General features: G+C 38.9%; 2 protein-coding genes and 1 pseudogene across 7 annotated transcripts; 2 read left to right on the top strand and 1 right to left on the bottom strand.

Annotated features, from left to right (window-relative positions):
• Positions 1 to 86,244: 86,244 nt before the first annotated feature.
• Positions 86,245 to 233,725, top strand: MAP4K3 (mitogen-activated protein kinase kinase kinase kinase 3). 5 transcript variants are annotated; one of them, XR_010730273.1, is made up of 34 exons: positions 86,245 to 86,902; positions 142,365 to 142,422; positions 164,416 to 164,506; positions 166,874 to 166,938; positions 169,310 to 169,365; positions 169,959 to 170,006; positions 174,125 to 174,167; positions 175,751 to 175,823; positions 179,903 to 180,034; positions 180,224 to 180,286; positions 180,371 to 180,452; positions 180,551 to 180,661; positions 183,017 to 183,095; positions 186,952 to 187,010; positions 188,273 to 188,335; positions 195,877 to 195,935; positions 202,530 to 202,568; positions 202,809 to 202,862; positions 204,283 to 204,325; positions 205,870 to 206,029; positions 207,025 to 207,137; positions 210,224 to 210,265; positions 213,298 to 213,382; positions 214,994 to 215,073; positions 219,059 to 219,119; positions 219,203 to 219,320; positions 222,239 to 222,297; positions 223,257 to 223,360; positions 227,080 to 227,251; positions 228,506 to 228,574; positions 228,655 to 228,747; positions 229,810 to 229,905; positions 231,643 to 231,698; positions 232,293 to 232,375. XR_010730273.1 is itself a non-coding variant. In XM_066266967.1 (34 exons), the coding sequence occupies exons 1-34, from the start codon at positions 86,807 to 86,809 to the stop codon at positions 232,378 to 232,380; spliced, it is 2,685 nt and encodes an 894-aa protein (XP_066123064.1). In that variant the 5' UTR covers positions 86,249 to 86,806; the 3' UTR covers positions 232,381 to 233,725. The 5 variants fall into 5 exon arrangements, 4 of the variants coding, with proteins under 4 accessions (XP_066123065.1, XP_066123064.1, XP_066123066.1 ...); XM_066266967.1 differs by having other exon boundaries at positions 86,249 to 86,902; positions 229,835 to 229,905; positions 232,293 to 233,725; XM_066266968.1 differs by lacking the exon at positions 202,809 to 202,862 and having other exon boundaries at positions 86,248 to 86,902; positions 229,835 to 229,905; positions 232,293 to 233,725.
• LOC136332532 (U2 spliceosomal RNA) lies at positions 165,612 to 165,741 on the bottom strand (annotated as a pseudogene).
• A 3,331-nt stretch (positions 233,726 to 237,056) lies between the features above and the next one.
• Positions 237,057 to 277,369, top strand: CDKL4 (cyclin dependent kinase like 4). 2 transcript variants are annotated; one of them, XM_066266965.1, is made up of 10 exons: positions 237,057 to 237,148; positions 242,743 to 242,966; positions 246,290 to 246,411; positions 254,880 to 254,952; positions 261,855 to 261,945; positions 262,791 to 262,988; positions 264,440 to 264,522; positions 266,000 to 266,056; positions 271,267 to 271,401; positions 273,615 to 277,369. In XM_066266965.1, the coding sequence occupies exons 2-10, from the start codon at positions 242,799 to 242,801 to the stop codon at positions 273,714 to 273,716; spliced, it is 1,029 nt and encodes a 342-aa protein (XP_066123062.1). In that variant the 5' UTR covers positions 237,057 to 237,148; positions 242,743 to 242,798; the 3' UTR covers positions 273,717 to 277,369. The 2 variants fall into 2 exon arrangements, with proteins under 2 accessions (XP_066123062.1, XP_066123063.1); XM_066266966.1 differs by lacking the exon at positions 237,057 to 237,148 and adding an exon at positions 237,183 to 237,339.
• Positions 277,370 to 288,358: the final 10,989 nt, after the last annotated feature.

The raw sequence follows: 288,358 nt of genomic DNA, 5'->3' as shown, positions 1-288,358 counted from the left end.
ACAACAACAAAAAGAAAGAGGGGGAGAAGACGGAGATTAACAGTAGCAAAGGACGATGGAGTGCAAAAGTACTCACAAAATAGTTCGCTACAATGAACAGGGTAGGGACCCTTTTCATTACTCAAAGGTAACCACCATTGAAAAAACCACCACAGAAGCACATGAGATAAAAAAGATAGCAACAGAGGAAAGATGTATGGAATACAACCAAATAAAAACAAAAGATAGAAAAACGAAAGAGAAGGATCAAACAAGACACGAAACTAACAGAAAGCACGATATAAAATGGCAATAGGGAACTCACAAGTATCAATAATTACACTAAATGTAAACGGATTAAACTCACCAATAAAAAGGCACAGAGTAGCAGAATGGATTAAAAAAGAAAATCCAACTGTATGCTGCCTACAGGAAACTCATCTAAGTAACAAGGATAAAAACAAATTCAAAGTGAAAGGCTGGAAAACAATACTCCAAGCAAATAACATCCAAAAAAAAGCAGGTGTAGCAATACTCATATCGGATAATGCTGACTACAAGACAGGAAAAGTACTCAGAGACAAAAATGGCCATTTCATAATGGCTAAGGGGACACTGAATCAAGAAGACATAACAATTCTTAATATATATGCACCAAACCAAGGAGCACCAAAATATATAAGACAGCTACTTATTGATCTTAAAACAAAAACTGACAAAAATACAATCATACTTGGAGACCTCAATACACCGCTGACGGCTCTAGATCGGTCATCCAAACAGAGAATCAACAAAGACATAGTGGCCTTAAACAAAACACTAGAGCACCTGGATATGATAGACATCTACAGGACATTGCATCCCAAAGTGACTGAGTATACATTTTTCTCCAGTGTACATGGATCATTCTCAAGAATTGACCATATGTTGGGCCACAAAAACAACATCAGCAAATTCAGAAAAATTGAAGTTGTACCAAGCATATTTTCTGATCATAAAGCCTTGAAACTAGAATTCAACTGCAAAAAAGAGGAAAAAAAATCCCACAAAAATGTGGAAACTAAACAACATACTTTTAAAAAATGAATGGGTCAAAGAAGAAATAAGTGCAGAGATCAAAAGATATATACAGACTAATGAAAATGACAATACGACATATCAGAATCTATGGGATGCAGCAAAAGCAGTGATAAGAGGGAAGTTCATATCGCTTCAGGCATATATGAACAAACAAGAGAGAGCCCAAGTGAACCACTTAACTTCACACCTTAAGGAACTAGAAAAAGAAGAACAAAGACAACCCAAAACCAGCCGAAGAAAGGAAATAATAAAAATCAGAGCAGAAATAAATGAATTAGAGAACAGAAAAACTATAGAAAAAATTAATAGAACAAGGAGCTGGTTCTTTGAAAAGATCAACAAAATTGACAAACCCTTGGCAAGACTTACCAAGGAAAAAAGAGAAAGAACTCATATAAACAAAATCCAAAATGAAAGAGGAGAAATCACCACGGACACTGTAGATATACAAAGAATTATTGTAGAATACTATGAAAAACTTTATGCCACTAAATTCAACAACCTAGAAGAAATGGATAAATTCCTAGAAAAATACAACCTTCCTAGACTGAGTCAAGAAGAAGCAGAAAGCCTAAACAGACCTATCAGTAGAGAAGAAATAGAAAAAACCATTAAAAACCTCCCCAAAAATAAAAGTCCAGGCCCTGACGGCTATACCAGCGAATTTTATCAAACATTCAAAGAACACTTGGTTCCTATTCTACTCAAAGTCTTCCAAAAAATTGAAGAAGAAGCAATACTTCCAAACACATTTTATGAGGCCAACATAACCCTCATCCCAAAACCAGGCAAGGATGGCACAAAAAAAGAAAACTACAGACCAATATCTCTAATGAATACAGATGCTAAAATACTAAACAAAATACTAGCAAATCGAATACAACAACATATTAAAAAAATAATACATCATGATCAAGTGGGATTCATCCCAGAATCTCAAGGATGGTTCAACATACGTAAAACGGTTAATGTAATACACCATATCAACAAAACAAAGAACAAAAACCACATGATCTTATCAATAGACGCAGAAAAGGCTTTCGATAAAATACAACACAATTTTATGTTTAAGACTCTCAACAAAATGGGTATAGAAGGAAAATATCTCAACATGATAAAGGCCATATATGATAAACCATCAGCTAACATCATATTAAATGGCACTAAACTGAAGGCTTTCCCCCTTAAATCAGGAACAAGACAGGGTTGTCCACTCTCTCCACTCTTATTTAATGTGGTACTAGAGGTTCTAGCCAGAGCAATCAGACAAGACAAAGAAATAAAAGGCATCCATATCGGAAAAGAAGAAGTAAAGGTATCACTTTTTGCAGATGATATGATCCTATACATCGAAAACCCCAAAGAATCCACAAAAAGACTACTAGAAACAATAAACCAATACAGTAAGGTCGCAGGATACAAAATTAACATACAGAAGTCAATAGCCTTTCTATATGCCAACAATGAAACAACTGAGAAGGAACTCAAAAGAATAATCCCCTTCACGATTGCAACAAAAAAAATAAAATACTTAGGAATAAACATAACAAAGAATGTAAAGGACTTATATAATGAAAACTATAAACCATTGTTAAGGGAAATCGAAAAAGATATAATGAGATGGAAGAATATACCTTGTTCTTGGCTAGGAAGAATAAATATAATCAAGATGGCTATATTACCCAAAGCAATATACAAATTTAATGCAATTCCCATCAAACTTCCAATGACATTTTTTAAAGAAATAGAGCAAAAAATCATCAGATTTATATGGAACTATAAAAAACCCCGAATAGCCAAAGCAATCCTAAAGAAAAAGAATGAAGCTGGGGGCATAACAATACCTGACTTCAAACTCTATTATAGGGCCACGACAATCAAAACAGCATGGTATTGGCAGAAAAATAGACACTCAGACCAATGGAACAGAATAGAAAGTCCAGAAATAAAACCACATATATATAGTCAAATAATTTTTGATAAAGGGGCCAACAACACACAATGGAGAAAAGAAAGCCTCTTCAATAAATGGTGCTGGGAAAACTGGAAAGCCACATGCAAAAGAATGAAACTGGACTATAGTCTCTCCCCCTGTACAAAAGTTAACTCAAAATGGATCAAAGATCTAAACATAAGACCTGAAACAATTAAGTACATAGAAGAAGACATAGGTACTCAACTCATGGACCTGGGTTTTAAAGAGCATTTTATGAATTTGACTCCAAAGGCAAGAGAAGTGAAGGCAAAAATTAATGAATGGGACTACATCAGACTAAGAAGTTTTTGCTCAGCAAGAGAAACTGATAACAAAATAAACAGAAAGCCAACTAAATGGGAAATGATATTTTCAAACAACAGCTCAGATAAGGGCCTAATATCCAAAATATACAAAGAACTCATAAAACTCAACAACAAACAAACAAACAATCCAATAAAAAAATGGGAAGAGGATATGAATAGACACTTCTCCCAGGAAGAAATACAAATGGCCAACAGATATATGAAAAGATGCTCATCTTCTTTAGCTATTAGAGAAATGCAAATCAAAACGGCAATGAGATACCACCTCACACCTGTTCGATTAGCTGTTATTAGCAAGTCAGGTAATAGCAAATGTTGGAGAGGCTGTGGAGAAAAAGGAACCCTCATCCACTGTTGGTGGGAATGTAAAGTAGTACAACCATTATGGAAGAAAGTATGGTGGTTCCTCAAAAAACTGCAAATAGAACTACCTTATGACCCAGCAATCCCTCTACTGGGTATATATCCCCCAAACTCAGAAACATTGATACGTAAAGACACATGCAGCCCCATGTTTATTGCAGCATTGTTCACAGTGGCCAGGACATGGAAACAACCAAAAAGCCCATCAATAGATGACTGGATAAAGAAGATGTGGCACATATACACTATGGAATACTACTCAGCCATAAGAAATGATGACATCGGAAAATTTACAGCAAAATGGTGGGATCTTGATAACATGATACGAAGCGAAATAAGTAAATCAGAAAAAACCAGGAACTGTATTATTCCATACGTAGGTGGGACATAATACTGAAACTAAGAGACATTGACAAGAGTGTGGTGGTTACGGGGGGGAGGGGGGAATGGGAGAGGGATAGGGGGTGGGGAGGGGCACAAAGAAAACAAGATAGAAGGTGACAGAGGACAATCTGACTTTGGGTGGTGGGTATGCAACATAATTGAATGACAAGATAACCTGGACTTGTTATCTTTTAATATATGTATCCTGATTTATTGATGTCACCCCATTAAAAAAATAAAATTATAAAAAAAAAAAAAATATGAACTGTTTGTCCTGTTTGACTGGTATCAACAGTTGGAAAGGTGGATCCCCCCCACCCCCACCCCGTCTCCAGTTTCTAGCTTTTTCCTGGCTCAATTTCTGTAAGCAAAGCAAGGGGTAGAGAGACCCGTATATCCCTCAGATCCCCTGCAAGATGGTCTCTTCCCAACAACAAAAAGCCTCTCTCTTTCTTTCTCCCCCTCTCTCCCCCAACCTCTCTCCCTTTTTATGAAGATCCCCTAGCTTCATTTTATCTTCTGTTTACTGCCTGCTAAACGTAGTCGACACAACCTGCCTCTGATATTAACCTACTCTCTTCTAATGAAGGCTATATTCCTGTTCCATGGATAAATACAAGTTTATCAGAATCCACTTTTTAAAAGCTCTTTCCTAATAAAAAAAAGAACACAATTTTAGGCAATGGCACAGAGTGGTTTTGCACTTGGGGCCAGGTCTCTGGTGCCAGGACCCAGGAGAGCAGTGCCCTCCCCTGCCGTTCCCATTTCCCCAGCTGTCGTTGAACGCCCCGCTTCTTTCTCACTGGAGCTTTTCTATAAACCAGATGTCAACAAATATATTGGATTCTTTATACTTTAATCTGTTTAACATTTGGAAGTGTTGAAAGAGTTAGGCACATTATTCATTCAACTATAGCTACTTTCTACTTTCCGACGACCTGGGGGGATTAACAGGATACCTATTTGGAGCAGGTATCCCAGAAGCCACCTCGCTGTGTTTAGAATCCAACTGGCACACAGCCTTCAGTGGGAAATCTAATGGATGGTGTTCAGTAAAAATTAAAAGCCTAGGAAAAGTACAGGCCCCTGAGCCGGAACAAAGCAGCTGACTGATGCTTCCTTCTGGGAGTAGAGGTGGGGGTTTTTCCTTGCCTTGCCCCTGGGGATAAAAATGAAGTTAGAACTTCTTTGCAATAGTGACTAATTCCTCATCAGAGAGCCTGCTGCTTTCCAGAGCAAATTTCATGAGTAGTTAATGAAGGGGGCTCTCAAAGTGAGTTCTGACAGACAAAGAAACAGAGGAAAAGTACAACCAAATCCCTCACCATTACCCGCACTGTAAAACAGGAGGAAATTTTAAGAAGCTAGAAGAGGAACCGGGCCACCCCCAGGTTTCCCTCAGACACGTTTTCTTCCTTCCTGACTCATTGGGTTTCTTCGGGAAAGCCTGGTGAGAAGGCATTAGGAAGCAGACAAGGGAGCCAGGCTTTTCTGGCAACATGGGGCATTTTGATTTCAGATTCTGCAAATCTTCAAGAACAGACACGGTATGCTAGTGTTCTAGGCTGGAGGCCAGCAGCAGCTCAGCTGCAGATGAAGCCCGTCAGATGGTTGGTGCTGTTAGCCAGAGATCCAAGGACTTTGGGGCCGCACCTCTCTGGAAGTTTGAAGATGTCGGGGACAGGTTTGCCTTCTGAAATGTGCAAATGTCACCAGCCGGGAGAGACAGATGCCAAGAGGAGCCTGAAAACAGATCTCCATCTGGTAATGGGTTAGGCTTCCCCGGACACAGATTAGAATAGTTTGAAACAAAGTTTGAAACGGAAGCACCGGCTTGGCTTTTTATATGTTGTTATGGTCTCTGGGTCATTTCCTGCCTTTGGAATTTATTTCCTTTCCGCATTCCAACAAAACCAGATGATGACAAGAAAGACGTTGGGATTTTTCTTTGCCCGGGGCCCAGTGGAGGGGCAGCTCTGTGTCTGTGAACCTGACTCTCCATGGTGGTTGCAGCCTCCTGTTTTCCTGTCTGCTCACACTGAGCCCAGGAGGGGGGATGCCTTAGGAATGGAACAATAAATTAGGGAAGGGAGCCACCTCCAGTTGAGTCAGATGAATCCTCTTGTTCCTAGAAAACAAAAAGGGAAAGAACAGATTGGGAAGGGTGAAAATAATGCTTTGTGGTAGGGAGCCCTTTGCTGCCAGTGCCCCACTCAGGGATGCAGTCCCTCCTGAAGGAAGGGGACAGAAACCACCCCACACGGCCCCACCCTGACCAGCTGGAGTCAGCCAGCAGACGAGGTAGGACAGTGACATTCGCTACATAATAACAGCCTGCTTTGTTTTATTTTATTAATATTTACCTCCACAGAAAAGAATTAAGGCAGCAACAACTGGTAGCATTTTAATGCTCATTTGGGGGTACTTTAAAGCGGATATGAGTGTTAATTGTGAAATCTCTCTGCCGTACCCAGTATGCTCTGGACACCCCCTGAAGTTCTGCAGTGCACCCCCCCCCAGAAGTGCACTGCAGAGACCCCCACCTTCCCAGAAGTCAAAGTGAACCCTCTTATTCCAAGGGCCACAGGAGCCAGTCAAAACTCAATGTGGAAGCTACTGTCACTAACTACTGTTTGTCTATGTCTGAAAAGGTTTGTTTCTGTAGAGAGTGATCCACAGTCACCCGTTCCTTCTGAAAAGCCAGCTCACACAGCCCCTGTTATCCAGGAAGCTTGTGGAGTCTATTCATGTCCAGAGCCCTTCTCTCTCTAGACTGAGAGATCAGAGCTCACAGCTTCTGGAGAAGGGGCAATCTTTGCCCCAACCCTGTCTTAGCACTGCAAACCCGGCAGCAAGCGCCTGGTCAATGCAAAGGCAGTGGCAGCTGGTGATCAGCTTTTATCCTGGGCTACCCAGTCCCCAGAAACAAGGACCAAAACTCCCCCTTCCTCCACTGCCTTGATGGAAGGCCAGGTTATTACTGTGCTCGAGAGTGAATCAAACTGACCTTTCCAAATTGCACTGTCTCATCAGCTATCTACAGAAATGGTCACCTGTGACATTCATTGCCACAGTTCCAACAACATTTAAAGAGTTCCAGAGGAAGTAAGTAGGAGCAGAGTTGGCTCTGTAAATAGGCAGGATCAGAAACACCTAGAGCATATGATTTTCAAAGCACCAAGAAGTCTACCCAAGGGCCCTGACTTTCTCCCACTAAAGAATACTCTGGCAGAGGAAGGCAAATGTTTCCATGGAAAAGTGTACCCTGGGGCTGGTGACTTTGTAAACCCTTGCATTTAAACTTCATTGTATCTGATTGCACAGATGTGTCAGAGGGCCAGGAAGCTGCATTTTTATCAAGCCCACCTGCAGATATTGGTGCAGGTGATCTATGGCCCATACTTTGGAAAACTGTGCTGCAAAAAATTGTGAGTCATTGTCACATAAGCATGGATTAACTGGTGATACCAGAAAGCATCACACCTGAATTCCAGGCCAGGCTTTGGCACTCTGACTGTGGCCAGAACAAGTTAATCTTCCAAGATCGAAAGTCTCAGGATCAGATGGTAATACCTAACTGTTTAGATAGGGGCTGGTTTCTAAGTTATAGCCCAAAAGCCTGCACAGTATGGGAGTTGGTCCAAAGGGTCAGAGAGGCCAGGACTTCTCCAGTATGCTTTGCGTACTCACTGAAGCTCTGCGGTGCAGAAAACCCTAGAAACCAAGGAGGACCCTCTTGCCCTAGAGCTGCAATCAAGGTGTCTGAGGTCTTTGAGTACAAGAGCCACAGTAGCAGACCCATCTCCTTGCTTGCCCCTCAATCATTTACAAATATGGGGGGGGGGAGAATAACTGTATTTAGTGTTTCCATGCATTATCTTTTAAATTCTCAAATAACCCTAGTATCTTAGTCTCATTTTGAAGATGAGCAAATTGAGATTCAAAGAGGTTGAATACTTGCCTCAGTTCCCAAGACCACATTGCTTCTGAATGCCTGAGCTGAAACCTGAACTCTTGCCAGTCAAGATGCAAGTTCCATGTTCTTTTCACAAAACTATTCATAACTAAAAGTTTTGCTGTGACCATTCTGATGACCTAGATGTTTTGAGACCTTCAAAATAACCTCACCTCTCCCGGACCTTTATCCACCCCTGCTACCCACTCTGTTTCAGAATCTCACCCCATCCTTGATCTGTATTATTGCATCCCTGACTTCCAACCCCTTAGCCGTGCTCATTTCTGATCCCCACAACTTCTTGATCCCCAGGGGTAAAATATGCCACCACCTCCGCTGGACCTGGGGGGACTTGTCTGGTCCTCAATTATCCCAGTCACTGACTTCAAGACCAGTGGTTTTCATGGACTGAGAATTCCCAGATGCTTCAAATGCATTTGTGTACTAACTGCCCCTCCTACCCTCCTCCAATCCCAGATCTTTATTCAAACCAGGGCACAGATGCAAGAAACCTGAGTCAGCCCCCTCAAACCTCAACTTTTAATAGTGATTATTCTGGGATCCTGGGCACCCCCTAGTGGGGGTAATGGAGAGAGCCTAGAGCCTGCTTTGATGTTGTTCTTAATAACTCACCCACCCCCAGCTTCCTGCCCCTCACAGTGTCCTTTACCTTCCAGCTTTACACACTGTTTTTGGAATGACTCATTCTTCCCACGATGATTGGCCCTTTGGCTCCATCAAGCCTTCCCTAACTTTACAGACAAAATGAACTAAAATTAAGCAAAAGGCAATTCAGGCAGAATAGGAGGAAAAACTTCCTATGACTAGAGCTCTTGAAACCCTGCAATTCCTTATAAGGCAAACTGAGTAAGATCTAATGCACTGAGGAAAACAATAGAGAATGTCTTAGAAAGATATTTTTGGAAGTGAGGAGGATGAGGGCAAGGCTACTTCCCTGATTTCAAGGTACAAGTTACTGCCCACATCTGACACTCTTAGCTTGATTTCAGGACTTATATTAATGCCCGTTGCTGTGTTATGTCCCTTCTAAGGGCAAGGGAACACTCAGCATGCAACCATTTTGGACTAAACAGATGAAGCTCTGCCCCAGCAGAGGGGCAGCCATCTGTGGAGGTGGGACATTCTGAACATTTGTCAGTATCCTTCACTCTTTTAAAGACCATGACCATAACCCACCATGACAGGGGATGAGCTTTTTCACGTTGTAATCAGTAAACCATTTTCTGAGTACCTACAATATAGAAGGCTCAGGTAAATCTGATCTTGTTCATTTTCCGTCCACATCTAGTTTAGTCCTCCATCCAAAGAAAGGCTTTCACAGAAGACAGGAAGAGCTAACATATTTGAGTGCATGCACTAAGAATTCTAAGACTTCTTCTGGGCATATTCAAAGTCCAGATTTCAGTTCAAGAGCTGATCATCTGCTCACTGGGCAGGGGTCAGCTAGTCTCATCTTGTGGTCCCACGCCTGCCCCTAGGGATGCAAAATTACATAGCAGGCCACCTCCATATGACTTTGGTTGCTGTTCCTGGATTGGAGTCATTGACCCATTAGTGCCCTTTCGGGTCGGCCTTCTCTGATGCATTCCCTGAAACCCTGCTCACAATGCTGGCAATCCCACTGCAGGGTCTCCTCCGCGCAGGCTCCTGCCTCATCTCCAGCCTAGTCACTTAGATACTCTAATCTCACAACTGCTTACAATGTCATTCCCTTTCATCTTTCCTTTTAGAGCTACTTGATGATGTTCATCTCTCTGACAACCGAGAATTGGGAAGAATCTCTACCCTCAGGCACTTCCATTTTTGTGTCCAGATTGGCAGCCCTCCCAGCTCATCAGACGTCTTATGAAATGAAACCCACTGTACAGGCTGAGAGGAAAAATTGGGTATAAATTCATTGGACATCTGGGAGAAAGACGAAAGGTCAAGGATGCTCCAACTTAGTCAGTCTCTCTGACCGAGGCTTGACAGCCAGAGCTGGAACTCCTTCCTGCATAACTTGGGCTTGAATTAAAGGCATTTTTTAGCCCAAAGACCTCTGGCCTTGACTCTGAATGAAACACTCCAAGGGCAGAGTCAGGTCCCCAGATGGCAGGAAGGACACACTGGCCCCTGGCCCTCGGCCCCTGTGCCTTGGCAACCTGGGGAAAAGACACAAAAGCTAGGGTAAGTTAGCTGAGCCGCCTGGAGTGCGTCTGTCAGTGTAAACTGTCCGCATTCACGTAAGCTGGCCTTGACTTTGTAAGAAAGGGCGGTGATGTGTTTACGTGCTCAGAGAAGAAAACATTCTGGGGAAGAGAATGAGAATTCAAAGTAATAAACCCAACTAGTGGCTGCTTTGGGTGGCTGGAGAAGAAGGAATCCTCAGACAAGCTCTGACGTTAGGGATAAGGGAAATTCCACTACTTCTGTTTCTATTTGAAAAGAAATAAAAATCAAAGTATAAATCTAAAGATGACAGTCCATTCATCTAGGGAGAGGATTAAACAAGCTGTTATACTTTACACACATATTAGGACTGCAAAAGCAAAGACTCTTAACCTGCTAGTGAAAACATTTCTTTCCTGCAAGTCACTGACAGTAAGATTAGACACCAAAGATAAGTTTACAAAAAAAATTACTTTTCATGGAGGTTAAGAAACATTAACTTGGACCGTCAGTAGTGAGCTGGATTCCTACCACTGAATGCTCTCAAACAAAAAGCAGAAAGGGAGCAAACAGAGCAGCTATGGGAAATTCAGGAGTGTGATTTGTCGATGTGAAGAGAGAGAGGTTTCAGCTGACCCAGAGCTGCAACAAACAGAAATCAGTGGTTTTACAAGTTGGAAGGTGCCCAAAAGGATGGGGGCCTCTGGTTCAGGCCTTTAGAGAACCGACATTGGGTCCCCAAGGCAGTGCTTGTGGGCAGGGGCCAGCCAGTGCCCGCAGCAAGTTAGATATGCATTATCTGCTACTCTCCCCAAGGGATGACAGTTACCTCCCGGCTGGAGATCTCCCAGGAAACACAGGCATGTAGCTCTTGGATGATGTCCAAGGAAACCAGGTGAGGGCTTGAACTCTGTCCAGAGAAGCAGGGTGTGTACACCTGAGGAAGCTGCATGGGAGTCGTTAGGCTACACTCAGGCAGGGGAGGATGGGGTGTGGTGTGTCCACAAAGGGTGGGTCTGAGCATTCCAGAGCCTAGAAACTGTTTATGGGAGACGCATCAGTAAATACAGAACACGGATACTCTGGCTGGCCTACAACCTTTTCTCCTGCTGAGTTTCTGGCTCTTTTAAAGCTACGACACAAAGTTCACAGTAAAGGTGAAGCTGAGACACAGATGGGATGAGATGGCCAGATTGGCAGCACAGAGCCAAGGAGACAAGGCCAACCCTTTGACCCGAAGTAGAGAGGCACGTTTCTGAATCACAGTGACTAAAATTAAAGGAAGCCCTCCGGGTCTTCATCAACTTAACTCTCAGTCTCTCACCTCTGGGAAGGCTATAGAGGCCACTCTATGGTATCCTTTTGACCCTTGACTATCCCTACTTGCCCTTTCTCGCATGCATTTCCAGTGGGCTGCTAGAGCCAGTTCAGACCACCTCCCAACTCTGTGTTCAGTAATGCCACGTGGCAGCTTACCAGTGGCCGTGGTAAGAGTAGGCAGAAAGAGCAAACACTGCAAATAAGAGGTTGCCTTTGTTTTTTCTTGATAGCCAGTTGTTAAACATTTACCAGTACACCATGCCTATAACATGGTGTAAGATTTTTACATAGAACAGGAGGCGGTGAACTGAAGGAGAATAATGTAAGAAGTTTGGGGGCCAATGGTGAAGCCCAGAGAGTCTAAAGGGATTGCCAAGATCGGTTCTGCCCACCTCATGGACACACATGCCCCACCTCTAACACACACTTTGTATTCCATATTTAACAGTTGCACAATAAGAACCTGCTCTTGTGTCTACAATGACATGTAGACATTTGCTGCTGTTGATTTTGGGGTTGTTTTATCTTCATACTTGAACATTTTTTGAGGTTTATGGTGCAGGGCAGGGGTCCCCAAACTTTTTACACAGGGGGCCAGTTCACTGTCCCTCAGACCGTTGGAGGGCCAGACTATAAAAAAAAAACTATGAACAAATCCCTATGCACACTGCACATATCTTATTTTAAAGTAAAAAAAAAAAAAACGGGAACAAATACAATATTTAAAATAAAGACCAAGTAAATTTAAATCAACAAACTGACCAGTATTTCAATAGGAACTAGGCTCCTCTCACTGACCACCAATGAAAGAGGTGCCCCTTCTGAAGTGCAGTGTGGCAGGGGCCGGATAGATGGCCTCAGGGGGCTGCATGTGGCCCGCGGGCCGTAGTTTGGGGACCCCTGGTGCAAGGTATAAAAGCCTGGGAACACGGTCCTCCCGCTGCAGCTGCCACCGAGGAGCAGCCGACAGGACTCTGTGCTTTCCATGGCTATGGGCTTGGACAAAAGCCACAAGGTGACCAAGAATGTGAACAAGCTGAGGCACAGCAGCCACCGTGGGTGCCTTGCCAAGCTCGCCAAGTTCATGAGGGACATGAGTGGCACAATGGAGCTGCTCAGGGTCTCCAAGGATAAGAGGGCCCTGAAGTCCATCAAAAAAAGGGCAAGGAGGCCTTAGCTGGTTGGCCCAGTAGAGAGCATCAGCCTGGTGTGTAGAAGTCTTGGGTTTGATTCCCGGCCAGGGCACACAGGAGAAGCGTCCATCTGCTTATCTATCCTTCCCGCTCTCCTTTCTCTCTCTCTCTTCCCCTCCCGCAGCCAAGGTTCCATTGGAGCAAAGTTGGCCCAGGTGCTGAGTATGGCTCCATGGCCTCTGCCTCAAGTGCTAGAATAGAATGGCTCTGGTTGCAACGGAGCAATATCTCAGATGGGCAGAGCATCGCCCCCTAATGGGCATGCCTGGTGGATCCCAGTAGTGCACACTTGGAAGTCTGTTTCTCTGCCTCCCTGCTTCTCACTTCAGAAAAATACCAAAAAAAGGGGGTGTGGGGACACAAATCCATGCCAAGAGGAAGAGAGAGAAGCTGAGCAATGTCCTTGCAGCCATGAGAAAGGGAGCAGGCAAAAAGAACTGAACCCGTCCCCCGCTGTGTGTAATAAAATATGTTCAGAAAAAAAGTGACCTAGGTATAGAGTGTTTTTCCTAGTATGGATTTAGAGTGTTTTCACATAGATTCAATTCCTCTTTTGCTCTTCCAACATATAACAGTATGGTTCCCCTTTCCCTATATGGGCTTCCCATTGACCTTTGCATTCCACATCTTGTCTCTTGTAAAAAATATCCCTGAGCTAGATAATTATCACTCCCTCTAGAGCACAGTTTTTTGTTGTTGTTGTTTTATTTTGTTTTAACTTTAATCTACAGGCAAATCACCAGGAGAATCCTGTTAAAGAGCAGATTTCCATTCAGTAGGTTTGCTTGGGCCTGAGAGTCTGGGGCTCTGTCAAGCTCCCAGGGGCTGCTGCTGGCCAGCAGGCCACTCTTTCAGTAGCAAGGTTCTAGACTGGACATGTTCATCCTTTTTGCCTCTTCTACTTTAAGAAGTCCCACCTACACCTCTGGAAGGGACAATCTTCACAGGAGATTGGACCAGCAGTAGAATCATAACCAAACAACCAAATCTGTATACCAGGTGGGGTAAGATTCTCTTTCAAGAATTAGAACTAGGGCCCTGGCCGGTTGGCTCAGTGGTAGAGCATTGGCCTGGCGTGCAGGAGTCCCGGGTTCGATTCCCGGCCAGGGCACACAGGAGAAGCGCCCATTTGCTTCTCCACCCCTCCCCCTCTCCTTCCTCTCTTCTCTCTCTTCCCCTCCCGCAGCCAAGGCTCCATTGGAGCAAAGTTTGCCCGGGCGCTGAGGATGGCTCTGTGGCCTCTGCCTCAGATGCTAGAATGGCTCTGATTGCAACAGAGCGATGCCCCAGATAGGCAGAGCATCGCCCCCTGGTGGGCAAGCCGGGTGGATCCCGGTCAGGCGCATGCGGGAGTCTGTCTGTCTGCCTCCCCCTTTCCAGCTTCGGAAAAATACAAAAAAAAAAAAAGAATTAGAACTAGAATGCTATTTTAACCTGGGTTCCCCACAAAGCAGAGCCTGAGACAGAAGTTTGCACATAGTCATTTATTTGGGAATCCCAGAGAACAGGAGAGCAGGATATGGGAAGTGAAAAATGAAAGGAAGGAAAACCAGTAGAAGGATGTGTGGTTGAACCGATGGTGGCAAAGGGCACCAGGTGCTCAGTCCTGTGGGACCTGCTAACAGGCCTTCTGATAGGCTTCTCAGTCCTGTCTCAAACACGTATCCAGCCTTTCATATATAAAAATGCCAATTAAATGCTTGACAATCTTTATTTTCCAGTTTCCAAATAATGACTTGATTCCTTAGCATTCTCTAAAAGTCATCAATAACTTTTACTTTAGTATGACTATGAACTCATGGATTATAAAGATTACATGTATTTAACACATATTTACATAGCAAGTCTTCTATAAACAGTAGCCATTGTTATTACCATTCTTTTATTATTAATACATTCTCATGGCTTTTGCTATCACGGTGGACCTGCTTGCTCACACAGATCAACAATACCCATTGGCTTCTCTGGATTTAAAATCTCCAGTCCTGGTTTACTCCCATCCACTGCAACCTGAGAGCCAATTTGACCCCCACTTGGTTTTGTTCTATTGCAGGAGTGGGCAAACTATGGCCTGTAAGCCAAATCTCACCTATTGTCTGTTTTCTCAAATAAAGCTTTTTTGGGGAACACATCACATCCGTTCATTTTCATATTACCTATGGCTGCTTCAGCACTACAACATCAGAGTTAAATGGTAAAACTTAAAATATTTATAATTTTATTTTTTAAAGAAAAGATTTGTCAATCTATTCTACTCACAAACTACGTAACAACTCCATGGAACAATCTCAGGGTGGGTTACTGATGATCACTAAGGAGATCAAGTAAGGGTAGGAATGAATTACTGCCACTTCTTTTCATTAGAAAAATACTTCCAAAAGCCATTAGTAGAGGAGGTAGCAATTCAACCTTTTAAGAGCAGTGCTTTGTATTGCATTATCCTTCTCAGAATCAGACTAGTTGCATAGACCATCATTTTTGGCTAGAGTCCATTCAACAAGTAAAACATCAATAAAGGTTTTTGTAAAAGAGTATTGCTAGAAAAGAGGAAGCTATTTTTTTCTTTTCTTTCTTTCTTTTTTTTTTTTTTTTTTTTTTTTTTTTTTTTGAGAGAGAGAGAGAGAGAGAAGCATCAACTCAACCCACTTAGTTGTTCCATTTAGTTTTGCACTCATTGATCACTTCCCTTATGTGTCCTGACTGGGGATGGAACCACAACCTCCACTTGCAGGAGGATGCTCTATCCATTTAGCCACTCTGCCAGGGCAAAAACAGAAGACTATTGTTAAAGGAAACTTCCTCTTATTAAGAGATTTTTATCAGAGTACTCTAAAAATAAATTAGCCTTTCAAAGAAGAGTAAATATAGAAAGAATTCATCACTTTCATTTTCTCCACAAATATCTTTGACATGTTAATAACCGTATAAGACATTAGATGAATATTTATGATGGCGAGAGGCTGATGAATATGAGCCGTGAACTGTGCATTTAGTACTGGGTTTCAGAATGGAGTTATGAGATATGGTTAGTCATTGTAGTTGAATATGCACTGAATGACCACTTTGTATCAGGCCTTCCACAAGAGAACACCCCTACTCACGTGGAACTTTCAACTTCTTTTGTAAAAGTCTTTCAGGGCAGAGAGACAGGAAGTTATTTGAGAAACCCAGCTCTGATCAAATAACACAGATACTTTTATCATGTTAGGAGGTTAAACTTCAACAGCCATACAGCCTTCTGAAAACAGCGCCAAGTCCCAAAACGCAAAAAGGGGTGAGTGCAGAGGGAATGTTTGCTAATTAGTGTTTATTGGTTAATGAAAACAATATAATATTTTAGAAATTTTAGCCTGACCAATACTGGCACAGTGGATAAAGTGCCGACCTGGGACACAGGTCCCAGGTTTAAAACCCTGAGGTTGCTGGCTTGAGCCCAGGCTCATCCAGCTTGAGCACAGGCTTTCCCAGTTTGAGCACGGGGTCACGGGTTTGAGTGTGGGATCATCGACCTGATCCCATGATCACTGGCTTGAACCCAAAATGTCACTAGCTTGAAGTCCAAGGTTGCTGGCTTGAGCCCAAGGTCGCTGGCTTGAGCAAGGTGTCACTATCTAGGCTTGAGCCCCCAGTCAAGACACATATAAGAAACAGTCAATGAACAAGTAATGTCACACAACTAGGAGTTGATGCTTCTCATCTCTCTTCTCTCTCTCCCTTCCTATTATTAAGAGCAATCGTTAAGACACACACGAGGTTTAGCTGCGAGGATGTTCATCACAGAGGTATCAGTTATACTGCGTATTAGAGCTTCAAGCAGCTCTCAAACCTCGCTGCACATTGGCATCTCTTGGGAATGTTTTTGAAAATACAAATGTTCTGGCTCCACCTGCCAAACATCCTGATTTCATTAGCCTGGGCTGGGTTGTTCCAGGGCTGGGTATTATTTCCAAGTTCCCCAGGTAATTCTAAAATGTTGATCTAGCCAGATGCCTCGATGTGACAGGTCAAATGCTGACGCCCAGGATAGTGAACTTCCAGCCTGCTTCCCTTTCCTCAGCCAAAAGCTTCTTGGGGCCCCTAAAATCACAGGAAATGAACAGCTGTTTGAAGCCCCTGCATGAAAAGGAAAATATTAGCACTTTCCTAGGATGAGCAGGTGGGGGTGTATTCCAGGGTTCTGAGAATAAGGATTTACCTTCTTTCACAATGTAGAAGAAAATCTTCTTGCAATAGTCAAGATTTATCTCACTATTAATACGGGATGGGATGTCATTCCTTAATTGGAGCTGTACCTTTGGCCTAGTTAGTATACAGTGTCTAAATGTTTGGGACTGTGTTCTCTCAGCCATCCAAGCTTCAGTTTAATATTCAACAAGATGACCACCATTATTTAAAATTCTCCTGAGGGAGCAGGCTCTAAAACCGAAGATTTGACACGCTCCCTCTTTGCTCTTTTCCATGTGGTTGGAGTTTTAAACTGCTTCTGGGTTGTCTCTTTCCTTTGGGAATTTCCTCTGGAGCTGGAGATTAATTATTATGCAAATATTAAATAGTTTTGGAAGTTTGAGAAAGGAAGGGAATTTGTTTAAGCCATCTTGCTGTTATAGTTTAAATGAAAGATACACAGCTGTTGTGTTTTGACCCACATTCAAATTCTACTGTGCAGTTTGTGTGATAGGAAATTACATTTAAGTCTCCTTTGAGATTTATGTGTACCTTTGCAAAAACCTCTGGGTTCCCATAAATCTCCAAATATATCGACCATCACCCAGCCTGTTTGCACTCCCTCCAAGACCTAAAGGCCGTTCTGGGAAAAGACAGATTAAAACATTTCTCTCCCAGAATGTTAGTTTGACTGAGATGTTATTTAGATTTTTTAAATAGCCTAAATGCCTGGGGTGATCTGGAAGGAAATGCTGCAGAGTCTAATGTTGCCTAATAAATAGGGCAAGTCATGCTCACTCAGGCACAGCCCAAAGGGAAAAACAAAGTCCTCACTCTTATCCTGAAGGTCAAAACTCCTTGGCTTCACTTGTCACATTCTCTCCTTCTATGCCCTCACGGATGTCTAAACAATAGACTGCTAATTATATTAAACTTTCCCTGCTTAAATCACCGTGTTTCTCTCTCCATATCTGACCCATGCCAATATCAGGCCCTCACTAGACAATGAGTTCCCCAAGAGCAAAGGATGTTGCTGCAGGGCTGGGGTGAGACAAGCAAGGCCCACAGGTTCATGGAGTTATAGGGTCATTCAAGTGCAGGGCGACTGCCTAAGAATGGGTGACTTTGACGGCTATGCGCTCGGTCCTTTGTTTGACTCACTCCTAGCCCAGGCCCTGCTGTGCTGTTTTCCTTTTTCTTCTCTTTTTTCCCCAGAGTTTAGTTTAGCACATCTCAGAGATACTAGTTAATATGATACTTGTTATCAGTTGAATGCTGCCTCCTCCTCCTCCACCAGCAATTCATATATACTGAAGCTCCAATGTGTGTATTTTGGAAATACAGTCTTTGGGAGATAATTAGGTTTAAATGAGGTCATGAGGGTGGGGTCCTCATTTTAAGATGAGTGCCCTTCTAAGAAGAGGAAAACAAAGAAAGATTTTCCTTTCTCTCCATATTCATTCATTGAGGAAAGGGCATGCGCCCACACAAAGAAACGGGTCGTCTCTAGGAGCTGAAACTGCTGGCACCTTGATCTCAGACTTTCCAGCCTCCAGACCTGTGAGAAATAAATGTCTGTTGTTTAAGCAACCCAGGGATGGTATTTTGATATGGCAGCCCAAGCCAAGACAGAGTTCAATTAGTGTTTAGTAAGAAGTTGAGTTACCTTTTCTTTCTCAGAATCATTTCTCTAAATCAGCATAAAAAAATAACAGTTGAATTTACAAGCAGTACAGTAGCATGGTGTTCAAAAGTCAGACTTTAAAGTACTGTAGGCCCTGGCCGGTTGGCTCAGTGGTAGAGCGTTGGCCTAGCATGCGGGAGTCCCAGATTCGATTCCTGGCCAGGGCACACAGGAGAGGCACCCATCTGCTTCTCCACCCCTCCCCCTCTCCTTCCTCTCTGTCTCTCTCTTCCCCTCCCGCAGCCAAGGCTCCATTGGAGCAAAAGATGGCCCGGGTGCTGGGGATGGCTCCATGGCCTCTGCCTCAGGCCTAGAGTGGCTCTGGTTGCAACAGAGCATCGTCCCCTGGTGGGCGTGCCAGGTGGATCCCAGTCAGGCGCATGCAGGAGTCTGTCTGACTGCCTTCCCGTTTCCAGCTTCAGAAAAATACAAAAAAAAAGTACTGTAGACACAGGTTCAATCCTAGCCCTACCACAACCTTGATATATTTACTCTCTGGGCCTCAGTTTATTTAGCTGTAAAGTAGACATAATCATGATGTCTAGTTCATGAAGTTGTGGAAAGGATCAAAAAAGATTATACATCTAAGGGGCTTAGCTCAATACTCTCAAATATTAGCTTATATAGTGTTGATAATAGGCAAAGTTACTCTACAATAAATTAATCCCAAATTCCCTAGTCTGAGTCACAAAATGAGGAAATAAAAACCAAAACCCATAAGTAGTCTTTGGAAAGGTGGGTCTAGAGTCAGAAAAGTTGAACATTTCCATCTCTTTGTCCTGAGAGCCATACAAAAGCCAAATGGGAAGGTGTGTGGAAAAGCATAGCAATGGCATCGATCTCCTTTCCCAGGGGAGGAGATCGGCTGTGACTAAATATTCAATCTGTCCTTTTTTGTGTCCATTTCAAAAAGCTGAAATTTTATTCAAATCCAATTAAATGAGGATGTTTAGCACCCCTTCCATGTTCCAGGAATTATGCTACTTAATAAAGATTCAAGTAGCTGAAGGTCTCAAGGTATAAAGGTATAAAAACAAAGCCAAGGTCACTCTGGGTAATGGTTACTCTCACGGTGGAGGAGGAGTTCACTCACAGCTCTGCAGGAGGAAAAGGGCAGGGACCTGTCAAGGTCAGACTCCTTACCAGAGCTTACGTTCATATTGCTATGGCACCTCGGAAGTGGAAAAGGAGAATGGAGAGCATTACTTGAATTTTTCAAGTGACTAGAATGTGGTTTTGTCTGAAGCTAACTATTAGTGTATTTGCTCACTTGGAGCTGCTAATATTGACAATGATAGTTACCACTTGTTGAGCAGTTACTATGTATTAGGTATTTTAATATGCCTTAATTTATTTTCAATACAATCCTTCTAAAAAATCCTGGAAGATAAAATTTATTACCATCATTTTATAAATAAAAAAACTGAGGCTCGCCTGACCAGGTGGTGGTGCAGTAGATAGAGTGTCAGACTAGGATGCTGAGGACCCAGGTTCAAAACCTTGAGGTCACCAGCCTGAACACATGATCGCCAGCTTGAGTGTGGGATCATAGACATGACCCATGGTCACTGGCTTGAGCCCAAGGTTGCTGGCTTGAGCAAGGGGTCACTCGCTCTGCTAGAGCCCCCTAGTTAGGGCACATGTGAGAAAGCAATCAATGAACACTAAGATGCCGCAATGAAGAATTAATGCTTCACATCTATCTCCCTTCCAGCCTATCTGTCCCTGTCTGTCTCTCTCTCTCTCTCTCTCTCTTGCACTAAAAAAAAGAAAGAAAGAAAGAAACTGAGATGCTAAGAGATTAGTTCACAGTTAGCCAGAATAGTGGAACTAAAGCCACCTTCCTCAAGTCTGCTCTTGACCTGCTACTGTTGACTTTGTCTGATTTCTAGGAATTCATTTTCTGCTATTATGGACAATCCTAACAGGGCCGATAGAGCATTTCTAAACCTAAGCACACTTGACCTAAATTTCTTCATAAAACACTGGTTATATAATAATAGATTCAACCAGCTTTTATTCATAACTGAAAATTGCATTTTAACAGAAAAATAAATGTGCTCCCCAAACCCAATCAACTTATTATATCACATCTCTAAAACACTCCTGCCAAGTTTATTAATTGCAGCTATGCAGAATAATAAGAAAATGTCCTTGGATTTTATACCATCCTTAGCCCAATAAGTAAAACTCCCAGCACAGAGCCTGACACAGAGTGGGGCAATCACCAAACATTGCTTTGTCTCCCTCCCTTCCTCTGGTACAAAGTGTAGAAATGAAACAGTGATCTGAGCAGGCAGACCAAGAGAGAACTCCTTTCCAAAGACAACACGATAGAGAATTACAGGCTTATCACCCACAGGCATGGTTCACGGCCTTCTCCAAATCACCTCTTGAGAGATGCTGTTGCCAGTTACAGTTTCATCCAGGAATTGATCTTGGCCCAGAGCCTTCCATTCACTTGAGAGACTCTGCATACCTGAAAGGCCATTGCCAGCCAATAGATACACTCTCTCCCTAGTCCCTCAGTCAAGCCCTGTATTGATGTTGGAGATGAGCTTGCTAAGGGTAGCCAAAGGGCAGGGTTGGAAACTATGGGACTAAAATAGGAAAAGTAGGTAAAATGGGGAACCACTGGCACAACTTTATAACTAGCCCCAGGGAATGGCTTTCGGATGGAGGCTGGAGGGAAGCAGGGCAGGTAGAGCATGATGAACCATTTGACTTAGATTCTGTTGCTCCAGAAAAAAAAAAAGAATTTGAACATACATTTTCTGATTCAGGAAGGAATAATTCTGAGATGAAAAGATGACTAACTATATGCTGAGCACTCTGCCTGATACACAAGAAGCACCATTATTTCCCCATGTATAAGACACACCAGTTTTCACAATATTGTGGTCTAGAAACTGGGTGCATCTTATACAGTAGTTGCAGATTTTTTTACTTTCATTTCCTGCTTTTTCACACTTGCTTTTGCGCTCATTGTTGAAGACAGTGATTCGTCATCAGACACAGATAAGGACAAGCTAATGGATGGGAGTTTTGACAGTGATGAGGAGTAATATGAATTTTATGATGAATAAACTTGAGTTCAATGAGGAATGGAATTGAGACAGAGGAGGGATCAAAGGGACCAGAGGAAGGGAGGACAGAGGGAAGGGGGATGATAGGATGGGGTAAACCTGAAGGGAAGGGGGGAGGGCGCTATGGGGCAGGGGCAAGGGAGATGTTGAGGGGAATACGGGGGAGGGGGGATGCATTCGGGGCTACACTAGAATCTATGTAAATACAATAAATTAAAATCAATTAAAAAAATAAGCTTCATCAAAAAGACTCACCAAGCAACTTCAGGTCTTCTTTCCAGAGCAGCCAGTCTGTGTCAGCAGGAATCCGAATAAAAATGGTATACATTTATCGGGAAAAAAAACCCAGAGACAAGGTGGTGCTGGAGTAGGTGGACGTACCAGCATCTACCTCCCAGAACCAAAGTGGATTACAAACTAATTTTATGAACTATCATCTGGAAAAACCAACTTTGGGCTAAACTAAGAGGACTCTTCAACCAAGGAACACTGAAGAAGCCAAACCGAGTCTGGTAGGAAAAGTAGAAATGCGGAGAGGGCTGCCCAGCTCCTCCGAGCGAACGGCAGCAGGGAGAGATTCGCGTAGCGGGAAGTGGGTTTAGCAGAGGGGAAAGGGTCCTGAGCCCCAGGAACAAAGCCCCAGCCTGCAGCCCCAGAGCCCAGAAGAGGCGTAAGGACAGTATTTAGCTGGAAACAAGTTAGGATACTGTTTGTGAGAAAGAGTCTGATTTCTCAGACCCAGGATCCTTCTTAAAAGGACCGTGCAGAACATCTCTCTCACAAACACTCACTCTGGGCTCCTGGGGACTGAGGGAGAGGGGAGAGGACCACAGTAACAGGAAGAGAGTGTAATCTAGGAGGCATAGGGAGAAACATTTTGGGAGATAGCCACCCTAACCCCTGGGACGAGTCACTCCCCAAAGCTGAAGTGAATATTCCCCCCGGAAACAGCAATACCAGCAAAGGGAAGCAGGAGAGCAGCCAAACAAGCTCCCCCGCGGCATTCAGAGCAGAGTCGCATAGAAGGAGGGAGCTTTCGGGTCTACAGTAGTGAGTCTTAGGGTCCGAGCTGCAACGCCCCCACCCACGCGGCTGAGGGCACACCAGAGAGCAGGCGGCAGTGAGAGACAAAAGTGCGGTTCTGCTGGCAGGGGCGGAAGCCGGCTGGCCACCATTGGCTCAGGTGTGAGCTCAATCTTGCCCGGCTGGGGAGAAGGGGGCGTGCAAAAGAGGTCAAGCTCAGCTGCCGGCAGCCTGTAATCCAGCCTCCGGGAGAAGGGCAGGAACCCCAGAAAGGGTGGAGACCAGCCCCGGAGCAAGGGCAGAGGGGCACAGCCCTGCCCCGCCCATGCAACCCAGGCTTGCGGTCTGACTTGGTAGCTGGCTCCTCCCACGGGGGTGGAGCCAAAAGCCCAGAAGAGGCGGAGTTCCGCTACAGAGCTGAGCTTGGGCACGTAGCCCTGCCCGGTGGTACAGCCAAGGCTAGCAGCTGTTCCTTGAGTGAGATCCTCCTGCAAGGGCAGGGCGAAAGCACGGAAACAGGCGGAGACCCGCAGCTGAGCAAAGGTGCTCGCCAGTGCCCTCAGGACCGAGCATAACGTCACACACGGGGGCGGGGCAAAGGCCAAGGCCACCAACCCTTGTGCACCCGAGCACATGATCACAGCCACTCCCGTGAAGAGAAAATGAGGAGGCAGAGAAAAACTACACAAATAAACCAAGAGAAATCCCCAGAAAAGGACCTAAGCGAATCAGATATAACCAAATTACCAGACGCAGAGTTTAAAATAACTATTGTTAGGATGCTCAAAGATATTAGAACCATAGATGGCCATTACGAAAACCTAAATAAAGAGATAACAAATATAAAAAAGGACATTGAAATAATAAAAAAGAATCAGTCAGAAATGACAAATACAATATCTGAAATAAAGAATACAATGGAAGGAATTAAAAGCAGGATGGATGAAGCAGAGAATCGAATCAGTGAGTTAGAGGACACAATAAATAAAGGCACGGAAGCAGAGCAGAAAAAAGAAAAGAGACTCAAAAAGTCGGAGGAAACTCTAAGAGAGCTCTGTGACAACATGAAGAGAAATAACATCCGCATCATAGGGGTTCCTGAAGAAGAAGAGAAAGAACAAGGGATAGAGACTTTGTTCAAACATATTATAGCGGAAAACTTCCCTCAATTAAGGCAGAAAAACATTTCACATATTCAGGAAGCACAGAGAACTCCATTAAGGAGAAACTCAAAGAAACCAACACCAAGACACATCATAATTAAAATACCAAAGCTAAATGATAAAGAGAAAATATTAAAAGCTGCTAGAGAAAAAAAGACTATCACCTACAAAGGAGCCCCCATAAGGATGACTTCTGACTTCTCAACAGAAACACTTGAGGCCAGAAGGGAATGGCAAGAAATATTCAAAGTAATGCAGAACAAGAACCTACAACCAAGACTACTTTATCCAGCAAGGCTATCATTTAAAATTGAAGGAGAAATAAAAAGCTTTACAGACAAAAAAAAACTCAAGGATTTCATTGCAACCAAACCAAGGCTGCAAGAAATGCTAAGGGACCTGTTGTAAACAGATCAAAGGGAAAAAAAAGAATATAGCAAAAGAGAAATACAGTTTTAAAGAAAAAAAATGGCAATAAACAATTACATATCAGTAATAAACTTAAATGTTAATGGATTAAATAATCCGATCAAGAGACATAGGGTAGCTGCATGGATAAGAAAACAGGACCCATACATATGCTGTCTACAAGAGACACACCTTAAATCAAAAGATGCACACAGACTGAAGATAAAAGGATGGAAAAAAATATTTCACGCAAATGGAAATGAAAAAAAAGCTGGGGTAGCAATACTTATATCAGACAAAATGGACTTTAAAACAAAGACCATAGTTAGTGATAAAGAAGGTCACTACATAATGATAAAGGGAGCAATACAAAAGGAAGATATAACCATTATAAATATCTACACACCTAATATAGGAGCACCTAAATTTATAAAGCAGACTTTGATGGACTTAAAGGGTGAGATCAACAGCAATACTATAATAGTAGGGGATTTCAATACCCCATTAACATCATTAGATAGATCCTCAAGAAAGAAAATTAACAAAGAAACAGAAGACTTAAAGGACATATTAGATCAACTCGATTTAATAGATATCTTCAGAACCTTTCACCCTAAAACAGCAGAATATACATTCTTTTCAAGCGTTCATGGTACATTCTCTAGAATAGACCACATGTTAGGGCACAAAAGCGGTCTCAACAAATTTAAGAAGATTGAAATCATATCGAGCACTTTCTCTGATCACAATGGCATTAAACTAGAAATCAACCACAATAGAAAAATTGAAAAACATTCAAACACTTGGAAACTAAATAGCATGTTATTAAACAATGAATGGGTTAACATTGAGATCAAAGAAATTAAAAAATTCCTAGAAACAAATGATAATGAGCATACATCAACTCAAAATTTATGGGTCACAGCAAAAGCAGTCCTGAGAGGGAAGTTTATAGCATTACAGGCATACCTCAAGAAGCTAGAAAAAGCTCAAATAAACAACTTAACCCTGCATCTAAAAGAACTAGAAAAAGAACAGCAAGTAAAGCCCAGAGCTAGTAGAAGGAAGGAAATAATAAAGATCAGAGCAGAAATAAATGACATAGAGGCTAAAGAAACAATACAGAGAATCAATGAAACCAGGAGCTAGTTCTTTGAAAAGGTAAACAAGATCGATGAACCTTTAACGAGACTCACCAAGAAAAAAAGAGAGAGGACTCAAATAAATAAAATTTTTTTTTTATAATGTTTCATGTTTCTTTTTTTTTTTTTAATTTTTTTCCTTTTTTTTATTTATTTACTTTTTTAATCTTTATTCATTTTAGAGAAGAGAGAGAGAGAGACAAAGAGAGAGAGGAGAGAGAGACGGGGGAGGAGCTGGAAGCATCAACTCCCATATGTGCCTTGACCAGGCAAGCCCAGCGTTTCGAACCGACGACCTCAGCATTTCCAGGTCGACGCTTTATCCACTGCGCCACCACAGGTCAGGCTCAAATAAATAAAATTAGAAACGAGAGTGGAGAAATAACAACTGACACAACAGAAATACAAAATATTGTAAGAAAATACTATGAAGAACTGTACGCCAAAAAACTAGACAACCTAGATGAAATGGACAAATTCCTTGAATCATATAATCTTCCAAAAATCAATCTGGAAGAATCAGAAAACCTAAACAGACCAATTACAACAAATGAGATTGAAACAGCTATCAAAAAACTCCCAAAAAAGAAAAGTCCTGGGCCTGATGGCTTCACAAGTGAATTCTACCAAATATTCAAAGAAGAACTAACTCCTATCCTTCTCAAGCTATTTCAAAAAATTCAAGAGGAAGGAAGACTTCCAAACTCCTTTTATGAGGCGAGCATAATTCTGATTCCAAAACCAGGCAAAGACAACACAAAAAAAGAAAATTATAGGCCAATATCCCTGATGAACTTAGATGCAAAAATCCTCAACAAAATATTAGCACCTGATCCAGCAATATATGGAAAAAAATCATACACCATGATCAAGTAGGATTTATTCTTGGGAGGCAAGGCTGGTACAATATTCACAAATCAATCCATGTGATTCATCACATAAACAAAAAGAAGGAGAAAAACCACATGATAATTTCAATAGATGCAGAAAAAGCATTTGATAAAGTCCAGCACCCATTCATGATCAAAACTCTCAGCAAAGTGGGAATACAGGGAACATACCTCAACATGATAAAGGCCATCTATGACAAACCCACAGCCAGCATCATACTCAACGGGCAAAAATTGAAAGCAATACCCTTAAGATCAGGAACAAGGCAGGGGTGCCCCCTTTCACCACTCTTATTCAACATAGTTCTGGAAGTCCTAGCCACAGCAATCAGACAAGAAAAAGAAATAAAAGGCATCCAAATTGGAAAAGAAGAAGTAAAACTATCATTATTTGCAGATGACATGACATTGTATACAGAAAACCCTAAAGTCTCAGTCAAAAAACTACTAGACCTGATAAATGAATTTGGCAAGGTGGCAGGATATAAAATCAATACTCAGAAATCAGAGGCATTTTTATACACTAATAATGAACTGTCAGAAAGAGAAATCAAGGAATCAACCCCCTTTACCATTGCAACCAAAAAAATAAAGTACCTAGGAATAAATCTAACCAAGGAGATTAAAGACTTGTACTCGGAAAATTATAAAACATTGATAAAAGAAATCAGGGAAGATACGAATAAGTGGAGGCATATACCGTGCTCATGGTTAGGAAGAATAAACATCATTAAAATGTCTATATTACCCAAAGTAATTTATAAATTCAATGCAATACCGATTAAAATACCAATGACTTACTTCAAAGACATAAAACACATATTCCAAAACTTTATATGGAACCAAAAGAGAACACGAATAGCCTCAGCAATCTTGAAAAGGAAGAAAAAAGCGGGAGGTATCACACTTCCAGATATCAAGTTATATTATAAGGCCATTGTACTCAAAACAGCATGGTACTGGCATAAGAACAGGCATATAGATCAATGGAACAGAACAGAGAACCCAGAAATAAACCCACAGCTCTATGGACAACTGATATTTGACAAAGGAGGTAAGACAATACAATGGAGTAAAGACAGCCTCTTCAACAAATGGTGTTGGGAAAACTGGACAGCTGTCTGCAAAAAAATGAAACTAGACCACCAACTTACACCACTCACAAAAATAAACTCAAAATGGATAAAAGACTTGAATGTAAGCCATGAAACCATAAGCATCTTAGAAGAAAACATAGGCAGTAAGCTCTCTGACATCTCCCGCAGCAATATATTTGCTGATTTGTCTCCACAGGCAAGTGAAATAAAAGACAGGATAAACAAATGGGACTTTATCAAACTAAAAAGCTTCTGCACAGCTAAAGACAATAAGAACAGAATAAAAAGACAAACTACACAATGGGAGAATATATTTGACATAGCGTCTGATAAGAGGTTAATAACTAAAATTTATAAAGAACTTGTAAAACTTAATGCCAGGAAGACAAACAATCCAATCCAAAAATGAGCAAAAGAAATGAATAGACACTTCTCCAAAGAGGACACACAGATGGCCAACAGGCATATGAAAAAATGTTCAACATCACTAATGATTAGAGAAATGCAAATTAAAACCACAATGAGATATCACCTCACACCAGTCAGAATGGCGCTCATCAACAAAACAACACAGAATAAGTGCTGGTGAGGATGTGAAGAAAAGGGAACCCTCCTGCACTGCTGGTGGGAATGCAGACTGGTGCAGCCACTGTGGAAAACAGTATGGAGATTCCTCAAGAAATTAAAAATCGAACTGCCTTTTGACCCAGCTATACCACTGTTAGGAATATACCCCAAGAACACCATAGCACTGTTTGAAAAGAAGAAATGCACCCCCATGTTTATGGCAGCATTGTTCACAATAGCAAAGATTTGGAAACAGCCCAAGTGTCCATCAGAGGACGAGTGGATTAAAAAGCTTTGGTATATATATACTATGGAATACTACTCAGCCATAAGAAATGATGACATAGGATCTTTTACAACAACATGGATGGGCCTTGATAACATTATACTGAGTGAAAGAAGTAAATCAGAAAAAACTAAGAACTATATGATTCCATACAGAGGTGGGACATAAAGATGAGACTGAGAGACATGAACAACAGTGTTGGGGCTACAGGGTGGGGGGAGGAGAGGGAGGGGGCTGGGGGAGGGGAGGGGCACAAAGATCATGGCTTTTCAGCATTTGCCATATTCCCCCCTTAATCTATAGACAGACAGCAAATATTTACGTATGGTGTTCCCACTATAAAGACTGCTGTCTTAGGGACAAATGCTCATAAACTATTTCAGTAGTTCCTCCTTCTTCAAAGACTTATATGTCAACATAGAGCTCCATGTTTCATAGGACATACTCAAGCTCACTCCATGCTCCCTGGAGCTTTAGCACAAGGGAATGCCCCCCCCCCTTTTTTTTGTAGTATTTTTTCTTTTATTTATTTATTTTTTTGTATTTTTCTGAGGATGGAGATGGGGAGGCAGTCAGACAGACTCCTGCATGCGCCTGACTGGGATCCACCTGGCATGCCTACCGGGGGGGGGGGGGGGGGAATGCTCTGCCCATCTGGGGTGTTGCTCTGTTACAACCGGAGCCATTCTATTGACTGGGGCAGAAGCCATGGGGCCATCCTCAGTGCCCGGGGTGGCTTTGCTCCGGTGGAGCCTTGGCTGCGGGCGGGAGGAGATAGACGAAGAGGAAGGAGAGGGGGAGGTGTGGAGAGGTAGATGGGCGCTTCTCCTGTTTGCTCTGGCCAGGAATCGAACCTGAGAATCCTGCACACCAGGCCAATGACTCCAACGGGTCTACCATATCATGCTTTTTACTTAAAAAATAAATAAATAAATTCAATTTACATTTCTTTTGAATGCTGATGAACAGGAGATACCAAATCTTTTTTGCCTGCAAACTACTACCTTCTTTTTTTTTTTGTATTTTTCTGAAGCTGGAAACGGGGGCAGTCAGACAGACTCCCGCATGAGCCCGACCGGGATCCACCTGGCACGCCCACTAGGGGCGACGCTCTGCCCACCAGGAGGTGATGCTCTGCCCCTCCGGGGGGTCGCTCTACCATGACCAGGGCCACTCTGGCGCCTGGGGCAGAGGCCAAGGAGCCATCCCAGCGCCCGGGCCATCTTTGCTCCAGTGGAGCCTCGGCTGCGGGAGGGGAGGAGAGAGACAGAGAGGAAGGAGGGGGGTGGAGAGGCAAATGGGCGCTTCTCCTGTGTGCCCTGGCCGGGAATCGAACCCAGGTCCCCCGCACGCCAGGCCAATGCTCTACCGCTGAGCCAACTGGCCAGGGCCAACTACTACCTTCTTTATTAGATCTAGCTAATAAGACTGTTTTGTCTTTTTCCAAATGGCTCCAGATATATGGAAAACATTTATATAGGCGGATGGGGATCCTCAAACCCCTCAGCGAGATCTTCTGAGAATGGCTTTTAAGATACCTAGAGGCAGAAAAAGCCCAATAGAGATCAGGGGAACTACCAGCTTTTAGGATACACCCTTAAAGGCTCCAACGCCCCAAAGGGGTCTCATAGGATGCCATCTGGGTCCTGCTTCAATAGTGGAAAGGAAGGTCATTGAGTTAAAGCCTGGCAGGCTTACATGCCTCTGCTGTGAGGAAACAGGGACACTGGAAGGTAGGCTTCCCCCTCACTCCTCTAAGGGAGGGTTCCGTCTCTTCCAGCCCTGCTCCAGCCACCTATGACCTAACCTTGCCCAGAAAGCTGGGGTTTGCCACTGAAGGCTGAAGATGCCCAGGGCCGTCGGCCCCATCTACAACACTGTGGACGAGCCTAGGGTATTTCCTCCAAGAAGCAGGTAAACTGATCTCATTTGCACAAGGGCCACTTAACTATGTTTTGCCTGAGTAGTCAGGTTTTTTATTCTTCCCTCAAAGATCTCTGTTGTGGGTGTTGATAGTCCTATTTTCTGCTGCTTTGCTTAATATATAGTGTTTCCTTTATCCCTCCTACCTCAATGCCCCACTCATATTTCAGGCTGGGACCTACTCCTAATTTAGAGCTCTCTTCCCTCCTTTTGCCAACTTGTATTATGAATTTACCTTTGCCACCCAGCTTAGTGTATCCCAAGGTTCTATTTACCATGCCACAGTCACAGAGCTCCAGGGAAAAGCAACCTGGTCTCAACTCTCCAGGCAGAGGAGAACAGAAGCTCCATATCCACGCATGCTGCAAATGGCTTTTTCCAGTCTACCTGAATCATTACCAGCTAGAAGCAGCTGTCATTGGGACTTGGACATGAGCTGCAAAGTGTAGAATGGTGACAACAATTCCAGTGCCATGCGGACTTTTCCTGTGGAGAACTTTCCTGGACTCCTGCTCCCTGTGACAGCTCCTAACAGACTGAACTATGGTTGGGTTGCATTTTTCAGGGATTTGGCATGGTGATGGGGCCAACTTGGACTTGGTGAACATGTTAAGGACACTACTCTTTTATAGATTCTTGCTGTATTGGCCAAGAGTTTGCTTAAAGGCTTTTAATCACTGTAAAAAAAAATATAGAGGACTGGATGAAGAAGATGGGGCACATATACACCATTGTATACTATTCAGCTAGGAGAAAGGATGACATCGGATCACTTACAGCAGAATGGTGGAGTCTTGGTAGCATTGTGCGGGGTGAAATAAGCGAATCAGAAAAAAACAGGAACTGCAGGATTCCATACACTGGTGGGACATAAAAGCGAGACTAAGAGGCATGGACAGGAGTGTGGTGGTTACGGGGGGTGGGGGGAGGGAAGGAGGGAGAGGGGGAGGAGGAGGGGTACAGAGAGAACTGGATGGAGGGTGGCAGAGGATGATCTCTCTTTGGGTGATGGGTATGCAACAGAACTAAATGACAAGATAACCTGGAAATGTTTGCTTTGAATGTATGTACCCTGATTTATTGATGTCACCCCATTAAAATAAAAATTTATTTATAAAAAAAAAAGAAAGAAAAAAAACCCCAAAAAACACTTGAGTTCAATAACTTTAGGTAATACATATTTTTTCACATTTCAGGCCCCAGAATTAAGGTGGGACTTATGCATGGGGAAATACAGTAAAGAAGAGCTGCTGCGGGTATTATCATTAAGATTTTGCTTTTTATCGTTAAGACTAGTATGTTAAGTAAGGATGGTAAACAAGTGTAGCATATCCATGTACATATGGGGCAGCTGAGAGGGTGCTGTGGTAAACTGAAAATGCTCCCCCCCCAGAGATAGCAGCCCTAATCTCTGGAACTGGTAAATGCTACTTTATTTGAAAAATGATTAAGTTAAAGATCTTGAGAAGGAAGAGGGAAAGAGAGAGAGAGAATAGGCAATATGAAGACAGAGCCAAGAGAAATTTAAAGATGCCAGCCTTGAAGACTGAAATGTTATACCCACAAGCCAAGGCATGCCAGCAGTCCCCAGGGAAATTTGAAGATGCCAGCCTTGAAGACTGAAGTGTTATACCCACAAGCCAAGGCATGCCAGCAGTCCCCAGGGAAATTTGAAGATGCCAGCCTTGAAGACTGAAGTGCCACAATCCAAGGCATGCCAGCAATCCCGAGAAGCTGGGAGAATCAAGGAACAGAATCTCTCCTGGAGTTTCTGGAGGAAGCACAGTCCTGCCAACACTTGAATTTGCCCGACTGATACTGAGTTTGGACTTCTGGCCTCCAGAATGGGGAGAGAGTAAATTTTGCTTGGTTTAAGCCACCAAGTTTGTTGTATAGCAGTCATAGAAAACCAATACAGGTACTAAGTGGTTCTTTAATCTGTGCAAGATTCACCAGTAAACTGTTGTCCACGTGAGTCCCAGCCCTTGAATATTTATTAGGTTGTACAGTTCCAAAGTTATAGACAGCAGCATGCTGAGAAACCGGTTCTCAGGGCAGGGGGTGGGGATTAAAAAGCCCTGATTTTCAGCAGATGCCAATCCCTGTGATATAATTGGGCCACTGTGGCCCAATTTTGAAGGTTTAACATCTGGTTTGTACGGTTCCTTAGTATTTAACAATTGGCTCTCACATACTGGAAGGAGACAACCTCAGCACATCCCGGTGGAGGTGCTCTGAACCACCGGTAAAACTGCTCTCAAACTGTATTGAGCATTATTTTATTTCTCCTTGATAATTCTGAAGGGCACTTTATGGTATTGTAGTTCCTGAGAGTCAGCGTGGGAGACATTAATTACTGTTGCATCGTGTGTGCGGAGTTGCCAATCAACAGCACTGTGGTGGGTGGCTTACAGCACTGAAGGGCAGAGAAGGAAAAGGCAGGACAGAATGTCCATTCGTCATCAGTCGTGTGGTTTTATTCCTTAGGGAGCTCTGAAAGGAATCGAGTAGAGACTATCGCCTTCCTTAGGTAAATTTACTGCGGCATAAATAGTAATAGCAGTGACAGAAATCATAATCACTTTCTTCCGATGGAATAAGGCCTTACAATTTTCAAAGTGAATTGGATTTTCACCTTGAGGAAAAAGGAATAGAGGCTTTATCTCTAGAAACAAATGGAGTGTGTAAAATTCGGTCTCTCTGTTCGGCCCCACGTTGCTGATTTCTGAATAGCATTCCAGTTGTCCATATCTGGAGCTTGGGAAATTTTCCTAGTTCCCTGGAAGAAAGTTAACTAAAACATATGACATCTCTGGCAAGCATCACAATTTCACACAAAAACTTTCTTGCAATAACTTCCTTTTGCATATTGCTTCCCCGGTGGAATCTCTGTCTCCAGGGAAAGCTGGGGTCTGAAATGACAGCTCTGTTTAATAAAAATGAGAGCTGAATGCCGAATCCAGCAGGCTTTATTCCTTAAGGAGACACTTTCATCTTAAAATCACTTTTTATGAATGAGATAAAGCCTTCCAGATTTCTGTGTGTGCGTGTTTAGAGCATGAAAGCATTTTCTAACTCAAGTGAAAAATATAAACACAGTTACTACTGCTACAACTCAACAGAGTTTCCTGCAGACAAAATATTGTAGAAAATGTGCTACTGACGGAGTATTTGCTATTACAGAGTATTGATAAATGAAATTGGAGGTGGGGGTGGTCACTGGAGAGTGGGTTGGCACAGATTGGTGGTCATGCCTGAATTAGATTGGTTATGGGTAGAGGAAAGTAAAACCATTTCAACATCAAAGAATGAGGTCACCACTTGTGCTTCAACATGGCTATGGTGCCTGCCCTTATGATGCCTTATGTACAATGGCCAGGAACTGAGCCACAAGCCATCTGATGCTGGATTTCATAGAGTGCTCCACATATAAAAGATTTTCAGAACACACAGTGTTGATCATCACAGTTTTGAGATAGTAATAAGCTGTACACTCACCTACTGGAGGTGACATGTTCATTACTATAGGAAAGGAAGGGCCAGAACTAGGAGGAAAAGGACAAAACTTGTGAAGATTCAGTACTTCCAGTGGCACTAAAGAGTGACAGGGGAGACAGATCAAGTCCTCGAACTATCCCACACACTGTGTGGTATAAAGATGAATAATTCACAGCTGTGAGCTTGAAATAGTAAAATCAATAACCATTTCTAATTTTGCTACTGTACTGATTAATTATTTTGTTTGTGACATTATCTACATTTTGCAAAGAATTCTTCTTTTGACAGAGACAAAGAGAGAAAGTCTGAGAGAGGGACAGATAAGGATAGACAGACAGGAAGGGAGAGAAATGAGAAGCATCAAATCTTCGTTGCAGCTTCTCAGCTGTTTATTGATTATGTTCTCATATGCGCCTTAACCAGGGGCTACCTTGACCAGCCAGCTACCTTGGGCTTCAAGCCAGCGACCTTTGGGCTCAAGCCAGCAACCATGGCATTACGTCTATGATTTCATGCTCAAGCCAGTAGGGTCATATTTATGATCCCATGCTCAAGCCAACGAACCTACACTCAAGCTGGTGAGCCCATGCTCAAGCCAGATGAGCCCACGCCCAAGCCTGCGATGTTGGGGTTTCAAATCTGCACCCTACACATCCCAGTCCAACACTCTATCCGAGCCACTGCCTGGTCAGGGAGACTGCAAAGAATTTTAATAGAATCTTTACAGGGTATATTTCCATAAGCTTCAAAGTTACTTCCTCCCTCTATTGCAAAGCTATAAGAACACAAATGCCTGCCTATAACAATTTTAATTAGTCCTTTCACAACAGAGTGTGTTCAAGTTCCCTTTAAAAGATTCTAATAATCAGCCCTGGCTGGTTGGCTCATCAGTAGAGCATCGGCCTGGCATGTGGAAGTCCCGGGTTTGATTCCCAGTCAGGGCACACAGGAGAAGCACCTATCTGCTTCTCCACCTTCCCCCCTCTCCTTTCTCTCTATCTCTCTTCCCCTCCCGCAGCCAAGTCTCCACTGGAGCAAAGTTGGCCCGGGCACTGAGGATGGCTCCATGGCCTCCACCTCAGGCACTAGAATGTCTCTAATTGCAACAGAGCAACAACCCAGAGGGGCCAAGCATCGCTTTCTGGTGGACATGCTGGGTGGATCCCTGTCGGGTGCATGCGGGAGTCTGTCTGTTTGCTTCCCCCCTGCTTCTCACTTTGGGAAAAAAAAAAGATGCTAATAGTCAGATATCAAACATACAAGGTAGTAAGAGGAAGAAAGAGACATATGGATAACTAATCTATAGAAAATTCAGTAATGCAATCTCTTAAATTAGAACATTTAATTTCAACTATTACGCCAAGAATTCCATGTTCTTGCTCTTGGATAAAATTAGTAACAAAAAATGAGATGATCAAAAGATAACAGCAAAAAAAAAAATGATTGGAAGAAATAATGATTTTGTAATAACCCCAAACCAAAGGGACAATCCCTGAAGAGTGAGGGAAACTTGGGTTTTGGATTAAGATATAGACCAATGTTTTAATCCTGGTTGTCCATTTACAAGCTATATAACACTGGTAATTCACCTAATTCCTCTGAGCCTTAATTTTCTCATTTTTAAATGGGATAATTACACTTAATTCATAAGATTTTTTGAGAAAATATACAGTAGAGGCTCAATAAGCACAGTCTCACCAGCTTGAGCATGGGTTTGCCAGCTTGAGCAAAGGGTCATAGGCTCAGCTTGAGCCTCCCGGTCAAAGCACACATGAGAAGCAATCAATGAGCAACTAAAGTGACGCAACTATAAATTAATGCTTCTCATCTCTCTCCTCCTTCTCTCTCTCCCTTCCTCTCTGTCTCTCTCAGAAGGAAAAAAAAACCAAAAACAAAACAGGGCTCGAACTCTTTTCACCCTATGTCCATGGTTTCAGTTTTTGCTACAACCCTCTAATTTGTTTTGGTTATGGAGACATGCCCATTCCATTTCCAGTTTTTCCCAGGAACTAGAACTATATTTTGAAATAGGGACAATTGGATATATAAAATTACTTTTGTCCAAAGAGAACTCATGTATAGCTAGTTATTCAGCAAGCCAGTGACAGCATAATAAAAATTTAGGACCTTCATTTAATTAAATGCTCCAGTTTACTATTCCCTGGAAGGAGTTACACACATTGAGAAACAGCTCTCTTTCATGTATTTAAAATCGCAACTAACATCAACACAGTAACTTATTAAGAAGCAACTTGTTGATCTAAAAGTGCTGATGTGACTTCAAAATGTATTTAGGATGAATCCAACTCAAGGAGGCTTATATGAATAGATTTGGGAAATAAGGAGCTATTCATGGGTTTCTCAAAGCCACTTTAAAATGGCAAATGAAGAGAAATTGCAGATATCAGGATTAATGTTGTAATAAAAAAAAAGAGCCTTCCCACAGACTGAAACAAACTTGGAAAACAAATGAATGGAATATTAAATAATAAAGTCTGAGTAATACTACTTGTTCCCTTATGATTAAAGATTGATGAGCACCGTGAGTCAAAATGTAAACACATTCATTATGGTGGACCTCACCAGTTTATACTTTCTTTGGTAAACCACAGCTGCCTCAGGTTTACCACTGACAAGGTGTTTTAGGGAAATGAAACTAGCCACCACCTTCTTTGATGCATGTGTGATATATTATTCAAAATTAGCAATTCCTACTATAGGAGTAAGCATTCTTATAATGTCCTAATGACTTTTCTACATTCTGAAATATATATAATATATAATCCTCTTATTATTTTACTTAATCACAAAATATTCAAGGATTTTATATTATTTGCTTAATTTTAAGGTTTTAATTTTTAGATGCTTCCCTTTTCCTGAGTTAGCAGCTTTACTGATGCACTACTCCAAACATACAGACAGAAGCTCCCTCAAATATAATATATACCGAGAAACACATACTATAAATGAGAGGAATCTAAGTATGGGATCAGCTAATAATCGCAAAGTTAATGTTTATTCAGTACTTACTATTTGCCAAACACTGTGCTAAGCACATTAGAAGAATTGTTCTATTTAATCAACAATTCTAACAAGACAAAATCTCAGTATCCCAAATTATAAGAATAAAGAGTTTTGAAAATCCTAACGATTAAGAATTAAATCCCTAAGCATCGAAGATGGCAACTGAGTAGGCAGACGTTCCAACTGCCACCTCCCAGGACCAAATTGGATTACAAATTAATTTAAGAACAATCATCTTGAAAAACTAACTTTGGACTAAACGAAGAGGACTCTATAAACCAAGGATCACAGAAGAAGCCACACCGAGACTGGTAGGAAGGGCAGAGACACAGAAAGGGCTGCCCCGCTCCCAGGAGCAAGGGGCGGTTGAAGGTCAAGAGGGACTCTCACTGCGGGAGCGTCATCTTAAGGGATGTGGGTGCTCAGCCCCAGGCCTGGAGCCCCACTCTAGAGCCCCAGAGCCTAGAAGAGGTGCCCAGAAAGAATTTGGTGGTAAAAGAGCTGGGTTTCTGTCTGCAAGAAAGGACAGCTTTCTGAGACTCAGACTATGTCTTAAAGGGTCCGCACAGAAAATCTCATTCACAGCCACTTACCTGGGGCTCTGGGGGGAGGGAGAGCTGAGAGGACTGGAGTTGCATGAGGAGAGTGTAAAGTTGGAGGCTCAGGGAGAGACAAGGTGGGGGGCAGCAACCCTAACTCCTTTGCTGAGTCATTCTCCAGTGCGGCAGTCGCCATCTTTCTTGGGTGGAGCATCCTCTCTGAGTGGCATCAGCCTGGGGAAAAGCAACTGCTCCACCCTTGGGAGTCTCCTACTCCAGTCAGGGTGAAGGTTCGTTCTGAGAGGCCAGGAAGAAGGGGCGCGTAGCTTACTCAGCTTTCTGGTGCTGAGGTCAGAGCTCCCCCCAACACTCTCCCAAGTCTATGGCTGGTGCTTCCACATCACAGGAGACTCAACTGAAACTGTGGCAGGCAGACAACACCTTTGGATCTCAGAGGCCACACCCACCGGACTCCTGCGGCCATATCCTACAGAGGTCCGTGAAAAACTCTGGACAGACTCAAACCTGGGGCCCAGGGACAGAGCCATACTCACCACCATTTATAATCTCTGAATTGCTGCAGGCTCTAGACCAGTGGTAGTCAACCTGGTCCCTACCGCCCACTAGTGGGCGTTCCAGCTTTCACGGTGGGCAGTAGCAGAGCAACCAAAGTATAAATAAAAAGATAGATTTAACTATAGTAAGTTGTTTTATAAAGATTTATTCTGCCAAACTTAGTGAAAATCTGACATAAAGTACTTGGTAAATAATTATTATTATATGCTTTAACTTGCTGTAACTCTGCTTTATAAATTTTATAAAGTAAAGATACTTCCCTACTTTATAAATCACCATTACTGTGGTACCAGTGAGTGGTTAGAAAATTTTACTACTAACAGAGATACAAAAGTGGGTGGTAGGTATAAAAAAGTTGACTACTCCTGCTCTAGACTCTAGAGACAAAAAAGCAGCCAGCAGACAGAGGCTGCAGAAGGAAGGACTCAGGGAACTTCGGACTTTTAAGCAGACTCTCCCTCAGGCCCAGTGTGGGTAAAAGCCAGCCTAGGTGCATGGCTGGTATTTCCATGTGCACCTGGGCCTAGCAGAGGCAGCCACAAACTCTGGATTGCTTGCAGCTCGAAGAAAGTTGCTGAAGGCCAGTCATGGGTAGTGTCTCCAAATGGTCTGTGCCAGTTTTCTGCCAGGGAGCCACAGGGATGGCACATACAGTGGCCAGCTGCAGGGACCATTGGTTCAGGACCTAACAACCCTTGTTAGAGTGGTATCCTAATGAAAGGCTCCTCACACCTGGCTCAGGTGAAGTGAGTTCTGCTCTCTGGGATCAATACCTGCACAGCAGCTTTATGTGCATTGGATAGGGTGGAGCTAAAGAGTCAGCTGGCCTGGGTGTTGGATATCCTACCCTGTTGGGATAGACTCCAAAGGGGGAAAGGAGAGAGGCCTGGAGCATGAACATTCCAAGAGTGGGTCCCTGTGAGCCTATTGTTGGATCTGGTCGAGGGGCATAGCTACTTTCTGGGGGGCACAGTCAGACCCAGGAGAGGACACTCTCAGTCTTCCTTTATGAGACCAGGGTCTCATCAGCTGTAAGAATTTCTGCAGAGGGGACTGTCGGCCTCACTCAATCTGAACCTGCTGTTCACCTTAGGGAGAAAAAAATTGAGTATCCAGCTATGGATGAGGGATTAGGCGCCACAATCCCTGTACTGAGCTACTGCAGAAGAGACTCCTGAAGTAGGGGATCCCACCAATGTTCTATTCCCAACCTCAGCTGCCCTAACCCAACAAGCTTGAAACCTGTAGAGGGACTGGTGGGGTGAAGCCAGTCTGGGCCCACACTTCAGTCTTTTTACAGAAGACTCTGGAAAGAGCTGCAAAAGGAAATGGAGCAGCTGAAAAGTGAAGACAAATCTTATGAAGATTGGAGCTTTTACAGAGCTGCTGTCAGCTCTAAGCAGGAGGAAGTTGATTCTTATATACAGATTGGCTCCTCCCACACTACCCAGGCACAGAAAATGCAGACACAAACAGCAAAAAGAGAAGTAGCTGCAGACAAGTAGCTCACAGCAGGTTACAAACAACAGCTGATGCCAACCTAAGAAGATCTAGAACCAACACAACAGCTAGGTGGGGGCAGACAGCACCAACCCTAGACTCAGCTAGCTACACAAGCAGCATGCCCATAGGAGGAGCCTATACACAGACAAAATGAGTAGACAAAGAAATGCAACCCAAATATATCAATAAGAGAAATCCCCAGAAAAATAACTGAATGAGATGGAAGTAACCAAACTACCAGATGCAGAGTTTAAAACAATGATTTTTAGGATACTCAAGGATCTGAGAGCAACAATGGATGGACACAATGAGCACCTAAATAAAGAGATAACAAGCATCAAATAGGACACTGAAATCATAAAAAAGAATCAGTCAGAAATGACAAATACAATATCAGAAATGAAGACTGCACTAGAAGGAATTAACAGCAGGCTCGATGAAGCAGAGGATAGAATCAGCGATTTAGAGGACAAGATAAATGAAAGCACAGAAGCAAAGCAGCAAAAAGAAAAGAGGTTCAAAAAATCTGAGGAAACTCTAAGAGAGCTGTGACAAAATAAAGAGAAACAACATCCTCATCATAGGGGTTCCTGAATAAGAAGAGAACAAACAAAGAATAGAGAGCCTGTTTGAAGAAATCATAGCAGAAAACTTCCTTAAATTGATGAAGGAAAAAGTCACAGAAGTTCAGGAAAGACAGAGAGTCCCATTAAAGAGGAACCCAAGGAGGCCTACAGCAAGACACATCATAATTAAAATGCCAAAGTTGAGAGACAAAGAAAGAATACTAAAATCTGCAAGAGAAAAGCAGTTAATTACCTACAGAGGAGCCCCTATAAGGATAATATCCAACTTCTCAACAGAAACACTTGAGGACAGAAGGGATTGGCAAAAAATATTCAAAGAAATGCTAAGCAAGAACCTACAACCAAGACTTCTTTATCCAGCAAGGTTATCATTTAAAATTGAAGGAGAAATAAAAAGTTTCCCAGATTAAAAAAAAAAAAAAAAAAAAAAAACCTCAAGGAATTCATTACAACCAAAGCAGTACTGCAAAAAATGTTAAGGGGCCTGCTGTAAAGAGAGGAAAGAAAAAAAAAATCTAGAAAAAGAGGATTATAGATTTAAAGAGTAAAATGGCAATAAACAACTACATATCAATAATAACCTTAAATGTAAATGGATTAGATGCTCCAATCAAAAGACATAGGATAGCTGCATGGATAAGAAAACAGGACCCTTACATATGCTGTCTACAAGAGACCCACCTCAGAACAAAGGATACACATAGACCAAGAGTGAAGGAATGGAAAAAAGTATTTTACGCAAATGAAAATGAAATAAAAGCTGGGGTAGTAATACTTATATCATAAAAAATAGACTTTAAAACAAAGGCTATAGTTATAGTAAGAGATAAAGAAAGTCACTACATAATGATAAAGAAAGCAATGCAACAGGAGGATATACCTATTGTAAATATCTATGCACCTAATATAGGAGCACCTAAATATATAAAGCAGATTTTGATGGACATAAAGGGCGAGATCAACAGCAATACTATAATAGTAGGAGATTTTAATACCCCACTAACATCAGTGGATAGATCCTCCAGAGAGAAAATTAACAAAGAAACAGCAGCCTTAAATGACACACTAGATCAACTGGATTTCATAGATATCTTCAGAACCTGTCACCCCAAAGCAGCAGAATATACATTCTTTTCAAGTGCTGATGGTACATTCTCTAGGATAGACCACATGTTGGGACACAAAACGACTCTAAATAAATTTAAGAAGAATGAAATCATATCAAGCATCTTCTCTGATCACAATGGCATGAAACTAGAAATTAACTATAATAGAAAAACTAAAACACATTCAAACACTTGCAGGCTAAATAGCATGTTATTAAATAATGAATGGGTTAACAACGAGATCAGAGAAGAAATCAAAAATTTCCTTGAAACAAATGAAAATGAACATACAACTCTAAATTTATGTGACACAGCAAAAGCAATCCTAGGAGGGAAGTTCATAGCATTATAGACATACCTTAAAAAGCAAGAAAAAGCCTGACCTGTGGTGGTGCCGTGGATAAAGCATCAACCTGGAAACACTGAGGTTGCCGGTTCAAAACCCTGGGCTTGCCTGGCCAAGGCACATATGGGAGTTGATGCTTCCTACTTTGCCCCCCTTCTCTCTCTCTCTCTCTCTCTCTCTCTCTCTCTCTCTCTCTCTCCTCTATAATGAATAAATAAAATCTTTAAAGAAAAAGCTCAAATAAACAACTTAACTCTGCATCTAAAAGAACTAGAAAAAAAACAACAATAAATAAAGCCCAGAGGAAGTAGAAGGAAGGAAATAATAAAGATCAGAGCAGAAATAAATGACATAGAGGCTAAAAAAAAATACAGGAAATTAATAAAACCATGAGCTGGTTCTTTGAAAAGGTAAACAAAATTGATGAACCTTTAACCATACGCATCAAGAAAAAAAGAGAGAGAACTCAAATAAAATAAAATTAGAAATGAAAGTGGAAAAGTAACAACTGACACTGCAGAAATACAACAGATTGTAAGAAAATACTATGAAGAACTGTATGCCAAAAAATTGGACAACCTAGGCGAAATGGATAAATTTGTAGAAACATATAATCTTCCAAAACTTAATCTGGAAGAATCAGAAAACCAAAACAGACCAATTACAACAAATAAAATTGAAACAGTTATCAAAAAACTCCCAGCAAACAAAAGTCCTGGATCAGATGGCTTCACAGGTGAATTTTACCAAATATTCAAAAAGGAACTAACACCTATCCTTCTCAAGCTATTTCAAAAAAATTCAAGAGGAGGGAAGACTTCCAAGTTCCTTTTATGAGGCAAGCATAATCCTCATTCCAAAACCAGGTAAAGACACTACAAAGAAAGAAAACTATAGGCCAGTATCCCTGATGAACTTAGATGCTAAAATTCTCAACAAAATATTAGCAAACCGGATCCAGCAATACATGAAAAAAATCATACATCATGATCAAATGGGATTTATTCTGGGGAGGCAAGACTGGTATAATATTCACAAATCAATCAATGTGATTCATCATATAAATAGGAAGGAGAAAAAGCACATGATAATATTAATAGATGCAGAAAAAGCATTTGATAAAATCCAGCACCCATTTATGATCAAAACTCTCATCCAAGTGGGAATACAAGCAACATACCTCAACATGATAAAGGCCATCTATGATATACCCACAGCCAACTTCATACTCAATGGGCAAAAATTAAAGGCAATCCCCTTAAGATCAGGAACAAGGCAGGGGTGCTCCCTTTCACCACTCTTATTCAACATAGTTCTGGAAGCTCTAGTCACAACAATCAGGCAAGAAGAAGAAATAAAATGTATCCATATTGGAAAAGAAGAAGTAAAATTGTCATTATTTGTTGATGACAAAATACTGTACATAGAAAACCTTAAAGTCTCAGTCAAAAAACTACTAGACCTGATAAATGAATTCGGCAAGGTGGCAGGATATAAAAATAATATTCAGAAATCAGTGGCATTTTAAAAACACAATAATAAACTATCTCAAAGAGAAATTAAGGAAACAGTTCCCTTCACTATTGCAACAAAAAAATAAATAAATAAACTACCTAGAAGTAAATTTAACCCAGGAGGAAAAAGACTTGTACTCGGAAAATGATAAAACATTGATAAAAGAAATTAAGGAAGATACAAACAAGTGGAAGCATATACCATGTTCATGGATAGGAAGAATAAACATCATTAAAATGTCTATATTATCCAAAGCAATCTATAAATTCAATGCAATTTCTATTAAAATACCAATGGCATACTTCAAAGACATAGAACAAATATTCCAAAATTTTATATAGAACCAAAAAAGAACACGAATAGCCTCAGCAATCTTGAAATGAAGAATAAAGTGGGTGGTGGGTGGTATCACACTTCTTGATATCAAGTTATACTACAAGGCCATTTTACTCAAAACAGCTTGGTATTGGCATAAAAACAGGCATACAGATCAATAGAACAGAACAGAGCACCCAGAAATAAACCCATGCCTTTATGGTCAATTGATATTTGACAAAGGAGGCAAAAATACACAATGGAGTAAAGACAGTTTCTTTAATAAATGGTGTTGGGAAAATTGGACAGGTACTTGCAAAAATGAAACTAAACCACCAACTTACACCATTCACAAAAATAAACTCAAAATGGATAAAAGACTTAAATGTAAGTCATGAAACCATAAACATCTTGAAAGAAAACATAGGCAGTAAACTCTCTGATATCTCTCATAACAATATATTTGCTAATTTATCTCCACAGGCAAGTGAAATAAAGGACAGGATGAACAAATGGGACTATATCAAACTAAAAAGCTTTTGTACAAGTAAAGACAATATAAACAAAATAAAAAGACAACCACACAATGGGAGAACATATTTGGCAATACGTCTAATAAGTGGTTAATAACCAAAATTTATAAAGAACTTCTAAAACTCAACACCAGGAAGGTAAACAATTAAAAAATGAGAAAAAGAACAAACACTTCTCCAAAAAGGACATACAGATGGCCAATAGGTATATTAAAAAATATTCAACATCACTAATCATCAGAGAATGCAAATTATACATAAAACCACAATGAGATACCACCTCACACCAGTCAGAATGGCACTCATTAACAAATCAACACACAATAAGTGCTGGCGAGGGTGTGGAGAAAAGGAAACTTTGGAGAACTGTATGGGGTTTCCTCAAAAAATTAAAAATATAACTGCCTTTTGACCCAGCTATCCCACTTTTAGGATTATATCCTAAGAATACCAAATCACTGATTCAAAAGAAGAAATGCACCCCCATGTTTATGGCAGCATTGCTTACAATAGCCAAGATCTGGAAACAGCCCAAGTGTCCGTCAGTGGACGAGTGGATTAAAAAGCTGTGTTACATATACACAATGGGATACTATGCGGCTGTTAAAAAGAAGGAAACCTTACCTTTGTGACAGCGTGGCTGGACCTGGAGATTTTTTTTTTTCCAGAGACAGAGAGAGAGAGTCAGAGAGAGGGATAGACAGGGACAGACAGACAGGAACGAAGAGAGATGAGAAGCATCAATCATTAGTTTTTTGTTGTGACACCTTAGTTGTTCATTGATTGCTTTCTCATATGTGCCTTGTCCGTGGGGATACAGCAGACCAAGTAACCCCTTGGTCAAGCCAGTGACCTGGGGTCCAAGCTGGTGAGCTTTTGCTCAAACCAGATGAGCCCGTGCTCAAGCTGGCGACCTTGGGGTCTCGAACCTGGATCCTCTGCATCTCAGTCCGACACTCTATCTACTGCGCCACCACCTAGTCAGGCCGACCTGGAGACTATTATGCTAAGTGAAATAAACCAATCCGAGAAAGAAAAATATCACATGATCTCACATATATGTGGAATCTAATGAACAAAGTGAACTGAGGAATGGAATAGAGGCAGAGGCAGGGTCACAGGGACCAGAGGGACAGCAGTCAGAGGGAAGGGGGAAAGGGGATGGGGTCAGAGATGGTAAAGGGATTAGCAAAACTATATATATATAACACAGAAATACAGATAACAGGACAGCAAATCCTAGGAAATGGGGAGGGAGTTAGGGAAGGGAAACAAAGGGGGTAAAGAAAGGGACACAGGGGTGGGGGTGAAGAAGTTATATTCAGTGGGACACTTAAATCCATGTAAACACAAATTAAAAAGTAACAAAATTTATAAAATTAATAAGAATTTTTTTAAAAAGAATTAAATCCCTAAATGAGAATAGAAGGTATTATACAGGTGATTTATTGGCAGTTTGTGAAATGAAAGTTTTCCTAAAGTCAGTTGTCTGCTGATACATACTAATCAGCCATTGTGAGTTTGTAGTCAAATTTCAAGTGATTTTTTGCTTTCTTATTTGGCCATTTTTTTCAGCTTTTATATGAAACTTCTTTTTGTAGGTCTACCTGAAGACAAAAAAACAAAAGATAAAACTTCCTTTCCCATACTTCAAGCTAATTTTCACTATAGTATCCTGTCATCTTTAAAATCGCTCTAAGTCCAAAAGACCTCCCATGATTTAGATCTTTTATTCATTCTTCAGACTACAGTAACTACCTAGTGTGCACCGCTCCCTGGAAATGCAAATAAGGCATGAACTCCACCTTCAAACAACATTCAGCCGATTAAGAGGGAAATGTAAACAAACCATAGCAAATATAATGTGCAATGTATCACATAGTAGAAGTAGATAGAAGGAAGGCCCAAATGTGAAAGTAATCAATTTTCACAGAATAAAAACAGAAAATTCTAGAATGCTTCTTAGTAACATTGACACAAAAGATAGTATCTTAAATGTAGATGAAAATCTGTGACTTTCAGTTGTTCAATTTATTTGTATGTTCAATCTACTTATTTTTGTCAAAAGAAGAATGATTTTTTTAAAAAAAAAAGCACAGGGTTCTATATCTAATTCACCTACTATTTCATACTATTTTACTCCTGTTTCTCACACTGTTTTGTCCAGCACTTATCTTGACTTCATTTTTTCTAAGTAACTAATCAGATTGTTTTACCATTAACATGAAAATTCTTTCCAAAATACGTGTGATGCAACACGGTGATACCACACCTAGGTGTATAACTCTCACAAGGAGACATGTACAAGAATGTTTATTCCAGCATTGTTTGTAAGAGAAAAGTAATGAAAACAACTTGAAGACCCATCAGCAAGAGAATAGATAAAGCATGGTCTTTTTATACAGGGGACTATCATACAGCAGTTTAAATGAACTAAAAGATGTGTCTCAATTCGTGTCAAGTGAGAACCTCTGAGAACAAAGTGTAGGTAGGATACAGATGCAAAAGCAGGCAAATCAACGCTATGTGTTGTTTTATGGATAATACACATATAGTGCAAGTATTTAAAAAACACAAAATTTGAAACTTGAAATTTAGGATAGGTGTTACCTCTGTGGATAGCAGGAAAGGAAAGAGACAGTTTGGTTACAGGAATTTTAACTACATGTGTAAGATTTAACTTGGGAGAAAGGGAGAGAAGAGAGAGAAAGGAAGGTGGGGGAAGAGCAGGAAGAAAGGAAGAAGAGAGAGAAAGATCTGAATTAACTATGATAAAATTTTATTATGTGGCTGATAGGTCATAATATGTACCTAAAAAAATTATAAGTACATAATTTTTGTTATATTATTCTCTATAGTTTCCTGCATGTTTGAAATAGTCTCTCATAAAATGAAAAATATGCTAATCTTTATGATTAGTCCATAGTGTTATTAACCAAATCTAATAGTCAAACAAAAATTCTAAAGTAAAAAATTAGCAAACCACACATATTTTTTAGTTCTACTAGTAAAAAAAATTATTTGCTTCTAAAGACAATAGTATTTACAGCATAACTTTCCCACCACCCCTTCTAGAACATTCTTTAAAAAGACAAAGCAAATGCAGAGATATTACAAAACGCTAATGCTTATTAATTCCTCTGCTGCATACCAATTTGTGATTAGATGAAAGAACTCCAGATAGACCAACAAAGGATTGACAGTCTGTTCAACACTTGTTTCTGCTTTTTTTTCTCTTCAAGTCCCCTCAGAATTTTTAAGAAAGATGTTCACAGTTGAGCAGGCCTCCAAATGAAAAAGCTTAGTGTTAATTCATTTGTTAATCACTAAATTGTTAGGTCCTGGGGAAAACAAAATTAAAACCTGTTTGGTAAATAAAACAACCAAAGTCAAATCCTTATTGAGTCTCTTACAGCAAAATAGGGCAAAGATCTGAAGAGCTGCCAAATTTAAGAAAAAGGACCCAGGGCTTGGGAGGATGGAGCCTTACTTAGCTCCTGGGGCTAATTCTGCCACAAACCAGTAGGGTGATTCTACAGTATTCACTTAACCTCTCTCTGAACCTTCATGTCCTTGTCTGTAAAGTGAAATATTGAATCTAATCACTGTAAAGTTCTTTCTAGACCTAAAAGTCTATAATTCGATGTCTTAAATCATAGCAAGATATGAGTACTTAGATTAAACCATGCGTAATAAAAAATTCTCATCAGAGATTTTCAGAAGTCTGATAAATAAGGTAGAAATATGTCTCTAGACATAATTGTTAGCAAATTGTTCTCTCATTCCTTAAAAGAGAAGATAGAGTTGAAGACTATATATGATGTAAAAATTAACATGAGCTCTTTGTACTCTGCAAGAAATCATGGTAGGTAAACAAGAGGAGCACCAGAAAGTAGAAAGTGCAAATGCAGCCAGACATTCCATAAACCTTTCTGGAACTATTATGTACAGAGCACCATTAAACTCTAGGATATTGTCCCAGTGCTCCAAAACATTTCCTAGGGAAGACAGAACAAGTTAGATGCTAACTAGTGTAATAGAGGCATATACAATGTGTTACATAATCAGTTAAGAGCCCTTAATCTTGAATAGGGAAATCAAGGAAAGCTTCTTGGAGCAGGTGAGGTTTAAACTAACTTCTAAAGGGTGAATAGAAATTATCTGAGGGAAGAAGCAAGTAGGAACCCCAGATAAAATGTCAGAGAAGTGATATGAGAACATGTTTATTTTGGTAAAGAGCAAGTAGCTTGATATGATTACAACTCAGTGTAGGGGGATGTGGCAGGAAATGAGAGTGGCAATTTATGCAGAGATCAAGTCACGAAAGGTATCGAATGCCAAAAAAAATGGTTTCAATTTTATTAACAGTAATGAGGAACCACTTTAAATCAAGGAGAGAGATAAGATGCGTGAATTTTAGCCAGCTGTCTCTGAAGGTTCTGTGAGTTGTAGATTGAAGGTAGGGAAGACAAGAGTCAAGGGAGACCAGTTGTAAGATACCAATATAGTAATTCAGGTAAGAACTGACATGGCCTTGTCTAGACTAATGTTTTGATTCTCAAAAAGTTAGAAAAAAATAGATTCTAGAAACTATCAATTGATGAACCATATTTTCCTCTTCAGAAAACTGCAAAAGTCATATAAAGGGTGATTGGGGAGCATTAGAAATATGTTGTTTGATCACCAAGAACCACTAACAGTTCACCAAAACAAGGCATCCAGACGAACCCTCTCTCCTTTGTGCTGAGGCTGGCAGATTTGAAGGACAGTGTGCCTGGACTTCACCAAGATGGTAGTAGCTGTTTCATTTTAGAGTGTGAGCACTAGCACCACCCCAAACTTTGTGTTTGTTCTTGCTGTTTATCACAATAACTTAAATAAAGATTTATTTGTAAGGATTGTCAGAACCTCAGTGAGACCCTTGCAACTCAGAGATGAGCCTTTAAATCCCCCCCCCAAAAAAAAGACCAAACAAAAGATATTTGACCTTGCCTAAAAATATTTCCCAATTTCAGAGGCTATGGCGGCCAAATCACTTGTGAGCCTCGACACTGTGACAGGTCAAGAATTCAACATCCTATTCCAGATGAAAATTGACTAACCCATTAAAGCCAATGAATTTTGTTTCATATCAGTTCTTCACAGTTTTAATCTTTATGTCAATTTGTGCCTATTCCTAATGGATGATTGTGGATTCCCAAGATCCTGACAGGCTCTCCCTTCCATGACAAGTTCTTTCCCATGTTTAGGCATTTGAGCAGCTGGTTCTTGCCTAGAATGCCCTCTCCACACATCTAACTTCTCTAATTTTAGGTCTCAGCTAAAGGTCTTCCTTGACCACCCTACCAAAAGTAGAATGCACCTTGGTTTCATTGTCTCTGACCCTTGTTTTCCTTTATAACATTCGTATTTGTCTGATAGCTTGTTTGGTTTGGTTTAGTTTAGTCTTGTCAGTTTAGAATTCCCTGAGGGCAGGGACCAGGTCCGTCTTTTTCATAACTGTATCACCAGCATGTAGCATGGTGCCTGGAACTTAGTAGGTTGTCAATTAATACTTATTGAATGAATAAATCTCTGGCTTTCTTGATCCAGACTTAGCTCATTTATAAGACTCAAGTTTGCATCAGCCTTTCTCCTTTTCCTTCTGCCCTAAAGAGCCACCAACTTTCTCCTCTACACAGTATTCTGTTTCACCCCTTCCCCTGCCTGGCTCAGCCCTTCCAGCCTGATCTCTCCCCTCAGGCTATACAATGAACAAAGTGTTTGTCTTGGAGCTGTTTCTTCTGCTGCCTCAGTGATCAGCTAGAGCTGTTAACCTCAGCTGCCCTTTGCTGCCTCTACTTGTCAAAAATAAATAAACAAAAAACCAGCCCAAACCACAGCTGCTTTGGGATCCTACAGCTAATCTTGAGAACTGGCTGTAATTATCAAATTTACAGAAGGCACAAGTTAACAGTGTGGCTAACATAATGATGAATCAATAGCACAATGATCTTCACAGGCTGGTCAATCACATCTCTGAAACATTATTTTTAAGCTGGGTGTCCACTTTAAGGGGGAATTATTGAAAACTTAAAGTATGTCCAGAAGAGGGTGATAAGTTTGTAAATCATTGGAATAATAACAGGACTAACCTCATAGACTCTGAAGCCAGACTTTGAATTCTGGCTCTCCCACTTACTATGTGATATTTGGTAAACTAACTAACTTTGTGTCTTGGTTTCTCCAACTGTGAAGTGGGCTAATGATAATGGCCATCACATAGGGCACTGTGAAGACTAAATGAGTTGATACATTTAAAGTACTTTAAACAGCCTGACCTGTGGTGGTGCAGTGAATAAAGCGTCGACCTGGAAATGCTGAGGTCGCCGGTTCAAAGCCCTGGGCTTGCCTGGTCAAGGCACATATGGGAGTTGATGCTTCCTGCTCCTTCCCCCTTCTCTCTCTCTCCCTCTCTCTTTCCTCTCTAAAATGAATAAATAATATATATATATATTAAAATACTTTAAACATTGTCAAGTATGTTATTAAGCATTATTTGAGTGTCAGATATTATTAAATAGAGAATGATTAAGAAACCAGTCCAGTTTCTGATTCATTATTCCTCAAGACTACTTAGAACAGGGTTAGTCAACCTTTTTATACCTACCACCCACTTTTGCATCTCTGTTAGTAGTAAAATTTTCTAACTGCCCACCGGTTCCACAGTAATGGTGATTTATAAAGTAGGGAAGTAACTTTACTTTATAAAATTTATAAAGCAGAGTTACAGCAAGTTAAAGCATATAATAATAATTATTTATCAAGTACTTTATGTCGGATTTTCGCTACGTTTGGCAGAATAAATCTTTATAAAACAACTTACTATAGTTAAATCTATCTTTTTACTTATACTTTGGTTGCACGGCTACCGCCCACCATGAAAGCTGGAACGCCCACTAGTGGACGGTAGGGACCAGGTTGACTACCACTGACTTAGAGTGTGGTCTGAGTTCGTTAGAAATGCAGAATCTGCCTGACCTGTGGTGGCGCAGTGGATAAAGCGTCAACCTGGAAATGCTGAGGTCGCCGGTTCGAAACCCTGGGCCTGCCTGGTCAAGGCACATATGGGAGTTGATGCTTCCAGCTCCTCCCCCCTTCTCTATCTCTGTCTCTCTCCTCTCTAAAAATGAATAAATAAAATAAAATTTAAATTTAAAAAAAAAAAAAAAAAAAAAAAAAAAGAAATGCAGAATCTCACGCCCCACCCTACCTACTGAATCAGAGAGGGCACACCATGTATGGAGGGAGGCAGAGACATAGTAAGATGTCGATCCAATTTAAAAACAAAAATTAATACTTTTCATTTTTCTATTCTCCCTCCTTTGCCCTCCCCCATTTCTATCTTTTATCTTTTTTCCCTTCCATGTCTCTCTCTCTTTCTTTTTGTTTTCTTCTCTTTTATCATACACTTTGAAAAGGAAAGCCACACCAACCAGAGAGAAGCAGCAGCAAGCCTGGAGCGCATATCCCTGCCAAGGGCAGCCCCCGCCGCCCCCCACACACTGAGGAAGCCCTAGACTGAAGCAGCCAATAGGGCTATCTCCCTTCCCCCACCGGAGAGCAAAGAGACAAAAGTGGTCCAAAGGTGGGAACAGGGAGAGTGGGCCAGGTCTCCTGCCCCCTGACTCCTCTTACCTCTCTGGCCTCTCAGAAAGAAAGAACGAAAGAACTTCCTAGAAGGCAGAATGCCCACTTGAGCAGGTACCAGTGCCCGCACTGCTGTCCAGTAGAATGCCCTCACTCTGGGCGGCCCGATCCACCAGAAGGAAGAGGAGAAAGCAGCCGCGGGAGGAGAAAAGAACCTCAGGCTGCCCAGAGGCCCTCACACCGAAGCAGCCGGAGAAAGAATGTGTTTGAATCCCCACTGTGAGACTAACCCCTGGATCCAGCCAACTCCAAATGGCCCAGACTGTCTACCAACGGAAACCTCATTTCCCCCTCATGAAAGATTGTGACATGTAAGAGGAACACAAAGAAGTTGCCATATGGACTGCAAACGTATGCCAGAAGGAAACGTGGGAGAGATAGAGTTCTGTGTGACTCCACTTTGAGAACAAAATCTAGCTTATTGTGAGGGGTCATATTAAGAGGATTTCTGGATGTGATGAGATGCTGTGGGAAAGGTAAGACCATTAGAAGGAAAACAGTTTCACCTTGCTGATGAGATGAAGGGAATATGTTCTCACATACAGTTTATAAAAACCCCTTGGCTTTCTAACTAGAGAATAAGATACTATATGTCGGTGGCCATAACTTTCTCTTTCCATTTCCCCAAACAGAACCTAATACACTCCATTGCATGCAGTAGTGCTCACTAAAAATATCTCAGGATTTGCTGATCTCACCGGGGGTTGAATCAATCTGACAGCAATCAGATAGTTAATAGCATTAATACCGGAAAGGATGGCACTAAAAGACCAGAATCTGCCACAACCCTCATCTTTCTGTGTGAACCAGGCATGTACCAGGAAGGCAGCAGGCAAGAATTGTTAGAAGAAGAGTGTTAACAGATAAAGATTGAACTTTAATTTGCTTTATGAGTCCTGCTCTTAAATGATTTAACGTTTATTAGGTTTTTAATTTCCTCATCTGAAATGAAGGTGGAACACAGTAGCTATCAAAGCAAATGAAACTTACGGGGAGAGGCATCAAAGAGATAACTGGGAGGAATGCATTCCTGTTGAATCTCCTGGTAGACAGATCCCTGGTCTCATACAGGCAGTGTCATGGGCTTTCCGGGTTGTCTCACACAAGTAATTTATCCGTAATTTCCTACTTCATTTTCCTCTCATTTCTTCTCATTTAAGAAATGAAAAGAAAATGAAGGTGGTCAGTGAGGCTTGATTGAATATTTGGAAGATTTTAAATCCATTAAGGTTCACAGTCAAATCGCCCTTTATTACAACTCTTAATCAGCATTTAAGTATAGATGGAATTACATAGAACTTCAGGAACAGAGGGACTGTGAGAAGCCAAATCCTGGCTTTCAGGTGTCAAGGGATTAGGGATGGGGGTGAGATTTGGAATCAGCTGGTGCAACTATCCTTTTATGTATGACACCCAAGCAGCAAAGATTCCTCTCTGCCAGGTGAGGGCATGGATGGATAGCAGGGAAAAGAAGGGAAGAAGAACTGCCCTGATTCACTGCACTCTGGAGATAACCAGACAAAGTCACCATTCAGGCTGCTACGACAGAATACTGTAGACTAGGGGATTATAAACCACAGAAATTTATTCCTCACAGTTCTGGAGGTTGGGAAGTCCAAGATCAAGGTACCAGCACATTTAATGTCTGATGAGAACCCACTTCCTGATCTATAGGTGGCAGTCTTCTTGCTGTGTCTTCACATGGACTATGAGGCAAGAGAGTTCTCTGTGGACTCTTTTCTAAGGGCTCCATAATGATGTAGTAATGACAGTTCCATCCCCATGACCTAATCACAGTTCAAAGGCCCCACCTCTAAAGACTAGCACACTGGGAAGTAGGTTTCAACATATATATTTGAGGGGACACAACATTCAGTCTACTGTATCATACTTGAGAAAGTAAAATATGTTCATCATCTTCAAAGACTCCTCATTATTAAACCAAGGGTCAAGAACAACAAGTAAATATAGTACTTATTGTTTTAGACAACAGACAACATTGTTGGTTCAAAGAGAATGAGGCCAGCTGATGTTTCAATGTCAGAATGATGGCAAGAAACTCTGGTGCCAAATGTAAAAGCTTATTATGTCAGAAGTGAGGTAGGAAGCAAAGAATTAACAGAGACATATATAGCACATTCCCCAAATCTTCAGTTATCTCATGATAAACATATTCACTGAAAGCAGTGATTCGGGTTACACCATATTTTGGGACTATGTTAAGTAACCAAGTGAAGAGGAAGAGAAAGAAAATAGAATCTTATCAAGAAGGAGATGAGCCAAGCATAAGAAAAAGAATCTCTGGAATACCTCGGAAAGAAATCGACTTAGAAACCTCAAAGCACCTTAACTCTTTGGGGCAGAGAATCATTAATCTAGGCCCTTCTTGATTTATCATTTACATTTCTGAACCTTGGTCAAGTTCAAATTCAAGTTCAGAACTGCAGGATTGTATTTTATGTTTTTATAGTATTATTGAAACATCGACTTATTGAAAAATCATTTCAGTGGAATGAGATAAAAATCAAATACGACATTTAAAATAGATTAATTTCTTATGCAAATGTTTCCAGCCACAAATGATGAATATTACCTACCCCAGGAATGTTATTCAGATAGCAAAAGGTGAGCCCAAAGATGTGACTCACTTTATTGGTACGACTTTTTGAGGTGGCTCGTGGAAATAAAATCAAACAAATTTTCTCTTATAGCAAAGGTTATTTACATATATTTGATTCTGTTTACCAGACAATTTTTATTGTCCTAATTTATGGCTTGATTCTGAACAATTTTAAAAACAATAACAGCTTCTCTAACAAAATGCTATTCATTCTTTCATGCTATAATTGCAGAAGTTTCTTCACTCTTGAATTCCATTAATTTCCATGAATTAAAAAAAAAATTTCCATGAATTATCATTAAATTAGTAGATTAAACTTTGTTGAGATCTTTATTAAAATGTTTGTTTATCTAATTGGGCTACTTTCATCACGGGGTTATTAACTCAAAAATATTTATTCTTTTGTATCTTTGTTTACTCTTCTCCTGTTAAAGTTGATCACTGGGGACTTTGCTTTTCCAGCTTCAAAAAGAGTGCCTAGCCTGGCCTTTAGTGGTGCAATGGATAGAGCATCAGCCTGGAACAATGAGGTCGCAGGTTCGAAAGCGTGGGTTTGCTTGGTCAAGACACGTACAACAAGCAACCAATGAACAGCTAAAGGAAGCATCTATGAATTAACACTTCTTGCTGCATGCCCCCATCTCCGTAAAATCAATAAATAAAATCTTTATAAAAAAAGAGAGTACTTATATCAAATAAGCCTAATCTTCAAAAAAAATCAGCTCATGTAATGAAAGTAACCTATTTGCAAAAAGAGACAACAAACTGAATGAAAAAGTGCTTTGTTTTTATTTACAAATAAGCTATGAAATAATAAGTAAAATTCAGTCACATTTTCTCACTGAAAATCAATTCTTTTGGAGTCTTACTATTATTGGAATCAAAGCATTTACTTTCTAATGACACCAAATTCTCTAATAAATTAGCTTCTGTTGAGTTTTACATTTTAAACTAAGAATAGTGTTTTAGATTTCTTATATATCTGTTCAAATTTGTCATGTAATACTGGAAACCACATGTATTACATTACACTATAATGAATCATTGCCACTAGGCCAACAGGAAGTAACAAAGAGCCAAGAAACAATGTGATTTTTCTCAGTTAACTGAATGCTAGATACTTTTTTATACATTTTATTTATTCATTTTTAGAGGGGGGGGAGGAGAAGCAGGAAGCATCACCTCCCATATATGCCTTGACCGGGCAAGCCCAGGGTTTTGAACTGGCGACCTCAGCATTCCAGGTTGACATTTTATCCACTGTGCCACCCTAGGTCAAGCTGAATGCTAGATACTTTCTAATATAGCATTTTCTTTCTACAGAATAGACAAGAATTCCAATATACGTAGATGTGTATATTCTATATATGCATAATATATGACATATTATAAACAGGTATTCATATGTAAGTGTACATATATGAATATACATATAAGACTTAAGTTCTATCACAAATACATTGCTCTTGTTTCTCTTTTACAATAAAAAAATCTGTATCATAAAAATCTGAATTTTAAAAATCATAAAAAGGAATCTTGCTATATTACATCTAATCTGCATCTAGCATATGTATTAGCATGAATTTTCTTATTAAAGTTAAATTTTCTTTCAATTTTAACACATCACAGAGGTGATAGCATACATTTCCTGCATAAACCTCTGAAAGCTTTTCAGAACAAAAGACAAACTAAGAAACAAAAGAACAAAAGACAAAATAAGAAAATTGGTTTAAAAATCTACAACCCTTAAAATGAGCTCTTAAAAATGCTAGATTCCTTTAAGTCTTAGTAAACTACAATGTTGTAACTGACCATTTTGCATAGTGTTTATTAATGTTGAAACGTGTGACAGTTTTATCATTTTTAGTCCTGCAAGTTATTTGTAATAATTAAAAATTCATTTCCTCTTTGCTTTATTTTTTTCAAATTAAGAAAACTGCATTATCCTCTCTCTGTCTCCTAATTCCGGTAGCATCTGCAGACTCCTAACACTGCGCATGTGCCACCTCAGGCAAACACATCCCGTAGAAAAGTCATAGAAAGGAAGGGGCCTCCTGACTCTCTCTTTCTGTCTCACGTTATTTTAGAAATATGACTCAGGGCTCAGTAGTTGGCAGTTATTATAGCCACTAGCATTTTTTTTTTTTAATTTTCAAAGAGATCATCAAACATTCGAGTTGATTATACTTAAACTACAGACTCAAGACATTTAAGGCAACAGCTCCCTAGTTTTACTTCCGTCGTTAAGTGACTTGCTCAACATCACCCAGCTCAGGAAACAGAAGGCTTGCAACAGAACTCAGGGCCCATTTCCACAAGAGAAATCCTGAAAGTGTCTACTATAAAATAAATAGAAATGATGGCATCGTGGTCTTTATTGAAGAGAAAATGAGAATCACACTCTCAAATATCATTCGGCTCCATAGGGTTCCAGGCTATTCTAGTCCTGTTTTAAATGAACAGGAATTTCTAGATTTATAAACAAAGCCAAGTTTTCAAATGAGATAATAAGACAAATGCAGCAGCATAGGACATCTGTGTGCTAAAAAAAAAAGAAGGTACTCCTTCTTATCTTAGACATACCACATATACATCTTCTTAACTTGAGAAGTCAGGCTAAATTTGATTAAGCACAGTTCTCCGTATCACATGAGCCTACCACAAGTATGAAAGAGAGTGGAAACAGAAAGAAATGTCACGTATTTCATGCTGTGATTCAGTTTTGTTCCAAATGACACTTCCTTTGAAAAGGCATAAATTTGGAATATGCCTTTTGGAAAATGCTTCCTTTCAGTTTTCAAATATAATTGTGATGTAATTAATCTAATCTGCATTTCAAAGCCTCTGGAGCTGAGCTTACCACCAAAACTAAGCATGAGATCCCCTTTCATAAACCAAAATAAAGAGCAGTGTGTTGAATTATTAGATAAGCTTTTTGTTCTTTTCTTCAAATATTTGCATGAATTATTCAGGCTTTGTATGGATGTAGCTTTGAAATATTCAAATTCCTTGAAATATTTCATTATTTAAGGTTCTTATTTATTAAACCCTGTAGGACGTCTTTTTCCTAGGAAAGCGTAGCTTCAGTTTAATTATTCTTTCTTCAGTAGAGTGTATGCAGAGCAGAGTGTCAGGTGATGAAGGAGATACAAAGATAAGCAAGACAGATTTTACACGTAAGGGGGAAGAAATACAAAGCTATAAAATACTTGTAAATCACAAGTTATAGAGTTTTCTAAAGACAGGAGATACCTCCCAGTAGGGGCAATGCTAAAGGAAATACTTCAGAGAGAAGCTGGTGGTTCAGTTGGGCCCAAAGGACCAACATGAATTTCACAAGTAAGGGAGCAGTGAAGTGAGGGGGCTGAGATCTCACCATGACTCATGCTCTCATTTTCAACTATGAAACCCCTTTCAGAGAGGATGACCCATGTGGTCATCTTCCCAGCTATGATGCTAGCTCCTCTGGTCTAAAGCCTTGACTCAGTCCCGCCCCCCACCTGGCAAACACGTCTATCTCAGGAGCCCTTTTTTTTTTTTTTTTTTTTTTTCCATTTTTCTGAAGCTGGAAACAGGGAGAGACAGTCAGACAGACTCCCGCATGCGCCCGACCGGGATCCACCCGGCACGCCCACCAGGGGCAATGCTCTGCCCACCAGGGGGCGAAGCTCTGCCCATCCTGGGCATTGCCATGTTGCGACCAGAGCCACTCTAGCGCCTGAGGCAGAGGCCACAGAGCCATCCCCAGCGCCCGGGCCATCTTTGCTCCAATGGAGCCTTGGCTGCGGGAGGGGAAGAGAGAGACAGAGAGGAAAGCGCAGCGGAGGGGTGGAGAAGCAAATGGGCGCTTCTCCTGTGTGCCCTGGCCGGGAATCGAACCCGGGTCCTCTGCACGCTAGGCCAACGCTCTACCGCTGAGCCAACCGGCCAGGGCTAGGAGCCCCTTTTTGGGGGCTGCCCCTGTACGCCTTCCCCAGAGACTCCCTGCTCAGCAATTCTAGATGCCACAAGCAGTCAGAAGGAAGCAATGCAGAGAAGCAATCACAATCTCATTAGAACCCTTAATTTATACCCATTTCTCCCCTCCCCTTAGTTCTGCTTGATGAAGGATGCTATCTGAAGCCGGAAATCAGGACACAAATGTGGTCATGTGATTCCACCCCCACTTCCAATGTTCCCATGACACCCCAATGATAATCCTTAACTTGGTGTATAAGGCTTTTCTGTCCAGCCTCATATCTCCCCTCTCCCTGGCTCATAGAAACTTTGACTTTAATAGATACACACACACTCATACACACTCATAGGCATCATGTTATTTTTGCTTCCCCTCCCCCTGGGTTGCCAGAATAGTTTCTACTCATCCTTTAAACTTCAGCTCGAATGTATTCTTTTCTTTTGAATGGCCTCTTGCTCTCTCTAACATATCTTTTTGGACCAAAACCATTACTCAGATCAGCATAATACATCAGTCTTGATGTTTTGCCTATAAAACAAAGGATTCTTCTTCCTTAGTAGCAGAGAGAGCAGAGCAGGGAAAAGATATTGATGTGAAAAATACTTATATTAAGTGCTTTTTGTGTGTGTGGGGGGGGGTCCAAATCAGAAATTTTGATACAAATACATCAAAATATTGGCACATTTAATTATCCGGCTTCACTTGGGAAAACACTGACATGGTCTAAAAGAGGAATGATGAGGATCACAGCATGTGTGAACAGCGCAGTTGTAAGAAAGGAAACCGAGGAAAAGAGGATCAATACGATGTGTAATGAACTGGCTCTGAGGAAGAGAGGAGGAGCCAAGGATGGGTATGATTTTGAACCCTGGGAACTAGGTGGAAGATGATACCTGTGATGGGATTTGGGAAGCTTGAAAGGGGAGGACATGTGACGGGAGGGCAGGGCACTGAGTGGAATGAACCATCAGCACCTGTCTAGTTCCAGGGTGCGGGGAGGTCCTGCTGTACAGGTAAGAACTCGTTTTAGAGATAACGGAAGATGTGAAAATGCAGAAGACTGAAGAGAGGAGGAGAAGGAAAACTGTAGTGAAAAGGCTTTTTAGTCTTATGGGACATCGACAGTCACAAACTAGAGGGAGGAAGTGAAAGCACTTTAAAAGAAAGAGTCAGAAGAGATAGTGAACCAGGACAATGGAGCACTGTGTCAGCCGAAGGGAGAGGGGGCTGGAAGGAAGAATGGTTAGCACTCTTGGATGCTGCCGAGGAGTGAAGGAAAACGAGGACTGAAAGAAAAAGCTGTTTAATCTGGTGATTGGGAAATGACAATGGTGACTCCAGAAAGAGCAGTTTCCAAGGGAAAGGTATGAGAGGAAGCTAGATCACAAACAGTAGACATCAAACAAGTGCGGACTTATAGCCAACACAGAGCTTTGAGGGCTACTCTAATTGAAAACAATAATGATGAGAGATGAAATATAAAGTGGGAGAAAGGTGTGGCATGTTCACATTCAAAACCACCTTTGCGGCCCAGAAATGGAACAGAAAAATATGGTAAGTGGCCCAACCTGCTTGATTCTGTCAAAACTAAAACAAGACATTCAGAAGCTGGACTCACCAGGGTATTAGGGGCTAAAAGTCCCCCATGTGAGGCAGAAGACTCACCTGAAATCAAAGGCTGGGACTGGGCTTGAAAGGAGCTGCTTAGGGCCCAGGTTTGGACAAATCTGTATAATTACGGAGAGCAGAAGAATCAGTCTCACAGCCAGAATTTAACCCTGGAAGGAACTGGATCTACAATACTATAATTTAAGATCAAGGTCTGGCTGGGGAGTCCTGGAAACTAGTTGGAAAAACCCACAAAATCACAAGATATGAAAGGTTAAATCTGCAGGAACATGGAAGGAAGGAAGGAAGGAAGGAAGGAAGGGAGGGAGGGAAGGAGGTAGGGCGGGAGAAAACTAGCCCTATTATAGAAAGCCAAAAATAAAAGCTACCACCTGGAGAAGAATTCACAAAAATTGGGAAGGACAGTTAGAAGATCAAAAATAAATAAATAAAACAGAGGTTTAAATATTGAAAATATTGAAAGAGGTTTAAATATGGAGTGGACAGCTCTTGGGTTTTTTTCTACTCAGCATCCACTTCCCATTCTTCTGATAATAACACTCCAATCTGCCTTACAAAACCAGTCTCACCCTCTGTCTATATGCAAATTTTAATCCCCTAACTAAAATGATTGGTTCAGGGATGAGCATATGACCAAATCAGCAAATCGAAACCAATCCTGGAATTTTTGCAGGTAGCAAAAAGAAGTTCTAGTCCTCTGAGTATTGCTGAGAGAACAGAATGTAAGCCTTGAGTTTCTGGCCACCATCTTGTCACCACACAGGGAGATCCTGCCTAGAAATGGAGCCAAGTCAGAGGGAAGGACCCTGGAGCAATGGAGAAAGCAAGATCAAGATCGAATGATGTTATCTGATCCCCTGGATCCAGCCATATTACCTTCTTATTGTTAAGTGAGCCTATAAGTTTTGTTTGTTTGTTTACTTGATTTGAATTTAGTTTCCATTGTTCTTACCTGAAAAAGTCTTGACAAAACAGAAATGAAAAAACATGGCTATTTCTACCCACAGATAACATGACCAGCTACCTAGAAAATCCAATAAAATTAACTGAAAAACTATTAGAACCAATAATGCAAGGTCAACATGCAAAAAAAAAAAAAAAAAAAAAGTCAATAAACCAGTCATTTTAAAAATAGAAAGTGCAATAAGAAGAAAAAACAGATTCCATTCGTAATAGCCACAAAAATTAGAAAACAACCACAAAAAACAATAATAACATATATACAAGAATTACAAGAAAAATTATAAAACTTAGACAAAGATATTTAGAGTAGAATTTAATGTTTTCAAGATAATTGCCCCCAAATTATCCATAAACTCAATACATTTCTAATAGAACAAGAATTGATCAATAGTTCAGTGGAAAAGAATAGAGAATCCATAAACAAGTTTTGGGGAAACGCGAATGAAAACAAGGGGTACCATTTTTTCACACAGCTGATTGGCAATAGATATGAAAGATTGGCATCAAACATTGGCAAGGGTGTGGGAGAAGGGGCGCTCTCTTATACTGATGCTGGAAATGGAAACTGGTAAAGTCTTTTTGGAGAACAAATCAGGCAGAAGTCCTTCCAACTGTGGCTGCTTCTATCTTTTGACTCAGCAATCACACCTAAGTATCCACCCTAAAGAAACTTACAAATGTATAAACAAGAAGCTGGTAGCAGGTTCCTCCTCACTGAAGTACTACTATTTGCAGTAGTAAAAGCTTAGAGCAACTTACATCACAATCAAAAGAGGGACAGTTGGCCCTGGCCGGTTGGCTCAGTGGTAGAGCACCAGCCTGGCGTGCAGAGGTCCCGGGTTCGATTCCTGGCCAGGGCACACAGGAGAAGCGCCCATCTGCTTCTCCACCCCTCCCCCTCTCCTTCCTCTCTGTCTCTCTCTTCCCCTCCCGCAGCCAAGGCTCCATTGGAGCAAAGTTGGCCTGAACGCTGAGGATGGCTCTGTGGCCTCTGCCTCAGGCGCTAGAGTGGCTCTGGTTGCAACAGAGCAACGCCCCAGATGGGCAGAGCATCGCCCCCTGGTGGGCGTGCCAGTTGGATGCCGGTCGGGCACATGCGGGAGTCTGTCTTACTGCCTCCCCGTTTCCAACTTCAGAAAAATACAAAAGAGGGACAGTTAAAGAAACAACAATGCATCTGAGTTCTACAAGAGTGTGCAGCAGTTGAAAGGAATTGGAACACACTGATGAAAAAATCTCTGAGACACGATTAAATTTAAAAGAAAGAAAATGAGTTGAAGGACCATCCATATTTTACAATGCCATTTAGGTCAAAGCAAAATTCCTTTTCTCCCTAAATCTGTGTGTGTGCACACCTACACACATACGTATGTATACAAATATATAATATACAGATAAATAATACAAATAAAAATAATTTGAAAAGATAAAAAGATACACTCCATTGAAACCAGTGTTTGCCCAAACTAAGAACCTGACATGGAGCTAGAAGGAGGGGTAGAAAGAAAAAAATTTTATCTACCTCTAACGATTTAAAAAAAAAAAAAAAGATCCCTTACAGCTTTATGAATGTAGATAATCACTCTGACTTGGAAAAAGTCCTTCCTTTTTGTACGAAGTATAAAGTCTGGCCCCATGTCCGGCTTCTGGGCCCCTGTGCTGCATTCCAGACTAGCTGCATTCCTGGCAGTGAGTCAACTAAGTGCGCCCCAGGCCAGGCCGGGGAGCAGCAATTCTGTGCTTCTGTCTGGTCCCAGGTCAGCACTCATGAGGACTGACCATGGACAAATCAGTGTCAGTTCCTTGCTCTTATCAACTGAGCTAAGGAACAGTCACTTCACAATGCAGTGAGAACGAGGATACAAGCCCATGGCCAGTCTATAGGCCAGCTACCTCCCTTCAGTGGGAAGGCAGAAAATTCAAAGCAAATGCCTGGCGACGCTGTGCACTGCTCACAGCAGAAGGGCCAGCTGGGGATACCATCGCTGGAAATATTTGTGCAGTCAAGTGTTGCTTGCCCATCTGGCAGACCAGACCCAGTTTTGCTTGCACTCTCGTTGGGTAATTGTACGGCAGAACAAACCGGCCCTTCACCCCATAGAGGAAGCCCTGGAAAATTGGTTCATAGACAACAGAGATAGATCAAGTTGGGAAGGGGGACCCAAATGCTATGAACTACTTCCTAAAGGGAATGCCACAAATTAAACCCTTACTCGCCAGTCAGTGGCATCCTAAAGGGAGAGGAAGTCAGTTTGGGAAAAAAAAAAAAAAAAGCTGTGTTAATTATAAAGCTGACAGGGTGGGTAGGAGGGTACAACTAAGCATACTACCCCCTAAACACTGGAGTCCCTGCTTTCTCCTCTGCTATCCCCAAATAATCTAAAACAATCTTATAACAATTACCAAACTAGGGGAAAGGCTAACCGTTCTGGGAAGGAAAAGAATAGCAGCTGCTCTAGATTCTTTTTTCAGAGCTTGGCTAGGATTGTTTACATTATTTTTCATTTTCTTCTTGGCTGCCTTGACAGCCCTTCAGGATTTCAGCTGCTTCCAACCACAGCTCAATAAAGACCATTCCAGAGAAGTTTCATATTCCTCAGATTCCTTAAATTTCTCTTTCTTCAATGTAGGGAATGAGGTTGAAAAGGATGAAGAACAGCCCAGATTGCACCAATTCCAATGCAAGTTCTTGCAAAGCTAGCTGTGCCTCCCTTTCCAACAAGAACAGGGAGGCAGTTCTGATTGGGAGGTGGGCGGTGGGTCCTCCGGAGCAGGAGTAGGACTGTCTGTCTTTAGAAAGGGCCCCAGCAGACCCAAAGGCAGCTTGAAAATATTTTAGAAAGAAGGGAGGACATATAAAAAGGAGACTTTTGTGTGCTCAGCCATTTAAAAAGCCAGTGAGTACACTGTAAACTTCATTCATTCAACAAATGCCTATCGGCACGCAGGCTGTGCCAGGCTCTGTTCTAGATGCTGAGGGTAGAGCAGGGAAGACGGCCCAGTGTCTGATCCCTGCAGGGAATTTTGGTGCCAGGCAGGGCTGATCCGTCAAGAACTTGAGGAAGCTCTTTTCCCTGTTTACCCCCAGCCGCGTACAAGCTGTTCCTTCCCTTCTTTGGGCTCTGGCTTCTCCTCCTTCCGCTGTCCCTTCTTCTACATTCTTGGCTTATTATACCCTTCATCTTTCCCCTTTCTAATCACATGCCCCTTTGTAAACATGAAAGGAAAATAAGCAGGACCAGGGAGCTGATGAAAATGAGGCCTATGACTCATAGGAGGATGTTTTTCTATTTTTCATTTATATGACTCTCTTCTCAGAAGAAGCTAGGCACCTTCTTATTATGAAACTGGCTTGCCTCCCTCCTTTTTAGGGATTCTTTTTTTTTTTTTTTTAATAAATTTTTATTAATGGTAATGGGATGACATTAATAAATCAGGGTACATATATTCAAAGAAAACATGTCTAGGTTATTTTGTCATTAAATTATGTTGCATACCCCTCGCCCAAAGTCAGATTGTCCTCCGTCACCCTCTATCTAGTTCTCTGTGCCCCTCCCCCTCCCCCTAACTCTCTCCCTCCCTCCCTCCCATGTCCTCCCTCCCCCCACCCCTGGTAACCACCACACTCTTGTCCATGTCTCTTAGTCTCGTTTTTATGTTCCACCAATGTATGGAATCATGTAGTTCTTGTAGGGATTCTTTATTTCAGCTCTGATTGTCTAAACCTACCCTCAGCAGTCACTGGTGTTGCCCTACAACTCACTGGGGTCCTCAGAGTAGCCTGTCAATCTTTTTTTTTCCCCCCTAAGCAGCTTTTTTATTTGTTTGTTTTTCATCCTTCATTTAGATTATTTCAGGCCCTAGCCAGGTGACTCAGTAGATAGAGCATCCTCTCGCGCTGAAGTTGTAGGTTGGATCCCTGGTCAGGGCGCACATAGGAGAAGCAACCAATGAGTGCAAAACTACGTGGAATGAGTTGGTTCTTCTCTCTCTTTCTTTCTCTCTCTCTTCCTCCTTCCTATCTCTCTCTCAAGTCAGTGGGGGAAAAAATTTTTTTTAATCTCCACACTTCTACTGAGGGTACTCCTACCCCCATTCACCCCAACCTCCATGCTCATCTGGTAAGCCTCAACAGAAAACAATGCCCATACTCCATAGAGAAAACAGAAAACATCAAAAAGGACTCCCCCCACTTCCAATCACTTCACCTTCTATAGGTTGAATGTTTATGTCCCCCCGCCAAATTCATGTGCTGTAAGCTAACCCCCAATGTGATGGGATTTGGAGGTGGGGTATTGGGGAGGAATTAGGTCCTGAAGGTATAGCTGTTGTGGCTGAGGTTAGTGCTCTTATAAAAGAGGCCCAGAAAGGTCTGGTGCCCCTTTCCCCAGATGAGGACACAGTGAGAAAACCCCAGGAAGCATGCCCTCAAGACATCGATGTGCCAGTGCCTTGATCTTGGACTTCCCAGCCTCCAGCACCAAGAGAAATACATTTCTGTTGTTTATAATCCACCCAGTCTATGGTATTCTGTTATAACAACCCAAATAGACAAAGAACCAACTATATGAAGTTATCTGCATCTGCACACGTTGTCTTCACCCCCGCAAAAAGAAAGGGTGTCCTCTCAACTAAGGGGAGCCCTTGCATCAGAGCTTTGGAACCTTCCATACTCAGCTGTCCAAAGAGAGCATCCTATCTGTGTCCCCTTCCACCTTCCCCCTGCTGGACCCTTTCCTGCAGCCTAACACACAGCTCCCAGCCTCTCCTCCTACAAACTTCCTACTAAACCTGGTCCAGAAACTCACTGGAGGATGAATAATATTTTTTTTTAAAAAGGAACCAGGACAGAATATATGGAAAGGTACTATTAATTGACTGTTGCATCTTTTGGAATTATCCTTTATGTCTCTCACCTTCCACTAATATTGGACTTTATGGAATATTTTATCGACTCTATAGTCTAATCCTTCCAGTGAAATTTTTATTTTGCCAATCTTACTTTCCATTCCCAAGATTTCCTCATATTTCTGATCTTTTTTTTTTTTTTTTTTTAGCAAGAGACAGAGAAAGAGAGAAAGAGATAGGGACAAATAGAGACAGACAGAAAGGAAGAGAGATGGGAAGCATTGATTCTTCATAGATGCACCTTAGTTGTTCATTGATTGTTTTCTCTGCATGCCTTGACCAAGTGGCTCCAACCTAGCCAGTGACCTCTTGCTAAAGTCAGTAACCTTAAGCTTAAGCCAGAGACCATGGGGTCACATCTACGATCCCATGTTCAAGCCAGCAACCATATGCTCATGCTGGTGAGCCCGGGCTCAAGCCGATGACCCTGCACTCAAGCTGGTGAGCCAGCACTTAAGCCAACAACCTTGGGGATTTGAACCTGGGTCCTCTGCATCCCAGGCCAACATTCTATTCACTCTGCTGCCTCCTGGTCAGGCTCTGATCATTCTTTTTATACATAGTATTCCTCCTCTTGTTTTAGGTAGATAATACCTTCTCAAATCTCTGAAATACTAACTAGAGGTTATGGGTATTTATTTATTTATTTATTTATTTATTTATTTATTTTAAGAGAGAGAGACAGGGCAAACAGAAATGGAGATGAGAAGCATCAACTAATAGCTGCGGTACCTTGGTTGTTCATTAATTGCTTCTGATATGTGCCTTGACTGGGTGGCTCCAGCTATCCAGTGACCCCTTGCTCAAGCCAGTAACCTTGGGCTTAAGCCAGCGACCTTGGGCTCAAGCCAGCAACCTTGGGCTTCAAGCCAGTGACCTTTGGGCTCAAGCCAGCAACCATGGGGTCATGTGTATGATCCCACGTTCAGGTCAGTATCCCCGTGCTGAAGTTCTCAAGCTGACAACCTTGGGTTTCACACCTGGATCCTCATCATAGGATGATGCTCTATCCACTGCACCACCACCTGGTCAAGCAGTTGTGGGCTTTTTTAAAAAAAATAAAATTTCCGCTGTTTCCTAAATTATTTCTCTGTCATTTTTGTGGAATCCTCATCATTACTGGGCACATGCTAATGCGTACACATGCATCTTGCTACTACGGCTCATACTCCTGAACTTTAGATTTATATTGATAGCTTTAATTGCCTAATAAACAATTCTACTTTGACATTTTAAAGACACCTCAAACCAAACTCATATTTTCCTCCAAACTTCTTTTAAAAGTCAGTAAATGACATTGCCATTTACTCAGTTACCCAAGTTAAAAACCTAGGAGTAATTCTTTTTTGTTTTTTAAGATTTTATTTATTTATTTTAGAGAGGGGAGAAAGAGAAAGAGAGAGAGAAGTAGGGGAGGAGCAGGAAGCATCAAATCCCATATGTGCCTTGACCAGGCAAGCCCAGGGTTTCGAACCAGTGACCTCAGCATTCCAGGTCAACACTTAATCCACTGCACTACCACAAGTCAGGCCTAGGAGTAATTATTGACTGGCCCTACTTTCCTCACCTATATTCAAGACATTAATTTCTAATGAGTCTATCTCATGAATATCATCAGTCAATGTTGTTGGAATGTTCCCTACTCTGTTGAACAAACAGGTGGTGCAATTCCCGGCCTCTCTCCCTGTGTTTAACCACTCTTTCTCAGGTGAAGTGGAGTGACCTATGAATATTTGTTCATTTTGAAAGGACAATTTGGGCATGTTAGTTTCGATCCACCCTCCAACCTTCAACTACAGGAGAGCACATATTCTAACCCTCCAGATGGAGCACTCCCCTGGGGGAATCACAGGTTGCCTTCCCTGGGAAGCGGATTCTGAGATAGCCATTAGTGTCGAGAGGAACCAGAGTTTGCCACCCCCAAACTCTGGTTTATTGATTTTGAGCAGGTTATTTAAAAGAAACTAGAGACTCAATATAGAACCTTTCACATTCTCCTTACCTGCCTAAAATAATTCAGAGAGAAAAACCTGCTTAAAGGAAGGGAGATACTCACTTTAGCTATTCACCTTCTCATGTATGAATTAAGCATGGCAGACAGGGAGGATCCAAGCAAGTCTGTTTGTTGGGCTCCCCTGTATCCCATTGTTTCTTGGTGGCCTGGCAAGAATTTGTTTGCTATATGTTTGCTCTTTCACATCTACCTGTGAATTGTCTACTTTGAAATCCTAGACCCCTGCCTCCTTCTCCTTAGTTCGGAATAGCATATAAGCCTCAACTGCCCAATGTGTCCTTGGGTCAGTAATTCTTATGAAACCCGAGTGTACATATGTAATAAAGTTGGTTCTTTTATCCTGTTAATCTGTCTCATGTTAATTCAATTATTGGTCCAGCCAGAATTGAGAAAGGTGGGGGGAAATATTTTTCACCCTCATAATGTACCGGAAGTTTACGAGGAAGTGTTCTTGGGATCAATACCTAGAGAAGGGAAGGGAAGAATAGGAAAGGGAAGGAGAGAAAAGAAAGTGAAAGGAAAGGACAGGATAGGAACAGAGAAACAGGAAGGGAAAGAAATGGAGCAAGATTGGGCAAAGGGAGCAGTTGAGCTGAGATTTAGCGTCAATAAAGGCCTCAGTTGATTTTGGGGGAGCACCAAATCTGAGATGACCTTTGACAGTTGTCTCAAATTGGGGCTAGGGGACCAAATCTGATCCCTACCGTGATCAGTCAGTGGATGCCAGCTACTCCAAGAAGGAAACTTGACTTTGGGCTAGTGATTCTCTTAAGCAAACACATCCCACGCGGGGGCTCCTAATGGAGGGGACTTGCAGCACTCCCAGCAGCCAGGGGGATAAGTCCTTTATTACTGAAGGGGGATCCAGTTGGCACACCAGGGCACTCACCTGAGAGGCCTGCCCTGATCTGAGCATTTAGTTAGCATGTCATTTGGTTCTCACACTAAACTCCGACCTCCACTGAAGCAATAAAATGGCATATTTTAGAGTCCATCTGCCAGTCCTTTGTTTTGTAACTTAATTTCTTCAGAGACTAGGCTTGGACAAGGGGTGTTATTTAAACCTAAGATACTTCTCAGTGTCCGTCCTACCATTCCCCAGGGCTTCAGACTATCCTCATTTCTTCCCTGGACAATAACTGTTTCTTATCCTATAACTATTATTACCCATCTCGAGTTTTTTCTCCACACTTTAGCCAGAGGAAGATTCCAGGAGCACAAATCTGATCATCTCACTCCCATTTATAAAACATTTCCTTGCCTTCCCCTTGTCCTCAGGGATAAGGTCTAACCCTCTTAACAGGGCTGAGAAGGCCAACACAATTTGATGTAAGCTCCCTTGTCTGGTCTGATTCTCTTAACACTCCTTTATCCCCCACCTCTCTGCTTCATGCTCCAGGAAAAGTACTTGCAGCTTCCATCAGCAATGCAATAGTTTCTTGATTCTGTGCCTTTAAAATATTTCCTCTCTTTCCTTGTCCATCCCAATCACCTGAATGTAATAAGCATCTTGGGAGCAGGAATACTTCCTTGTTCACAGTAGGACTCAATAAGTATTAAATGAATGCATGAATGTCTGGAAAGGATTTACAGTCTGTCACATGCTTATTTATTAGCAATGGCTACTAACCATATGGAAAAATGTTCAACCTTACTATTAAAAAAGCACTCTGAAGCAAGGAGGTACAATTTTTCACTTAGGAATTGGCGAAGTTACTAACAATAATATTTGAGACTAGTGAGGGTATGGCAAAACAGGCATTCTGACACATTGCAAAAATCAGAAAAGCATTTTGGCAATGTGGAACAAGTTTTAAGATGTCTTAATAATTGCACACCTAGAAATCTATCCTATCTAGTCATAGAAGTAAAATTTATGTACACAGATGTGCATCAGAATATGTTTTTCTATTATACTTGTACCCTAGAAATGTCCATATGTTCTGCAATGGGTATGTTTTCATTTAAAAATCAGCAAGTTGTTAGTAAAATGTTAGGGTTAGATTTAGGATTACAGTTTGTGGAAGCTAGCCTTCATGATAGCCCAGCGATCCTCACATCTTTGTGCTCACAACCTTGTGTAGTTCTCTCTCACATTATTGCCAAAATCATCTGAACAAGCTTAGGAGCAAATCCTCCAGCACAAGTCAAGCCTTCAGAGGACTGCAGCCCCAGCTGACATCTTACCTGCAGTCTCATAAGAGATCTCGAGCCAGAATCACCCAGTTTAACTCCTGAATTCCTGAATTAGAGAAACTGTGAGATAACAAATGTTTGTATTGTGAAGCTGATATATTTTGAGTAAAGTGATCAATTGTCCAGGTTTTACTAGGACTGAGAAATTTCCTGGGATATGGGACTTTCAGTGCTAACACCAAGGAAGTCCTACGTAAACTGGGATGGTTGGTTACCCTTGTATTTTTAAATACAGTTTTATTCGAATATAATTCATATACTTGTACCATAAAACTCACCCTTTAAAAGTTCAATGGTTTTAGAATATTCAGTTTTGCATCCATCACCACAATTCAATTTTAGAAACGCATAAAGAAATTGCATACCCTTTAGCTATCAAACCCTAGTCCCTGAATCCCACCCCTCACCCCAGACCTGCTAGGCAAACACTATTTACTTCCTTTCTCTGGTTTTGAGGCTATTTTATTATGCAGCAATAGGTAATTAATACAGGGTTATGGATAATGGGATGAAGGACACCTTCTTTTTCATTGCTCTTTTACTTTATACTTTTCTGAATTTTTCAAATTTCCTACAATAAGTATATTTACATTTAATATAAGAAAAAATGTGGTAACATCCTGATTTATTGAAAACAGAAGATTTCATTGAACTGTTGTCCTAACTCCCCCATCATCCATCTGCTCCCCGTCCTGGTACTAACCCTACCTCTTCCCCTACGGAAGCATCTTTCCCCAATTCCAGGTTGTTCTGATATGGTTGCCAATCAAAGGACAAGGTGGATACTTGTCTCAGGCTAACATAATTATATTTTTTCTTCCAATAAATTGAATCTGCAACAGGGGTACAAAGGGAGAGAAGGTCTTTAAAACTAGCCATCAGAAGGCAGAATCCTGGAGAGTTAGTTAGAAAACTTTTGTTTGTAATATCTTCGTAACCTTCCTGGTTTGTCTTCCTTCCACTTGGGCATACAGTATTTCCTTTGATTCTGCAAGTTACTACTATATGGCTCCATAAACCCGTTTTATGTAAGCTAGTTTATCCTGCTTGCAAAAAAAAGAAGTCTAACTGATCCAAATTAAAAAAAAATTTATAGAGGAGTGGAAAAGGTTTACCCTCTCAAAAAATTTTTTCTGTAAATCTATAACTGCAATATCACAACCTCTTATTTTTTTCATATGACCTATTTATTGGTTTAGGGGTGTGTGTGTGTGTGTGTGTGTGTGTGTGTGTGTTTGGGGTTTTTTTGGTATTTTTCTGAAGCTGGAAACGGGGAGGCAGTCAGACAGACTCTCACATGCGCCCGACCGAGATCCACCTGGCACGCCCACCAGGGGGCGATGCTCTGCCCATCCAGGGCATCGCTCTGTTGCGACCAGAGCCACTCTAGCGCCTGGGGCAGAGGCCATGGAGCCATCCCCAGCGCCCGGGCCATCTTTTGCTCCAATGGAGCCTCAGCTGCAGGAGGGGAAGAGAGAGACAGAGGAAAGAGAGGTGGAGGGGTGGAGAAGCAAATGGGCACCTCTCCTGTGTGCCCTGGCCATAATCGAACCCAGGGACTTCCGCACACCAGGCCGACGCTCTACCACTGAGCCAACCGGCCAGGGCTATTGGTTTAGTTTTATATATTTAGAATCATGGTGTACATATCATCTTACATTTTTTATTTTTCTACTTTTTATTGTATTTACAAAAATTTTTAGTGTTTCTTCTATTTATCATTTTAAAATACATCTTATTATCTTGTACTGGTATACCATAATTTATTAAATCTTGATCCAGAGATTAGATATTTAGGTTGATTTTAGTGTGTTGCTAGCAGACATAATGTTTAAATGAACATTTTCACAGCAAGCTTTGTGCTTCTGTTATTTCTTTCCTTAGGATAAATTTACAGGATTGAGAAATGGTGTATTTTTGTATCATGATTATGATGATGGTTACATCTACTATGTAGATGGTTACCATCTACTATGGTGTTATTCTTATTCCTTTAACTGCCTTGGAAAGAGAAAGGTGCTTTTGTACTACAAGTAATGTTGCATGTTTGCAGTTTCATTTGTAAGACATTTTTAGATTGGGCAGATTCAGATGAATAGAATTGATTTGGTTATAAATTGTGCTCTGCATGATGACTGTTATACGGGCACTCATGTGATTTGAACTTTTATGACAAATCTTTTATTGAAGATTACAAAATAAAATGGAATGAATCATAACGGGAGAATCTCAATGTATTTTCACAAAGTGAACATGGTCATGTAACCACTGTCAGGAACAAGCAGGACAATTTGTACTCGAGAAGTCCCCCTCCACTTAAACGCTCACCTTCTGTCAGAGAGCCACAATCTGGACTTCTATCACCATAATTTAATCTCTTCTGGTTTTGAATTTTAAATAAATATACTCTTATGTGTATGTATTCTTTCATTCAACATTATATTTATAAGCTTCATCTATGTGTAGCAGTTCAGTCATTCGCATTACTGTGAGTACTGTATTGTACAGAAAGACATAATTTATTTGTACTGCACTAATGCTATGTCTATACTACTGATGAGCATTTGGATTGTTTCCAGATATTTACTACAAACAGAACTAGAATTGCTGGGTCATAGGTTATGTATATATTCAGTTTTTTTAGAGCTGCCAAACAGTTTTCCAAAGTGGTAAATCAATTTACATTCTCATAAGCAATATAAGAGAATTTTAGGTGCTTCAAATCGTCTGATTTTATCTTGTACTTTTTCATATATTTATTGGCCACTTGGCTATTTTCTTTTTTGAAGTGCAAGTCTATAACTCATTTTTAGGTATCAGATTTATTGGTATATAATTTTCATGCAATGAAATTCACCAATTTTAAGAGTACAATTCTATGAATTTTGCAAATGTATTCTATAATGTAACCATCATCATACCCCTGCAAAGTTCCCATATTATCCTTTGAAGTCAATAAGTTGACATTTCTTTTTTCTATTCTCTGAAATCATTTGGATAAGATTGCTGTATTTCTTAAATGTTTGGAAGAATTGACAGGTGAAGTAATCAGAATCTGGAGATTTATTGTGGGAAGATTTTAATCACTATTCTATTTCTTTGGTAGATTAGGACTATATATTATTCATCATTACTACAGGAATAACCTGGTCACTCTGCTTTAGGACTTTGCTTCAATAGTAACACCTGCAAAAGAAGTGAACATAGGCCCTGGCCGGTTGGCTCAGTGGTAGAGCGTCAGCCTGGCGTGCGGGGGACCCGGGTTCGATTCCCGGCCAGGGCACATAGGAGAAGCGCCCATCTGCTTCTCCACCCTCCCCCTCCTTCCTCTCTGTCTCTCTCTTCCCCTCCCACAGCCAGGGCTCCATTGGAGCAAAGATGGCCCGGGCGCTGGGGATGGCTCCTTGGCCTCTGCCCCAGGCGCTAGAGTGGCTCTGGTCGCGGCAGAGCGACCCCCCAGAGGGGCAGAGCATTGCCCCCTGGTGGGCAGAGCGTTGCCCCTGGTGGACGTGCTGGGTGGATCCCAGTCGGGCGCATGCGGGAATCTGTCTGTCTCTCCCCGTTTCCAGCTTCAGAAAAAATACAAAAATAAAAAAAAATAATAAAAAAAAGAAGTGAACATAAGGGGATATATAACATTGTACAACAAATTTCAAGAAAATTTTATCTTCAGTTTTCTTCTCCAGGACACAAACAACATAGAGATAGAGAGAGGTAATGATTTCAGAGCTCCAAATCCCTTGAGGTCCACTTTCAACTTAAAAATGCAAGCATAAATGGTAAGGTTTAATTTGGGGAACTATATTTTGAGTGTTGTGGCACTTAGGACAAAGAACCATGAGATAGTAGCCTAGTTTAATAAAATATTACAGGAGTCCGCCTGACCTGTGGTGGCGCAGTGGGTAAAGCGTTGACCTGGAAATGCTGAGGTCGCCGGTTCGAAACCCTGGGCTTGCCTGGTCAAGGCACATATGGGAGTTGATGCTTCCAGCTCCTCCCCCCTTCTCTCTCTCTGTCTCTCCTCTCTCTCTCTCTGTCTTTCCCTCTCCTCTCTAAAATGAATAATAATAAAAAAAAAAAAACATTACAGGAGTCCATTAGAAAACTCTCCAGGGACAAAATGATGAAAGTTTTAGCCTAAAGTTTAGGCCCTAAACTATAGCAGCTACTACTTATGCTAAAAGTAATCATAACAATTCTTAAATCTGTCTCATTCCGCAATTTCCCACGTTCCATTCTGAGGAAAGACAATGCAATCCAGACCTCCGACCATTTCCTGTGCTCGTTTGCTGCCATCCTAGACTAGTAACCTATAATACTGAGGTTTCAGGTAAAGTGATTGCCTCAAATACCTAGCACTTTTTACATGGACTAAAAGTAAACTGAACTTAAAGCAATTTTCTTTTCTTTCTTATTCCACAGGTGGAACTTTATTTTTTGGTTTCCTTGGATCACCATTCCCATGTCTAGTCCAATAAATACTGAAGGTAGAGTGATAACAAGGTGTATTTGTATGTAGATAACACAGCATATCAGAAGAGGAAATGTTTTTCCAAAATGTTTTGTAAGTTTGGCTTACAGTCACCTGAAAACTGGAAATGATCTATAGGACAATTCCACAGTCATAAACTGAATTTTTCTTTCTTAGGTGAGAGGAGGGGAGATAGTGAGGCAGACTCCAGCATGAGCTCCAACCAGGATCCACCTGGCAACCCTATCTGGGGTCAATGCTCTGATGTATTGAGCTATTTTTAGCACCTAGTACTAGTACTAGTACTAGTACACTCAGACCAACTGAATTATCCTCAGCGCCCAGGGCCATGCTCGAACCAATTGAGCCACTGGCTGCAGGAGGAGAAGAGAGAGAGAAGGAGGAGGGGGTGGGAGAAGCAGATGGTCATTTCTCCTGTGTGCCCTGACCAGAAATCAAACCCAGGACATCCATATACTAGGCCGGCGCTCTATCCACTGAGCCACTGGCCAGGGCCATAGAATGAAATTTTTAAATCTGCTTTTCCCCATAAGAGATCTTCCACTGACATAAAAGTGAAACTAAGAGACATTGATAAGAGTGTGGTGGTTAGGGGGGGGAGGGGAGGGGGGAAAGGGAGAGGGAAAGGGGGAGGGGGGGCACAAAGAAAACTAGATAGAAGGTGACAGAGGACAATCTGACTCTGGGTGATGGGTATGCAACATAATTGAACGACAAGATAACCTGGACTTGTTATCTTTGAATATATGTATCCTGATTTATTGATGTCGCCCCATTAAAAAAAAATAAAATTATTTAATAAAAAAAAAAGAGATCTTCCACACTTAATCATTCAAGAGTTGATTATCCAAAATGTGTAATATACAAACCAGTTATATCTTCTTTTCCCTTCTGCTGCCTGACTTTTGGTCATTTCACAGCTCATTAATATTCCCTCTCTGGGAAAATAAAAGCAAATGTAGCTCAAACTGGTATTTTCAGGTCTCTATGTAAAGGGTTTATAGGAAGGGTTATAATTACTTGTTAAAATCACTTTTCTTTAATAAATATCTGGTTAGGCTCCACTGGACACTGGGGAAGATTTTTAAAAGTTTATGATGTCTCTGCTCTTAAGAATATTGCAATATAATTGGAGATACAAGGTTTGTGTACAAATATTAATGCAAGGTAATATATATATATTTTTTAAATTAAATTTATTGGAGAAGGCAATGTATATATACAATAGTATATATTTAAATAACAATATGAAAAAGGTATAGTCATACAAACATAATGTATAAGAGAACTTTATAGACCTAACATGATTTAGAAAAGAAAGAACATAGCCTTGGCTGGATAGCTCTGTTGGTTAGAGCATCATCCCGAAGCACAGGGGTTGCTGGTTCAATCCCCAGTCAGGGTTATGTGCACGAGTAGATCGATATTCTTCTTTCTCTCTCCCTTCCTCTCTTCTTGCTAAATTCAATAAATAAAAATTTTAAGAAAAGAGCATAGTATAAACTGACACGACTGTCATGGAAATTCTCAACAAGGTAGTGAAACTAGAGCTAGATATCAAAGAATGAATGGAATTTCAACACAGGAAAAGGGGGGAAGGATTCTGCACAAAGAAAACACAAGAAAATCCAGAATACCAGGGTCCAAGGCCCATTTTACAAGCACACAGAGTATAGAAAATAAAATAACAAACTTGTCTTTCCCGCCCAGTTTTGTCAAATACCTACTTTGCCATATCTGCATCGGATCCTTTAAAAACAACAACACGATAATAAGATTTGGCTAAAGGCTTCTGCATATCAGTATTTTTCTTCCTCAGCAGAGGTAATAACGTCCTCAACTGGGAGTTTATGATTACCATGAATATTTTTTAAATGTTTATCATACATGGAAATGAGTAGTATTGTTTCATGTGTTTAAACCTGATTTAGGCCCTGGCCAGTTGGCTCAGTGGTAGAGGGTCGGCCTGGCGTGCAGAAGTCCTGGGTTCGATTCCCGGCCAGGGCACAACAGGAGAAGTGCCCATCTGCTTCTCCACCCCTCCCCCTCTCCTTCCTCTCTGTCTCTCTCTTCCCTTCTCTCAGCCAAGGCTCCATTGGAGCAAAGATGGCCCGGGCGCTGGGGATGGCTCCTTGGCCTCTGCCTCAGGCGCTAGAATGGCTCTGATTGTGGCAGAGCGACGCCACAAGATGGGCAGAGCATCGCCCCCTGGTGGGCATGCCGGGTGGATCCCGGTTGGGCGCATGCGGGAGTCTGTCTGCCTCCCCGTTTCCAACTTCGGAAAAATACAACAACAAAAAAAAACAAACCCAAAAAAACCCCTGATATAAAAAGCAGTATACTTTGTGTATCCTCTGCCACTTTTCCCCTCGGTATCCTACTTTTTGAGATTTATGTATACATATTCTAGTTTCAGCTCTAGTTCAGTTATTTTAACTACAATACAGTATTCTACTGTGTGATCATACAATTTACTGATCCATTCTCAAGCTGATGAATGTTTAGTTTGTTTCCAATTATTTTCCAGTTATAGACAATGCTTCAATAAACATTCATTTACATGACTCCTTATGCATTTGAGGAAGTTTCTTGTGTATACATGGGAAAGTAAAATCGTCAGATTGTAAGATGAGACTACCTTTAACTTTAATAGGTATTGCTAAATTGCCTTCCAATGTGGCTGTCCCAATTTAGTCTCCACACAGTAGAGTATGAGTTTTCCACATCGTCCTCATCTTCGCGAGATGATAAGTACATCACTGGCTCAGAACTGCCAGGTTTCCCTGAAGTCGATTCTTTCTGTATAGCTGTGTGAGTGATGCTCTGCTTTGGATCTCGCTATGAGCCAGTCCAGCCCAAGCCAAAAGAGGATATCAATTCTCTGGAGAAGAGCAAAGATGGGCGTGGTATAGTGTATAGTGGTTGAGGACTGGGCGCACATTTCATTCTTTTGCATCCCAGTACCTAGTTCAGCCTGAAACTCAGGAAGCAAAGCTCAGGAGATAGGAAATTGACTGCAACTAATTATCAATGGTGATCTTTTCTAAGCTTCAATTTCCTCATCTGTAAATTACAGGTGATAATAATTCAAGGAGTCGTTCCAAAAATAAAATGAGACATAAATGTGAAAACATTCTTGTTATGGAAGTCAGTAGCATTATTTTCATTTTGAATGTTTAAAAAATGAGGTCCATAAACATTTTCTGCTCCTTTTAAGTTGCCATTATTTTTTTTTTAAAGAAAAAGATTAAAAGAGAAAGAAAAGAAAAAGAGTGGCCACCACTGCTCCACATGCTGATTCTCACTTAGAGATATCGCGATTCTGCCCTCTTTATTAGTATGACTCAATTTACATCGTGATTTAATCCCCTCTTGCACTTTCTAAATCTGTCACCATCCTTGCTATGGCTCCTACTTACTGCCCTTTCGTCTCCTCAAACTCAACAGGCCTAGAAGTGAACTCATGTTCATTCCAAATTTAGCCTTCCCTCAGGAGACTTCCATGTTTCCATTGATGGCATATGAGAAGCGTCTTTATTGGCCAGGTGTGGCATCCTCTGAAGAGGGAGAGAATCGGGCCAGAGAGACTAATTAAGAGGCCTGCACTACGCAGCAGAAAACAGGCTGCACTCAGGTTTGCAGACACGGTGTTTTGTTTGGGTTTATTTGGGATGACCGGGGAATGCTCTCTTTAGGTAAGAGGACACAGAAACCTTAAATATAGCCACCAGCAATGTGGTGGACTTTTAGGCATTAAAAATTCATACAAACAAAAATTCATTTTCACAGGTTTGGACGTTGAGAAACTGCCTGTATGCAACTCCACGCTTATACTTAAAAAGGGCTAGTCACAAATTTCATATAGGAACTTAGACATTTGTAAATAACACACAAAGCAGCGGAGAATTTTCACGAGCTTCCTTCCTTCCTTCCGTTCCTTGTACTACGAGAACAATTATTCTGTCTACAAATGTTTAATCTATTCTGATGGTATCAGGTGATCATTTGGGAAAGTTTGTAACCAGATGAGTCCTACTAAACATATATCTTTTAAAAAGTATCTTTAATTAACCCAGATGATCAGATTCAGGCTGAAGTTTTGGCTCTAATACCAAGAGGAGGCACGCCTTGATCCAGATAGGCTTTGCCGAGTTCAGAGCCAGCAAACGGATCTACTTCCTGGGTCAGTTTGAGGAATGGGTCACCTTCACATCTGCCTTGGGCTGTGAGCAGTGAGTAAGGAATAATGAAAAACTCTTGGCACATTATTTGAATTACTCAACTGAGCTTTTATTTCTATTTTTTGTGCTTTGATGGAGAAAAAAATCCAATCCAAGTTTAAACTGAATTAGTGGATTTTTTCCCCCAAAAAGAAATGAACATTCTAGATTTATGGGTAGATTGCTAGATTGCTTTACTACAGGTTTTATTGGGAGTGGTCGTTGGAGTCCTCCTAAAAGCACGAGAGTAACTTATTCTAGTTTCTAATTACACTCTGGGCAGTAATCTACTCTGGAAACACATTGTATTAACCATATTTGTTCTGGACCAACTTGGTCAGGCCCAGCAGTGGCCTCACTGTGGATTTGGAACTTGGGTACACGGCAAAAGCTTTTAACTGAGGGTATCTAAGGAAAATTATAGACTGTATGCTACATGAAAGGAAACCAGGGAAACATTATGCTCTAATCTAGTGGTTTTCAACCTTTTTATAATTTGGGGACTGTGAAAATAGGAGAATTATTTTAGAGACTCCTAAAGCAGAAATCACCCTGAGCATAAGCAAATTCAGCTAAGATCACTGAGTCTAAATCTTTATACAACATAAGGGTGGTTAACTTTTTTGTGGACTGGCATGAATTTCTGGCAGACTAATCCACAGACTGGCGGTTTAAAAACATCTAACTTGGGATAACAGGGCAATATAATCAGTATTTCATTTTAAAAAATTCTCACAGCACCTCTCAGTCTATCTCTTCCCCACCCTGCACTTTATTATAATCCTTCAAAAGTTTCTTGTTCGTTTTTCACATAGCTTGTACCCTCAATGATTAGCTGTGTCTAAAAAGGTACCAACTACAGTGCAGGCAAAGAGCACCCCCATAAAATCTTGGCTTCTCAAGTAGATAGGAGGGTCTTGTCTCTCTATATAAGATTCCGGGTTCTTGTCTAACTCATCTTTGCAAGATCTCATCTGGCAGCAATACTGGGTAGAGGTACCCTGTGCTCTGTTTCGTTGATAGTATTAAATCTGCTTGATGATGAGAAGATGATATCCAGTCTGATAAACTGTTGGCAGGATATTACAGTAGGATATATGAAACCAGGTTTCTTTTCCCTGGCCTTTTATGGCAATGGGAACTAAAGAACAACCTCTGATGATTTGATTCAGAGGGGAGCAAATATATGTTTGGAGTGTTTCTTGATCAGGATCCAGTGGGCAGGTTCGAGTTGACTATATGATTATAGATTATAATAGAAATGGCATCCCCTGAGTTGGGCCATACAGTGGCTGCAAGTTTATTGCAGCTATAAAAAAACTGAAGCAAACAGTGATGAGTAACACTGTCTTTCGCTCCTATCTGATGTATCTGGAAAAAAAGGAAAAAAAATTGAAGCAAAGTTTAGGCGACAATATAGTGTTTGGATAATAGGTAGGTATAATCCTCCCATCATCAACACTAATCAGATTGCATCTGAAATAGTGAGCTCAAGTCTTAGTGCCAGAGTTTAGAAAGATATTAATACATTAAATGTATCCATATGAGGGGTCCAGATGAGCTGTATGAAGATCATGATGAAGGAGAAAGGTTGAAGGGGATCCAGGAGATTATAACTAAAAGGAGACACCTTAACAGAAGAGGGAACGTGAGTTTCAAGAGTTAGGTCAGCACTGACCTCCATAGTTACAAATCTAATGACACTTTTCTGTCTCCCTCCTCAGTCTCTCTTTGACATTTAACACTGTTGGTAACATTTCTTCTTTGCTTCACTGATCCAATTGTACTAGTTCAGCAGACGGTTAAATTGAGTTAGCAATGCAACATTCTTATATGTGGACATATCTGTGAAGGATAAAGAGGAAAAGGAGGGAAGAATCTCCAACTGCGATGCTTGTCTTAATGCCTGTGATGGAAGAGAAAGAAGGGAGAAGGAATGGGAAGCCTCAGTCTGCAGGGCAGCTCTGAGAAAGGCTCCATCAGGCCAATGGGGAGCCAGAGCAAAGACTGCCCATTGGAGGAAACTGCATTGAGTAAGTATCTCAGTTCCTGGCTGGGATTATACGGGGAGAACAAGACCTATGCAGGAATGCTGTGATGAATCCCAAAGGCATGGTGGCTGGAGGTTTTCAGTTAATTACACTTCTCAGAGCAGGTGCTCCCTTTTAGGCAGTCCTGAGAGGTGCACTCCTATGGCTGCTGCCACACCATTTCATTTCCACATACCATACTGGGTGCCACCTTCCTAGCCTCTTTTCCTAAGTTCTTTCCCTTTGCTTACACTCTAATGCTGGGGCTTTTTAGGAATCTATCTGCCTATTCTAGGGGTCGGGAACCTATGGCTCGTGAGCCAGATGTGGCTCTTTTGATGGCTGCATCTGGCTCGCAGCAAATCTTTAATAAAAAAAATAATGTTAAAAATATAAAACATTCTCATGTATTATAATCCATTCATTTCCTACCATTCATGTTCATGGTTGCGGGTGGCTGGGGCCAATCACAGCTGTCCTCCGGGACAACACCAAATTTTTATTGGATAATGCGTAACGTACACGGGTCATTGTATGGCTCTCACAGAATTACATTTTAAAATATGTGGCGTTCATGGCTCTCTCAGCCAAAAAGGTTCCAGACCCCTGGCCTATTCCATACATCTTCCCTATGAGAAGTCATCTCAACTCACAATTTACCATTACTGGATGTTGCCACACTATCTCTGTATGTTAATTCAGGCCATAATTTTCTTTCACCTGGACTAGTGCAAGGGTCTGCTATTTGTCCTACCATCTTGTCTCCAGTCTTGCCATCAGCCTTCAATTCATTCTGCATAGTGCAGCTAATTGACTATACTGCTCACAAAAATTAGGGGATATTTTATCGTTTCATATTCATTTTGAAATATCCTCTAATTTTTGTGAGCAGTATATTTTTAAGGTGCAAAGATCATGCTACTCCTGTGCTGAAAAACTCACCAATAGCTCCCTTTTGTTCTCAATGAGAAATCTAAATGATTTAACATGATTTGCATGTCCCTCCATGGACTGGCCCCTGCTTACCACTTTAGCCTCATCTGCTATTCACCCCAAACACAGCACCTTGTTTCTTTAAATGTAACCTTTACACCCATGGTATGGAGTATACCTTCTTGCCTGGCTAATTCTCTACTTAAGTCTCAGCCTAGAGGCTCCTTCTTCTGTGAATATTTCTATAACTGCAAAGACTAGACTGAGTGCCTTCTCATGTGACCCCAGGAACTACCTGATAAAGGGCAAGTGGAATCTACAGAGGGAAGTTAAACATCATGCTGCTAAATATTAAAAATATAATAAAAGGAACAATGTGTTACATATCAGGACACTTCTTGGGATATATACTGCAGGAGATAGAAAGGAATACTTTGGTAAATAGTTATGAATGGCTGATAGTTCTCCCAAGCGACAGAACAGGTAAACATTCTCAATCTACTCACACTCCCACCCTAACCCCCAGCCCAACCCCAGGCCTTCGGAAATATATGTGTGGCCATTTTTGTTGTTGATGCCAACATGACTGGGAGTAGTCTTGACATGGAGTGTAGGCAAGTTATAATGCATGGGGACAGTCCTATACAATGAAGAATTCTCCTACCCAAAATGCTAATAAAACCTGCATTGAGAAACACTGTGCTAGGAGGTATGCAAATCTGGGAGGAGAGCAGAACTGCTCAGAACAACACAGAGGAAGCAGAGAGCTGACACCTGAGAACATCGATCTCCACCCACTCCCATGCAGAGCTCCACCTCCCTCAATAAATGCTGAGTACATGCTTTTAGAAACATTGGTTTAAAGAAAATTTAAAAATATTTTATTGGGTTGAAAAGGAGCCAAATTATTAGGGCAAACAGCACCGAGTATCTCCTGGCTCTGCTTCTCCTTATCCCAGTATTCATCTTACTGAAAAGGAATTATATGAGTTCTTGTCTTTACCTTCAACTTGAGTTCAGGGACCATGCCTTATTATATCGCCAGAATCTAATATAGTTTGACACATGATAGATGCTCAATAAATATTTCTAAACTATGACTCATAAAATTTTAAATTAGCCCTGAAATCTTTTCTGTCAACTTTATATATTTATCACTAATTTTACATTTCCAGTTGAACATATCAAACTTAACAGGTACAAAAGAGAACTATCTACTGTGATCCAGTGCTAAAACCATTCCCCAAATAACACCATTTCTGTTCCTTTTATTCTGACAAATGTTATCACCTTTTTGGGATCCTCCCAATTAGCTAAGCCAGAAGCCTGCATGCTACCCATGTCTCTGCCTGCTTCCTCACTCCTCCAAACCTGTTAGTTCCATCTTCCAATTATTTCCTGGGTTCTTTTCCTTTCTCTGCCTCCTCAGCATCTCTGGTCTTAATTCAAGGTCTCCTACTTTATGTTATCACATTTGCTTCTTAAACCATTATCTCCAACCCCATCCTCCCTTTAAAACATTCTAAAACATTTGAAATAACAGTAATTAATATTCTGTGGGTTTACTGTGGTGCCAGACACTACTGCCTTTTACATGTATCTCCTTTTTGACTTTATGACAGCCTCAGTTTGAAATCATTTCCCAGGGTCATTCAATAAGGCAACAGAGACAAGATTTAAACCAGGTAGCCTATATGTGCTCCCTAGTGTGTGATGCCTACATGGATGGGTGCTTTATGGAGCTGCAGCTAAGTGGCCAGTCTGGAGCATAGCAAGCACCGCCTTCTCATTAGTCTGGCTAACTCCAACACATTCTTCTAAATTTAGCTTTAGCATCATTCCTATATCTTCCCATCTACATTAATGTCCCTCCTCTGTGCTTCTCAGTATTGTGAGACTGCAAACTCCTTGAGGGCAAGGACTGTGGCTGGCTTTTCTTCTCTGTATTTTAGAAAACTTAGCATAAGATAAATTTTAAAAAGTATACTGTAAAGCAGAGTAAAGACTAGTAACTGCTAAGAGTCTAGCCTCCATGTCATACAACCTCTTTTCAAATTTCAGTTTTATGTTTTACCTCAAGCAGCTTAATCCGTCTGTGCCTGAAAAAAAATGCAGATAATACCTATGTCATCAAGTTATGAGAATTTAATGAGATAATATATGGAAAGTAACTGACTCAGTTCCTGCCACCTTGTAAGTACTTAGTATATTAGATATCACTATTTTTCTATTTTATTATGATTATTCATTAGCACTATCTTATAAGGAGGCAAGTTGCTTTGAAGCAGTGAGTTCTCTTTTACTAAAGATACAGCCATTTAGTGTGTTCATAGGTTTTTGAAACTGTGGCAAAACTACATATAGCCTGACCGGGCGGTGGCGCAGTGGATAGAGCGTCAGACTGGGATGCCGAAGACCCAGGTTCGAGACCCCAAGATCACCAGCTTGAGCGAGGGCTCATCTGGTTTGAGCAAAAGCTCACCAGCTTGAGCCCAAGGTCGCTGGCTCGAGCAAGGGGTTACTCGGTTTGCTGAAAGCCCGCGGTCAAGGCATGTATGAGAAGGCAATCAATGAACAATTTAAGGTGTTGCAATGCGCAACGAAAAACTAATGATTGATGCTTCTCATCTCTCCATTCCTGTCTGTCTGTCCCTGTCTATCCCTCTCTCTGACTCTCTCTCTGTCTCTGTAAAAAAACAAAACAAAACAAAAAAACAACAACAAAAAAACGACATATAATAAAACCAATTTTACCACAGGCTGATTGATATAAACAAGAGTTACCATAAGTTCCTAAAGCATCTCATCAATGTCACAACAAAACTACAATACATTGAAAGAATCCACGTTATCTGAGGACCTGCTCTATTCAAACAGCAGCAAACCCAGGAGAGAAGCTGCAGTAACAGTATTTGACTTGAGAATATTAGATAACTTCTAAGGATGCTTCTAATCATAGAAAGGGGAAGCTATTTCTCTGATTCAAAGAAAGTGTGATTGTTAGTGTTACTTGTAGCAAAGTGAAAAAATGTTAGGAAAAAAGGACATCAGATTTGGCTGTATGTCCATAGTACAAAGAACAAAATATTTAATTCTTTGTGAGCAGTTCATTGCCCAAAACCTTTTATTTATGTTGAAACCCGTATAGCAAATCAGATCCTCACATGAATATCCATCTCTTTTCAAGAGGACTAGGTTAGCCCTGCCAAAATGGAACAAACAAAACTTTAAAGACAGTTCCAGCCCGACTGAAATGTCTTTTCCCTTTGAAAGAAGTCTATTAGTGATGCAAATGCAAAGTTATCTACACAGATGATAATCCTAGCAAACAAAACAGTGAAACCATTAGAATGGTTTTGTGCAGCATTCAGCCCTGAGAATCCTGAGAATCTGGCATTCCAGCATTAAAAAGGCAGAGCAGAACTGGCTTCTGTCTGGGATAGTTGGTTAGATCTGCTTACTCAAATCCTGGGCTACTCATCCTCATATTTAGCTTAAAGAGGCCAAGCAGTTCTCCAAATGCAGACAAGCAGAAGAAAGGCCTCACTCTGGGCCCCCAGCAAGTGCCTTAAACAGGTAAAAGCAGGATCCTTGGCCATGGAATAACATTTAGTCAAGAGTTTAATTCTCAAGATATCAGAGCCATAAGGTAGACCCATATATAGAAGAGATCCAATGATAAGTATTCATTGGGCAGCAATTTAAGTAATATGTTTATATTACTGATGCTTTAAAATAATTAAAAATTAGACAATTGAAAGGCTACTTGTACAGGTAAGTAGATGGTCGTGTTCCAACATCTTTTATGTAGTTAACACTCAAGGGTAAACTTCATTGGGAATTTAGTAAATATGCAGTCTTATTGTAAGCAAAAGGATTGAAAAGATGTATGAAGCAGTTAGCTATAAGTAGTTTGCTTGACTATTGTATTATTATTTTATCCCTAACAGGTTTGATGAGATCTAGTTTCTCAGGAGCCAGCAGACGTTAGGGAATATTAGTAGTAAGAAGGTGTGGTGTCTAAGGGTATTAAGAAGGCATTTCTGAAGCAAGCTCCAAAGTGGTATTGCTAAGTGGTCATCACCTACTTGATTAAAGCTGTTGGAAATGCCCAATGGATAATTTATTGAGAGCAGAAAATTAACCCTCCATACCCACACGCTTTTTTGGACAGGTATTAACAGTTGGCACTGGTGTCCATATTCATTAGATGTAATGCTCGAAATCTGGGTCTTAAGCAGGGTGGGGCGTTGGGTAGGTAAAGTAAAGAGCTTCCGGATCATCACGTGTTTACATTTAAGGTGCAGGAATGGGACTTGTCCACCCTCCACCCTCCACCCTCCACCCTCCACCACCTGTACTTTGCAAGGTTGCTCGACAGCTTGCCCAGTCCCCGCCCGAGTCTTTGATAATCCAGACGTCTCTGGTGAGGAAGTCAATCACTGCTTTAGTTCTCGGCTCTGTCTCCCACGCCCTCTACACCGGCTGGCTGGCGGCCGCTTTGCGTGTCTCTGTTCCCAGAGCTTCCCATGCCCTACCCACTCACTCCTCGCGCCTCCCTGCTTGCCCTCGTGGCCTGTCCTCTTCTGCACCCTGGCAGGCCTACTCCAAGGGCCTGAGTGTCGGGTATCGGAGCAAGCACCACTCACTTTTCTCAGGGTGACCCCTTCCCCCCAATCCCACTAAGTCTTGTAGTACTTGGTTGTGTCCTATGTGTACCTGCTTCTAAAGTTTGGAACACTGTCTTGCAAATTAAATCTATGGTATCTGCTTAGGCCTGGGACCTGATCTGGCAACGTCACACTTTGTCATTAGGGGAATCAGAAGTGGATAGGAGCGACTTTCCGTCGGTCCCTCTCGCCGTCTCTGGGGCCGGCAAACCTTTCTTGGCATCCGTCCGTTGCGGTGGCGCGGTGGCGCGCACTTCCGCGCCCGGGAAAGCGACAGCTGCTCAGGGAGGGCATTGCTCGCCCCGCCGCCCGCTCCAGCCCAGCAGGCGCGCATAGCCGGAACGCGCACGGGCCCGGCGCGCGCGGGCCGGGGAGCACTCCTCTAGGATCGCGGCTGCGCAGTCGGGCTGCAGCCGGGAAAAGGGGGAGGAGGGTGGAGGAGCTGGAGTAAGGGGAGGGGGAGGAGCGGCGAAGGCGGAAGCCATGTTGGAGTTTCACCCGGAGCGAGGGGCTGCGAGCGTTCTCCTCTCCCTGTGGGTGTGACCCGGGCTTGGCGCGGCGGCGGGCTGCGGGGGCGGGGACGGTTAGCCCGGTCGTCGTCGTCCGCGGCGGCGGCTTGAGGGCAGCGGCGGCCGCAGCGTGGAGCCGGGCGATTGTGACCTCCGGGGGAGCAGGGGGCCGGCCGCGGCTCCCCCTCTCCGTGTGGCCCCCTGAGCGCCCCCCCTCCCCTGCCCGGGAGGGAGGCGGGGGGCACCCGGGCCCGCCATGAACCCCGGCTTCGATCTGTCCCGCCGGAACCCGCAGGAGGACTTCGAGCTGATTCAGCGCATCGGCAGCGGCACATACGGCGACGTCTACAAGGTAAAGGCGAGGGCCGTGCGGCGCGGCGGCCGGGGGTCCCGACCCGCCGCGGGCAGGGCCGGGGCGCAGCGGAGCCCGGGTGTGCTCTCTGCCGGTGGCGCTGGCGCCCGGGAGCCGTGGGGGAGGAGGCGGAGCGGGCGCCCCGGGCTCCGCTGCCCGGGAGCGAACAAAGGGCCAAACGTTTAACCCGGAGTCCTCCGAGTCCTTACCTGAGCCCTCCCTGGACGCGCGTTTCCCGGGAGGCTGGACGGAACCGCAGCTCTGCCCGTCGTAGCGCGGACCCGGGTCCGGCGTCTGTTGCACTGGCAGGGTCGGTGCGACGAAGCGGACAGCAGGGGTTTGGCGTATGTCAAACCTGCGTGCTCCAGACCGACCTGGCTTTATCCGCTGTCGGGTGGGAACTGCTCCCCACCGAGGCCCGGTTGTAGTTATTACACTGGCAACCTCCATTGACAGCCCCTCATTTTTTAGTGTTTAGCATCCGCATACTAGTTTCCTTCAATGTTCTAAGTACCGTTTTTTCTTTTCTCTTTTTTGTAAAAGCGATGTAGTTAGCGTGATATGTATTTTTATTTATTTATTTGGGAAAGAGAAACTGTTTTCTTCAAGTCCAACTAGACTGGGATGCTTTATTAAAAAAAACACTTTTTTCAGTGACCCATAGAATTCATTTTTTTAAAAAACTGAATTGAATACTTCGGAAAAGTACTGATTTGACGAGGTTAAAATTCAAAGCCCATGAGTAAGTAGTACAGCATTCCTGTTGGAGAGGGACCACTTCTAAATGTGGGAGATAAATCACTCTTCCCTGGCCAGCTCAACTCTTGGCCTCGCGGAGGATGCCAAGAAGAGAGGCGAGTGCCAAATGTGGTAGCAGTAGTCTTGATTTAGTTGTGTATCTTCTTACTGGTAACCGAAGTGGAACAACTCCTGATTCACATAACACCTGAGGATGCACAGCTTCATTTGACTTTGGAAAGTTTCGTCTCAACTTTATTTTGCCCACATTTAAGCAGTAGGTTTTTACTTTTACTCCAGTGTCATGCATATTACTTAGATATTTAATATGATGCAGCCAGTATGGTGCATTCGTCTGGTTTTGTGGAGGATTTGCTTTCCACTGTCACTTATCACTTTCCCTATAGACATGTGTATGGTTAACACTCATTCTGCATAGGGTACTGGGCATCACAGCAGTTGGGTTGTATCAGTAAAAGACATATATGTTCCCACTTGGAGTTGATATTATTTTTGGACAGGAACAACATTTAACGATCATTTAAGTAATTATTTTATTGCAGTTTGATTTTGGGTTGCAGAGAAGAGAGGATTAGGATTAGGGTTATGAGAACATGTAGCAGGAGGACCTGATCTCCTTCGGGGAGTCAGAGGCTTTGGGCAGACGCAATGATGCCAGGTAGAGCACATTCTGTGAAGGCTCTGAGGCCGAGAAAAGGATTTAAAAGAATGCCTGTATAACCTGAGCAACCAGAGACAGGATGGCCCTACATCATCATGCTGGCCTCTGAGGTCTTGTAAGGAAGTGGGACTCCTTCTTGGGACACTGGAGAGTGGAATTAAGTTTGGAATTTTAATAGGTCTACCTACTGCATTGTGGGGAGTAGATATTGAAGGGGGAAGAGCAGTTAGGAAGACAATGCAGTGGTTCGGATAAAAATAGCTATTACTGGTTTTGGAGTTAGTGGTGACTAAAAGTTTAAGTGAATGAACCTTGGTTAAGGGAATCCAGTTATAGTCAAATTAAAAGTTAACTAAAACTTTGCTAATGTGTAAGTCTTAGTTGGCAGTGTGTACAGTAAGTTCTTTCTCAGTTCTTTACAAGAATAATTGGCCATGTATTTACTATATTTAGAAAAAACAGCTGTAGTTAAGCCACATGATTAAAAAGTAAACAAATTAAGTCTTGTAATTTCCTAAGGACATCTAAGTGCACTACAGGTATAAGTTGATTAATCTTGTCATCTGTTTAAAAAAATGATAATAAAATTTATTACTTGCCAGGCACTGCTCTGAGATTTTTCCATGTATTAACTTATTTCATTCTCACAACAACCCCTTGAAATAGACACTGTTATTAACTCCATTTTGCAGTTAAACTGAGGCACAGAGATTACAGTAAATTGCTTAAGTTGGTAGGTGGCAAAGCCAAAATTCAAACCAGTTAGCTTTAGAGACTGCATTCTTACCCACTGGGTAGTACTGCTTCTCTAAAGATAGGATATAGGCAGGTGATGTATTACTGAATTTCTAGTGGAGAAACTGAGGCATGCATTTTCTTCAGCATTTCAGCTACAGCCACGCTATGAATTACAGTGGGTCTTTAAGTAGTAGTTGGGATACATAACTCCTGCTATACAGCCAGGCCTCATTGTTTTTGTAGTCTGCCAAGTGGACATCACACAATAGATGTTTGATCCCTGTCTGCTAGATTCTTCCAATAGCAGGGACCCAAAGCAGAAAAAGTCCATGTGGCTTTTGGCATTAGACCTCCTGCTTGCTAAATAACCCACAGTTTAAACTGTTTGTATTTTTGTCTGTAATCATGTTTATGTTATAAAGTAACATTTTTTGTATTTGTTTTGCTGTTTTAGATTTTTCTTATTTATACAAATTGTGTTAATTAGAGGGTTTGTTTTTAAAAGCTAATATATATAATTTGCTCTTTGCAAGCATTTAGGTGCTAAAAATAGAATGATCAGATTAAGTAAATAAGTTTGAGCCCTAACTATTGTCATTCTTAGAAGGTTGGTGTTTTAAGGGATTTTTATTTTGAAAACTATCCTATTGCAGTGTAGTAATACGTTTATTATATTTCAGGTGGCATGGTTTAGTTGAAAAGCATTGACCTAGGAAGTTTCTGAAGATCTGGAACTTATTAACTACGTGGCCTTACAAAATCATTTGGCCTCTCGATTTTGTTGCAAAGTATTACCATGAAATGACCTTCTGCCATGGTGTTAAATAAATGGCTTAAATTCTATTCAACAAGTTAGTTTTTATTTTTCCTAGGCCAAAAAATATAAATATGTATATCCTCTGCACTGTCTTAAAATACAAGGCAATAGTTTTTTGTTTTTGTTTTTTTAAAGGAGTTTTATTTACTTCTAAATGTGGGCTCTATATATCAGTCAGATGAAGTATCTGTAGCAAGTACTACCTAGGGACCTAGGAGTTGACAACTAGAGAGAGCTTTGGTTGGTCCTCAGGAGGCCTATGAAGCCCTCTGAAATGAATAGCCTTAATGTTGTATGTATGTTTTTCTGGAAAGATAACTTAATAGCATTCATTACCTTCGCAAAGAGGTCCATGATCCCCCAAAAAGAAAAGAATGAATGATCTGTAGGTTTGTCTTTTGGAATAGTTTTCTTGGAAAAATTAGGTAGTTCTCTCTCTCTCTCTCTCTTTTTGCCAGATCACATAATTAACATTAATATAATTTTCACATGTATCTATGCTATCTTTTCGCACAAAAATTTTCAGTTTAATTTGTATTATTCCCATCCTTAAAGTCTTCATGTCCTGATCTTTTAGATTTACTGCTAGAGAGAAGCATATCATACTAAAGCTGGAGATACAGTAAAGCAAAGGATATTTAGTTGTTGTTTTGTTTGTTTTAGGTAAGAGGAGAGGAGACAATGAGGCAGACTCCTGCATGTGCCCAGATTGGGATCCATCCTGCACTCATGTCTGGGACTGATGCTCGAGTACTGAGCTATTTTTAGTGCCTGAGGCTGATGTGCTTCAGCTGCCCTGAGCCATGCTTAAACCAGTTGAGCCACTGGCTGCAGAAGGGGAAAAGGGAGTGGGAGGGAAGCAGATAGTCGCTTTTCCTGTGTGCCCTGACTGGGAATTGATCCTGAGACGTCCATATGCTGAGCTCTATCCACTGGCCAGGCCTGCAAAGGATGTTTTCAAGGACCAGTCTTAATGTTTTTCTCAGGAAGTACCTTAACTAGTCTCATGGCTTTAGCCCCATCCCTGTGAATGACTCCCAGATGTCCCCTTGTGTTTTCTCCTGAGCTCTAGCCCACTGTCTTCAGCACACCTTCTCACAGACTACCTCTTCCTCCAAGTGTGTGCCTTTCCTCATACCCCTTTTTGTCAAAAACACCACTAGTGCCTGACCTGTGGTGGCGCAGTGGATAAAGCGTCAACCTAGAAACACTGAGGTTGCCGGTTCAAAACCCTGGGCTTGCCTGGTCAAGGCACATATGGGAGTTGATGCTTCCTGCTCCTCCCCCTTCTCTCTCTCTCTCTCTCTCTCTCTCTCAATCTCTCTCTCTCTCTATCTCCCCCCTCCTCTCTAAAATGAATAAATAAATAAAAATTAAAAAAAAAAAAAAAAAAAAAAACACCACTAGTGACAATTTACTCAAAGCCTTGGAATCATCCTTCATTTCCGGATTGGACTTTGTAGGCATTTTCTTGAGTGTGGCTGAGATGCCGAGGGAAAGCAGTACTGTGAGTGTATGTAAAAGGAATGAGAAGTTCTGTGGTTAAGAAGGCTGTTACACTTTGCTTAACCCAGCAAACTCCAAACTTACTTGACTGTGGGATTCTTTTTCTCTGCAATACCTACTGCTTATCCTTAGAACTAGTTTCTTGCAGAACATGCTTTGGAAATGTTGGTGTTTAGTTTATCTGTGTATGTTTGGAGGCCATTTCCTCTGAAGCAGAGGAGGCAGTGTTGCTAAATTCCGAAGTAGTATTCACATGGTAATCTGTGTAAACAGACTTGGGGTCTGTATGAAAGCTGGCAGCAGAAAAATGGAAGATTGGGCAGTGAAATCAGGAAATTTGTATGTTCAAGTATTTAGTGAGTTATGTATTGGCTTATTTGTAACTGCATCTTTCAAGGTGTTCTGATAATAATCATCAAACACCAATTCTTAGATTAGTGGTTAATAAGAATCTTTCTGGGAAACCCAGTTCTGAAGTCTCACTTCTGATGAGGGACATGAAGACCTTAAGCATCTAGAAAGGAACTGCCAAAGAAAAAAGAAAATACAGTGGTTTGGTGTTAGACTAATTTTTACTTCCATGGAGGACAAACTTGAGAGGGACCAAGGAATTGGGCCTAAACTTTGGAGAGATTGCTTGAATTTTTAAGGTAAATTAAGGTAGAATTTCACAACATCAGTAGTTATTTGAGATAAAAAGTGATGATGGAATAGACTCTGGGATAAATTCTCTACAGTGCTTAAAAAGAAAACTTCCAGGTTATGTGATTTTGATATGGATCTGATTCCCTGAAGGAGGTACTTACCTCCAGATCTGATCTGAGTATGTGTATTTCTTATGAAAGAAAATCTAATCTATCATTTTGTACTGAGAATGAATAGTTGGTAGTTCTCTATTGCAGTGTTTTTCAACCAGTATGCCACTGCAGACGGTCAGGTGTGAGTATAAATACATTTAGAAACTATATTATTAACTATATGTATAATATGTTCTGTGTTAGAGTGTCATTTTGTGTCATTTTGGTAGGTGGTGTGCCCCAGGATTTTGTAAATGTAAATGTGCCGCGGCTCAAAAAAAGGTTGAAAATCACTGCTTATTGAGAATATGTTGAACAGCCATACTACATTGAATAGTTATGATATGAAAGGAAATGTGTTAAGGACTGTGAGTAAAGTAGCAAAAATGACAAAACTTAGTACTAAGAATTTACAGGCACATAAAATGTGTACCTACTTGTAGCTATCATAGTTTGAGATCAAAATCTTGTTGATTTCATCTTTTCTGGCATTTTAAATCTCTTACTGTTTGAAAGATTATCTAGATAACTGACCTCCAGCAGAGTAAGTTTAGCTCTGGCTTCTGGAGTGAGACTACCTGGTTTCACCACCCCACCAGCCAATTACTCAATCCTTCTCTCTGTACCTCAGTTTCCTCATTTGTAAAATGGAAATGCTTAGAAAGTGCTTAGGACTATGCCGGACATGTGATACTCAGTGACTGTCCATTGCTGTCAGTATCTAGCATTATTTATTATTATATACTTCTCCTGCTCCTGTCCTCCTAACCCACTCTGCTCCTCGGGAGTTTTGGACTTGCTTTTCTGTGCCTGAATTCTTCCCTTCCCCAGTATTTGTGTGGTTTGTTTCTTCATTTCCCTCACGTCCCACCTCAGATGTCACCTTTTAAATTTGTCTGTTGCTTACCACCCTATAAAAAACAGCACCTGCCCTCACTTTCTGTCTTTACCAGGGATGAATCCAGATCTTATAAGGGTCTGAGTTTATAAAGTTAAGGGGGGCCTTCATTAAGAAAACAAATGCATTGGAATAAAAAATCAGGTATGAAATTTATTTAGAATGAGAAAAGATGTTTCAATAAAATGCTATAATCGTTATCTTCTGAGAACTCTTTAGACATTTAATTGAAATGCTCTCATAAAATCTGTCCTGTTAACAACCTGGCTGCTTCTCCCCACCTATGGTATTCTATGTCTCAGTAACTTTCAAAACTCTTAGAGGTCCATACAAGTGAGGGGACCTGAACTTTGTTTTGTTAGTTTCATAGAGAATTTAGCCCTGGCCCTTACTTTTCCTAACTTTCATAGTGGTGTATATTACCCTACATTTATTTGTTCATCGCCTTTCTTTCTGTACGAGAGTGTGAAAGCAGGAAGCTGGTGGGTTTTTTTTACTCTGTTGTACCACTAGAACCTAAGAGAGTAGCAGATACATATTATTTGTGGAATGAATAAATGAATTGATGGGAGGAAAAAACTTTTTTTACATGAGTTGAGAGGAAAGAGATCCTTGCTTCTGATTGGGAGAAATCACAAGTTTTATAGAGTAGGTGGCATTAGACTTGACCTAAACCCCTGGCAGTAGTGGGTACAGAATGAAGGAAGCATTGTGAATTATTCAACCCAAACTAAATTAGTAGGTTTAATGGAAGTATCTTCTGCAAATTAAGCAATGGGCATAACTATTATATATACTTTGTCATTAAAAAAAAAATAACTTTCTTTAGTGACTAGTAAATATATCTATATATTAAATATTATTTTTATTTTGTTTTTTGAAAATATAATTAAATTTGGCTTTTAGGAAGAGGACTTTGTTCAACAATACCAAAAGGCCTTAGATTCCTGAGATGAAAATCATGTTTGTTTTCTGCTTTAGCTTTGTTTTTACAGTCCTTTTGTTTGTTTGTTTGTTCGTTCTGGAAGATGCCAGGCTTCAGAATTCCAGCTGTCTTGACCTGAGGCTATAGGTTTGGGCTCCTTTAATGTATTGCCTACCTTAGACCTTAAAACTGGAAGAATTTTAGAGTTGATCATAAATTTAGATATGTTCAAATAAGGCATTTATTTTATTTTTTTAAATTCTTAGAAATTTGAAGTGGTAAGGACGTCCTATCTGGATAGAAAAGTCTAAAATATTGATGGTGGATAGAAGTTTTCCAAGATTCAAGTTTTCACTTTGAAATGACTAAATGACAGATTAATTTAGTTTATTTTCAAGGAAATGTCAAATATCTAAGTATGAATAATCACAGTTTATCAGTAAAAATGATGTGTGGAAAAGTGGCTAGTTCAGATAGAACACGTGCTGTTCTTTGAGACAACAACCGTCTCACTTTGGTATGCAGCATTTCATCAAATAGAATATTAAAATGACATGCATTCTCAAGGGTCAAGGTCTAATAAAATTAATGATGTGTACGCTTCAGCAAGGGCATTCTTAAGTGAAACTGGTTTTTCCTATTCCGCTGTGAGTGCATGGCAGTAAAGAATGCAGTGACTGCTAGTACATTGTGAGACTGCTGCCCTGATGTGTGCTCAGGCACTAGCCGTTGGATCATCATTGCTTTTGCATTATTAGTGCAGATATCAACACAGTAAAGGGGGCAAATGACATTTTACTGTCAAAATAGTTTTGACCTTTCGGATCCTCAAAAAACTTGGCCCTGGGCAGTTGGCTCAGTAGTAGAGCGTTGGCCTGGCGTGTGGATGTCCTGGGTTCGATTCCTGGTCAGGGCACACAGGAGAAACGCCCATCTGCTTCCCCATCCCTCCCTCTCTTGCTTCTCTCTCTCTCTTTTTCTCTCTTCCCCTCCTGCAGCCATGGCTTGATTGGAGTGAGTTGGCCCCAGGTGCTGAGGATGGCTCCATGGCCTCTACCACAGCAGCTAAGAAGAGTTTAGTTGCTGAGCAACGGAGCAATACCCTGATGGGGCAGAGCATTGCCCCCTAGTGGGCTTGCCGGGTGAATCTCGGTCAGAATGCATACGGGAGTCTGTCTTTCTGCCTCCCCTCCTCTCAATAAAAAAAATAATAATAATCCCAGGAGGGGAAATAAATAATCCCAAGGACCCCTGGAACTGTGCTAGAAGAGTACATAGAATAAAATAAGGGTGAGGTAAGTGGTGATGGGTGAGAAGTAGAAATGGAAATGGAAACAGATGAGAAACACCTTGAAGAAAATTTGACAGAACTTTGTGGAGAAATAGGGAATGGAGAACAGTAATTCAAAGAGCATGTCACAATGTTAAGCCTGATTGAGGAGCACGTAATAGTTACTGTATATATATTTGTTCAAATACATTAATAGTTGCAGAATGATAGCAGTTACAAAGATAAGTTGAGAAGGGGAGCTATAATGAAGTGTGGATATTTTATTAGAAAATCAAGAGATATATGTAAGATTTCATTATTTTCTTGCTGTGGTTGCTCTAAAAATACACTAATAATAACTTTTTCCCTCCTGTGAAGAATGTCAATTTTTTAGCTGTGTCTTTAGAACTAATAAAAACTGATAAGGAACAGTACCTTTTTCCCAGCTCCTACTGAAAGATTACCAGGGAGATATGCTACATATGTCTTATTAAAGGAGAATGCTACAAGTTTGGAGGCTAATTGATAGAAGAAATCATTAAGCAGAACAGTAGACTATGGGCTAGATATTTTTATTCTTGCATAAAGTTTTAAAATGTTCCTTGTTTTGCCTGACCGGTGGTGGCACAGTGGATAGAGCGGCGACCTGGGATGCTGAGGTCCCAGGTTCAAAACCCTGAGGTCACTGCTTGAGCAAGGGTTCGCTGGCTCTGGCTTGAGCCCTCCACCCTCTGTCAAGGAGTGTATGAGAAGCAATCAGTGAACAACTAACGTGCCACAACTACAAGTTGATGCTTCTCCTTTATCTCTGTCTCTCTCTCTCTGTCTCTCTCTCACATACTCACCAAAAAGAAAAAAAAAAGTTTCTTGTTTCATTCTGCTTATGATGTATGTACATTTTTAAGGAAAATATAAGAAAATGATTATAATGATAATCTATCTCCCAAGAGAATAAATACTATATTTTAGTATTTTGGTTAATTTTCTAACAGGTTTTTTGTAGACTAATATTTTGCAAGACTTGTATGTTGTATATTTTTAAAATTAAATTAGAATTCACTTACCGTAAATGCATATAGCTCTTATGTGTTTCAGTTAGATGAGTTTTGATATGTATATAACCGTGTAACTCATGCCCTTATGAAGATTTCCCTTACCTCAGAAAGTTTCTTTGTGTCGCTTCCCACCAGGTCAGTAGGGCACCTCCCATCCAATAAAATCACTGTGCTGATTTCTTACACTATCAAAGCTCTGCTAGAACTTCATGTGAATGCATTCACAAATGCATTGCCTTGGCACCTTTGACAAAAATCAGTTGACAATACGTCTATGAATATATTCTGGACTCTTGTTTTGTTCTCTTGAGTTGTAAGGCTGTCCTTTCACCAATATCTCACTGTCTTGTTTACTATAGCTTTATAGAAAGCCTTGAAATCAGATAGTGAGTCCTCCAACTGCTGTCTTCTTTTTTGAAATTATCTTCTCTATTCTAGGTCCTTTGCTTTTTCTGTTTGAATTTTAGAATCAGCTTGTCAGGTTATGTGGAAAGCCTCCTGAGATTTTAAGATATTATTTTGAAATAATTATAAACTCATAGGAAGTTGCAGAAAAAATACAAAGACATCTCTGCACCCCTGACTTAGCATCCCTGCTGTTGTCATCTTTACATAATGATACTGCATTATCAAAACAAGGAGCTTGACTGGCACAATGCAATTAACTAGCCCTTAGATTTTACTACCTTTTTCATGCACTCATTTTTTTTCATGGCTTTGTGCTTGATTTTGTGACATTTTATCACAATAGTTTGCCAGCATTTTATTGGGATTGCATGGGATCTGCAGTTTAATTTTTGGAAAATTGAGATCCTAACAGAATTGAGTCTTCTGATCTTTGAATACAGTATTTTTCTATATTTATGTAGGTCTTTTTAAAAACATCTCCCCAATGTTTTGCCTTTTTTCTTTCTAATTTATAAATTTTATTTCTAGCTTTTTCTACTGATATTATCTTTTATTACAATAAAAGATAACTATTATGCAGTACTTCTTCCAGGTGGTACAGCAGTGGTAATGTGAGCCACATTCTCAGTTTCTACTAACATCCTCACTGTGCTAGTGGTGTCTGACTTCCTTTGACTTAACCTTGTACATTTTTAGCCCTGACCATATGGGCTCCTTATTTTAAAATTGGCAAAAGTGGAAAGAAAAGAAAACGGGAAATGACTATTTTAAAAGCTGTGCACTTTAGCTTTTGTATCTAAAGATCGAACAAAGTCCTTAGAAATATGATCTATTTTTATATCTGAGGTATATGTATTTATATGTGCATATTTTGTAAAATTTACATTTTTAAGCTTATTAAAGAAGAATAATTTAAGGTTTGCTTTATCCTTAAGAGAAAAATTAACAACACTGTGCTAGATTCTTTTATAAAATCCCAAAAAAATTCTTTCTGATTTTAAGGGTTATATGCTTTGATTGAGGAAACAAAATATGCCTAAATGGAACATTTACAGAACATTTTCAAGGGAGTAGTTTAACAATTAAAAGAATGGTAGCATGTTATAAATAAATACGATAGAAATTCTTTGTAAGAAAAAGATAAATTGGTGTTGATCTAGTACAGACTTCCCAGAAGAGTTTATCTTGATTTGGGACTTAAAGAAATACTGTATTTCCCCATGTATAAGATGCTCCCATGTATAAGATGCACCTTAATTTTGGGGCCCAAAATTTGGAAAAAAAAATGTGTTACATAAAGTTATTGAACTCAAGTTTTATTCTCATAAAATTTATACAGTTCCTCATCACTGTCAAAACTCCCATCCATTAGCTTGTCCTCATCTGTGTCTGATGACGAATCACTATCTTCTTATATGGCCTCATCTTCGGTTTCATTTATGGCATTTGAAATGCCACAACCACTGTATAAGACACCCAGTTTTTAGACTCCAAATTTTTCGGGGGAGAAAGACTGCATCTTATACATGGGGAAATACGGTGCCGTGGTTGTATTTGTAGAGAAGATGAGGAAGTCATTCCAAAGGGTAGAGGTGAAAATACTGCCATGGGGCCAAAGTAGACAGAGAGGTAACAGACAACCATTCTGACTAAAGTAAAGGTTTATATTGGGAATGTGAGAATGTTTCATCTATCCAAGATACAGACAAGTGCCAATTGGAGAATGTGGCCCCATTTGATCTACAGTGTAATATTTCCCTAATTCACTAGGCCCTGTTTTCCTTTTCTTACCTGCTGTGGTACTCTCTGGATGGTAGTGAGTGAGTTTTCTTTTATTTCCTCCCTTTGCCCTCGATTGGGTTAAACATTACACCTTTTATATTTATAGTTTTTTTGTCATTACCTTAAACTTTTAACACGCATAAAAAAGTTAATTATTTTTTTTTAATTTAATTTAATTTTATTTATTCATTTTTAGAGAGGAAAGAGAGACAGAGAGGGAGAAGAGAGGAGAGAGAGACAAAGAGAGAGAAGGGGGGAGGAGCTGGAAGCATCAACTCCCATATGTGCCTTGACCAGGCAAGCCCAGGGTTTTGAACCGGCGACCTCAGCATTTCCAGGTCAAGGCTTTTTATCCACTGCACCACCACAGGTCAGGCCAAAAAAAAAAGTTAATTATTTTTATTCATTTTAGAGAAGAGGGACAGAAAGAGAGAGGAAGAGAAAGAAAGGGGGAGGGTCAGGAGGCATCAACTCCCATATGTGCCTTGACCCGGCAAGTCCAGGGTTTTGAACTGGCGACCTCAGCATTCCAGGTCAATGCTTGATCCACTGCGCCACCACAGGTCCGGCCATTTTTTAAAAAAATTATTTTTATTTATTCATTATAGAGAAGTGAGACAGAGAGAGAGAAAAAAAAAGTTAATTGGTGTCTCTCTGTTCTCTTTCTGGTCAGTACATGGACTTGAGCATGCCTGATTTCAGTTACTGCCTTCCTGTTCTATGTTGTTGTTCTACAGGGTTTTTAAATGTCTCAGATTAGTGTTCATTATCATTGTTTTATACCAGCAGTGCTCTTTTATTTATTTATTTATTTTTTTTGTATTTTTTTAAATATACCAGCAGAACTCTTTTACATTTACCCATTTGTGTTTTCAATTTCTTTGGCCACCATTGCTTCTTATCATCTTACTCCTTTATTCTGGGTTCAGTTTTCCTCTTCCTGGTGAGTATTATTTGGTAGAATTCTTCTTTTCCTCCTCCCTCCCTCCCTCCCTTATTTTATTTTATCTTCCTTCCTTCCTTCCTTCCTTCCTTCCTTCCTTCCTTCCTTCCTTCCTTCCTTCCTTCCTCTCTCTTTCTCTCTCTCTGACTATATATACATATTTTTTCTGAACCATTTCAAAGTAAGTTATAGGTATCATATAAGGTCTACCGGAAAGTTCTGTCTGTTTCTATCACAACAACTTTCGACACGTAAGCACGTTTATTTGGCGCATGTGTGCCTCTCTATTTTTACCACTTAATGTATACATACTGACGTAGCAAATTAACTAAAACAAAGTTGATTCACGTTAGTCTTATGTTTAAAGCGATAGTGTACCCATGGCTACTGATAAAGTTCATTTACGCCACTGTAATTTTTACGAATTTCAACAAGGAAGAAATGCTACAGAAGCGTGTCTCTCGCATCCACCATATTCCCCAGACTTAGCACCTTCCGACTATCACTTGTTTTTGTCCTTACAAAATTTTTTGAAGGGCAAAAAATTCAAAAATGAAGAAGATATCAAACAAGCACTGGTTCAATTTTTCGCATCAAAAGATAAAACATTTTTCAAAAATGGGATATACAAATTGCCCTCATGCTGGCAAGAAATCATTAATAATAATCGCAATTATATTATTTAATCAAGTTTATTGACGGTAAGAAAAATTTGTATTTTGTTTTATTCCAAAAACGGACAGAACTTTCCGGTAGACCTTATACTTCTTTATCCACAAACATTTCAACATACATTTTTCAAAGTAAACAATTAAATAAAACAGCATTACAGTTATCAAAATTAGGACATTTTGATACTAATACAATACTATTGTATTGTTAGATCTATAGACCTTATTCAAATTTATACCATTGGTCTTAATAATGTCCATAGAGCTTTTTTTCCTCTAGCCCAGGAACCAATCCAGGATCACACATTGCTTTTAATTTCCAAGACACTTCAGTCTCTCTATTAATTGAGAATAGTTTTTCAGCTCTTTTAAAAAAAATCTATCTAGACACTAACTTTTTGAAGAATATATATAATTTATTTTGTAGAATATTATTTTGTTATGAATGGTGCCTTTTTTGGTTTAAATTCAGGTTACACATTTCTGACTGAGTGACTCATAACAGGAAGTACATGATACTGATTTGTCCCATTTAAAATAATATATTTTCATTGATTTGAGGAAGGGGGAGGGAGAAATAGAGGGATGAGGCAAGGAAGAGAGAGAAACATCAACTCTTTTCATTTAGTTGTGTGCTCATTTATTGCTTCTTGTATGTGCCCTGACCAGGATCGAACTCACATCCTCGGTTTACTGGGATGACGCTGTATCAGCTGAGCCACACAGCCAGAGCTGATTTGTCCCATTATTAATTTAGCTTTGATCACTTTGTTAACATGTATCTGCCAGGTTTCTCCACTATAAAGTTATTTTTTTTCCTTTTGTAATTAAGTAATTTGTTAGGAGATACTTTATTTCTCCTTCTTCATCTTTCACCCATTAGTTTTAGCACCTGTTGATGATTCTTACTGAATTACTGCTGTTATGGTTGCAAAACTGGATTTTAAACTCCATTAATTTCAAGTTTATTGATTGCATTCTATTTGAGAAAGAACTTTTACTTCTCTCTTCATTTATCTGTTTTTGGACTTATGGATTATTTTATTCATTGGATTCTAAGTCATCACTATAATTTATTTTGATGCTCATACTACTTCAGATTTGGTCAGTTGGATTCTGTTAGCTAGCTGAGTCTGTCAAAACAAAATACCGTAGACTAGTTGTCTAAAACAACAGAATTTTACTTACTCATATTCTGGAGTCTAGAAGTCTAATATCAAGGTGTACCAGCGTTGTTGCTTTCTGGTGGGGACACTTTTCCTAGGTTGTAGATGGCGACCTTCTCACTGTGTGTTCACTTGGCAGAGAGTGAGCCAGCAAGCTGTCTGGTATCTGTTTTTGCAAGGGTACTAATGACTTCATCTCACATAGGTATCTCCCAAAGGCCTCATCTCCAAACACCATTCAGTTTCCCCTATTATTAACATCTTGCAGTAATGTGATACATTTGTTATAATTGATAAACCAATATTGATAAATTAATGTAAATAAAGTCTGCAGAATACATTAGGGTCATTCTTGGTATTGTATATTATATAAATTTGGACAAATACATAATGAATTTGTTCATGATTATGTAATCATATGCAATATTTTCATTGCCCTAACATTTCTCTCTGCTCTTCCTACCCCCCACCCCCACCGGGCAAGCACTGGTCTTCTTACTATCTCCATAGTTTTATTTTTTCCTGTAGTTGGAATCATACAGTATGTGGCCTTTTCAGACTGGTTTCTTTTAAATAGCAGTGTGCATTTAGGGTACCTCCATGTCCTGTTGTGGCTTGACAGCTCCATTTGTTTTCTTTATTGCTGAATAATATTCCAGTGTATGGGAGGCCCACAGTTTATATATCCATTCTTCTATTGAAGGACATCTTGGTTGCTTTCAAGTTTTGGCAAATATGAATAAAGCTGAACAAAATATTTGTGTGAATGTTTTGTGTGGACGTAACTTTCAGCTTACAGGTGTAAATACCAAAGAGTGCAGTCTGCTCTAGATTATGTGGTAAGACTGTTTGGCTTTGTAAGAAACTTCCAAACTGTCTTCTAGGATGACTGCACTGCTTTGCACTCCACCAGCAGTCAGTCCTGTTCCTGTTGCTGCACATCCTCACCAGCATTTGTTATTGTCAGGGTTTTGGATCTTTGGCCATTCTAATAGGTTTCTTTTAGTATCTCTTTGCCTGTTGCAATTCCCCAGTGACATAGGATGTTGAACATTTTTTCACGTGTGTATTTGGTGGAGTGTCTGTTCAGATTTTTTGTCTTTTCAAAAATTGGATTGTTTTTGTTTTTGTTGAGTTTTAAGAATTTTTTTGTTTCTTATACAAATCTTTTATCGGACAATTTTTAAAATATTTTCTCCCAATCTGTGACTTGTTTCATTCTCTTATCAGCGTTTTTTTAGCAGAGCAGAAGTTTTTAATGAAGTCAGTTTATCAATTTCATTGGTTGTACCTTTGGTGTTATATCTAAAAACTCATTGCCAAACCCACCAAGGTCACCAGCATTTCTCTTATCATCTAGAACTTTTATAAATTTTGCATTTTACATTTAGGTCTGTGATCTATTAAAGGTAATTTTTGTGAGGGGTTTGAGGTCTGGATCTAGATTAAATTTTCTTTTAACATGTGAATGTATATGCTCCAGTGACATTTATTAAAAAGAACATTCTTTTCTCATTTAATTGCCATTTGCTTCTTTGTCAAAGAGCAGTTGACATTTTCTAGGGCTTCTGTAACGAAGTATCATAGACCAGGTGACTTAAACAACAGAAATTTATTGTCTCACAGTTCTGGAGGCGAGAAGTCTGACATCACCGTGTCGGCAGTGTTCGTTTCTTTTGAGACCGCTCTCCTTGGCTTAAAGATGGCCACTTTCTCCTGGTATTTTTACATGGTCTTTCCTCTGTAACTGTTCAAACATATATTGGTAGAAGTTATTAAAAAATTGTAGTATGGGGCCAGGTACAGCAGATAACTGGGTGTGGTTAAGGACTAGGAGGCCACTGAGTGTAGTTAAGAGGATATCTCTGCAGTCTGTAGAGCTGTTTTCTGGAGTTGTCTGAATGGTTGACAAAGAATACTGATTATAAGTGATTCAGAAGGTAAGAGGAGATGATGAGTTTGATCCCACTCCTTCCATGTAGAACCATATCATTTTTATCTTTTCCTTAGTGTGTTCCTCAGCCTTCCATGTAGAACCATATCATTTTTATCTTTTCCTTAGTGTGTCCCTCAGTATTTATTAAGCATCTGTGTTGAACTTTGTAGCATGGCTGATACAGATGTCTTCCCTCTCTTTAAGGAGGTATCAGACTAGATACAGGGATAGAACTAAGTAACTTAATTAAAGCATTAAATAATATGGAACATTATTGTGATTATGTATTGAATTATGTGACTCCTGATAAAAAATCAGATCAGAAAATGATTGCAGTCCATGGCCAAATAGGAAAGACTGTTTTAAAGAGGCATAATGAAAACCGGGCCTTGAAATGTGGTTTAAATTTAAATAAAGTGGATGGCATTGTAGTTGAGGTGAATATTGCAGGATGAAGACCTGGAGAAATAAGCAAGAAACGGTCGTGTAGGAAACATGTCAAATGACATCAAATGATATGTATTGGAGAATAATGGGAAATACTGAATATTAATAATAACTAATTATAATAGCAAATAGCAAATTTATGGAGTAGTGGGCATATATGTACTGGGCATGGTCTTATGTAAGCACTTTATGTGTATTCTCATTTTAATCCTTCTAGCATTATAAGCTAGGCATTGTTATTATTTCCATTTTACAGATGTGGAAACTGAAGCATGAAAGGAAAGGTCAAGAATAGGCTGAAAGTCATGCATCTAGTATAGTAAGTGGTGAAACCAGGATTTGAATTCAGGCAATCTTCATTCCAGAATCCATACTTTGTAGTCACTGTGTTTTGCTCTAGAGAGATTAGTGGGACCAAAATATGTCATGAGAAACTGTTTCCAGGGTATATATTAAATATGATAGAATTAAGGGAACCATTAAAGATGTTTGAACAGAAGCGTAGATGAGTGAGCTACTCAGTGGCAGGGACCACTCCTTAGTCCTGTGGGAGGTAGGTAGGTGTGATGTAGGATGTACAGTCTGATATTTCAGATTATCTGAAAGATGGTGTACCAGTTCAAGAGTGAGTGGTAATGATATGAATTAGACTAATGACAGGAAGTTTGGAACATAGATGGCCTGGAGAGAGGGGAAAGCTGAGTGAAGTTGAGATATGGAGTTAGATCTTTGACAGATTGATTGAGGTAATGTATTTAAGGAGAAAGGTGTCATTCCATTCCTCTCCCCCTCTTCCTACCCTCTGCCCCCCAGAGTGGTAGACTAGCAGGTTTGAAGGGATCTATTTTACAGAAAAAAGAGCAAGCATGAGGACAAGAATTTTTCAATGATGGGAGCCAAGAGAAGGGATATCTTTTGCCCTAAGTTTTCAAAGGAAGAGAAGCCCTTATCTAACTTCCTTTTCACTTTAGTATCCAAGGAATTCAAGAGTCATGATTTCAGTCATCCTTCTGAGGTATATGTTCATGAATGAATGAAATCTGATATAAAAGACTTATGCTGTAAGTACACATGTATATGAAAGTTACGGCTCTAGGAGAAGGTTCAGTATTACAGGTTATTGAATATTTTCTAGTTAAAATGGGTAAAAATAATGGAGTAGAGTTTACTCACAATTACCAGAGTTTTCTTTCAACACATATGCATCATTAAAATCATTGTTTAGATTTGTTTTTTCTTTTCAGTGCCTCAGGAATAGGTACTTACCTCCCACTGTCTCTACACACTTCTCTCCCTCTATGCCATTCTTAGGAGGGGACCGAGTTGGCAGAAATAAGAAAATGTTGAGGGTGCTGAGTGATAGGAAACCAGATGGACAATGTCATTATAAAAGCGTGTTTATCTCTCCCTTCTGTACTCCTTGCTACATCTGTCCCCACCCCGTGCGCCACCACCCTCGCTCCCTTCAGTAAAATCTCAAACCCTGAATCTTCAGAGCATTGAATAGAGACTATAATATAAGGCTTTTTTTTTTTTTTTTTTTTTTTTTTTTGGTACTTTTCTGAAGCTGGAAACGGGGAGAGACAGTCAGAAGACTCCCGCATGCGCCCGACCGGGATCCACCCAGCACGCCCACCAGGGGGCGACGCTCTGCTCACCAGGGGGCGATGCTCTGCCCCTCTGGGGCGTCGCTCTGCCGGGACCAGAGCCACTCTAGTGCCTGGGGCAGAGGCCAAGGAGCCATCCCCAGCCCCTGGGCCATCTTTGCTCCAATGGAGCCTCAGCTGCAGGAGGGGAAGAGAGAGACAGAGAGGAAGGAGAGGGGGAGGGGTTGAGAAGCAGATGGGCGCTTCTCCTGTGTGCCCTGGCCAGGAATCAAACTCAGGACCTCTGCACGCCAGGCCGACGCTCTACCACTGAGCCAACCGGCCAGGGCTAATATAAGGCTTTTTGTAGAAACAGACCACACTCCAAGTTATGTTTACTTTTTTGACAATCGTTCAGTTTTAACAGCAATAAGTTATTGTCATTTTTATTTTGTAATCATTATGTTGACATTATTCTTTTAGGGGTCTCATGTTTCTGGTTAGTGCTGTGATGTTGACTCACTAACACTACTGGAGCCTCCTAATCATATAAGATGTTTTGATTTGAAATGTTGAGATTTTTTTTTCTTCAGTAAACTGTGGTTACATGAGGTTTGACAAACTTATTTTTTTTTCCCTTTCAAAAACCAAAATTGATGGTTTCTGTTAATTACTGGGCAGAGTTGCTATTTATACAGTAGGTTTGTATTGTTTGTGTTGAGATTTCTTTAGCTGTTTTTATCATGCTATAATGCAGTATTTGAATTAAAATTTGAATATTTCTATAAGTATTGATTTTATATGAAGTGATAATATGAAAGGTCTGAAACTTAAATCAGACTATGTTTTATAAGATTTTAGACAAAGTACTTTTTAAATGTAATTTAACTTATTTTTGGTGGACTTTATAAAAGTCTGAAAAATAACCTTAAAAATGGATTTAATTTTTTTAGCAACATTGTTTGCTGAAGCTACTCATTTACTTGATATGATCAGCTGTTTTGGGAGACAAATACTTTTTTGTTATCTGACCAAAATTTAAACTCATCTTTTAAAACTCATAACATTAAAAAATACTTAAATTGTTTATTTAATTCTTTAAGATTTTAAAACATAAATTTTATTATAGAATAGTTTCAGATTTATAAAACATCACAAAGATAGTGGCAAGTTTCTTTAGACATCTCACCCAGTTTCCCCCACAGTCAAGTCCAGGATACCACGTTATGTTTACTTGTCATGTCTCTTTAAGCAGAATTTTCTGGTATCAGAGTTTTACAGACTTTTTGTTTCTGATGACAATTTAGAGGATTGCTGCCCAAGTACTTTGTAGTGTTTATCAATTTAGTTTTGCCTGCTTTTTTCTTATGGTAAGACAGTTACGGATTAGGGAAGGATGAGGTGTCTATACTGTTACCATGACTTATGACTGGTGATGTTAACCTTGATGACCTGACTGGTGATGTTTGCTAGGGTTCTCCACTGTAAAGGGACTTGCCCTGTTTTTTTTTATAGTGTGCCCTCTACCAAATCACTAAATAGAGCCTCACACTTAGGGGGTGAAGAGTTAAGCTTCACTTTGCTGAGGGAAGGAGTAGCTACATAAATTGCTTGGAATAATTCTGTAGGGAAATTTGTATCTTTGCCCTTTAACTATTTGATATTTAGTATGGACTGTGGATATTTATTTGATACTTTGGCATATAATCCAGTACTCAGATTGTTCACATTCTACCAGTTTAGCTGTTGGAATCTCTTTCAGGTATTCTTCTGTGTCCTTTTGATATGTCCCCATCATTTTTTTTTCTTTTTTGTATTTTTCTGAAGTTGGAAACGGGGAGGCAGTCAGACAGACTCCCACATGTGCCCGACCGGGATCCACTGGCATGCCCACCAGGGGGCGATGCTCTGCCCATCTGGGGCACCGCTCTGTTGCTACCAGAGCCATTCTAGCACCTGAGGCAAAGGCCATGGAGCCATCCTCAGTGCCCGGGCCAACTTTGCTCCAATGGAGCCTTGGCTGTGGGAGGGGAAGAGAGAGACAGAGAGGAAGGAGAGGGAGAGGGGTGGAGAAGCAGATGGGTGTTTCTCCTGTGTGCCCTGGCCGGGAATTGAACCTGGGACTCCTGCATGCCAGGCCGACGCTCTACCACTGAGCCAACCAGCCAGGGCCTGTCCCCATCATTTTTTAAAAAGATTTTATTTATTGATTTTTAGAGGGTGGGGGGAGAGAGAGAGAGGAAGGGTGGGGGAGGAACAGGAAGCATCAGCTTGTAGTTGTTGCTTCTTGTTTGTGCCTTGACCAGACAAGCCTGGGGTTTTGAACCGGTGACCTCAACATTCCAAGTCAATGCTTTGTCCCCTGTGCTACCACAGATCAGGCCCCGTCATTTTGTTTTTAATACTTCCTTACTTTCTGGCATTATAAGACGTGTCAGGCTCATCACGTGTATTCCTCTCTCAGCTTTATTACTGTCCATTTCTCCAAGGCCCCTTTTATTGCAGAATAGTGTAAGAAACCAAGATACATTCTCTGGGTGTGCTTGTTGTTACTGATGTGTCATCCATTACTTCTAGGCCCTGTCAGTAGATGGAGCTGGGAAATAACGTGCATATTACCAACCCAGGTACACATACACACTTGTGATTTTTTTCTGTACTTTCTGTATACATTTTAAGCTAACCATGAGTTCATACCGACGTCTCTTAGTCTAATGCAGCACCATGTGGTTCATTCTAGTCTCCTGTTGCTGCTCTGTGCCAGCCTCCTCCTCCAGCAGGAAGAGGCCTGGCTTCCGCCCCCTGCCACCATCTGCCCTGTACTGTTCAGTCTCAGTGTATCTGCACAGCTTCTTAGGAATTCTCACAATTCCACTTTACAAGTTTTCAATCCAAACTGTTCTTTAACTGGCTTATTTACTCTTTGAATTAATAATTAACACCATGTACTAATAATATTCTTATGAACTTTACATATAATAACCAGTTTTTGTCTTACTGTATGCTATGATCTAGGAACTTTAATTATCTCTATTTTACAGAGAGCTTTAGTGATTTGCCCAAGGGTCCCCAGCGACTAACTGGCAGAGCTGCAGTTGAACCCAGGTGGTCTGCCTGTGGACTCCATGCATAGTTGTGTGAAAACACAGAGCTAAACGTCTGTTGTGTTGGTTTCTCATCTTTGAAAAAGTATTACTTTTTTTTTTTTAAGAAAGGAGGGTTGAAAGTGATTTCAGGAATATCAGAAAAATCTCTACCGTGTCTCCCTGGATGTGAGAGCGGACAGTGGTTAGAAAAGAGTTAAATTGCCTTAAAAAGGCAAACATGCAGAAGTGAAACTGTATATTACTAAAGGAGAGGTTTGTTTTCTTCTGGTTAGTTGAGGAGGTTGTGCTTGTGAAAAAGTAGTTTATGCCTTTGAAAATGTTCTAGAATAAAACATGGACAGCTTTTTCTTTTCTTTTTTTATCCCCCTCTAAACCATCCCACCATGCTTGCCAGATTATTTTTTCCTTCTGGTAGAAGCATGTGGTTCTCACCCTCTTCACATATGTCTCTTGAATAGAAGAGAAAGGAATGGGTCAGAAATTCAGTTAGCAAAGGCGTTTAGCTGGCAGCTGACCAAGTCAAGAACCAAATCAATTGAAGGGATGTCTTTATTAACAAGCAGAAACATCTACTATAGTCTGTTTCACAGAGGCTGTTTAGCATTTGGTTTCATTGGTCAGTGTCCACAGAAAAACCTAGTTATTCTGGAACTTTATTTTCAAACACTGCACCCTCCCCCACACACACACATATTTGTCTTAAATTTTTAAAGAACTTTATTAAGATATAATTCACATACCATACAATTTACCCATTCAAAATATATAATTCAGGGAGTTGTACAACCAGTCCAACTTAAATTTGAGTCTTAAAATCAGAAACAAATTGTGATAGATGGAATTTATTCTTCTGAATGCTGTTGATTTATCATTGTTTTTATATTAACTGCTGTTACCAAAGGTGACTGTTATTGCCTAACATTAATTTATAAAGATTGGAGAGACATGAAAAACCATTTGAAACTATCAGAATGTGGTCCTCATTGGAATAATGCACACCATTGCTTTGTTCTCACCATTATTCCATTTTCCTTTCTCCTCTTGATTGGCTCTCTCCTTTGCTCTTGCTCAGTTTTAAAGGCATTTAACCCCATAAAACTGTTTCAATTAAGTCATAATTAAGCTGGAACTAGATTCTGTTTATTACTTGTCTACCAGTAAGTGCAAAGGGAAGATATCTTTTTTGGGTGCTAACAGTTTTCATTCCTTTGGTTGTTGAGCATGTTACATTTCTCCTGTTGCTTAAAGTCACATTAGTTACAAAGAAAATCTGAAGGAAACTTTAATTGTTAATTCTGAGGCTTGTTCAGTCTATATGATTTTAAAGTGATGGCCATATATTTGAAACTGTTTGAGAACCATAACTTTTAAAAAGCTCCTAACTTCTTAGAAGGAGTTTGAGTAAGGACAGGTTGTCATTTCACCAAAAGCAAAACCTGGTTGTGAATCACACACAAGTTATGGGCATTGCACTTGGCTCAAAGAACTGCGTATAACTTCTTAGTTCTTGCAAAAATTGTTGGTGACAGCTATGACTCTCTGTAAGTTTGGTGGCTTAATTTTGGTTAAATGAATTGCCATTTATGTAATGAATTATCATTTACATAATATTTGGTTTTTACACAAGTTTAAAGTATTTGATTGGAATATACTTACAAGAATTGAGGCGCAGTAGGCAGGGGAGGAAATAGAGACCTGTAAGCAGGTGGCGGTGGAGGTAGGATGTGGGGCAAATTCTCAAAAGCATTACTGAAACATTTTCTTATGAGAACTTATTTTTCTGAAAAATTTGCCTAATTTTATTGTAAGTTGAAGTATTTTTGAATTGCTACTCATTTTTTATTTCCCTCAGAATGGTATTAAAAACTGTTTAAAAGAAGACTTTAACGTAAATATCTAAAATTCTCTCACACTTAGGATTTGGCAGGAGATAATAACTTTAAGGTTAAGAGAAGGAATTTTTTGCTCCTGCATCTAGGGAGCATTGATCTTTGGAGAAGATTAGTATCTGTCTATCTTTGCTTCTTGGGTTTGGTTTTTGTAGAGAGGTTGGTGGGTATATTTCTGTTTTCCAGACTTGGCTATTTATTGTGTACACTCTGACCAGGGATCGAACCAGCAACCTTGGCATATTGAGGTGATGGTTTGAGCTACTCAGCCAGGACAAGACTTGGCTATTTCTGTACGGATGTTACTTGTGGTAAAGTGTCAAGATTGAGAGAAACAGAATCATGGCAGAGTATTTTAGTGCTTATACTGACAATAACATTCGGCTAGCAGCTTTTCCTTGGGCTACCTGTCCTCTGTAGTCACTTGGGAAAGGGTAATGGGAATCTGTGAGTGGCTGTGTATATGGGTACCCCGTGAGTGGCAAAATGATCCAAAATAAGCTTCTTAAGAGCTTCTTTTTCAGTATGTATAAGGTGGAGCCTAGGTGTCTTGCACGCGAAGAATTCTCCTAGTAGCGTTGAGAAAGACATTTGTGAGCAGACTCCTTTCTTCGGTGGCACAGTATACCTACTTCCACCTAGTCTCGCCTTATGACTTTTTCTGATTGTGTTTCTTTCATTTTGTCTCTGTTCCTGGAATGTGCATCTCTACCGTGTTGGTTGTTCCAAGTACAGCAAATGGATTCTCTCACAGTTACTCCCAATCTTTGTAGTAACTGGCAGCTACCTGTCTTTAACTGTCAGTCTTTGGTTTCAGATAATTTGTGATTGTGCTTGTTTTCTCATCACTGACTGTATCCTGTCCATCCTCCAGGCTGCTCTGATCTGGTCGCCATCCTCAGGGCATGAGGATAATGGTGGGAGGCAATTGAGGAGAACCTTGGTTCTGCTCCTAGCACCTCATTAAATACATGTTTGGGGTTCGGTTACTTAACTGCTCAAGGCTACAGTTTTCTCATCTCTTGCTAAGTCCTCTTTAAATATCATTTTCATTATAAGTAAGTTGGCATTTGTCTCTTGAAAGACAAATTCTGTTTTTCTTAGCACACTTGTGTTTTCATTCCAAAATCATGTAATAAGATTCTTGGCTATTAAAATTAAATGACTATAATGGTTTTAAGTAGAGTTTGTTATTCTAATGTGTGGGCATCTAACCAAAATTTATATAGATGCAAAGCATTACAAAACATCTGAGATTTTTTTCAGTATTACCAGTTGCTATGTCATGATTATATTCTCTGTTTTCTAAAACTGTGAAATTCTAAGTTATTAAAATGGGTGCAGGTTGTTGCATCAATACAGGGAACTCAGAATTCTTGATTCCTGCTATTTGTGGTATCCTGCCCATCCATCTAGGATTCTTCTGCCTCTCTTACTTCAGTGACCTGTTCCTGAACTTGGTGTCTGCCTTCTTGTTAAAAGACAGATTAGCAGCCCACCTCCACTCTTCTAGGTTAAAGTTATTTCTGGATGTAATCAGAAACACTTAAAGAATATTGAAAAAGAGAACGTTGTACATAAACATACACAGTGTTTTGTGTTTCTGCTTTTTGTAGAGAAGTTTTTCAAAGTATTTTTAATAGATTTCTGCTATTTTCAGTGCATTGTTGGGATTAGCACTTAGAAACTAGGTGCTTAAGCACTGTTGACCCTCTTAAAAGTTACTTTGCCCCTTAACCACACTGTCCTTATCTTAGTGCCTGTGAATTATAGGTCTATCTTTTTGTTTATTATAATACTAGGTAAATAGGCATGTATACAGACTAACAAAACCAGCGAGTTCATGTAGAATCTGGATAATATTTTTAGTCTGTTTCTGCCGACAGTGTTAAATTACTGTCTTTAGTTTTTAACTGAGTTTATTTAAGAAGTATCTGAGATGTTTTGTTCTGTTTTAATTTTTTATTCATTTTAGAGAGGAGAGAGAGTGAGAGAGAGAGAGAGGAGCAGTAAGCATCAACTCCTATATGTGCCTTGACCAGACAAGTGCAGGGTTTTGAACCAGCGACCTCAGTGTTCCAGGTTGACGCTTTATCCACTGCGCCACTATAGGTCAGGCTTTTTTTCTCAGATATTTTGTTTTGTTTTGTTTCTAAATCTTCGTAGTATCTACTATGTTTTATTCTTCAGATTTCTGTTCTCTGCACACTAAATTTTTCTGGAGAAATTCACAAACTGGCTGTTTATACCAAAACAGCTAATTCAGTTTCACAGATGGATCTTTATTGAGGTTTGGAGATATTACTCATCTTTAACTCCCTTTCATATTCCCATCTAGTATCTATTTTCAAGCCTTTAGTTTCACTTACTGAAGATTCATTTGGTTTTAAGAAATTAAACATAAATTCAGTTAATCACACATGTACTGAGCACTTACTATATATGAGCACTATTCTACCTGGCCCTGGGTATTAAAATGTAAATAAGAAAGTCCAGGAGCTTTCATCCTCAACATGGAAGACAGACATACAAATAAGCATAACAAAGTGACTTATTTTAGAAATAGATTTTAAGTTCTTTGATGTGGTATGAATACAGATTCTGCCTGAGTATGCCAAGAAATGTTACAGTGTGGAAATTACCTTCAACAGTTTCTCTTTTTATAAGATGCTTTATGGAAGTGTAATTGATATACAGTAAACCGGCTAAATTGTATGATTTAATAATTTTGGCATATTCGTGGTTTGGTTTAAATCTGTCATCTTGCTATTTGTTTTCTATTTTTCCCATCTGTTCTTTGTTTCCTTGTCCCTCTTTTTCTACGTTCTTTTGAATTATTTTTAATAATTCCACTTTATATCATGTGTTGGTTTACTAGCTATACTTCTTTATTTTTAGTGGTTGCTTTAGAACGGATAGTATACAACTTTAATCTGTAAACTTTCAATTAATTTTATAGTTCATATGTAGCATAAGGACCTACCAACATCATAGTTGTATTTATTCCCTTTTGCCCTTTGTGCTGTTGTTACATACAGTGTGGGACAAAAATATATTAAAGTTGTTCGCATGGAAAATAATACAATAATTAATAAATAATAATACAAGAATAAACTGGTGTGCTCACAACTATAAACCTACTTTTGCCCCACTCTGTATTTTGCTTGTACATGTTATAAGCACCACAATACACTGTTATTATTTTTGCTTTAATCAGTCATTTATCTTTTAGAGATTAATTTAAATTTATTATTTCTGGTACTCTTTTGTCCTTTGTGGCAATACATGTTTTTGTCAAGTATTTCTTATGTTGGAAGGATTTCTTTTAGTATTTCTTTCAGTGAAGTTTGATGGTGATGAATTGTCTGAGCTTTTGTATGCTTGACAAAGTCTTTATTTTGCCTTCATTTTTGAAAGATTTTTAAAAATTGGGTGTATAATTCAAGGTTGACTCTTTTGTTTAGTACTTTAACATGTTGCTTCACAATATTCTAGTTTGCATTTTTTCAACCCAAAATCGTTTGTTCTTATCTTTGTTCCTCTACTAATACGTGGTTTTCTTTTTCTTTTAGTAGTTTTCACTTTATAACTATTTTAAGCATTTGATTATGAAGTGCCTTAATATTTTTTGCAAGTTTCTTGTCTGGGAGTGCATTAAGTTTTCTTGGATCTGTGAATTTACAATTTTCCTCAAATTTGAAAGAATTCTGACCATTACATATTCTAAAACTTTTCTGTTTACGTGTTTCTTAGGCCACTTGTAGTTGTTCCACAGCCAACTGATGCTTTGTTCATTTTATTCTAGTCTTTTTTTCTTTCATTTGGCATAGTTTATATTGACCATTTTAAAAATTTACTAATCTTTTCATCTATGGTGTTTAATCTGCTATTATCCTATCCAGTGTATTTTTTTAAAAAATTACTTTAGTTTCATCTATGAATATAATTTGGGTCTTTTTTATAGTCCAAGTGTCTGCTTAACTTGCTCAGTCTTTGCTTTCATGAATATATGAAATATATTTGTATTTTATTATTTAATGTTGACTACTAATTCTATTTTTGGATCTGTTTTTATTTTTCTCCCCGTTTTATGGGTTGAATTTTTCTACTTCTTTACATGCTCAGTAGTTTTTATTATATGCTAGACATTTTATCAGATTAAACTCTCCCCCTTATTTAAAAAAGTGATTTTTACCTTGTGAGTTGGATATTTTTGTATCCGCATTGGTATTCTTTACCTTTATTCTGTGGTACCATGAAGTTACTTTGGAAACAGAAGCTTTGAGGTTTGTTTTTAAACTGAGTTCGGTGGGAACAGAGTGGCCTGTAGTTTAGGGCTACTTTTCCCCAATATTAAGGCAGTATCCTTCCAAGTACTCTTGCCCACCGCCTCTTAAATTATGAGATTTTCTCCTCTAACTGGTGGAACTAAGAGCTATGCCTTGCCCTTAAGGAGTTTGGGGAATTGTTCTCTCTCCTCTTTTCCTGTAATTCTGCTCTAGGCCTTAGGTCAGGGGTCCCCAAACTTTTTACACAGGGGGCCAGTTCACTGTCCCTCAGACTGTTGGAGGGCCAGACTATAAAAATACTATGAACAAATCCCTATGCACACTACACACATCTTATTTTAAATTAAAAAACAAAATGGGAACGAATACAATATTTAAAATAAAGAACAAGTAAATTTAAATCAACAAACTGACCAGTATTTCAATGGGAACTATGCTCCTCTCACTGACCACCAATGAAAGAGGTGCCCCTTCCGGAAGTGCCGCGGGGCCGGATAAATGGCCTCAGGGGGCCGCATGCAGCCCGCGGGGCTGTATTTTGGGGACCCCTACCTTAGGTATTTCTCACAATGCAGGGATCATTACTGAGCTGAAAGTTTGAGATGGAGATGGATGGTCTACAGATCCCTGAAGCTCATTCTCTGTGCAGTTCTCTCCTCTCTGGACTCTGCCTTACTAAGTCTAGGTGCCTTGGTTTGCCCATGTTCCCAGCTCCATCTCCTCAACGCAGGGAGACCGTCCACTCCATCTGGGTCAGCCTCCCTGCACTGAGGTCTGGAACTGATGGGTTCTGCTTTCCTATTTTCAGGATTACTGTAGTGTCTAAAGACAGTTGCTTAATATATTGTTTTTTGTTTTTTTTTTTGTTGTTTTTTTTTTATCAGGGTAGGGATAAAACTAGTCCCTGTTATTCTATTTTGGCCAGGTGCCATACTTTTGGAAGCTAAAAACTATATTACTTACTAGTTAAAGGGAAAATCGCACTGTATTTAATTTAATGAAAAATTATCAAAAACTGTGTATATATGTAGATAAAGCAGGCCTTGCAATCATAATTTCCAGTTGTAAATTCACTTATTAAACAAGAAAACAAAATTATTAAGCATTCACTCCAAGGAATTAGAATGAGAACAAAGTAAACTCATAGGCACTAGAAGAAACATTAATAATAAAGAGGGGCAGGAATTAAAGAGAGAAAAAAAGAGCTAATCAATAAAACCTGAAGCAGAATATTTGAAAAGATGTAAAAAAAGAAACTTCTGCGAGATCACACAAGAAATAAAAGTGAAGGCATAAATAGTATTTATCATTATTAGGAACAAAAAGCAGATACATAGCAGATATTTTAAAACTAAGGAAATGTTATGAGCAACATGTGCTAATAAAAGGCAAAGCCTACATGTGTGGGCTGTAAAAGTCAAGAGGTCAGACTGGAGGAGTCTGTTGAGTATTCTAGAGAAGAGATGATGTTGACTGACCTTTGGGGCACTCGGTGTGGAAACAGAAAAGTAAAAAGAGTCAGTAAACCATGATTCTTTGGGCCCTGGCCAGTGGCTCAGCTGGTTAGAGTGCTGTCCAGAAACAATGAGGTTGAGGGTTTGATCCCTGGTCAGGGTACATAAGGGAAGCAGCCAGTGAGTGCACAACTAAGGGGAACAACAAATGAATGTTTCCCTCTCCCTCTCTCCTCCCCCTCTCCTCTTCTCACTCCCTTCACCCTCCCCTGCTTCCTTTCCCCTTTCCCCCTCCCATCTTCTCTCTGTCTCTCTAAAATAACTAAATAAATGAAAACTGTTCTGTGAATGGAGAGGTGAGGCATGGCAGGGAAGGATTAGTTGTTGGTTTAGCGGGTTCTGCTTGGACAGTGGATGGTACTTGTGCAATAACATTACACCTGAGGAATAGCAGCAGGATTTTGAGGGGGGAAGGGTTGAATTTAAGGTATAAGGCAGACAAGTGACATTGTCTAGTTGGTTATATAGGTGTTCCATTTAAAAGAGACTAGATGTGTCAGCTTACTCAACACCTGGAATTTTATTCATCAGGAAGTGAATATAAGTTAAAACATTTTCTTTCTGGATGTAGTGGCATTACACAGCCGTCCTTCATATTCAAAGATGACACAACTGCAAAAATAAAGAGGGGAGGGCTGGGTAAATTGTCTGCTTATGTTGCCACAGGCTTGAGTTTTTGTTTTTAGACTCACCAGCTTGTTTTTCTTTTTTGAGAGCATGCCTTTAAAAGTTCCCAGAAATATAAAATACCTTTTAAAAAATCTGATTAAACCCTCCCCCATATAAATATTATTTACTCAGCTAGATCTTAGATAAGAGAACAAAGGTCCCACTTAGAGCAGTCTCTTGTAATAAACACTAAAATATATGCTTGTAACAGGAGCCGTTAACTTTTTGGCACAGTTTCTCTGTAGGTACTCAGATTTCTCTGAGTGATGTGGCCGTGACTTCGGTTCGAATTCTCTAGAAGTCATTGCCAAGCTTATCTAACCCTGCTCCCAGGCAGCGGGGACATCCTGTACTAGAATATAGCCTTTTTGTCTAACCTTTCACTTAACTAATGAAGTTCCTAAAATACTTTAAAAATGAGCCACTTTCACTTATGTTTGTGAGGTGCTAAATGTTGACTTCTCTTTCCTCTTCCTAAACAAAATTCGCAGCCACCCCAAAGACAGAAGCAAGACAGTTCTATAGTCTTTTTTGTTCTGTCAGGGAGAAGAGACTATGTCAGATAGATATTGGAAGTGGCCTTTCCTCTTATTCTTTCATTCCTTGACTGAACTGAGGGCTACTGTTTACTACCTCTGCCCTGCCAGTTTAAGTGTAATCTTAGCCTGACCTGCATTAAGCTGGCGATTATTAATACCTTTACCTACATCGTCAAAAGTATTTACTGCCTGTCACAAGTGTTCACTTCTCTTGCTGACTTCTTATTGACATACATATAAGTGGCACTATATCTTGAACAAGGTGAACAGTGTGCTTTCTGCTGCACAGTACAACATGAATTTTCAAAGTACAAGGCCTTCTGACAGGTGTGACGTTTTGTGATTTTAATTTGCATTTCTGTAATGATTAGTGACATTGAACATCTTTTCATATTTCCATTGACCACCTGTATATCCTCTTTAGAAAAGTGCCTTCTCAGGTCCTCTACCTTTTTTTATTTTTAATTGGATGGTTTGGTTTTTTGATGTTGATTTGTATGAGTCTATAAATTTTAGTGTTAATCCCTTATCAGATGTAATTTTCAAATATCTTCTCTTGTTCAGTAGATTGTCTTCGTTTTGTTGGTTTCCTTTGCTGTGTAAAAACTTTTTAGTTGGATGTAGTCCCACTTCTTTATTTTTTATTTTTCCTCTTGCCTGAAGAGATATATCAGAAAAAATATTTCTGAGAGAAATGTCAGATTTTATTGCCAATATTTTCTTCTACACCTATGATTATGGCTCTCATCAATCAACAGACAACAAGTGCTGGCGAAGATGTTGAGGTAAAAGGGAACCCTCCTGCACTGCTGGTGGGAATGCAGATTGGAGCAGCCACTGTGGAAAACAGTATGGAGATTCCTCAAAAAATTAAAAATGGAACTGCCTTATCACTCAGCAATTCCACTTTTGGGAATATATCCAAAGAAACCCAAAACACTGTTTTGAAAGAATACATATTACCCCTATGTTCTTTGTAGTGTTATTTTTTTTCCCATTACAGCATTATTTACAATAGCCAAAATATGGAAGCAACCCAAGTGTTAATTGATAGACAAAGGAATAAGAAAGTTGTGGTACATATGTACAATAGAATATTACTTGGCCATAAAAAAGAATGAAATCTCACCATTTGTAACGGCATGGATGGACCTAGAGGATATTGTGCTAAGTGAAGTAAGTCAGTCAGAGAAAGACAAATATTGTATGATTTCATTTATATGTGGAACTAAAAAACAATAAATGAAGAAACAAAATGAAAACACTCATAGATAGAACAGACTAATGATTGCCAGAGGGGAGAGGTATTGGAGGACTGGGTAAAAAAGGTGAAGGGATTGAGAAGTATAAAATTGATGTTACTGTTAAAGGGATATAAAGTACAGCGTAGTTAATAATACTGTAGTAACCATCTCTGGTGCCAGGTGGGCACTGGAAATATTGGGGGGAACACTTGGTGAAATGTATGATTATCTGACCACTGTGCTATACACGTGAAACTAATACAAAATAATATTGAATGTAACCTATAATTTTAAAAAATTAAAAAAATAAACAGTGCAAGATAAACTACTTTTAATAGCTTAATTTATGAGGGGTTTTTTTGTTTTGTTTTTTTGCTTAATATCTTCACAATATCCACTCCTCTGTCTGTTCTCTGTATCTATGAGTCTATTTGTACTTTGTTAATTTTATTAGATTCTGCATATGACAAAATCATATAGTATTGTCTTTCACTGGCTGGCTTATTTCACTTAGCATAATACTCTCCAGGACCTAAGATTTTCTTCTTTTTTACCTCTGAGTAGCATTCCATTGTGTAAATGTACCCAGCTTTTTTCCCACTCATCTAGTGTTGGGCACTTGGACTGCTTCCAAATCTTGGCTATTGTAAATAACGCTGCAGTGAACATAAGGGTGCAAATAATTCTTCATATCCTTTTGAGTTTCTTTGGCTATATTAATAGATTGCTTTGAAATTTGGCATAAGTATATCAACAATTTTTTATTGCATTTGTGATATTTCACACAATGATTGGTATTGTTATTTTAGTTATTCCTTTAAATATCACTCAGAGGAAAGGCTTACACTATGGCTCAGTAAAGTTTTTTTACCAAATATTAACAACGTCACCACTTTCATTTTGCCTTTGTATTTTAAATTATTTGTTAACTTAAAATTTGTTGAATAATGTATTTATTTATATAGTTCAAAAATAAATATGCTATTTTTAAAAATGAATACCCTGAGAAGTCTTACTTCTGTCTATCTCCATCTACTCCTCCTCCCTAGCTCATTATGTATAATTATTTTTACTAATTCCTATTATTCTTCTAGACTTTCTCTATGCAAATAAGTAAATATATATTTTTACTTCTTTTTTTTTTTTTACTCATAAGGTAACACACTACTATTCTTCGCCTTGCTTTGTTTTTCATTTTTATACCTTGGAGCTCTCTCTGTATCAGTGCACAAAGATCTTCTATTATTAGTTTTTTGACTGCCTAGTATTCAGTTGTGTGTATTTGCAGTGGTTATTCAACCAATCCCCTGGTGCCAGGCACTCAAATGTGTTCAGTTTTTTCTGTTACAAACAATTTTATAGTGAATAACCTTGTTCATATGTTATTGCATATGTGTGTAGGTGTCTAGTTTAGATTCCTAGAACTGTGTTTGCTACGTGACAGAGTCAATATTGTGGTTTTGATGGATATGATTAATTGTATTGCCTTCATTGGAGGGTCGTAAATTTTGCATTGCCACCAACAACACATGAGGGTTTTTGGAATGCCTGTTTTTCCCCACAGCTTGACAAGAGAATGGTTGGACCTAGATTAGATTTTTGCCTGTGGTAAGAAATGCTATCTCAGTTTATTTTTTAAATTTGCATTTCTGTTTTCATGAATTAGGTTAAGGATCTTACATATTTAAGGACTTATTTGTATTGTATGTTTTAATGTACTTAGTCTATTTTTCTTTTGTCCTCTATTTCTTGAAATTCTTTATATGAGTCTGTTTCTGGACTTTCTAGCTTGTCCCATTGGTTTGTCTCATTTGTACAGTGTTTGAACTCTTGAGGCTTTACACAATGCTGTAATATTTATTAGAGCTCTTTTCTTATTGCTGATCTTTTTTAGAGTTTTTCTAGCAGTTACTGCTTGTTTTTTTTTCAATAAGATCTTTAAGACCAACGTGTCTAGTTCCTGGAGGAAAAACAAGTTTGGTATTGGGTTTGTATAAATTATAAATTACCTTAAGAAGAATTAACACCATATTATTTCCAAGAATATGGTCATCGTGTTTTCTTTGTTCGATTCTGTTTTCATTTTTAAAGGGTTTTCAAGTTTTCTTTATTTCTAGTTAAATGAAAATGTAGATATTTTATTGTTTTGTTGCTATTGGAAATAAGATTCTTTTATTCCTTTAAATCTGTTGTTTACGTATATGTGTATAGGAAGGCTCTTGATTTCTGTATATTCATTTTATAGTCTATCATGTTATTGAATTGTTATGTTTCTGGTTAGTAATTTTAAATATATATCTACACAGATAAATATTTTAGCGAGAGAGAGAGAGAGAGAGAGAAAGACAGAAGTGAGAAGCATCAACTTGTGGCTGTGGCACCTTTAGTTTATTGATTGCTTTTTCATATGTGCCTTGACTTGAGGGGTTCCAGCCAAGCCAGTGACCCCTTGCTCAAGCCAATGACCTTGGGCTCAAGCCAGAGACCATGGGATCATGTCTATGATCCCACGCTCAAGCTAGCGACCCTGCATTCAAGCTGGTGAGCCTATGCTCAAGCCAGTGGCCTTCTGGGTTTTGAACCTGGGTCCTCAGCGTCCCAGGTTAATGCTCTATCCACTGTGCCACCACCTGGTCAAGCATGTGATTGATTATTATTTATATTTCTTATGCTAAGTTGCTATTTAGTATCATCTTTTGTCCATTTTCTACTTATTTATTTTGCCGCTAGAATCCTTTGTATGTGGTCAAATATGTTGCTGTTATTTTTATGTATAGCATAAGATGGGAATCTAACTTCATTTTTTGCCCCCTCAACTGAGTAGAGTTGCTCTAAATGTGTTTTTCACCACTGATTCAAATTGCTATCCTTATCATATTCTAAATTTGGACACCAATTTATTCAGTTGAACTATTGATATTTGTCTATTACTGTGTCAGAAACACACTTTTCTAATTAGAGTGTCTTTTTAGTATATTTTGATACTTGGTACAACAATTTATGTTCTTCATTCATCTTTGAGAAGTCTTCCATGTTTAATCACACATTCTCCCTTGCAGGTGTATTTTAGAATGCTCTTTGCACATTTTCAAATACCCTGTGCATGTACAGCAAGGCTTTAACTATACTGCCCTCTGATGTATTTTCTATGATTGGTCAGTACTGGCTAACATTGCCTCTTAACCTTTCCTGTTTGCCACTCTGTTCTTTTAGCTGGCTACCCTCCCAACCTTCCCTTCTACCAACACAATCAATTGGCTTCTTTGCCTCTGCTTTTAAGCTTTTATGTGGAACATCTAACCCAGGGGTCAGGAACCTTTCTGGCTGAGAGAGCCATGAATGCCACATATTTTAAATGTAATTCCATTTGAGAGCAATACAACAACCCGTGTACGTTAAGCATTATCCAATAAAAATTTGGTGTTTTCCGGGAGGACAGCTGTGATTGGCTCCAGCCACCCGCAACCATGAACATGAGTGGTAAGAAATGAATGGATTGTAATACATGAGAATGTTTTATATTTTTAACGTTATTATTTTTTTAATTAAAGATTTGTCTGAGAGCCAGATGCAGCCATCAAAAGAGCCACATCTGGCTCATGAGCCATAGGTTCCCGACCCCTGATAACCTTTTGTAGATCTCACTGACCAATCAGAATGGACACAGTCGTAATATATCAGGAAATATTAGGCTTCTTAATTCTCAGCCCTTTCATTGTTGCCAGTTTTATAGACTGTGCTTCAGAGATACCAAACAAACACTTTCTTAGGAATTGTCCTTTTGGGGCTGTTTTATTTATTCAGTTTTGCAGGAAATGTGTTGTAGTAACTAAGACATTATTGGATAATTGTTATGGTACTGTGTTTCTGTAATGCCCAAATTGAGATGACATGCTTGCTTACTTTGCTATCCCTGCCCTAACCTTCCAGCCCTTCTGTTGTATTAGGTTATATCATGACAGTGTAATCAGAGCATGTTCTGAGTTAACTGGTATGATTAACTACATCGGTCTGTCTCTACTGCTGAGTAACAGGTTTACGTAAATTTCTATTTCTAAAACAGACAATTTTACAAGGTGGAGTTTTTACTTTATAATAATGATTATTTGGTTTGCATAAAGGTGGTCTTACTACTTAACTATGAAGCTCCTGTTTGATTTTAAGTGCTTTTTTACAGAAACTGAAATTGCTATTTTTACTGAATAAACCTTATATAGTCCATTTTAAGGAGATTCATGTACATTTCTCAGTGTTTTTCTTATCCAAATTTTGAGTCACTTCACTGAGTTAAGAGAGTGGGAAACCAAAGTATGAAAATTCTACTCTGTATCCTTGGTCTTAGATCCACATGAAAATTGTTTAAATTTTTAAATAAGATTTTTTCTGATTATGAATATATTTACCTGTACTTACCTGATCATATTTAGAAAACAAGAACATTGCAACAAAGAGAATAAACACTGGCTACTTTGTTGCAAATTTAAAATTATATTTTATGCATTTATGTGTAATTATGATTGATAATTAAATAATTATTGATACTTAGCATTTAGTATCCACCTGCTCTGTTCTAAGTGTTTTATAAGTAGTGACTAATTTAATCCTCAAAACTATAATGAGGTAGTTTACCTTATAATTTTCATTTTAGACATGGGGAAAATGACATATGCAGATTAAAGAACTTTCCCAGTGGCATACAAACTAATAAATGTATTATGTGTGTATTTGTAATAAATGATGGGGCTGGGATTCAAACTCAGAACATATTTATTACCACAATGCTATATTTCCCTATGTGTTTATATTTGCATGCACAGCTGTGTCACCTTGCCTGCCTTCCTGTTCTATTTTACTGGAATAAGAGTTTCTAAAGGGATTCTAGTTTGCCCCTGGGATTAAGGGACAAACAAAAGTAGAAGGGGGAAACTTTTTTTTAATTTGTGCCTTTTAATTTATTTTCTTTAAAATATCCAATTTTATAATTAAAAAATAGGTTTTTAAAGAGATTAGACTTGTGAATTTATCGGTATTTGCTCCACATTGTGAATTTCCTATTTCTGGGAGAATAATTAGAGATGATTATCTCAGCAGTTTAATGGATTCAAATTCTCTGACTCACAGAGAGTCCCTTTTCAGTCCAGACTCAAGAGACTTTGGAAGGAGGATAAAATACTGACCAGGGTGATAGAAACTTATTGTCTAGTTTCTTCAACTTTTAAAGACCTGTGTGAGATTATCATAGGAAACCACAAGCCATCCCACCCAAATGTGGTACCTTAAAATAGTATTCATTAGTGCTGATGAAATCAATGCAGTTATTGTTGGTGATCTGGGTCTCTAGCTGGCTGCCATGCCTGTCTGTGTCTGTTTAATCTTGTGTTTGGCCTCATAACCACATTCCCCTGTCTTATTCTCTATACTGGTTTTCTTTTTTCATAATGTGCTCTTAAATTTCTTTTTCTTGTCCATCTGGTCAAACTCTTATAACTTATTTGAGGATATGTTGTCTTGATACTTGGCAGACCTGAATGAGCTTAGGTCCAGCTTCTTATTTTCTTTCATAAAAAAATTTATTGATTTTAGAGAAGGGAGAGAGAAAGAAAACATCCATTTGTTAGTCCACTTGTGTATGCATTCATTGGTTGATTCTTGTATGTGCCCTGAAGAAGGACTGGACCCACAACCTTGGTGTATCAGGATGATGCTCTAACCCACTGAGCTACCTGACCAGGGCTAGGTCCAGCTTTATTGGAAAGGAATGGACCTGCTCCATTATGTCCTTCCTTTGAGGACTTATAACAAGACACCTCTGCATTGATAGTTCACCAGAAAACATACCTGTTTATTCCTGAAAAGATTTTTTTTTTTTTTTTTTTCTGAAGCTGGAAACGGGAAGGCAGTCAGACAGACTCCTGCACGCGCCCAACCAGGATCCACCCGGCACGCCCACCAGGGGGCGATGCTCTGCCCATCCGGGGCGTCGCTCTGTTGCCTGGGGCAGAGGCCAAGGAGCCATCCTCAGCGCCCGGGCCATCTTTTGCTCCAATGGAGCCTTGGCTGCGGGAGGGGAAGAGAGGGACAGAGAGGAAGGAGAAGGGGAGGGGTGGAGAAGCAGATGGGTGCCTCTCCTGTATGCCCTGGCCGGAAATTGAACCCAGGACTTCCGCACGCCAGGCCGACGCTCTACCACTGAGCCAACTGGCCAGGGCCCTGAAAAGATATTTTAATCAAATATAATGTTCTTGTTAATTTTGGCTCTGGACAACCACAAATGAGAAAACCTGAGATAAAGTAGAATTTTAACCCCTTTTTGCATTTTCATTGAATTATTTTTTTTCTTCTTTTCCGATTGAGAAGAGGAGAGGTAGGACAGACTCCTGCATGCACCCCAACTGAGATGCACCTGGCAACCCCTATGTGGGGCCTATGCTCTGCCCATCTATGGCCATGCTCACAACCAAGCTATTTTTAGTGCCAGAGGCAGAGGCACCACCAAGCCATCCTCAGCACCCAGGGATGATTCACTCAAACCAATCAACCACTGGAGCCCTGGCTGTGGGAAAAGAAGAGAGAGCAGGGGGAAAGGTGGAGAAGCAGGTGGTTGCTTCAACGGTGTGCCCTGACTAGGAATCAAGCCCAGGACATCAACATGCCGGGCTGACACTCTACCGCTGAGCCAGCTGGCCAGGTCCTCAGTGAATGATTTTAATTGCAGTGGTCATCATTTCAGGCCTGCTGTAATATAGTTTGCCCTTAGAGGTTGTCCCTCCTTCAGCTGGACCCCCTGCCTTCATTTTATCCTCTGAGGTTACCATAATGCAGTCAACGTAAAAAGCCCAGTGGCAGCAGGAGCAAATGAGAAAGGTGTTGGGAACAGAGGAGACATGTGGAAAAAATGGTATATTCATATTGGTCATTCTCTTGTAATAAATGATGAGTTTGTAGTGAAAGGAGGAATAATAGAAAAATTTATAGTATAGTAACATAAAAAATGTTTCTAACAGCATTGCTGGGAGTGCTTTTAAAAGTAACATTCATAATTTGATACAGCTAAGTTTGTCTTATAACGAGAAAGGCATATGCATGTCCTTATTTTGCTGATTTTAGTAAAAGACATAAATCCAGCCCTCCAATGTAGGTACATATTTTAGTAATTTGTTCACTCACTTGAGATCTAAACATAAGAAATTTTAAAATAAAAAATGAAGTTTGCTGCTACATAAATTTTTTCATGGATAGATTCTTATTACTACCATCAAAAATGGGGTTTTAAAATGGCCAGGTGTCATGACTGATATTGTTAAAGGATATATTCCTTTGTAAGGTAGAAATTATCTTAAACAGATTGAAAAATGAGCAAAAGCTTCTAGTGATATATATTTATATATATTTTGTGTTAGCAGTGGGATCTGAACAAAATAAATATTTTATTAGTTAGAATATTTTGTGTGTATTTATAATATACTGTAATTAATTTGGACCGTCAGTCATCTTCCTAAATAAATATTATTTGACATAGTATTTTCCACCTCAGTTCATGGTTTTATTTTATTTTACCATATTCCTAGGTATAGCACTCAGTGAATTATTCAAAAACACATTTTGTAACAAACTGACTTACCAATTTCTTCAACTCAGAGCAAATTAGAAGGAGGTGTGTGGTACCTTAATCAGCACACTAACAACAGGATGAGAGGTGGGAAAAGGAGAACTCTTCAAATTAAACAAGAACAGTCGGGGTTTATTTGGAGAAGTTCTTAACCTTTGGGTTATGGACACCTTTGAGATATCTGATGGAAGCTATAGACTTTCTGCCCAGAAATATGCATCAACATGTATCAATTTGTATTCAATGTAAGGAGCTTCTTGGACTCCCTAAATCCCACCCATCTTTGAACCCCAAGGTTAAGAACCTATGATTTAGTAAAGGGGCAAATAGCTTTACATACTTCAGTAGCCTTTAAGAGCCTGACTTTAGGAAAGTTTAAGGTAATTGACAATACGAAGTTAACAGACAATGCAAAATTTTGTACTGTACACTTGAAAATACAATATTCTTTGAATTAAAAATATGCATGTTTCAGTTGATGTTTATCCTGGTATCTGGAAAACTTAGGCTACATTCCTCAGGGATACTGCATTTGCACAAAATAAGTTACATCTTGTATTATCAGTGATGCCTAGAGCCCTTTTGTGCTCCTGAGATTCTGAGCATCTCTTCCCAGCTCTGTGCTCCAAGATGTCAAGTTGGCTGTGTGATCTTCCATAGTGGGAGTACTTTGCTGAAATACTGTCGGTCAAAGCTTGCTCTACTCTCATCCTACCCCCCCCCCCCACATTGGTTTCTAAACATTTAGCAACATATACTGACTTTAATTACTCATTCAGCAAACATCTTTTGAGTACCTATTGTGTTCCAGACACTGTTCTAGGTGCCAAGGATACAGTAGTGAATAAGCAGTGATTACTTAGGTGAATATTTTTCTAAATCCTAAAATTCCTAATAAACAAGGAAGAATTGGGTGTTTTTAAATCATATAATGGTAGGAAATGTGGAGTCAAAAGCAGCAAGTGAATTTTCTTACAATATGCTATTGTGTATTGTTACTCTAGGAAGAGAATTTAGTAGGTATTATATTTAATAGCTAACCAAGGAATTCTTTTTTCCCCCCAGGATGTCTTTAACATCTTTCAAAAATACTGTTCTGCTACTCCAGGGCAGTCACGTTCTGGGTGTTAGGAATTGGTGAATAAAAGGCATTCACTCAAGCCTTACTAGGCGGTGACACAGTGGATAGAGCCTCGGACTGGGATGCGGAGGATCCAGGTTTGAAACCCTGAGGTCACCGGCTTGAGCACCAGCTCATCTGGTTTGAGCAAGGCTCACCAGCTTGAAGGCCAAAGTCACTGGCTTGAGCAAGGGGTCACTTTGTCTGCTGTAGCTGGCCCGTCAAGGCACATACAAGAGGGCAGCCAATGAACAACTAAGGTTCCACAACAGAGAATTGATGCTTATCATCTCTCTCCCTTCCTGTCTGTCCCTTTCTCTCTCTCTCTCTCTCTCTCTCTCTCTCTCTCTCTCTCTCTCTCTCTCTCTCTCTCACACACACACACACACACACACACACACACACACACACACAAAAGGCCTTTACTCAAGGGATCTAGGTCAGACCATGGTCAGGATTTCTGAAGACAGACCTTCCCCCCATAGGTGGTTCATTTGTAGATTGTGCATTAAATTATTTTATTGATGATGTCCTGAATCATTCTATTGTATTTTCATTTCTGATATATAAAAGATAAAGCATATTATGTAATGAGAAACCGCTGTTCTGTTTATATTGTTACTAATTTTTAAGAAAATGCTTTCTAACCTGCACAGTATTACTCTGTTGTTTCTCTGACAAGTTTAATTGTTGTTCCTTTGCAAATAATCTGGTTTATTTTCTCTAATTTTAAAGATTATCTCTGTGTCTTTGGTGTTTTGCAGTTTCATATATCTGGATGTAGATTTCTTTTTTAATATTTTAATTTATTGATTTTAGAGAGCGAGGAAGAGAGAGAGAGAAAGAGAAATATCGATTTGTTGTTCCACTTATTTGTGCATTCATTGGGTGATTCTTGTATGTGCCATGACCAGGGGATAACCCTGCAATTTTGGCGTATCAGGACAGTACTTTAACCAACTAAGCTACCTGGCCAGGGTGGATTTCTCTTCCTTGGGACTTGTTGTGTCTCCTGAATTTAACTGCCATCTTATGTCTTCTATTCATTCTTGAAAAATTTCAGTCACTATCTCTTGAAATATGCTTCTTGAAGTACTGCTTCTTTTCTACTTTTCCTATTTCCTTCTGAAACTTTAGTTACATGTTAATCTCTTTTATGAGATGATTTTATGAAATTACAGTATCCGATTTTAAGATCTCTTAATCTCTCTTTTAGATCTTCTCTTTGTGTTTCCTTGCTGTTTTAGACTTGTCTTTTTATTTACTAAGTTGTCTCTGTTCCAATTAGGTTTTTTAATTTCAAGGATTTTATTTTTTATATCTGGATATTCTACTAGGTTCATTTTCTTTCCTATCAAGTCATTTTTATTTCTGGCCCCTAATAACTCCTTTTATTTCTGTAAACTTCAAAACATATCTGTTAATTTCAAAATTTGAACTTCTTACAAATTTAATTCTGTTGTCCCTAACTTTTGCTGCTCTGGTGGTTTATTTCCTTTTGGTTTGGTAATTTTGTTTTTATCTCATCTTGGACTAATACTAAGTGCTTAGAAATCTCTAGGGCATGAACTGAAGGTGTGTTTCACTACAGAGAATTTGCTTTTCTTTCTGATAGATGCCCAGAAACAGCTTAAATTCATTGCTTGGCTTGAGGCTCCTGCTCTATGCAAGAAGTGTAAATTTATACTCAACTGAGAACAGACTTGTAATTGTAAATTTTCAGGGGGCCACATTCCAGTGAAAGCCTGATTCAAAGTTGTTTTTTATTCAGTGTCTTTATCAATGGGGACGTACACACCCTTCACTGAGGGGTATGGCCTTTCAAGGGCATTGCCAGTTTTATATAGTATTCTCAATTACAACTCTCACCACATCTGATAAATATCAAAATTTAAATCTGTAAATTCAAAGTTTAAGCTAAGGTCATGGCTGAAGTTCTTGCTTACTATGATTTTATTCAGTAAATGCATTCAACAAATTTTTTAATTTTTGAACTAATTACTGTTTTTATGTTATCTCCTGTGGATTTCTTTGCTTGTTGAGTTCAGCAGTGCATTTAAAAGAATTTTTGTTGTATATTGTATGCCCTATCTAAGGATCTGTAATGAATGGGAGGTACTTTTATTTCTAGTGTAACATTTTCTTTTTTTCTTTTTCTTTTTTGTATTTTTTTCTGAAGCTGGAAACGGGGAGGCAGTCAGACAGACTTCTGCATGCGCCCGACCGGGATCCACCCGGCATGCCCACCAGGGGGCAATGCTCTGCCCATCTGGGGCGTTGCTCTGTTGCAACCAGAGCCATTCTACCGCCAGAGGCAGAGGCCACAGAGCCATCTTCAGCGCCCAGGCCAACTTTGCTCCAGTGGAGCCTCGGCTGCAGGAGGGGAAGAGAGAGACAGAGAGGAAGGAGAGGAAGAGGGGTGGAGAAGCAGATGGGCGCCTCCCCTGTGTGCCCTGGCCGAGAATCAAACCCGGGACTCCTGCACACCAGGCCGACGCTCTACCACTGAGCCAACTGGCCAGGGCAGTGTAACATTTTCAAAACATAACCTCAGGTGATTTTTATATACCTGGAGTTTTATTTTTTTTAATACACAGTGGAGTTTGAACATGACTTGCCTAGAGATGTTGCTGCTCTTGCTTCTGTAGCGGGGAGTTGGCATTTAGTTACCTGGTCACTTATCCTTTGCCAAACTCAATGCCCTATTAACTTTTATCCATATTATTAATTAAATTGACATTTATAGTTTGCCAATTACTCTTTGAAAGTTATATAGAATAAACTCATTTTGAATTCCAAACAACTTAAAAAGATTAGAGTTTGAAATATAACTTGGTGATGTATTATCTTTTATCACTTACAGATTATTTTTCATGTCTTTTATTCAGTCATTAGAGTGCATATTTTAAAAGTTAGGATGTTACCCTGTATTTCTTGATGAAATTAGCATTATTATAGTCCTAGAGATTTAATTCTTTAATCATCTGGTTTTAAGAAACAAAGAGCCATTCAACTTAATTCAAGAAAAGGGAGGCTATTGTAAAGATACATGTGCTATGGAACTGGAAAGTTGTCAGGAGCTCAGGTAGCTTTGGAGAGATGTTCCTTTCTCGGCACTCTGTTTTTTCCTCTGCATTTGCTCTGATGTTGGCTCATATTGACTGTCTTCTCATTGTCTCTTTTCTGTTTCTTCAAGCTTCACTTTGTCCCAGGTCCTGCTTGCAGAGGCACTGGCACAATTTTATGGCATCATTTTCTCATTGAGTTATACTGTATGATGGTACTATTTCCAAGTGCAAACTTTTTCAACTGTGACATCTAATACAGTTAGTTGTTCACTAGTCACACAGAAATAAAATAATACATTAGATCTGTGTGCTGATAACTATGAAACCTTGATGAAAGATATCAAAGAAAACCTAAATAGAAAGTAGTATTCATTTACTGGAAGACTCTACAAGCAAAGATGTTAGTTCTCCCCAAATTGATCTATATAGATCTAACAATTCCAATCAGAATCCCAGCAAGTTTTTTTTTTTTAATTAGACAAGCTAATTCTAAAATTATATGGAAAGGCAACTTCAGAGAAGAAAATGTTGGAGGAATACAATATCTGATTTTTAAAGATTTACTGTAAAGCTACAGTAATCAAGGCTGTGTGTGGTATTGGTAAGGAATAAACACAAGATCTGTGGAGTAATATTGAATCCAGGAATAGGCCCACACAAATATAGCCGGTTGATTTTGACAAAGATGAAATGTAATTTAGCGGAGGAAGGACAGTCTTTTCAACGAATAGTATTGGAACATTCAGATCCATACATGCAAAAATAAATTTTAAAAAAGGAAAAGAAACTTGACTAAACTTTATTTACACCTTAAAAATTAACTTAATCCCTGGCTGGGTAGCTCAGTTGGTTAGAGCATCATCCCGATACACCAGGGTTACATGTTTGATCCCCGGTCAGGGCACATACTGGAATCAACCAATGGATGCATAAATAAGGGGAACAACAAATTGATGTTAGATGTTTCTCTCTCTTCCCCTTCCTTTCTCTGTAAAATTAATTTTAAAAGTTAAAACATATCATAGATGCACAATCTGTAAAAGAAAACAGTTGCCTGACCTGTGGTGGCGCAGTGGATAAAGCGTCGACCTGGAAATGCTGAGGTCGCCGGTTCGAAACCCTGGGCTTGCCTGGTCAAGGCACATATGGGAGTTGATGCTTCCTGCTCCTCCCCCCTTCTCTCTCTCTGTCTCTCTCTCTCTCCTTTCTAAAAATGAATAAATAAAATAAAAAAAAATTAAAAAAAAAACAGTTGATAAATTGGGCTTCATCGAAAATAAAAACTTGTGCTGTGTATGTTATTGGCCAGGGCTGCCATAACGAAACAGCACGCATTGGGCAGTAGTTCTGAAGACTGCAGTCTGAGGTCGAGGTGCTGGTTTCTCCTGAGGCTTCTCTCCTGGACTGCAGCTGACTGCCCCCTTGTTCTGTGCTCACATGGCCTTTTCTCTGTATGTGAACATCTCTGGTGTCCCTTCCTCTCTTAATAGGAACACCAGTCCTGTTGGGTAGGGTCTACCCCTACAGCTTTATTTAACCTTAATTACCTTTTGAAAGACCCTATCTCAAAATAAACCACATTCTAAGATATTAGAGGTTAGGATTTCAACATAGAAATTTGGGAGGTACCAATTTAATCCATGACACTCTGTAAAAGACACTGTGAAGAGAATGAAAAGACAAGCTATAGACTGGGAGAAAATATTTGCATATCATATGCCTGACCAAGGACTTGGATCTTATATAAAGAATGCACAAAACTCAAAAATAAGAAAATAAACATCTCAGTTAAAACTGACAAAAGTCTTGAAAACACATCACCAAAGGGTGGCAGGTAAGCACATTAATAATTATTAGCCTTTAGGGAAATGCCTACTAAAATCATAATGAGATACGTACCATTAAACAGCTGTTAAGAGTGGCTAAAGTAGAGGGGTAGTGAGCCTGCAGACAGGCCACACCTAGGGAACACAGAGGCCACACCCTTCTTATACACAGCCAAATGGGAAGGCAGAAAAATGTAACCCAGATGAATCAAGAGAAATCCCCAGGAAAGGACTTGAATGAGTCAGATATAACCAAATTACTGGATGCAGAGTTTAAAATAATGATAGTTAGGATGCTCAAAATCTTAGAACAACAATAGATGGACATAACGAACACCTAAATAAAGAGATAGCAAGTATAAAAAAGGATATTGAAATAATAAAAAAGAATCAGTCAGAAATGTCAAATACAATATTAGAAATGAAGACCACAATGGAATGAATTAAAAGCAGGATGGATGAAGCTGAGGATCGAATCAGCAAGTTAGAGGACAAGATAAACAAAAGCACAGAAGCAGAGCAGCAAAAGAGAAAAGAGACTAAAAAAGTCTGAGGAATCTCTAAGAGAGCTCTGTGACAACATGAAGAGAAATAATATCCACATCATAAGAGTTCCCAAAGAAGAAGAGAAAGAGCAAGGGACAGAGACTGTTCAATCAAATCATAGCTGAAAACTTTCCTAAATTGATTCAGGAAAAAGTCACACAAGTTTAAGAAGCACAGAGAATTCCATTAAAGAGAAACCTATACCAAGACACATCATAATTAAAATACCAAAGCTAAGAGGTAAAGAGAAAATATTAAAAGCTGCTAGAGAAAAAAAAGGCTATCACCTACAAAGGAGCCCCCATAAGGAAGACATCTGACTTCTCAACAGAACACTTGAGGCCAGAAGAGAATGGCAAGAAATATTCAAAGTAATGCAGAACAAGAACCTACAACCAAGACTTCTTTATCCAGCAACGCTATCATTTAAAATTGAAGGAGAAATAAAAAGCTTCCCAGACAAAAAAACCCCCACAAAACTCAAGGAATTCATTACAACCAAACCATGCTGCAAAAAATGTTAAGGGGCCTGTTGTAAACAGATCAGAGGGGGGAAAGAATATAGCAAAAGAAGAATACAGCTTTAAAGAATAAAATGTCAATAAACAACTACATATCAATAATAACCTTAAATGTAAATAGATTAAACGATCCAATCAAAAGACATAAGGTAGCTAGCTGTACATATATCAAGTCATTATGACATGTAAAACTTAACCCATGGTTATATGTTAATTATATCTCAACTTATAAAACATTTAAATATTTTATTTCATACATAAATAATTAAATGAAATTCATTTCTTTAGCTCTACTAGCCACAATTCAGTTGATCAATAGCTAGAGGTGACTTGGGGCTGCTGTATAGGACAGTGCAGATACAGAACATTTCCATCTATGCAGAAAGTTTTATTGGACAGCGTTGTTTTGTAGCGGGGTTCAGTTTTCCTGTAAAGGGACAGGTAGTAAATATCAGGGTTTGTGGGCCATCTGGTCTCCAGCTCAGCTATTCAGTTCTATCATTGTGTTGTAAAAACAGCCATAGACGTACTTAAACAAATGAACACGGCTGTGTCCCAGTAAAACTTTGTTAATAAAAACAGGCATATTTGCTACCCCTATTTTTGAGACTCTGATAGGCCTGTTTCCTTTTTTCATATTTGCTACCCCTATTTTTGAGACTCTGATAGGCTCATGGTTTGTTTTTTAATAGTGACCTAATAATTTATCATTCACATTACCAAATTAAATAAATGTTTAATTGTAAATTTGGACAGCAGAAACAAACTGGGAATGTGTTGGGCAAACCAGGATGATGTGATGTATGTCACCCTGGCTATCAGCCGTCTTGTGAACTGGTGCCCTGTGGTAGGCTTATACCTAGTCCAAGTCACTGTGGAAAAGCAAACAAAACTATTTCTTCAGCAGTGGCTGTGGGTTAGCCATTTTCTTCACAAAGGGAGTATTTATGAATGGGACCCTGAAGGTTGGCCCACCCAATACACTCAAAATAACCTGTTTTCTGTCCCTGTGCCTTTGTTCATGCTTTTCTTTCTGTGCACACTTTCCCATCCCTCTTACATTCTAATCCAGCCCATCTTTCAAATCTCTGCTTGAATGCTATCTCTTTCATAGAACTATCCCTGTAATAACCCTTCGAGACTTAGAAGTTGTTCTTTATACTTCATAAAACTCAAATGGCTCAGTGCCTTAGACCAGGTGCCAAAACCTGGCTGAACTTCGGAAGTACCTTGGTGGCTTTAAATATAGATTTCTGGGTCCCATCATAAATCTGTTGACTTAAAATCAGTGGCAGTGTTTTGTTGTTGCCTCATTTTTTTAAATTGAGCAATGGGGAGGCAGAGACAGACTCCCGCATGCGCCCCAACTGGTATCCACCCGTCAAGCCCCTACCAGGTGGTGGTCTGCCAGGCTGGACTGAGCAACGGAGCTATTTTAGCTCCTGAGGCTGAGCCCATGGAGTCATCCTCTGTTCTCTGGGCCAACTTTGCTTGAATCGTTTGAGCCATGGCTACAGGATGGGAAGAGAGACCAAGTGATGGGGGGAGAAGGAGGGGTGGAGAAGCAGATGGGTGCTTCTCTGTGCCCTGACCTGGAATTGAACTGGGTACTTCCACACGCCAGGCCAATGCTCTACCGCTGAGCCAACCAGCCAAGGCCTCATTTTGTTTACAAACTCAAATGATTTTTCCATAATCAGCTGGCTGGTTTGGTACTTGGTATCTGTTAATTTATACTTAAATTATTTGTTGTAAACATTGACTCTTAGAATTAGAAAGAACCTTAGAAATAGACTCTTTCTGTAAATTTTACTTTCTTTTTAAATTGGAGGGAGAGAGTTGGGGAGAAGATACAGTAGAAATATGTGCTCAGATCCCATTGCTTGTTCCTGGCAGAGCTCGATTAAACTCTGCCATTTTTTCACACCCATTTTAGGACTTTCCTTTATATTCATGTTGGACAACTCCTTCTACAGCAGGGGTCCCGAAACTACGGCCCGCGGGCCGCATGCGGCCCCCTGAGGCCATTTATCCGCCCCGCTGCGCTTCCGGAAGGGGCACCTCTTTTTTTTTTTTTCCTTTTCTGCATTTTTCTGAAGCTGGAAACGGGGAGGCAGTCAGACAGACTCCCGCATGTGCCTGACCCGGATCCACCCGGCATGCCCACTAGGGGACGATGCTCTGCCCATCTGGGGTGTTGCTCTGTCGCAACCAGAGCCATTCTAGCACCTGAGGCGGAGGCCACGGAGCCATCCTCAGCGCCTGGGCCATCTTTTGCTCCAATGGAGCCTTGGCTGCGGAAGGGGAAGAGAGAGACAGAGAGGAAGGAGGGGGGGAGGGGGGGAGAAGCAGATGGGCGCTTCTCCTGTGCCCTGGCTGGGAATCGAACCGGGGACTTCCACAAACCAGGCCGATGCTCTACCACTGAGCCAACCGGCCAGGGCCAAGGGGCACCTCTTTCATTGGTGGTCAGTGAGAGGAGCATAGCTCCCATTGAAATACTGGTCAGTTTGTTGATTTAAATTTACTTGTTCTTTATTTTAAATATTGTATTTGTTCCCGTTTTGTTTTTTACTTTAAAATAAGATATGTACAGTGTGCATAGGGATTTGTTCATAGTTTCTTTTTATAGTCCGGCCCTCCAACGGTCTGAGGGACAGTGAACTGGCCCCCTGTTTAAAAAGTTTGGGGACCCCTGTTCTACAGAATAAGTTTTGAATGAGCAGAGGTGCTTAGTAACATCTCTGACTCACTTTATGTAGTACCTAGCACGGATTTTGTGTGTCTTAGTCACTACTCTTGATTATATTGCTTGCTCCCACTCACTGCAGTAATATTGACTCTTCTGATAGTTGGAGCAGTTAGCATGAAATCATCTCAGAAAAGTCCTTCCCCGGACTAGTTCTAATATGAATGGCTTCTAAAAGGCTGGCTGAACCAAACAGTTCTGGGACAGCTTTGAACCTAACAGTTTCCATGAGCCCTCCTGAGATCAGATCTAGATCTGCAGGATTTTCCTTACCAGGCTCACAGCTAGTGGAGAAAGATTACCCAGGATTTATGGGAGCATGTATGTGAGATGTCTAAGCCAGAATAGAAGTCAGGAAAAAGCTTATGGAAAGTTATAATAACTTAAGCTGACATCTTTTAAAGATGTCTAAGACTTAGGCCAGCGGAGGGAGTTGGGGCAAGCATTTGGCTACGCAGTATTTGCCAAGGGGAAAAATGTGGATAGCATTGAAGAGTAGCAAGTTGTTCAGTTTGGGTAAAGCATAAAGTACAAATAAGGGAATTACTGGAAAGGTAGACTGGGGCTAAATGTTGTATTTCACAACCCGATATCCACATGCAAAAGAATGGAATGGGGCCCTTCCTGACATCATTACAAAAATTCACTCAGAATGGACCATAGACTTTAAATGGAAGAGCTAAAACTATAAAAACTCTTAGAGGAAAGCATAGGGAAAAAATGATTGTGACCTCGGGTTAGAGATGGTTTCTTTGCTGCAATACCAAGAGCACAAGTAACACAGTAATTATAAGTTGGACTTCATCAAAATATAAAACTTCTATGTTTCAAAGAACACCTTCAAGAAAATGAAGACATCCCACAGAATGACATTAAATATTTGCAAATCATGCATCTCATAAGAGACATACTGGATCTATAAAAAAAACTTTTCAAAATTAACAATAAAAAAATGCAGTTAAAAATAGACAAACTTGAGTAGAAATTTCTCCAAACAAGATATTCAGATGGCCAATAAGGTATGAAAAGATGCTCAACATCATTAGTGAAATGCAAGTTAAACTACAATGAGATACCACTTCACACATACTAGGATAGCTAAAATAAAAATCAAAGAAAAAATATTGGCAGGGATGTGGAGAAATGGAAAACATTTTTATACATTGCTGGAGATAACAAAATGTTCACTAATTCTTCAAAAAGCTAAATGTAGGGTTACCATATGATTCAGCAATATCACTCTTGGGTCTGTACTCAAAAGAATTGAAAACGTAGATCCATATAAAAATTTATACTCTAATATTCATAGAACCATTATTTGTGATAGCCAAAAAATGGGAACAACCCTAATATCCTTCAACTGATAAGAGGAATAAACAGAATGTGGCATTTCCATAAAATGGAGTATTATTTGGCAACAAAAGGAATAAAGTACTGAAACATAGTACAACATGGATGACCCTAAAATTCTTATGCTCAGTGAAAGGACCACGTTTCGTATGGTCCTATCTATATGAAATATCGAGAATAGTCAAATCCATAGAGCCGGGGTTGGGAACCTTTTTGGCTGAGAGAGCCATGAACGCCACATATTTTAAAATAATTCCGTGAGAGCCATACAACGACCCGTGTACGTTACGCATTATCCAATAAAAATTTGGTGTTGTCCCGGAGGACAGTTGTGATTGGCTTCAGCCACCTGCAACCATGAACATGAGCGGTAGGAAATGAATGGATTGTAATACATGAGAATGTTTTATATTTTAAATGTTATTTTTTTATTATTAAAGATTTGTCTGAGAGCCAGATGCAGCCATCAAAAGCCACATCTGGCTCGTGAGCCATAGGTTCCTGACCCCTGCCATAGAGACAGAAAGTAGACCAGTAGATGTCAGGACTGGGAGGGGGAGGAATGACTGCTAATAAGTCTGGGCTTTCTTTTTGGGGTGAAGAAAACATTCCAAAATTAGATAGTAATGGTAGTTATATAACTGGATATAGTAAAACCCACTAGCTTATACATCTTAAAAGAGTGACCTTGAACTATATCCCAGTAAAGCTTTTATAAAATTGCTATATTTAGTGAAAATTTTAAATTCTGTGACAGGGAGTTGAATTTTTGTCTTCAAAGCATTGATGTGTATGCCTGGAAGTTTTAAACTCAAGGACATAATCTGAACATCACTTGGAAAACGTGTGGAGAGTGGTGTTCGCATCAGTGTGGCCAAAGAGGTCTAGATCCTTATTTCTTCAGTTTTCTGCCCTGAGCAAGTCTGAAAACCTTACATTACTGTAACTGAATTAGAAATTTTTAACTTTATACATGGTAGTATTTTACAGTACTTTTCCTGGCTCACTTTTTTCCCCCTAATAAATTGTTCTAGGTGATTAAAACAATAGCAGTTATAGGGTATTAGAGATAATATTTTTAAGTTTACCTTAGTGTGTCACCTTGACCATTGTAAATTTAGACTGCTAAATATTATTTATTTTAGCCAGAAGACCAAAATTCTTGATGACTGATATGCTTTAAAGACCTTTTATTTATACACATAATGGATTTTGTACATAAAACTCAAATTTGTTTCCTGAGTGTTTTAAATTTTTTCTTCCCTTTTTTTGTGAATTATCATAATTCTGTCAAATAAGTTACATATTGGAAAATATTTCAGAAGGCAGAAATATCAGTAATCATTTTAGCTGTGTTTTTTTATTGACTCTAGCCCTTTGAGTAGAATGAACGTTTATGTACATCCTCGTGCCTCCTGACCATCCAGAGTACAATCGTACAAAAATTTTTATTTTAAAAAATGTGTAAGGCAACATTAGAAAAAGGCAAATGTATGTTCTTCTTGTTTCCATAAATTGGTTATCAAACAAACATGATTTCAAGTTAATCAAACTGTCACTTGTACTATTTCATTTTTGGAAAAAAAAACTCACTCCCAGGGGTCAGCGAGCATGAAAAAAACTACTCAAAGGGCTAGAGAACCATAATTTTAAAACTGTTGATATCCTTTAGAAAATTCTGGACTGATTTAAATTTTGAAAAATTGTATTCAGAAGTCAAGTCACAAATAATTGACTTTAGTAAACTACTCATCAGTACAACTACCATAGTTTCTTTTGTTAAATATGTGCTGGTGTTAACTGGTAATCTATTTTTGGAAGAGTATATTGTATACACAGCCATTTTGGACACTGTGTAACTTGTGTGGTCAGTAGAGAGTGTGCCCTCTTGTGGTCAATTGGAAACAAAATTTCATCTATAAAAAGGATCATCCTAGCTTTCCATGGAGTTACATTTTCTCAGCTATTTCATAATGAAATCACCCATACTCTGAATTTCTCTCCAATAAACAAACAAAAAATCATGGCTGGATTTTTAAATGGAGAATTAAGAATTGGAGAGAGTAATATCTTATTTGGCTAAGTGCTAAAAAAGATGTGGGTTGAAGGACAGAGAATCAGTATCAAACAGGAGCCTAATAGAGAAAAGATATTGAAGTGTGAGAAAAGGCTAGTTTTGATTGTGTTTGAGATTAATGACTAATATTAATGTGGTATACCTGAACATTTTACAGTTACATTCTGCCCCCTTTACAAAATGCTTCCAGAATGATACTCTGATTTTGTTTCTATTTTATTGTATGTGTATATTATATATCTTTTAATCTTAGGGATTAAATAGGTATCTAACACTATCTATTGGGTTGGGGAATAAGTTCGTAGCGTTTTAATATTTTATTTTACAACGATTTGTTTGCTTTTTGGCAAAGGGTAAGTATTCATTCGATAAAACTCTTTCTGCTCTACAAAACTATGTTAATTGTATTTTTGAGTTATTTAATTTTTTATTAGTTTTGAGGCTTAGAAATGGAATACCCAGGAGGCAAAAATCAACATTTTCGACACTTGCTCTTCTTTGCTTTTCATCGAGGTCAAAAAGCTACCGAAGCAGCCTGGGACATTTGCGACGTGTATGGAGAAGGTGTCATAGGCGAGTCTACAGCACGGAAATGGTTTGCAAAGTTCAAAAATGGCGACTTTGACGTCAATGACACGTACCGCAGCGGAAGGCCTGAATTCGATGAAGAACGTTTCAAATCACTTTTGAAGGAGAACGGTCGCCAAACCAGTCGTGAATTGGCAGAAAAAATGAACTGCAATCATAAAACGATTCTTAATCACCTTCAGTCAATAGAATTTACTGAAAAATTGGGAGCCTGGGTGCCTCACGAGCTCAATGAAAAAAACAAAGAAAGTCGCCTTCAAATTGCTTCTCAGCATCTCACCCGCCATCGTGCAACACGTGGTCATAAACAGCGCTTTTTGTACCGAATCGTCACGGGAGATGAGAAATGGTGCCTATACATCAATATGAAGCAAAGAAAGGAGTGGGTGGCTCCAGGAGATACGCCAAAGCCGAGAGTCAAGCCAGACCTTCATCCAAAGAAGATCATGATGTGTTTGGTGGGACTGGGAAGGCATGGTGCACTGGGAAATGCTCGAAAAGAATGCCACGGTCAACAAGGAGCTCTACATTGCCCAGCTACACCGCGTGAATGAGGCTATTCGACTGAAAAGACCTGATCGACATGGTCAAACCATACTCCTTCACGACAACGCCAGGCTCCATGTTGCACAAGTCGTCAAAGCCGCACTCCAAGAGCTCGAATGGGAGGTTCTTCAGCATCCGCCATATGCTCTGGACCTTGTACCGACCAATTACCATCTTTTCCTCTCCCTGTCAAACCCTATGAAGGGCGTTACCTTCGATAACAAAAAGGTCCTTAAAAACTGGCTCAACAACTTCTTTGACACCAGACCGGGCGATTTTTGGCGGAACTGCATCAACAAATTTGTCGAGAGGTGGGAAGAGGTTGTAAACAGCAACGGCGAATATATAATTGATTAACTTACTGATATAATTATTGTTGTTTGTTTAAATAAAAGTCTTCGGTAGAAACGCTACGAACTTATTCCCCAACCCAATATTTGAAATGCCTATCTCATTAAATGGAAATTAAATTTAGTATGAAATAACCTCAAATCTGTTTTGCATTGCCTATTGTAAGTTGCCATCATAAGTGTTTATTAGTTATGGGGATTTTTTTTTCTGAAGAAATGAATTTTCCCTGCAGATTTTATTTTGATTTTTCCCCCTAATTTGTATAGAGAGATCTAACTTCCTAGATCCTTGGCTGATGTTTTTACCACCCTAGTGTTCTTAGAAGGATCCCACTGTTAATGCTGTTATCATCCCTTATGAGTGAGTCACTGATCTTCCCAATTCATTAATAAGAGTGTTGCAACTAAGAATAATTCTGTTCACAGTGAATGGATCTTTCTGGCATCTCATGTATTGTTCTTCATTGGTTGATAGGAAAATTAAATTACTAAGTTTCAGTTAATAGTTCAAATATTATATAACAGTTTAAAAGTTCTGATTCAATTACAAAACATTTTAAGTTGACAAAGAATTACTGTCATCTTTATACAAATTGAAAATATATTTGTGATTTTTTAATATGGGGCTTATAAAAATGTTTTATTTATATTGAACTGCACTCATTTAATTGTACCATCAGGTATGTTTAAACAATACAACAGGGGCTGTTTTCGTGGTTATATAATTGTGTTAGCCTTTCATAGTCTAAGGTTTTTAAATTAGCAAGTTTAATAATACTTAATATTCAAAATTTTAACCAGGATGAATGAATGGCAATAGATTGTAATGCTCAGGTCCGGCGTCAGACTGCCTGGGTGGAATCCCAGCACTGCTGCTTACCAGCTGTATGGCCTTTGCGAGTTCTTGAACTTCTCTGTGCTTCCATTTCCATGTCTGCACCATGGGGATAATATAGTATCATGGTCATAAGACTGTTTTGAGGATGATATGAATTAATATAAAAACATAGTAGTGCCTGGTACATAATAAGGCCTGCATGTATATTAGCTATTATCACCATAATTTTTAATGCACTTTATTATTTATTTGTTTGTTTTTATTTACTTATTGACATTTTAGAGAGGAAAGGTGGACGGGGGGGGGGGGAGAGAGAGAGAGAGGGAGAGAGGAAGAGAGGGAGGGGGAGAGAGAGAGGAGCATTGATCTGTTCCTTTATGTTCCCTGACCAGGTTTTGTACCGGCAACCTCTGCACATTTGGTATGATGCACTAACCAACTGAACTATCCGGCTAGGGCTAATTACTATTAAATTTATACTTGACTTAATAATGAAACTCAGTGTAAAGACCATGGTACTTTTTTTGTAAATACAAGTCACTTTTGCACTTCTTGCTTTAAAAACATTTCTATGTAATTGAAAATAAAAGGCTAATGACATTTTATCAAGTTTTTAATGAAAGCTTTTTTCATAGTTATCTTTTCTTCTTTTTTTTAGGCACGGAATGTTAACACTGGTGAATTGGCAGCAATTAAAGTAATAAAATTGGAACCAGGTAAATCAATTGAAATTTGATATTTCCTATTACTGTATGCCACTAGTTATCTTTAAGGCTTATGTTAATGACGTTTGGTTAACATTCTCTTGTTCCCAGTATCTTCTGGGAAATAGAACTGGTATCCCTTAACTGTACATCTTTGAGGCTTGTAGACATCTTGCTCAGCTTGTCTCTGAAAAATACCTAATATTTTTATAGGTATTTTTTATAGGGAGGAAGGGGAGACCTCCGAGAGAGACTGTTTCTTCTACCCCAGTTGAGCAAACTTGTCACAAATCTGTAGTATATTTCCAGGTAACCGTGCCCTGTGGTGAGGGGGTGGTGTGATGCAGGGACAGAGGGAACTGAGGTTTGAGGGTGGTGCAGTGCCGTTCTTTGTGCCCCACTCACTTGCTCTGTGACTTAGGCAAGTTGTTTGACTTGATGAGTCCCACTTTTCTCAGTAGATCTCGCTCTCACGTTTTACCTTGGTAGTAGTTACTTTCCAACTTGAGCAGCGTATCATAAAGCCCTTAGGACTACTACATATTTTGTCAGCTTCAGCTGTATTCTATCTCTAAATTGCTCCCATATCCTGCAATACCCACATCTTTCTGAGCTAACTATACATTCTTATTTATCTCTCTTAAAAACCCTCTTTCTCTTTTTCCCTCTTATCATAAGCAAGTCATTGTGCTAGTGTCTAGATAGCATTCCAGAGTGATGATCTGCCTTTCTGATGGCTCTTCCATACTGTGAATTTATTGGTAAAATAGGTTTCAGCTTCAGTATAATAGAAGTCCACTCAGTTTTTTTAAGAGTGGGGACTTCTTTTGTAAAATGGCCAGATAGTAATATATTTTTGGTTTTGTGGACCACATATAGTCTGTCTCAGTTCTCCCTTTCTCTTTCCTTCCCCTCTCTCTCCTAAAATGGAAAAACCATTTTAGCAAAGCAGGCTACCTGCTGTTGTACCGTGCTTACCTCTGATTTAGATTATCAGTAGCCTTTTTAGAAGTGCCATTAAGATGAAATTTGAAGGATGGGTTGATTGACTGTGATTAAACCACACTGAAATATACTGAATAAAAAAATACTTTTCAGCTATATACATTTACAGATTTTATATAATCTAATTACATTCTAACATCACAAGGTACTGTTTTCTTTTCTCTGAGTCCCCTACTGTTAAGTTGATAAGAAACTTAAGTAGGGTATTTGAAATTGGTAAAATCTGAGATTAAAAAAGTTGAAGATTTGGCATTTGAATCAGGGCCTTCGTTTTTAATCATTAAGAAATACATGGTGTCCTCAAGTTAGGACAGTCTCGACATACGATGTTTTGAGTTTATGGCACTTGCTCCCATAAAAACTTAAAAAAAAATGAGACGTGGGTGTATTGGCTTATGTTGTTAGCGTTGTACGTATGACTATGTGGGTGAATTAGTTTGCACATGGAGGAAGAATATGAAGTATGGTACAGTATATTTATGTCCTTTTCCTTTTTCTGTGCCTTAGTTGTGTTTTTATGTTCTAGATTATGATTTTACAACTGTGTTAGGATAGGTAAGTGACTTAGACCAGGGTGTGTTTAGACTTACACCAAAATTCGAGCTACATCACTGTTGTAGGAATGGAACTCTGTTGTAACCTGAGGACCCCCTGTTGTTACCTATTTCCCCATGTATAAGACACACCTTTTTAAAAAGTGGGGTCTAAAAACTGGGTGTGTCTTACACAGTGGTTGTAGGTTTTTTAACTTTCATTTCCCACTTTTTTTGTGCAGATGAGGAGTTGTATGATTTTATGATGAATATAACTTGAGTTCAGTTACTTTATGTAATTTTTTTTTTTCAAATTTCGAGCCCCAAACTTAAGGTGCATCTTATACATGGGAGCATCTTATACATGGGGAAATATGGTACTTAATGAAATAGTCTCTAATCATAAGCAGTTTGTACATACATCAGTTCCTCAAATCAGTTTAGTGCCTTCTTTTTCAGGAAGTCTTTCTTGACTCTAGTCTGAGTAAGATGACTTCCCAGCGGAATAAGTCTGTTATAGCACTTTATCACAGCTATATTGGTGTTCTAGAATTGCCTTTCTTTGTTTCTAGGTTTTCAACTCTGTGTTCACAGCACTGAACTAAGGGCCTGGTACATAGTTTTTATTCAGTACATCTTAAAATGTTCTTTAAAAACTTAGGAACTTGAAAAATCTTATTGTTCATCAAGTCATTTGTTTTCCTTGATCAGTGAAGTGTTCACATTGTTATGCTGTTGATCTTGAACGCTGCCATGCATATATTGATCATTGTAATAAAAGTAGAAAATACAGTTAAATAAAAAGAAAAAATATTTGTATTGTAACACCCAGAGATAACAAGGGGTGTTATCGTAAATGTGTTATTAGATACACACTTTAATTTAGTTAATATTGGATATCCAACTAATATTTTCATAGAAGTCCCCTGAATTTTTGTATTTACTTCTTTGTTTTGTAGGTAAGAGCATAGACTCGAAAACTACTTTGATTCTAGTCCTAGCTTGACCACATTGCTTAAGCTTCCTCTGTTTTCTCATCTCTAAAATAGGGATAATAATAGTAACATTCTCTTGGGGTAGTCATAGGGATTAAATGAGCTAATATAGCACATGTAACACACATGAAATGATGCTTGGCACAGAGTAAGTACTTTCCATAGTAAGTAGCTGTTATTACTGTTACAAGTACAGTTATTGAGATATGACCATCCTATGTCTCATCTTTATTCACTACCCTCCTTCCTACTAGTAATTTTTGGCCCTTAATATTTCAGAATACATGGCTGAAGGATAAGAACTGAAAATATTACTGTAAATAGGAACCCTCATACACTGCTTTTGGAAATGTAAAATGGTGCATCCACTTTGGAAAACAGTTTGACAGTTTTCTAAAAGTTAGTAGGGAGAAGACTAATATTTAGCCTGCATTTTAAAAGATATGGCAATAAAGTGGCAGATGTATTTAAATGTAAGTTGTACTAGAAACGAGATTTATTGATAAGGATAAGGGTGTTAGGGCTCAGGTTAACTGCTATCTCTAAGAAACCCAAAATAAAGTGACCTAAATAAGATAGACATTTGTTTCTATCTCATGAACCGTCCTGAGTGAGTTCAAGTGGTGGTTTAGTTCTTTCCCATGACGTTATTTGGGGATGCATGTTCCTTCCGTAGTATGCCATCACCAGTAGATCACTCATTCATCTACTCTGTGAGGATAGATCACTTATGTGCCCATTGCTAGCTTGCTGGAAGAATGACAGAGGTATTTCAAAATCTGCCTAGATTTTCTTTTAAGGAAATCACACACCAGTTCTGTGCATTTGCTATTGCTGAAAACTTATTTGCATGGCCACACAACACAGGCGATAGTAGGGAATGTGGTCTTTAGCTAGGCAGCTATATGTCAAAGAAGAATGGCTATCGGAGCGTTGGCGTTTTGCCACAAGAGGCAATTTGAGGGTTATAATGAAGATTTGAATGAAGGTAGTTAAAGCAGGGCTGAAATTGCGAGATACTTAGATAGAATGAAGAGAGAGAATGCATTTCCATTCGTTTGAGACATGTTGCTTATGCAATGTTTAGAGGTTGTGTAGATACAGGATGGGGCAAAAGTAGGTTACAGTTGTGAGTACACGAGACAGAATTCTTGTATTATTTATTAATTATTGTATTATTTTTCATATGAATGACTGTAAACCTGTTTTGCCCACCCTGTATGTACAGTTGTCGATTTGATCTTCAGGTCTGAAGCTCAGGAGACAGGTCTTGGCTGGAAGCATTGATTTGAAAATCATTGGTGTTTGGTTGTATTTGTAGTTGGAGAGTTTGAAAAAGAAAGAAGGGGTCACTAGTATCAAATGTCAGGGAGGATGGACATTCATAAGAGGCTGCTGATTTGGATCTTAAAACGACATGGACCTTTGCAAGAGTAATGTCAGTAGTTATTGAATGAGAAATTGATTGGAGTGGGTTGGAGATTGAATGGAAGTAAGGAAAAGGAAACAGAACTCAGACTTTTAAAGAAAGTGGGCTGTGAAAAGCAGCAGGGGACTGCTTTAGTATTGGCGAAGCAAGGTTAAGGGAAAGGTTTTATACTGAAGTAAGTTTGAATGTGTGTGTAGGCTGAAAGGCAAAAGTGAGTGGTGGCGAGGGAATACAAAGATGGAGTGAGCTTCTGAGAGGCCCTGGAAGGAGATACGGTCAGGAAAGGCCCACCTGTGGGACCTTCTTTATAAAGGGTCAAGTGTGGGCACAGGTACAGATTAGCTTTAAGGTTGAAGAGAAGGTAGTAAGAAAAAAATCTTTACAACAAGGGTTCCATTTTCTCAAATGGAGGAATCTAAGTCCTTAGCTGAGAGTGAATCAGAAGTTGGTAAGTAGATATCTGAAGAATAATGGAAATGACTTTTTATTGTAGTAAGAGCATTGCAGTAAGAGAAATTGACTAGTTACGTGTCTAATTGAATTTAGAAATCAACCAGTTTTTATTATTTTTATTAACATAGTATGTTACTTTTCAAGAACTATCAGTAGAACACTTGAACGCAATATGTCATTAATTCTTACCTATTAAAAGATCTTTTCACTAGAAATTCATGTTATGGGGAAATTGGTGTTAAGGGACTTAAACAAGGTACTATTCCAAGGTAGGTAAAATTGTCTCTATTTTAAAATCTGCTCCATGGCCAGTTGGCTCAGTGGTAGAATGTCGTAGGCCCAGCATGTGGATGTTCCAGATTTGACTCCAGTCAGGGCACACAAGAGAAGTGACCATCTGCTGCTTCTCCACCCCTCCCCCTCTCCCTTCTCTCTCTCTCTCTCTCTCTCTCTCTCTCTCCCCCTCTCTCTCCCTCCCCCCTCCCCTCCTGCAGCCATGACTCGGTTGTATCAAGGTGGCCCAGGGTCCTGAGGATGGCTCTGTGGCCTCACCTCAGGCACTAAAAAATATCTTGGTTGCTGAGCAATGGAGCAACAACCCCAAATGGGCAGAGCATCGCCTGGTAAGGGGCTTGCTGGTGGATCCCAGGGCACATTCAGGAGTCTCTGCCTCCACACTTCTCACTTAAGAATTTTTTTTTTAATCTGCTAATTACTGAATTTCCTGTCCTGTTATGTTAATTATACATTCCCCAAAGTCTCAGAGCATAATAAACATATATTCACAATTTATCTTCAGCCTTACTGATAAAAGGGGGCTAATAATAAAACAAATGCTAAGTAAATGTTTAATGAGAGGTAGCAGTACCTTTATAGAAAAAAAAGGCAGTACCCAGATACGACACTCCATAATCTCATCTTCCTGTAGTTTTCTTGATTCCAAATGTGTAATGCAAACCAGTGACTCCTAGTATTTTACCTGAAATGTTGCTAACATAATTTTAATATTTATTGTACTCCTATAATATAGGAGTATAGAAAAAAGTCAAGTTTCCTTTTTAAGACTGTTCTAACAAAGCATGTATTTTCTTGATGTGTTATAAATGACATTGTACTCCCAGAGGTCATCACAGCAAAATATTAGCCTATACTGATTGCTTGTGTTTTTGACAGTGGCCATTTGAAGAGGCGGCAATATCTCATTGTGGTTTTGATTTGCATTTCCCTGATGACTAGTCATGTTCTGCACCTTTTCATGTATCTGTTGGTCGTTTATATGTCTTCTTTGGAAAAATTTTTATTGAACTCCTCTCTGCGTTTTTTAATTGTTTTTTATTTTCTTTTTGCTTTTGAGTTGTATTGAGTTTGTTATATATTTTGGATAGTAACCTTATCAGATGTATGATTGGCAAATATTTTTTTCCATTCTTTAAATTGCCTTTTCATTTTGTTGATAGTTTCCTTTGCTGTGCAGAAGCTTTTGTGTTTTATCATGAGAAAGACGAGATAACAAGTGTTGTTGAGGATGTAGAGATAATACAACCTTTGTGTACTGTTGGTAGGAATTGTAAATTCCCATAATGCAGCCACTATGGAAAACAGTATGGAGATTTCTAAAAATAAATTTTAAAAAAGAACTATCAGATGATCCAGCAGGGTGGTGTGTTATCCTTCTGGGTGTATATCCAAAGAATATTAAAACAGGATATCGAAGAGATATCTGTACTCCATGTTCATTGCAGCATTATTCACTGTAGCCAAAATATAGAAACAGCCTAATTATCTATCAGCAGATGAATGAGTAAAGAAGATGTGGTGGATATATATTCAGTGGAATATTATTCAGCCACTGGAAAAAAGAAAATCCTCCATATCCGACAACAGGCATGGACATTGAAGAGGGTATTATGTATGCTAAGTGAAATCAGCTGACAGAGGAAGACAGATACTGCACACTATCACTTACTATTTTAAATATGGAATTCAAAAAGCCCAGAATGTAAATTCTGTATGTTGTTAATGAAAAAGAGTAAGAAACAGTACTTACCCTTAAAAACAAACCCCTAAAAGATATGAAGCAAAAAATGACATTTTTAGGGAGAAATCGACAGTTGAGCAGTATTGGGACTTCAATGGTAAAATATAATGTGGAAAAATATATATTATAGAAAGAGGAATTGAGAAAATGCCACAAATATTTATTGACTATGTTGTCAAAGCCCTTCTTAATTAAGCACTAGCATTTTCAGCCTCAAGAAATGGTCTGGCCCTGGCCAATTGGCTCAGTAGTGGAGCATCAGCCAGGTGTATGGCCGGGTTTAATTCCTGGCCAGGGCACACAGGAGAAGCGTCCATCTGCTTCTCTACCCCTTCCTCTCTTGCTTCTCTTTCTTCTCCTCCTCTCCTGCATCCATGGCTTGATTAGAGGGAATTGGCCCTGGTCACTAAAAATTACTCTGGTTGCAATGGAGCAAGGGTCCCAGATGGGCAGAGCATCTGGGCTTGCTGGGTAGATCCTGATCGGGGCACATTCGGGAATCTGTCTCTGCCTCCCATCTAAAAACAAAAAATTGTCCTTGTTGTAAAGGCATTCACTGTCTGATAATAGTGATTCTTTGAGAAAAGTAGCAAGTGCATGTTTAATACAAAAAAGTGAAAAGAACTGTTGGTACGAAAGTAGTGGTGCGGAAGTACTTCACTAGACTATAATAGGAGGGCAAACTTCATACCCATCTTAATTTAACATAAGATGGGTTGGTTTAAACCATGACACGTTTTTTGCTAATAAATACCTAACGTTTATTCAGACTCACTTGTGCTGGGCCCTATTCTAAGTGCTTTACCTTTTTTTTTTTTTTTTTAAAGTGAGAGAGAGGGGGACAGATAGGGAACAGGCAGTATGGGAGCGAGATGAGAAGCATCAATTCTTCACTGTGGCACCTTAGTTGTTCATTGATTGCTTTCTCATATGTGCCTTGACTAAGGGCTGCTGCTGAGTCAGTAACCCCCTGCTCAAGTCAGCAACTTTGGGCTCAAACCAGTGACCTTGGGCTCATGTCTGTGATCCCATGCTCAAGCTGGTGACCTCGCGCTCAAGTTGGCGACCTTGGGGTTTTGAACCTGAGTCCTCTGCGTCCCAGGCAGATGTTTTATCCATTGCACCACTGTATGGTCAGACTGGATCTTTATTTTATATATAGTTTTCTAGAATTCTTTTTATTTACATTTATTGATCCTAAATAAACTTCATAGGGGTAAGATGTGTTTCTTCAAAACCAGTATATTTTTTCAAATTGGACATCTTTGTGGTGAAATTGATACATAATAAACATACCAAAAGATAAACCAGAAAACAGACTTCTTTATGAAGAGTATAATGTAATAGTTTAATTAGCAAGCTGTTCTTCACACCCTGGCATACAAAGGAGATGGTGATCTCAAGTTACTAATGGAGAGAATGAAAAGCTGCCTGGCCATTTATCACACTGGAATAACAGACACAGATCAAGCCTCAAACAATATTTCTTCCAAGAATAGTGCAGCTGTGAAGTATCCTAACAGATCCTGTCTTTGAATGACTATGGCTTGCTTACTCACTGAGAAGTGTTGTTCTCGTAATCATAGACTACCAGAAACTTGGCTGTGTGTAATTATATCAGCAAGAATAAAACATCCCCCTCTTCCGTTGGGAATCGAAGTCATGTTGACAGAGAGGCAGTCTCGATTTACAACGGAGAGGCACAACTTCAGATGAGGGGTTTCTGGACACAGAATTTACATCTATCTTAACTCTGTAGTTCCTAAGGAAAGAGGACCTTAGGTTCACCTTGCAGTCCTTTCCTAAAATAGACTCCTTTACACACAGCTCTGCTTTGCTGTAAACCTACTAAAACACCGCTTCATTTAAATGTCACCTAAACACTTTTTCCAAAATCTTGTAACTCTTATCTTTTCCTTTGTTTTGTAAAATGGTCCAAGATTTCTTTGGCGTGTAACCTTCCTCATTGCAATGGGTTAGGAAAGCTGATTTTATCAGGCTACAGGTTTGTTCCTGTGGTCTTTAAACTGTTTGGACTAGCACACTGCCAACTTTGAGACTTAATTTGAGAGAAAATTAAAAATGAATCAAGATGAAAGCTTGTGGCAGAGCTTGCTAAAAGAATTGATCTTACATATATATACTTTCAGACTTCACTTTCAAGTTCCTACAAGGTGTGATACAATATGGATCTCTTGAATATTTTTTTTCCTTTTATATTTTAAAGTCAGAATTTTAGAACCATAAGTAACTTTTAAGGTCATCTATCTGGATGCTTATCAGATGTTTTACAACTTTCAAAACTTTTGTCCTAGAAGATAGCTGGTGCAGGGCGGGGGAGGTGTAACGTGACCTTCTCTCATAAGCCCAGCACTCACGTTTTCTATTGCAGAAAAGTAGGCACAGTATTTATAATTTCCCAAAGTGGGAAATTATCATTTTTGTGGGTCTAATTCCTCTGATTTTCAGCCTATCGTTCTTTAGTTTTTTTATCCTGGTATTTAATTAAGTTACTTATAATTACTCACTTTTGGCTAGTTATTAAAGTGGAATATAAAAACAGAACTGATTAATTAAGTAGCAACCTGTGAGAGAAACTTTTTCCTTTTGAATGGGGAAATTCATTCCTTTTCAGACACAATGAAAGATACTGAGATTGATGAGCAGGAGATTTATAGTGAGAATGTAGGGTATTATGTTTTATTTCCTTCAGAGCAATATTTATTAAATTGTAAAATTTTTAAAGTCTGAAGAAATACCAGTAAGACCTCATTTTTCTGTTTTCATGGCTCTCCAAAGCTTTATGTTACAAATCTTTCCTGTCAGCTTTTTTTTTTTTTTTTTTTTTTTTTTTTTCACAGAGGCAGAGATAGACAGGGACAGACAGACAGGAATGAAGAGAGATGAGAAGCATCAATCATTAGTTTTTCGTTGCGCGTTGCGACTTCTTAGTTGTTCATTGATTGCTTTCTCATATGTGCCTTGACCGCGGGCCTTCAGCAGACTGAGTAACCCCTTGCTGGAGCCAGCGACCTTGGGTCCAAGCTGGTGAGCTTTTTGCTCAAGCCAGATGAGCCCGCGCTCAAGCTGGTGACCTCGGGTCTCGAACTTGGGTCCTTCCGCATCCCAGTCCGATGCTCTATCCACTGCGCCACCACCTGGTCAGGCTCCTGTCAGCTTTTGAAATGAGTTTTTTTCTGTCCTGAGAGGTAGGAGAAGTGCTTTCTCCCCTTTATGTTCATCCTAGAGTGGCAAGACACCAGGGTGATTATTTACCTGGCTCCTTTCCCTAGCTCCCTGGAGTGCTTTAGAAGATCCCTTACCACCAGTTGTTTATTCATTGCTGTTCTGTATTTACTCCTATGAATGTTACATCATTTATAATAATTACTTTGCAAGGTTGATCATGGATCGCTTAGCTACATTTTATATTTTTTTATTTATTGATTTTTTAATTGATTTTTAGAGAGAGGGGAGAGAGAGAGAGAAGGGGGAAGAGCAGGAAGCATCAACTCCCATATGTGCCTTGACCAGGCAAGCCCAGGGTTTTGAACCGGCAACCTCAGTGTTCCAGGTCAACGCTTTATCCCACTGCGCCACCACAGGTCAGGCACTTAGCTACATTTTAATAAAGCCATATTATGGGCTTGAAGCTGACTGTACTGGACAAGTTAGAAATTTACACATTTAAGGGTAATAATGCTCAAAAAAACCCACCAGATAACAAAGTACTTTTTAGTATATCTACGATTTCTTCCTCATTCTCAACCCTTTGTGTCTGTTTAGTGATTTAGCTTTATGAACATCAATATTTATTTAGCACCTAATTTAATTAGAATAGGAGATACAAAGACATAGTCTCTGCCTTCAAGGAGCTTTTTACCCAGTGTGAAAACTGACACTGTTTATCTAAGTAGCAGCCTAAGGACAGGGATTCGCCCATGCCCACTGAGTAAAGTGTGTGTGTGGGGGGGGGGAGGGAGGAAGATAATCATGGTGCTGGCAGTAAGGAGTGGTGGTGGCTGTGACTAGAAACACTTAATTCACAAGTCATTGAAGAGCTGGCTTTTGACTGTTTACCCAGTGCAGTACACTGGGTAGGGAACATTTAGGCAAGATGCCCTGTGAAAGGTCAGAGTAGTTAATGTGTCCTGATTCATTTAGTGGGTTCCATAGAGATTGTGAGGTTCATTCCACTTGGAGTAATTGAGAAAGGAACAGTTATCTGAGCCTGAAGATAGGAGCATGGAGGGTATTTCATGGAAGGATAATGTGAAAGCAGTGGAGGTGTTGTACTGGGCCGTTTGGGAAATAGTTTCACTTGACCAGAATGCTGTGTGCTCTGTTTGGGCATAGTGGTAAAGAAGTTGTGAAAAGTGGATTGATGATAGTTTATGGAAAACTATAAATGCTATACCAAAGATTTAAACTTTACCCTAAGGACAGTGGGGTTTTTTTAACAGGTTAGGAACAGACTGTAGTTCTTCTTGGTAAGCATATTAAGAGAGAAAAATTTATCCACTGTATTTTTCACTTGGTTTAAAATCTATACCGTGGCTTTTCTTTCTCTTCTTATGCCAGAAACATATATTTTTTAATTTTTTATTTAGAAAATTAAATGTAATTGGGTGACATTGATCAATAAGAGTACGTAGGTTTCGGGTGAACATTTCTATACCATTTGAACTGTTGATAATGTTGTATACCCATCACCCACAGTCAAAGGCATAGATGAAAGTGAAATGATTACTGAGGTGGGAGTTGTGGGGCAGTGGCATGGGAGGAAGGGGACTAAAGAGGGACAGACAGACAGACAAACATTTTTCAAGCCTGCTACTGACCTGCCTTACATAGAGAAACTCTAGGAATGCTGCCATAACCTTTAGTAGAGTGGGAGGGATTTAACTGAGAGGACTAGAACTGAGAATTCACTTTTGAGATGTGGGTACCTACATTCTTTTGGATCTTTTGTCAGAGCTACATTGGCAAACCTGGCTCTCTGAAGAGCTGGATCCAGGTAAGAGAAGAGACCAAGTGGATTAGTCAGGAATCTCCCAGTAAGTCATTCTTCCCTCACCACCTAGAGACCATTTTTCCTTCTCTCAAATATACCTTTAAAATGAGATGGGGATGGATCTGGTTCTTTAGAGGTGAAAAAAATCCCACTCTTTTTATATATAAAGCACAGATATACATACAGTAGTACAAAAACTAAACCTAATCATCTGACAAACTATTTTGGTACACCAGTCAGGATGTTTTAATCTTTTACTGTTTAGTTTCAGTGAGGGGATTTTTTTTTTTACCATGTTGAACCCGTTTAAAGTTGATTCATAACAATTTATGCTAGTATGATACGTGCCGTTCTTAATCATGAACACTTAATAAAAGGTGACCAAACAAATAGGATACATGTTGTTTTCATCAAATGAAATTTTTGAAGTCATTTTCTTAATTCTTAACACTTAAAAATACTAATACTGCTTTTATAATTCCCTTTACATTTATATTGAAATGTCTAGAAGTCAAGATTATTTGATACTTTATGTTCCTCATATGAATTATGGTTTGAATATTTTTCTGAAAATTGGGCACTTGTTCTGTGGTTTTACAAAAATTATTTTATAATTGTATACTGTAGTTACTTAATACCATTTTTAAAATCTTTTTAATATCAGCCATTGAATTTCATGGTACGCTGATAAAGATAATAGATTTCAGTATTTTCTGGTACTCTGGTTGTTGAAACACAGTAATTGACCTTGTCTAAGAGAACCACAGCTTTAGGAAGTGAAATGTGGATTACTGAAATACTTTTAATTTTACTTGCAATTTTTGTAAGTAACATGGAGTTTTGAGTGGTATCACACATCAGAAGGTGAATTAAAACTAGTCTTATAGTTAAAATATTTTAGCGTAGAGCACAGATGGATATTCCCACATCTGTGTGTTTAAAATAGGATGGAAACATGAAAATATGCAAGCGAAGTGCCCATAACATGGTCATGAGAAAGCTTATTTGTTTCCCATAGTCTTTAATTTTAATTTTTTTCCTCAGGCTGTAGGATGGTGTGTGTGTGTGTGTGTGTGTGTGTGTGTGTGTGTGTGTGGTAGCCATTCTGATAGGTGTGAGGTGATATCTCATTGTGCTTTTAATTTGCATTTCTCTGATTATTAATGCAATTGAGCATCTTTTCATATGTCTATTGGCCATCTCTTTATTTTCTTTGGAGAAGTGTCTATTCAAGTACTTTGCCCATTTTTAAATTTTATTATTTGTTTTTTTGGTACTGAGTTTTAGAAGTTCTTTATAACTTTTGGTTATTAACCCCCTTATAAGATGTATCATTGGGGAATATGGTCTCCCATTGTGTGTGTTTTCTTTTCATTTGTTGATGGTTTCCTTTGCTGTGCAGACAACTTTTTAGTTTGATATAGTCCCATTTGTTTATTTTTTCTTTTGTTTTTCTTGCTCAAGGTTATAATTCAGAAAAAATACTGCTACAAGAAATGTCTGAGATTTTACTGCGTATGTTTTTTTCTAGGATTTCTATGGTTTTGAGTCTGACATTTAAGTCTTTAATCCATTTGAGTTTATTTTTGTATATGATGTAAGAAGGTAGTCAATCCACTTTCATTTTTTTCATGTATCTGTCCAATTTTCCCCACACCATTTATTGAATAGGCTATCTTTATCCCATTGTATGTTTTTGCTTCCCTTGTCAAATAGTAATTGACCATAACGGTGTGGTTTTATTTCTGGGCCTTCTATTTTGTTTCATTGATTTGTATGTCTGTTTTTATGCCAATACCATACTGTTTTGATTACTTTTGGCTTGTAGTATAGTTTGATATCAGGTAATGTGATTCCTCTGACTTTATTCTTCTTTCTCAAGATTACTGTGGCTATTTGGGTGGATTACCATCTTTGTCATAGTAAATTTTTCTAGTCAGAAATTTTTATTTTTTCAGATCTTTGATCTCCCCAAATACTTTATGTTTAGCCTACCTATTTTAAATCTTAACTTTAGTAGATATATAATTTAATTTGATGTATTTATTCTAATTTGTTAATGATTTTAAAAAAATTTTTGTTTTTTTTAACTGATTGCTTTCTAAGAAAATAATCATCTCACAGAGAGTGAGAACTTTGTATTTCTATTATTTATACCACCTTATTTTTTTCTTTTGTGTGTTTTAGTTGCTTAGTACTTCTAGAATAATTCATTAACTCATTCATTCTGCATGCCCCCATTATGTGTTGGGAGATAGACAGTGAATAAGTAAACATACAGTACATTCGAAGTGATAGTGCTGTGGGGAAAAATAAAGCTGAGTAGAGAGCTGTGGTTGTGGGTTGCTACTTTCTATAGGCATGTCAGAGAAGGTCTCACCTTCAGGGCAGCAGTGGAGTAGAGCTCTGAAGGAAGCCATCTGGGGGAAGCGCACTTCAGGGAACCTTAATGGAGAGTGCAGTGTTTCTAGGTCAGGGTCTTAATCACGGTGTATGAAGAAGAGCAAGGAGGACAGTGTGACTCAAGCAGAGTTAAGAGGGACGATGGTAGGAGAAATAATGTGGCATTACAAACAACAGATGATACTCAGAGATAATAATAGCAGGTAATAGTTATTGAACAGTATGTGTGAGTATGCCTTGTTCTAAGTACTTAACAAGTATTCTTTCATTTAATCCTTAAAATAACCCTAAGAAGAGACACTGTTATCTTTATGTCATAATGAAGAAAATAAACTTGGGGCAGGGGTTGGGGGGTTGAATTTGCCCCAGATCATATACCCAGAAAGAATGAAACCATGTTTCCATTGTTTGATGTTTTGATTCCAAAGCAAGCACATCTCCTTAATCATAACACTATGCTATATATGTTGTGTCTGGCAGCAAAATATAGATTTAATGTTATAGTAAAAATGGAATCAGCCTGACCCAGTGGTGACACAGTGGATAGAGCATTGACCTGGGACACTGAGGATCCTGGTTCAAAACCCCGAGGTCCCTGGCTTGAGCGTGAGATTATTGACATCATCCCATAGTCACTGGTTTGAGCCCAAAGGTTACTGGCTCAAAGCCCAACATTGCTGACTTGAGCAAGGAGTCATTGGCTTGGCTGGAGCCCCCTGGTCAAGGCACATATGAGAAGCACTCAATGAACAGCTAAAGTGCCACAACTACGAGTTGATGCTTCTCATCTCTCTCCCTTTCTGTCTGTCTGTCTCTCTCTCTCTCTCACACACAGACACACACCGGGATCCACCCAGCATACCCACCAGGGGACGATGCTCTGCCCATCTGGGGCGTTGCTCTGCCGCAATCAGAGCCATTCTAGCGCCTGTGACAGAGGCCACAGAGCCATCCTCAGCGCCCGGGCAAACTTTGCTCCAATGGAGCCTTGGCTGCGGGAGGGGAAGAGAGAGACAGAGAGAAAGGAGAGGGGGAAGGGTGGAAAAGCAGATGGACGCTTCTCCTATGTGCCCTAGCCGGAAATCGAACCTGGGACTCCCGCATGCCAGGATGACGCTCTACCACTAAGCAAACCGGCCAGGGCCTAATTAAGGTTTTACTTTAAGCTATTATGTTATGATTGTACACATTTTATGTACGCTGCAAGTTTCTTTTTTTTTTTTTTTTTTTTTTTTAAGATTTTATGTACTGGTTTTTTTAGAGAGCAAAGGATATTTGCTTCACTTTAGTTCATTATTTGTTTCTCGTATGTGCCTTGACCAGGCAAGCCAAGGGTTTTGAACTGTTGACTTCAGTCTTCCAAGTCAATGCTGTATCCACTGCACCACCACAGATTAGGCCACAAGTCTCCTGAAGTTAAGGATAGTCTTGTTTATTTCTGGAACTCTACCCATAGTTTCTAGTATGTTTTCATTTATATTATATAGCTGTTCAATGTATGATGGTCATTAAATGTCTTTTCAGGAGAGAACATTCATCTTTATTCAAATTAAAGATTAGATATTTTCACAAATAAAATATATTTGTATACATAGACTCCCATATATCTTTTTGCAGTTGTAAGCTAAAAGGTAAATCAGATCTGTATCATGATGGCTTGCTTTTTTGCCTGACCAGGCGGTGGCACAGTGGACAGAGCGTTCGACTGGGATGTGGAGGACCTAGGTTCAAAACCCCAAGGTCGCTGTCTGAGCGCGGACTCATCTGGCTTGAGCACGGGCTCACTCAGCTTGAGCGTGGGATTCTAGACATGACCCCATGGTCACTGGCTTGAGCCCATGGTCGCTGGCTTGAGCAAGGAGTCACTCATCCTACTGTAGCTCCCCAGTCAAGGCACATATGAGAAAGCAATCAATGAACAACTAAGAAGCCACAACAAAGAATTGATGCTTCTCATCTCTCTCCCTTCCTGTCTGTCCCTGTCTGCCTTTGCTCTGTCTTTGTCACACACCAATAAAAAAAAGGCTTGCTTTTAAAATCTTTTTTTTTTTTTTTTTGCATTTTTCTGAAGCTGGAAACAGGGAGAGACAGTCAGACAGACTCCCGCATGCGCCCGACCGGGATCCACCCGGCACGCCCACCAGGGGGCGACGCTCTGCCCACCAGGGGGCGATGCTCTGCCCATCCTGGGCGTCGCCATGTTGCGACCCTCCTGGGTGTCGCCATGTTGCGACCAGAGCCACTCTAGCGCCTGGGGCAGAGGCCACAGAGCCATCCCCAGCGCCCGGGCCATCTTTGCTCCAATGGAGCCTTGGCTGCGGGAGGGGAAGAGAGAGACAGAGAGGAAGGCGCGGCGGAGGGGTGGAGAAGCAAATGGGCGCTTCTCCTATGTGCCCTGGCCGGGAATCGAATAAAATCTTTAAAAATGATAATTAAAAATTATTTTAGAATCCAGTCTGCTATATTGTTAGTTACCATGTTAAAAAAAAACTGTTCAGGCCCTGGCCGGTTGGCTCAGCGGTAGAGCGTTGGCCTGGCGTGCGGGGACCCGGGTTCGATTCCCGGCCAGGGCACATAGGAGGAGCGCCCATTTGCTTCTCCACGCCCCCCCTCCTTCCTCTCTGTGTCTCTCTTCCCCTCCCGCAGCCAAGGCTCCATTGGAGCAGAGATGGCCCGGGCACTGGGATGGCTCCTTGGCCTCTGCCCCAGGCGCTAGAGTGGCTCTGGTCACGGCAGAGTGACGCCCCGGAGGGGCAGAGCATCGCCCCCTGGTGGGCAGAGCGTGGCCCCTGGTGGGCGTGCCAGGTGGATCCAGGTCGGGCGCATGCGGGAGTCTGTCTGACTGTCTCTCCTCGTTTCCAGCTTCAGAAAAATACAAAAAACAAACAAACAAAAAAACTGTTCATACTACAAAGAATTATTACGTTATGGCATTAGTCAAGACACTTCTGGAAAAACAGTTCAACTTATTAGGGTTATGAAGATACTAAATATTTGGAAGAGAAAAATAAGATGACTAAAGTAAACACAATAAGAAAACAAAAGATAATTGACGGTGACTTCTAAATATATGCTTATTTCATAGGGGATGGAATGAAGGAAACAGTACACAATTTACGAATAGACCAGGACTTGACCCGAAGACAAAACATACCTTTTTGTTCACCTCTTGAAACAGATAATTCTTAAGTTTTCTCTGTTTGATTTTTGTGTAACTTCTACTTCCATGTAGTTGACATTCAGATACAGTCAACTGCCCTCATACAATGATGTGGACTTAGATACATAAGCTGTTGAACAGACCAAGATAGTAGCTCTGCCTTCCAGCCAATACCTTTATTTTGACAGCTTCTTTATATCTATCTGAACAAGTGTTTTGTATATTTATTTTGTTAAAATTTTTTCTTATTTTATTTAAAAAAATGAGGGGATAGTTTATTAATTCAAAATGCTTATGTTAATGATACAAGTAGGTCTTATATACGAAGGTTGACACCAAATAAAATAATTAGCCCTGGCCAGTTGGCACAGTGGTGGAGCGTCAGCCCGGCATGTGGATGTGTCCTGAGTTTGATTCCTGGTCAGGGGACACAGGAGAAGCGACCATCTGCTTCTCCACCCTACCCCCTCCTTCTTATCCCTTTCTCACCCCCATCCCCCGCAGCCATTGGCTCAATTAGTTCAAGCAAGTTGGCCTCAGGTGCTGAGGACAGCTCCATGGAGCCTTTGCCTCAGGCTCTTAAAACAGTTCAGTTGCCGAGCATAGATCCAAGATGGCAGAGCATTGCCCTGTAGGGGGTTTGTTGGGTGGATCCCAGTTAGGGTGCATGTCTCTCTGTCTCTCCTCCACTCACTTTGAAAAAAAAAAAAGAAGAAAAGAAAATAATTAGGGATACCCAAAAGGCAGTTAGTTGGATATATGTTGGATTTAAGATTATGTGTTATTTTGTACAAGAAAAAGTAGAGAATTTTATGAAATGTTGGAAATCCAATGAATATCAGTTTGTATCTAAGAGGCGAGGCAATTAGGGATTTTGTGTTTGTTTTATTGTACTTTTCAAGGAAAAACTTACCTCCATAACATTCAAGTCTTCTCTTTTGCTTTCACATTTGACTAAACATAGTTGTTTAGAGAAAAGCATTGTATACCAGCTAGAGAGAAATGCCTGCAATTGCAATCTTGTTCATTGTATCTATCATTTTATCTATTTTCTGTTAAATTGAGGAACTGAGTCTCTTGTTTGTTAATCCACTAAAACATTTGTGAAGCACCTCCTGTAGTTTGGACAGTCTTTTTTATAAATAGTTGATAATTATATCAGCTTAAAATATGTTTACTACTATAATAACTAATCTAGAACACATCGATGGCTTAATGTAATAAAATTTTACTTAAAGTTTATGTAGTAGTTCAGTGCAGATGTTCAAGTTGCTTTGCTTGATGACACTTCTTATTAGTGATTTAGGGACCCAGACTTCTCACATTTTCTCAGGCCTCACACTGTCGTGTAGCCCACTGGTGGGGAAAGAAATAATAGGAAAAAGACATTATGTTTGCCTGCATTCCATTGGCGAATTAGTCTCTTGTGCACATCAATATTCCTGTTGACTGGGAAATGTTGTCTTTGACTGGATAATTGCCTCCTACCAATAGCTTCTACATTTTGCAAGGGAGATCGGATTATTTGTGAATGGCTAGCCAGCTCTGCCACAATAGTAATAATGTTCATAGTAAGCTTGTATTAGTTTTCTATGGCTACTGAACAAATTACCATAAACTTGGTAGCTTGAAACAGCACAAATTTTCTTAAAGCTCTAGAATTATTAGTCCAAAGTGAGTATTACTGGGTCAAGACTAACGTATTGGTAGGGCAGCATCTTTCTGGAGATGCTAAGGGAGAATTTACTTCCTTACCTTTTCCAGCTTCTAGAGCCGTACTCCTTAATTCGTGGCCCCTTCTTCCATCTTCACAGCCAGCATCTTGCTTATTGCTTTCTTACAGTCATGTCTCCCTTCCTTTTATAAGGACATTTGTGATTACATTTAGGGCCTACCTAGATAATCCAGGATAATCTCTAGCCCAAAATATTTAATATAATCATTTCTGCAAAACTCCTTTAGCCATAGGTAACATTCACCGGTATCAGAGATTAGGACTTGTATATCTTTGTGGTCATTAGTTGGTCTACTACAAATAGTTAACATTTATTGAATGCTAATAGTGTCATGTTCTAAAAATTTTGCATGTATTTGTATTTTTCTTTGTTTACTTGGTTTATTCGTTATCTTCTCTACTTGTAGACTTGCCTGTTTTTCACAATTAGGTGTTTTGTTTGTTTGCTTGTGTTTTGCTGTCTTTTGGAAGATATATTCTACACTTTGATATCTAAGAATTGTATCAGAAAAATCTAGTTATGTAGTCCAGTGTTTTTCAACTGCCGGTGCACAGAGTGGTCCACCAGAAATTTCATGCAGATTTATGAAAGAGTTTTAAGAATTGGGTTGCAGATTGTTTCTTTGAATTTTTCCTCAAAATATGTTGTTTTTTGGGTTTTTTTTTACAGGGACAGAGAGAGTCAGTGGGATAGATAGGGACAGAAAGACAGGAACGGAGAGACATGAGAAGCATCAATCATCAGTTTTTTGTGGCGACTTCTTAGTTGTTCATTGATTGCTTTCTCATATGTGCCTTGACCGTGGGCCTTCAGCAGACCGAGTAACCCCTTGCTCGAGCCAGCGACCTTGGCTCCAAGCTGGTGAGCTTTTTGCTCAAGCCAGATGAGCCCACACTCAAGCTGGCGACCTTGGGGTCTCAAACCTGGGTCCTCCTCATCCCACTCCGACACTCTATCCACTGCGCCACCACCTGGTCAGGCCAAAATATGTTGAATTTATTATGGCCATTGTTGTAATCACATGGAAATGACTTACTAGGGAAAAGGTAATTGATTTTGAATCAACAACATTTCATGGGAAAGAGGTAGTTGAAGACTGAAAGCCACTCATAGATTTCTGTAGAAAGCACAGGAGTAGTACATAGCAATTAATTATATAACTGGATGAAGTTAAACTGGAAGCAGATATATCTGATTTAGAGTCATCATGGAGAATTATGAGGTAGCATAGATTCATTCATACAAGAGTTTAATTAATCATGTGTTAGCTGGCAGGGATATGGAGATGATTAAGGCACGATCCTGTTCTAGAGGACCTAATAATACTCTAGTGAGGACATAGACATGCAGACATTGTTGCAGTGTCATAAGGGCAGAGATCACTATAGAAGTTGTGATGCTTACAGTTGAGTAATAGAATCCACAACTCAAGGTGGCTTAAACAGTGCAGGGAATCTATTGGTTATATACAGGTATATCTGAAAATAACAGAGGCAGCTGAGGTAACTCAGTTATGTCATGTACCTTTCTCCCTCCTTTTTCATTTCTCTTCAGTGTTTTCTGCAGATCAACTTTATTTTAAAGCTGGTTCCCTATGAGGTGTGCAATGACTGCTAGATTCTCAGGGCTGCTCTCAGAAAGAGAACTGCTATCCGACCATCACACTAAAGTCCTGGAGTTCACTCTGACTAGATCAACTTTGATCTCATGTAACCCTTTCCCCAGGTTGGAGGAAAGTATAATTAAGAGGCAAGTGAGAAAGCAAACTTTAGAATTTTCAAAGACTTTAGTATATCCCTGAAAATTTGTATTAGTCTCATTGACTTTATTATTTTTAACTTGCATTTTTTTAAAGTACTAAAAATCGACAACTCTTAATGGTAGAATGTGAACTCAGACAGGAATCTCAGTTCAGTGATTTTCTTCTGAAATTTCAGAGGCATAAGCATTTCCTATTCTCCCTTTGGAGATCTTTGACTTTGTATATATATATCATTGCAGAAACTAAGAACCTGCCATACAGTCTGGCCTCCATTACTTCTTCCTTTATAACTGGGCAGTAAGGTGGGTTTTGATATTGGGTCCAGTGGTTCACAGTTGGACTCAGTTTCATTTATAACAAGAAAAGACCAAGGCCAGAAATGTCAGGGCTTACCCTACCTAACAGCCTCATACTCATGATTTGAGGGGTTTTATACTTTGCCTAATATACATTGAATCAGACTATTTAAGCATGTAAAACTTTAAAAACTGAAATTCTAATACATAGCTACTTTGTTTAAATGTAAGCACTTCTGTTTCCTCTCTGTTTGCATAGTCTCTGGTTCACCACATTCCATTCACCACAGGTCTTTTTCTCTTGATGTCAATGCTGTAGGATTGCTGGATCTTATTTTTAAGTATTTGGGCAGGGAGGGAGTAGAAGAAGAAAGATTATTTGCTAGCAGTCCAACCAGGCTCAGATACAGTCCCATTCTGCATCCCAGCACCGTTGGAACAAGGCACTGGAATACAGGCGAAGCCTGTGTTTGTGGGCCATCAGGTAACCCAGTACTTCTGGAGTGTCAGCCTCGTGGCCCTCCAAAGAGCCTGTGCAGGAACATTGGACACTCTCAGTGTCAGAAAAGGAATAATAAGTGCTATTACTATGACCATTATGACATAATTACTATTATGCCTTAGAAATAATTACGAGATAATTCACTAGAAAACATACATTGCTTTTTCCTTTTTAACCAGATAACATTTAATATAAGTTTAGCACAAAGAAGTGATTCTTCCTGAAGTTAGGACAGGAACCCTAATACACCAACAGTGTCAAATGTTCCTTCACAGGCTCTTTGGAGGGCCACGAGGCCGACACTCCAGAAGTACTGGGTTACCTGATGGCCCACAAACGGGTACTGCTCTATTAGCTAATTTAACACTTCCAACAGGACTATGAGATAGGTTATTATTTTAATCCCCATTTTACAGAGGACAGATTTGGCACAGAGAGATCAAGTAACTCCCCCCAATTAACACAGCTTACTAAAGGATAGAGTTGGGATTTGAATCCAGGCAGTCTAGGACCAGAGTTTATGCTTTTCTTTTAGTTTCTGTATTTTACTTTCTGTCAAGAAAGGACTGAAATTGTCATTAAAAGTAATAGCAATAACATTTATTATGTTTTGAAATAAATGGACATTTTGAAACTTATTTTATCTATTAAATATTCAACACTTTTTTTTTAATTCTAGGAGAAGACTTTGCAGTTGTACAGCAAGAAATTATTATGATGAAAGACTGTAAACATCCAAATATTGTTGCTTATTTTGGAAGCTATCTCAGGTACATTGTTTGTCTACTTTTTGAAAAACGGTACTGATTCCATCATCTAATACATTTAATAAAAAGTTAGCTCTTTCCCATGTTTTGTAGTTGTTTTCATGCTTTGAAGATAGGATATTTTCATCTGAATGGAGTTTTTATTTATGACCTGTTTATGTTAATTCTGTAACTAATATCATGGTCTGTGGTTGTCTGGTGTACTCTTGGGATTCTGGTCATGGTCTCAGTGAGGAAGCTGACAGTAAAACTTACTGTTATGGTTAGCCCTCCTGTGATAGAACAGGACCTACATACGTCATTCTGATGCCCCTTTATTCCGAACGAGGGTGAATTTAGAAAGTCAGGATTGTTTCTTCCTGTTATGTTTGTATTAGAAGCTTTTTTCTTTTGTGCTTTTAGCCTCAGAGTATTTATTGCAGCATCTCTTCCTTCATTTTGTCCGAAGGGCTGGGAACTATAATTATTTCACTGACTTCTTGCAAAATTTTCTAGATCTTTGAGTAAATTTAGAAAGACTGAATTTGCTACCTCTTGTTTTGGTTTGGCAGGACCCCCAGGTCATATTCTAGAGGGGATGACCTCAGGGCCAAATCTGGTTTTTCCATTCACATCTGTATGCAACTGAGTTGAATACTGTGACCTAGTTTTTAAGGTTCTTTCAAAGGGAGGATTGGAGACTGTTTTCTTACATATTTAAAAAACTCTTTATTTAATTTTGATACGCTGTAGGACAGTGTTTTTCATCCACCAATCCTTGGACCATTGCCGGTCCACCCAGATGTTGTATGAAGATTATAGACCCAATAGACTCTATAATCGTCATACAACATCAGGGTGGTTAACTCTTGAGAACTGGTATGAAATTGCTGGTGGACCTGGTGGTTGAAAACATTGCTGTAGGACATGTAAGGATGTAAATTCTTACAGCTTCCATTCTCAAGATCCAGGTACAAAACACTGACTCTTCTGATATGGGCACAGCACATGAAAAAGACTAGGCGATTCTTGCCCTCTGTTCTTTCCGCTTGTGAAACACTATTGGAGCAGCTCTTCTTGATTCTAACCATTCTTCAACAGCTTTGATTGCCCCACCTTCACTAAGGTGAAAGGGTGGGTTTAAGGGAAACTTTAGTTAACATAGGAATAGGTACTACCCCCAGGTCAATGACTGTTACTCATTTTACTAATAAGAACAGATACTTCATTTGATCTTAGCCAAAAGGCCAAGAAGCAGTGTTGTTACATGTTTCAAATGGATTCTTTAATAGCCAATATAAAACTATTGTACTTTAATGGTGAATGGTTCAAACAGTTAACTAATACAGCTTCTGCATCAATTTTTATTTTAGGGAACAAACCCAGCAGTTAGTTACTGTATCAGCACAAAGAAATAATCTCTTAAAATCAGTTAAGTTTATGATACAAATAATTGATTGCTTTTAATATATTAAAATCATCACAAAAAATATGAAAACCAGTTTTCATTTCTGGTTTGTACAAAATTGGGCAGCAGGCTAGATTTGGCCCACTGACCATAGTTTGCTGACCTTTTTCTAATTGATTTGTTTGTTCTTTCAGTCATTCATGCATTCGTTCACTTATGGAACAAATATCCATTTTCCAAATATTCTTCTGTTCCTTGTGAATGCAGTGGTGAGAGAGACAGATATGTCATTAAGGCAGTCTTTCTTCTGCGTTTGAGTTAAGCTTGCTGAGTTCAGAGACTTTCTGATTTGTCTCTGCCCCCAAAATAATGCATTTCCTTGTACATTTTGAGATGAAATAATGAATGACTGAACAAAGAAAGAATCCATTAAGACTTTGCTAATTATCTCTTCTGTGACTATTCGATTATGCTATCTTATACTGCAAGTCTGAGATAATTGCTATCTAAAGATAAGTCAGTTGATAAATCTAACATATTTTGGGAGGATCTTTGTTAAATCTAGATATGAGGGTAAAGTTTACAATTTGTTCTGTTGATGAGAGAGTGCTGTGAAAGTGATTAGAGATGTATTACCATTCTTGAATGAATCTTCTGCGTAATTTTGGTATGAGCCTTCGAATTAGTATTGAACTTCCATAATACTGTCATAGGTGAGAAGGGTAAAATCTAGGGGATGGGAAGTTTTTAAGTACAGGGAACATTTCTCCCATTTGGATGTGCATGATGACATCTTTATATCCTACAAATGGTGTGTTTTATGGATTAAAATATTGGGTAATGCATTTACTCATTGAGATTAGCTTTTTTCTTAACACATTGCATTTATATGGTTTTTTAAGATTATTGCATATAACTTTAAAATATTCATTATCTCCATTTTAATAATGAAAATGTGATACATGCCTGTTTTTTCTTTATAGGCGAGATAAACTTTGGATTTGCATGGAGTTTTGTGGAGGTGGTTCTTTACAGGATATTTATCATGGTAAGACCAAAGTTATATTTTACAGAGATTAAGTAGAATTTAATATATAGGAATGTACTATATTAAAATAATGTTTTGATTTATTGTTTTATCATTATGTTATTTGAATACATACATATATTTTAGATATATATGAATGATAGGGGCATTTGGTCTATAAGTTGTAAAATTACATGCAGTTGAATTATTTGCTAATTCTAAAGAAAGAATATTGTAGTTGTTTGGAAATTTCAAACTCAGACTTATAGAAGACATTCAGAGGCCTTGATGGCTAATACTGAGCCAAAAGAATATCCAATTGATAAGTAAATATTGTTAAAGCAAAGTCGATTTTGCTCTAATGTATTCAAGAAGCGTTAATTGAATATTAATGCTGTCTTAGATGCTAGCCTCTAGGAAATTAAAAAATTATTAGAACATTTTTGATTGGGATTTCAGTGGAGTAGAGAGGCTTTTAAAGTAAACAATTTTTACTGTCTCCCGACCCCACCCCTTTCTATTCTAGTTTTATTAATGGGTTACTGTCACAAACTGTAGAGTAGCTTTATTCTTTTTCTGCAGTTGATCTTTTTGATTAATGTAAAATAAAATTGTTTTATAATTCATGATGTCAATTTTCTGAGAAAATATTCTGGGAAGTTTTTCTCATTTTTTTATGTAGCACTTTGCTTATACATCTCATTTGAGGCCTCATGTACCTTTAGGGGCTGATTGTAATAAAACGGATGTTGAAAGGCTATTTGGGTAGAAATGTTGATTCCTTTTACTTCACTGTATTTGGAGTGAGGTCACTATCTAGCAAGAGTCCATCATTGGAATTTGATTTTTAGTCTCCACCAACAAATGTATTTCTTTATTCTAAAGTGATGTAATAGTGAAAAAGAGAAAATTATTTAAATTCTTCCATATGGATAGATGCACACAGAGAAATATTCAAATATTACAAGATGATTATGCTAGCGTATTGATGGGTGGAGGTCCACCATAAGTGAAAAGGGCAGATATCAGAATTGTGTAGATAACATGATTCTATTTATGCTTTTGTGTGTGCTGCATACATATGTTATATAAAAGGTCTTTGCATAAAATTATCTGGTAACCAATAGGCCAAACTATTGGTACTGCTTATTATTGAGTAATGGATTGAATAAGGAAGAAGCCTTTACTTTCCAAACTCTCTATTGATTAGAATTTTTAAAATGAGCATACCAATTTTTATAATGAACAAAGGGGCATGTATAAGATGCACCCTATTCTGAAAAAATTTGGGGCCTAAAAACTGGGTGTGTCTTATACAGTGGTTGTCAAGTCATTTAAGAAATGTGGCATTTCAAATGCATAGATGGAAGTAAGGATGAGGCAATATATGAAGACAGTGATTTATTATCAGACACAGATGAGGACAAGCTAATGAATGGCAGTTTTGACAGTGATGAGGAGTTGTATGAATTTTATGATGAATGAGTTCAGTAACTTTATGAAATACATTTTTCTTTTAAATTCGAGTCCCAAAATTAAGCTGTGTCTTATAAATGGGGAAATATGGTAATATTACTTTTATAGCTATAAAGCTAATAATTTTAGGGGAAAATAGTGACTTTAAGTGAACCATAATACAAATAAGATCTATTTTTTAACAGCTTTGATAAAATCTAGCTAAACCTCCTGGCCATGCTTTCTTTCTTTTATCATTTAACAAATAATATTGGTCAGTGAGGTATAAAAATAAAAATATAACTAATTTCAGAGACTAAGTCAGGCTTTTATTCCTTCCTTACACATTTTGTATTTTTCTGAAGCTGGAAACAGGGAGAGACAGTCAGACAGACTCCCGCATGCGCCCGACCGGGATCCACCCGGCACGCCCACCAGGGGCCACGCTCTGCCCACCAGGGGGCGATGCTCTGCCCCTCCGGGGCATCGCTCTGCCGCGACCAGAGCCACTCTAGCGCCTGGGGCAGAGGCCAAGGAGCCATCCCCAGCGCCCGGGCCATCTTTGCTCCAATGGAACCTTGGCTGCGGGAGGGGAAGAGAGAGACAGAGAGGAAGGAGGGGGGTGGAGAAGCAAATGGGCGCTTCTCCTGTGTGCCCTGGCCGGGAATCAAACCCGGGTCCCCCTCATGCCAGGCTGACGCTCTGCCGCTGAGCCAACCGGCCAGGGCCCCTTCCTTACACATTTTGTTGTGCAGCTTTTCCATGCCAGGCACTGTTCTAAACACTGGGATACAATGAGCCAATCAGATTTTTAAAATCCCTGTCCTCATGGAGCTTACTTTTTAGAATTGTTACATGGAACTTAGTGGAACTTGTAAAACGTCACTTAAAAACCATGCTTTGCTTAATTTTATTAATATTAATTTTCTTCTTACAGTAACAGGACCTCTGTCAGAACTGCAAATTGCATATGTGAGCAGAGAAACACTACAGGTAAATCCAATGCTAATTAAAAAGTAATATTCTTTATTAAAGTGAATGTTTAATTATTGTGCATTACCTATTAAGTAAAGTAAGGATTAAATATTACAGTTTTGTAAACTCTTGAGTGTTAATATCTTTTTTTAGTTGTTTGTGTAACAAACCCAAATTACATCAGCACATAAGGACTTTAAAGCCACATGTACATGTGATAATAGGAACTCCTAAATTTAAGTGCTGTGTATTTGTTATTTTATGGTTTTGTATTCCTCTTAACTAAAGATAGGCTTGAAAATTAAGCACTTTTATGGTAATTGGAACTCAGTCTGATAGTAATTGCACATATATTTATTTCAAACTGTTTGTAGAGTTAATAAAAGTTATTTGTCTTAGGGAAATTAGGGGTTCCAACTGAGCTTTGCCTTTTTCATTTTCTTCATTCTTTATTAGGATAGATCAATAAAATAAATTAATGATTACTACAAGAGTTTCTGTAATGAGTAAACAAAAAACAGAGACTACTACTCAGTTGATCATTTTAAATCCCAAAGTGAGCTCTGTAGTAAAATCCTGTTAATAATTATTTTATTTTTTTTTAATTCCAGGGACTATACTATCTTCACAGTAAAGGAAAAATGCACAGAGATATAAAGGTACATACACATCATACGTCTAACCTATTGGCCCTCTTTTCATCTTTAAGTAGTCTGACCAAACTGTTGACCAGAATTGTCTTGATTGTTCTATTGAATGAATTTGTCATATGAAATATGTTAGTGTAATATAATTTACTTATACTTTTAAGAGTGTTATTACTTTTTTATAGCAACTTTTATTGAGATAAAATTCACATACCGTAAATTCACCCAGTTGAAGTGAACAATTGTGGGCTAATGTTTTAATAATCTATTTTAGCTTATTTGTATTTACTTATTTATAAAATGTAAATTAGGTTTCGAACTTTTATCAGGTTAGTTTTAAGAAGGTTCATGCTTTGAAAATTATACTGAACTTTGGCAATCTTAAGAAGCTGTCATTATTTTCAAATGGATAAATTAACCTTTAATAATTTCTGATGGTCTTCCATTTAACTGGCAGATGAGCACAGCTGCACTGGACGTGCTGAGGTCAGCTCTGTGGGAAACCAGGAGCTATCACAGCACTCAGTGTATTTCTAAAGATACTGCTTTCTCCTCAACTTAAATATTTTCTCCTTTCACTTTCTTTTTTTTCTTAAGCAAGAGAGTCAGGAAGAGAGAGAAATGAGAAGCATCAACTTGTAGTTGCATCACTTTAGTTATTCATTGATTGTTTCTCATACATGCCTTGAGTGGGGGGGGGGGCATCAAGCCAGCGACCATGGGATCATGTCGATGACTCTTTGTTCAAGCTGGTGAGTCTGTGCTGAAGCTGGATGAACCCATGCTCAAGCCGGCGACCTCAGGGTTTTAAATCTGGGGCCTCACTGTCCCAGGTCGGTGCTCTAGCCACTGCACCACCACTGGTCAGGCTCCTTTTACTTCCTTTCATTTCTCATTCATCTTTTCTCCTACTACTTCTCTTCCTCTTATTTTCTGAATTTTCCTCTAGCAAAAAGGTTATTACCTTTCTTTCTTTTTTGTGTGTGTGTTTGTCATATTGTCCTTTACATCTTTGATGAAAGCCAGGGTCCCTCTCCTCAGAAAATGTCCTTATGCACATGCCTTCAAGTTTTGCATGAAATTTCAGTGGACTCTCAGATCATCTGCTAAAATTCTCTACTTTAAGTATTTTTCATAAACCACTTAAACCAAAACAAAGTCCTTTGAAACTCCAGGGGAGAGGAGATCATAAGAATTTGAGATGATCTTGAAGGACTGACAGATTTTTGTCAGAAATGGAAGTTGGAGTGCCTTCCCAGCAGAGGGAGCCACGTGAGCAAAGATAAAAGCCAGAAAGCAAAGGGTCATTTTAGAAATCAGGAAAGTTGCACCATATTATTGAGTAGAAGGGACTGTAGGAGAGTAATAGCCTTTGGGGTTGGATGAGTAGTTTGGTGCTTCATTATACAAGGACTTGTGTGCCAGACTTCAAAGTTTGGGCCCAATTGGGTAGTTTCTGACCATTCACACAATTTCTACCTTTGTTTGAGCCACCAAACAAAGATACATTGTATCTCACCTGGTCTTTGGTAATAGCCTTCTAACTGGTCTCTCTGCTCCTGGTCTTGAGTGGTTCTATAGTCACTTCCTCACCTTGTAACCTGATCTTTTAGTATCAGGTCTTTTCATTCTCCTAAGAATGAAACCACCTGTCACACTCAGTATAAAATCCAGGTAGTTTAGCAAGGTCTACAAAGTCATGCATGATCTGGCCTCTGCTCTCTGACCTCATCTCACACTCCTCTCCATTTTACTCATTCTCTTCTAGCGCACTCAAGTTACTGTTCTTAGAACATGTTGAGCTCATTCTGACCCCAGGGCTTTGTATTTGCTATTCCATCTTCTTGAGTGTTCTCCCAAATTTTCACATGGCTTGGCACCCTCCCTTTTCCCAGATCTCTGCTGTGATATTACTGCCCTAGAGAAACTTTCCCTTCCTGTTTTAATTGTCTTCTGAGTCCTTATCTCTACCTAGCTTGGATTTTTTGTTGGTTTGTTCATTCATTCATGTGTGTGTGTGTTCACTTTTAAATTTTTTTTCTTCCTTAGTAGGGAACTGGATTTTATTTATTACTATTACTCAGAGCTTAAAATAGCATTTGGTTGCTATTAGTCTTTCAAGGAGAGAAGGAGGGGTGGATGGAAGGAAGTTGTCTAGAAAGACCATAAGTGCAGGTGAGGTGATATAAACTATGATTTAGAAAAATTAATCTGGAACTGGAAAAGGATCAAATAGAAGACTTTGGCAGAAGTCTAGATAGCTAGGGACTACATCAAGTTACAGTCTCAGCTCTAGTCCCTTCTGTCTATTTTCTTCTCATTTCTCCCTTTACGCCATAGACTTGCAGTAATGTCAGGGGGTGCACTCTTCTGTTATTTTCCCTTCTATTTTCTAGTATTTTTTCCCTAAGATAATTACATGATTGATGGCACCCTGAATAAAAGAGCCTGCTTACTTTTTTGCTTGTTCATTTAAAAATTGCAGAAAGGGCAAAAATAAATGAATAGAAAGTCTTTAGGAGACAATATTTGTACCTTCTTCAGAAACTTTGAGCTTGTTGCAGTTAAAGTAGTTATTATTATCTTTGAACTTAGGTTAGGAAGCAAAAGTAGCTAAAATGCTACTAGGTCACTGTAATGGAGGAATTCAGTTCTTTTTCTTTAGGGAAAGACCTAGTTCTTTCCTACTATGTCTTTTCTGTGAGTCTTTACACAGAACACTTCCCTTCTGACACTTTGGTTACCAATTCTCTGAGACACCAGCTGGATGTCCTATAATTTAATTCTGACTACCTGGAAATAGCATCAGGTCTCACTGGTTAATGGGCTCAGCCCCATAAGACTACCCCCACTCGCCTTTGCGACCCTTCCCCCCCACACACACACACACTTCAGACACCAGTCCCAAGCTCAGGTTATCTGTGCTTTTGACCAATCAGCTATAGATCAGAGGTTCCAAAGACTCAATCCTTGGGTTCTGTTAATTAGCTAAACCAGCTCACAGAACTCAGGGACATATTTAATGCTTACCAGTTTATTAAGGGATGTGAACATCCACATGGAAGAGATGCATAGGACAGAGTATGTGTGGAGGGGCACAGAGCCTCCGTGCCCCCTCCAGCGCACACCACTCCCAGACATCCACACGTGCACTAACCCAGAAGCTCTCCAAACCGGTGCTATCAGAATGGAGGCATCCTCACGTAGGCATGATCCATCAGTAACTCCATATTTAGTACCTCTGCTTTCTTCAGGGAATGGGGTGAGACTGAAAATCCCAAGCTTCTAATCATGGTTTGGTCTCCCAGTGACCAGCCCTCACCCTGGAGCCATCCTGGGGCTCACCTTGAGTTGCTTCATTAGAACAGAAGACAAGTCTCACCCAGGAGATGACAGAGGTTTCAGGAGGGCTGTGTCAAGAACTGGGGCAAAAAAACAAATATTAGGACAAATGATGCTCCTGGTGCTCTTATCACTTAAGGAATCATAAGGGTTTCAGGAGCGTTGTGCCAAGAACTGGGGGCTTAGACCAGTATATATTTTTTCTATTATGTCACAGTCATGTAGACAAGTGACATTTTAATTCTGTGGACCTTTGGCTAATTGTTTATATTCTGAATGGTCCTAAACTCTAGACAGATATGTTATGGATAGACAGCCTCACATACTAAGCGGCAAGGTTCAGTCTTACACACCAGCACTGGGTCAACAATGAGTTGGAAAATTGTTTTTATTTTTTAACAGGATATAGTAATCAAGTTTAACATATAATACTAGGAATTGAAAATGGCAGTGTAAGGTAACATTTTAGTGCAGTGAGAGTGTTTGATCAGTGAGAAAATAAGATTTAGATGAAAACTAATATATCACTTTCATAGTAACATTCATATTATGTTAATAGCAGCTTTTACAAGACAGAACATTTTATAAGCATAATCAAATTGCTTAAAAAATGGACAGTAAATTTTCCTGTGAATATAATGATTTAACATTTTAATTGGGCATACTTTAAATTTTAAGTATTTCCAGGTCTGAGGCTGTCACTGGTGATTATTGTAATAAGTACGTTTATTAAGTGTGCTGTCTGATAAAATGTTTCCTACTTTAATTAAAATGTTCTCACTTTGAAGGGAGCTAACATTCTGTTAACGGATAATGGTCATGTGAAATTGGGTAAGTAAATTACAGTTTTGTCACTTACACAAATTTATTCCAAAACCTAATATATGCATATCTTCCTCTGGACTAGGTTTCTCCTCCCCTAGCTGCATCTTTGTGTTTTCAGGGGAAATACGGAGCCTTTGTGGGGCATACATAGCCTCTCTGTGTCTGTTTCCTCTGCCCTTCACATATAACAGATTCGTTGTAAAGATATAGTGAAATAATATCCTTTGGAAATTCTTTCACCTCTAACCCCAGGAATGTGTTTTCTAGAAAGAAATCTTTACAAAATTGCCTTTTAACCAAAAACTAAGGTAAATAAACAAAAGCCAAAAAAAATCAATGTTGCCAGAAAGCCTGCATTCTTTACATGAGCTTTTAAAATAAAATACAGTATTACTTATATAAGAATGTAATTTAGATGCCTTAACTTTTTTTAATTGAATGTACTGGGGTGACATTGGTTAATAAAATTATATAGGTTTCAGGTGTATAATTCATATATCATCTGTATATTATATTGTGTGTTCATAGCTATTTTCACTTATTTTGTAACATTTGATTGTCAAGTTATGATTAAAACAATTCAAAACCTTAACTATTTAAAAATTTAAGACAGGAAACATACAAAGTCATTGTAAATAAAGTCATGCCTGTTAGATATTAAATAAAGTGTTTAATGACAAATAAAATTATTTTGAACTATATATTGCTATAAGAAATAATTCAATGTTTTTGTTTTAAAAGTGAATAAGACTATATCCTACTATAGGACTAATCAGATTTAAATGTGTATATCTAATTAACAATAAAATTTTCCTGAGCCACCTCTAAACATGGCAAAGGTAGTTATCTATTTATGACTTAGTAAACAGTATCAGCAACTTAATATTTTTTAATATTGTATGCCTACCCAAAGATGTTCTATATATAAAGTTCCTTAGTTGATAAGGATTTAGAAATCATAAATAACTAGAAAATGTTAGAATTCAACATATCTTAAAAATAGAAACAAACCACACATAAAAATAAGTTTCCAGGTAATGATTGGTATTGGTAGTAGGATGCATTGCTAAGGTAAGATTTTGGGAATGTTCTGTTTGAATATCATTTCAAGTTAGGTAGATTTACCAATAGATTTGTTGGTTTATTTAATGTCACTCCTCATGGGAGTGACAGCAAGTGAATAAGAATAGTTTATACTTTAGGTTTCTTACAGTGATATTCCTTGAATTTTAGATCTTGGGAATTTGAATTTATATTATTAAGTCTGACAGGTTAGAGTCTCTCATCTGTCTCTTTCTCATCAAAATTATTTGATCTTGACTTTTGTGATCGTTTGATTCACGTGGGAATATGTGGGCATCTATTTGGCTATGATATTACACTGACTGCTTTGTGATGTTTTAATGCTAGTTCATTACAGTTAAAATTTTTAATGTGATGTTTGAGAATATCTTCTATTTTTGTAAAATCAGTTTAATGAAAATTTAAGATAGTTTAATGAAAATAGTAATTAAAGAGTCTTCTCATGTTGCCTTAAATACTACTTCCTGTCAGTTTTCTTTTCTAAATGTTTCTTGTTTCTTTAATAGCTGATTTTGGAGTATCTGCACAGATAACAGCTACAATTGCCAAACGGAAGTCTTTCATTGGAACACCATATTGGTAATTGTATTTTAATTGATCATTTAACTTTTTGTTTTTCTTTCATTATTGAATATAGCATTTATAAAAAATAGACTGAATAATCAAAAACTTTAGGATGAAAACATTAAGAAGGTCATCAACAGGTTAAGTAATTTAGGCATGTATACTTGTGGCTCAGTTACATAGCCAAGGGAATATTCTACCATGTTCGTCTTCATTAGGTGGAAAAGACTTTAAAGATTAGTGTTTTTTTTGTTTGTTTGTTTTTTGTTTTCATTTTTCTGAAGCTGGAAACAGGGAGAGACAGTCAGACAGACTCCCGCATGCGCCCGACCGGGATCCACCCGGCACGCCCACCAGGGGCGATGCTCTGCCCACCAGGGGGCGATGCTCTGCCCATCCTGGGCGTCGCCATGTTGCAACCAGAGCCACTCTAGCGCCTGAGGCAGAGGCCACAGAGCCATCCCCAGCACCCGGGCCATCTTTGCTCCAATGGAGCCTTGGCTGCGGGAGGGGAAGAGAGAGACAGAGAGGAAAGCGTGGCGGAGGGGTGGAGAAGCAGATGGGCGCTTCTCCTGTGTGCCCTGGCCGGGAATCGAACCCGGGTCCTCCGCACGCTAGGCCGACGCTCTACCGCTGAGCCAACCGGCCAGGGCAAAGATTAGTGTTTTTAAAGAACCTTTTCTGGCTCTGCTTACTTCTACACATCATGTATTTTCACGATGTTTTTATATCTCTCTTTCTTCACCCCCATTTCCAGTCCATATTTTGCCCAGGTTTTCAATATTACATTATTCACAGTGCCTCTTCACTCAAGGCCTTTTCACATATCTCGCTTGCACACAGGATCAAATATATATTTTTGGTGCTGGAGCTTTCCACAGTTTGACCTCTGTCTCATTAATCTTAAATGCTACTAGTTGCTTTCACAGCCATATTTGTCTGCTAGGTATTCTGTAACCATTCTATAAAAATTATTCATAATTCAGTAAATGTTTTTGACCGCTTAGTATGTGCTAGTCACTGTGAACATAGTAATGGACAAGTGTAGAGCTCTTTTTGTTCACAACATTACTTTGAAGTGAAGTGACAGCACACTGGAATGCTTAATATTCCTTCAGCTTAAGTGCCAAGCACTCCCCTGATGCCCTCCCAGCCGGCCTCATCAGCAGGGGATGGCACTAATATGGGTGACTCATTTTCATATTTAGGAGATGATAGATACCATGTTTTATATTGATTTGTCTTTTTATCAAATGGATATATGTTTTAAAAGTTTAAATAGTGCTAAAGGGCTTATAAAAACTCATCTAGTAGTGTATTCTGCCATCTCTAGTATTATGTTATTGTTTATACACTGTTATGATAGGTGAAGATTTTAGCTGTTTTCATTCATCACTCAGTCTTTTTATCCTTGCAATATACTGCTGAGTGAATTGATATACTATTATTATATTTGCTACCTTGAAATTTCTTTCTATAAGAACAATTCATTTTTAATTTGCATAGTTGTTTTTTAATCCTTGGCTAAGCCTTCTATACCTTTGCACATTTTACAGCTCTGTCACATGCCTCTATACAATTTTCCACATCTTAAAGCCTATCAAGTTATTTATTGGTTCTGATTTTTGTTTTAATTCGTCGTTTTCTGTCTTTTGTTTTCTTATAATCCTTTTTGGAGTCCTCTTCCTTCCTATTTCAGTCTGAACTGTTTATGATCTAGGTCTTTTTGCCTAGCTTCTCCCTGAGAAAATGTCATCTTCAGCTTAGGAATTCACTTCCTGAGCTCTAACTCTCCCTCTTTCATGAATACTACCTCATACACATTTTGGTAACTTACCAAGACATTTGAGGAGTAAAACTTTTGAGACTCATAATTTGGGTGAATATGGAATTCTAGATTGGCATTTTTGAAGTATTGCTCTAGAGCAGTGGTGGTCAATCTGGTCCCTACCGCCCACTAGTGGGTGTTCCAGCTTTCAGGGTGGGCGGTAGCAGAGCAACCAAAGTATAAATAAAAAGATAGGTTTAACTATAGTAAGTTGTTTTATAAAGATATATTCTGCCAAACTTAGCGAGAATCCGACATAAAGTACTTGGTAAGTAATTATTATATACTTTAACTTGCTGTAACTCTGCTTTATAAACTTTCCTACTTTATAAATCACCATTACTGTGGAACCGGTGGGTGGTTAGAAAATTTTACTAAGAGATACAAAAGTGGGCGGTAGGTATAAAAAGGTTGACTACTCCTGCTCTAGAGTCTCTTTTTCTCTGATGCTGATGGAAGTTTGATGCCATGATGCTGCATGAATTGGAATCAAATCCCTCCTCCTAGAATCATTTCAAGTGGTTTGATATGCCATAATGTTGTCCATTAGAATGTTTTGGGGGTTTTGTTGTTTTTACCTTTATTTGTTGTACTTGGCATTTGTACTGTCAATCAAGAGATTCGCATCTTTCAGTTCTGTAAAGTAGTCTTGTGTTATTTCTTCTGTAATTTCTTTGTAATAATTGTTCCTGTTCTCTCTCTCTGGACCTCATTAGGTATACCTTGGGTCACTTGGATTAATCCATCAACTTTCTTAAATTTTCTACCCACTTTTAAAAAGGTTTTTTTTTCTGCTTCTTGTAAGATTTTCTCAGCTTTTTTTAGTCTCATGCTTTCATGATGGAGGCTTCCCTCAGGTGACTCATAATCCTTATCTTCTGGTTCACATCGAAGAGCAAAACACTAAAAACTGACTCATAGCTCTGTGTGCATAAGAGGCATCATGTAAACTTGGTGTTTCCTTAGAACTGAGCAAGTGAAGAAAGCTGGGACTCCCTGTTTTAGACATAGACTTCTACTGTCCCCAACCCCTGTGCTTCTTTGTGTCTGGTTTCTCTGAGTCTGGAGCCTCTCTTAATTTCTCTTGGTCTTTATCCATTTGGGATGGGGAAGGAGCTATTGTTGAGCCCTAAGGGACGAGAGAAGGAATCTGGGGGAAACTGTTCCTTATTTAGACTTGTCACTTTCTAACACACAATTGTAGCCCCAACCTCCACCCTACTTATATAAGTTTGTGACCCTAGTTTGTTAGCCTTTCTGGGATTCTTAGGGCCTAAAGAACTAGCTAGCTATAATGTAGCCATCAATAAAGTAGTAACTGACATGCTTTAATGTTCACTTTTCTTATAATAACTTAAATATTCATTGAGCTACTTTAAGATTAACAAGATTTTAAGACCAAGCATTTGAAAATTAGTAGGTCTTTTATTTTATTTTTCCCCATAACTTCACTGACTTACTTGATTTTCCTGAAATCATACCAGGAAGACAGGTATATGTATGTAAGATTGCTAATTTAAATTGCTCTTTTGATATGTAAATCACAGTTATTTTCAAAACTGTTTAGAATTTGAATTTTAATATTTAAAAATTAATATAATTATTTAAAGCAGTCAAGTACAAATGTATACAAGTATAATTAGACTAAGACTATAAGTAATTTAAAAGAAATAAAAAATCATACTGAGTTTGGGCAACTTATAAATAAACACATTTTAAAAAACCACTCACTTTTAGAATTTCTTTACCATTATAATAAAACAGGAAAAAAAATGCCAATTAAGTTTATGGTAAATATGCATTAAGTACTAAATGAAGATTTTTGGTGCCCCAATAAATAGTTTTGGTCAAATGAAAACAGAGGCCAGGTTGTAGTTTTCGATTTAAGGGGATAGAGCTAAAAATTATAGAATATTTATTGCAGGATGTTATTTCCCTGGAATTCTGCTGTGCAGAGGAAGAGGGGTTGGGGTATGGACAAATTTGGGATATGTTGTTCTGACACAATTGTAAGTTTTTAAAGACCTTTATAGTAAATGGAATAATGAAGTAACACGTCACCAGTAGGGGCATGGGATGGAGGGTCTTATGAGATGATGAGATTTTAGGAGAAATGGGCCTTTTAACTACTACATACTTATTTTTCAGATATCAAGGCCTAAGTAGATCTCAGCTTAGATAGCGACAGTTTTATATGCCTCTGGTGGAAATGTGGAGGAAATATATACAATACAGAAGGTTTTCTTTTCTGAAATCTTTCCTTCAGGATGGCTCCAGAAGTTGCTGCCGTTGAGAGGAAAGGCGGGTACAATCAGCTCTGTGACCTCTGGGCAGTGGGAATCACGGCCATAGAACTTGCTGAGCTTCAGCCTCCGATGTTTGACTTGCACCCAATGAGGTCAGTGGGTCACAGTTGAAGAGTCCTATATTTTAATTCAGGGGTTCCCCGCCCCGGTATTTATAATCTCATGAACAAATAATATGCTTTGTCTTGCTTTACCTTATTTGGGAATAAGAGTAATAGAATTTACATTATACATTAATATGAAATCTTAAAATGCGGTGTAATGGCTTGTTGATTTTTCAGAGCATTGTTTCTAATGACAAAAAGCAACTTTCAGCCTCCTAAACTAAAGGATAAAATGAAATGGTGAGTATCTTTATGTTATTTACTTTTATAGTCATGAGGGAAAAAAATTGAAATTTAAAGTCTGATTTTTTTTTAATTCCTTAGGTCAAATAGTTTTCATCACTTTGTGAAAATGGCACTTACTAAAAATCCCAAAAAAAGACCTACAGCTGAAAAGTTATTACAGGTATTACTTTTGCCCTCTGTGTCTTTTTTGAAAAGATAAAATGTCATTCATTCTGATTTCTAATAAATGTCCTTTACTGTATTGTGTTACTTTTATAGCACCCGTTTGTCACACAACCTTTGACGCGGTCTTTGGCAATTGAACTATTGGATAAAGTGAATAATCCTGATCATTCCACTTACCCTGATTTTGATGATGATGATCCTGAGGTAGTAGCTGTCTTTACTAACTAGTATATATAACATACATGTATATACATATGTGCATTTCCAAATCAATTTTAATAAAATGAGTTTAAATGAAAAACTGAGGAAACAACTACCTCTGACTTTGCCTCCCCTCGAGAAGTCAGGTGCTGGATTTTTTTTATTTGGCTATCGATAGCTATTGTCTAAAAATGGTTAAGGCAGAATCGCCTAAGCCACTTGTTGTTAAAGTGACTGTAGTTATTTTAAAGTGGTCATTGTAGATGAAGTTGCCGAATAAATTGTCTCCTATAAAAGAGAACGCAAATGAAAAGGACATAAAAAAGATGTTAGAATATACTTAAAATCTCTGTTCCGTTTTCTTCTCAAAGAGAATCTTTATACAACTTCATGAATTATTAGTGGTTAGTAGGAAGTATAAGTGATTATTTTGGTGACTAAAACCATAATTGTCCACTATGGAAATGTTTAAAATGAGACTGTATTAGGTAGAAAATGAAATAACTGTAATGCTGTAGGAGCACTGATATTAATAGAAGCCTGCTTCTGTTGTCTTTGAACAGGCATTTAGCATTCCTAGCTCAGGTGCTAACTTGTGGCATCTCAGATAAATTCACTGTATGTGACATCGCAGGGTTCTGCTTTTGGGTCTGTGACTGGGGTGGAGAGCCTTCACTTGACTGGCTTTACGGGAGAAACTTAAAAGTGGTGTGAATTTTATTGATGAAACCGTAAGAGGGGTGGCTCCCAGTGGTCAGAAAATTGGCTGCAGATTATCTAAGTCAGAGAACTTTTATAAATTCACCATTGTTTGAGCTTGCCATCTTCATACAGCTGTGATTAAATAAGATATCTGCCCTCTGGTTAAAGGTCTGGAAAGGAGTTTGGAAACATAAAACTTTAAAAATTAACCTATATCAAACAATAAAATTTGCTCAATTAGAATTAAATTTAAAGAAATAAATAAAAATATAACCTATTTTTGACCTTATAATTACAGTAGGGAGAAAACTGGTTTTGTTTTGCTTAATTTTTTTTTAAAACTTAGGTTTATAAATTTTTCTACTGTAATATATAGGTAGTCCTCTGTTTACATGGTAGTTAGTGCAGGACTCTCATAATGACCATGTAAACTAAAACCCTGCCAAGTGGGGGAAATTATAATTATTTGTGACCTTAAGAAATGTTTGTCAAAACATTAAAAATTCTCTGTCAGCTTTAAATGTATAGGGATGTGGAAAGAACAGTAAAGCTCATACAACTTTATGACAGAACAAGTATCATTTCTGTGCCTTGTTGAATAGCATATTCCTTTCTGAGCTTGATGGCCTTCCAACATTTTACCCTTTATGTTTTCAATGCATGAAATAGTTCAATGTCCCTGTAATAGGGAATATTCTGCCAGTGCCACTTCTTCTGGCGTATCTTCATCCTTTTTATCACAACTACTCTCTTCGTGCAGCTAAGTTCCTCTGGCTGTCCTCTTGAACAGAGGCCATGTCACATTCTCACAGTCAGCTGTTTTCTTTTGTAACTTCATTTATGTTTGATTCAAATTCCATTTCCAACATTATTCAGGATTATCACTTTTTATTTCTTTGCAACACTTTTATCTTTGCTGGCTGTTTCCTGCTCTGAGTTACCAATTTTTGTACAAATGTCCCAGGTGTATTATCACTGGGAGACAAGGACACAGCACATGTTCACACTTTTCTGTTTGTGCATGAACTGAGTAACATGTTCAGTGACCGGTCACAGACAGATTTTGAAAGAAGTGATGTGATTTAACAGTGAGAAGTCCTCCCCACCCCATCCATCCCCTGGAGTAAGTCTGAAAGTGGCAATAAGTGTAGAGAGATTTTAAAAGTAAAAGGAAAGAAAATAGAGGGCTGCTTCTACCAGAAAACACGTAAAGGGAGGACATTGTGTTTACTAAGTAAGAGGAGTATAAATCATCAGCGCATTTAGCGTTATTTCGTTTAGCTCGTCCTTTTTGAAGTAAGAAGTTGACGCAGTTTTTTTTATTACAGTTTTTCTCTGCAACAGGAAAAGCTAGCTGCAGCTTTTGAACAGCTGTTACATTTTTGAAATACTGAATTTTGAATATTTATATTCAACTCCGAGAACATTTATTGGGAACCTGCTGTGGGTAAAATATAGTATATGCTTAATCTTGAGAAGCTCCTAGTTCAAGGCCTGAGGAGTTCTAGTTTGTGGGGGGAAAATATTGGCAAAATTGTTGTATTTCATTCTCATTTTTACATAATATTAAATATTTATTTCACATTTGAGTAATTTTGTAAACCAGACTGTGACTTGATTGTTGAATGCCACGTCGTTGATTTTGTTCTGTCCTAGCCTCTGGTTGCCGTGCCGCATCGAATTCCCTCAACAAGTAGGAATGTTAGAGAAGAAAAAACACGCTCAGAGATAAACTGTAAGTATATACTACACACAGTTCATAATTTAACATTGACAACTAAGATTTCTTTGTCTTTGTTTCTGTTTAAGAAACATTTGTTGAGGACCTATCATATGTCAGTACCTACTCTTTGTCACCATTTTAGTTAATGGCATATAGGAGTAAAAGCAGATATAAAAATCTGCTACTCAACTATATAAATAAATTGTATAAAATGTTAGAATTTAAATACTACTAGAATTTAAATACAAAAAAATAGAGCAAAATAAAAGATCAGAAATATTGATCCAGGGCTGGAGAGGTTCAATTTTAAGTAAGTTTGTGAAAGAAGATCTCACTGAGAATGTACCATTTGAGCCAAGACGTAAAGAATGCAAGGAAGGTGGATGTCTAGGAAAGGAGAATCTCAGGCAGAGGGCACGGTCATGGCAGAATCCCTCAGGTAAGACTGTGCTTGAAAGGTAACAGCGGAGAAGCAGGGGGTGTGGAGTGGAGGGAGGGAGGGAGAGGAAGAGGAAGTGAGGTCAGCAGGGGGCGTGGAGTGGAAGAAAACTAAGGCAGGGATATATAGCTACTATAAGAATTTCAGATTATTCTCTGAAAGAAATAGGAAGACAATTGAAGACTTTAACGTAGGTTTGACATAATAATATCACTCACTTTTGCAAAAAGTCCTTCTCCCCATTTGATTGAGAGCCCTTCTGTGGGGCCAGGCTGGAGGCAAGGGCCTGGTTCAGAGGCTGCTGCTGCAGTCCTAACTAGAAACTGGTGGCTTGCACCAGGCATTAGAACCGAAATGTGCATAGCAGACAAGTTGTTGATATATTTTGAAGATACAGCCAAGATAATTTTTTGAAGGATTGTCTGTAGATTTTAAGAGAATGAATTGAAAGGATAAATATGAATTTTTTTTGGATTGAGCGTTTAGAAAGTTGGAGGACAAATAAGATTTCAAATTGTAAATTTTGTTACACTATTTTTGCTTTATTCCAAGTAGTTCTTTTCACTAAGCCCTTGTAAATGCAGAGTGTAATTAAGGTAGTAAGAAGTTTATTTTCCTTGTTCCTGAGGACTTTTTGGTGATGGGTAGGGTGTAGACTTATGTGTTATTGTTTGGGAAGAGGAACAAAATTCCTAGAATAGGCAGGAAAGAGGAAATCAAGGCAGTGCATCTTAAACTCTGTGTAGGCAGGTCACCTAGAGAGTGGGCTAAAATGCAGCTTCGGGTTCACAGGTCTGGGTGAGCCTGAGGTTCTTTTGTCTGACAGGCTCCCAGGGTGGGGGGGTGCTTGTGGTGCCAGGGCCACACTTTGGTCATCAGGAAGAGAGTGCTGTCTGCAAACCGGCTTACCATCTGAGTTATCTGAGAACCTTTAAAAATGGATTCTCAGGCCTCACTTTTCCACAGATCCCGATTAAAGACTTGGGTCAGCTGAGGATGCTACACCTTTTAAATAACTGTCTGTCTAATTATCATGGACTACCAAGTTACGGGCACACTGAGACAACATTCATTCATATGAGGTGCAGTACCGTCAGCTTAGCAATGACAGACTGCCAACAGGAATCCACTGTTCCTTAACTTCTTTCCTTCTAGGAAGCATTAATGCCCTATGACAGAATGCTAATTTAGTGCAGTCAGGCTTGTGCTAACACTTCTCTGCGAGCTGAAGATTTATCCTTTGGGATCTGAAATCTAGAGTGACCCTAGGAAATTAGGTGATGTGGAAACTTAAGATAACTATGCTTAAGAAACTATTCCAAATTTTTGGCTAGGTTGGTAATGATAAATATACTGCTCACAAAAATTAGGGGATTTTTTATCACTTCATATTCATTTTGAAATATCCCCTAATGTGAGCAGTGGTAATACATTTTATACTTGAATTAAGATGAATCCATTTCTTTAGGTTAAAAAGTAAGTGAGGTAAGTAGGGGCAGGCACTAGTCCCATCTAATAAAAACGAAAAAGCAATGCAGAGATGACTAGATTGGCCTGTAAGATGGAGTCGTGCACTGAGTTAACAGCGGGTCCCAGCTCCCTCAGCCTCCAGCCAGGTCTCTCACAAACACCCCTCCGTGTCAGAGACAGCCTTGCACACTGTGTGGCCTGTAGCTGGAAGTGTGTCGTGAGCCTTGTTTGCAGTCTTGTGCTGGTACTATCTGGGAATGCTCTTAAAAGACAGAGACTCTTGCAAGAAAACACAGTGCGTTGTGCACAAAGGCCAGGATTGGGATTTGTACTTTGCCAATGATTATTTTGTGTGACCACAGAAAATTACCCTAAAGTTCCTCTGAAGCTACATTATTTAAATTTGCTAATTTACCCCAAAAGTACTTTTTCTGAAAATGGTAACCTTAGTACATGAGTATTTCCCATTTTTTAAAATACAAAAAGTATTTTTTTATTGATCTTAGAGAGAGAGAGAGGGGAGAAAGGAAAAAGAGAGAGAGAGAGAGAGGAACATTAGTTTGTTGTTCCACTTATTTTTGCATTTATTGGTTGATTTTTGTATGTGCCCTGACCAGGGATCAAACCCATGATCTTGGTATGTCAGGATGATACTCTAACCAGCTGAGCTACCCAGCCAGGGCTCTTTGTCATTTCTTTAATAATACAAAAGGTGATTGGAGATGTGTTTGTAGTTGATTCAGAAGACTTTGTTTTGAGTTACTGTTGGCAAGTATAGACAAGAGCCATTCAGTAGACCTCTATCAAGGTGATGTATATATTAGTTATAATACCTTACTAAAGGTTATTTTGTAATCTTTGATGTGTGATCATATGTGAACAGGTATGAAGAACCCATTATTGATGAGCCTGCGTATCTTTAAGGGTCAAAATTTGATATCTAGTCCATAATTGCTATAGAAAAGGCCTATTATTAACAGATTAAGCTCCATCCCACCTTAAGTGAGAAGCAGGGAGGCAGAGAGACAGACTCCCACATGCACCCCAACCAGGATCCACCCAGCAAGCCCCCTACAGGGTGATGCTCTGCCCATCTGGGGTGGTGCTCTGTTGCTTAGCAACTGAGCTCTTTTAGCACCTGAGGCAAGGCCATAGAGCCATCTTCAGTGCCTGGGGCCAACTTGCTTTAACCAAGCTATGGCTTTGGGAAGGGAAGAGAGAGATTGAGAGAGAGAAAGGAGAGGAAGAGGGGTGGAGAAGCAGATGGCCACTTCTCCTGTGCGCCCTGACCAGGAAAAGAATCTGGGACATGCGCACACTGGGCCAACGCTCTACCACTGAGCCAACTGGCCAAGGCAAGATTAAACTTTTAACAGTTTAGATTTATTTGGACATTTTCTAATAGCTTCTTTATTTAAATCTTTAAATTGTTACTAATGTATGGTATGTAGTAAAATTAAATGTGTTTTGCCATGGAGTAAAATAACTTTTAAAATTATTATATGATTAAGGCCCTGGCCGGTTTGCTCAGTGGTAGAGCGTCGGCCTGGCGTGCGGAAGTCCCGGGTTCGATTCCCGGCCAGGGCACACAGGAGAAGCGCCCATCTGCTTCTCCACCCCTCCCCCTCTCCTTCCTCTCTGTCTCTCTCTTCCCCTCCCGCAGTGAGGCTCCATTGGAGCAAAGATGTCCCGGGCGCTGGGGATGGCTCCTTGGCCTCTGCCCCAGACGCTAGAGTGGCTCTGGTCGTGGCAGAGCATCGCCCCCTGGTGGGCAGAGCGTCGCCCCCTGGTGGGCGTGCCGGGTGGATCCTGGTGGGGTACATGCGGGAGTCTGTCTGACTGTCTCTCCCCGTTTCCAGCTTCAGAAAAATACAAAAAAAAAAATTATTATATGATTAAGAATTTGGAAACAAAACAAAAAGAATATAGAAACAGATTATGGCTTTACTTTTTTTTTAGTTGGCCAAGTAAAATTTGATCCACCCTTAAGAAAGGAGACAGAACCACATCATGAACTTGTAAGTAGTGTAATCCTGAATGTTAACACTGAAAAGAAATGTTTTAATTAGTCTTTATGATATATTGGAACTGACTTTAAAAGCTAGTTATTAGTATTTTTAAAGCATTTGGGGAAGTGAAAAGGTAAGTGTTCCTGAAATTCAGAATAAATAAATCTGTGTTGCTGAGATTGAATATTTTCAAAATTACTTAGGAGAAACTTACTAGTTTTACCCTCTAATTATATGTTTGTGATGCTGGCCCTTTAATTTTATTTTTATTTTTCAGTTTTGAACAGCTTTTTATGTCTGTATTTATTAGAATAAATGCCAGTTTCAAACCAAAATGTTGGATCAGTATAAGCTCATCTCACTAAATTTATGGACAGTCTTTTAAGAGTGTAAGCCAGTTTTTTTAAACATCAGAGTAGCGTCACATCTACTTGGAGTACTGAAAAGCAGGGGAGACTGGGCAGACCTAGTAGATCAAGTTTGTCATTCAGTTAAGGCTTGCAAACTATATGACCTTTCTGTTCATGATGCTTTTTTGTTAATGTTTTATACTCTTTTCCAGATATATGATAATATACTTGATGTAGTCTTAGAAGCAAAATGCTTTGCAAATATTTGAGATGTTAATAATTTATGGAAGAGTGAAACATGAGTCTTAAAAAACAAATAGAATTAATCCTAACCGTTACTTTACCAGAGCTCCAGATGATGTTACTTTTTTTTCTATTTAATAATGAGAAGAAAGTAACTGTTAATAAATACTGAGGGTTGAATTGGGAGCTTTGTTCTTAAATTTAATGCTTATTTTAATCCACTTGACTAAATGCATACAGAGAGGGTCTTTAGCCTTTCACTTTTGGAGTTACTCTAATTCAGTATACCAGCATGAAGGAAAGGAATGTTAAAATTCTTAAAATGATTATATTAAAAAACTGAAGCCTGACATTTATGTAAAGGATGGAGAAAGTTAAGAAGAAAGAAGAGTTCTAATGTTTATAAATGCTAATCATATTTTGTTAAGACAGTTTATCTGCTCTTCCTCTTTTTAAGTTGGCATTGCATGTGTTTAAATCCTGTACTAATTTAGTAATAACTGCATTGTAGAGCAAATTTGTTGCTTTTTTAGAAGCTCCTTAATATGATTTGGCTTTGCATTTGCCTTAACAAAATTATGTTAGTAAGACATACTTTACTTAGAAATTTCCCTTTGTGAATTTGTGGCATTTAGTCTAAGTGTAAATAACTTGGGTTTTTTGGTCTCTGCTAAACAGCCCGACAGTGATGGTTTTTTGGACAGTTCAGAAGAAATATACTACACTGCAAGATCTAATCTGGTATTTCTCACCTTCTGATTTTCTTTGTCAGCATTGTTTTAGTCTTAACTGTTCATTTTATTTTTTTAAATCAAACATTTTGTCCAATTTTAATGAGTCAATTTAAGCTTTATAAGTTCCTGCTATATAGCAAACTTCCATATATTAAGGATTATAGCATTTTTTCCATGACAAGTTAAATAAATATACCTATTCAAATATATATATTGTAGTGTTATATAAAAAATTAAAATGTTTTTCTTTCTTATGCATAATTTCCTGACTCATACTTTTTTAAATTTACATTTCCCTATAAAAATATCCAGTTTTAAGGTGACTTGTTTTAATGAACTAGGAACCATCTCTCTCTCTATATATATATATATATAAACATCCATTCATACATATAAAACTATTTATATATATTGCATATATAGTATATATGTCATTTTAAGAAATAATTTACCCCTAATAAAGAAATCAGTTTTAGATGAAATTTTAGCTTGGTAGCATTGTATAAAATCCAGTCTTCTCAGGCCAGATTTTAGATTATAAAGCCTCCTTGAAGGTATCAATATTAATATTGTCTTACCATTAGTTAAGAAAATATGACAAATTAACCCTGGTGAATATTAAATTAATAATACTTTTAACAGTTGCTATTAAAAAATAGTTCTTTCTGCTTCTGTAGCTGGCTGGGGCCCCGGGTTATTCCTAGATTGTACTTTTCTGCCTTTTCGGTGGACTTTCCCTTATCTTTCCTTCCTCTCTGCTTCAGTAATACACCTGCTTCGGTTGGGTTAATGTGGCTTGTTTGGCTTCTGGGAGGAGCTTAGACTGATTTCAGTATTGTGTAGGAACTATGTAGATTCTTTAGGAAGAACATAGATATATATACCTCCTATGTTTCAAGGGAATTAATGTGGGAACAGTCATTGGCACAGACCACAGTTTTCAGAACTGGCAGTCAAAGAGTTGAAATTATGAAATTATAATATTACTACTGGAATTGTGGGATTCACTCAAAAGAGGGAGATTGAAATAATCAAAGAGGAAACGAAAGGTGAAATCATGGGATTTCATGGTTAGTTATGAAATCTGGTCTGAATAAAGAAAGAGTGTAGATAACTGGTTACTGTAAAGGGTGATGCCTGTGATTTGCCATCAGAGTTGAACCAACATTGGAGGTAGGGGAGAAGCAGTTGAAAAGCTAAAAGAGTCTGGATGCACTGTCACAGAAGAAAGAAAGGAACATCGTATGGCCCAGAAAGGCCAGAAAGTATGAGGATTGAGATCCGTCCAAGGAAGCAAGTAAGGACTAATGTCTGAAGAAAACACTATCAGTGATTTCTGGATTGGTAATTTCTCCAGAATTAGACATAAGTAGACTAGAATGGCAGTCAGTGAAATTTGTTGTGGAAATAAAAGATTGCAAATTCGAAATTTGAGTTAATATTCTCCAGAAAAGACAACAGCATCAGAAACTTCAGGGTTACAGTATTCTTTTCTGTACCTGTGTGGAACTAACCTAGTAACTTGATAAATGATCGTGTTTCTAATCCCTAGAACTATCCCCCTCAAATAATCAGGAATTTCTTTTGCTAGAAGGAGCAGTTTGACAAGGTCTTGTGACAGAGGAGAGCTTTAGGGACAGATAACTTGTGGTAGAAGAGGGATGAAGGAAATATTTGTAAGATTCTGTCATTTTATAAAAACAACCTTAAAAAGTTTATTTCTAATGATAATAAAAGCTAACACCTATCTAGAAAAATTTATATACCAAGCATTATTCTAAACACTTGACTAATTTATGTTTTACAAATGTGAGAATTTAAGGTACAAAGAGGCTAAAATTGGTCTTACCACCCAGCTGAAGAGTAACAGCTGAATTTGACCCAAGCAACCTGGCTCAGTAATTCACAGCTAAACCACTATACTGTATTGCCTCTACCCAACATGTTAATATTTTGTTTTCCACTACTTTTTCTCTCTTTTAGTCAACATATATGCTAATAATTTTTAATGTGGTAAAATATACATAAAACTTACCATTGTAACCATTTTTAAGTGTACCGTCCAGTGACATTAAGTACATTTGTATTGTTGTGCAATCGTGACCACTCTCAGTCTCCAGACTATACCTCCTTACCCATTAAACAATAACTCTCAGTCCCCCTTTCCTCCAGGCCCTAGCAACCACCATGCTATTTTCTGTCTTTATGAATTTTTCTGTACTCTAGTTACCTCATATAATTGGAATCATACAATTTGTGTGTGTGTGACTGGCTCCTTTACATAGCATAATGTCATAACAACGTCAGGATTCATCCATGTCGTAGAATTTGTCAGAATTTTGTGTTAAAGACTGAATAATATTTTATTGTATGTATAGACTACATTTTGTTTATCCATTAATCCATCAATAGACATGAGTTGCTTTCATCTTTTGATTATTGTGAACAACGCTGCTATGAATATGGATGTACAAACGTCTGTCAAGTCTCTACTTTCAGTTCTTTTAGGTCTATAACTAGAATGGGAACTGCTGTGTCATATGATGATTCTATGTTTAATATTTGGGGAACAGCCATACTGTTTTCCATAGCAGCTGCATCATCTTACAGTTCCCACCAGCAGTGCACAAGGATCCCAGTTTCTCTGCGTCCCCATCAACACTTGTTATTTTTTGACCAGGGAAGAGGAGATGTTTTTTGTTTTGTTTTTATTTGGTTGTTTGTTTAATAGCCATCCTAATGATTATGACCTGTCTTTAGTTATTTCAGTCCCCTAATTTCATCAGTCCTAAAACCTTTTCACTGAACAAGATTTTATCTCTTACAAATACTTGTGGCTGGACACTAGAACCCAGATAAACAGTCCTAAGTCTTTTAGGACCGAGCAAAAACATTTACCCCTTGCAACCTAAAAGTTTTAAAAGATGCCCAAGTTAAAAACAAAAACAAAACACTCATTATAATGTGATAGTTAGTAACAGTTTTGCCCATAACCATAAATGTGTTTATCAATCTATCTTTATATTAAAAGATAATATTACACTATCTGGGCCCTCGCCAGTGGCTCAGTGGTAGAGCATTGGCCCTGTGTGTGGAAGTCCTGGATGCAATTCCCAGTCAGGGCACATAGGAGAAGCACCCATCTGCTTCTCTACCCCTCTCCCTCTCACTACTCTCTCTCTCTCTCTCTCTCTCTCTCTCTTTCTCTTTCCTCCCCTACTGCACCCAAGGCTCAATTAGAGTGAGTTGGCCCTGAGTGCTGAGGATGGCTCCATGGCCTCTGCCTCAGGTGCTGGAATGGCTCCAGTTGCAACTGAGCAATGCCCCAGATGGACAGAGCATCACCCCCTAGTGGGCTTGCCAGTTAGATCCCAATTGGATCCCTGTCAGGGTGCATGCAGGAGTCTCTCTCTCTGGACCCCCTCCTCCCACTTAAAAAAAAAAGATATTACAGATCTGTTCAGCTGATGCTAATTTTTAAAATTTGCCTAGTTTTACTGTATATTTTGGCCCATATACCAATTAAAAACATAAACCTAATTGTATGTAAACAACTGTGTTAATTGCCGTCAAGGAGTATGAATAGTAACATAATTATTACTCTAAAGAAACTGAACAGAACACCTGAGAGAGTAAGAATAAAATATTTAAGTTAGAATTAAAAACATGTAAGGAAGATATATCTAATTATTATCAGTAACTAGAACAAAAGTACTTTAAAATTATTATTGAATTAGGTCAAAATTGAATAAAGTCTATAAATAAAGTTAAATTCTATAAGAGAAATAATAAATGCCAGCTTTACTTTACATCTGTTAAACTGTAATTTGTTAGAAAATGTGTGTTGTGTGGTCACATTTTTTTAGTGTAATATTGAAAACAGTTTCTAAAGAGAACTCATTTCATAATTATGCAATGATAGAACATTTTCTGTAATGTCAAGCCTAACCTTGGATACTCATTTCCAAGCTTGCCGTACAAAAGTCATATTAGTCTTCTTTTATTAATAAGAATGCTGCTTGATCAGCTAATGTTCTGATTCCACTTGCTTTTCTGATATTTTAAGAAATAAAATCTTTTTTAATTATCCAGGGTTCAATCCCTTTTTACTTCTGTAAATTATTTACTGCATTAAAAGGTACCTAACGATTTTATTTGTACTATAAGTTTCTCATATTTTGATGAGAAAAAAAAATTTTTCTCCTGTTCTTTTTTCTTGGTTAAAATATATCGGTAAAGTATCTTTTCTTTTGTGTTTCTGCAGCCAGCTGTATCAGTTCTATTAACTTCCTGCTGTTTTGTCACCAGCTATAGAATTGTTATCTTCTGAAGGGGGTAAAAAAAATAATAGTAAGATCATCTTGATCATATATTTTCTTTTTCCAGTGTTCCGCATTTCATCCTTTATTCTTTTTCAGTACCATGCTTTCTTAGAGGCTGTGACCTAGGTTTAGAAAGACTCCCCTTTTCATTAAAACGAACCACTGAGGTTGGGAGTCTGTGACTCAGATGGATATTTTAATTTAGCTAGGGTGACCATCTTAAGAGTTTTAAGTGTTTGGGTTGAATCTGTGCTTAGGCTTTGCATGTTTTCAGTCCATTTGTTACTTATTCGACTTGACTGCATTAAGTATTGTCATTCACTAATAAGTTGATGCCTGATTTATGCAACTAATTTTTTATGTCTATCTTGACATGTTCCAAAGTATTCTTACTTAGCTTATTTTTACTATCATGTACTGTATATTTTGAGTGCTTTTTCCAAGTATAATTTTGGTAGCATTTTCTATTACAGAGTAGCTTCCAAGTCCTTTTAGAAAGGGTTTTAGATCAGTTTTTCTTAGATTGCCCTTTGCCCACATCTCACATTTCTTTCCTTTTTATTTCTTTTCATTTTTCTTGTTTGATTTACTGTCTGCATTTCTGTCATGTAATATAATAGGTGTGTGACAAATCAAAGTTGAATTAAATGAGATTAGATACTTATTAGAAGGACTTATCTAGTTCTTACTGGATGACATGCCCAACACATTGTTTATGTTCCATGGTTGCTAAAACATAATGTAACTTGATTTACAGAGAAGGAATTAATAGAGAATAAGCCCCTTTCCATTTTAGATCTCCTGGTAGGGCTTCATACCTGGCACATTTATCATCAGACTTGGATCTGTCTAGAGCTTCTCCCCAGCCTGAATGTTATTCTGCATATGAACCTGTACTCAGTTTTCTATTAAAATATTTTGTTAATAGTTTTAGACTCTTCTCTTACCTTCTTAACTATACTGATGATCTCAAGTTGACTTTTTTTTAAATTGTTATCAGCCTGGTAATTGTCACATCTATGTTTAAGGAACATAAGCTGTGGCCAGTCTGCTCAACTAGAGTATATGGTTTTGGAAGCTGTCAATTGATTAAAGGTTTAAGAGATTATTGGCTAAAGAGGTTACTGATCTGGTAGAGGGCCCAGTTATCTACAATTGAAGAAAACAAACTTGAATTTGGAGATAACATTTCTTTTTACTAAATATTAAAGTTTCCGTATAAAGTATGACCATTTAAATTATTCAGCATAATCGTGTGACAGTCTTAGGATAACAATGATTTTATCCTGTTAAGATAGTATCATTTTAAGAAAAGTAGGTATCCTTTTTTATTAGAATTTCATGTGATCCCATTGTGACACTTGGATAATCTCTTGTTTATGGTGTATTATCTTTTTTTCTCACTTTTAAGAACATTAATATGCATGGATGAACACAAATATTGAAGAAGACAAAATCTGAGCCTTATGTAAACCAGAATTTTTATTTTTATCAGATACTTTTTGATAGGTTTTGTAATATTTGAATGTTAAAGCACTTTTCACTTAAATGTAATGTATTCCTAAGAATCTTCTTATTTCTAGGCCTAGAAATGTGATATAGAATTATTTTCATGTATTTTAACAAGGCTGCAGTGTTATCTGTAGGAAAGTAAATGGCATTTGAACAAGCATTTATTTAGGGCCTAGTTACCATGCGCCAAGTAGTAGGCAGACTGTGGGCTACTGGGAAGAAAGGTGGATTTAACCGTTTCCCTTTGAGGAGCTCACAGCCTGGCAGCTATTTTTAAAGACTTGTAAATAAATTAATGGAAATGTGAAGTCAATACTGGGAGAAGGCTGTGTGTTAAATGCTGGGGAGACTTGGAGAAGGCTGCAGCCCTCTTTCTGGTCAGTGTTGGAGGGTGACCTTTGTGTTAAGTCACAATCATGCATCTGACAACTTGTAAAATAAGAAAGCACTCAAAGTACACTATATTTTAGTGAAAATAAAATTCATTTGAAATGTTAAATGTTCCCCCTTATTGTTAAAATAGTGCTTGAAATACAGTGGCTTTAAGAAGGGGGAGCAAAGGAAGCTGTACTTCCTTCCCTTGGTGTTCGAAAGCAGTTTTTTTGGTCTCAAGAAGGTGTTTGAGTCTAGCACATACATACTGTTCATCCCTTAAATTTCAATTCTTAACTCTCTGTCCTGTGCAACATTTAGTGGGAGTGTTTAAATAGTTAAGGAACTGCCTTAATATTGAAGTTATGCTGTGAACTATGTATCCATTTTACCAATGAAGGTCAAAAGCTCCCCACCACCTTGCTAGTTATACTTAACTCTTTAAAAATATATTAAAAGTCCTGACATACAATTTATAATCCTTTGCAAGTCCATATATACAAATTACTTTAAAAGAGCACCCTAGTTTCTTTAAAAAATTGTTACTTTCATAAAGCAGTAGTAGAGCCCTGGCCGGTTGGCTCAGTGGTAGAGCGTCCGCCTGGCGTGTGGAAGTCCCTGATTCGATTCCCGGCCAGGGCACACAGGAGAGGCACCCATCTGCTTCTCCACCCCTCCCCCTCTCCTTCCTCTCTGTCTCTCTCTTCCCCTCCCGCAGCCGAGACTCCATTGGAGCAAAAGATGGCCCAGGCGCTGGGGATGGCTCCTTGGCCTCTGCCCCAGGCGCTAGAGTGGCTCTGGTTGTGACAGAGCAACGCCCCGGAGGGGCAGAGCATTGCCCCCTGGTGGGCATGCCGGGTGGATCCCGGTCGGGCGCATGCGGGAGTCTGTCTGACTGCCTCCCCGTTTCCAGCTTCAGAAAAATACAAAAAACAAACAAACAAATAAAGCAGTAGTAGAAATGAATGACTATACATAATATTGCATCTCTAACATACAAAGACAGACCAAGACTTTTGTTGCTTGTTCTCTTCTGTAATCATTTTTGCTTGATATTGCTTGTAAATAACTTTATTTGAGCTTTTTTCTTTTTAAAAGCTGACTTTACAAATATTAATTACAATAAATAACCTTAAAGTGAGACGTGCAAATATTATTTAAATGAGGTCCCAGAAAAATACTGAATTATCTTTTATTGTTGGAAGTCCTGCCACGCCTTCTTTTTAAGAACATATAGCAATACAGATTTATTTGAAGTCTGAGGTTTATCTTTTGAAACTAATGTATATTAGTGTATTATGATTTGTGATATTTTACTAAATGTTTTATTTCATACTATTAGGATCTGCAACTAGAATACGGACAAGGACACCAAAGTAGTTACTTTTTGGGTGCAAACAAGTAAGTAAAGTTTTTAAAATTTTTAATTTAAATTCAGGAATAATTAATTTGTCTTAAAATATTGCATTTTAATAATAGTAGATAATTACAGTAGTAAAAAGAGTCTGGTAGATATATTTTATAATATACTTTTAACTAATTTTCATTACCTTTCTAATTATTTAATCAATAATTGTTATAATGAATACAATCACCGAAAATTTTTTATATTAAGCTACTTTGTAATCTTGTTAGAGAAAACTAAGTATATTCCAACTGAAGATAAATATATGTTTGAGCAATTCATTTATTTTATTTGTAAAGTTGATGTGTTTATTCCTTAACAAAACTTACTTTGGTTCTCTCAGATGTGTTGGCCTCTGAAAACAGCTGGAAATAGTCACACTGTTCAGAGACCTTTTTTTTATTTTCCTTTTTCCAAGTAAGAGGAGGAGAGATAGAGACAGGCTCCCGCATGTGCCCTGACCAGGATCTACCTGGCAGTTTCTTTCTGGGGCTGATGATGTGCTCTGCATTGTGGCCAGGCTGCCAGGCGAACTATTTTTAGCTCCTAAGGCGGAGACTGTATGGACCCATCCTCAGTGCTGGGGCCAATGCTCAATCAAGCCATGGTTATGGGAGGGGAAGAGAGAAAATGGGGGTGGGGGGAGAAGCAGATTGTCACTTCTCCTGTGTGCCCTGACCAGGAATCAAACCCAGGACATCCACACAATGTACCAATGCTCTACCACTAAGCCAACTGACTAGGGATAGAAATCTTAATTTTTTGTTAATAAGAGTCTTTTAAAAAGTGAATAGTAGTTACAATGTCTCTGAAATCTTACAAGTTTTCAATTCATTCAAGAAATAAATGCAACAACTACTCAAGACCTACTCTCCACCACACACTCTAGGTGGTGCCACATAAGTGGTGACAAGGCCTCTTCCAGGGTGTGATAATTTCAATTGTTCATCGCTTGAGTTAGCAAGACCTGGAGATAGAACTCTTGCTATTCCCTACAGATTCTCTTATTGTCCTCCCAGCCCTTCGATCCTCCCTGAAGGCCCTGAATAAAATGGTTTGATCCCCCCAAACTAAAAAGCTTATTTATTAGGAAATATTATATAAGTTGCTGGGATCTAGCAATGTAAATATTTTAATAATCAGAACTTAAAATTTTTAAATGTAACTTCAGTTATATTAGAAAGTTGAGACATATACACATCCATATTTTAAGTTAAGCAGTTGACAGATAGTGACTAAAGACAGGTAGCTCAGTTTAGTGATTATAGTGTAAAATCATGTCTTTTTTAAATATATAAATGAGCCATTTAAATATATATCTTTTTCAACACAGAGAAAGGCTTTGAGTGGCAAGTTAGGGAAATGGTTTAGTTTTGCTTTAAACTGAACTTCAGTTAAATACACTGAGTGTTTTTATTCGTAGTAGTAGTAGTAATAGTACTAGTAGTAGCAGCCTTATTTATGTTTCCTAAAGGGAACATAAGTGTAAATTTTTCCTGGTAGAAAATGAAATTTCACATAAATAATAACTAGTTGCTATATAGTTTGTCCTAATTTGTTGATGGACAAAAGGAAAATTTATCTCATAGTGGGTTAGCAAATAAAAAATTTATGTATTTTTATGTTATTTTGTATAAATTTAAGGCCACAGTTTTAAAGCCCTTGTTATCAAATTTTAGTATATTTTAAGAAACTGGATATTTGGAAAAACATTTTATTTATCTTTTTTTGTTATGTTTTAAATACAGTATTTTTAAATGACATACTTGCAGAAATACAAAGAAAAAAACCAAAGCGAACAAAACCATATGGCCCATCTATAAATGCTTTTTCAGATTCCTTAGTTTCCATTTTCTGATCTCTAACTATTAGACATTTTCATAGTATATGGTTGCTTTGGCTAGGTAAAATGTTAATAATTTGCCCAACCTTCATCTTTTGATTAATTGGATCCCTGCTTAAGGAACTGTATTCTATATAACGAATCACTGGCAAGGTAGGTTGGCCAAAAGTTTGACCTTTGGCTGTGTTTCGTGTACAGGTTTATATATACATGTGACGTGAGCATGGATGTAGCACTTCTTTTACTGTACTGATTGTCTGCTTCAGTCTCGTGGCTAGGCAGTGTTCTAAACCTCGCAGGATGTCCTGCTCTCTCCATAGGTGATCAGGCAGACAGATTTCCATTTATGGGTTTCTACCTATTCCAGACCATGCAGGAACTATATAAGATAGTTGTGGTTTGTTTTTTTCTTTAATAAATATATATGTATTTTAACTTATGGGTGGTTTTCTTTCTGATTGTTTTTATTGGGGTCAACTTTTCTATTTAAAACAAAATTTTATTTTTAAAGAAAGTTTTGAATTATTTCTGATTTTTTTAATGTAGAACAAAAATTCTAAAGGTATATTCTCTTTTAAAGACTTATATAACATTGAAAAGAGTAAATTGAATGTAATAGTAGAAATGCCATAATTGTCTCTTTCTGTAAGCTATGAGACTTTGAGAAATTGACCTCAATTTCTCTGATAAAATGGGGATATAACTGTACCTACTTCGGGCTGAAGACTAGTCATTGTAAACGGTTTAGCATATTTAGAGTTTAGTAAGTACTGACAAGTTGCCCGTATTTGTAGTATTTACTCAGTAAATAATTGTTGATTATAAGATCAAGTGAATAGAAGTGAATAAAACAGCACTTTGATTTTAGAGAAATGGGGAATGTTTTTGTTTTATTTTCAAATATAATCAGGGTAGAACTTTATAGACTGTTTTGAGCAGTTAGGCAGTTTTGAAAGAGTTTAGTAACCAGCAGCATGAATTCCTTAGCTAATTCAAATATGCTAAATATTTTGGCACTGTTTTTTCTTTTTTACTTTTTTCCAGATCAGTTTTTTCACTTCATCCATAAAATCTGTTTTATTTCAGTTTTAATCTTGTTATTCAAATTTTCTAATTATTTTAGAAGTTGATTTATTATCCGAAGGCATCACTTTTATTTTGTTTTGTTCATTACTTTCTAAAAATTCTGTAATAGGAGAATCCAAATGGACTAGTGATTAGTGACATTGTTTACTATGTAGCACCAGCCTTGGTGATTAAATCAGTCTCACAATTTTCTCCAGTGCTCGCAAGAAACAGTATTTTACTGTAAATGGATGTTTTAGCAAATCCAGCCATGTTTTATATTCTTTTATAAAGCCTGAAAAGCAAATCATATATTGTATTTTTAATTAATACTTAATGAATTCTTTTAATTTTATTAACTAAGTCAACACATAGGAGATTTACAAGTAAATGAATAAAATATACAGAGGTGGGCAAAAGTAGGTTTGTAGTTGTTTATATGGAAAATAATACAATAATAGATGCAAGAATAAACCCCATGTATCACATACTCATGACTATAAAGCTACGTTTGCCAACCCCTGCATATATATGGTCTCTTGCCATAGACCAGCTGCTTTTTCATGTTCTCTCTCTTTTTTTTTTCACAGAGACAGAGAGAGAATCAGAGAGAGGGATAAATAGGGACAGACGGGAACAGAGAGAGATGAGAAGCATCAATCATCAGTTTTTCGTTGCGACACCTTAGTTGTTCATTGATTGCTTTCTCACATGTGCCTTGACCGTGGGGCTACAGCAGACCAAGTAACACCTTGCATGAGCCAGGGATCTTGGGTCCAAGCTGGAGAGCTTTGTTCAAGCCAGATGAGCCTGCGCTCAAGCTGGCGATCTCAGGGTCTCGAACCTAGGTCCTCCGCATCCCAGTCCAACGCTCTATCCACTGCACCACCACCTGGTCAGGCTCATGTTCTCTTATTCAGTCTTCCTCTCTTATTCTTAGAGAACCTAGTACACCCAGGAAGATTTTTTTTTTTAAGTGGAATGCCACGTACGTTCAGTTAAACATGGTAACTGAAAATAAACTACATTAAATTCTCCTCTTAATTAGGTATTCTCAAATCCTAATATCCCCTACTGGAAAAAATATATATAGCCATATCCTTAAGAAAATGTTTTTCTTTTTACATCTTTTTTTTTTTTTTTAATGAGTGGTGAGAGGCAGAGAGACTCCTGCTAGCTCCCCAACTGACTAGGATCCACCCGGCAAGTCCCCTACTGGATGATGCTCTACCCATCTGGGGCGTTGCTTAGAATAGTAATTTAGTATGCTTAGTATATTCTAAATTACTATTGCTCAGCATCCAACTTTCCTTAGCACAGGTCACAGTGCCATCCTCAGTGCCTAGGGCCAATTCGCTCCAGTCAAGCCATGGCTGCAGGAGGGGGGGTGGGGGGGGAGAGAGAAGCAAGAAGGGAAGGGTGAAGAAGCAGATGGGCACTTCTCCTGTGTGCCCTGACCTGGAATTGAACCTGGGACTCCTGCACGCCAGGCCAACGCACTACCACTGAGCCAGCTGGCCGGGGCCACGCATCTTCTAAAATTATGTAAAAGCCCATGGTTTGTTCAAAGATACTATGTTTAATTTAGAAAAATAGTTTAAAGCAGTGCTTCTTAAATTTTTAGTATCAGAGTCCCTTTACAGTCTTAAAAACCTATTGAAAACAATGAGTTTTTATTTATATAGGTTATGACTATCACTTTATATCATTAGAAATTTAAATGGAGAACTTTTCAAAATATTTATCGTACATAACTTTTTGTGTATTGCAGTTCTTATTTATTATTAAGAACCAATTTAAATGCCACCTCTTTGTGCTGCCTATCCTCTAATCTCACGTGATTCCTCTCATGAGACTTAAAAGCAGCAAATAGAAGAGGCTTTATATAGGTCAGTGTAATGCAACAAACTTGTTGACACCCCAAAATAACAGTTTTATGAAGAATAGCTATTTTTTCTGAAATAAAATAATATTAGTTAGAAAAGTGCATTGCTTGATGTTTTTTGCAAATTTCCTTACTATCTGGCTTAGCAAACAGCTGGTCTCTCGTGTCTGCTGCTAATCTGTTGTGATATCATGATGCTTGTAGTCTAGAAAACTCAAGAGTTTCATTCTTAGTGAAGGAATAAGAGTGAAAAGGTAAATGTTACCTTTAGTATTATGAAAATAATTTTGACTTTGCAGACCTCCTAAAGGTGACCAAGACCCCCCCAGGATCCCTAGACCTCATTTCTTTTTGAGAATTGCTGGTTTAAAGAAATGTTGTTTAGTCAATAATAATAAAGAAAACACTAATTGAATACTTAGTATGTTCTAAATTACTATTCTAAGCATTTTACCTATATTAATTCATTATATCTTCAAATATAAACACTTTGGCATTAAGTACTATTATAATTCCTATTTTACTGATATGGAAACTAAAGCATAGGGGAATCAAAGTAAGTTACTGAAGGACAGATAAGGTGCAGTGGCAGAGACAAGACTTAGATTCAAGCTGTCTTTGCTTCATGACCCGTCATGTTTTGCTCAACTGCTTTTAGGCAGAGAAGCCCCTGCCTTCCTGGAGGTAGGCCTAAAAGAGCTTTGTGACTAAGGTAATTCACACATTTGACTGAAGTACTTCAATGTTTTAATCTGCAAAATAGGACCCACATTTAGAATTTGTCTTTTTTAAATACTTAGATTGTTATTATTCTAGCCTAATTAAAATTTGATGGCTAAAGTCTATTAAGTTGTTTGTTCTAGCTAACTCTACCTTTCGGTTTCTCTGGTTTTATGTTTTGATCATTCTAAGGGCAGTTTTTTTCCCAATATCTCTAGGAGGAAAAAATGCTTAGAAGGCACTACCATACCATTTTTGAGGAGAGTAAATTTTCTGCTGCATACTTTGAGCTCAGTGACCATATTTCTCTCTTTCCCATTAGTTTTAAGAAGTCTCTTGTGTTTTTATGCTTGAAGAGTTTCATGTAGGAGGTATGCTATGTGAATTTGCATTGAAAAGAGTAAGGGACCTCAGGAACACCATGAGTTCTCTCTTCCGTTCCTGAATACAAGTTTAGAAAGTGCTCCTAATGATAAATGCTCGCACTGGTCTGATGCAGGTTTAGTGTCCCAGAAGTGTAAATGTGTTTGCCGGTACACCACTGGAGAGCAGATGCCTCAGCTAAGTGAGCGTCTTCTGTGAAGGCAGGATGCTACTACATTCATGCGTTCACATCACATGCATGCATGCTTTTGCAGAGAGAGCCAACATGTTGAGTTTCATTTTGTAGAATTGCCTGATAGCATGATTTTTTTTAAAGCGTGTCACCTGCCTTATTTTAAGAAAAAGAAAATGGTAAAAGTTGAATCCTGGAACCCCCTAACTATGACCTTGCAATTATTGTTTTGTCAGTCCTATTGTGACATTTTGTGGTGGGTTGTCCTCTGTTTGAATTGGTATTTTTCAGTAAATAATAAGATTTATTTTGCTCATTTAAAATACATACATAAAGATATTAGCAACAGAAAATAGTTGGTTAAATTACTTGATGTTTTATGGTTCAGAGAAAGAGATGATTATTGTAGCAAATTTTTAGTAAATAGTAAAGCAACTTAAAAATTTATGGGTAAGGTTAAAGTGATGAAAATATATACTTACTGCTTACTTAATTCACATAACTTTTTTTCCCCCTTTAAGGAGTCTTCTCAAATCTGTTGAAGAGGAATTACATCAACGGTAATATTACTTTTTAATTAAGCTTTAAATACTTTGTCACAGATGAATAAAATATGTTTGTCCCCTTCTCTGTCATATAGCTATAAGATCCTTTTTGTTGTTTTAATTCTGAATTCTATAAAAATATGGAAATAAAATTCTGTCTTGCAGTAACCCTTCCTTTGTTTTCAAAAATTTCTTCTTAAGCAGTTTTGGGGTAGTTTACTTGGTTACAATGGAATTATCCTTCTTTATGTTTAGAGGGCATGTGGCACATTTAGAAGATGATGAAGGGGATGACGATGAGTCTAAGCAGTAAGTTCTGTTTTGGTTTTTGTAAAAGAAAAGGTGTTATTTGACCTGATTTCTTAAGTCAGACAGCATAATATTGACAGTAATTTTAATATCATTAGTAACAGTATCATGAATTCTAGCTCAGTTTCTTTCATTTTTTTCATTCTAGTTGTATTAGTCAGCTCCATCATCCTTCACAAAATACCATAGACTGGTGGTTTAAACAACAGAGTTGATTTGTCACAGTTCTGGAGGCTGGGAAGTGGAAACTCCAGCGCTGGCCAGTGTAGTTCCCGATGAGAGCTCTCTTCCTGGCTTGTAGACAGCGGCCTTCTTGCTGTGCCTCACAGGGCCTTTTCTGGTGTGTGCAGAGAGAGATATCTTCCTAGTCTTGTAAAGACCACCAATCCTATTGGGTCAGGACCCCATCCCAAGACCTCATTTAAACGTAATTACCTCCTACAACACACTGTGCAAGCATAATTGCATTTGGTATTTAAGGCTTAAACATGAATTTTGGATGGACATAGTTCAGTCCATAGCACTAGATAATAAAAAATTTGGGGAAAATAATAGTAAATATATCTTGTAGTTTAAGATTATAAAATAGTAATTGGTAGCTACTCTTAATTATTACTACAACTACAAAGAAGCTTCTTCTATGGCTGATTAAATTTTATATGATGTATTTTAAATAAATACTTTGAATTAAATGTAATACTTTTAAAGGGAGAATAATTTTACTTATGTAAGCATTGATATTCTGTTCTTCTGCTTTTTCTTTTTCTGTGTGTAAAGAAAGGTACATGGTGGAGTCACGAGAGTGCTTGAGGCCTTGGAGGCCTAGGTTTTCCTTTCTCCCTCACTACTCTGTGACCTGCATCCGGTCACTTAACCTCTCTGGGCCTGTTTTCTCATTAGCAAATTTATGTTCTATCATCTTTTAAGTTTTGTAAACTTTCTAAAAAACTACAGTTCTGAAATGTAATGAATCTTGGCTTCAATCAAATTAATTCTGTCTATAATTTCATAGAGCCATATATATAGCTTTTAATGAGGTTCATTAGAGCTATTTCATATCTAACAATAGTAAAATACATGTTACACTGTGATGTTTTATACTATGTCATTTTACAAAAAATAACTAAACCAATTATTACTTATGTTTTACATTAATTACCTTCAGTTGATAAAAACTGTATTTGTAGTTATCGTGTCCAGTTTTAATGACTGTATAGTATTTGAAACTAAAAAGCATATCTATTCAGCTACTTCTGAATAATACTTCATTCAGCATAACTTGAATATTCTAGAGACCGCCCATAGTAAAAAAAAAAAGGAACTTGTTTATGTTTTTCTTCCATACTTTGAAAACTTAGTTGTAATTTAGTAAATTTTTTGTAGAATAAAGATTCTAATTTAAAAGTTTTTATTTTTATAGATCAACCATGAAAGCGAAAGTTCCACCTCCTTTGCCACCAAAGGTAGGCAGGTTTGTTTTTGTTGAGTTTGTGTGTGTGATTGTTTAATACTGTATTACTTGTTACTCTGTAGCTTATTTTCACTTGAGATCCACAAATAAACATCTTGAAGAAGTTACTAATCATAATATTAGTAGATAATTGTGATTATTGTTGGTCTTTTTTAACTATCCAACTTGCCATTTCTTCTGTATTCTAAATAAGTTCTATTATAGAAACTTGTGTATAAAAATGATTATATTAATGGATTACTATTATTACCTCTGGGTTAGGAAACTTACTAATTAATTGATTTTTGGAGAGAGAGAGAGAAACACTGATTTGTTATTCCACTATGTATGAATTCATTAGTTGAGTCTTACATGTGCCATCCCTGACTAGGGATCAAACCCACAACCTTGACATAATTGGAATGATGCTCTAACCAACTGAGCTACCCATCCAGGGCAGAGAACTTAAATTTTAAATAAGATTTTGTTCCTCAGTGTCTGCAATCTACTAATAACTAATGTCCTGAAAATGAGTAAAGAATAGTGATTTATCATCACAGATATATAATTTTCATAAGGTACTTTAAATTAAAAATATGTAAGTAATTTTCCATTTTTTATCAGTGAAATCCTTTTACCAAATAAAAGCATCATAAAACAATTCCAACTGATGAGTTTTTTTAAAAGACAAAAGGAATTAATATAGGTAATGGTAATACAAATTTATTTTATAAGCTTATGCATAGCAAATTTTAATTATAAAATAAATTGTTTATAAAATGAGCTGTTGGTTACAAAGTTTGAAATCAGGGATTATAAATGAGAATTGGAGTCTAGCCAGTCTTGGCATCCAGTTTATTACTTTACTTTGTTTTCACTTCATACTTTTGAGACAATCTTAATTCACACAGGTAAATGATACTGTACTTGTTTGTTTAGTATTATGTTAGAGAAAGTAGAAAGATCTGAGTTTCAAAGAAATAAGTACTGAGTAACTTCCTAATAAGGGACACATTTATAAGAACTTAAAAGTTCTCCAAACCTTCTGTTGGTTGAACATCTTACAGTTGTCTGAACAGAAAGTTTCTCAGGCATCTTATATTAGTATTCTTCATGATGGTAAAACATTAATTGGTATTTTCTCCTGTCCCCAGTCTGAAAGAGTAACATAAAAGACATTGAGTCATCTAAAAGAGACAGTTTAGATTGGCCTTGTAAGGAGCTGAATATTAAAATAAGAAGAGATTCATTTAAATTGGAGATAAGAAACACCAGAGTATTTTTATTTGGCAAGTGTAAGTGGGAAGGCTTGTGAAGAATTAATGGAAAAAGACCTCTTTTTTTTTCCTGAGATAACATTTTAGTGTACAATTTTAAGACACTTACTGAGATAATCGAATTACTTAAATAACCTTGAAGTCCTGCTAGTAAACACAGATTGAAGGCCTCTTATGTGTAATAATATTTACTCAGAAATATACTTAATATTTTTTATGTTTAATGATGAATCATTAATAATTTTATGTTTAATCATTGGTCTCCTTTTCTGTATTTCAGCCTAAGTCCATATTCATACCCCAGGAAACTCATTCTGCTGAAGATGATAATCAAGGAACAATCAAGAGATGTCCCATGTCAGAGAGCCCAGCAAAACCATCCCAAGTCCCACCTAGACCCCCACCTCCCAGATTACCTCCGCAGAAGCCTATTGCTTTAGGTAACGAGGGAAGGGAGGATGAGATAGGTTTTCTTACTGTTGAAAAAAATGGAAGGGATCTTTCTTTTAAAGAGTATTTGAAATTCCTTTGAGATGGTAAGAAGGAAGGCATGCCTGACCTGTGGTGGCGCAGTGGGATAAAGCGTCGACCTGGAACACTGAGGTTGCCAGTTCGAAACCCTGGGCTTGCCTGGTCAAGGCACATATGGGAGTTGATGCTTCCTGCTCCTCCCCCTTCTCTCTCTCTCCCCTCTCTCTAAAAAAAAAATCAATTAAAAAAAAAAAAAGAAGGAAGGCATAGGCTTACAGCGATGTTTTCTGCTTTATGCCTCATGGTTTGAAGTTTTTTTATGACAGGGTTACCTATGGCCTAGTTTGAGGTATTTTGCCCCTTGTTTCTCATTTCATATCTATCCTTTCCACTTGGAGAATTGTTTGTGCCCCATTCATCATTTACCTATAGTTTGGCAACAAAAGAAATTCAACTCTGAGCAAACAGGAAAATGTATTTTGGGTCTAGGCTACTTCTGTTTTAGAAAAAGAAGAGCATACTTTGGCTAACCCCTGTATTTTATGTCATTTAATCATTTTTAAAAACTGTCAATATTTGCTGGGTATTTGCCCAAATTAATAAGAGAGGATACTGTTTTAATACTGTAAAGTTTCTTATGTATTATGCAAAAGAAGTAATTTTAAAAAGCAGTGAAAATGTCTTTGATAACATATTTTAAATTGCTCCTTTCCTGAAAGTAGTTATGTATTCAGTGTTTCATTTTTGTCATTTTTACACAAATATATGTATGTAGATACAACCTAAATTTAAATTTGCCTGTATGAAAAAAATAGAGATATAAGTAGAAGAACATATATGTAACTGAATATCCTGGTTGAATGATCTGAATGAAGGCTGAAACTGTCACAGATATCCTTCTTACTTGATAACTTTCTCAGTGAAAATTAATCCTTTCTTAATATATTTAAACATCTTATTGAAGGAAATGGAGTGGGCTCCTTCCAGTTAAATGGTGAACGAGATGGGTCATTATATCAACAACAGAATGAACATAGAGGCACAAACCTTTCAAGGAAAGAAAAGAAAGATGTACCAGTAGGTATTTATATTCATAAAGGCTAATTCGATTTATTTTCTTTTTATACTGTTTAGTTAGTTTTACAATTATAATTAGTGAACTACAGCAATTATTTATTTTATAATTAGTTATATTGGTACTTTAGTATATTAATTGTAATAATATGAATTGTTTAAAATTTTTAAAAAGTAACTTTGCTATGGTAAACTTTAATGATACCTTTCTGTTGGAATTATTTAGGCCATTTGTGACCTGCATACAAGTAAATACTTATTCATCTTGTGATCAGGAAATAACTGTTACTGTTCTCATTGATGAGAATTGATCTTAAAAGTTGCTTTTAAGAAGACTTTAAGAAAGTTCAAGAAGTTTAGGAAACAAGGAGATGGACAGATAAGGAAACTATAGCTTCTACACTAGGATGAATTTCTAACTGTAGACTATGCAATTTGTGATGTTACTGCTCTTAACTCAGAATAGCTGTTGAGGAAGAAAAGTTATTTTCCAGTAGATAATCACGAAAGATGAAATTAGCCATAGCAGCTATTTCTATTATAAATATTAGATAAAACACATGACAGAACTATTAAAACATAAATAATATTTATCAGATTAAAAATGTTTTAACATTTGTAAAGAATGTACTCTTCTTGATCATCAGAAGACATTTGTCTATTGTCATAAAACTTAAAACAAAACAAAAAAGGCTTTAAATTCCCCAATTCAGCAGATGCCAATGAGATCATGAAATGAGAATATTTTTAAGTTTTTGTGTATGCTAATATTAGTAGTTAGTTTTTTAGAAATTTATAGTACCTTTAATATGATCTATGTGCATATAGCTATGGTTTTGCACAGTAAGCATTGTTAGAGGCTTTGTACTGTATCTGTTCAACTGTTGAGATTTTTCTATAGAATATGGCATACTATTTTTTATAATTCAACTAAGGCATTTGACTGGGGATATCTATTGTAATTTGTGAAATTTTTGACATTTTTAAAAAAAGTGTAAAATGTCTTTCAGAAATGGATTTTATGAAGTCTTTTCAACTGAGCAGTGCGTTTTTGCTTTTATCAGTTTAAAGTTTAGGCTGCCCTGCTAATGTAATAGTACAAAAATGCAGCCTAATGACTCTGCAACAGTATAATAACCTTTGAGAGCTGTATATATTTTATTGTGCAAACATTTTAACAAATTTTTATTACCTTATTTCATTAGTATAAGGAAGTACTTGTTAGGCTAACAATCTTAATTATTCTGAAATAAATATTTCATGATTGTGTTATAGGATAAACAGTGTTCATGATATATTGAAACATGACTATCATTTGCACAGCTTCTTGAAATTATTTACAGCCAATTCTGTTAGTATTTAAATTTAACAATTATAACATTCAGAGATTCCTAATTAAAAATGGTGTTTCACATAAGATAGATGATAGAAGATAATTTAAGAACATAAATACAAAAATAAATACATAAAGTATTTGCCAAGTGGAAAAAAATGACCAGAAATTGGTGGCAGTAATAGGCTGTACATTCTCATAAACATACCTACAAAGTAAAATTTTATATAGTCAATTTAGAAGTGTCTAATAGTTACTTATATAAGTGGTAGTACACAGAGTATTTGTATCATGCATATGAAATCAATACTATGTTTTTAGTTAATTTTTGTTATATCATTTAAATAATTCTGATTTGTATCAGATGGAGAAAGAATTATAATATCACTTCTTAAAGAGATGTTATTAAGATTAACCTTGAAAGAAGTCTAGACTTTCATAAACTTTATATTTAAAGTATAATGTCTTTCAAAGAAATACCTTCCCTAGGGGACAAGTCATATACTCTAGGAATGTAGCTCATTTGAAAAATATCTGGTATACTTTTGAATATTGTAGGTGAGCATATGTGATATTTTTGCGCTTATAATTATCAGTAAACGCTGACCAATGGTGAATATATTTGAGTAAATCAAAACTTAAAACAATTGATAAAATACATTGTAAACAAGGTTAAGGTATTCGACAGACTAAGAGAGCACATTTGTTATAGATATATTAGATAAAGTATTTAAATATAGATTTATATCAAGAACTTCAGCAAATAGATATAAGTAACTTAGAAAAAATAATAATAAAAAAACAATTTACAGAAGAGGAAATACAGGGAGCCAGTTTAGATGTTTTTAGAAAGATTCTCAACCTTTCTAACAATCAGAGTCACGCAGATGAATGAGAAATGCCTAAGAAACATTTATTTTAAATTAAATTTAATGGGATGACATTGGTTAATAGGAGATTTTATATATAGTACATACATCTTCATGGCACACGATCTATATATTGCATGTGTGCCCATTACCCACAGTCAAACCGTCCTCTGTCACTACGTATTTAGCCCCTTTTCCCCAGCACCCCCTGAGAAAACAGTTTTTAATAATCAGTGTGATAACATTAAGCATCTGTGAGACAGTAAGGAGCCAGGACTCTCACACATCACTGGTGAGTTGAACGTGATAGGAGCACTCTGAAAGACTGTGGCAGGCAGCATCCGCTAAAATGTGAAAGGTACAGATGCCGTGTGCCAGTGGTTTCACTTCTCACAGTTTACCCTAAAAGAAACCCATTCACAGTAACAATTAGGGAATCGCTAAATTGTGTTATAGTTGTGGTATGCTGCAGTTAAAACAAAAAACCAGCTGTATATGTATGCATTTGAAATGCTGTTCAAGACCCATCATTAAGGCAAAGAACAAAATGTACAAGAGTTCATAACTATTAGGTTCTTAAACACACACAAAAATAGTGTTTTCTTTGGGGACATTTATATAAATGTATACAAAAATGTATGAAAGGGTACACAAATATGAGTGCATATTATTGCTGAGACAAAGGTTTGGAAGGGTTTTTGAGGCACAGGTACTAGGAGTAAGTGGACTGTGGAAGATTTATATGGAGCTTCAGCTTTATCTACAGTTTTTTGTTTTACAAAAAAATATGTTTATGTATTTTATTCTAATGTGTGTGTTTGAAAAACAATACTGTCATTCCAAACAGCAACAAAAGAGGTGTAATCGTGCATGTGTTTTTCTTCTAGAAGCCTATTAGTAACGGTCTACCCCCAACACCTAAAGTGCATGTAAGTATAAATATCAAGTGTTCAAACTAAATACAATGACAAATAATTGCTTGTATGTGCACCTTTGGTTAGATTGTTTGTCTGTTTGAAAAAAATCTATGGGATTGATAATTTAAATACTAATTGATTGCCTGACCTGTGGTGGCGCAGTGGATAAAGCGTCGACCTGGAAATGCTGAGGTTGCCGGTTCGAAACCCTGGGCTTGCCTGGTCAAGGCACATATGGGAGTTGATGCTTCCAGCTCCTCCCCCCTTCTCTCTGTCTCTCCTTCCTCTTGCTACCTCTCTGTCTCTCTCTCTCCCTCTGTCTCTCCTCTCTAAAAATGAATAAATAAATAAATAAAATTAAAAAAATAAATAAATACTAATTGATCACATCTGAAAAGCATTTTTCAAAATAAAATTATGATAAAATTATACTTTAAAGTTCCTTTATTCCAAAATATATTAACACCTTCCTTAAAGATATTATTGAAGAAGTGTGGAAAAGGCACATGGATGTAATAGGAAGTACAGACTGTAGATTTGACACTTTTTTTTTTTTAGAGAGACAGAGAGTCAGAGAGAGGGATAGACTGGGACAGACAGACAGGTACAGAGAGATGAGAAGCATCAATCATTAGTTTTTCGTTGTGCATTGCGACATCTTAGTTGTTCATTGATGGCCTTCTCATATGTGCCTTGACCGTGGGCCTTCAGCAGACCAAGTAACCCCTTGCTCGTCAGCACCCTTGGGTCCACGCTGGTAAGCTTTGCTCAAACCAGATGAGCCCGCGCTCAAGCTGGTGACCTCGGGGTCTCGAACCTGGGTCCTCAGCATCCCAGCCCGACGCTCTATCCACTGCGCCACCACCTGGTCAGGCGATTTGACACATTTTTTTCTAGCATATTTTCAGTTTTCAAATCCATAGAATTTTGAAACTAGAAGGAACATTTAGGGAGCATCTGGCTCAAACTCTTTGTTTTGACCATGAGTAGAACTAAGACCCAAAGGTTGTAGTCTCCAACATCACAAAACTTCATCTAACTCTAATGAGACCCTCCAACTAGATCTTCGATGTCCTGTAGTATATTTTGTTGTGGAGTTTTCTTTTTAATTAGACCATGTGGTCTCTGATAGGATTAAAATTATATTAACTCATGTAATTTTAGGTTAGTTCAGATAGAGCTACATTTTCAATGCTTACAAAGCTATCATCCAAAACCTATGTAACACTAATTTAAATATCCACAGTTTTTCTAGTTTTCAGCCTCCCAACTATGCCTTTTAGCCTTTTTACTTTTTAACTCTACTTTTAAATTAGTATAAAAATCTAAACTATATTTTATCTTACAAAATAAAAAGAAGTTTTTAGTTTAAAGAACTCCCAAGTCTAGCAGATATATATACAATGAGGATGAAATTTTCTGTTTGGCTATCAGACAGAACTCTGGAGTTCACAGGGAAGAGCTGATAAATAGGGAAGGCCAGAGAAGACCGCTATACAAATCAACTGAAGGCTGAGACTAGTTTGTTTTGAACCTCATTTTGTCATTGGGATTTTTAGGGGTTTTAGTAGTATCTTAGCAAATGACTTTTGGTAGCTATCTTAAAGGATAACTTAATTATTGGTTAGTAAAGTGATAAAATTTCTGTCCTACACTATAAAAAACATTTTTTATCAGTCTCCTTTTGGTACGAAAGGCTTTAAAATACTGGTTGGTAGGTTCCTGTGAATAAAAGGAAAATCTTAAGATTTATTTATTTTATGTTAATATATTTATTCCATTATAATCAACAAGTGATGTGTTTTCTCAGAGTACAGATGGGGCAAAAGTATGTAGGTTCACAGTTGTGTGTACATGAAAAACAGTTTATTGTATTATTATTTATTTATGATTGTATTTTTTTTTTTTTTTTTTGTATTTTTCCGAAGCCAGAAACGGGGGCAGACAGTCAGACAGACTCCCGCATGCGCCCAACCGGGATCCACCCGGCACGCCCACCAGGGGGCGACCCTCTGCCCACCAGGGGCGAATGCTCTATCTGGGGCGTCGCTCTGTTGCAACCAGAGCCACTCTAGCGCCTGAAGCAGAGGCCAAGGAGCCATCCCCAGTGCCTGGGCCATCTTTGCTCCAATGGAGCCTCGGCTGCAGGAGGGGAAGAGAGAGACAGAGAGGAAGGAGAGGGGGAGGGGTGGAGAAGCAGATGGGCACCTCTCCTGTGTGCCCTGGCCGGGAATCAAACCCGGGACTTCTGCACGCCAGGCCGACGCTCTGCCACTGAGCCAACCGGCCAGGGCTATTTATGATTGTATTTTTTTATACAAACAACTAACTTTAAACCTACTTTTGCCCCCCATATTGTGATGCACAATGCTGTTCTTCTGACCAAACTTTTTTATATTCTTTTTTCCCCCGCCGTGTAGTAGTAAAAGTGATTAAATGAATAGCTTTCTAACCTAAACAACAACTACAAAGTTAACATTTTACTCTTTGAAGATCAAAAAAGTTTAATGAGTGATATGATACTGTATTTCATTATAAGATATTAGCTGAAAGATTTATAAATGGGCTTGATAAATAAATAATCAACATCAAAGAGGAAAGCTTTTTTATTGAATCCTGCCAGAGAAAATAATCGTATTGCTCAATATTTTTTAAAAGTGAATATGTTTTAAGATTGAATACATATATGAATTTTTAAATCAATCATACCTCTTACTTTGTAATATTAAATTCAATGATTTTAGGCTTACAGAACCAAGTAAGAAAATTTTTCATCTTTGCAGAGATTATGAATTCCTTCTTAGCAGGAAATTTTATATTGCTCTTGATGTGGGACATGTAAATAATACCTTTATAAACAGATTATTTTGCAGAATTGGTTGCTATTACTACTTTGTTTATCTGAGAAGATAGGAAAAATAAAACAATTCTTTTAAGTAAAATCTTGTATCAGTTGACAGTCTGTTGTGGAACCTTTGTGGTACTACAGTGAGGCAAATGACTATGGCTTGGTATATTAATTTGGTTGTTCTTCATTTTTTTAGATGGGTGCTTGTTTTTCAAAAGTTTTTAATGGGTGTCCCTTGAAAATTCACTGTGCAACATCATGGATAAACCCAGATACCAGAGGTAGTACCATATGTTTCTATCTGTTATCTTTCTAATTGTTTTTTAAACTGAAGCCATGAAACTACTCAGTATTACTCATTTTATGAATCTTTCTGAAAAATAATTTTGTTATAGTAAATGTTTCTCTATGTTATATAGCAGTGTTTGAGGTGTGACACATGACATTAAAATTTAACTGTATACGGCCCTGGCTGGTTGGCTCAGTGGTAGAGCGTCATCCTGGCGTGCAGGAGTCCCGGGTTTGATTCCCGGCCAGGGCACACAGGAGAAGCGTCCATCTGCTTCTTCACCTCTCCCCCTCTCCTTCCTCTCTGTATCTCCCTTCCCCTCCCACAGCCAAGGCTTCACTGGAGCAAAGTTGGCCCGGACGCTGAGGATGGCTCCATGGCCTCTGCCTCAGGCGCTAGAATTGCCCTAGTGGCAACAGAGCAACACCCCAGATGGGCAGAGCGTTGCCCCCTGGTGGGCATGCCGGGTGGATCCCGGTCGGGTGCATGCGGGAGTCTTGTCTGATTGCTTCCCTGTTTCCAACTTCAGAAAAATACAAAAAAAAAAAAAAAATCACTGTATAGTCACCATATTATTGTAGCAAAACCAGGCATCCTCTGCCACCCTAATTTCCTCCAGAAAAGTTTGTTCTTTCCTGCAGCACAATCATTCAATATCTGTTTTATCCTCAGCCCTGCCAAAAGAATTTAACTACCAAGGATCCAGGATCTGGTGACCACTTTAAAGGCCTCTTAGCTTAAAGGGGGTCATAATGAGAATAGTTGTCATTTGGCGGTGACTAAAGACTCTATATATCTGTATCTTAATAATTATCAATATAAGATGTACACAGAAACACACACGCACACACACATACATACATACTCTTTCTAAACCTTAAAAATCCAAGGTACTTTGATTTCACAGGTAGAGAGCATGACAGCCATTAGGTTGTGGAGCTAAAGTTGAAGCCAGTCCAGCTGTGTGTGCCCTTTCTCTCCCAGTACCAACCCTAAACCTGGGCCAATGCAGGAAGGCTCATCACAGTTGTCTCAGCATACCTCCCTTTGGTCTGGACAAGTGTCTGACCTGTTGTTTATATTGTAAACACAGATCAAACAGGACCATGACCAAACTTCTAGTATCTGCTAGAAGATATTGAGGAATCTAGCAAGTATCCAAGTTTTAGGTAACTTCTTAAGTAGCACTAGTCAGATCTTTTTTTGATGTTAGTGCTTATAATACTAGCCCATTTGCAAAATTTTTGAACCCATATCAGCTGTTCTGTGTGGCAGTTGCACGTGACCCTCTCTTAGAGGGATTTCAGGAAAGGACTGTGGAGTCTCTGCCAGTCCTGTGCCTCCGCTGAGTGGGAGGTCTGGCGTGCCGCGCCTCAAAACCTTTTTGTATGTGAAAGTTTTTGTCCCTGCTTTGATGGTAGTATTTGCATATAATTCAGTTCAGTAAGTGTCTAACCAGTTATTTGCATTAAAATAAAAATATGTAATGCTTATAAAGCATAGTTCTTTATATGTTAATGCATATTTACTTAATTTTAGACTATAAATTCTTTTTAAAAGTTTTATATATATATCAAAATCTGAATTATTTTTATCATTTCAGATCAGTACTTGATATTTGGTGCTGAAGAAGGGATTTATACATTGAATCTTAATGAACTTCATGAAACATCAATGGAACAGGTATGTTATTTTGTATTTTCCTTGGTTTTAATTTTTAAGTTATATAGGTAGATACTAGACAGGAAATAATTTTAAATTCAGTGATTTGCTGTCTCTTTTATTCATAAAACCTTCATAGAGCATGTTCTGTTTAGCAGGGAGAGCAGACAGTTCAGTGCTGGTTCTCCCCGACAGGGGCTCACCATCTAACAGAGGAAGCAAACATTAGCCAGTGATGTGCCACTCAGAGTTAAACACAGGTGGGCTACAGGGGCAGAAGTCACTGGCACCCCCTGGTGGGAGATGAGGAGAGACATTTGAAATGGACCGTGAATGACCATAAGCAGATGTTGCAAAAGAGATAGAAAGAGGATAATATGAAGGCATGAATGAACGGATGGTCAACTAAAGTTTAGAGTGAGGATAGAATAGTATTGATACATGAGGCTGCTGGGTAGGCAGGTGCCAAACCCCAGAGCTGGGTGTCGTGCTGATGCTTAGATCTGTGTTTAGATGTATCTGTTTGCAGTATCGAGAGATGAAACTAGAGATTATGGTTAAAAGTAAAGAAGTATTGTCAGGGCCCTGGCCAGGTTGCTCAGCTGTTAGAGTGTTGTCCTTATACACCAAGGTGTGGACACAATCCCTGGTCAGGGCACATGTAAGAATCAACCGATGAACATGTAAATAAGTGGAACAACAATCCATGTTTCTCTCCCCTGCCCCCTCTAAAATTAATAAATTAAAAAAAAATTTTTTTTTTTAAATTTTAGAGAGAGGGACAAACAAACAAACAAGAAGGGAGAGAGATAAGAAGTATCAACTCGTAGTTGTGACACTCTAGTTTAGTTTATTGATTGCTTTCTCATACTTGCCTTGACTGGGAGTGAGGGAGTTACAGCCAAGCCAGAGACCCTGGGGTCATGTCTGTGATCCCACACTCTAACCTGCAACCTTGGGGTTTCAAACCTGGCTCCTCAGTGTCCCAAGTCGATGCTCTATCCACTGCACACCACCTGGTCAGGCTAAAAAAATTTTAATGAGATTTTAAGAAGTGTCAGAGCAGCATTTGGGGGAAGCTTTTGGCATTTAATGCTCAGAGATCAGAAACACGAAACAACTTGTAAAATTGCTAATGATGATGTTAATAGCTGATACCTGTGTAAAATTTACATGTGTTCCAGGCAGATTTTAAATACTTTACATTTATTACTGGTCACAACAACCCTCAGGTAGATACCAGTAGTCTCATTTCAGATGAGAAATCTGAGGCACAGAAAGGATTAGTAACTTTTCAAAGATCTCACAACTATTCAGTGCCTCTACTGGGATAAGAACTCAGGTGAGCCGGGGTGAGTCCATGTCCTCAACTGTTCACCATACTGCCTCTCCTACATATATTGTACCCACAGATGGAAGAGCTATAACTGGCTAATGACAGGTTCAACATGGAGCTTAAAGAGAGTCGGAAACTTGAGGTTTCCAGCAGGGGAGACAGGGTGAATGACAGTGCTTTGGGCAGGGTAAATCTACAGAAGTTGCCGTGAAGGTATTGAAGATGCATTCATTTGGTCACATTGAGTTTTGAGTGCATATAGGATGTATGAGTAATTCTCCATTATCAGTATAAATTGATTATGAATGAAATGAAGAAAAATTCATAAGTAATAATTTCTTCATAACCGAACATTTCCATCTTCTTCCATCCAACATTTTTTTAGTCAGATTTTCTAACAAGGTCCTAAACTGTATGGTATATCTTGAATCTTTCATTGGAGTGGAATACAGTGAAGTGATGAAAAAAACTTGGAACTAGGGGAAAAAGAGAAGACTCTTGTGATTTACAATAATTAGTGAAGAACTAATTCAAAGAGGGTGATATTTTTCTTGGATATAAGAATATATCTAAAATTCATACTACCGGTATGAATTTATATATATATATCTATATATCTAAATATATCATACTACCGGTAACAATATTAATTATAAAGAACAAGACCAACGTCATGCCCAGGTGGATAAGCACTTCTTAACCTAATTAATGGGCTGTTACATAAAGGCACTCATCAACTCCACTCAGCCCGTTTGTAGTAAGACCCCTTATTCGGTGCTTCAGCATTAGAAATTACACTGTTAGAGCGATGTTTTCTTAGCTAAACCTTCCCTTCAAAATGACGCATTGCCTCCCGGAGGGAGCCCTTAGAGAGGGAGTGTATGTGAGTCCTGAATTTTTTCATCTTACTGTGAAATGGATTATTAGGTTGGTTTTCTCTGTACTTTAGGGAAAGAAACTGTGGCATGAGTCTGCTAGATAGGGGAAGATGCTGAAAGGTGAGAAAATGACACAAAACAGGGTCTGATTTAAAATTTTTAATCTGTTGTTATTACTTATAGCTAACATTTACTGGGTGCTCAGTGCGCACCAGTCCTCTAAGCACTTTACAAGGAGTACCTTGTTTAATCACCACAACTCTATTGGTATAGGTGTTTGTTTTATAAATAAAAACACTGAGACATACATTATATAAATTACCCCAGGTCACAGAGTCATTGAGAAAGATCTCTGAATCGGCAAACTGTAGGACCTCCTCTTCTTACCTACTACATACTGCCGTTAAACTGACTGTTTTCACCCAGAGCCTAATTTGCTTAGGGAAGTAGACATTACAAATCTAGAAAAATTTAAGAGCTTTGTTTAATGTGGCTAAAAATGAGAATCCAAAATGAAATTCAACACTTAATAAAACTTTGCATGAAGACATTTTTTTGTCTTTGTGTTGATAATATGGAAGGGATTTGAGTCTTTTCATGGTACTTGCATTAAGTAAACTATATCACTGACACTACAAATATAATAAACCATAGATTTGGTACTAGAGAAGTGCTTCTAATTTGTTTATCCCCTTTTATTTTTACCTTCTCTGTTTTAATTCTTCAGGGCCATCATTATAACTTTGTGCTTTAATGTAGTAATGTCCTTAGAGGCCTTGATATGTTTCGTCATTTATTTCTTCCTTCTCTCCATTGCCCGTCCTCATCCCAGTTTATTTTTGGAGTAACCTAGTGGGAACTGCCAGGGCAAACCCAGCAGCCAACTTGTTAAATTTGAATGCTTTAAGTGTACTCATCAGTGGTTTTCAAACTTCACTGTACATTAGAATGACCTGAAGGGCTCCTTAAAACACAGATTGCTGGGCCCACTTTCAGAACTTCTATGAAGTCTGGGATGCTGTCCAAGAATTTCCATTTCTGACAAATGCCCAGGTGATGCTGATGATGCTGACTGATGCAGGGACCACTTTGAGACCCACTGATATTCATAATGAAATATCCGAATGGGAGCAGTTGTTTTTTTCAAAGTATATAGACTGTGTTCCATGAAATGCCCTTTTCTTTGCCCCAAATACTAATTACTTTCAAGCTTTTAGAGCTGTCTCTCAGGTCTTTGTACTAAATTTCAGTAATGAATTCCATACATATATTCTTTATGATGTGTAAGTTTTCATCCTGTCTCTCTGAGCTGTTTTTTTTCTCTACACCTAGTGTTTCCATTTCCTGTGCTTTACTGCAACATGACCCTTTTTTTAGTCTCTTCTGCTCCAAAGCCAAGCATGTTCATCTGTACAGACAAGAACACTTTAGGGGGAAGTACACAAGCGAGTCTTAACTGTCTAACCCCAGGACTAAAATAAAGGAATAGATACTGAAAATGTCCTTTTCCTGTGCAGTTTGGGATTACATAGTTGGATAAGGGAGACTCGAGCTAATTATATCACATTAAGACATAGATAATGAAGTTGTATCACTAATTTATTTTTTCCTTCCCCTATAAATGTGTATATATAACATGTTCTAAATGCCCTGTAAAGTGAATTTCTATTCAAAATAAGTTTCTTTTCAAAAAACTGACTTACTGATATGACAGTTTAGGTTAATATATACATATTATATTGCTGTTCCCTGTCAGAAGTTTGTAAACTTTGTGCCTTTTTTTTTTAATCAGCTATTCCCCCGAAGGTGTACATGGTTGTATGTAATGAACAATTGCTTACTATCAATATCTGGTAAGTCTTTCAGTATTCAAGTACCTTACAATTGTTCCTATTTATTTTATTAGCTTTTATGTTATATTTATTTTTCCCTACAGGTAAAGCTTCTCAGCTTTATTCCCATAACTTACCAGGGCTTTTTGATTATGCAAGACAAATGCAGAAATTACCTGTTGCTATTCCAGCACACAAACTTCCTGACAGAATACTGCCAAGGTAACTGTACACTTATCTTTCCATCCTTAGACGTAGTGGTTAATTCATCCTAATAAATAGATACACTGCAGAAGTTGGAAAGGCACTCAGTTTGGGTTAGTAGAAATCATGTGTAATGAAAAATTATAAGAAATAGTATATTTTCACATGGGCTTATCACATTTTTTCTAAAAAATTTTTCCATTATACTTTTGAATAACAGCAAACATTTTCTTTTTAAATTTTTAATTGCTTCTATGAGGTTAAAATTAATTTTTTCTGTAATTTGCTGATAATTTTAAATCACAGTGTTTTTGACATGTCTATTAGTTTGAATAAAATGAATTTTTCTGAGTGTACAGTTTCTAAACTTAGAAATCAAAATGATTTATTAAATAAAGGTTTTTCTATTAGTTAATTACTTTTAGTTGAGCGGCTTAACTTTTCTACTTTTAGGACTTTTTAATTACACTCTCTCTTTTGCTGATTAGCATATTGGGCCTCATGTATTGACTGATAGTCTTCTGAGTCCGGTATAATTGTATTTTACAAAAGCTTTGTAATATAGCCACTCTTCCATTATGGTATTAGTTGTAAAATAACTAATGCAGGAAAGGACCTTAGCTTTCAAGTACCATGAAAGTCTGTTCTCAGTTGTAGGGTTTATAGGATAACCAAGATTTGCCCTCTGTGCACAAAAACTTTTAAAATTAACACCTTTGGTGCATGCTTTTCTGTCTTAAAGTAGATTACATTGCATTTAATTGAACCTTTTTATGATGACTCAGAGTTGAATTATTGCCATATTTCACCATGTACAAGACATTCCCATGTATAAGACGCACCTTGATTTTGGGGCCTGAAATTTGAAAAAAAAGTACTACATAGTTATTGAACTCAAATTTTATTCATTATAAAATTCATACAACTCCTCATCACTATCAAAACTCCCATCCATTAGCTTGTCTTCATCTGTGTCTGATGACAAATCACTGTCTACATATATTGCCTCGTCCTCAGTTCCATCAATGGCATTTGAAATGCCACAACCACTGTATAAGGCGCACCCAGTTTTTAGACCCCAAATTTTTCGGGAAAAGGTGCGTCTTATACCTGGGGAAGTGCGGTATACTTGTAGTATAGTATCTGTAGTTGGAGGTAGGGATATTGCCCCAAAACTAGCGCCAAGAACAGAGTCAGAGAGTTTCTTCCTATATAGTTTATCTGCTCCACTTTTTCTCCCAGCTGCCACTTTGTGCTGATGTTTTTCTGCCTGCTTATAGCACATCTCCGTCCAACTTTCTAACTTGATAATCCTAAATCTTGTGGGCATGGACCACCAAGCTTTAAAAGTGTTACACGGTACAAGTTAAGGCCCCTGAGGAATGTAAAGCAAATAAACTTTAATGCATTTGCTTTTTGATACTGTTTAGTTAGACTAGAGACCTTGTGTTCAATTTTCCAAAGTGTTCTAGTATATAGCTGAGACAAGATTAAGATATTACCTCTTCCTTTGAGGAATTTCCACACAGTAAGATTTTACCTAAAGAGCATTTTACCTCTAGGTTATTGTTTTGGGTTATTTTGTTTAGTCTCTAGTATTAGTAGCACTCACCAAAGTGTTCTCACATTCTTCAGTTTCTGTACCTAGAAATCAGTCACTGTAAAATCTATTCTTAATTCTCTTGTTTATTGGCAGGAAGTCTGAACTCCTTATTTGCATGGTATTATTTTACATATGGATCAGTACCAATTATTCTACCATGTAGTGAGCACAAATTAAACGTCCTTTGAGTATCTTGTAATGCCCTGTGGTTCCCATTATAAATGTAGGTACTTACTGTACTGTATTATATATCTCCTTTAATAAAACAAAATACAACTCTGATTAAAAAAAAAAAAAAGACTAGCGCAGTGATATCTAATCTGTGACACATTTACACATTTAAAAGAAGTTTAATATGTGTATAGACATGGAGGAGTATAATTTGAAGTTTTTATAACTTGGTACACTACCAGTCTTGCTATATTAACTTTTATTATAAAAGACATTTGACTGGCCTGACCTGTGATGGTGCAGTGGATAAAGTGTCAACTTGGAATGCTGTGGTCACCAGTTCAAAACCCAGGCTTGCCAAGTCAAGGCACATACAAGAAGCAACTACTACAAGTTGATGCTTCCTGCTCCTCCCCCCCTTTCTCTCTCTCTCATCTCTCTGAAACCAATAAATAAAATCTTTTAAAAAAATAAACATTTGACTATATGATTTTTTAAATTATAAGTTTAAAAATATAATTGTGCATGGATTTTTACGTACTACATTTGAATGTTTGCAGATCTCAAGTACTTTTGCAGAAAATCTACATCTCACTTTTTCTGAGTAGAGAAATAAAAATGTCTAAATAAAAAGTTCTTATAAATTATTTTAGTGGTAAAACAAATTTTTACATAGCTTGAATTTATTGTATGTGCTAAAAATATGTTACTAGTTTTTGGCTTACCTTTTCACTTTCTCAGTGGTATCTTTTTATAAACTAAGGTAATTAATTTATGCAACAAATTCATTCACCAAATGAAAGACCTGCCTATGTTTGAGGGAAAAATAATTGATTTTTTTTTTCCTACAGAAAGTTTATCCGTCTTTTTCTATATGAGTTGTCCTTTTTGCATTTTTTAGAGAAATCCCAAGGTCATCTTCTTCTACAATGTAAATATTTAATAGCTTTGGTTTTCATATTTAAATACTTAATCCATTGGGAATTGATGTGAGGGGGAAGTTGAGAAAGGGATCCAATTTACTCTCATTTTTAATAAATGACCAGTTACATCAGCACCGGTTTTTGAATAGCTCTTCCTTTCCCCACTGAATATAACAGTTCCATTGTCATACACTCACTTTACCTACATGTATTATATGTTCATTTTCATTTACATTTAGGAAATTTTCTGTATCAGCAAAAATCCCTGAAACTAAATGGTGTCAGAAGTGTTGTGTTGGTAAGTAAACTGCCCAGTGACATGTGGCCCTCCTGCTTTGTAAAGTATATAAGAAAACACTATAAGGCTTTTTTTTTTTAATCCAGTGTAAAACAGTACTACTCCAGGACATTCTGCCAGTAATAGTGTTTTTCCCCCTGAAGTAACGAAAGTGTTGACCGTTCTATCTCCATGTGAACTAAAGCTAATACAATACAGTTGCGTTGCAAATAATTGATTGACTGGATATATGGGGGAAAGTAGGATGACCTTTTATTACAGCACTTTGCTTCACCCCTTTTTTCAAGGGACCTATTACTTATCATTCACCATTGTGCTTAGTAGTGGCTTATGAGACTGCAGATATTCAATCAGCATATATTTTAATGCTTTTAATTATGTGAAGGTTAACGTTTCCCTGTTCACATACCTCTAGCCTAAATTCCTCCCTCACCCTCAAAAGAACTAGCTGTTTTATTTACATATAACAAGAAAAAAACAAAAAAAGTTTTCTTCCCTTAAAAAACCGAGAGGCAATTCATATTTATTTGTAAATCTGTATTTTTTTATTTGATTTATGTCATGTTGTTACAACCAAAGCATTACTGCCTCTGAACATTACCAAAAGCACCCTTGAATCACTTGTCCCTAAATGCAGTATAGCCTATAAATTTGGCAACTTCTCCCCAAATCTATTTTGACCCTTCCTTCAGGATCTTGCTGTCCCAGCTAATCTCCCTGCTGCCTTAACACATAAGTCCTTCTTCCCTCCCCCGGCCCAGAACAGCCAGCAACTTGGTTTGTGCTACAGGCAAAAATCCTGCAGGTCTTCAGGGAGTTTCATGCTGTTCCCTGAAACTGTTTCTTTTGCACCCTGTAGAATTGGCACCCAACTGTTAGTGTGTTTGTTTTTGGAGCATGCAAATATTGCAAGGACTTTGTATTATAAGAGAACTTACTGTACTTTTTTGCCTTGACAGTGAGGAATCCTTACACGGGCCATAAATACCTCTGTGGGGCACTTCAGACTAGCATTGTTTTATTAGAATGGGTTGAACCAATGCAGAAGTTCATGTTAATTAAGGTAAGCATGAAAGTCAACCTTAGTCATTCTTGGCATAAAAGCTGAATTAAGCCCATTTTACTCATCTTTCAAAAAAATTTTTTTTAGTTAATTCTCACGTCAATTTAATGATTTTGGATTAAGTGGCAGGGTAATGAAAATCTACCCAATTAATTGTAAGGAACTCACTTGGCCTGAAAATAGTTTTGAAAGAGACTAGTGAAATAGTTCAGGGATACTGCAGTAGGAGTGGGAAGCGGCATCTCAGAAGCAGGCGCTGTGATGTCCAGAACCGGCGCTGGAAGAGAGGCCAGTGCTGGACTGGTCTCGGCCTCACTGCTCCTTCGCAGCAGGGACATACGTGCAGGTGGGCGTGGGCGTTTGGCCCGTGAGGACCGGGACAACTGCAGTGAGGGAAATTATTTTGATCACATGCCTACCTATTAAAACTCATTTGGAATTTCTTTGATGTGACAGGTTTGTACCTCACACAGTTTTCCCTCAAAGTTTAAGTTATAGCTGAGTAATAATAAATATTTTAAAGAATATTCATTAACTAAAGATTCAAGAGAAGCTCAGGCACAAAAAAACCATCTCAGGGAAAGCCTGGGCCAGTTGAAGTGGTTTTCTTAAGCATTTCACTTTGAATACTAATACCAGGCCTCATTAGTCAGGGCCACACTTCCTAGTGTCATCCACACCTGGAAAGGAGAAAACACGGGTGGGTAGTCTTCAGAGTCATTTATTTCTTACAATTCTAAGATATTAGACTTATGGCACCATTTTGTTTGAAGGTCTCCTTGGCTTCTCACTCTTTGCACTTGGCTTATTTCCCTGAGCGCTAGGCCCTTACATACTCTGATCTCAACCCCACCCTCCTTTCTCTGTCCCTCTGCTTCGAGACTGGCTGTATGGGGTTTTTTGTTTGTTTTTTTTGTATGTTTTGTTTCTGTATTTGGCATTCTTTTGATTAGTATTTATGCTGTTTCTGTACTACAGCTCTTATCATATGTGTTTAAACATTTTTATGCTTTCTATCTTCTCTATTCCTCTTAATGATGTTTCTGACATAGTATTTGCTTCACTAGACATTTTCATCATAAACAAAAGTTATAAATTAAAGATATTCCCAACAAACATTATTGTACTTATGCAAACCAGGCACTGTGCTCTTGAACTGAAGAGACAAAGATGAGTGAGATATACTGTGGTCACTGCCCTCAGGAATCGCAACCAGTGGCAACTGGACTTAAAACTGTCACACAGGAGCTGCTCTGTCAGCGGCAAACACACTACTTAGTTATGATTGGAAGCTAAGGAGAAGTATTCAGAATCTGGTGGTTTTCTTATTTGTTAAAAGAATTAAACAGAATCATTGTTTTCTTTCTGCTTTACTGCTCTTATCACATTTCAAAGAGAATTATTTACAGTGTTTTTCTTGATGAAAAATAGAACAGATTTTATCTAAGGCATGTCCCCAGGCGTGGGAGAGCTCCTGGAGAGAGGGGTTGGAGAGGGTTGATGGAGTGTGTCGGCCTGTGGGGTGGAGGGTGCCACAGTCACGGGGAAGGGCTGTGGGAACAGCAGGTGCACACAGAGCTCTATATTCCAACCACGAGGACACATTGTATCTTCTGACACTTAAAGACTAGTAGGTGTAGCCCTGTTTCCCCTGTTTATTTTCTCTAGAATTTATTCTTTAGCATTTATGAGTTGCCAGATTAAAAAATAAATTCAGTTGCTTTGTTAAATACTATCAAATAGCCCTTTTGGAAATATAGTGAAAACACAACCCACTTGTAAGAGCAACACAAATATAGTAAGAATGGACTTAATAAATTATGTGTAAGGACACTATTTTTTGAAAAAAACCTTTTTATTGTCAAGAACATGACTAGTGCCTCAGAACTCCCCGTGGCACCTCTATGGGCTAGTGCACTTATTTCCCTTTTTACAGTATAAGCATGCACCCCTAAATGTTAGGATTCATTTTACCTGATCTTTTTTAACAGTATACAAATTAATCATAAAATATATATTTATTTGTGACTGGCTTCTTTTGTGCAACATTCTACTTGTGTAGTTGTTGAATAGAACTATAATTTGTTCATTTTCATCGCTCTTTAATTCTTTACTGTGTAAGTATACCATAATTTTATCCAATCTACTATTGATAGACATTTGGGGAACTTCCAGCTTTTTGTTATTCTTAACCAGGGGTCCCCAAACTTTTTACACGGGGCCAGTTCACTGTCCCTCAGACCGTTGGAGGGCCCAACTATAAAAAAACAATGAACAAATCCTTATGCACACTGCACATATCTTATTTTAAAGTAAAACGGGAACAAATACAATATTTAAAATAAAGAACAAGTAAATTTAAATCAACAAACTGACCAGTATTTCAATGGGAACTATGCTCCTCTCACTGACCACAAATGAAAGAGGTGCCCCTTCCAGAAGTGCGGCGGGGCTGGATAAATGGCCTCAGGGGGCCGCAGTTTGGGGACCCCTGTTCTTAACCATGCTGCTGTGGCATTTTTGCATATGTCTCCTGTGTATGTGTGCCCTCACATTCTCTAGAGCAGTGGTTCCCAACCCCCGGGCCACAGACCGGTACCGGTCCGTGGGCCATTTGGTACCAGTCTGCAGAGAAAGAATAAATAACTTACATTATTTCCGTTTTATTTATATTTAAGTCTGAACGATGTTTTATTTTTAAAAAATGACCAGATTCCCTCTGTTACATCCATCTAAGACTCACTCTTGACGCTTGTCTCGGTCATGTGATATATTTATCTGTCCCACCTTAAAGGCCAGTCTGTGAAAATATTTTCTGATATTAAACCAGGCTGTGGCCCAAAAAAGGTTGGGGACCACTGCTCTAGAGCATATAACTAGGAGCGTTACTGCAGGGTCCTAAGGGATGCACAACACTAATAAATATATAATTAATCTTGTAGTCAATTCCAATTTCTGCTTCCACCATCAGTATATGAACATACGTCAGGTCTTCTGAGTAATGCTTTTTATTGTTGTTTTTAAATTGAACCATTCTGTTGAGTGTGCATAGTACCTCATGGTTTTATTTTCTGATTACTAATGAAGTTAGTGTTTTCCAGACTTTTAAAATAGGAACTTATTTAGTCTTTTTTAGCAATAAGAAAATAATTTTTAAAGTTATATAAAATTAAAATAGCTACATTATAACTAAGTTAATTTTGAAATATAATCACTTGAGATATGGGGCTCAGTTTCTCCTATTTGTGTATTTTTCTGTCCATACTTATAAGAGGAGCGGTTCTTGCTAATTAGCATTTGAGTTTCTGATCATTTTGCTCAGTTTGTCACAATGGTAGAGGAGTGTCACTGAAGCAGCGCTGAACTGGGGCACTAGGCTGACCCAGTGGGCCGGGGCCAGTCTCCCAGAGTCTGGCTCTCAGTTTTCAACTGTGGAAAGAGAGGGTTGGACAGGTGATTTGTAAGTTCCCTAAATTAAGTAATTTTTAACTATAAAAAATTACAGTGCTATATCTAAAATCTATGAAGAGGCTTCATAATACGGAATTCTCTGCATACCCCAAGTTTCAATGGAAGAAGCAAGATTTTTAGTGGAGTTCTATTTTGTGTATTTCATAAAACTAAAAATTCTTCGTAATGTTCTCATGAAATTATTTGGCTATTGTTTTCCTTTGTTTCATGTTTTCCTTTGTTTCATGTATTTTTGTTTGTTCTCCCAGCACATAGATTTTCCTATACCATGTCCGCTAAGAATGTTTGAAATGCTGGTGGTTCCTGAACAGGAGTACCCTTTGGTTTGTGTGGGTGTCAGCAGAGGGAGAGACTTCAACCAGGTGGTTCGCTTTGAAACAGTCAATCCAAATTCTACCTCTTCGTGGTTTACAGAATCAGGTTTGTTGTTTTTATTGCATTATTAAGGCTGTACATATACTGGACTTATAAGTAATAAATTTATTGTACATCTCATTAGGCAAAATAAATGTATAATATTTCTAAGTGCATAAAAATCCAATCTTTTTTTTTTTTTTTTTTGGTATTTTTCTGAAGCTGGAAACAGGGAGAGACAGTCAGACAGACTCCCGCATGCGTCCGACCGGGATCCACCCGGCACGCCCACCAGGGGCGATGCTCTGCCCACCAGGGGGCGATGCTCTGCCCCTCTGGGGCCTCGCTCTGCCGCGACCAGAGCCACTCCAGCGCCTGGGGCAGAGGCCAAGGAGCCATCCCCAGCGCCCGGGCCATCTTTGCTCCAATGGAGCCTTGGCTGCGGGAGGGGAAGAGAGAGACAGAGAGGAAGGAGGGGGGCAGGGTGGAGAAGCAAATGGGCGCTTCTCCTATGTGCCCTGGCTGGGAATCAAACCCGGGTCCCCCGCACGCCAGGCCGACACTCTACCGCTGAGCCAACCGGCCAGGGCCAAAATCCAATCTTGAGTAACTTATTAAACTGGAAAAAGAAGATGACTTGCTTTAAGACAGTCATTTGTTTGACACTTTGAAAACATACCAGTGGTTCCCAAACTTGAGTATGCATCAGAGTGAACTGGAGGCTTGCTTAAACACATCACCAGGCCCTGTACCCTGAGTCTTTCATTCAATAGATCTGGACTGGGACCTGAGAATTCTCATTTCTGTAAGTTCCCAAGTGTTGCTGATGATGTTACTATAAGGACCATGCTTTGAGAACCACACATACACACAAACCTCAGGCCAATAGAAAAGCTGATTTAAATAAAAGGAAAATTTTCCCTGACTGGTGATAGCACAGTGGACAGCATTGACCTGGGACGCTGAGGTTCCAGGTTTGAAACCCCAAGGTCTCCAGCTTGAGCACAAGGTCATCAAAATGAACTCAAAGTCGCTTTTTTGAGCAAGGGGATCATTAACTGGGCTGGAGCCCGCCATTCAAGGCACGTGTGAGAAGCCATCAGTGAACAACTGAAAGTAGCTCCACTACAATTTCAACTCACATAGTATCTCTTGCATCAGAGTTTGAACACAAGCAGCCTGGCTCAGCCACTGCGTATGTGTAGCTAAAAATTTTTATCCGTTTCAAATTCAGTGATGTTCAAAATTCTTATTTTTTAATGTCTTATGTTGTAATAATTATTTTTTTCTGTAAGTTTATTGAGTTTGCTTATATTATAGATACTCCACAGACAAGTGTTACTCACGTAACCCAGCTGGAGCGAGATACCATTCTTGTGTGCTTGGACTGTAAGTTTTCATTTACATACATCTTATGGTAATAAGATTTCACTTATCATAGTTTCTGAGGGGCCTTTCTTTCTCTCTAGGTTGTATAAAAATAGTAAATCTCCAAGGAAGATTAAAATCTAGCAGAAAATTATCATCAGAACTCACCTTTGATTTCCAGATTGAATCCATAGGCAAGTCAAAGTTTTCTACTTCTTTTTTGATTGCATTATGAGCTGCTTAAGATAATTTACCTGATAATTATCCAAAATTATAAAAATATATTACTATAGAACTCATTTTTTAAAATATAGGATATAATGGATATGAGGTCAATATCAGTCATCATGTTTATACATTCTCTAAAATAGCTTAATAACTTTGATACAATCTAAATAATGTTAGCTTCTTTACAGATTTTGTTCTTTGGAAAGAAGTACTTGTTTTTCATAACATAGTTATGAATTTCCATTTCCTCTGGATTCCTGTAGTTTTTCTATAAGTACTTTAAAATTTAGTACTTAGTATATTCTACTGTGGTTTTGGCTTATATCTGCTGATCAAAGAGTTTTAAGTATTATGTGGAATTTCCTTCCTGCTGTTCTTAGGTTTTGTTTGACCAACGTCTTTTTCTGGAAGGGGATTTCTTACAAAATTAGTATTCTAAACTGATTATGTTCAGGAAAAATAAGGTGAAATGATCATATGTGCGATAGTGCTAGGGAAAATGAATGACAATTATTTAGTGTTTAGTAATACATGATTTTTCCAGTGTCCTCTATCAGTAAAAGAAAGATAATACTTGTATGTATATATGTATGTATGTATGTTGGCAGAAGGTAGAGTCAAGGACAAATATGTAACTTCATTTGTCTTCTTCCTGGTTCTATTTTTACTCTTTCCTCCAACTGGAATATTTCTCTCCCAGCAAGCAAATGCTGGTGATAAGTCAGTTTTAAGAGACATATGCTTAAAATGTTAAAATATAATCATACTTAACAACATGTAGCCAAGGTCAAAAAACAAGATAAATATTTTTTTAATTAAACATTCTCTATAACATGTTTTCAATGAGTTTTCTTTTTCTTTGCTGAAAAGATGAGTAAGTTCTATATAGTATTTTTTTTTATTTCAAAGGTAAAGATGCCGTATAAATATGGAGTGACTAACATAGGTTATTCATTGAAATATTGCTATGCAAGACAGAGAGAGGGATGAAATGATGCTTATCAGTTGAACTTTTGTACTATTGACAGTAACTGAGCTGTTCTTGCCTGCTAGTTTGCCTACAAGACAGTGTGCTAGCTTTCTGGAAACACGGAATGCAAGGTAGAAGTTTTAGATCTAATGAGGTAAGTCATCTTAAAAATTGCATCCATTAGACATGAAACATATCAAATTCTGCAACAAACAGTTTCTTTTCTAATTGATATAAGGAATACTTGACTTGCTAACTTTATTAATACTTACTGTATTCAATTGAGTAATAAGATTAATAGCACATACTTTATAGCCACCTCTTTCCATTCACTCAGTTTTAGTGCCTGTTTTACAAAGTAAACAGCCCAGACTAGTGACCCTGAGCTCGGGTCCCTGGTCTAGAGCCCCAGGCTGGAGCCTCAATGCTGCGCTTCATAGCCGTGCAGCCTTGGTGCATGACCCACCCGGTTCGCTTCAATGTTTTCATCTGTGAACTGAGGATGACAGGATAGGCTTACTTCATAGGTTTGTTCACACTAAATGAAAGGGATACACCTAAAATAATATAAAATAATATTGAATGACAACTTTTTTAATTAAAAAAAAGACTAAATGAAAGGAAGCATGTGATGTAATGCCTGGCCTAGAGCGAGTATTCAAGAAAGGTTGCTGCTAATAGGTGTCTAGTAGTAATTCCCACAAGAGGGTCACTTCTTAGGAAGATGTTTAAAGTCACCTGAGGGAGTCGAGCAAGGATGGGAGACAGCCACCAGCTGATAAACAGTAAACAGAGAAAGAGACATCATAGGCAGGATACAAGAGAGTGATTTTTAAAAAAAGAAATAAGAGTTTGCCCCCTAAAATCACCTGACAGGCCTTTTCAGGTTACACAGGCAGCCCTTACTGGATGCAGCCCCAGTAGGCGAGCCCCAGGTCCCTTGAAGCTCAGGAGCGGTGAGCAGTTACGAAGTGGGTATGCTGCAGCCTGTGGCCTTCAGGGGGCAGGTTGCTGTATGAACGAAGTTAGGAACCCCTGGTGCTTCCACAGTAACTAACTGTAGCAGCACTGATGGAATAAATTGTTTCAAAATCAAATTGTTTCTTCAGCCTACCAAATCTTGAGAAGTTACTGCCATTATAATTTGAAATGTTTTGCATTCAGTAACTAATAAATAGTGGATTTCCCTTTCTCTGCAGACTTAATTCTTAACTCCCCATCTGGTGATGGAGGACTTCATGGAGAATAGATGCTATAAGAAAATAGTATTTCAGGAGGCTAGGAAAGGAATGGGAAAGAGAATTATCTATTAAGCACTTTCTTAGCTAGGCTTTTTACCCACTAATACTTACAAGAACACCGCAAGATACTACTGCAAGATAGATACTTCCTGCCCCACTTTGCAGAAGGCAGAACTATTTTCAACAGATTACATACCTTGTGCAGTGTAATAACTACTAAGTGGGAGAACTGGTATTCAGACTCAAGCCATAACTTTGTCACTTTGGACTGCACTGCAGCCTTTCAAGTAAAAGGACCAGGTCCGTGTGGATTCCTGCTGCAGTAGTACCTTGCTGTTTGCTTAACTGACAAAAGGTTTCTGATAAGTAAAACAGACTAGGTGCTTTGCTTTTAAATTTTTCTCTTGAGTTTTTTATAACGTAATAAGTAAGTGGTTTTGCTACTCTCATGTTTTATGATTAATGCAAAATTAGCCACATTTTTCCTACACTGACAAATTAAGGAATCAGTATGTTGACTTAAATTCAGTCATGCAGGGCTCTATTTCTGTCATGGGAATTGTCTCTTTACTGTGGCGCTATAAATAAAATACCTATATAAAATCTTATGCCTTTAATTTCAGAATTAAATTTATATTCTAATTGAACAGGTAACACAGGAAATTTCAGATAGCACAAGAATTTTCAGACTGCTTGGATCTGACAGGTATGGAAGGGGTTGTATTAAATACATAGTACTAAACTTAGTGTTTTGTAAATCCAGCATGAAACTGGAAGTTTTGCAGCAGTATATTCAACATTGTATTTTTTTTTCAACATTGTATTTTTCACACAATTAGAATTCATAAGTTAGAGTTTTAAAGCCTTTGAGAATGTGCCTGATTTTCCAAGAAACAGGAATATATAGATCTGTCAATAATTGTTTTGTATTATACATACTATCTAAAGTATATTTTACAGCACAAGAAAGAGAAAATACCATATGCTAATAAGAAGAAACTTTTTTAGTGCCAAATTAGATTTTGGAGTTCTGTTCTGATTTCATTTCTGACTTTTGAACCATGGATTATTTTTAGAAATTTTAATAGAGTTCCCCCAAATTATTTCTAATGGAGATGGGAGTGGTTGGTAGCAATACTTCCCAGAGCTGAAACTGACTCTTTAATTACAGTGATTTACAAGTGACTTCTATGAAAAAATCAAATAAGCGTATCTATAGGCATATAATGAAGAAGCAATAGAAAATGTTTCTGCTAACATTAATTTTCAAGAATAACTTTATTTTATCTGGTTTCTTTAGGGTTGTGGTTTTGGAAAGTAGACCAACTGATAACCCCACAGCAAATAGCAATTTATATATCCTGGCGGGTCATGAAAACAGTTACTGAGAGATGTTGTGTTTTGACCGTCAACTAGAAAGAACGAAGAACACTACCGCTGCAACATTAATGGACGCTTGAAGCTGTACAAAGGCTGCAGGACCCTGGCTTCAGTTCCTTGTAATTTATTGTGGCATGAGACAAGGTGGAGAAATTTTTGTTTTAAGTGGTATGGATATATTTAGCATATTGGACCACACAAGTGCTTAATTCATTGTTATGTAATCTTTGTACATATAGGCAATATTTTTCTGTGAAACTTCACATTGCTGAAGACACACACTAAGAATTTCTGTAGATAATGTACTTTTATGAGATGTACAAGTAAGTGTCCTATCTGTACAGATGTAAATGTTGATGAAAATGCAATTGGAGTTAATATTTTAAGAATTCTTTAGTATACTCTTGGGTGTGACTATATTGCAAACTGGGATGCTGGCAATGACACAGTACATTTAACACTATTGTATTTTTATTATATGTAATTTAGTAATACGAATATAAATCTTGTAACTTTTAAAATTGTAATGGAGACTGTAATCATTTTATAATCTTGTTTTTAATTTTAATGCAAGTACACTGGTGTTTATATTTGCACAAAGTATTGATATGTGATGTATAAAGTCACAAAAGTAAGCTGTGACATCGTCGATATGCATTTGGCTCCACAACATCTTTTTAAATGTATTTGGATTGTTTTCTATGTGAAACAAACCAATTAACCACCTGTTGTAGTAACTGGTCTTTTTATATTTAAGCAGAATCCTTTAAGATTGCTTGACTGTGCTTAAAAACAATACCTTTGAAAAGAATTTGAATCACAGAATAGCGGTACCTTAATGTAACACTGCAGTTGTGTCTGAATTACAGTATGCACAAAGAATAAATTAGCTTTATAAAAGAGTCTATACTAAACATTTCATATAATCACATTGAAGAACTGTAACATTCCTTAGAGTGAAGTGGTTCAAATTTCTAGTGGAATTTTTACTTTTGTTGGTCTTACTTTATGATCATTTTCTTATTTCTTTTGATTTAGAGTATTAACACATGGCCAAAATAATTTAGTTACTACCTCATATAAACAATATAATGGTTACTACACATCACAGGAACTTAGTTTTGGTTAAAGTCATTTTTGATTGTTTTTCAATGAAATATGTATATACCAAGTTTTAGTAAAATGCACACCTTTGGGTCTTTTTTGGTATATGGTCTTTATATTTTAATGTGAGTATATACACTAAGAGCAAACTAAATTGTGATTTATGGTTTTCCTTTATTTTAATTGGTAATGCTTTTAAATATGTTCCTGATTGTACATAGTGTAAAATAAACATGTTTTTTAACATGCTGTTGTGTAGTAAATTATGCATTAAATCTTTATCCATTCTTGTCCCTCAAATCATCATATATTTTTTTAATATGTCATCCCAGTTTCATAAGGAAATAATATTCCCACATTTGAGAAAGAGAAGTCTTTGTAGAATCTTCAGCTTCCTGATTTGGAAAGTCAAATATTTATAATCTTTTGGTTAGAGCAGATGTTGTCAAACCACACTCTCAATCCATTCGCACTCACTGCATTTTTGTAAACAAAGCTTTATTAGAGCACACCAGGTATTCGTTTGCTGGAGTCTGCGGCTGCTCTGGTGCTACAAAAGCAGGGGTGATGGTTTCCAGAAAACTGTATGTCTCACAGAACCAAAAATTTTTACCATCTGAACTTTTATAGAAGAATTTTGCTGCCTCCTGTGTTAGAGAAAGGAAGGGAGAGTGTTGGGGAATACAGTTCTAGAGGTAAGGGAAGGGGGGAGGGTTAGGTGGGAAGAACTGGATTGGGGGTCAGAAGCACCATTTCTACTCTTGCTAATATCACTCCCTGTTTTGTGACCTTGGATAATTTACTTGACTCGAGAACAGTTATTTTATCCAGAAGTGTAACTTCTAAGTCATACAGATGTAATAATCACTGCAATCGTGTACATATATCCCTTTTCCCAAATACATTCTGACTAGTCTTAGCATTAATGACTGAATGACTTTCAAAAGCACATCTTTACCAGTATAAATAACATTATCATCAATTTGCTGAAAAATAAAGACTCATGGAAAATAATTTCAAGAAATCAAGATTTTGTTCTTGGCATTTATTGAGAAGTTGTTGATCCTTTTTCTGAGCCACTGTTTTTCCAAGTTTCTAAATCCTCTGTAAGTTGTAGAAAGGGTCACACCTCAAAAAAAAATTTAACTATCATATTTAACTGTCAACCATTTATAAATATTTCCAGAAAATAAAGTGTACAACTGGTTGTATATTCCCGTGGCCTTTTTAAAAATACAGACCCCTGGAATCAGTCTTTGGGGGTGAGTCTCGGTAACCTGTATTTTTATAAAGATGTACAAATCTGATGTACAGCTGTGGGTGAGAGCCACTGGTTGACATTGAATTTAAATCGGTGTTCTTGAGTGTGGTTCAAGGATCACATGCCTCAGAAAAAATGGCTCTAATGACACTTAAAAATGCAAATTTGGGGTCTCCACCCAATGACTTTTGACAGAATTTTTGTTCATTCAAAGAAGAAAGTCCATACAGTCTATTTTATCTTCCTTGAAGTTCAAGTTATCTATTTTGTTAGCTACTTTCTGAAGACTTTGTTGAGAATAATATCACTTGTTCTGGGCCCATTGGCATCATTCAGTTTGCAAGTGTGTCACTGATTTCAGTAAAAATCAAGAAATAAAGAACAGACACCAGTTTTTCTGTATAGAAGAAAGATGGAAGTGTGTGTTACACAAAATAATGACTACATGCTCAGAGTATTACTTCAGGGAATATAGTAACAGTACACCCCCAATTCATGTATCTGTGCCAGGTGCTATTCTACATGCTTCACATGGATTCTCCCACTAAAGCCCCAGAGCAGCCCAGTCAGGTAGATACTGCTTAATGCCATTTTACAGATGAAGAAACTGAGGCACAGAAAGTTTTAAAAACTTGCCTAAGATTATTGCTGGTAAGTGGTAGAGCTAGGGTTTGAACTGAACTGTTGTGCTATTACACAGAATAGAGGCAGTATATCCACTCCTCAAACATACACTTTAGCGTTTTTTACCCTGAAATTAGGTTTATTTTCTCTGAGAGGTAACTGAACTTCAGATTCTGATTTTCACTATCTCTTTGCAACAAGAGAAATTAACTTCCTGTTGTAATTTTTTGCATTATAAAAGCATTTCCTTGCTAATTATTTTGTTAGGAAAACAGGGATTTGCATAAGATTAACTCTACAGTTAGAGCTTATTAAATAAGTCTAGTTAAAACTCATCACAAAGACTTTTTTACTTTTGTGAGATAATTACTTAACCAACATCTATTAAAAGTCATTTACAATATATCTTTGGCTAGCAACAGAAAAGATGGGAAAGCCACCATTTCCAGTATTCTAGGAGCGCATTTGATGAATAAAGATAAATTTAAAGAGAAGTACAAAAAGTTATGTCTAATTCTGCTTTGGGAAAAGGAAAACCTTTATGTAAAAAGTTAAATACAAACGGCTAGATTAATACATGCAAAAATACTGTGTGTTAAATGCGTCCCAGAAGGTGCGTGAGCAGAGTAATGAATGGCTTAACGCTAGGGAACAAGTATGAAGAGTGACTTCTGTAGGCTGTTGGGTTTGTACATAAGGTGACCACTGTGTCCTTACTGAAGATTTTCTATAGCATGATAAGGGCAGAAATGGGTAGATTTGAGTAGAGTGGAAACATTTGGTTTTAGAAGAGGAAGAAGATAAATGTGGTTTCTTGTTTTGTTTTCTAAAGTTGGAAGATTAGAGCATATTTCCAAGCAAATGAAGGAAATGAAAAATTGAAGATAGATGAAAAAAAGGAGAATCACCTCTGAGTTAAGATTAGAAATAGGGGCACCCGAAATCTGGGCATGATGGAGAGCGCTAAATGAAGTCTGCATGTGCTCATTAATGACTGTTTTTAAGTTCATCTTGGGAACAGAAGGGTATGCTTTGCTAAAAGAGGTATATTTTTCCAATTCCATATAGCATTCATCACATTGTTTGCTTGACTTGCTACCCCACTGAGTGTCCCTTATTCTAAATGTCTCTTATTCTAACAGCTCCAGATACGACTAGTACAGTGCTTGATGAATTATGAAAATGGCAGCAAAATACCACAGCTAATAGCTCCTTGTCATAGAAAAGCCTACAGAAGTTTGCTGAAAAATTATTTGGGCAATAAGGCAGGACCGAAGAGTAATGACTAATAATAGGATCTGACAAAAGGAGAGTCTGTGCCTAGCCATGAGAACAGACCTGTGCTCAACAGGTGCTTAATTCTAGTGCTTTTGAAGCCTTGAAAAGGAACAGGATTTAGTGTAATGACGGAATCAATGGAAAAGTAAATGTTTCCTGAGCGCCGCCTTCAAGGCATCTTAAAGGGATGTCGGAGCAGAAACTGCCGCTGAGTCCACATGCTGAGTTTCGAGGCTCCCCGAAGTACCCCGCGAAGATGCTGAGCCCGGGTGCGGGCTTCCCCTGCGACGGGTGCCGGGGAAACCGGTGCCGGGGAAACCGGTGCCGGGGAAACAGGTGCCGGGAAACCCGATCCGGAAGTGGCGCCGCCCGCTCCGCCTGAGCGTCCGGTTGCCCGGGAGACGCCGCGGCAGTTCCGGGAGTTGTCGCGCCGGCGGCTGGCCGAGCCCAGCGACCCGCGTCGGAGTTGAGGCTGCTCGAGTCTGCGTCACCGTCGCCCCGTCCGCGCCGTAAGTGCGGATCGCGGCGGCGGGCCGGTGGGATGGGAGTCAGCGCGGGGGGTTGGGAGGGAGCGATGCGGCGTCTGGGTGGGGGCTGCTTTCCCCTTCGGTGGCCTCCGGCGGGACAGGAAAGGGTGTGGGCCAGGTGCTAGAGGTGACGGCGGCTCCCACCGGCTTCACGACCTGGCGGCTGGAGGAAGGTACGGCCCGCGGAGAGGGCGGCAGGGGGGACGGGGCTGCGGCGGCGGCGGAGGGAGCGAGGGGCGTCTCTGCGCGTGGGGAGACCTGTCTGTACCCCATAAACCGGACTGCGACCAAAGGAAGGGAAGAGACTGGTGTAGCGACCTGGAAAGAAAGTGATTTATGCCGAACTTTCGTATCTGTTATGTGTACACGTGAAATGTGGTGTAGTTTGGGTGGTTGTTTTTTTTTAATTAGTTTCTTGAACTATGTTAATTATGTGGATTTACGGTATTCTGGGAATGCTTTTTAATTTAATGGTACTGTGACCAAGACAAGTTTATAAACAGATGTGTGTACTCTTGAAGTTCTGTAATTCTGTATTATAAAACAGATACAGAATGGTTTAACAGTCCATTTTCCTGAGCAGTTTTATTTATTTATTTATTTATTTATTTATTTATTTACAGAGAGAGAGTCAGAGAGAGGAATAGACAGGGACACACAGACAGGAACAGAGAGAGATGAGAAGCATCAATCATCAGTTTTTCGTTGCAACACCTTAGTTGTTCATTGATTGCTTTCTCATACATGCCTTGACGCCGGCCTTGGGCTCAAGCTGGTGAGCTTTTTTTTTTGCTCAAACCAGATGAGCCCGCGCTCAAGCTGGCGACCTCGGGGTCTGGAACCTGGATCTTCCTCATCCCAGTCCGACGCTTTACCCACTGCGCCACCGTCTGGTCAGGCTCCTGCTCAGTTTTATTAAATGTAAATAGATGTGGTTGCGTTTGGCAGTGACGATAACGTAGCAGATTGTCACTTCCAGACCGTAGAATCCCTAACTAGTTGGGCCTGGTCGTGAAAAGATAACTTTTTCCCTCTCGTTCCTAACTCCACTGTTTACACGAGTTTCCAAGACACCTTTAGAGGAAATTCTTAAATGTTTTCCATCCAGTTTCTTCTCCCTTTCTTAATTTTGTTTTCCTTCTAGGTGTATTCATTAGGCTTGCTTGAGCCCTCAGGACCTGATTTGTGACACAGTCATGGAACACAATCAGCCTCCAAGCGTTTTCTGTTTCCATGTACATCATCTTGCAAATCCTTAACACAGGAAATTAAATAGAAAGTTTTCAAAAATATAACAACTCACTCAAGTATCTATCTCTGCATATCTTTCTGTATCTACCAGTCAGCCCAAGTCTATACCTGTCTTTGCTTTTGTCCACAGGACTTCGGGACCGTAAGAGTCAAATATTTGGTACATTCTGAAGTCGGGAGACCCTATAGCCAAGATTGACCTTCAGATTAAAGGTCACTAATGACTATGAAAAATATTTCAACCCAGTTGCATCTATCCCTACCTATATACCTCTATCACTGTTTAGTCCTGCCCAAGTTCTGTATTAGCAATCCAAATGTAATTTTTACCTTTGCTTTAAAAAGAAAGCTATTTTACATTTTAGTGGAGAGGTTAGAGAATAAAATTATGATAGGTTGAACACCTATTATGTGTCAGACGAGGGACTAATAATTTAAACCAGGTATGATAAATCATGTGTAAAAACAGAGTGGGGAAAGTATTGTGCAGAGAAAGAGGCTGCCTTTGAGGTTTGGAGAAGGCTAAGCAGAAAAGAAATTTGAGTTGAACCACAAAGATGAACAAGATTTCAGGGTCAGATCTTTCCAGCAGGGGTAGAAGCAGAGACTCTGAGACCTGAAAGTGCTTGGGCGAATCTGAGAAGCAATGAGGGAAAGGTGTATTATTGGGACCTGGTGCAATGGACTGTGAATATCATACTATAGTTTGAACTTTATTCTGTGGCATTACTGGCCCCAAGACATTTTTGAGGAAGGACATTATCTGATTATATTAACATTTGAGAAAAATGGTTTTGGTGTAATGGAAGTAGATATGCATGACAAAAGAGTTAAGACACTTGAGCCTGACCAGGCAGTGGCAGTGGCGCAGTGGATAGAGCATCGGACTGGGATGCGGAGGACCCAGGTTTAAGACCCAGGTTCGAGACCCTGAGGTCACCAGCTTGAGCACTGGCTCATCTGGTTTGAGCAAAGCTCACCAGCTTGGACCCAAGGTTGCTGGCTCGAGCAAGGGGTTACTCAGTCTGCTGAAGGCCCACGGTCAGGGCACATATGAGAAAGCAATCAATGAACAACTAAAGTGCCACAACGAAAAACTGATGATTGATGCTTCTCATGTCTCTGCGTTCCTGTCTGTCTGTTCCTATCTATCCCTCTCTCTAACTCGCACTCTGTCTCTGTAAAAAAAAAGAAAGAAAAGAAAAAAGAGTTAAGGCACTTGAGTTCTATATATCCAAAGAACTAGGACATTTTCTTATATAACCACAGTACAGAATATCAAAATCAGGAAATTTGATATGTGATACACAGCCAATATTTACATTTCACCAATTATTTCAGTGTTATTCTTTATAGTTTTTTCTTCCTTGTTTCAAAATCACACACAGTCTTCTTCAATCTGGAACAGTACTTTGACCTTTGTCTTTATGGCCTTAACTTTCTTTTTTTAAAGAACACAGTTCAGTTATCTGTTGATGCCCCTCAATTTGGCTTTGTCAACTGTTTCCTCATGATTAGATTCAAGTTGGCATTTTTGGCAAAAATATCACAGAGGAGATGCTATGTCCTTCTCAGTGACTCATTTGCTCCACCCTGTAGATTTGCTGTACAACCCAGCAATTCGACTTGGGTATTTACCCAAAGAAAATGAGAACACTAATTCAGAAAGATATGTGCACCACTATGTTCATTGCAGCATTATTTATAATAGTCAACATATATATGAAGCAAGTTAAGTGTTCATCTGTAGATGAATATATAAAGATGTGGTATACATACACAGTGGAATATTATGCAGCAATAAAAAAGCGTGAAATCTTGCCATGGGCAACAGCATGGATTGATCTAAAGGGTATTATGCTAAGTGAAATAAGTCAGGCATAAAAGACAAATGCCATGTGGTTTCACATATATAGGAATCTAAAAAAGAAACCAAAACAAAAACAGACTCATAGAAACAGACCAAAGGGATGGTTACCAGAAGTGAGGGGGTGAGGAGATGAATAGAAAAGGGGAAGGGGAATTTAGACAATAATATCTTGATAAGTTTACATGATTACAGATGACAACTAGATTTAGTGGAGTGATCACATTGTAAGGTATAAAAATGTCTAATCAGTGTATCATACACCTGAAACTAATATAACCAATATAAGGCTGTATACCAACTATTCTTAATTTTTTTTTTAAGTTCAGTTAGTCCTCAAATCTGCCTCAGTTTTAAGTTTCCTCTAGGCCTTCTCAGGTTTTCCCCATACATGCCCATAATTAATAGAGTTTTCCAAACATAGTATCTGTGATGGATTTGCCATGTGTTACTTGAGCATCTGTGCTTGAGTTTTTTCCCTTTAATGAGAGAACAGAAAAAAGTAAAAAGTAGCATTGTAGGTTAAAAGTAGTAGTCATTTACCCGGGTAGACACTTTTTCCAGTTGTGCCTTTTAAAAAAAAAAAAAAATTATTCATTCATTTTAGAGAAGCGAGAGAGAAAGAGAGAGAAGGAAGAGAGGAGGGGGAGCAGGAAGCATCAACTCCCATATGTGCTTTGACCAGGCAAGCCCAGGGTTTTGAACCAGCATTCCAGGTCAACGCTTTATCCACTGCGCCACCACAGGCCAGGCCAGTTGTGCCTTTTTATGGTGGCAAGCGAAAGTGCATGATTTATTTCTTCACTGAGATAATTTGTAGGTAGGAAAAACTGAATATTAATGAGGTTAAAAAAAAATCATTTGAAACATGAGAAAATGTTTAAGTGGTCTAGTCTTCACTTGACTGTTTTTTTGTTTTGTTTTGTTTTGTTTTTGTATTTTTCTGAAGCTGGAAACGGGGAGAGACAGTCAGACAGACTCCCGCATGCGCCCGACCGGGATCCACCCGGCACACCCACCAGGGGCGAGGCTCTGCCCACCAGGGGGCGATGCTCTGCCCCTCTGGGGCTTCGCTCTGCTGCGACCAGAGCCACTCTAGCGCCTGAGGCAGAGGCCACAGAGCCATCCCCAGCGCCCGGCCATCTTTGCTCCAATGGAGCCTTGGCTGCGGGAGGGGAAGAGAGAGACAGAGAGGAAGGAGGGGAGGGGAGTGGAGAAGCAAATGGGCGCTTCTCCTATGTGCCCTGGCCAGGAATCGAACCCGAGTCCCCCACACGCCAGGCCGACGCTCTACCGCTGAGCCAACCAGCCAGGGCCTTCACTTGACATTTTATCAATACCAATACCTGGATAGAGTTGTTCTTCCATCGTGCATTCTTTTGAATGAACTGAGAGGCAGTATAATGTAGTGATTAAAATTGTGATTTTTGCAGTGTGACTGCCTAGGTTCTAATTCCATACTAACTTCACTGTGCCTCAGTTTTCTGGTCTGTATAGCTAGATAAAAATAACATGTACTTCGTGAAATACTTGTGTAGATCATATGTAATTTGCAGAGAACAGTGTTAAGTGCTAGCTATTATTTATTATTACTATTAGAATGCATTAACGAGATTCGATGAGTAAAGTGGGGTGGAATTTTTAAGACTAATTAGAACTTTTATATTTTTAATTCTTAGATTTATTTATTTCATTATGCTGGCCTTATTTGTTATTTAACATGTAATCTTATCACCGCAGAATTCACAAATGAGTGATGCAAGACAAAAATTAAACCCAGTATTTCCACAGAAATTGCTGTAGCTATGAGAGAATACAGGAAGAATGAGAAGAATCTGCCTTCTTTTCTGTTTTGTTTTTATTTTGTGGGGAGCTAAGAGTTTAAGGATCTGTTCCTTTATATTCAAAAGCTAAGCACAATAAAATGCTGTTAAGATTTTGTTTTTAATCTCTGCTTTGTTCACCAGCCCACATTTTCTTTCTTCTCTCCACCAGGTGGAAGTGTAGCCCTCTGTGCTGTGTCTTCTTCCCAGTTCTAGTCTCTGCTGCATTCAGAGGGGTTAGGAGGGAAAAAAGATAAACACCATATTCAAGAGTATGAAATATTCCTTAAGCTGGATTTTACAGCATCATATTTTAGTTATTTACTAGAGGATAATGAAAACAGTAGGTTAGAGAAGGTTCCTTTGCACGAATTCTTTAAATTCAACTGAAGTCAACTCGAACGCATTATAAGAAATTTTTCAGTAGCTCAATAACTGCATAGGATTGGACGCAACTAACAAAATAACATCAAAAAAAATTTTTTTTACATTTATTTTTGGCATCAAAATATTTTTAAGTGTGTTTAATCAATAGATATAAACCTTTGGCATCCTTAGCAAATTGGTTTTCTATAATAATCTGTGAAAACATTGTTCATGATAACTTTGTTAAGCTGAGTCATCTTATTTTCCAGGTGCAACATTGTACTGCAAGTTAATCAATACAGTAATTTAAGTCACTTCTGCTCTAATGGAAAAGTATGAAAAATTAGCTAAGATTGGAGAAGGGTCTTATGGCGTTGTATTCAAATGCAGAAACAAAACATCCGGACAAGTGGTAGCTATTAAAAAATTTGTGGAATCTGAAGATGATCCTGTTGTTAAGAAAATAGCACTAAGAGAAATACGTATGTTGAAGGTAGGTTAACTTTATGTCTCTATAATGTCATGGTATTGGGTGAAATAATGTGTGTCAAGATTACAAAGAAGTTTAAAGTGTGCGGGGTTTTTTTTTCCCATTGGACTTAAATTCCTTTGTATCAGTAATTTTGGGAAATAAATTGATCATCACTCTGGACTTTGGCCACTCTGATGTTTAGCTGGTATTATGAGTATGGCTGTAGATTGTTAAAATAGTATTGAAGTACTTCCTTCTGGTTGGTAAATCCCCACTACCCTAAGTCCCTCATTTCCCCGGCCATGACTTACATCTGCTACCCTTCCATCCTCTTCCCCATAAACTAGCAAATAAAAGAGTGTCCACTTGCACGAAGGAACTGCAGGACTGTGCTGGTGGGCTTGTAGGCACTGATATGGACTGGTTCTGCCTCTGATCCCCTGGTTCATAAATTTATTGAATGTCACTCCCAGCTATGTACACACATTGTACATAAAGGTTTCGTTATAGTTGTTCCTACTCTGATAGGTTTTGACATATAAGATTTATAAGTTCTCAGTGTAAACAATTTCCATAGGATAGGAAAATTTTACAGTCAGAGACCTGAAAGATGGTTTGCATCAGCACCCTTATTTTATCAGAGGAAACTGAATCGCTTCTCAAACATTAATGTACATTGGAATCCCCAGGGGACCTTGTTAAAACACATATTCCCAGTCGAATTGGGGTAAGCCGGATATTCTGTATTTCAAACCAACTCCCAATGGCACAGAAGCTCCTAGTTCATGGGTAACAAAAGTCTTGTGATTTCCCTGACTGGTTGGTTCAGCGGTAGAGCATCAGCCCCGCGTGTGGAAGTCCTGGGTTTGATTCCCGGCCAGGGCACACAGGAGAAGCACCCATCTGCCTCTTCACCCTTTCCCCTCTCCTTTCTGTCTCTCTCTTCCCCTCCTCCGCCTCAGGTGCTAGAATGGCTCCGATTGCTGCGGAGCAACACCCCAGAGGGGCCGATCATCGCCCCCTGGTGGGCATGCTGCATGCCAGGTCCATCCCGGTTAGGTGCATGCGGGAGTCTGTCTGATTCCCCGCTTCCGCTTCTAACTGGAAAAATTTTTTTAAATTATTAAAAAAAAAAAGTCTTGTGATTTCAAGAACACAGAGCCGATTTTTACTTTTGACATGTTATCTGCCTTCAGGAAATCCCCAGAAATCCAGGTTGGTTTTTTTGTGTGTGCATTTTTCCGAAGCTAGAAACGGGGAGGCAGTCAGACAGACTCCCGCATGCACCTGACCGGGATCCACCCGGCATGCCCACCAGGGGGCGATGTTCTGCCCATCTGGGGCGTTGCTCTGTTGCGTCCAGAGCCACTCTAGCGCCTGAGGCAGAGGCTACAGAGCCATCCTCAGCGCCGGGCCATTTTTGTTCCAATGGAGCCTCGGCTGCGGGAGGAGAAGAGAGAGACAGAGAAGAAGGAGAGGGGGAGGGGTGGAGAAGCAGACGGGTGCTTCTCCTGTGTGCCCTGGCCGGGAATCGAACCTGGGGCTCCTGCACGCCAGGCCGACGCTCTACCACTGAGCCAACTGGCCAGAGCCTGTTTTCTAATAAAAGTAATGCTCTTTATCCACTGCCACCCCAAGTCTTCAACTAACCTTAATGCTCAGGTTACAAGTTCCCCAACTGGAGAATGAACTGGAAGGTTGAAAAGTAGCCAGATTCCAACTCAGCGTGGTCTCTGTGATGATGACTCCAGCGGCCATCTCTCCTGCTTTTGGTAGTTACACCCGTGCCCTGAGCATCTTCCCTCCAGGATATCTGCACCTTCCCTTCCTCATATACTCCAATTATTAACATTTGATTTCCCTCTTCCTTACTACCTGTTTCACTTTTGACAAGCCACTGTTTTTCTGGGCCAAGTTAATTCCATTGGCAAAGACATGTGACCAGGCTGAACCTTGACGTCACATCCAGCAATGGCATCTGTGAATCCCTTACTCTCCTGCAGAGATAGTTTCGTTTCTGTTCTACACTTTTTGCTGCACACCAGACGACTGGATTACCTGTGTGGCCCGTTACTCTGCTGTTTGCCTTTCTGCCCTTTTAGGCAGCTGAGCACGTAGAAAAAAAAAAGGCCTGATTTGATGTTCTGAGAATATTTTTAATGTGTAATAGATTCCCTTTTCCCAAAGTACTGAGTAGCAGGCACATAGTTGCAAGGTGATATTTTTTTGGTCAAGCCATACTTACAGATACTGAGATAGAGGATGCTGTGTTAAGTCCTTGTACTTCGGACTCTGCTGGGTCTGCAAAATATTTATTGAGCTTTACCATGTACACAATCCTGGGCTTCCTTTTCTCATATAGCTTTCTGAGTAAATGCTATAGGGTTTAAAAGGTGATACATCTACTATCCTAGGAAAACAACAGGGAAGACAAAGCATACGTAGGAGAGAGCAGATGTTCTGGTCTAGAACCGGAGTTGGTCTGGTTAGCATTCTTTTTCAGAAGTATGTTGGTTTATATGCTAAGTTGTGTGGTCACCCTAGATATCGGCAGGGCGAGCATATGTGCCAGTTTGCCAGGACAGCCCTGGCTTATCCTCATTACCCTAATAGGATGATAATTACATCATTGCTCTGGTGATGGATTTTTCCTTTGGTTTACAAAGTTAAACAGGCTGCCTTGTGAAATACTTCAGTTTGGGAATAGAATTTAACACAAAACATCTGAGCATGAGAGAGAACAGCAAAATTAAACAGAGCTGGAAAATGACAAATTAAAAACAGATTAACGGCGTGGACTCCTAGAATAGGTGATTTATTCGGGCTTGAAGGTTGGGATCTAGTATTTCTGAGCGCCAACACCAAAATCCAGACTGGGTTTAAATCCAGCTGACATTTACATTAAATCCATGGCAGTATGTAAAGTAAATGGGTATTGATGATTTTATAGTCTTATGCAATAATTCCATTTCCTCAGTTGTGTATTGAGGTTATTTTATGACTTTTACATTTAGAATTTCCACAAAATGTTGAAATATTTTTGGTTTTAGTGCTTATATTTTAAATTGTGTCCCTTATTTATAATTTCCAGAGAGATTCAGTTTAGTTACCATCCATTATGGGTACTTCAGGCAAATTCTTCAATTTTTCTTCCAACTTTAAGATTCCATGATTCTTACTAAGGTAGTTTCTCTTGTAAGTAACTGTAATAAAATCTATGCAACCACAAGAGTTGCATAGAGAATGATAAGCAAGACCTTCTTTTCCTAAAATTCTAAGGGATCCAGGGAGAAGCACTTCTAAGAAAACAAATCACCAAACTTTGTATTTTAATTTCTTTGCAGCAATTAAAACACCCAAACCTTGTGAACCTCATTGAGGTGTTCAGGAGAAAGAGGAAGATGCATTTAGTTTTTGAATACTGTGATCATACACTGTTAAATGAGCTGGAAAGAAATCCAAATGGGTAAGTAACCTAGAAATTGACGTTCCGCATGCTCAGGTCCCAGCTCCATTGTCTGTGGGATTAACTCGGGCACATTTCAGCTCTGAGCCACAGTTCTTTTGGCCAGAGGCACCTGCCCGCTACCCCTATCCAATCTCAGTTAGGATGTGCTCAATGGCAAATAAATATTAACCTAGAATAAAAACAGGAAGACAAATCTGCAAATATAAATCACAATGCATTTCTAGACGAAATTATGTACTGGATTGTTTGAATGCAAGGAATGAACCATGGTTTAATACTAGGACATCTATTCATATAATTCACTGATAGGTTAAAGAGGAAAAAAATCCATATGGTTGGTAAAATTTGAAAGGCAGTTGATAAGTTCAGCATCCTCTTCTGATTTTTTTAAAAAGCCTTACAAAGTAGGTTTAAAATACTCTCTTAGCATACACGCACGCACGCGAACACACACACACAAACCCTTTCAAATCAACAGCTAATTTTATACCCAACACTAAAGAAACCACTATTAAAGTGAGAGGAAAGAAGACAAGGACATCAATTGTCACCACTATCATGAAAAATTGTTCTGAGAATTCTAGGCAATGTAGTGTAATAACAAAAATTAATAGAATATATTACTTTTGGAAACAAGATTAAATTGCCATTATTTTTCTTATATTCTGCAAAAGTCTAAGAGAATTGCCTAAAGAGTTATTAAGATGAATAGAATTCAGTATGATTATAGCACTCCAAATTTCACACACCAAAATTAACAGCTTTTGTATCAATCAGTACTTTAAGAAAATCTAGTGGAAAAGAATCCCATATAAATATCAACGAGAACAAAAGAAATTAGGAATAAAGATAAAAAAGAATTGTTAGGCTCTATATAAAGGTAACTACAAAACTTAACTGGGTACATAAAAGATTTGGTTTAAATGGACATGTATTTCTAGATGGGAATAGTCATTATAAAGATACTGTCTCCTGATTTACTTAGTGCTCAGAAATCTAATCAGAATGCAAACGAGATTTTGTTTTAACTTGAAAAAGACTAAATCAAAAATTTTTGGGAACCCACAGTACAGTGTACAGATGATGTGTTGTAGAATTGTGTACTTGAAACCTCTATAACATTAACCAGTGTCACCTCAGTTAATTTTTTAAAAAATGGAAAAAAAGTTTTTAGAAAGAAGGGAACTTTATCTGTCAAATATAAAATCATATTAGTTTTAGAGATTCTCTTTGGCAAAAAATACCAGAAGCAAAACTAAAAAAGAAGTGATAAATTGGGTAGATATATTGCCAAATGATGAATCAATATAATTTCATATCTACATATGCAGATCTTGCAGCTCAAAAATTTTTTAAAGATTAACACCCACTTAGAAAATATATTCATTCAAAAAAAAATTTTTGTTAACTCCTACTGCTATGCCAGGCTAGGTGCTAAGGACCCAGCAGTGAACATGCAAAAAAAGTTGCCTTGCCTGATGGACCTTATCTCCAGTAGACAAGAAAAAGAAGGGAAAGTGAGTGATACACCTAGGAAAACTCCCTGTTAGATAAAGAAATTCACAAGTTTTAAAGAAGATACCATTTCTTACCCTTCAAATTGGCAAAGGTTTTTCAAAAATCGCTATACCCAGAATTGTCAAGGTGAGAAAAATCAGGCACGTCGTTCACAGCTGGGGACAGCATGTATGTAATTAGGGCAGTTGGGCAGTACGTATGAGAATCTTTGAACCTGTTTCATCCTTTGACCAGAAATTCCATTTAGGGAAATTTATATTAAAACAATCAAAAAGTGCAAAAACTGTATACATAAGAATGTTAAACATGTCATTATTTACAAGAAAAAACATTGGGACTGGCCTAATTTTCAGCAGTAAAGATTTGTTAAATGTACTTGGCTATGTCTATACAATGAATCACTAGGCATCGAGCCCATTAAAAGCAAGCTGTAAGCCCTGGTCAATTGGCTCAGTGGTAGAGCATCAACCCAGTGTGAGGATGTCCCAGTTCGATTCCTGGCCAGGGCACACAGGAGAAGCACCCATCTGCTTCTCCACGCCTTCCTTTCTCTCTCTCTTTCTCTCTCTTTCTCTCTCTTTCTCTTTCCCTCTGCAGCCTTGGGTTGATTGTACTGAGTTGGGCTTGAGTGCCGAGGATGGCTCTGTGGCCTCCGCCTCAGGTGCTAAAAAAAAAATGGCTCCACTTATAAATGAGCAAGGGCCCCAGTTGGGCAAAGCATCACCCCTAGTGGACTTGCCAGGTGGATCCCAGTCCGGGTGCATGCAGGAGTCTGTCTCTGCCTCCCCTCCTCTCACTAAATAAAATGGAAAAAAAAGCAAGCTGTAGAAAAATAACATTCCTGGGGAACTGATTCCTGAACGGGTATGTGAAAATGAGATTACAAAGCTGAACTTTCAGTGTAATTGAAGGGTGGTGGGAGGGGAGCCTGGAGAAGACTTGACATCTGCATGTAATGCAGTTATTTCCAGTGAGATTATTACGGTGTCCTCAAGAAGGCAGAACCAGCCTCTTCACACTCCTTATCCGGAGAAGAAACGTTTGCTGGGTGTTCTTAGTTATATGATCCTCCCAGTTGTCCCTTTTCCGTGTGTGTGTGTGTGTGTGTGTGTGTGTGTGTGTGTCAGAGACAGAGACAGAGAGAAGGGCAGATAGGGACAGACAGATAGGAAGGTAGAGAGATGAGAAGCATCAGTTCTTCGTTGTGGCTCCTTAGTCTCCTTAGTTGTTCATTGATTGCTTTCTCATATGTGCCTTGACCCCGGGGGGCTACAGCAGAGCAAGTGACCCCTTGCTCATGCCAGCAACCTTAGGCTCAAGCCAGAGACCTCTGGGCTCAAGCCAGTGATCATGGGGTCATGTCTATGATCCTACACTCAAGCCAGCGACCCTGCACTCAAGCTGGTGAGCCCGCCCGCACTCAAGCTGGATGAGCCTGCACTCAAGCAGGGACCTTTGGGGTTTCGAACCTGGGTCCTTTGCTTCCCACTCCAATGCTCTATCCACTGTGCCACCGCCTGGTCAAGCGTCCCATTTCCATTTTTGAAAGGTATCTTTTTCTCACTTAATTAACTGAGAAACTAATTAACCTCACATAAATTCAATCTATGTTGCCATCTAGCATCCTGCAGACATTCTCAGTGTCTGATTTTCCATCATTTCGTGGCAAGCCCAGGAAGCCCGTGGACTGAGGCCTACAGGTACAAGAAATGAAGGCTTCTTTCAGAGCGGCCATTGGGACTTCTGGTTTCCTAAATGTGTCATAAACCAAGATAATAAAACCCTAAACCTGTCCTTTGCTTCTTTCAGTTTTTCCAGGGAAGTGAGAACCAGCCAGCCCGCCCCTCTTTTCTTTTATTACTTTCCCATATGTTGTATGTTCTATCCCATTCAGTCTAGCAAAGCATTGCCTCGAGTGGGCTCTTTATTCTAGATGACCACATGTGACTATAAGTAATTTCTTCATCACTGGCTGCCCATTTATTAGCGTCCCAGCCTCTAATGGTAATTAGCTTCCTGCCTTCAGAACCAGCTAATGCATGTAGCCACTCCTAGATTCCCAAGGCCTGGAGTGATTCCCATATCCACTTCTGGTGTCATATTCTGACCTGGTCAGGACTGAACAACAGAATTCACTCTAACCGGTTTAAGCAGAAAGGGATTCATTACGGTGTTTGTAACATTTCTGAAAGCGCTAGGGAAACGTGCTGCGCTGAGCACCTGTCCTGTTCCAGGCCCTGGGGCCACATTCATGGACAAGACAGAGTCCTTGCAGAGTTACATGTCTTTGTAGAAAAATCCAGCACACTGAGAAATTAGAGAATGCCCAGGGAGGGGAGTAGGAGGAGCAATAGGGACAAAGATTTAGTGGTGTCCCCAGCATGGCAGGTTGAGGGAACAGCTGAAACCAAGAGGGCAGGCTGGAGCATGTGTGAGAATAGGGAGGAGAGGAAGGCTGGGAGGTTCATAGAAGTGAGTCCTGAGCAGGCTGGTAGGCCATAGTAGAGGTTGGATTTTGTTCTAGGACAGCAAGGATTTACGGAGAAGGACTCCTTTCATTTTGGATACTGATAATGAAATCAAGTTTTCCATATAGGTTCCATTAGGTTATATAGCAAACTAACAGACAGTGGGCTCTGATGTTGGTCAGCATCAGGATCCCCCTGCATGGCTAAGAGAGCAGCAGTCTCTGAGCAATCCAGTCTGAATTCCTGGGTCCTGTTACCCTTATTCACTGCTTCAGTTTTGAGCTAAGCTGTCTAGTTTTTGTTTTCGGGCCTTCCCTATCACTTTCTGCATTTGCTTTTTTCACTAACCCAGAGTGTGACATTGAAACATTAAGTGTCTGCTGATTTGTACAGGAGGTTTTATTTCACTCCAAAATGCTTTGAACAAAAATGCTGCCTCTGGCTAAATACTGTTGCAATGCTCTGTCCTTCTGGAATGAGCACTGTGTGAGTCTGTATTTTCTCTGATAACTCTCTTCTTTTTGTAAGATTGGTGGTATTTGTAGTTGTTATTTTGTATGTTGTTTAGCCCAAGATGAAATCTGCATTCTTGGAATCTGAGCTCAGGATTCTGTTTTGAACAGAGCCCTGGCACTTCCTGTGAGACGCAGTTAAAACAGCCCTCTTCCACACAATAGTGTGGGACTTTCTTATGACATTGTCTAATTCCCCGTTAACACCAGTCACCAGGGTTCTGCCCGTTTCTGCACTCTCGCCCTTACCTTGTTCCCCATTCCAGTACGTGATGCTCGTGCGTGTAGTCCCTAGTTCTCACCCAGCATCCTTTTCTACACGAATAGGGCCACGTGTTACTCTTGCCAGTCCATCGCAATGATAAAGTCCATTTCTCTTCCCTCCTCCACTGTCACCCTTCTGTAAATCACCAAACCTCACCTAGATTATTAAATTGCCTCCTAATTAACCTTTATATATCCACTTTGCCCCCAGAAATCCATTTTCTTTATCATGTCATGTGACTTCTTGAGGCCTTTCAATGACTTTCCTTTAAACTTAAAATAAAATCCAAATTCCTTACCAAGATGTATTAGTCCTCATGGCCCCTGCCAGCCACGCTGGCCACCTTGTTTTCCCATGCTCCCATTCTTTCTCACCTCAGAGCTTCTTGCTATTGGGGGTGGGGGTTCTTTTTGTCTTGGTACAGGGTCTCAGTCCCATCTACCGGCCTCATCTTATCTCAGACCCTCATCTCCTGAACCTGTGTAGAGTTATAATCCAGACTCTGGGTGTGACGGTGGTTCAGTAGATAGAGCATTGGCCCAGTACGCTGAGGTCGAGGGTTCAATTCCCAGGCAGGGCATATATGAGAAGAACCAATGAATCACAACTAAGTGGAATAACGAGTTGAGGTTTCTTCTTCCTCTCTTTCTCTCTTTCAAATCAATGGAAAACAATTTTAATCATAAGAAAACAGACTCTTAGGGGATAGACTTCTCAATAAACTTGTGAAATACTATTCCATTTTTACACATGAAGAAAACTGAAAGAGCATATAACTTGCAAGGTTACATGACTGGGCAATAGCACAGCTGGGATTTGAACTTTCTCAGTGCTCAAAATGGCCATACTATTCTTTCTGACTCCTATTTAAAATTTTAAACAATATTGTCTCAGGTTTGACTCTAGGCAACGGGAGAGAAGATAAAGTTGTATCAGACAGTGTAGGGCCTGACCAGGTGGTGTCGCAGTGGATAGAGCGTCGGACTGGGATGTGGAGGACCCAGGTTTGAGACCCCGAGGTTGCCAGCTTGAGCGCAGGCTCATCTGGCTTGAGCAAAAAGCTCACCAACTTGGACCCAAGGTCGCTGACTCGAGCTAGGGGTTACTCTGTCTGCTGAAGGCCTGTGGTCAAGGCATATATGAGAAAGCAATCAATGAACAACTAAGGTGTTGCAACTGAAAACTGATGATTGATGCTTCTCATCTCTCTCCGTTCCTGTCTGTCTGTCTGTCCCTATCTATCCCTCTCTCTGACTCTCTGTCCCTGTAAAAAAAAAAAGCAGTGTAGGAAATAGAAGCCTCCAGAAATTTAAACTAGAAAGGGATTTAATACTGAGAACTGACTTGTACAATAGTCATAATTAGAAGAGCTGGGGTCAGAGGGCTGCTGGACCACCGAGGTCAAGGCCATGTCACCATAATTGTTGCTATTTCTCGGCGTGTACCCCAGCCTCACATGGTGTCGTCTTGTCACTCGTACCACACCTGAGTCATAAAGGCCATACCACTGTTCTGGAAGGCAGTTACTTAAAAACTGATTAGTTCAATTTTTAAAAATTGATCTAAATGTATTTAAATATCCAGATATGATAAAATATTAAAGCTGAGTGATGAATGTGTTTGGCATATTAGATCATTTAAAATTTTTAATTAAAATTTATAGTAGATCGATAAAAGAAATCTTGTTTCAAGTATTTTGAAATATGGCAAACAGCAATCCTATCTAATGAATAAGATTGAAAAATAGCAACACACAGAAAAATAGTTGCAACTTATATGCAGACTCTTATATACACTGAGTCTTTATAAATTAATTTATAAAGGAGTAAACAGACCCATCTAAAAATGATAAAGGCTATCAACAGGAAATATATAAAAGAAGAAATGTAATGGCCAATAATCATGTAAAAGTTAAATTCATTAGTAATGAATGAAATGCAAATGAAAACCAAAATGAGATCTTTTTATTTTAACCACAGATTGGCAAACATAACATTGGCAGAACTAAAGAGGAGATAGGGACTTTAAGGCACAGATCTTTTGTGGGAGTGTAAACCTTCCTTCAAGAGGGTCGTTTGGCAGTACTGTATGTGACTGAGAAGATGTCATTCATGGGACACTAATGTGAGCAGGCAATGGAAATACATCACCAGAAAAGTGAAAGGGAATGTAATTGCTGTACTTTGTAGAGGGTTACACAAAGCACACTACTCCCAGCCAGGTTACAAGTTGCCCAGCTCCTCAGTTCCTCAGTGGAAAATATACCTGCCCGTGGTGCTTACCAGTATTTTCCACAAAGAGTAAGGATTCTGCAGGGACAAAAAGCTCCCAGGCTGCTGTTCTCATGGGCTCTTTATCCTCCCTGGCCTCCCCTGGCCATGTACCTGCGGCTTACCAGCTGAAAGTCACTATTACAAAACAATTCCAGCACTTGCTTGACTGAGTATTTACCAACAACATAAATTGGATGAAATGACGGTCAGTCTTCAAGCATATCTTTTTCGCTGCAAAACCAGGTCTGACATCATCCCCGCAGGATCAAAATGTAAAGTGTACCGGCCACTGGTCCCAGAAATCCACTTCTAAAACTTACCTTTAAAGATAATTGCATAACTGCATGCAATGAGGAGGATTACATATATTTATTGAAGCATTGTGTCCAGAAATAAAAATTGGGTCAAACTAATTGTTCATCAATGGGAACCAAGTAAATTATGATGCATCTATATAATAAGATCCTTTACGGCCACAAAATATCTGTATACATATTTGTACTCGTATGTCTACGCATAAAAGTTTCTGAAAGAGGCAGGGACATTGCAGAGGGTGAACTGGGAGGCTAGGCAGGTATGAGAGATGCACTTCCATATTTTTAAGTTTTAAACCATGTAAATGGATTTTATAATATTAAAGTTAAGATGTAAATTCCAAAACATAAAGGAAGATGCCTAAAGGGACAGCTGCCAAAGATTACAGCAGTTACACTGCTCACAGAAATTAGGGGATATTTTATAGCTTCATATTCATTTTGAAATTTCCCCTAATTTTTGTGAGCAGTATATTTGAGGAGAGCAAGGTTTTAGTCAACACTTTTTATTCCTTTACTTTTCTGTGTTATTTGAATGTTCATACTAAGCATGTGTCATTTCTACATATGTAAAAATTGAAATTTAAAGAAGAAATTATTTAATTTAGAGTGGAAAAAAAAGTAAAGCCATTTTCATTAAAACATTTTTAAAAACATTTCTACTGGCCTGACCAGGCGGTAGCACAGTGGATAGAGCGTCGGACTGGGATGTAGAGGACCCAGGTTCGAGACCCCGAGGTTGCCAGCTTAAGCATGGGCTCATCTGCTTTGAGCAAAGCTCACCAGCTTGAACCCAAGGTCGCTGGCTCAAGCAAGGGGTTACTCGGTCTGCTGTAGCCTCACAGTCAAGGCATATATGAGAAAGCAATCAATGAACAACTAAGGTGTCGCAACAAAAAACTGATGATTGATGCTTCTCATCTCTCTCCATTCCTGTCTGTCTGTCCCTATCTATCCTGCTCTCTGACTCTCTCTCTGTCTCCTTAAAAATAATAATAATAATAATAATGCTACTGTATCCATTACAAGCCCCACTCTTTCCATTTCTACCCCCTCTTCTCCTATAACCCCATCCCAGAGGTTTCTTAATTTCCTTTTTTATTATTTTTCCCTAGAGTTGCTCATGGAGTGATCAAAAGTGTATTATGGCAAACTCTTCAGGCTCTTAATTTCTGTCATAAACATAACGTAAGTGACACTTTCTAATGCATTTGTTAATCCTTCATGATGACTCTTTTAAGTAACTCAGGGGTCTCTTTGAAGAATCGAAAACAGGAAAAGCAAGAACCAAGAGACCAAAACAAAAGAAAGTTGCAGAATATGAGGAAAAGCACTGCATTTCTGTGGCTCTTTTCCAATTTCTGTAAGAGTCAAATTTCTAATTCCCTATGCATTTAAAGTTTGTATAAACGAAATGTTTCTTTTTGCCTCAATACCAGCACTTCCTATGATTATGTTTAAATTGGATTAAAGTAAGTTTTTAGTGTAATCCACCATGGCACTTGGTTTGGTTTGCTTTGATGTCTCTTAAGTCTTTTATTCTGTAATAGTCTCCTTCCTCTAGCCTTCTAAAAACATTTCCCACCATCAGTTTATTTAGAGCCGTAGTTCTCAAACTTGAGCATGCATCACAGTGCGTGGAAGGTCTTACTAAGACCCAGTTTGGGCCTGACCTGTGGTGGCTCAGTGGATAAAGCATTGACTTGGAACGCTGAGGTCACCGATTTGAAACCCTGGGCTTGCCTGGTCAAGGCACATATGAGAGTTGATGCTTCCTGCCCTTTTCCCACCCCCTCTCGTTAAAGTGAATAAAATTTTTTTTAAATCTTTAAAAAAAATAAATGTAAAAAAAAAATTTTTTTAAAGACCCAGTTTGCTGGGCCTACTGCAGAGTATCTGATTCCAGAGGTCTGGGGTAGGGCCTCAGAATTTGCATTTCCAAGCACTTTCCTGGTTGATACAGAAGCTAGTGGTTCAAGGACCACATTTCGAGTGCTGCTGTGTTACTGAAATCATTTTGGCTGATTGCATCTCATGTGTAATTGAACTTGTTCTTTCACCTCTATTTCCTGTAAATTGGTATTTATATCTAGAGGCTTGATCATTTTCAGGCTCAGTTTTTAAAGACAAGAATACTTCATATATAGTGCTGGACACTTCTTATTGCATCAGCATCATGAGGCATCCAGCATCTGATTGTCCCACTTTTGATCATCTTAAAATAGACTTGTGGGTTCAGGAAGTATTTGTTTGATTCCCTTCAAATTTCCCTGTCAGCCTTTTACTTGATGGTTTTAGCATCCATAGATGATTGTCGCCCAGAACCAGTATTTCATTAGAGTTAAAAGGTGGCACTTTTCTAATTCTGTTGTTCCCTCTGCATTTATTAACTGGAATTCTTTTTTTTTTTTCTTTTTCCAAATGGAAAGTTTATTTTAAAAGCACTTGGGTGCAAGTGGGCTGAAACCAGCAAAAGGGTGTCAGCAGTGAGCTGCGGGAGGGAGCAGTAGGTAAAGGGGTTCAGGTATTTGCTGGCATGGGGTTTTCTGTTCTTAGACATACTTAGATTAGCATACCGGGGTTGGTTGCCTTGGTTACAGACTCTCTCCTTTTCCCAACTATTAACTGGAATTCTAAGGAGAAGAACTTACCCTCATGGACTGATTACTATACAATACAGTAAAATAACCATGTGATTTTTTCCCCTTTATTTATCAGTACTCACAGTCATGAGTTGGTGTCTTAGCACCCAATAGTGAACAATGAAGGGATTTTCTGGAGTGTGGGACATAATTATAAACTTATGAGTTTTATATATTTCATGTGTTTCAATCCTTTGCAATCGGTTTTCTCGCTGATGTTCAAATTGTACAGTCTTAAGTCAGTGGGAGCTTCTTAAAGGCCCCTAGGTACTTTTGCTATAATGGTAGGTTTTTAAAAATAACTCTATGGCCTAGCGTGCGGAGGACCCGGGTTTGATTCCTGGCCAGGGCACACAGGAGAAGCACCCATTTGCTTCTCCACTCCTCCGCCTTGCCTTCCTCTCTGTCTCTCTCTTCCCCTCCCGCAGCCAAAGCTCCATTGGAGCAAAGATGGCCCGGGCGCTGGGGATGGCTCTGTGGCCTCTGCCTCAGGCGCTAGAGTGGCTCTGGTCGCAACATGGCCACACCCAGGATGGGCAGAGCATCGCCCCCTGGTGGGCAGAGCGTCGCCCCTGGTGGGCGTGCCAGGTGGACCGGGCGCATGCGGGAGTCTGTCTGACTGTCTCTCCCTGTTTCCAGCTTCAGAAAAATGCAAAAAAAATAAAAAATAAAAAAATAACTCTAGACCTTCTGAGTTGGTGCCCACATGGAGGCAGCGATGAGACAGGGATACAGACTACCATGTGGTCCATTTTGATGCCAGCAGAAAGTCTGTCTAGTAGACAACAACTGCTGAAAGAGAATACAAGATCGTGGGACTAAATTTTAATACTTAGGAGGAACTTTCCTTAGTTTTAAGAAAGCCAGTGAAGTTTTTGTTAGGCTAAATCAGAAGCTTTTATTTTTATTAATCAAGTATAGAGGGATATTGTTCACAAAATGCATAAACTGGTTTTTCATGATGCAAATTGTGCTTTCAAATAATAAAGATAATGCTGAGTTGAATCCACATCTCAGTTTTTCCTACCATGCTTTGGGAGTGATTAGCATTGGCCCAAGGCACAGAGGTTACCGGTTCAATCCCTGGTCAGGGCACATATAGGAATTGATCAATATTCCTGTCCCTTTCTCTCTCTTCCTCTAACTCTCTGGCTAAAATCAATAAATTTTTTTTTTAATTTTGAAAGGTTTTATTAATGGAGGATATTTATTAAATATGCCGGCCGCATATGGCTGACACAGTGCATTTGCAAACCCAAATCGTGTGTCTCAATAAATTTTTTAAAAAGAGAAAGAAAAGTTCACCTACGGTTGCTACAGGAATTTTATGGGTAGTTAAAATGACTTTGTAAAAATCTGTTTACCATAAGTGTTTGTACTTCTCATCCCTGTGTAATCAAACACTTCTGTGTACTGGATTATAAACTTGAATGCAGTGCTATGGCTCATGTATTTTTGTATCTCTTCAATGCCTAGTGTGGATCTTTTTTTAATAAAAGGTACTTAATAAATATTTATTGACTAACTGGATGAATAAATGAGTCAGCAATCAACCAACCTTCCTACCTAATCATGACTTACTGTTTCCAGTGGACCCAAACATTACTGTAGCTCAGGGCAACTGCCATCATTTCCCTGCTTGGAACAACACATTCTATGCCTTAAGCTTTAAAATATTGGAAACCTCCAATTGATAATCAGTGACCTTGATTTAAAATGGGTAATTTTTTAGACATAATTCCCTCCTCCAACATGGAAATGAGTTCTGAACTAGGTTATCTCATTTGATTATGCTCTGGTAAACCTTTCTGTTCCTATCTTTTTATTTTATCTATCAGCTAAAATGCACACAAAGGAAAAAAATCTAAATCATATAGAAGCTGTTACAATTCTACATCTAGAACATTTATACTCTTCCCCCTTATCTGTAAGGGAGCCCTCATGATACTCTCAAAGAATAGAAAAGGCAGCCTGACCCAGTGGTGTTGTCAAAGACTCTCAGCTCTCAACCTATGAGACCATCACCCTTATTATTTCCAGAGCAGTGATTCTAACCAAGACAAGGAAGGTTAAAGTAGCAAGAGATTAAGTCCCTGCTACTCACAGTGTGGTTCATAGAGATCAACTGAGAGCTTATTAGAAATGCAGACTCTCAGGCCCATGCTGGACGCACTGAGTCAGAACCAGCCTTTTTTTTTTTTTTTTTTTTTTTTTTTTTTATTTTTCTGAAGCTGGAAATGGGGAGGTAGTCTTCCGCATGCGCCCGACCAGGATCCACCCAGCATGCCCACCAGGGGGCGATGCTCTGCCCATCTGGGGTGTCGCTCTGCCACAATCAGAGCCATTCTAGCGCCTGAGGCAGAGGCCACAGAGCCATCCTCAGCGCCCGGGCCAACTTTGCTCCAATGGAGCCTTGGCTGTGGGAGGGGAAGAGAGAGACAGAGAAGAAGGAGAGGGGGAGGGGTGGAGAAGCAGATGGGCGCTTCTCCTGTGTGCCCTGGCTGAGAATCAAACCCGGGACTCCTGCACGCCAGGCCGACGCTCTACCACTGAGCCAACTGGCCAGGGCCAGAACCAGCCTTTTAACATGATCTCCAGGTGAGTCACATGTACACCAAATTTTGAGAAGCACTGAACTTAAGAAAAATCCTCCTCATTTTATTTTTTTACCCAATAGTATTATTAGAGTGAGGGAGCCAGAGTGACTCACTTAGCATCACTATCAACTCATAGATTTTTACATATCTGATGTATTGATTAGAGAAAAAAATAACTTCATCTCAAAATGACAAAACCACAGTGACTTCCAAGATATGAGTGTGTCCGGGTACAAATCTGTCATCATTTTTGGTGTTTATGTTCTGGTTGTCATAAAGCCCAAAGAAAATAAATTGTCAGAGAACAGAAAACTACCATGCAGTCAGGCTATGTAAGAAGCAATTTCTGGTGTGAAAATCACCAGAGAAGTTACCTTTTCCTTCCCGGCTCAAGAGCCAGTGGACATGAGATTGTGCATCAGCAACAGTAACCCAATTTTAGCAGTGTTTACTAAAATTCTTCCGTTATCGCCCTGGCCGGTTGGCTCAGCGGTAGAGCGTCGGCCTAGCGTGCGGAGGACCCGGGTTCAATTCCCGGCCAGGGCACACAGGAGAAGCGCCCATTTGCTTCTCCACTCCTCCGCCTTGCCTTCTTCTCTGTCTCTCTCTTCCCCTCCCGCAGCCAAGGCTCCATTGGAGCAAAGATGGCCCGGGCGCTGGGGATGGTTCTGTGGCCTCTGCCTCAGGCGCTAGAGTGGCTCTGGTCACAACATGGCGAGGCCCAGGATGGCCAGAGCATCGCCCCCTGGTGGGCAGAGCGTCACCCCATGGCGGGCGTGCCGGGTGGATCCCGGTCGGGCGCATGCGGGAGTCTGTCTGACTGTCTCTCCCTGTTTCCAGCTTCAGAAAAATGCAAAAAAAAAAAAAAAAAAAAAAAAAAAGTAAAAGAAATAAAATTCTTCCGTTATCCTGACTTGTACGTTTCTTGTTATTTGGTGGAAAATAAGCTGCTTGCAAGGGACACCGCCGAGTCAGCTCGACGTGTGGCTTTGCAGAGGAAGTGAGTGCCGAAGACCCAGACATCTCTGTCTCTTACTGCCCCAGTGACTTCTACTTTTTCTACCTTCAGTGTCCTACCTCTCTTTATTAGTAGCATCTCTTCTTACTCCCATAAATTCTTCTGTTTGTTTGGGATATAGCAGTACTCCACTTGCCTTTTATATTTTTTGGCTGGAAAATTAGTTGCTGTAAATTGCACATAAATTCGCATTAGATCCAAAAAACATTTAAATAGGCCAGTAGGTATCAATGTAAATCCATTTACTTGGTAGTGTCACATAGAGTCCAGAAATTTTAGAATTTGATGCAAATGCATTTGAGGGGTATAACCTGTTCTTATTAAATCACCAACTGTTGTGCGTATGGCTCAAAGTGTTAATCCAGGGTTCTTAAATAGGTTGTCTAGAAGGTAGCATATCAAAATTAAATTGGTTTATGTTACCAGCAATGTATCTTCTTTTATAGCAATGTATTTTTAAAAATTAGTATCGAATTTTAAGAGGGCTGAAAAGGTTTAACTGTTGACAGTGGCTAAATTGAGTCCAACTTCTGTAATATTACCAGTGCCACTATTGTGACTGAAAATAAATTAGGAATTCAACATTTTCTCTTCCTCCATAGCTGTTAGTGAAGCAAAGAGAAATTATTGCAGAATTGTCAGTTTGACAGCAGTATAAAAGGGCCTGGGGGTACCACAGAAGCAGGGCAGAGCAGCTGATTGTTAGGATGCTTATCCTGGAGACTGTCCGTGGCCACCTGCAGTCACAGCACTGTTGCACAAATGAGTTAATCTATGTGAGGGTGCTTTGGGAAGCACAGAGCTCTGTATGGGGGCCGAGTTGTTGAACAACAGCACCACTATTTTTATCTATTTGTTTGGAGAGAAGATGTACTAGAAAGCTAAAGACTAGGGTCTGAGTTGTTTTTTCCCGGGTCCTTCACATGGTGGAACAGCCACTTCTAGAAAATGATGTGTGAGGCTCATTCTACCTGCCTTCACCCATACCCCCAGCCCAGTCCTCTCATGTCCAGCAAGGAGCATCTGCTTCATCAGGGTCGTTATGATGTTGCAGCAAACTGTAAGGGCTCCACATGCAGAAGACTAAGGGGAGCTTGGCTGAGGAGCGCATGTCTCTGGCTGTGGTGTCCTGCTCTCCCAGGAGGGACTCCACAGCATGGAGTGGTCCTCTCTCAGGAGGGCTGCTAGTTGGTCCAGGTTGGCTCACTATTGAGGATGTGAAAGTGAATCTCATCCCCTGAGGCCACTTTGGCGTCTCTTGATAAGTAGGGTGCCATCCATCCCAGCTTACCCAGGACAGTTGTGGTTGGTGCTTGTTGTCCTGGCATAATTATTATTAGAACTGTTTTTCACATATCCTGATTTAAATGATAATATGGTCATTCTAATTATAAGTGAGTTTTGTTTATCATTCAAATGCTTTTCCAGTTTCTCAAATCTGCAATACTTATTCAACCTGAATGTGATTCTTGGGTGGCGGTAGTTCTTATTAGAGGTACATTGCGTCTAATCCCATCTAGGGTTTTACTTCTTACAATTAAAATAGGACCTAGTAAAAAGTGGAATAACTGTATGACACTACCTTCCCCACACACACACAAATTTCGTTTTCATATTTAACAATTTTTCTTCACTGATGTAGCAGCACTTAGATTTTTTTTCTTTTGTTATGATAACTGAAAAATTGCCATTTTAAGTTCTTTTAGAAAAACGAGGGAAAACCATGTTTGCTTTTATCTCACATGCTATGTTTATCATTTAAACTAATAGTTAATGTTTTTTATGCTTTGTCATTTTGACAGCTCAAAGAAATAATCAAATATTATCTTACAGTGTATCCACAGAGATGTAAAACCTGAAAATATCCTAATCACTAAACAAGGAATAATCAAGATCTGTGACTTTGGGTTTGCACGAATTCTGAGTAAGTAGCCACTTTTTATCAATTTGCCCAATTTAGATGATTATGAAATAACATAGTTGAAATTCTTGCTTTAGATATTGAATGTATGCTGCATGTTGTATTGTTATTATTCAAAAAGGAAGATCTCACTTTAATCTTTAGTCACTACGTTAATTTGCACACCAGTTCCACTCCATTCAACTCGAGTTTATTGGATGTCATGTTTATATGCTTTGCCCTATTGGAGAGGAGAGTTATAAAATGTATTTCTGCTCTTCATGCACTTATAATCTGAAAAGAAACAAAAGAACAATGCAGGGTGATTGGCAGTGACGGGCTCCCTGGGGGAGATGCTAACATGGGCTAGAGTGGCTGGAAAATAACCGGAGAGTCAGCTGGCAATCAGAGAATTCAGAGACAGCGCTGAGGAAACGGAAGTCATCCCAGAGAGGGAGGAACCAAAGGGAAAGGGGGACAAATCAGTGTTTCTCCCCAAATCTAGAACGGTGTGCAGCAGGCAAAAGACCTGTAATGGCAACATGCACGTGCAAGGTGGTGTGTGTCAGTAATCTGTGTACTGATTGTGTTTGGAAGCTGGTTTAGGTTTGGAATTACACTATTGAAATTTCCAGTCCTGTCGCGCTGGGAAGTCTATAGATGCTAACCAGCTGAGGGGTCTTCAGATGCTGAATTTGATTCTGAGCGCACAGTGTAACTTCACTCAGTCAGTGTCCTGCTGCATTAACCATTAGGAGTGTGTGGCCTCTGCCAGTTTTTGAAGCTTCCCTAAATGCCTGGCCTGATCTTGGGAGTGGTTCACATGTTGGGAAAATAGGACCCACCTCATGTCATCGATGTGTTTGCAGTTCCAGGAGATGCCTACACTGATTATGTCGCTACAAGATGGTACCGAGCCCCTGAACTGCTCGTGGGAGACACTCAGTATGGTTCTTCAGTGGATGTATGGGCAACTGGTTGCGTTTTTGCTGAGCTCCTGACAGGCCAGCCCCTCTGGCCTGGAAAATCAGATGTGGATCAACTCTATCTGATAATCAGAACGCTGGGTATGACCTGCATTTTACGGCTTATGAGGTTGCTAAGTTGTGATAGTGAAAGCGTGTCATTGTACTGAACAGCAGGAGCTTTCTTGTCCCTCTGAGGTGCTGCTCAGGCTGGTAGTTCTGGGTTGTGGCCAAAACCCAGTCCTTTCCTCAATATGGCGAGCCATTACTCCTCTCACCGAGGCGTTTTCAGATCCTTTTCATGTCAAGCAACTTAGCTATGGAATAAACTGTATATTTATTTTCCATATTGGGCTATGATAGGGCCAAGAATATGAGTCAGCTGCATAGAGCTTATTCTTATGAGGTATTGGATCAGATGTAATTTCTGTCCACTGTAAAAGAGGGTTTCCTCCATTACTCTAGAGAAAGGTTTAGCAAACTCTTTCTATAAAGGCCAGGTGGTAAATAGCTTAGGTTTTGCAGGCTCTACAATCTCGGTTGCAACCCCTCAACTCTACTCTTTTGTACAGTACTTAAGAATTTACAAATTACTTACTTTTACACACATCGTCTCTTCCAGTCTTAAGAAAAGCCTGTTAAGAATATTGCAGCATTTTTCATTATGCCCATTTTAGAAGTGAGAAACTGAGGCTCAGGGAGCTTCTATGAGTGGCTTCAATTGATACAGCCAGTTAAGTGCAGAATAGGAATGGGACTCAAGGGATCTCTTTCACCTTGTGTCAGCTTCCTGAGTAGTTGTCCTCCACCTGGTTGGAAGAAAATGTAACCCAAAGGTCAGCCGCAGCTTTGCTCCAGCACCATGAATGCAAAGAAAGTAATACATCTATACACAAAATGAATATTAATTCCTTCCCATACGTTTTCCTGGCAGCATGGCTACTGGGCAAGGAGTTGCTGCTGGTGCAGTTCCCTTTCTGGTCCCAGCACATTCTTCTGCACAGTTCTGCAGCATGAAAAACATGGGGAGGGTATCACTACAGGACACACATTAAGTGTACATTGTTTGGTTGATTTCCTAAAAAGATTATGGAAATTTACATTAGGCAGATATTAGAGAGACCTGAGTTTGAATCCTGGGTCTGTCATTAAATGCCCATGTAACTTTAGACAGGTTATTAAATCCTTGAATCTTATTCTCATTGATAACAGTTGAATTAAAAATAGCAACCATTGTGACCAGGCAGTGGTGCAGTGGATAGAGTTGTCAACCTCGGATGCTAGGGACCCAGGTTTGAAAAATAGCAACCATTGTGAGATTGTTATGAGATTATGTGTTCAAAGTCCTCCACACCTTTTTCTTACCTCTTCTTCTGGTGGAGCTGAATGGCAGACCAAGTGACGCGTGGCAGAGAATTGTGTGGAGAACTGACCATACCTGAGAAGGCGTGTGTTTGCAGTGACCTGTTCCTTCCAAGTATGGAGGTCACAATTTTAACACTGTATTATTTTTTTTATAAACTTAACATAAATTACATGGTTGTATTTTACAGGAAAACTAATCCCAAGACATCAGTCCATCTTCAGAAGTAACCAGTTTTTCCATGGCATCAGCATCCCTGAACCAGAGGACATGGTAACTGCTCAGTTTGGGATATTTTATTGTTCTGCTACTTTCTTCTAAGGGGTAGTTTTTTTTGTTGTTGTTGTTGTTTTTTTATTATTTTTGCTTTTAGCTCCTGTTTTCCTTATGCCACACTAACAGAGATCAAAGCAACTATATAAAAACTATATTTTAAAAATCAGGAAAATGCTCATAAAGTTTACTTGCCATATCCAAAGGTTAATTTAATGTTAAATTTGAAGGGAAAGTATACTTAGTTCCTTAAACAAATACCTGATCCTTTTAGTCAGAACACTCAGATACCTTTTCCTGAATTAAGTACCTCAGAAACGTACTTACTATATGTAGTACCTCTTTATTTTGAAAGAATGCATCTACGGCCATACCACCCTGAATGCGCCCGATCTCATTGTCTGAAAGAATGCATTCTCTATGTTTTTCAGCATGTGAAACAAAGCTCACATCAATAAAAACTATTTTTCACAATGTGTATTTTCACATGGAAGGTCATTCAACAATATTATCTTCATTGTATCCAAATGAAAACTCCAAACCACAGTGCTCACCACCGTACCTGGCTGTGGGCTTTGCCTTTCCTTGGGAATGTATCAGTCACTACTTGCCCTTCTTACTCTCTGTAGACATTGATTTCCTGTCCGTGTTGCCTAAGTTTGGGCTCTGATCTTTAGAATGCCATAGGGCCTAAATTCTGCCTGCCGAATGAAAGGACTGTCCACAACTGAAGCTGTGTTGGAGCCAGAGAGGTGCAAAGGGCCGAGTCTGTAAGACCAGAACGTGGTTTACATTGCATATGAATAGCCTGAGGTTCAAGTGGTCCCGACTATCTCTAGACACCCTCTTTATTTTAAATTTAATTCATATAACACCTTGATTTATATACTGGATTTCTTTTATTAAATAGAAGGTTATAAGTTTAATTACAAAGCTAGAGGTTGGATTCCAAAAGAACTTGTAATTTAAAGAATAAACAACAAATTCACAGTACCCGCTGCCTAAAGAAGAATATTACCATTATCTTTGAAGCTTCCTCCTCCCTTCCTCCTCATTCTCAATCCCATCCTCTTCTCTCTTTACTATTCTGAGTTTTGTGTTCATTATTTTATTGCTGTCTGGATTCCTCTTACACGTGTAGCTCAATGTATTTTCATTAATGCTCAAAGCATTCCTATGAGTAGGTCAGGCACAGATATTACAGAATGGTTGTATTTCAGAAGGGGACAGTTGGAACCCACATTTACCAAACATCAATTGCAAAACATTGTGAAATTAAGAAAATAACTCCAGTCTTTGTCTTTTAAATCTTTATATTGTAGTGTAAAATTATGTAAAAATATGACTTTTAAAATCTTTAAAAGAAGTCATCTAGCCTACTAGGGGGTCTTTCTTCAAAATGTTCTTGTTACTAATATATTCAAAATATAATTACTTTGTTTTTATGTAACATTGAAATTTTTTATCTTTTTTCTAGGAAACTCTTGAAGAAAAATTCTCAGATGCTCATCCTATGACTTTGAATTTTATGAAGGTACTTAAAACTCAATTATAACTGTTAGTGTCTGCACATTGTAATGATTGAAGCTGGTAGCTCTGGGAGGATTGGACAGTAGTACCAATAATACCAACATAGGATGTAGTCATTGAAAATGATAAGGAGCCCTATTTAGGTAGCTCAGTTGGTTAGAGCATTATCCTGATATGCTAGGGATCTGGGTTCAATAACCAGTTAGAACACATACAAGACTCAACCAGCCTGACCAGGTGGTGGCGCAGTAGATATAGCATCAGACTGGGATGCAGAGGACCCAGGTTTGAGACCCTGAGGTCACCAGCGGGCTCATCTGGTTTGAGCAGAGCTCACCAGCTTGGACCCAAGGTCGCTGGCTTGAGCAAGGGGTTACTCGGTTTGCTGTCGCCCCACAGTCAAGGCACATATGAAAAAGCAATCAATGAACAACTAAGGTGTTTCAATGAAAAACTAATGATTGATGCTTCTCATGTCTCTGCGTTCCTGTCTGTCTGTCCCTATCTATCCCTTGCTCTGACTCTCTCTCTGTCTCTGTAAAAAGAAAAACACTTAACCAATGAATGCATGAATAGTTATACAACAAGTTGATGTTTCTCTCTCTCCCTCCCCACTCTCTAAAATAAATTAAAAAAAAGAAAATGATAAGGAACTATAAAATCATTACAGTTAAAGAAATATCAGTAGTGTAGTTATCTTTCTAACATTTATTAAAATTGGTAGGAGATGAATGAGTATAGTTAGGGTTTGCTGTGATGAACACCATTTCTTCTTTTGCATTAATTAAAAATTTGAATATTAAGTTAATATATTTAGATTTGGAAGTTGATAAGAATGAATATACTTTTTAAGTTCGAAGGTCTAGAGCTACATTGTCCAATATGGTAGCCACCACGTTAATACTGAGCACTTGAAATATGGCCTATTTAAACTATGAAAATTATTATAAAAAGAGTACAAAATATTTTATTAATAATTTAAAGCATTAATTTCATGTTGAACTGATAACATTTTAGATGTATTGAGTTAAATAAAAATTTTAATTATATATAAAAAATTAGTAAAAGACCAGACAAAGTGAGAGCCATATAGACACCATATATAGCTTCTGCACCAGGCCTAAAAGAGATAATCAAACAAAGGACGAATTCTAATAAAAAGTAGAAGAAACTCACCTACAGCTATATGCTATTCATGCTTGACCAACTGAGTCTGTGCTAGATGTGACTCTTCCATCCAAAGAGGATACTAAAAGCCCTTAGGGGATAGGGATGGAGCTACCAGTAAGAGTATCTATCTTTAACAATCAATTAAGTTCTATTTATAGCAGTGGTTTTCATACTGCTCATCAGAATGACGAGCTTTTTAAAAACACACATTCCAGTATCTAACCTCAGATTACGGAAGCAGAATTTCTATAAATAGGACCTTAAAATTTATATCATTAAACATCCCCCTCGATAATTATGATAAGCAGCCCAGTTGAAACTCATATGATCTAGATGGAGCCAACTGAGTGGTCTAGAGTCAACTTTGTACACAGCTTTTGTGCCAGTACTGGTCGCAGCAAAGGTGCTCTCCAGGGTGCTGGATTCCTTCATCTGAGTCCTCCTGAGACTTGGAGCCTGACACCTCTGTGCTCTCACACTGCCCTCACCTCTGCTCCCTGGGACCTCAGCTGTCTTCTCCCTGTCTTGCTGCTATGACCAGCCTTAACCCAGCACTTTGCAGGCCCCGTCCTGGAAGCCAAATTTTCTGACCTTGTTCTGGACAGGTTGTTCTGACTGACCCACTGACAGTTTAAAAAACCCAGAGCAGTTAGGATGGGGGGTGTCAAGCACTGCAAACCCCACTCATTCTCATGTTGTGGCCAGGCCTCCCTGTGGTTTCTCCTCCAACTAACCAGAGAGAAAACTTCTGGGGCACAAAAACTCCAAAGTGTAGAACAGACTCCCTATCCGTATCTCCAAAAGTGTGGTGACCTGTTGGCTTGCCCAAGATTCTGGGTGAAGCTAGTTTTGTCACTCAGCTCTTTGATTTAGACATATAATGTTTGACCTGAGACCTGAGAACTCTCTCAAGTGCATCAAGAATTGTGCTATTCGGCCCTGGCCGGTTGGCTCAGCAGTAGAGCATCAGCCTAGCGTGCGGAGGACCCGGGTTCGATTCCCGGCCAGGGCACACAGGAGAAGCGCCCATTTGCTTCTCCACCCTTCCGCCGCGCTTTCCTCTCTGTCTCTCTCTTCCCCTCCCGCAGCCAATGCTCCATTGGTGCAAAGATGGCCCGGGCGCTGGGGATGGCTCTGTGGCCTCTGCCTCAGGTGCTAGAGTGGCTCTGGTCGCAACATGGCGACGCCCAGGATGGGCAGAGCATCGCCCCCTGGTGGGCAGAGCGTTGCCCCTGGTGGGCGTGCCGGGTGGATCCCAGTCGGGCGCATGCGGGAGTCTGTCTGACTGTCTCTCCCTGTTTCCAGCTTCAGAAAAATGAAAAAAAAAAAAAAAAAAGAATTGTGCTATTCACCTGACCAGGCGGTGGCGCAGTGGATGGAGCGTCTGACTGGGATGTGGAAGGACCCAGGTTTGAGACCCCAGGGTTGCAGGCTTGAGCACAGGCTCATCTGGCTTGAGCAAAAAAAAAGCTCACTGGCATGGACCTACGGTCGCTGACTCGAGTGGGGGGTTACTCAGTCTGCTGAAGGCCCACAGTCATGGCACATGTGAGAAAGCAATCAATGGACAACTACGATGTTGCAACGAAAAACTGATGATTGATGCTTCTAATCTCTCTCCGTTCCTGTCTGTCTATATCTGTCCCTCTATCTGACTCTCTCTGTGTCCCTGTAAAAAAAATTAAAAAAAAAAAAAAGAATTGTACTGTTCAGTGGGCCACACCCAATGTCCCAGGCTCCTGCCCCATGTTAGATGAAGGCAGGCTTTCCTTCATTAATTGCAACTGAGACATCACCTGACTTGTGGTGGCACAGAAGAAAAGCATCGACCTGGAATGCTGAGGTTCCCTGTTCGAAACCCTGGGCTTGCCAGTCAATACACATATGGGAGTTGATGCTTCCTGCTCCTCCTTCCCCCCCCTTCTAAAATGAATAAATGAAGTCTTAAAAAATTGCAATTAAGACAACTTTAACAACAAATAAGTACAGTGGTACCTTGAGATACGAATTTAATTCGTTCTGTAACTGAGCTTATAAGTGAGTCAACTCGTATATCAAACTGCTGATACTGGACCCGTGCGCCTATGCGCCAACTAGCGGCAGCTTCCCGAATCATGACTTGTATCTCGGAATTTTGCTCGGATCTCAAACAAAAATACAGACCGAATCGCAGCTCGTATCTTAAAAATATAAAATAAAATTCATATGTTGGTCTATTCATATCTCAAGGTACCACTGTACTAGCCACCATAACAGGAGTTATCCCATGGCGCTGGGCCACAGTTGAGGCAGGGAACTGTTCAAGTAGGTAAAGTGCCAGCCAGTGACAGTGCCAAGGACAATGGTGGCATGCAGTTGCCAATATGTGGCAGATCTTTTGTGTTCTGTTCATTAGGTTTAAAATGAGACAGTGGCTACAATATTTCTTTTTCATTATATGTTTTCCTAGCCATGACCATCCATCACTATGTCAGTGTTATCTGATCATCAGGAAGACTGCAGACTCTTGGAAATTTTGTTCAAGGACTTTTTGGGAAATTTCAAGTTTCAGGGAAAGGATCCCAAATTGGACTTTGCAGTTCGAATTTCTTGCCCCTCATCTTGAAAACCTTTCCAAGGCTCAGAGCACTTTGATCGGGGAGTACTCTGAGAATTCCTCAGCCTCTTGTGTACAGAAGGATATTCGTGAGGCAGTCAGGGATTCAGAGCCCTCAGCTCCCTCCCTGCCTCTCAGAGCACCTAAAACTAATCAGGCAGGACACCGGTCAGCTCAGGCCCGCGGAGAGGCTCAGCTTCAACAGCTTCTTAGAACCTACAAGCGCTCTTTACAAAACAAACCAGAGAGTTTAGCAAGAGACTAGATTTCAGTAGATTGAAAGTCCAATTGAGGAAGTGAATGAATTCAAGATATAACTGGAAATAAAACTGATAGGACATGATGATCATTTAGATCTGGGGAGTAAAGTAGAGGAAGATGGCAGAGAGGAGCTGTGTTTATAGTTTCCTAGGGCTGTAGTAGGCAAGTACCAGACACTGGGTGGGTAAAAATAACAAATTTATTCTCACAGTTGCGGAGACTGGAAGTCTAAAATTCAGGTGTTGGCAGGGCCATGCTCTCTCCAGAGCTTCTAGGGGAGGGTCCTTCCTGGCCTCTTCCAGGTCCGGAAGTCCCAGGCATCTCTGGGCTTCTGGCAGCAGAGCTGCAATCTCTGCCTGTCTTCACGTGCTGTATGCTGTATGTGTCCGACTTGGCAGTGTCTTCCCTCTTATAAAGGCGCCAGTCATACTGGAGTAGATCCCACGGTACTTCAGTAAGACCTCATCATAGCTAATTATGTCTGCAAAGACCCTATTTCCTAATAAGGTCACATTTTGAGGTACAGGGGGTTAGGACTTTAATATTTGGGAAGGACACAGTTCAACCCATAACAGTGCCCTTGTGACAAAGCAGAGATTAGGGTCTGAATTTCAAAGGAGACCTCTGGACCGGAAACATACACGTGGAAATAAACCTTGACCATTGAAGCCATGGAGCATCAGTGAGATTAGCTAGAAACTTAGAACAAATGAGAAGAAAAGGGAATCTGGGATTGAGCCTTAAGGAATTTTATACAAGCACTGGGGAGAAGAATGTAAACTAGGAAAGGCTGGTTTGAAGAGGAGTGCCCAGGAAGTAGGGGAACAAAAGTGAGGCATCAGAGAAGCCGAAAGGAGAATTTTAAGAAGAAGGATGTGGTCAATAGTATTTAACATTATTGAGAGGAGGACGCAAGTTAGGGAAGTAGATTTAGGGATAGGGAAACAGGGGTGATAGATGTGACTAACACGAGCCACTAAGTACAATTATGGGTGTGGATGCCAGAGTGAACTAATGAAGAAATAGAGATGACCACAGTTATTAACAACTTGTAATACAGTGCTGGTTACTATACAGGTCTGATTTTCTAAACTTCTGTTGGCTCTGTCCAGTCATTACTCAGAGTTTTGGGGCACAGTGACAAAATAGGCTCCTCTTTTAGTATCTTCTTTGTTTTTCTTCCAAAGGAGTGTCTAAAGATGAATCCAGATGACAGACTAACCTGTGAGCAACTCCTGGAGTGCCCCTACTTTGATTCTTTCCGAGAGGACCAAAGTAAAAGAAAAGCTCGTAATGAAGGAAGAAACAGAAGACGTCAGCAGGTACCGCCATTCAAAAGTTAAAGTGCTATCAAAACAATCATTTTCCTCCTTCTACCTTTGCAAATGAGATTAGGTGGACAACAAGACCTTATCTTTGCATGGGTTTAGTTGTGTTTGTTTACCTAATAAATATCATAAAATTATGAAAAAGTCCAGATTGTCACAAAGTCTTATTCCAAATGCACTTACATCAAATTATTGCACAATTCTTTTGTTACACTTGATTGGATACCCACCAGCCAGAACAGGTACCCAAAATACAGCAGCTTCATATACTAAAACCCCAATTACAATAGGACTGAGTTTAAACCGGATTTGCAGAGCAATCTCAGTACCTTCTTGGAGCCTCCAGGTGTACAGTAAAAGAGACTTGACTCTTATTACATCTTTTTACCTGGGCAGGCACCTAAATCTGCCTTTTCTAGATTTTTTTCTCAAAGACAAGGCCAGCTCTGACCACATACAAAGAGATGAAAACCAGACATCTGGGAACCAAACTCAATTCTCAGATGTGTCAGTATTGCAGAAAAACATGGTAAACATGATGACAAACATTGATTCTGTAGATTATTGGGTTACTACTTTTTACTGGTTTGCAGAAAACTTTGAAGTTAAAACACAAACTTTATGGAAGTAAGTTTGGGTTTTTCCCCCAATCTTGTATCCCCAACATCTAAAACAATACCTGTCACATAGAAGGTACTTAATAAATGTGATCCAAATAACTAAATAGATGAACAATACTTATTAATAAGCCAACATGGTAATTTTTAATTTATCAGAAACTGACAATAGTTCCATTTGCATTTGCTTAATCTTTCACCTTTGATCTACTTTTTGGCCATTCGTCTTCTCATTGGCATGTTACCACAAAGAAAGAAAGTGTTTTTTCCAACATTTGATAGTTAAAATAGAAGTTTGTTGGGAGAAAAAGATTAAGCTAATCAATAAGAAGAAATTTTAAGATGATTTCTGTGTATCCTAAATCTTTGGGTCTCCAAATTTGTATTATGTAGATCATTTTACCTTTATTGTTAAAGTTATATGTTTGCAAGTTAAGCCCAAAAGATTAGGGTTTGTTTAGATAAGTCTGAGGCAGCAATCTGAAATGCGGTGTACTTGTAAAAACACTATCCACTTAAAATCATCTCACTAGATTCCTCATCTTAGACCGGGGAGGTAGGACAGCAATTCCATCCTGCCTCTTGGTCCCTTACTCAAGTTCTGCCACACTGTCTTCTAATGGGGTGGGGATGTGCTCTCCCTGTAAGTCCCCAGCTCACAGCTGTGCTCCCCGTTCCTTAATACCCTGTAGCCCGCTGATAAAGATCAGGGACTTTGCAGAAAACCTTCCCAGAGACCCAGGATAATAGAAGGAAAAGAAACACATTTACAAAGATTGTGTTATATTCTCTGTCCTTAGTCAACTGTGTCCTGCCCACCTCTATGCAGTCGTCCCACTAGAGCACCCACCATGAGTCACTGTGCAAACATCTCTCTCCACCAAGGGAAGTCTCCAGAGAGCAAGGAGAAAAGTCTAAGAGAAAGACAAGGATGTCTTTCAAGTCCTGGTTTTCTTTTTTTGAGCACACACTTCTTTCCAAGACATTTTACCATCTCAGAAAAAAAAAAAATTAAATTAAAAAGAAAAATTTTTTTTCAGAAAGATCTTTTCATTTAGAGTGGTTTCTTTTTGTGAGTTCAAATTTCTACCCAGGTACCAACTTCTAGATCTCTGAGTGGATGACCAGAAAAATTCCTGTACATTAAATATTGTTTGAAGTTGACAGTTAAAGAGGTTTTTCATCTTTGCTGTCCTGCCACATTTTACTTTATTTTTTTGTTCTGCCAATATTTTAAAATTAGAATCCTAAAATTTCAAATTTGAGATGGGCAGAATGTAGACTCTTGGAATTACTGTTTAGTAGCTGGTGGGCATCTGTCTTTTAAACACTGACTAGATACTCAGATATTTGTGTATTGAAATAAATTAGAGTACACCCATGAGAAGCCTAGAATAAGTAATGGAATTTAATTTTCAGGTATCAGAATGTCACCATTTTTAGAAAGGTATCTCTACTTAATTTTTAAATTCATGTGTTTTGACATCTTTGTACTGCATGTATCCTTTTTTGCCACCTTTAAATCAAACTGTACAAATGGGAATTGTTTTCAATTTACTTTTTTATTTTTTGTCTTGTTCTTGCTATTAGAATCAACTATTGCCTCTCATACCAGGAAGCCACATCTCCCCCACACCTGATGGAAGAAAACAAGTCCTCCAGTTAAAATTTGATCATCTTCCAAACATTTAGGAAAATGTTCTTTCAAGTGGAAAGTAATTTAATATGTACACACTTTTGTACAAAACAGATAGGAATTCTCAGTGTTTCAAATGCAAATAAGCCATATGAAAATTAAGATGCCTTCTAGAATTGTTTTGCTCTGATCATTACTGATTCCTCTGCCCATACTTTTCACATGCCAACTTTATCTTTTAGAACATTTTCTTTAAGTGTTATAAAGTCTGAAACTGCACATATGGAGGAGATATTTTCAATTTCATCAGAACAGCCCTCGAGGCGATTTATATTGAGGATTTGTGGGCTTATACTTTGATTTATGAAAAAGATTTACATATATATATCATCTTGCTTTAGCTGACCACAAAATATCTTAAAGCAATATCAAATAGCTTGCTCACTGTTGTTTGTGTGAGGACATTATGTTTCTGCATTTTAATTCACTCTGGTTGAGTAATGCTGACATTTTATTCTGTGCTTTTATACTGGTGTAGGAAGGGAACCTTGAAATGTCATCTAGGTTTATTCCTTGATTCCAGGGCAGACTTTACTTTCTCTGTCTCATGAGACATTGGCAATTCTATTTTAAAACTAGCTAGAGAAAACTTCATTTGCATAGCAAATAGTGGATGAACTGGGGATAATTGACTGCTGACTCTAATGCAGTCCTTCGGTACATAATGGTTTCTTGTCCTTTTCTCCTCCTGGCTAAATATTAGTACCTAGCCCTATTTTCCTGGGTGTACTGTAGTTTATTAACAATCTCTTCCAAATGTTTGTATCTACAACTTCTATGAACTTGTACAGCCCTAAGCTTGTGCACCATGATCAAGTCAGGTTTGTAAATGTTTCTGAGAGCAGGAAGATTATCTTTCAGTTAACTTCATTTGTGTCTTTTACCAAAAAAAAAAAAAAAAAAAAAAGCAAACACGCAAAACACCTCAATAGGTGAGCCTAATTTATATTGATATTTTCCCAAGAGAACGTGACAGACCTACGTATGTACATACATACATATGTGTGTGTATATATACATATAAACTTTGAAACATTATGGTAGATGCCTCTTATCCTGGACATCTAAGAACGATGCAGAATATTTAAGGTATTTTCAGCTTGCTGACAAAGGACTCATGTAAAATCATAGCATGAGGCTGTCTATCCCTGTCTGGCACAAAAAGAGTGATGTTCATATCTATAAGCATTAAGATTTATTCTGTTAATTCTTTTCTGCTCCAAGGTTTGGCGTGCTCAACTAAACATACACGATTACACATAAGTCCAGAAAGTCCTTGTATCTGGCACCAAGACAGTAAGGATAAAGTGTTTTTAAGAAAACACAGTGACACCTTCTATTCATCTGTAAAAGTTTACTGCACTTATAAACCTGGCTAGGGAAACTTCCAGATAATCTCAGTTATTAGGGAGCATCTCTTTACTAAAGAATCATGACATCTAAGCAATAGTAAGGATATTCTAAGTGTTTCTGTAGCCTGCTAGGAACTTCTTATTTTCATCTTATTATCAAGAACGGGCCTATTCAGAGTTGTATGTATCTTGAGTTCTTAATTAGGTGACAGTACAGGTACAAGGACAATTTGAAATAAAAGATAAAATCAAGGCTACACAAGATTCCATTATGTATTTTGCTTATAATTGTGCCTCCAACAACAATGGTGGTTTGGGCAGAGGTTGGGAGGGTACTCATCTTCTCTTATTTTTGCTTTTATTTAAGAATTCAAATAAGCATTTCTCAGTTTTTTCCCCCTTAGACACATCCATCACTTGTGTATCACTGGAGAGGAGAGAGCATCTAATGCTTAGAAAAATGTTCTGATGCAGTCATGTGGCCACAAAGAATGGTACTCAGCCCTGGCCAGTTGGCTCAGCGGTAGAGCATCGGCCAGGCGTGTGGAAGTCCTGGGTTCGATTCCTGGTCAGGGCACACAGGAGAAGCACCCATCTGCTTCTCCACCCTTCCCCCGCTCTTTCCTCTCTGTCTCTCTCTTCCCCTCCCACAGCCAAGGCTCCATTGGAGCAAAGTTGTCCCGGGCACTGAGGATGGCTCCATGGCCTCCACCTCAGATGCTAGAATGGCTCCAGCCCAACGGAGCAATGCCTTAGATGGGCAGAGCTTTGCCGCCTGGTGGGCATGCCGGGTGGATCCCGGTAGGGGGTATGCGGGAATCTCTCTGACTGCCTCCCTGCTTCTAACTTAGAAAAAATAAAAATAAAAAATTATAAAAAGAATGATACTCTTCTGATGACGTTTGCATGCTTGACTTCCCCGAGGTCACGTAGCACTGCTGCTGCCTGAACCCCTCAGGCACACAGATCTCAAACTGTTCCCCATGCAGATTTCCCACGCCTGTACTGCACAGCTCCCCTTGCTGTTCTCCGCCACAGGAAAGACAGTTGCATTTCTGGCTCTAGCACCCAAATTAAGTCGTGGCTTTTGTAGAACTTCTCCCCAGCCCAAAGTCTTGCCTGGGCTCTTCACAGAAGCCCACAGGACTCTGGATGCACGCCTGGCCTTCATAGTCTTGCACAATTTCTGGCTTACCTGGGACTTGTCTTACCCGTGCCATCTTGCCAGCTTTATCGTCTGTTTACGTAGCTCTTTCTCAGGTTGCACAAATGCCGCGCTGTCATAATGAGTGATGCCACCCAAATGCTCCCTTTTCCCCCTTCTGTGTGGCCTTTGTGCACCCTGGTTTCCTCTGACTTCCACACATGTGCCTGAGAATCTCCATGCAGGTGTTTGTTTGTTTGTTTGTTTGTTTGTTTGTTTGTTTGTTTTAATTGCAGAGCACTTTACAAAGAATTAAAAATGCAGACTTTACTTCCTCTTAGGGCTCCTGCTGCTTGGGGAAGAATGAAATACACCATAGAAAAGGACATTTCATTAGACTATATCAGCTTCATAAGCCTGTTTGCTGGGGCCATCTTTAGTCTCCATTGCAGTCCTGGTAATATTTAAAAGCAGTCATTGTTCCACTTGCCCCAACCACAAACCCCTTTCCAGCGGGTCTCTTTTTGAGATTATTTTAACTAGACTGAAGCATTAAAAAGTTGTGCCTAAGAGGCTTTAGAATGCTTGGGATTAGGAAGGTGATTGAGTTAAAGGGTAAAACAAAGTTCTCAGGCAGGGAAGGAAGAGGTAAGCAGAGAGTAGATGTTCCCTCTTCTGCCTTCTAAGCGATGTCACACTTCATTCATTCTTCTAGGAGATTCCCCAAACTACAGGTCAGAAGAATACTAAGAAGTTATTTTGAAAAAAAATTAATTCTGAAAATATTTTATGTTTCTTTAGTTTACTTGCCATAGAATTACAACTTTTTAAAACAATATATCACTTTCATAGTCATTTGTCACCATCAAAGATTTCCAATCAAGTCCCTGGCTGGTTGGCTCAGTGGTAGAGCGTCAGCCTGGCATGTGGATGTCCCAGGTTCAATTCCCTGTCAGGGCACACAGAGGTACCCATCTGCTTCTCTATCCCTCCCCCTCTCGCTTCTCTCTCTCTCTCTCTCTCTCTCTTCCCCTCCTGCAGCCATGGCTCAACTGGAGTGAGTGGGCCCCGGGCACTGAGGTTGGCTCCCTAGCCTCTGCCTCAGGCACTAAGAAGAGCTCAGGGGCTGAGCAATGGAGCAGTGCCACAGATGGGGAAAATATCACCCCTGAGTGGACTTACCAGGTGGATCTCAGTCAGGGTGCATGCAGGAGGAGTCTGTCTCGGTCTCTCCTCCTCCTCACTGAATAATAATAAAAAATAAAAATTAAAACATTAAAAAGTAAAAGATTTCCAATCATGGTTTTAGAGCAAATGGTATAGAATTCCTCAAAAAATATTTTTTTAATTAAAACATATTACCAAAAAAGGAATGATCCTAAAATTCCACAAGCAAAAAAATTGAGTCAGTGTGAGATATTAGATGAATTGCAAATATCTGGATTTTTAATACATATAGTTAAGTCATAAAGATAAAATGCCATTCACAAATTAATGTTCTGGGTAGGTGTGTATGTGTTTGTATTAGATTAAAATCTTTAACTCAACAACTTCATGTTTCAGCAGACAACTAGAAGTTTTTAAGAGTGGTGGTTCACTAACAGAACTATCATGTGATCTGGAAGTTAGGACACCAGATTCTAGCCCTGGCTTGCAACTCTCTGCGTAGTCCTGTAACGTTTCTTTGCCTTCTTTTCTCATTTGTATGATAAAGGAGTTGATAAACTAGATGATCTAAGGCTCCCCTGGACACACCTCCCACTAAAAGATGCTTTCTAGCCTGACCTGCGGTGGCGCAGTGAGTAAAAGCATTGACCTGGAACACTGAGGTTGCTGGTTCGAAACCCTGGGCTTTCTTGGCCAAGGCACATATGGGAGTTGATGCTTTCTGCCCCTCCCTCCCTTCTCTCTCTCTGTCTCCTCTCTCTAAAATGAATAAATAAAATCTAAAAATAAATAAATAAAAATAATTTTTAAAAATATGGTTTAAAAATAAATAAAAATAAATAAAAGATGCTTTCTAAAGATTGTTTTTCATTAACAATACCAAGGTAAATTTGGGTGTTTATGATCTAGCCAGGAGCTCAGAAATATCTAATTCTGTCTCTCTCATCTCTCGCTTGTTTGATTTCTTTTATTTATTTATTTATTTATTTTTTTAAATAAATTTTTATTAATGGTAATGGGATGACATTAATAAATCAGGGTACATATATTCAAAGAAAACATGTCTAGGTTATTTTGTCATTAAATTATGTTGCATACCCCTCGCCCAAAGTCAGATTGTCCTCCGCCACCCTCTATCTAGTTCTCTGTGCCCCTCCCCCTCCCCCTAACTCTCTCCCTCCCTCCCTCCCATGTCCTCCCTCCCCCCACCCCTGGTAACCACCACACTCTTGTCCATGTCTCTTAGTCTCGTTTTTATGTTCCACCAATGTATGGAATCATGTAGTTCTTGTTTTTTTCTGATTTACTTATTTCACTCCTTATAATGTTATCAAGATCCCACCATTTTGCTGTAAATGATCTGATGTCATCATTTCTTATGGCTGAGTAGTATTCCATAGTGTATATGTGCCACATCTTCTTTATCCAGTCTTCTATTGAAGGGCTTTTTGGTTGTTTCCATGTCTTGGCCACTGTGAACAGTGCTGCAATGAACATGGGGCTACATGTGTCTTCATGTATCAATGTTTCTGAGGTTTTGGGGTATATACCCAGTAGAGGGATTGCTGGGTTCATAAGGTAGTTCTATTTGCAGTTTTTTGAGGAACCACCATACTTTCCTCCATAATGGTTGTACTAGTTTACAATCCCACCAACAGCGAATGAGGGTTCCTTTTTCTCCACAGCCTCTCCAACATTTGCTATTACCCGTCTTGTTGATAATAGCTAATCTAACAGGGGTGAGGTGGTATCTCATTGTAGTTTTGATTTGCATTTCTCTAATAACTAATGAAGCTGAGCATCTTTTCATATATCTGTTGGCCATTTGTATCTCTTCCTGGGAGAAGTATCTGTTCATGTCCTCTTCCCATTTTTTTATTGGATTGTTTGTTTGTTTGTTGTTGAGTTTTATGAGTTCTTTGTAAATTTTGGATATTAGGCCCTTATCTGAGCTGTTGTTTGAAAATATCATTTCCCATTTAGTTGGCTGTCTGTTTATTTTGATATCAGTTTCTCTCGCTGAGCAAAAACTTTTTATTCTGATGTAGTCCCATTCATTTATCTTTGCCTTCACTTCTTTTGCCATTGGAGTCAAGTTCATAAAATGTTCTTTAAAACCCAGGTCCATGATTTTAGTACCTATGTCTTCTTCTATGTACTTTATTGTTTCAGGTCTTATATTTAGGTCTTTGATCCATTTTGAATTAATTTTAGTACACGGGGACAGGCTGTAGTCGAGTTTCATTCTTTTGCATGTGGCTTTCCAGTTTTCCCAACACCATTTGTTGAAGAGGCTTTCTTTTCTCCATTGTGTGTTGTTGGCCCTTTTATCAAAGATTATTTGACCATATATATGTGGTTTTATTTCTGGGCTTTCTATTCTGTTCCATTGGTCTGAGTGTCTATTTTTCTGCCAATACCATGCTGTTTTGATTATCGTGGCCCTATAATATAGTTTAAAGTCAGGTATTGTAATGCCCCCAGCTTCATTCTTTTTCCTTAGGATTGTTTTGGCTATTCGGGGTTTTTTATAGTTCCATAAAAATCTGATGATTTTTTGTTCCATTTCTTTAAAAAATCTCATAGGAATTTTGATGGGAATTGCATTAAATTTGTATATTGCTTTGGGTAATATGGCCATTTTGATTATATTTATTCTTCCTATCCAAGAACAAGGAATATTTTTCCATCTCATTGTATCTTTTTCGATTTCCCTTAACAATGCTTTGTAATTTTCATTATATAGGTCCTTTACATTCTTTGTTATGTTTATTCCTAGGTATTTTATTTTTTTTGTTGCAATCGTGAAGGGGATTATTTTTTTGAGTTCGTTTTTTAATATTTCATTGTTGGCATATAGAAAGGCTATGGACTTTTGTATGTTAATTTCGTATCCTGCGACCTTACTGTATTGATTTATTGTTTCTAATAATCTTTTTGTGGAGTCCTTCGGGTTTTCGATGTATAGGATCATATCATCAGCAAAAAGTGATACCTTTACTTCTTCTTTTCCGATATGGATGCCTTTTATTTCTTTGTCTTGTCTGATTGCTCTGGCCAGAACTTCTAGCACCATGTTAAACAAGAGTGGAGAGAGTGGACAACCCTGTCTTGTTCCTGATTTAAGGTAGAAAGTCCTCAGTTTTATACCGTTTAATATGATGTTGGCTGATGGTTTATCATATATGGCCTTTATCATGTTGAGATATTTTCCTTCTATACCCATTTTGTTGAGAGTCTTAAACATAAAATTGTGTTGTATTTTATCAAAAGCCTTTTCTGCATCTATTGATAAGATCATGTGGTTTTTGTTCTTTGTTTTGTTGATATGGTGTATTACATTAACCGTTTTGCATATGTTGAACCATCCTTGAGATTCTGGGATGAATCCCACTTGATCATGATGTATTATTTTTTTAATATGTTGTTGTATTCGGTTTGCCAGTATTTTGTTTAGTATTTTAGCATCTGTATTCATTAGAGATACTGGTCTGTAGTTTTCTTTCTTTGTGCCATCCTTGCCAGGTTTTGGTATGAGGGTTATGTTGGCCTTATAAAATGTGTTTGGAAGTATTGCTTCTTCTTCAATTTTTTGGAAGACTTTGAGTAGAATAGGAACCAAGTCTTCTTTGAATGTTTGATAGAATTCACTAGTATAACCGTCTGGGCCTGGACTTTTATTTTTGGGGAGGTTTTTAATAGTTTTTTCTATTTCTTCCCTGCTGATTGGTCTGTTTAGGCTTTCTGCTTCTTCGTGACTCAGTCTAGGAAGGTTGTATTGTTCTAGGAATTTATCCATTTCTTCTAGATTGTTGTATTTGGTGGCATATAATTTTTCATAGTATTCTACAATAATTCTTTGTATATCTATGATGTCTGTGGTGATCTCTCCTCTTTCATTTTGGATTTTATTTATTTGAGTCCTTTGCCTTTTTTCCTTGGTGAGTCTTGCCAAGGGTTTGTCAATTTTGTTGATCTTTTCAAAGAACCAGCTCCTTGTTTTATTGATTTTTTCTATAGTTTTTCTGTTCTCTATTTCATTTATTTCTGCTCTGATTTTTATTATCTCCTTTCTTCGGCTGGTTTTGGGTTGTCTTTGTTCTTCTTTTTCTAGTTCCTTAAGGTGTGAAGTTAAGTGGCTTACTTCGGCTCTCTCTTGTTTGTTCATATAGGCCTGAAGTGTTATGAACTTTCCTCTTATTACTGCTTTTGCTGCATCCCAGAGATTCTGATATATCGTATTTTCATTTTCATTTGTCTGTATATATCTTTTGATCTCTGCGTTTATTTCTTCTTTGACCCATTCATTTTTTAGAAGTATGTTGTTTAGTTTCCACATTTTTGTGGGGTTTTCCCCCTCTTTTTTGCAGTTGAATTCTAGTTTCAAGGCTTTATGATCAGAAAATATGCTTGGTACAATTTCAATTTTTCTAAATTTGCTGATATTGTCTTTGTGGCCCAACATATGGTCAATTCTTGAGAATGTTCCATGTACACTAGAGAAAAATGTATACTCTGTCGCTTTGGGATGAAGTGTCCTGTAGATGTCTATCATATCCAGGTGTTCTAGTATTTCGTTTAAGGCCACTATATCTTTATTGATTCTCTGTTTGGATGACCGATCTAGAGCCGTTAGCGGTGTATTGAGGTCTCCAAGTATGATTGTATTTTTGTTAGTTTTTGTTTTAAGGTCAATAAGTAGCTGTCTTATATATTTTGGTGCTCCTTGGTTTGGTGCATATATATTAAGAATTGTTATGTCTTCTTGATTCAACTTCCCCTTAATCATTATGAAATGACCATTTTTGTCTCTGAGTACTTTTTCTGTCTTGTAGTCAGCATTATTAGATATGAGTATTGCTACACCTGCTTTTTTTTGGGTGTTGTTTGCTTGGAGTATTGTTTTCCAGCCTTTCACTTTGAATTTGTTTTTATCCTTGTTGCTTAGATGTGTTTCTTGTAGGCAGCATATAGTTGGATTTTCTTTTTTAATCCATTCTGCTACTCTGTGTCTTTTTATTGGTAAGTTTAATCCATTTACATTTAGTGTAATTATTGACACTTGTGGGTTCCCTACTGCCATTTTATAAATTGCTTTCTGTTAGTTTTGTATCTAGTTTGATTCTTCTCTTTTGTTTTTCTATCATTTGTTTTTGTTTGTTTGTGTTCCATACTTCTTTCCTCTGTTGCTACCTTTTTTAAATCAAGTGTTTTTGTGGTGGTTTTTTCAAGGGTGGTTACCATTAAATAATGAAAAGGGTACCTACCATATTCATTGTAGTACCCTATCTTATGAGTATTTCTGCACTTCATCGTCCTTTGCTACTGTTAATCTCTATCCTCTCCCCCCTTTTTTTCCTTTGTTGTCATAGTTTAAGTTTGGTTTTATTGTGTTCTTGGTGGAGCTGTTACTTGTGGTGTTGTTTTCTTTTGTTCTTTGAATCTGGTTGGAAAACCCCCTTTAGTATTTCCTGGAGTGGGGGCTTTCTGTTGATAAATTCTCTCATCTTTTCTGTATTTGTGAATGTTTTTATATCTCCTTCATACTTGAAGGATAGCTTTGATGGGTATAGTATTCTTGGCTGAAAGTTCCTCTCTTTCAGGGCTTTAAATATTGGGATCCACTCTCTTCTAGCTTGTAGAGTTTCTGCTGAGAAATCTGATGATAATGTAATAGGCCTTCCTTTATATGTTGTACTCTTCTTTTCCCTGGCTGCCTTGAGAATTTTTTCTTTGTCATTGGTTTGTGTCATCTTTATTATGATGTGCCTTGGAGTGGGTTTGTTGGGGTTAAGAAAACTCGGTGTTCTGTTTGCTTCTTGAATTTGAGGCTTTAGTTCTTTCCACAGGCTTGGGAAGTTCTCATCTATTATTTGTTTGAGTATATTCTCCATTCCATTTTCTTTCTCTTCTCCTTCTGATATACCTATTATTCTTATGTTATTCTTTCTGATGGAGTCAGACAATTCCTGTAGGGCTTTCTCGTTTTTTATTATTTTTGAGTCTCTTTCTTCTTCTCTTGTTGTGCCTCAAGTTGTTTGTCTTTATTTCACTAATCCTATCTTCAATCTGGGCTGTTCTGTTAGCTAAGCTTGTTACCTCGTTTTTCAGCTCGTGAATTGAGTTTTTTCATTTCTGTTTGATTTGTTTTTATAGTTTCAATTTCCTTGGTAATATATTCTTTGTGTTCATTGAGTTGTTTTCTGATCTCCCTATATTGCCTTTCTGTGTTTTCTTGTATATCTCTGAGTATTTTTAAGATTTCTATTTTAAATTCTCTGTCATTTAGCTCCAAGGCTTCCAATATGTTAAGTCTTTTCTCCATAGATTTTTCCACATATATTTGTGTTACCTCTCTTTCTTTTGTATCCATAATATTCGATTTCCTCTTTCTTATTGGCATCTGAGGGTGGCATCTTCTTGTTGATAGCACTAATTAGAATTAATAAAGAGTAAAAAGTAAAAAAAAAAAAGAAAAATAAAAAAAGGTAAAACACCCCACAAAAAAAAAACAGTAATAATTTATTATTTCCCCCTTTTTTCTTTCTTCTCTTTCCCTCCTCTCCCCTCCTCAGGGAAATATCATGCCTATAATGGAGGGCCTGATTTGGGGTGAAGAGTTCAAGGGGCAAAAAAAGGGAGTAGGGACCTACTAAATGCAAAAAAAAAAAAAAAAAAAAAGGAAGAAAATCTTAGACAAGCATAAGATGATTTGCTTGTAAGTGATGGTCGACTAAGAGATATAATGCGAGGGATAAGAGGGAACCAGAAAAAAGGACGAAAAAAAAAGAATAATGAAGAAAAAAATAAAAATAATAAGTAAAAATCTGTTGTATTAAGTGGAGCGAAGACTAAATACAATGGAGACCTTGGGTTGGGAGGACCCAAAATGCCACAAAAATAAACAAACAAACAAGAAAGAAACAAAAACAAAAGCGAAAAAGAAAAATAAAGCCAAAAAAGCCTTGAGTCCCAAATTAACTAATTTGTTCGTGATTGAGGATTAAATGGGAGGAAAGTAAAACGAGAAAAGAAAAAACGAATAGAAAGGAAAAAATAAGAAATAGAGAAAAACGAAGGAAGAAAAAAAAAAGGAAGAGAGAAAAAAACAAAATAAAGCAAAACAAAAAAAAAACAAAAGAGGAGAGAGTGAGAGTTCAGTGTTTTGGAGTATAACCTTAAAGGAGGGTGAGGATGAAGAAGAGAAATAAAATGTAACACTCATGGGTAGTGTAGTTCAAGAAAAGGGAAGCATAAGATGGGCAGAGAATAGAAGGACCGAGGTGGAGGAAATAAAGGCAATAAAATAGAAGAAACAAACAACAACAACAAAAAATTAGTGGAACAAGTTGTAAAGTCTGTGGATTTTTCTTGATTTTGAGAGGTTAACTTCTTCCTTTTTCTTTTCTCTCCCTCTTCCTGGTCGGTGACTCTGTACCCCAGGCTCTGCCCCTGTGTCACACTTAGGTAGGGATTTGCAGTTGATGGGATTCTATGGCAATGTCATATAATTGGCTTTAGTCTTGCTGGTAGTCAAGGCTTGTTGGCGTTTGCAGGGTCCAACGATGAGAGAGTTTGCTTTCCTGGAGTCTCTCTCCTAGTCCCCCCTTCCTGAATTAGCAGCCTGGTGATCCAGCTATAAGGCTGCAACTGCTTCTGCCTGGGGAGTAAGAGGCTCGAAGAGCTGGGAAATCCCCACTCTATCCCCACTCAGCGCAAGGCTTTGGGAAAGGCTCTGGCAGTCAGGGCCTCCAGTGTAATCAGGCAGGGGTGGGAGTCAATTGTTGTCAAGGTGACTGTTCAGCGCCTAGCATTCAGTTGGATCTCTCAACCCAGGCTTTCCACACTTTGTAGCCTGTTTTGGCTGGGAAGAAGAGGCACTAGTCTCTGCTTGCGACTAGTGTAGTATAGATCTTATTATCTGCCAAGTCCCTTGTAAAGGCAGGAGCCACAGCCAGAGCCACCATCAGAGCAGCCAGTCTCATGCAGGTTCGCATTGGATTCGGACAGTCGGTAAAGAAACAACGGAGCCACAAACTGGTGGGCTATAGTCTTTAATTCTAGCTTGCACCCGGCGGGCAAGTAAAAACATACACTGGGCTCCGAAACCCACTCACATTCAGTGCTCACAAAGCTACTGATTTATCCGAGTTTCCTAGAATCAAAGGTTTCTAGCTCACCAGACTTGTTCACCTCTGTTCCCCATCTCCTTCCTTCTCCCAGATACAAACTCTGCACAAACTGGCCTTTCACTCAATACTCTGCCATCTTGGCTGCTTCTCCTGGCCTACTCCACGTGGCCTTTCTCTGCTCTCCTCTGCTCTCTCATGCTAATCTCAGGAACCAAGAGGCAAGCTCTCGTTTTGCCCCCACTTTATAGTGTAGAAATCCAAACCCTTAATCCAATATACATAATAGGGAGGTCTCTAATACAAAGTCACTTCTCTGAGGCATGATTGGATTGTACCGCCCTACATCAAAAAGGGGGGGAAAGGCTTAATCCCAAAACCAAGCCCCAGGCTACAAGGATTCTCAACACACATTAATATCACCTGGTCAACGGCCTCCACGTGGGCAGTGTTATTTTTAACAAAGTGAGCATAATATATTTTATCTGCCCAACATCCCTCTTGTTAGCGTTTATCCCTGAATATGGAGGCTCTATCAATCAGAAGTTGCCCCCGCCCCTTTAGCGAGAGGCACTAAAAAATATCACGCCTCTTATCTTGGATCGCTGAACTGAGAGAGATCTTATCAATTAGAACCCGTGGGTGCGCAGATTTCATGGGTTAAGCTAATTTCAGTGATTGGGTCGCAGCTGTGCTCCCGAAGGTATTTCAGGCTGCCTGCGCGCGCCCCTCCCCCAACGCTTGATTGTTAGCTTGAATGGCTGGGTGAGGTGCCCCGCCCACGGAGAGAATCTCCCAAGTAGGGAAGACCGCCCTGGCACCTCTCCCGCTCGCCCTGCCGCTGGCGGCTGGGGTGCACCGTTCACAGGATAATGGGGCACCCTGGGTGTGTGGGCCAGTAGGGCGCTCTGGGCGCGTGGAATGCCCAGGGCACGTGCACGAATGGGGTGCTCCGGGCACCGGTGGCTGGCGACTCTCACTCGCAGTGCGCGGGCCGCTGGGAATGTCAGCGGTGCTCGCTCTGCAACCGGACCGGGCGCGCACCGGCGGCTGCTCGCCGCTCCCGAGTGTGGGCTGACTCACCACAGGCGCACTCCCTCCGCGGCTTGAATGAACGTCCCTGCGGTAGCTTCCTCTACACCCTCGTCTCTCAGATTCAAGTGATAACAGTCCTTTCGCTTTCAGTTTGTGTGGAACTCCGGAATGCTCCGAGGATAAATTTTTCTGTTTCTAGTTGATAAATTTGTTGTGATTTTGGGGAGATCTGTCGGACGCGCTGCTCACGGCGCCGTTTCCATGACGTCACTCGCTTGTTTGATTTCTTTCACACACACATGTGTGAAAGAACCATCTGATAGTTCATCATGTCAATAGCAGTTTGCAGACAACCATCTAGTGGAAGTTAAGTTTTATAAACTAAAGTGGATTTTAAAGCTAATTATCACTATATTTTTAATGTAAAAAAAGGTGTGCTTTTAAAATGCAGAATAATATGCAAACATTTTGATGCCTTAGTCTAACACCAATTAGCTTAGAAATGACACGTATGCTGTGAAATGTTAATTTAAGATAACCATTAAGGCAAAGAACATTTAGTACATTTCTAACCTCAGTAAAACTTTAGTAGTTTCAGTAAGTGATAACAATAGGATTCTACAAATATATCCGAATTATTCTTGTTTTCTATTTCAGCAGCAGTGTTTAACCTATAATTTTCTCAAGCTGAGAATTGATTACCCTATTTAACAGACATATAAATGACTTGTATTTATAAAGTTAAATGTTTTCTTTCCTGTTGTGAATACTAGTCACTAACCATAACTCTCTATATTGTCCATTGAGGATGTTGTGTGTCTACATACTATTTTAGAACATATTTTCTACCACATGAAATTATGGTGATATATTAATTAGCATTTGATAATTAGAAAAATGGCCATCTATGCTGCTAGCAACAATTTATTACAAAGCCTTTTTAGCTACATTACATTAACTACATAAATACATAACATTTTTTTAAATTTAGCTACGATATTTAGAAAACCTTAATGTGAGATTAAATACTTTGGTGACCTTATATTTGTATATGTAACTTAACCTGAATATATTCTTTAGCTTATTTTAATAAAAGTTGGAAATATTTTTGTCTCCTTATTTCTGTCTAACTCAGCTACTAGCCCATTGTCTAATGCTCTGTATTTAGGTAAGAAAAACTGTCATCTTCGCATATAAATTCCAGAACTTTTTATTTAATTTCCCATCAGTTGGAATATCTGAGCAGCTGGCATGGCGACTGCTCTTTTTTGCGTCTTAGGTTGGGAAATTTTACAAATGGAAAAACTAACAAAATCTTTTCCAGTATGACCAGCTAGATTCTTATTCCTAAGAACATCTTCACAACTTTACTTTGAGGCCATAAGACTTTTTTTCTTTCAATTTATCAAAATATTTCTTTGATTCTTTATAATACCTAAGCTACAAGATATGAAATTTTCTTGTCACTTCAGTTCCATACTATAACAATAGTTTCTGTGGCTTAAAAAGGTGAAAAGGCTCAAGACAATCAAAAGAGAGGAAAACAATTAGTAAAATAATGAACGAGGCCATTATTTAAATGTGCTTCAATTCTTTTATTTTCTTTTGAACTAACCTTTCTCCTTTCATGATTTTTAATGGTGCCCTTTGTATTTTCAACACAAAAAGGCTCTTTTTCCAGCAAAGAAAAATGTCAAGATTTTCTTTTCACGCCAATTTAGTTTATTAACACTATTTTAAATGTTTGCTTATTGTCAAGCAAACACTATCAAGTTTGCAAGTACTGGGCAAAAACAGAGGAAAACAAGCCT

Source organism: Saccopteryx bilineata, chromosome 3, assembly GCF_036850765.1.
Source record: "Saccopteryx bilineata isolate mSacBil1 chromosome 3, mSacBil1_pri_phased_curated, whole genome shotgun sequence".
Lineage (NCBI taxonomy): Eukaryota > Metazoa > Chordata > Mammalia > Chiroptera > Emballonuridae > Saccopteryx > Saccopteryx bilineata.
Note: the sequence above shows the minus strand (reverse complement) of the source record. Positions and strands in the feature narration are given on the sequence as shown.

Excerpts from the sequence above, each read along its gene's own strand:
- MAP4K3 (XM_066266967.1), top strand. The coding sequence starts at position 86,807 with ATGAACCCCGGCTTCGATCTGTCCCGCCGGAACCCGCAGGAGGACTTC. Across the intron at positions 86,903-142,364 it reads CATACGGCGACGTCTACAAG|GCACGGAATGTTAACACTGG; the intron begins GTAAAGGCGAGG and ends TCTTTTTTTTAG. Across the intron at positions 231,699-232,292 it reads AGACTGCTTGGATCTGACAG|GGTTGTGGTTTTGGAAAGTA; the intron begins GTATGGAAGGGG and ends TGGTTTCTTTAG.
- CDKL4 (XM_066266965.1), top strand. The coding sequence starts at position 242,799 with ATGGAAAAGTATGAAAAATTAGCTAAGATTGGAGAAGGGTCTTATGGC. Across the intron at positions 266,057-271,266 it reads TGACTTTGAATTTTATGAAG|GAGTGTCTAAAGATGAATCC; the intron begins GTACTTAAAACT and ends TTTCTTCCAAAG. Across the intron at positions 271,402-273,614 it reads GAAACAGAAGACGTCAGCAG|AATCAACTATTGCCTCTCAT; the intron begins GTACCGCCATTC and ends TCTTGCTATTAG.